This window comes from Neolamprologus brichardi, chromosome 18 (genome assembly GCF_056152115.1).
Source record: "Neolamprologus brichardi isolate AB-2024 chromosome 18, ASM5615211v1, whole genome shotgun sequence".
NCBI lineage: Eukaryota > Metazoa > Chordata > Actinopteri > Cichliformes > Cichlidae > Neolamprologus > Neolamprologus brichardi.
Genome location: NC_142121.1, coordinates 15,733,251 through 15,962,790, shown reverse-complemented (window position 1 = coordinate 15,962,790; position 229,540 = coordinate 15,733,251). Strand labels below are relative to the sequence as shown.

General features: G+C 40.9%; 7 protein-coding genes and 1 non-coding gene across 13 annotated transcripts; 2 read left to right on the top strand and 6 right to left on the bottom strand.

Annotated features, from left to right (window-relative positions):
* Nucleotides 1–11,357: 11,357 nt before the first annotated feature.
* On the bottom strand, nucleotides 11,358–51,733 carry prkci (protein kinase C, iota). Its single transcript, XM_006792214.3, has 18 exons — nucleotides 51,411–51,733; nucleotides 38,626–38,747; nucleotides 35,884–35,973; nucleotides 33,589–33,639; nucleotides 32,205–32,290; nucleotides 31,514–31,651; nucleotides 31,370–31,424; nucleotides 29,325–29,380; nucleotides 28,203–28,379; nucleotides 26,352–26,449; nucleotides 23,490–23,576; nucleotides 23,240–23,375; nucleotides 23,005–23,092; nucleotides 19,204–19,329; nucleotides 18,770–18,849; nucleotides 18,479–18,568; nucleotides 13,227–13,342; nucleotides 11,358–13,121 (listed from the first exon to the last, which is right to left on the bottom strand). Exons 1-18 carry the CDS (start codon nucleotides 51,491–51,493, stop codon nucleotides 13,034–13,036), a joined length of 1,767 nt encoding a protein of 588 aa, XP_006792277.1. The 5' UTR covers nucleotides 51,494–51,733; the 3' UTR covers nucleotides 11,358–13,033.
* A 115-nt stretch (nucleotides 51,734–51,848) lies between these two features.
* phc3a (polyhomeotic homolog 3a) lies at nucleotides 51,849–73,118 on the top strand. Of its 5 annotated transcripts, none has more exons than XM_006792216.3 (15): nucleotides 51,849–51,959; nucleotides 57,512–57,705; nucleotides 58,805–58,960; nucleotides 59,043–59,117; nucleotides 59,213–59,365; nucleotides 59,508–59,597; nucleotides 60,357–60,573; nucleotides 60,784–61,418; nucleotides 61,504–61,609; nucleotides 61,693–61,979; nucleotides 62,547–62,703; nucleotides 62,810–62,927; nucleotides 68,130–68,259; nucleotides 69,603–69,873; nucleotides 70,689–73,118. In XM_006792216.3, exons 2-15 carry the CDS (start codon nucleotides 57,547–57,549, stop codon nucleotides 70,841–70,843), a joined length of 2,709 nt encoding a protein of 902 aa, XP_006792279.2. In that variant the 5' UTR covers nucleotides 51,849–51,959; nucleotides 57,512–57,546; the 3' UTR covers nucleotides 70,844–73,118. The 5 variants fall into 5 exon arrangements, with proteins under 5 accessions (XP_006792279.2, XP_087688329.1, XP_006792280.2 ...); XM_087832203.1 differs by lacking the exon at nucleotides 51,849–51,959 and adding an exon at nucleotides 52,848–52,876; XM_006792217.2 differs by lacking the exon at nucleotides 51,849–51,959 and adding an exon at nucleotides 56,180–56,315 and having other exon boundaries at nucleotides 62,816–62,927.
* Nucleotides 73,119–74,674: 1,556 nt separating this feature from the next.
* Nucleotides 74,675–82,405, bottom strand: dapk3 (death-associated protein kinase 3). The gene is made up of 9 exons (XM_006792219.2): nucleotides 82,320–82,405; nucleotides 81,534–81,646; nucleotides 78,632–78,992; nucleotides 77,930–78,059; nucleotides 77,737–77,785; nucleotides 77,599–77,625; nucleotides 77,357–77,509; nucleotides 76,865–76,910; nucleotides 74,675–76,689 (listed from the first exon to the last, which is right to left on the bottom strand). Exons 2-9 carry the CDS (start codon nucleotides 81,593–81,595, stop codon nucleotides 76,153–76,155), a joined length of 1,365 nt encoding a protein of 454 aa, XP_006792282.2. The 5' UTR covers nucleotides 81,596–81,646; nucleotides 82,320–82,405; the 3' UTR covers nucleotides 74,675–76,152.
* A 1,380-nt stretch (nucleotides 82,406–83,785) lies between these two features.
* trnae-cuc (transfer RNA glutamic acid (anticodon CUC)) lies at nucleotides 83,786–83,857 on the bottom strand. The gene has a single exon. It is a non-coding gene; the product is annotated as a tRNA-Glu (tRNA).
* A 1,920-nt stretch (nucleotides 83,858–85,777) lies between these two features.
* Nucleotides 85,778–99,915, top strand: sppl2b (signal peptide peptidase like 2B). 2 transcript variants are annotated; one of them, XR_004843672.2, is made up of 15 exons: nucleotides 85,778–85,921; nucleotides 86,795–86,911; nucleotides 87,430–87,612; nucleotides 87,706–87,795; nucleotides 88,528–88,667; nucleotides 89,468–89,610; nucleotides 92,909–93,005; nucleotides 93,565–93,681; nucleotides 95,274–95,355; nucleotides 95,461–95,535; nucleotides 95,627–95,689; nucleotides 95,782–95,881; nucleotides 96,048–96,125; nucleotides 96,598–96,873; nucleotides 98,086–98,224. XR_004843672.2 is itself a non-coding variant. In XM_006792221.3 (15 exons), exons 1-15 carry the CDS (start codon nucleotides 85,874–85,876, stop codon nucleotides 98,269–98,271), a joined length of 1,680 nt encoding a protein of 559 aa, XP_006792284.1. In that variant the 5' UTR covers nucleotides 85,780–85,873; the 3' UTR covers nucleotides 98,272–99,915. The 2 variants fall into 2 exon arrangements, 1 of the variants encoding a protein (XP_006792284.1); XM_006792221.3 differs by having other exon boundaries at nucleotides 85,780–85,921; nucleotides 96,598–96,758; nucleotides 98,086–99,915.
* A 4,045-nt stretch (nucleotides 99,916–103,960) lies between these two features.
* Nucleotides 103,961–136,714, bottom strand: arhgef18a (Rho/Rac guanine nucleotide exchange factor 18a). The gene is made up of 20 exons (XM_087832034.1): nucleotides 136,519–136,714; nucleotides 125,241–125,371; nucleotides 124,981–125,076; nucleotides 124,464–124,604; nucleotides 123,789–124,039; nucleotides 119,151–119,276; nucleotides 113,862–113,979; nucleotides 113,456–113,707; nucleotides 111,985–112,061; nucleotides 111,680–111,861; nucleotides 110,385–110,440; nucleotides 108,388–108,567; nucleotides 108,058–108,174; nucleotides 107,575–107,681; nucleotides 107,430–107,480; nucleotides 107,273–107,320; nucleotides 106,738–107,196; nucleotides 106,222–106,513; nucleotides 105,746–105,850; nucleotides 103,961–104,788 (listed from the first exon to the last, which is right to left on the bottom strand). Exons 2-20 carry the CDS (start codon nucleotides 125,305–125,307, stop codon nucleotides 104,643–104,645), a joined length of 2,871 nt encoding a protein of 956 aa, XP_087688160.1. The 5' UTR covers nucleotides 125,308–125,371; nucleotides 136,519–136,714; the 3' UTR covers nucleotides 103,961–104,642.
* Nucleotides 136,715–144,376: 7,662 nt separating this feature from the next.
* insra (insulin receptor a) lies at nucleotides 144,377–197,847 on the bottom strand. Its single transcript, XM_006792223.3, has 21 exons — nucleotides 196,580–197,847; nucleotides 185,802–186,350; nucleotides 165,507–165,843; nucleotides 162,340–162,479; nucleotides 161,651–161,795; nucleotides 161,091–161,305; nucleotides 159,665–159,791; nucleotides 158,795–159,048; nucleotides 155,735–155,902; nucleotides 153,967–154,165; nucleotides 153,503–153,783; nucleotides 152,813–152,952; nucleotides 152,133–152,292; nucleotides 150,619–150,718; nucleotides 150,457–150,521; nucleotides 149,758–149,987; nucleotides 149,365–149,475; nucleotides 147,486–147,645; nucleotides 146,990–147,119; nucleotides 146,583–146,717; nucleotides 144,377–145,936 (listed from the first exon to the last, which is right to left on the bottom strand). Exons 1-21 carry the CDS (start codon nucleotides 196,671–196,673, stop codon nucleotides 145,579–145,581), a joined length of 4,098 nt encoding a protein of 1,365 aa, XP_006792286.1. The 5' UTR covers nucleotides 196,674–197,847; the 3' UTR covers nucleotides 144,377–145,578.
* An 11,074-nt stretch (nucleotides 197,848–208,921) lies between these two features.
* slc71a1-2 (solute carrier family 71 member 1-2) lies at nucleotides 208,922–228,947 on the bottom strand. The gene is made up of 12 exons (XM_006792224.3): nucleotides 228,686–228,947; nucleotides 225,817–225,912; nucleotides 222,099–222,161; nucleotides 219,245–219,372; nucleotides 218,996–219,110; nucleotides 218,691–218,909; nucleotides 217,113–217,226; nucleotides 216,159–216,230; nucleotides 215,215–215,327; nucleotides 213,371–213,468; nucleotides 212,105–212,262; nucleotides 208,922–211,996 (listed from the first exon to the last, which is right to left on the bottom strand). The coding sequence occupies exons 1-12, from the start codon at nucleotides 228,770–228,772 to the stop codon at nucleotides 211,784–211,786; spliced, it is 1,476 nt and encodes a 491-aa protein (XP_006792287.1). The 5' UTR covers nucleotides 228,773–228,947; the 3' UTR covers nucleotides 208,922–211,783.
* Nucleotides 228,948–229,540: the final 593 nt, after the last annotated feature.

The following is a 229,540-nucleotide window of genomic DNA, read 5'->3' as shown; positions in this document are numbered from 1 at the left end:
AACAGGTCTGTTCAGTGTATTAAAAAAAGGAAAATAGAAAGAAAAACATGTACAACTGTTTTACAAAGTGACTAAAGTATTTAGACTGTGAGGTCATATCAGAAATGGCACTAATCTTAACTCCATGTTATCGCCATGTGTAATTTATTTATATTTTTAATTGTTTTTCCAAGTCTTCCTGACATGGGGCAGTTTTCCAATATCACTGTACTACTGTACTATGTATGACTGTGCAATGACAATAAAGAGTTACCTCATCTTACGTAAAGCAAGTGCACTTATTTTCAGAATCATATACATTATTATATTGAATCATCTATATTAATTAATTAATGCACATTTCATTTTATTGCTGCAGCCTGAGATCGTCTTAATAACTAATGTATTATTATGTATTATTATTAATATTAATAACAATAATAGAGCTCAATGGAGCAGCTCTGTGGCCTGATACAGATGTAATACATATAAGGCAAGGCTGTACAAGAGTTCCTTTTGTACTGAATAACTTGAATAACTGTGGTGAGCATTTATACCCTCTGAGGTATTTTTTGTATAATTTAAAATGATCCAAAGCCATCAATGAAGTAGCTACCATTGACTATAAATGCAACCTCAGTCTTTTAAATGCCTAAAATATAATACTATTATTTTGAAAAGGAAGAAAATGTTACACACTAAATAAGAGAAATTATTTTAATCCATATTTCGTTATTGTATTTTACTATAAGCCTTATTATAACTATTTGAAAGGGTATGGGAAACTTTTTTAAAAGGAAACTGGAGTTTATATATCTTGATGCATTCTCAATCATCCAGGTAAGTAAATCTCCAAAGGCTGATTTTGTTCATCTGAATGTGAAAACGCTACTTCCAGATGAACAGAGTCAACCTTTGGAGATGGAGTTTATATATTTTTTTAAAGGGTCAGCTTTATTTCTTATATAATGTAAGCCATGCTAGTTTGTTATTTCTTCAGAAATTACACAGGGTTTTCTTTTATTTTATTTTTTTTCTTGAATTATATAGATTGCCATGTTTGGATTTAAAGGAAGATTTTTTTTCTTAAGTTCCCTGGTTTGACTTACATATATTGCACCAAGTAGACTGAAAGCATAGCCTGTATATAAATGATGGACATAGTCACTCTGCTGCCTCTCACTATTTGGGGAAATTTCATTATGAGTTTATGAGTTCAGCATTTTCATCACCACCTTGTTCCTTTGAAATTAGATGTGGTGAGAGAGGGGTAGATGCAACTGTGAAACCACCCCCTCGTTTGCTAATTAGCATATCCTCAACAATCATACTTACAATTCAAAATAAAGATGACCAGTCTACAACAGTTCAGAGCAAAAAGAACTGAGGACAATTTTCACATAGACTTCTATATAATTGGAACTTGGGATCATTACCGCTAGCTATAACGCTACAATCATGTTTCATACTATGTATGAGCTGATCTGTGCTGGACTACTATGTAAAACCAAAAACTTGGTGACAGTTGGAAGCAAAAACCCTCTTTTAACAGAACGGAAAGAAATACTCAATTCTGGCTTTCAAATGTCAATGCCTCTTGAAAATATGGGGGTATCTAAGAATATTAAAACGTAAACAGCAGGATAGCTCTAAACACATCTCAACACACCAAGTGGCAAAACGCTGCCCCCTGGATGTGAAAGTCTTAATTAAATTTTATGGAAGGTAATTATAAAATGTAACTTTAAGTAAAAGCCATAATTGGATGCCGGATTGGAGTCTTTGCTAGGCCTGTTCTGGCCCTCGAGCCTTATGTTTGACACCTCTGAGCTAGACAATTGAAACTTGGACACAGTTGGGTGTTCCAGTAGGACGATAATCTAAAACACACATAAACACCAGTTTTTAAATGGATGAAAGAGACTCAAATTTAACATCAACCATATCAAAGATTTGTTGACTACGTGTAAGAGCAACTGTAAGATTACAGGAAGCCAACAAATTTAAATAAATTCCAGCAATTCTGCCAAGAAGAGTGGTCAAATATCCAGCCGGAATTATCCCAGAAGCTTGTTGATGGCAACCGAAAGCATCTGATCGAGGTCACACGTACTACGGGACATTTAAACAAGCATTACCACAACTTTAAGTCAAGAGTAGCAAAGCCAAAACCTGTCAGGATGACTTTCCTGTAGAAAATCAGTTCAAAAATTCTGTGCGGACATCTTTAAATGTTTTGCTTTTTCCATCCAGCCACCACCAGAATACTCAAACATATTCAGTTTACAAGGATATAAAACGGATACAAGCAGAAGTCATCAGTTTCCAAAATTACATTTACATCAGTTCATGTGTCTGATTATTTATGGCTTAGATCTTTTTGTGGTTATTGACATGGCCTCAGTTGATATTTCCTGGCACGAAATGGCACTCCAGTTGCTTCATCTATCTCACTGGCTTCCCATCAAGTTTGCAGTAGAAAACACACACACACACAGCTAGAGAGAGGGGGTGGGATAATAGAGGGCAAACTCACAGGGTAAAAAGGGTGGTTTCCTCTCCCAAAGCTCCCCTCCCCCCCTTTTTAATACGGCCCTTTCTTTTGAAAAAGGTCAAGAGGTCATTCAGGAGCACCATTGTCCTTCCAGGCACTGTGAGAGTTAATGAAATCTGACTACGAGGATGTTTAGACGTTACATTTTCTAATTTAAAGACGGTCATGTTGTATTAACTTTAAATACTCTTGAATCTGAATCCACACTATCATTTATAAAAGTCCTGTTTTCTGCAGGAATCTGTGAAGGTTATCTTCCTCTGTCGACACATGCTGGCGTTTTCTCAGCTGGAGTGCACCGTGGCTGGCTGGCTGACCCACAATCTGATGTCACACGTCTGTGAGAGAGGCTCGATAAAGCTTTGATAAACAACACGGTCGGACGTTTCGCCGCAGCCTCTCTCTCTGCCTCTCTCACTAGTTCGCTCTCTGACAGCAAGGTCAGCAATTGCATTATGAGAGCAGATGTGCATACACCCCATCCAGCCCCAGAGAACAACAAGAGGGACATTGATTTTCCTGTAATAACATCACTCTGTGTACTGCAGGGAGTAAATTAATCTCATATGTGCAATAATGTGACCAGCACTGATTGTTCATTAGGGGTATGCAGCAAAAAGAAAAAACACATCCGAAGGATGAAGAGGACAGTGGTGGGGGGAGCTTGAGTTCACAGACAGAGAGTAGCAGTCTTCTGCATTGATAAGTCTCTCCATTAGCCGAGAGCCTGTCTAACCGTTATTGGACTTAGTACTAAGTGGACCCTGGGGCCAGACACCTCGCAGTTGTTTTCATACATCTCATCTGGGATCAATGGCAGATATTGAAATACGTACTAAGCCGTTCAGCAGATGTATGTGGAGCTCGCTGAAGTGGTGGTCTGAGGTCTTCGCGCCTTCACCGCAGAGTGTGAAGTGTCAGAAGGACATTCGCGAGGTTTTCTTCTCCGTGATGTGTCAGCATGTATCAGGTTTCTCCTCGGTATCAGATCATCATTTGTCTCCTATAATTAAGCACGAAGCAGCGGGGAACTATGTAAAATTTTATGCAATTAGGTGCTTTAAATAACCCTGATATAAAATCTGACTGATTGGATGCTAATATGCTCCCTCTAAACCCTTCTAAATCACATGGCCCACTTTTTGGAAACTTAAATCCTATTTGGTACACAACTTGGAGAAATCTGAGAGACACCAGAATATTCGGAAACCCGATTCGAGTTTGGGAAGCAGAACAAAAAACTGGAAACCAGAAACCATCGCAAATGATCCAAACCAGGGCACCTTTAACTCGTGTAGCAGCTGCTAAAGTTAAAATAATCAAAGTACAGCACGAGATTCTTCCTGTCCTGATATCTCAGACCAGTCCGCCAATGGAATCTGAATAAACCAAGTATTGATCTGATAGCAGCGTTTGCTTTTCCCCAGCTCTATAATCAGTTCACTGAGTCATTTATGTAGGGAGCAGTGACTGAATAAATGTACTCTTCTGTGTTGAGTGTTGAGTCAACCCTCATTTCTGTATAAATGGAAATTGGATGTCAATATTTGGTATGACCACCTTTATACTTCATCACACCCTGAACTCTCTTAGAGAAGCTTTCTTGTTGTTTGTCAGGCTGCTTAAAGGACATTCAAAGCTCTTCTTTGGATGTTGGCTGACTTTTTGTTCTCTCCTCTGTCAGGATGATCTCACACCGCTTAAATAACGCTGACATCCGAGCTCTGGGGAGGCCAATCCATGACTGATAAAACTGAAAATTTGAAAATGATTTCAGGTAAAGAGCTTGCACAGGCTTTATGTTTCTCAACAGAAACATAAAGAATGCGTTTGTTATTTACTAATGGGTCTAATAAACCTGTTAAGCATTGTATGCTTTTACTGCATGGGCAGTGTGTTTGAGATCAGTGTTACTCTGTCCAGATGGTCTTAGACAGTGTAATTCCATCTGTTTTGAAAAGATCCCCAACGCCACAGGCTGAAATTCAGCCTCAAACCATGACACAGCCTTCACCGTGTCCTGACATATTGATGATGATTTGAACAAAAAAAGTTCAAAATTGGATTCATCCCTCTGCAAGACCTGTTGGCACTGATTTTCAGTCCAGTTATGGTGCAGTTTGGTATACCTGAGCCTTTTGTCCCTTCCCTAAGAACAGCTTCTTGACAGCCACCAGCACTGAGATCAATTCTGACAAGGCGTCAGTAGAGACAAACAGTAGATCAGCTGAAGGGTCAGATGCATCTCTCAAGTCTAAAGACTAAAGATAACTAAAACAAATGATATGTATGTTACTGGCAGCCTGTTACAAAGTGCCATGTGTACTACAACAGTCAAGAGTTTTGTGTTTGGGCTGACCTATGAATCATTCAGTGTCCAAAGAACATTTTTGAGAGACCTTCAGAAGCCTGGAGAGCTATTGCTCAAGACCATTTTAAAAATTACAAGTTTGACTTCTTAGAAACAAAATACAAGGAAATGAGGGGTGACTCAAGAGTTTTACACAGAGCTGTAAATAATAATCTCTTCCCTGTAATTAGTTATTTCCACCTCGTATTGTGTCATATACACACCGTTACAGAGGTGTACGATCATGAGAAAGAGCTTCAAATAACGAGATCATTGTATGTGAAATCCTTGTGTGCGCTCTGTTTTTGACTCTGTTTGACTTCAAAGAAAGAGGATATCCTTAATGTGATCGTTGAAGGCACAACCCTAGCTGTGTGCACAGAAACCCCACCCACCTGCTGTTAAAAGCTTCTGTTTGTGAGCGGCAGCAAACCACAAGACAGTTCTGCTTAAGCAAAGAGGAGCTCAAACAGCTTGTTTCAGACAGTGATTGACCTGAGGTGCTGCAACAAAGCCAAGCATAAGACAACAAAGCTTATTTTTGATACTTAAAATCATACAAAGCTACTCTAGCAGACTTGCATAAATGTAGAGCTGGAAATGAGCATAGATGGTCCACTTTAACCTGGACTGGTGTCCAATCTTTATGGAGTCCAGTGCATCCTTTATTTAGACTGCATGTGAATATTATTGAAAAATGCACAATAATGTCACATGTGAACACCAAAATAATTCCTATGTTATTCCTTCCTTTATGCAAATTCACTGTAAGAGATGGTCTTCAAAATTCACAGTTGTTTTGATGCAGAGGTGCAACACATAAGAACGGCTGCATCAGCAGTAGGGACCTGTCTTTAATAAGCAGGTCTGTACTGCCAGACGTGAATGACTGAAATAACATTCAGGTTCTTCATCACTGTCATCATAAATGTCAGCGTTTCTGCTGGAAGTTAACTACATTAACAGTCCTGGTCAGGATTATTAACTCCCGTACATAATCCCGTGTTTGAAGCCGTTTCACAGATTATTAAAAAAGACAGCGCTGCTCACTTTCATCAGATAATGTTCTTTGAGTCAAGTTAAAATTAGTATTCGGTGTTGCTGTCTTCTGAGTAATAGCCTTAAACCAACAGCCCCTTATGACGCACAGCCAGTATGTGATTTATGTACTAAGAATGAAATAAAAAATGACAACACACTCTAAAATGAGAAACTGCTGTGGGGGGGGGGAAGAGCAGACAGAAATGTGGCAGACGCATACATCATCATACCGGGGGATTTCCAAACGCTACACCTTGTCACGCAGCTTAATAAGATCCACATCTGTAACTGTGACTGCTCTGATATTTAAGGGGAACTTAACATAATTGATGCTACATGCAATACTGTACAAAAGTCTTGAGTCACCCCTCATTTCTTCATATTTTGTTTCCAAGGAGTCACTTTTTCCTAATTTCTTAAAAGCAGTCTGGAGTTCTTCAGGCTTTCTGGAGGCTTTCAGAAGTTTGTCTTTGGACATTGGCTGCTTTTTCACTCATTTGCATTCCAGTCCTTGTACCTGACCATTTTCTTATTTTAAGCTACGTAACACTGACCTAAGAATAATTCTAGGATAAAGATTCACCTAACTCAAGGGATTATACACAATAACAGACAACTTAGCTAAGAACCAATTTCAAATTATATCTTTAATCACTGTGTTACTAGCAACCTGTCACAAAAACCCATTTTTGTTGTATTTCTTTAGTTGAATCAATTAAAAATTCTAATGATAACATAATATATAGCATATAATAGTATTTTTGGAACAAGAAGACTATTCCCAAAGCACTATTAGCTGAAAACCATATCTTGGCATGATTTACAGTTTATACTTCATACTAAATTTGAGGAAACTGTTATGGTCAGTGGAGGCTACTGACTGAATGCAGTGAGGACCTCAATGCAGACGCTTGGAGGAAAGTGAAGACTGATCTAAAGTAAGCCATTTATTCAACTGAACACACACAGTACAAAATGAGAAAAACAGAACATTATACATTTACTTAAACCAAAAACAGAGTAACACTGGGTCAGGTCACTCTGATAAATAAAAGGAGAGATAGTGACCATAAATATACAGAAGGGCAATCAGGGGAAGTGGAGACAGCTGAGGATGACGAGACACAGGTGGACTAAATCACAGCTGACGAGACAGAAGAAGAAAAACTCTGAAGAAGAATCCATGAAGTAAATGGAAACACTGAACAAACCAGAAATGAAATAGATTATTTAAATAAACAAAACTTCAAAGTTCAAAAATTAAAAAACCTTGGAGTACAAAAGAAGAAGTGGTAGGCAAAGATATCTATGGCAGATGTCAAGAAGCCGTTCTTAAGGAAGGGAAAGAGGGAGAAAAGGCTGAGGTATGCTGAATTACGCTGAAAATGAGTGGAAACAGGTTTGATGAATGTAGATATTAAACTTTCAACACATTTTGGATCAATTTATCGTTGGTATGTACGAAGGAGATCACAAGAAGTGCAGCAGTGAGTGTCTACAGCCATCTGTAAAACACAGTGGAGGCACTGTCATAGTTTGAGCTGGCAATGTTGGAGATCTTGTCAAAACTGATGAAATCATAAATGCAGAAAAGTACCATCAAACTTTGATCCAGCATTCAAAACCATCTGGGAAGTGTCTGATTGGAAACAGCTTCATTTTTTTCAGCCAATGCAATAAAACCATACCACACAGTGGACACTGTCAGTCATCGATTGGCCTCCCCAGAGTCCGGGCCTCAACATTATGGAAGTTTGCACATTTCAATAAATCACTGCACCCGTTTCCTATTTTCCCAGCAAAATATGCAGAAATGAGGGGTGGCTCCAGACGTTTGCACTGTACTCTATGATTATATTATATGTTGGTGTGTTTCTGGTTTCTTCTTGCTGCTGGGTAGAGCAGATTTAATGAGGACGACATATGTAAGCATGTAGACACATGCAGACACCCAGTTCCCCCGACATGGATTAAGAGTATTGCTGAATTTGAAGACAAATTAAAAGTACTTTTAGTCTGTAATCTTTAAAGTGGAGTGTGGTGTAATATCCAACGACTAAATCAAACCAACTAAAACTGAAATCTCTGATAAGATTTTTTTTCACTTTTCAGTCATCGGTTTGCTGTCTTTACTGCAGCTGAGCACATTTGTCAGCCTGACTTATTTACACACAGTATGAAGGTGTTCCTCCCATGTTTTTGTTACACTATGGCTCAAGAAGCTTTAATGGCATCGTTTACAGTCACTTAAGTGAATATGAAACAAGCCTACATGTTTGACTGCAGATGTTAGTCACTCAGAGTAAGTCATTAGCGTTACAGTGAAGAGTGCCACTAAAAGCAGTGAGATGCACCTCACCGTGTGTTTTACTAAGTGTAATTTTTGTGTTGCTTAATTAATCCCCCCAGGGACGGAATAAAACACCCAACAAGATAAGTGCAATTAGAACAGGATGTTTTTTTTCAGCCCGTTCCCTGTTTTACATCATTAATTATGCAAGGTTAGCCTTCCCCGTGTCTTCCACTGGGCGATGTGAAGCCACAGCGCCTGGGGAGGCCTACCCCTGTTCTCCACCAGAGAGGGCACAGGAACAATGTCAAATATGCCATCACGGGAATAGAGAATTATGCAAAAGACATTTATCCTTGTCCTGCTTGCAGCACCATGTCTTCTGCAGTCGCACAAAGGGAGCAATTTCTGCAAAATTTCCTGGTTCATCCTCTATGATGGTTGAGAGGAGCAGGATGGTTCCCTGGCCACTGCTGTGCGAGCTATTGCAGCACACTAATCAATATATTTTATTATTTTTGACACACCATTATTTCCATGACCTAACTTTCACCTCTTAACGCACAGCGCTGTCTGTGTTCGTGACCTTTTAGCCCACTCGGGATGACAAGACCCTTCTAAAAGTCAAAGAGGAGTCATGTGACCATCAGAGCCACAGGGAGCAGGAGTAAAAGAGCACAACCTTGCACCTCGAGTATATTTCCCGTCTCTCCAGACACTCGTGTGGGTGAGAGCTCATGTTTGGGAGTGGGCAGCAGTGAAAAGTCCCATTGTGATGTTTCATGAGTCCAAGAGTGCACCAAAGAAAGAAAAATCCTCTTTAGTGCAAGAGCCACCCTGAAAAACTGCTCCAGTGTGGGTGTCACTGGTGCAGCATACTTTATTCGATTACAACCTTTATTGCCAAAGTTTCACAACTACTCAATGGATTTAAACACACACACCTGACTTTGCCTCTAGTATAACAAAGCATAACATAGTATTTCATATTCTCTCCCACATGTGAAATTGGTTATTGCATTAACATATTTGTCATTAATAAAAAAAATTTAATTATTCGCAGGCAGATTTGGTTGGGACCATCACAAAAACACCAGCCGGGGTTTGATGAAGAGGTCCAACTGTGCTGAATCCAGCAATATGAAATCTACGACTGCATAAGGTTGAGAAAGGGTTTCAGATTAAAAAGTCTACGATGTGCCTGCGCAAAATAAACAGGTGAAAAATGGTATTATTCTACTTAAAAGTATACAAGTTGTTCATCCACTTAAAACCACTTTAAAATCTGAAATTTGGTCACTGTATAGAATTTTTGACAGTTTTCTCTTTTCACATCTAGTTTTAGTTTAATTTTAGATCACAATAATAATCTTGGTTCCGTGATTACTCAGTGACAAAATAAGAGTTGATTTCAGGGTTTAAGCTTGCATTTGGCAAATGTTCACTTAAATTCTCAATGTGAGGTTCAAACAAATGAGAGCACAAGTGAGGGACGCCATCGTTAAGCTGAAAGACCAAAATAAATCAAATAAACCCATCAGAGAGCGAGAGAGCAAAAAAGAGCTCAAAGAGAAAGAGCTCAAAATCCTCACTTTAAATTAAATGTGTAAATTTTGTTATACATGTACAATATCAAATGTAATCGAATCAGGTCAAATAAAAGTTAGTTGATTGGTGTACATTGTTTATACGAATCACATTTTTCTTTGTCATTAATTATCTGAATAAATAAATTTGATGTTTGGTGTATGTTTGTAAAAAGAATGGACGCACTGGACAATTCAGCAACATTGAAAGGCCTGAAAAACCACAGAGGACGACTGAAGTGGATGATGACAGAATTATTTCCATGGTTAAGAGAAATAACTTTACATCTAACCAAGTCTAGACTCTCGATGAAGTAGGCGTATCATTATCAGTGTATAATCACCAGACATCTTCATTAATGGAAGAATGACAGGGTGCAGACCACCGGTTATACTCAAGAACAGGAGATTAATTTATAGCAGGATGATGGGAATTGTTGTATGCAATACTGAAACTATCAGTTAATGTGTGTGTGGGTGTGTAACCGCTGAAGTACACTCACTCACACTGACTGAAAGTGAAATGAACCACATTATATGAAACAGTAAAATGATGCACCTCCGAGAACCAAAAGGCTTATTTCCATCATTAACCCCGGATCCAACGCCACCTCCCCTCTGATGTGGACATCAAGTCAGCTGGAGGTGCAGTCGAAGATTGCAGCGGTCCCAGATCAGATGCACACACTGGAACACTTTCCCATGTTGCTTGTCTGTGTTTATTGTGCTATGGTGTGTTGATATCTGTGCATTCCTGTATTATCCTTTTGTGTTACACATTTCGATGTTTTTTTTCCTCACTACCTACCTGTCTCCCCAATGTCATGTTTGTGTATTGTATGTACGGTCGGCAAGGTCTGTCATCTCGGTTATGGGCAAAAGACTTGCAACTGACAAATAAAGGCTATCTCATCTCATCATCATCTCATCTCTGACGTCTGAGTGATGTAATCAGAGGGACCAGTGAGAGACCGACTCAAAGAAAAAGAAAAAAAAAATGTAGAGAGAAAAAGAGCAGAGGCAAAGATACCCAGCGTTTTATCTCTGGTACGAAAAACCAACTCCCAACCGTGTTAAATTTTTTATCAAAACATCTGAATCCTCAGCTGCACTGTGAGCCACGGTGACGTTGCTGTGACGTCACCGGAGATCTACTTGACAAAGCTCCTCGAAGGGAAATGAAAACTCGTACTGAATATTAATTATTCCTCTGAACCACATGGTAACTATTCTGAAGATAACCCAGGGGACAAAAAGTGTTACATATATGTTTTTAGTGGCTGAAACAAACAAATCAGTAGAAATGTTGCTGTATTTTTAACCACAATCAATATCTGATGCACAAAAATGAAATTCTGAACCCTGTACTGCATTCACTCCCACTTCCTCTAGTTCTGTTTTTTTAATTCTTGCTTTTCATTGAACGTACTAAAGGCTTTTCCTCCTAAATAGTGTCTTTATACTTAACAGCTCTAATTTATTTCTGCTTCTTTTGTACTTACTAGTGCCTTTTAAACCAAAGACAGAGCCACACCAACAAACACATATTACCACAAGGAGAGAAATAAAATGTTTATTTTAGTGTCTGTTTTTTCTTTTCTTTTTTTCTCTGAACGCTAATAATAAAGTTCACCAGTGTCCTGTGGATGGTAAACATCCTCAAAACACAACAAGTACAACAAAAAGTGTTTCCATTGGGATCACCCAGTAACATTTTGGAATCAATGTAGTGATAAAAAAAAAAAGAACAAAAAAACAAACAAACAATCAAAGCTAACCATATCCACTAAAGAAAGAAACAACAAAGCAACAGTAACAAGTGTAACAGATCAGAGTGCTCCGCCGGAGGACCCGGAGGTTTGCGCACCCCCGCTTACAGTTTGCGGGTACAGAGCGAGTCTTTATGATGCTTTATGTTTTTAACAGTTTTATAAAATATCTAATTCAGAAAATAAACTGTGGGCCGAACATGGTAAAAAGTCCAGTGGATATGGGTTACAGCTTTAAAACCTTTTCACGGTGCGGTCCGCTGCTCTTTTGAGCTCTTCTTTCTTTTAATATTTGATTTGCAGCAAAAAAAAAAAAAAGACAAACATGGAATGAATACCAAAGAAAGAAAGACAGGTAACAGATCATAAGTTTTTAGAAAGATGTGTTAAAATAAGAGGGGGATCTAAATATATAATTTCTATGACAGCACATCTTCCTTACGTATTTTGTACCCTCTAATACGTACCAGCAAGACATTTCATGTGTTTAGTTTTTGGTTCTGTATGAATGTTAGCGTAACAAACAGCCCCCGCGCAGAAAGATACAAACCTGTGTTCCAACTTTCAGGTATTGTGTGCCATTTTTCCAGAATGAGCGTCTTCATTTCACAGTTTGAGAGCATTTCCTTGTTATTAGTGTTACGTTGCCGCTTCGGTTCCTTCACTGTGGAAGAAGGGACCTGAAGTAGCCCCTTACCGTCCAGACGTTGAGCATTCATGTTTTTTTTGTTTTGTTTTTTACTCAGGGCTCGAACATTTAACACTTTGACAAATGGTAAACAAAACATGAGAAAATATATTGTTTTTATTTATTTTTTCATTTCTACTCTTTTCCTTTTTCTTTCTTTCTTTTTTTAAAGGCTAGTGTTATGATTTTTTCTACAGAGAAGGGCGGGGGACGTTGTGACAAAGCTAATTCCAAAAACTTTAAGATGTCAGTGCTGTCCGACTGGCTTGAAGCTAAAAAGTCGCTGTCTAACGTTTATCCTCATTAGTATTTTCATATATGTACAAATAAAATATGCATTGAAAACACCCCACCAGCTGGAAGAAGAGGGAGCTCAGTTCATCTGTCGGGAGGGGGCCGTGCCTCTTCCCCCCCACCCCCCCACACATACAGCGACACTGGAAGAACTTAGCAGCCACTTTGGCCACCGACAAAGAGGCCCCGACGAGATATTTCTGATATCAGTGCAGATTTACATGATATAAAAATAATTAAGAAAGAAGGTAGGCTTAAGGACAAGTGGCTATAAATGGCAGAGTGTGAGATTCGTTTTGGCAAATAAGCGTTCTACTTGTGCATGTGTGCGGCCCTCGAACAGAAGGTGGATGTCATCGGGTTGTCTCGTAACCATGCAGCTTGAAGACACTGAGACGCCACGTAAACACGTGCATGAGTGTGTGTGTGTGTGTGTGTGGGTGTGTATGTGTGGTGTGCGTGTGCACAGACGCCACGCCCCCTCACACACACTCTTCCGCTGACATGAGCAGAGGGTTGATGTACTCGAAGCCTTCAAACTCAGACTGGTCGATCTTCTTCACGACGTCCCTGAAAAAGGGAAAAAAATGGAGGAGAAAAGATCAAAAAGTTGGTTAAAATCGACAGAAAACAGACTGCAACACGAAATGAGCACAAAATGAAGCGCTGACTCACTCGTCATCAGGCGTGAGCTGGATTGGCTCGTTGGTGAACTGGGCGTCAAAGTTGTCCAGTCCGTATTCCCCTGAGATGTTGGGCTTGAACGGAGGGACCACCTGCTTATGTTCCAGCTGAAAGTAAAGCAAAGGACGAAGGTAGGACCCAGTTTTTAAATAATTCTTTTAATAACCAATTAGTTGCTTAATAGATAATTAATCTGCAAGTATTTTTGTGATTGATTAACCAAAAAAAGAAAAAAAAAGAAGAAGAAAAAAGAGCTTTTCAGAGTGGCCAGAAAAATCTCATTTCAAAGCATCTGTTTGGTCTCTGAGAAACTGTGACTGTATTTTTCACACCTTTTAAACACTAAGAGATTAATCTATTGAGAAATAATCTGTGAATAATGGAAACAATCCTTATTTGCAGTGTTATTAAGAAGCTTAAAATAGTGACTGTATCAAGGTTGTAAATGAGTTTGTCCGACAGAAACAGGATTTCTGAGAGGATACGCTCTCCGGCAGCTGTAATCAGGCCTGAGTGACGTCCTCTCCACTCAAAAGCATTTGAATACAGAGTAAAAACTTTTATTAGGGACTTCCACTCATTTCCTCTGCCTGTGGTTTCATTTATCACAGTGTATGTGCAGCTCTCTGTCCCGAGTGTTACTGCACTTGTTTGGAGGGCAATAACTGCTCCCCCTGCAGGCCAGAGGGCACACTGCGGGGCAAACTTTAACATCAGCATTGGGGGAAAGGGGGTGGGAGGGTTGTAAGCTGATCCTCCAGACACTCTGACCGAGTGCTGGGTCTCAGCTCCAGACCAAACAGGGAAAAGAGGTCATGGTGATCCTGGCGAGCTGCCCTGTCTGTCTGTCTGTGCAGATAAAGCTGATGTTACGTGCTCTGTCTTCTTTAAAAGATAGAAAGCAGCTTTAATCTGGATTAGTTTAACACTTAAAGGACCATACTATAATTTATACAGTAATGCTTTTAATGGCTTTTAAGAGTTTAAGAGTCTTTATCTATGAAACACTCTAAAATGTTCTGATGTACTTAAATGTTGTTTTCTCTGGAGAGAGTTTACAAATTTAGTCAAATATTAATTTCCTGTATTTTCTTTTCAATAACAGACAGTTTTAATTATTAAGGTGTGGTTGAGTGAATTGTGTATTACAGTTTGCTGGGAGCTTAACACCAAACTGGAAACTGTAACTTTGATCAACAAATTACAATCAAGTCTTCACAGTCAGGGTGCTTTATTAATCCTTTGTTGCTTCCAGGCTTCTGTTTAGCATACACATCACACCTGACCATCTCCTGGTATATCAATAAAGACGAGGGAGGATGCCCATTACAACGGTTTCTGGGTTTTTCCATAGGCAGCTGCATAGGCAGAGACCCCTCTCCTTGACCTCTATAATAAAGTCAATAAATGTGAGGTCTAACACAGTATTGACAGAATATGATAGAACCCGATCACTTTACAAAAGAGCTTTAAGGCTTACTCCTAACAGGCTTTCAAGGGGTAAAGATATCTTGTGTGTCTGTAATATATTGTGCAAAGTAATATTTTGATGACACAGTTTTCCATTATCCATGCCACATCAATGGGCCAATTTCATATGAGAAATTTAAGATATTGGAGGTAGGTTAGTATTTTTACAATTTAAAAATGTCATGACACATATAAACATGTGGCATGGGTCCTAAATGACTCTAGAAGAGGTCACTTGAGAGTTAATTACGTTTATAAACGGGTAAAAAATGTAAACTTTTTTTTTAGTAAAGTACGACGAATACGTGACGGCAAATTCAGATATGACAGATTTGTTCTCATTGCTAAAAATACCACAACTGTATAATTTCATTCTAATTAAGTAAAAAAATAAATAAATAAATAAACAAATAGTATTAAACACAATTAGCCCTAAACTGCAAAATTCACTTTCATCCTTAAACCACTTAACATAAAATCTAATTATTTATTATTAAATTAATTATTTTATTTAATTTAATTTTCTATGGCGGAGCTCCCACAGAGGCCAGCAGGCGGATGAGGGAAAGGGGAGGCAGGAGGAGGAGAGACCCGAGGCGGCCGCCGGTCCGAGTGTGAACTGAACTTCAGGTAAGAAGTAATGACCTGCAGTCTATCTGGGTCAGATATAAACCAAGTTTAGGTGGAGTTTATTTTCGTTGCGCTGACTTTTAGTCAGTTATAATAACTCGTACTGCGTACTAGCTAGCATGACAGAGTTTCTATAAAGCTGGGTGGATGCTTTGATGTTACTGATAGTGAACTTTATTTTATTCATAAGGTAGGTTAGTAGACTTGCCAACAGTCCCGTAAAAAACGGAATCGTCCCGCATTCAGAGAAAATATTATTATTATTATTATTATCATCGTATTGAGGTGAAAAGGAACACAGTTTGTCCCGTACTTCAGCTAGAATGGAAAAAGACACAAAGCTGGAGTTATTCTGTGTATTTACGCTGCACAGCTGCCTCTTCTTCTCTCATTCTTCTCTCATTCTCTCCCCCCGCCTCCTGTTTCTACTTCAATCATGAAACTGATCAATGATCAGCTGATCGGCTTTTCTCTCTCGTTTGTTTATCGCCCACTTTGCGCCAGAAAGAGGAAACCAGCGGATGTTGCGCTAAACAACAGCAGCACGTTTAAGCTTGATCAGCTGTTGTTAGAATTTATTTAATATTAATTTCTAGTATCAGCTGATGTTTGTTGGAGCCACAGCCTTAAAAGCTGCTGGTCATGATGTCGGTTTGGATATCCTAGTGAGAGGTGAAGATGAAACCAGGAGATGTCCTTACTGAATCATCAGAGCTGAACAGGTGATGGAGAAACAGGTTTACCTTTTAGGTGACATGAATGAGTTGAAGGGAAGTTATGAACTGTTTCTGAGAGACAAATAACACCAGGATCCTTTTCTAAGTAGCTGACAGCTGGTAACTGTGCAGGGGTGGGTCTAGCAAAAGTTTTGCCAGGGGGCCAGGTAGGGAGAGGGGGGCACAAAGAAATACTTTCTTATTCTCATTTAAAATATCTAGTTTTTATTAAATAATTATCTAAATCTTACAACCAAAGTTTTTATCTGACATAAAATGTATAGAAATTATACATATACCAACAAGAAAGTGTACATCACTGTCACAACAGCGTTTGTTTTCATTCAAAGGCTTCAATACCTGGTGGGCCGTTCTCTAGTCAAAATAATGATGGTATCTTAGCTAACAACCCCAACTACCAGATTCAACTTGTAATTGGCTAAAAATAACTTAGCCTACTGGTGAGAAGGACGTTGTTAGCTGGCAGTTTTTTCAAGCAATGTTGAAATTTCCACATTCTGACACTTCAAATGCTTCAGGAGTTGTCCGCTCAGCGCAGCATCTGCACCACGGAAATACATGGATACATCTGTAGACTCGAGACTGATCAAACCAGAAAGCTTTAATGAGCAGCTGGATTTGTCTCGCATTAACTGGCCGAGTTAATGCCAGTTAATGCGACATTGAAATGTAGCTGATTGAACTGAAAAGCTCGACTCTGTGGGGGTCAAAGTTTGCAGAACTACGAACGCAGCTGGAATCCATAGATGTGCGTGTTCACGGAGCTTGCATTTTCACCTGCTGGACATCACTACCTGACAAGGTTAACTGTCTTCAGAACATTGCAGGGACATTATTTACAGTATTTGGCTCTACATATCTGTGTGAGCAGATTTTCTCTCACATGAAGAGGTAGCCATCTGAATGCTGGACACTCGGTGACCTGTGTCTCTGAGTGGGAGACCAGAGATCACATTAACATGTGTATCTCTGTATTAACAAACATGCCATATTGGCTCAGTTTATTTTTCTTATCATTGTTGTAAGGTGACCATAAATAGCATTTGCATTTTCTGTTATACAGTTCATTTGCTGTTATGGAGTTCTTGTTATGGATAAAAAGTGTCTTTTTTTGTTTCAAAATAACTGATAAGTATTTGCTGATAGCTGCAAACATCTGCAAACAAATATAATTGTATAAAGTTGTTCTATATAATGTGTAACTGTTAATATTTACAATCATATGGCAGATTGACTTCTGAGGAAATTTTAGATGGCACTCATGATCATAAAGGTTGTCGACCCCTGCTGTAGCTCATCCATGAGCACAGTTCAGGCCCCATCAGCTCATCAGTCCTTCAGTTGGATACATTAACAATACATACATTATTAATTCATTCATGCGCTCATATGTAAGGTTGAAGCTAATATCAGCATAAGGCCGTGAGTCTCATCTGACACTCATTTTATGGTTCTAAGGGTCATAAAACAGGAATCTAAAAAGACTCCTGGGTGATAATTTACTCATCGCTGAAACTGATAACAGGAAGCAACAGAAATAACGAAGTATTTTTAGCCCTAGTTTAAATTTCACCTGTATTTTTTTTTCTACAAGTCATTTCGAGATACCAAACAAGTGACTAACATCTGTAAATACAGGTCCACATCTTCATTTCCTGCACTGCGTTCTACATTTATATTCACACTCATACTGGTTTTCAAGCATAAACTATAAATAAGGATTATACACAGACACAAATACCAGTCATAGCAAGAATCCAGTCAAGCATGTGGTTTTCAGTATTAGTGGCAACGAGTGCAAACCGCAGCTTCAGAGAAAGCATCAGCGATATCCGAGCCAACCTACGAGCTTCTCTGAGGTTCCAGTAATCATGCCGAAATTTGTGAATGAAACGATTTGTAAACAGCGGCGCTGAAATTAGAGTGTTAATGGCTTCTCTGTCAACATGAACCACTGCTCGACAATCCGGACATGCAGAGATCGACATATCAGCCCCGTGTGATCCGTCCCCTCTCGTTTCCTCTCCGTCTTTAAACTTCCTCTGTGTGTGTGTGTGTGTGTGAGTAATCGTATCTGCTGCTGTCAGTATTCTGCCTGGCCTGTCTGTTTCCAGCTGCCTGCTCTTCACAAAGAAACAAGTCTCACCCCACAGCTAATAACCTCAGTATTGACAGAGCGTCTACACCTGCAGGGCAGGAGAAAGAGCGCAGGAGACGGCGATCCTGCGCACTTAGATTTGACCTTCTGCGGTCTCGCGGCAGCTCTTGTTTTTCTCCCCCTCTCCCCCCGCAATCGATTGTATGGATTTATTTTGACCTATCTGACATGCGGCATGCACCAATGCTGATTTCCTTCATTTGAAAGAACTGACTGAGAAAAGCAGAGGATGAAATTGAATCACTCACGAGCTCCCAGTCGACGTTTCGGAAGAACGGGTGGCCCATGATGTCGGCAAAGCCCGTCTGAGGGTGGCAGCCCAGGCGCTCCTTGGGATCCTGTTGGAGTGAGTGTGAGAAGAGGGTGAGAGACAGTGGGAGACTATGGTGGAAAGGAAAGATAACAAGTCCAATACCCGAGAAGAAAGGTGGAGAAAGTGAGAAGAGAGAATTGGCAAGGAAAGTGGATACATTTCCCAAAAAAAAAAAAAAAAAGACAGTAAGAGGTGGCACTGCTACAGGCCTGTCAGACCCTCTTACCTTGTTGAGGAATCCTTTGAGGACGCTGGCAGCTTTGACTGACAACGAGCGCGGGATTCGGATCTGTTTTTCCAATATTACTGCAGGAGGTGACAGAAAAGGGGTCAAGGGGTGGACAAGAAGAGGAGAAGATGAGATGGTGCCAACACTGCTGCTGTTATGAGTTCAATCCTGCTGGGTATGCTCGCGGCAGTCCAAGATATGAATCTTTTTGTTAACCCACCTCACTGTTAATTATAAGAAACAAACACAATATAAAACCATATTTATACTAAAATAATGGGGTGGGGGGTGGGGGACACATGGTTTCACACTTCTCTCTGTAACAGATGGCATGTTCCTGGTATTGAGAGAAGCCAATAGAAAGGTGTCGACATGAAGGTGTTGCATGAACTCAGCAGTTTTTTTACGAACTGCAGAAGCACGCGTGTTACCTTGGAAGAGGTAGTCTTCTGTGTTCTGGTCCGGGTTGTCGGAGCTGCCGACGATGTCGAAGGGCGACCGGCCCGCCATCATCTCAAACATGAGCACGCCTAGTGCCCACCAGTCCACGCTGAACCCTGGGACACACACACAAACGCACACACACACATATCATACGTTACAGCTCTGACGCTTTGAAACGCCAAAACAACACAAATGACCGACGACTGAAGGGGAAAAAAAAAAAAAAGAAAAGAAAAAGAGCAGCACGATTATCTTTATTGCAATTAGAGAGGAGGAACTTTTAATTGCCACTTACAAAACTTCAAAGTACACCAGCATTTCAGGGTTACTATAGCAACCACCTTCACTTTGAAAGTTAGTGTTTCTGTATATTATCACACCTTCAATAACAAGCACATTATTCAGATTGCCTATTTCTCTCTCTCTTTTTTAAGCCATTAGGTCACGAGTGTCACAATCAGTTTAACTCTGAAAGAAAATGAAGGACAGATATATTTCCAGTAAATTAATTGGTATGTCTCACACCACCTTCTCACCTACAGTTTGGTCCACATAAAGCTCTAAGCTAGTCTACAAACAAGTACCGTAGTCTTTATAATACTTAGCCAAGAAAATAATGCTAATAGTGCTAATAAGATGCTCAACCTCATCCTCAGCTGAGAAAATGGAGCGAGCCAAATGTATTTAAAAATTAAGAGACATGTGGCCTGCGGGCCTTGAATTTGGCACATGTGCATTGGAGCTGAACAGCTGCATCATTTCACCAAATCTTAGCTGTCACTTCACTTGTAACAGCACTTTCAAACATCTGGTTTTGCTCCACATCACAGATTTCTGAAGACTGTAGTGTTACTGTGATTTAAAACAGGACAACACTTGATGACATAAGCATGAAAGGAGTAGTAAGTAATAGTAGTAGGAGTAGTTAGTAATAAAGCTTAAGTAATCCTGATATGTTGCCAACCAGAAACTGGATCGAAAATGGAAGTGGCTACAGAAAAAACAGAACTTCCAGTTTCTTCTTTACAAGGAGGAAATCCTCCAATCAGATTAAATATCCATATCTCCCTAATGTTAAGAAAACAGATAGAGCTGAAAAACAACTTAAAATTTAAAATCTACTCAGGGTAAATTTCTGTGAATCCTAAATTTCTGTCAAAACAACGACAGAAAAGAAGCCGTAATGATGTGAAAGTTGTAAAACAAGTAAGGCAGACATGAAAGAGAAAGCAGAACATTTTAGATGCCATTGTGGCGTCCTCAAACTGATTCCTTTGGCTATCGCCATCTTGATGTTTTGAAACCGGACATGATAAATGAGGGGAAGACCGAAAAACTGAGGGACAAGGTAGACCTTCCCTAAACTACACCCTCCTTCTCATGTTCTGGACAAAAATATGTGAAGATCATATATACAATCTGACTTGATTCTGCAGCCACACGAGTCGCCCCTTATATAAAAGTCCATCTTTTATATGCAGTCTTTGACTTCATTAAGTTTTTTTTTTTTAACTTAAAAATAATTTAATGTATGTAAATTATTATTAAAATAAGGAAAGAAAACCCTGGAACGCAGTTTTCTGTGTAGAGACTAAAAATAAAGACTTAAAAAAAAAACACAAAAAAAAACAGGTCAGATCTGACATGACTTCCTCTACTCAAACAAACAACTAATGCGTTTACCCAGTGAATTTGTGTTTTTTTTTTTGCTGATTTCTTTCATAAGTAACAACCAAAATCCCCAAAAAGGGCCTGACATTTGTTTTTCTGTACACAAAGACAAGCGGGTGTGATCATCGTGGAGTCAGTGAAATTTAATCATCTCATTGATTGGGTTAACAGTTTGAATGATAAGAGGATCACATTCAGAACAATGGTGGACCTACACTGGATCACACATGCCCCTGCTGTGACTCTGATGTCCACACAATTTGCCGTTCGGCCCATTTTTTTTTAAAAAAAACAAAACTTTCCCACTACAGCCATCACAGTATGAAGAGCGCAGGTGTTGTAAGCAGCCTCGGCAGCACGACAGCTGAGCGAGCAGCTAAAATCAAACCCAGCCGTCATTAATTTCATTATTCACACGTGTGCTGTTCCTACTGTGTCTAAAAACAGCTGCTGTGCTCATATGTGTTGTTTTTTTTAAATAAAGGAGGGAAAAACAATCAAAAACTTTTTCTTTTAACTGTGAAATTTGTTGCCATGACACCCCATTTGGTGACCAAGGAGGCTTTTCTATTTTTACAGCACTGCGTGTATGGATAGTCGAACACGCAGCACTGAGGATGTAGAAACTGATATTTCACAGAGAAGCTAAAAGTACATTTCAAGAATAAAGACGAAATGTGAGAATAAAGCTGTCCGTTCAAGTCGAGCTACTTCTGTTAGTGCACGGCTGCCTCTACAAAATGCCTTTTGTAGATGAACCAGTGTTAAAGAATGGAGTTAATGTTATCAAACAAACCCATTGTGTTAGCAACTGTTAGTACTACTGAAGTTTAATCAGCATTTCAAAATCTCAAACTTTTTCTTCACAAAATTGTTTTACAACTTAATTTTTTCCTCAATCTGCTTCTTTGTGATTCAATGAATATTACAAATGCCTCTTTCCCCCCAAATGTATCTGCACATTTTAACATTTTACAGCATTTCTTTTCGGGTTGTCTCTCAACTTTATAATTAAACCGTGCAAATTAACTGAATTAATGTAGCATTAACTGAATAGCTGCTGAATGAAGACAGAAATGGCTGCTAGGCAAGTAAGACATACACAGGCAGAGGTCAGCAGATTTAGAGAAACAGACAAGCACGCTATTTAACTTTAAAAACTACCGTTTTTAGACATTAAATGTCAGCCAACTGGGCCTTTACTTTTCCTCAAAGAGGGTGTGGATGCTATATAAACCATAACTTTGACCAAAAATCCCCATGTGGACAAGCTAACGGCACGGCAGAATGTGATTTCTGCTACATTTGAGAGGTTAAAATGACACCTCAGAAAGAAAGTTAGAGGACTACACGAGTAACAGAACATCTCTCACTCTTTTTTTCCCCCTCTCACATTAAGCCCATCCTGCAAATAGATGTGCCTCACCATTAGAGACATTAGAGGAGTCCTGAATTACCCAGATTAGATTAGTTGAGAAATCCCCAACAGCAAAGATGGTGCTAAAAGAGCAACTTCCAGGAGAAAACAGCTTTTTAAAACCTATTTTCAGGGTGTAGTTAGGAAACTTTTAATGCACTTTATCATTACATTTGCTGAAATAAAGCTGATTTAAATAATAACAGCTTCAATAACTGTTGGAAAACATTTAAAGACAGTTGCACACGCTTATATTGCAAAGCAGAACCATACACAATTTCAGCTAGGTGTTTTTGTTTTGTTTGTTTTTTTTAAAACAAGAAATAAATAACCCAGGAGTTGCAAAAAACTCTTCTACCAGTCACTACCCACTAGTAGCCCTGGTTTATGGTGACAGTGTAACATACCTGGCTTGTGTATTGTGGGGTATTGGCGACAGTGGTGGCAGTTTTCCTTGAGGCACTAAAATCACTGCTGTATGTCGGGCACCATTTAAATAAATTAAATATATCCTAAATTTAAAAAACAAATATGCATCCAAAGAAAAAGTGTTCCTACGTTTGTCTACAGTTGTTGAATTGTTTATATATAATGTAGCTTGAGTGTGTTAGTGCAGATAAACCCAGTTTTGCCTCACACACTTTCTAACTGCAGAATTAGATAGCATTTCTGGTAAGTGCCTCCATGCCGTAATCCTCACCGTAATCCTCTCCTCTGAGTATTTCGGGGGCGATGTAATTGGGGGTACCGCAGAAAGTGCTCGTTGTATCGCCAGGTCTCAAGCCCTCCTGAAAGAAGAAAAAAAAAAAAGAAAGATCATCAGCTGTGAGATCATCTCAGAGGGCTGTAAACTGACACGTCTGCAGCTGTGCAGGTGCTTTTATCCAAAGTGCACTGCGGTATCATTACAAACCACATTAATCCGTAAACCACACCTTGCACATGCCGTAGTCTGTAAGCTTGATGTGACCCTCAGAATCCAGCAGCACATTGTCCAGTTTCAGGTCTCTGTAGATGATTCCCCGCTCGTGGAGGTAGTTGAGCGCCAGACTGATTTCTGCTGAGTAGAATCTGAAACACAAAGAGGGAAATTACTGTGTTTTTAAATTTAGCTTCGGCTGCATAAAGAAATTAAAAACGCATCTGTCCCTTTAATCACACGTGAAGCAAACGGCCAGACTGTACCTGGCATGTTCTTCTGGGAGTTTCCTTTGCCTCTGCATGTGGAACATGAGATCTCCACCATTCACATATTCAATAACAAAGAAGAGTCTGCAGAAAGAAACAGAAGTTAATTTTTCTTAAATACAGAATTAGTCATCTTTCAATCATCCATAAGACATCTGTCAGGGTGGCTGGATGAGCGCTCATTTTTTTTTTCTGCTTATGTGCTTTACTGATTTTATTACACTCACTGTATAAAACTTGCATCTAACACAGTCAGCCTGGGGTAGATATTTACTACAGCTTCAATTAAATTTTTACTTCCAAAGGCGATAAAAACATAACAAAACATTTTTCCACTAAGCGATTACTCTTCTTGCTTTTATGAAGTTCCCGTGCACAAAAAAAGAACACATCTCTCCTTTACAGCTGCGTACTTTTGCCCCTCACTCAAATCTCAAACTTGCTCTTCAGTTCAGCTCAAAACGTAATGACAGAGAGCAAGCCTTCGATCACTAAGACCTATTAAATCAGGCTCTCAATTCAATTCAATTCAATTTTATTTATATAGCGCCAAATCACAACAAAGTCGCCTCAAGGCGCTTCAAGGCGCTCTCTCAAATGAACTTGAGAAATATTGATGACAGTCAAAATTCAGGGCCTCTCAGTCCACCTGCAGGTTTGCACGAGTCTCCCATGAGTCTGCTGCTGCCTGAGGCTCTTTTAGCTCCTACCTGCACCACCAGACAGTTGGGTTATATGGTAGGGCCAAAATCCCTACCATATAACCCTGTATTTAAATTTGAAGTTAGTGAATAAGAGATTCCAACAATGACCAAAATTAACTGATTTTACTATAACTTAGCAGCCTGACTGATTTATACTTCAGTTCAGTTCATTTTTATTTCAAACATATACATCCACCAACATTTCATAACTACACCGTAACCTGACCCGCAATACCTTTTTCGCCGCTGTTTTTTAATCTATCAGTGAGTGAATATTGATCGACGCCTCAATATAAGGAGTAATAATTATAGCATCGATATAAGGGCTCACAAATGTCAGCAAATTCCTGGTGGGAGATAGATGAAACTACTGGAATGTAAGGGAATCAAAGGGGAATCTACAAAGAAGTGAAAAAAAACTCGAGTGACAAAATCTGTCCACAACAAAGAGCGGCGACCCAGAAGGGAAAAAGTCCCAGCATTTTATTTGTTTACATCGTGGGTGTAACCGCACATATAACACCAGGACACGACCACAAGCTATTTAACACAGAACGGAGGAGCACAAACGTAAATGTCGGCAATGACGTCTGCCACTCATGCCGAAACTGTAGGTCCCACATAGATTCCCTGCAGAAGTCTAACCCAGGCCTTACACATGACCTAATAAAAATGCACTTAATAATTTTGTGTTGCTTGTGTTCTTTGTGCTCTCTTCGCTGCTTTGGGATTAAAGTATAATGAAACACAAGGGACTGCTTATGTGTTTGTTTCTAAAACCAAACTTTGTCATTTTAGTTACGTTTACTGTCACAAAACATGTTTCACCGCAACAGGGATTTTCCTATAACCTTAACCATGAACACGATCACCAGTGTGTGAATGTGTGTGTGAATGGGTGGATGACTGGTTGTGTAAAGCGCTTTGGGGTCCTTAGGGACTAGAAAAGCGCTATACAAATACAGGCCATTTACCACGCTTCAATGACCTAAAAACAAGTGTTTTGTTTACATAGAAGTAATAATACCTCAACCACAGGAGCGGCATATTTAACTGTGTTGTTGTACAATGGTATTTTGATGACCTCATCTCGGGTTTGGTACCTTGCCCAAAGATGCTTTCGAGTGGGTAGGAACCACCAACTTTATACTGGTAGAAAACAGGCAAAGTCTTGAACCCCAGGACCAATCACTCATTCACACAGCACTTTGAGCTAGCTCACATCCTGCAGCCACTGTAGAATCACCAGTTCACCTAACATGCTTGTCTTTGGGCTGCAGGAGGAAACGTATGCAGGCACAGGGATGCATTTATGTATTTACTCCAACATAGTTACTCACTGACTGTAACTTTACTTTTCTAGGGTGGGTGTTGTCCAGGTGTATTAACAAGGGTGCAAATTATTTACTAGTGAACAATCCCCTTCAGCCAACCAGGTAGCCCCAGCTCTTCCCTCTTGTGCATCCCTAAGTTGATCAGGTTATGTTCATACCAATCCCCAAAAAGCCTAATCTTCAGAAATTCTAACGCCATCGTGGTGTAATGCTGCTGGTGACAGGAGTCCTGCAGAAAACTAGTACCTGCAGCAAATGGACGTCTGGTTCACCATGTTTGTTGTGGTGATGAGGAACTCAGTTGAAAGACAGCTGCCTGTCCAACTCTTATGGGGATATTTAATGATATTTATTAATGTATTTAAGAAAGTGTGGTGTCCCTCCCTTTTTGCACCCTGGCTCCAATACTGCTACAAGTACAGTGCAATTCTGCGAGAAGCCATGCAATGTATTTGTGAAGCTTTATTTAGAAAATTTAGAAATATGTAAATGTAGCAAGAAATGAATCTGGGTCTTTAGATTCATTTCATTTGGGAGGGTAAAATTTAAGGAAAGGTATGCTCTGGATTTCTATCCCACTGACTGCTTTCTCAATTACTTTGTTTGATAATCAGAAGAAAGAAAAACTGTAACTTAAATTAAAATCTGAATAAATGACCAGCACAACCTGATTCAGGCAGCAGTCCCTCCTCAGACCTGTAAACAGTCTTTGTAAATTGGTGTAGCTCTTATTTACAGAGGATTTTTCCAAAGCCTAGCAAAAGAAAGAAAGAAATAATAATACTAATAATAATCACGACTCGTGCAATAGAAAAGCTCACCTGCTTTCTGTCTGGAAACAGGAGTGAAGGCCGACCAGGAAGGGATGATTAGAGGCCTGCTCGAAGACATGCTTTTCTGTTTGAACCCAGTCGATGTCCTGGAACAAAAACACACAAAGAAACACCCAAATGTCAATCAAGGGATGTTTGTGACATAGTGCCCTTGAGCTAACTAAAAGCTGAATAAGCACAGGGCTCCATTGACCATCCTACAAAGCCTGAAAGTTACTTGTGTGTAAGGTGGACAGCGGTGGGGGAAAACGGCTGAGCCAGTAGAAGCGGGGGCTGGCCTCTATCGGTAGCTGGATGATAATATGTCTGGACACGGATGCGGCTCACGCTGACAGGGCAGGGAAGGCACAACACTTTGCCATTGATCGAGAAGCACTTGTCAATCTGTCAATCACGCTAAGTGCGCCTAATCAAGGCTAACTACTCCCGCTGCCACCGGCTGTGCTGCTACATGTGTTCACGGAGATCAATTTTCCATGACGTGATAGTTTATCTGCACGTTCTTAGGCTGACAGACCTCTTCAAAGCCACCAGTCTTTCTAACTCTGATGCTGGATCACATGACACCAATCAGCGTGTTAGAAATAACAGCTCCTGTTGATTGTTCTAGTCATATTAATTAGACTGACAGGAGACTGATTGCTTCATTATTAATTAACCTCACAGAGCGAGTCCTGGTGTCTTGTCACACTGTATGGACTTTAGTGACAGTGGCACCATCCTCGCAGATATACAGCTTTAGACCTCTGGAGTTTGCTGGTCTGAATAAATCAAAAACAGTAAAATATCGAGTCAGTTGATTATCTATTAAAGAGTCAGTGAGAGAACATTAAAATCTCAAGTGATTAGTCAACTACTAATGATGTTTTGACTGAAAATAATTGCACCTATTTCGATAATTACTGGCATTCAAGGCCATTAAGAACAAAAAGCCACTTTGTGCTTGAAAATCCTTCCATGTGAGCATTAAAAACTGAAACACTCTGGATCTTGGACTTCTGAACAGTCAAAACAAACAATCTGAAGGTCCCACTTTAGTAAATTAAGAAACTTTGCTGTCAATTTCTTGTTTTTCAAACATTTTACTGTGTAAACAGTTAATCAAAGGAAAAAAAAAATGAGCAACTAAAACAGAAGATCATTAGCGGCAGCTGTTAAAACGGCCTTACTGCGTCCTCTTTACATACGCCTACACAGAAAGGAGCAAAAACACTGGTTCAAATAATCATTTTCCATGATGTTGTGTAAAAATGTGTTTCAAACCACTGCATAGGACAACAAAAATCACCCAATTTTGGTGGAAATTACACACTTTAAGAAGCCTTTATTATGAACTCTTATATTCTGCCCTATATTAAACATGGACATTGTTACAACAGTTTCTAATAATCACAATATGTGTAAGTAGATCCTGTGAGCCAAAAGCTCAGGCTTCAAATGCTCTAAATCCTAGTTCACCAACAGGTGGATTGCGGTCTATATCAGGACATGGATCTATTACTAGATTCTGACAGACCATCTCCATTTTACTCTGCCCACCTTTTCTCATATTTACGGTACAGTTCTGTTAATTTGAGACAGAGGATGATCTGAGGGAGACTCGTATAGCATAAACCAAATATTTTGAACTGAATCATACAAAGCTATTCTAGTGACTAAAAATATGGATCTTAAAAAGAATATAATAGATCGCCCTTGATACACAAGTACAAAAATGCTCCATTTCATCAGATTTCATCCAGATTTCTTTGATTTCTTTCTTTGCCTTTATTTACGGTGATTTTATATGTCTGGTAAGCATGTCAGGCATCAGCAGTCTTTACACCTCTTCTGATTTACCTCGTCATCGTTGACCAGCTCCTTCTTGACGACCTTCATGGCATAGATGCGCTCCGTCTTTTTCAGCTGTACCAGCAGCACCTTGGCGTAGCTACCTCTGCCGATCACCCGCAGCAGGTCAAAGTCGGCCAGGCCCAGACTGGAAGTCGATTTCCCTGTGTCTCTGCTACTCCGTGCCTATGAGGTGCAATTTTTTAAAAAAAAGGTAAGGAACCCCAGTGATGGGGCCGAGCACGAAATACTATCATAACAAAAACATAATGAATTCAACTCGGAGCTGATTAATCACGCATCGTTTTGGCTCTGACTTTCTCAGGATAATTTTTGTTCACTGAACTATTGACAGAGCTGATGAGTTGGTTTGAGCACGAGTGTGATTTCCTTTGGGTGATTTTGTAAATGATATTAAAAAAGCTCCCAGCACCACTTTTAGGCAATAAATCTTAGTAATGACTTTCTTGTCTCGATTTAATACCATCATGCTGCTACCATTAGATCAGGCCCTGGCTGTATTATAGTCCTCCTTCTCTGTAAACATGACTCCCACCTTCACCGTTTCCTCGCCCGCCTTCTCTGCTCTCTTGTAATCTGTCCTGTAGTGAACCGTTTCGACTACCTATCTATCTAACACCCCTTCACGTGACAACCCCATCCCCAGAGTCACACATGGAGCTGAAGATAACATCATTCGGCCTGGCCTCTTTTATCTCAGTCTATCGGCGTCCAACTCAATTCAGTCTTTATCTATTTCCAGCTCTCCTGCCTCATCCAACAATCCTCCCCACGAACCTCCAAACTGCATCCCTGGCCATTAATCAGCCTCTGGTGTTAAGAGCTGTGATAAAAGGTTACTTTATTAGCTCTACCAAAGGAAATCAATACCAACACCACTACACGGGTGCCTACGTCTCCACGCTCTCTGCATCCAGCATGCACAGTAGGTGAAAGAAGGATCGCCCAAATCCTCACAGATGAAAACCTGCTTTCAATTACAGATGATCTTTCTCCCTCTCACCCAAACAGCACCAATTTCTAAATATACATATATCCATCTAGTCAGCGTGACAGGTTGACAGATTATGAGTCACGTATCAAGAGTGTTTGAAAAGATTTCTCTCTCACCTCTTTTTCTTCTCCATCGTAAGTCAAGCTTTCTCTGGAGTCTTTATTCTGAGGGCCTGCGAAAGAGAGGGGGGGGGAGAAGTGACAGACAGAGTGACAGACAGACAGAAGGCGAGGGGGAGGCAGGAGAGGAAAAAGGAAAATAGGAGAGATGAGAGAAAATAGGTGAGAGACAGTCACACGCTTTGTTCACAGCTCTGCAGCACCAGAGCAGTTTCTCTCTCCTTGGTTTGAAAAGAAAACAGCCAGTTTGTATTGACCCTTGTTTAGCAATACAACAAAACCAGACCATTTTGTGAATACATAAGTAGGAAAGTATGCCTTTACACCTTATAAATTATTTTAATGTTAATCAAGCCACAATATCAGTAAAGCAAGGACATCTGCACTTCAATAATGGCACACTGAGCTTTAGGTGCCCCTCTAACAGCAAACAATGATCCTAACCTCTTTCAAAGTTCTCAACCACTCGACTGCACCTAAATCTGGAGCTGCTGTAAGCTCCCAAAATCAGCTGATCAACGTGTAGTCCACGTGGTCAAGCCCTGCACAAGCTCCTTGCTGAGTTTGGTGTTATCTAGACACTGGCAATAAAATAACGGGCACTCAAAATCAGCTCCACATTTTGTTCCTAATCCCCGGGATTACACATGGTGCGAGTCTGTAGCGTGTTTGATTTATGCTTCAGCAGGAAATTAAGATTAAAATTAACCTTCTGTAACGTTGGGTCAACTTAGCCCGCAACTATTGTGACTGATCTGCTCAGCATTGTTGATTCCTCCTGTTCATTTCACCGCAGTTTTTAAATTTATCAATGAAAGAAAAAAAAATCATCACCCTAGTATAAAGAATAACCATGGCATCAATATAAAGACTCACAAAACTCAGCAAATTCCTAGAGGAAGACTGCTGAAACTATCAGGATTGATGTGAGAGAATGTACAAAGAATTAAATGAATGCATTTGCCCCCCGGAAAAACCTGACTACCACAAAGGGTGGGGATCCAGGATGGGGAAAAGCCTTAGTATTTTATTTGGCTAGCACCACATATAAAACTCTGGGGACACACCCACACGATAAATATCATGTAATACACCAGTGTAAATGCCGACAACGCTGGTCACTTACTAAGGCTACATCGTAGGCTCAACAATGACTACACAGAACTCTAAATCAGGTCTTAGTCTGCATGAGGTCTTTTATTTTAAAAACAAAACAAAACTGACTTCCCCTCGTGCTAATTTGCACACAGGCTTAATCAAAAACTGACTCTGTGTACATCTTTCATGACGCAGAGCAGAAAGACATTTTTGGGATGCTTCTGAAATGCCCTGCAGTGCTTCTGGTGGAGTACAAGTGCTGTCTTAGGGTGTGTTGCTGCAACCACTGGAATACAGGGTGCTCTTACGGGACCACTGAACTGTGGTAAAAATAATAATTACTTTAATTCTAGTGAGTGTTAAGATTATTTATCACATACCTCAAATTCTGAAACAACAGGCATTTACTGTTTGGTAGTCTGCTTCAAACCTAGTCTCTACCTGAGCAAATACAGCCTGTGCGTGGGTGCATGTTCGTGCATGTGTGTGTTTGGGTGGTTGAGGGTGGTACTACTTTAAAAAAAAAAAAAAAAACTAAAAAAAAAATCTAAAGAAAAATTGTTTTATCTCAGCGGTCTTATTTTCAAAATTACTGCAAGTCGCAGTTGGAGCCGAAATTAAATTTTGGTTAATTGCAGAGCCCTACCATTGATGCATTAAATTAACATGATCACATTATAACATTTATAGTTTCATATTGCATCTCCACTCATAACCAAGTTGGGTGGATAGTGCTGCTCTAACAGGCGCAACCTAACATAACCCAACTTAACCTGCCCAATGCCCAGTGGTGATGCCGTCAGTCATCAGTGATAACGCACGAACGCACTGTGGAGCCGCCTTACATAACTGAGCCTCTGAGGCTAATTTCACAGACTATATTATGTAAATTAACAGAGAAAACTGTGCTTTAAAACTTTAAATGATATAAATGTGTGTGTTACCTGGCTGTTCATGTGGGTCTAGCTGACTGGGCTGTGTGCTGGGCATCATTGGGTCCTACAGAATAACATCCATCATTAAAGTACAATCAGCACAGAGACAAATGTTCAGTGTGTATTTGATTAATTGATGGTAACAGATCTCACATGGATCATCGGTCTGCCACACTCTACTGTCGCCAGTTTATGGCACTTCTTGTGAACCAGCAGCTTGCAGTTGATGCATTTGTAGCCTTGTCTTCCCAGACCCCAGATTCGGTCTGTACAGATGGCGCAGTGGGCTCGCTGCTCGGGTGGGCGAGAGGAGTAAAAATCATTATCATAATCAAGTACACAGAATAATCCAAAGAATGGCACAGAGGCAACAATGACTTCTGAAACATGAACGAGTCTTCTCGTCTAGAATCAACCCCCTTACTACTTTAAAATCACTGAGGTTTAAAACTTCCATTAAGCCATTGCAATATTTAGACAATGTAAAAAAACAGAAGAGAAATAAAGGATGTATCAAAAAGAATGACACAATTACATGGAAGATTGCAGTAATTTTAAAATGCATGGTTGTGCTCAATGTGCCCCCCTCTGGACACTCGGCATACGTCCATATGATAGTCCAACCCGTCCCATACGTTTGCAAGCATGTCTGGAGTCACTGCTGTTGTTATGCTACCTACCAGCAACCACGTGAAACTCACAAAGCCCCTCTAAACAGTATGTATTTCGATTGTTACTGGTGAACTGCTGTTGAATTAAAGCACGTTAGATGATCGAAAACAAAAAAAAACACTTAAAAATAGGCATAGCAGTGCAGAGAACTACACAATTCATTATGTCTCACCCTGTTGAAGCGTTTGGCCTGAAAGGCGTGACCGCTGGCATAGTAAAGCTTTCTCCAGCGTCGAGCTCCACGGCGATATATCGACTCTGTGGAGGGAGGGGGGGAAAAAAAGCATCCAGCTTCACACGTGTGGTTTCTATGCATTTTTAGTGTGATTGGACAAAAATGTAAACTTTCTAAATTCACAACCATATTTGAAACACCACCATCACAACACTTTCTGCAACATTTTGTGGATTTTCTGTGTAATCTTGTTTGTTGAAAAGTGCTAAAACTGTTTGAGTTAAAGTTTATAAATGTGGTTCGATACTCTCTTTGATTTTTAGACAGGTAAAAACATTGAATTAATTTCTGGCATGTTGAGTCAAAGCTGTGAATCAGTCGGCATCTCTTATGACTTTTAACCATCAATGTGTCTTTACTGGCTCTCCTGCATGAAATAAACTTCAGTGAATTTGAACCACATTATTCAGTGTGAATATTCCACTTCTTCACTCTGGGAAAAAGTGGCAGAGCCTCATTATGGCGCGTTCTGCGGTAGGACACCTATGAGAGGAACCTGTAGTCTGTCATGTCTCTTGGTGATGAAAAGGAAGGATTTTATGAGTGTATAATCACCTAATCTCACACAGTGACCATGGTAACAGACAAAAATATCATGTAGTGTGAGCCTGACACTGTCTCACAGCTTCATAGGCAGCCATTGAATCACATTGTTTGTAATGGAGGTGGATGTTTTTCTAAATTATAGAAAAACAGAGTGGCTCTATGGTGTAGCAGTTAACCCATTTGCCTTACATGCAAAGCAGACTGGAAGGAGACACAAACCCAGCCTTAGAGGTCATAAGCTTTCTCCTAGTCCTGAGCCCAAGCTTGTATATATTGGAGGGTTACGGCATCCGGTATAAAATCTAAATCAAATCACCACAGGGATTATTCTGCTTTGGCTGAGAGTATCTTTATACAGTAAGGACATCCCATCTCCTGCATGCATGTATTGCTTTTAATTTTCAGTTATGTAACTGTTGTGCTGTATTTTCACTTGGATAAACCTACAGGCCTTTCACTGTACACCGAGGTTACTCAAACATGACTTCCTGTCCTCAGGAGACAATAATTTGTGCACACATCATATTCAAATGATAATTTATTTTCTGCAACAGTACTTCGTTTCTATGCTTTTACAAACTTCTGTTTCTCTGCACAGACTCGTTAAGCGTCCTTACTTGGACCCAGACATTGAACAGTCTCCATTACACCACTGTGCCGTTTTAAGGTTTCCTTGGTGTGTGATAGATTTGAAATACAAGTTAAATGCAGGATTGTTCAGCTGCTGGTCTGCTAAAAATGAGGTAAAAATAAAGAAAGAAAAGGTTCAACTCACTGTCTTCTCCCGGACAAGGCATGCCAGGTTTCTCTGGTACACAGGGGAACACTGGAAAGAAAAAGGATGACTAACTTTAGACAGTCTTAAAGTCAGACATTTCTATCATCGTCACGGTGAACCTGTAGCAAAAGGAAAACTTATTTTCAGGTGTGTATGATGTGTATTTGTGTATGATACTACACAAACTGGGAAAAGACCATTTTTATCAAAGTCGACAGCAGAGAGACCGCTCGAGTTAGACTGGGGGCAGCGTGAGTCAGAGACGAGGCGTGGGCTAAAGCCAAAGAGCTCGTTAACAAGTAGACCTGGTGGCCCCTCACGGAGCCCTCACTTCCTCTCCTAAACATCCCCCTTCATGTCTCACTCATCCTCTTTCAGTCATCACACTTGAATCTGCTGCACTCTTGACCCGCCACCTCTGATTAGATTAAATCTTTACATTATCCACAGCCCCAGGTTTTATACTCAAACACACACACAGCCTGCCGATCAAATCTACCCACATATACAACCATCGCCCCTCAGCCTGGACTCATGAGGTTGTGTCTATGTCAAACAGATTAAGCTTAGACGGTGAACTAGCTGTGGGGCCCATAAACAGTCGTCAGCAGCAGAAGTAATGCTGTTTCACAGTTCAGCGGCAATTTAAACATATGTTTGGATGCCTTTTTGTTGTATGCATTATTTAGCCATCTGTGATCAGACATAAGCAGAAATGTACATGATTACTGATGCATAAAAAGCAAAAAGAAAAGAAAGAAAGAAAACTACAAGCCACCGGACAGATGTTTAGGTTGACTGTTTGTTATGTCAGTTAAAACCGACACTAGTTGCACTAGTAAATTTAATTAACATTATCACTTTACTGTCAAACACTGTCTGCAGTCAGGCAAGCTCTGCTGGACAAACTATATGAAATTTTTTTTCTTTATTATGTGCTGCAAAAAATAATAGTTCTCATAGAAATGTGTTGTAGCCATGACTACAGCCTGTTTGATATGGGATTTTTATTGCAGACACATATAATATTTTTTCTTCAGAGATGCACTAAACAGATTTTTCTAACATTTGTTACGTGTTGTTATTTATAAGTCCTTAAAATAGAAAATAGGATCATACACTTTAAAATTAATGTTATTTTATTATCACAACAAGTCATCGATTACTCATTTACGCTCCACCCGACTCTGCTTGCATGCTGGTTGTTTCCAACAGAGAAGGTGGAGATCGCAAACTACACAACATCAATACTCATAACATGGTTGACGGGCGTTTCTTCTGTCTCATTTTTACCTTTTACTTTAATTTTCCTTTTACTGGTTGTTACAAATGCCAATCTATCAGCAAATAGATCACATCGGTCGATGTGGTGGGTGGGTGGCTCTTCAAAGATTACCCCACCCAGCTCAAAAATAGGAAAGAATCTCAAATTCAAACACTGAAAATTAACAAATAATGAACACTGCTGCTTGTCAGAAGATGTTTGCAAGGCTTTTTTGCAAAAACGTGGGAGGTTTCTGTGAATTCATATCCAAAGACAACATAACTTGATATGGACCGGATAGTGTGTACTAGATCTTTGGCAAACGAATATTACACAGTAACTTATTGTGCAAAATCACTTTGTCAGTGTCTTTCAAATCCCATGGTCTATTTTGATGTTTTTATATCTAAATCGTTAAAAACTCTGAAATGCTAAAAAGGAAAAAAATGATATTGCTTGCAGATAAATGAGTAAAGCAAGGTAATGTTTTTCATTCTGACAAGAAAAAAATCTAAATATATTAGGATCTATTATTGCAGTGAACACAGGCTCACAATAAAAAAAAAAGGTAATTCTGTTCTAATTCTGTTGTCTTGTGCCTAAGGTGCTTGTAATTATAAACTAAAAACAACATTAAGGACTGATGCTTTTCACTCTGTAAAAGCAGGAGAACCTGATTATGAAGGAGGACATTAACTACTAATAAGTCAATTGTGGCAGTCTGTGTTGGTACTGGCTGTCAGCCACGATCCAGGCCTGAGGGCTGTTCTACTGTAGCTTAATGACCAGAAATGGAACAAACTTTAATGCTGCCAGTTTGGCTTGTTATAAAAAAAGCCCAACAGGGAGGTGAGTAGACCACTGGGAAAGCAAACAGTCAACAATAACAGGCTTTTCTTAGAGTTATTACAGAACTGGTCTGAATTAACACATTTCTAACAGCAGCATACAGGAACACAAGCTGAAAGTGTAGATGTAACCGAAAAAAAGAGAAAAAAAGGACTTGTGTGAAAAGCAGAGAGGCTCACCATGTATAATGAGCTCCGAGTCTTTGTTGAGTTCATAGAGACGCAGAGCTTCCTCCAGTTCCAGTTGCGACGATACAGTGCAGGGGTCACCTAGCAGCGGAGGAGAGACCAGATGTCATTCACCACATTTACATGAACACAAGAAACCAAAGTTACTGGGAGTAATCACACGTGGGAGGACAAGAGAATATTTTTGCTTCCTTTGCAGTAAAACTACTTGCAGAAAGAAAAACAACATTTATTGAGTTTCAATGAGCTTCCTCTTTAGAAAGAAAGATTAAAATTACGGTGTAGAGTACATGATGTACACTTTTTGTCCTATGTTTCTAGAATAGATACTAGCAATAGAGATTAGAAACACAGAGACACATAAAGCCAATCTCAATCTCCCGAGCCATCAAAAAGGTTTTTGTAGATTTTGCACATTTAAGTGGATTTCTTTTTCTAATTTTACAAAGTAACCCTGCTATAGTCTGGCAGGGAGTAAATCTGGTGTTTTATTAAGAGACAAAAATGTTTATGAAGGGGCAAAAATTAGCACATTTATTGTCTCATCACAATGATCTTGTTTTAATAATTAGTGGAAGCCAAAATTGTTACTGGAATTTAATTAGTTAATAGGTGTGTCTGAAAGTCCCCTCTCCTTTGTTCTTTCAAAAATATCAGCATTTCAGTTTCCAGATGAAAATATTAAAGCCTGCTTAGAAATATAAAAAGGAAACCACGGCATTTAAGATGCGGCCGTAGGAAAATCCACAAAGTGGATGCTAATTTTTTACACAGAACAACAAGGGAAGCTGCAAAGGACAATTAAGAGGTAGGTAAACTGTATTTCCAGTAAACGGTGCAAAAGTCTGTAAGAGTTAAAGGTGAACGAAACAGCGGGGCAGTTTGACATTTAAAATACAAAAAAAATCAGTCTAATCGTAGGTGTGATACAAAACGCCACACATGAACTTTTAAGTAAACACTGAAAGTGTGTGGGTGTGAGCAGACGTCGATGATGCCATTTCGAACATTTTTACTTTTAATTGTACATGCCTATTTGTGCAGTGATCAATAATTAAAATGCCACTCAAACACAGATCTAATTACTTCCTCATCATTTACAGGAAAAGTCCAGGGTCACTCGTGAGGAGGCTGGGCAAGGCGACGCTCAATTCTGCTCTTACCGCTCGACCCGACCGATCACCATAAAAAAATTTATATTTTTTTAAAAAAAATGCTGATAGTATAAATAGCACAAGAATAGAAACTGTGACACATTGTGCAAATTTAAAATGATACAAACTGCAGGAGGTGGATGTTGAATTAGTGGGTGGACTGCAGCAACTATTGTGTCAAAGGTAAACGTGACAGTCTGGTTTAATCAGTACAGACAAAGTTTTGGTTTCAGGAAGAGGACAGAAGTGACGCTTTGTTTATCAGGTTTATTATGGGGTTGTTGTTTTTTTTTTTTAATGGGTTTATCAGGTTTATTATGTTTCCTGAAAATTTTAACAAATCTGGGCTTTAAAACATAGTGAAGAATTTTCTGCTTTTCAAGTTCATGGACAAAAAGGTGACGTATTAAAATGCTTTGTGAGATTGAAAGATTTAATTGTTTAAGCTTATTCAAGCATGTCTTGTACAGTGTATGTAAGGAGCACCCTCGATATTTATGGCTGCAATTAAAATATTTTCATTACTGCTTCACTGGATTGACAAATGAGTCATTTGTTATAAACACAATTTCCCAAAGCCCAAGATGATTTATTCAGGTTGCTGGCTCTCAACTCTTTATCTCAAAATCAGCCTACTGGTTAAGGTGTAATTGTTAAGAAGCCATTTTTGTGTTTAGAAGAAAAGCCACCTACATACAGAAGTCACCTTAACTTCTGAAGCCCACTAGGAGTAACCCTTGGCATCCTTTTCTGAACTGAGCAGTTTTTATCATATTTTAGGTAGGTCTGGGTGATATATCCAATATACACGATGTATCGCAAGTTTTTCACGTACAATGATGAAAAAGATTATCATAACCATTGAGTATAAAGTGCCATGGCCATATTAAACTGTCTGAAAGTAATTCACTAAGTTTTGAAATTAAGGGTACAAGGGGAGGTTGTTAGATGTCGTTTTTATGGATTAAAGACTTAAACTAACTCAGTACTATATTTTGTTTATAGGAAAACTGAATGTCCGAAGTTGAGTATTTTTAAAAACACACATCAGCAGCAAGCAGACATACAGACAAACTCCAGGTCTATTCTGTAATTATAGCGACGATGACCTGAGTTCACGGTGTGCACTTTGGGGGCAGGAGAAGAGACAGCAAGCACAGAGTACGTAGTAACAACATCAAGCAGCTTTTCTGCCTCACACAGACTAATGACTCCAGTGACTTTACGTGGGTGGCTATCAGTGGGAGCTGATCTGAGTCTAATGAGTTTGAGCAGGCCGACCTTCTCCTGAGTGGAATGATCTGATGGTTCCATATCCATCTTTCCTATGACACAATGACTTAACAAATACACAAATAACTCGCTGACAAAGGACTGAATCAGCCTGCATACATCTGGACTGGCAAGACGTATGCAATGGTAATGGAATGCAGTGGTAATGACATATGTGCTGATGTGAGCCTGCGCTCATCATATGCTGCCAAATTCAACCCGTGGCTCCTAAATCATATTTCTATAATGGTTGTTTTTCCATAAGTTAATTTGTGAGGTGGAGGCAGCAGTCTGATTAGAAACGTACCTTCCTCATCAATCCACTTCATGGTGAAGAGCTGGTCATTGTCCATGGAGCACATGTCCTTCACCTCCCCATACAAGCCCTCATACGAGATGGACGGTTCAAAATGTGTGATCATGATGTCCCTGCAGGAAAGAAAAACAAGTATATTATTTAACTTGAAACAATCAGACATACTGGATCAATACCAACACAGAGTCAATATTTGACTTTCCTGCCACTCTAACATTTTCTATTAGACGCATTCACAGCCAATAAAAGTCATTCCACTAGATTAATTTCACTATTAACTATTTAGACCAAGGCCAAATAAATAAAAACAAATACAGCTACAACATATCACTTTCAGGGGTGTGATGTGATCATTATACATTGGTTTCTGAAGTCGTATACTGAAACCCCAAGACTGGCATCTCCATATCTACTATCCTCATCTTTTCAAAGTGGCTGCGACCAACAAAGGGCAGAGCTGACTGTACTGCACTCTCAGTGGTTAATGTCTTTGATAGCCAATGAGTATGTCCTGGATAATCATCTCTGATGCTTAGAATAAAAATTTACACCATAAAATATCAGGAACATATTTAGAGAAGTGAAGCTTGCAAGTTCTTTTTGCAATTATAGTTATCGCCCCCTGGTGGTCATCAAAAAGAATGCAGGTCTAAGGTACTTCTCAGATGCCTTCAAATTTCAGACCCAGAAGTTAGGACCATATTTTATACAGCCGAGAACCTCTGGAGTTAAAAGCGAATAAAGAAAATGATAAGCCAAAAGCTGTAGTACTTCTAAAGGCCATATGAGGGTGATTCCAAAAGTGAGCCAATCACCATAGACTCACATGTTAAAATGCCTAAACTTACAGTATTAGAAAGCATGTCTACAGCCTACACTACATCTGCCCCCCTTCATAAAACTATAACTCATCCATCTGGATACTAAATATATCTGGAAAACAATGTATGATCTGATGTAGAGAATCATTACGTTGCTACTTTGTACAGACAGTGATGCTGAAAACATGCAATGTAATCTTATCTATATCCATCCATAACCAGCACAGTACACTGTTCTGCACTGTTTAAGAAACAAGTTACATAAGCAGAGAGGAAAAAAAGTTGTGGGTGCAGACACTATTTATTGCTTATTATATGTCATTATATACCTCTTATTAATTTCCACAAACATACAAATGGCCTCCTTAGTCAACAAATGAATGACTAGTGTTTCAAATCTGAATATCAGTACATGCATAGATCCATTCTCTGCACCATGGATACAATATTATGATCCACTTCACAGACATCAAATATTGTTACTAAGGCTGCAGAAGAAAATGTATTGTTATTATTACATAATCTACTGATTACTGTTTGTACAAACTTTTCAGTCCTTTAAATATCACAATGCAGAACAAAAAATGTCTATCATAAACTCCCCAAGGTTCAAGATGACGTTTTGTCTGGCCAGTAATCTAAAATACAATAATAGTCAATTGAAATGTAAGAAAACCTGAAAGATTTGAGAGTGAAATGAGAAAAGTTTCACATTTTTATTTGATAACTGGCTAATCAAATGATAAATGATTGTAGCAGCACTAGTCATTACTCATAAAGATTTGTTAAACACTCTACTCCTCCAATCAGTGCCCCGCTCTCGCTTATGTCGTCAAACAAAAACTCTGGAGAATGTCAGACTTATGATGGGGAGAAAAGAGGTGAGAGAGCACTTTTTTTTCTCTCTCTCTCTCTCTTTTTTTTTTTAAAACACTGCTGTATATGAGTCACAGTCTGTCACATTTGTGTGTGCATTCATCTGTACAGCATGACTGTGGGTGTGAGAAAGAGCAAAAACAAGAGCGAGAAAGCCTGCCATGGAGTGAGCGAGACAGCCGCGCACTCAAACAAAATGGCACAGCTGATAGTGGCTGTTCTTGGACCGTGACCGCTGTGGTTTAGGGCTCACTGCCCACCACTGCAGTCCCTTTATGGAAAAGCAGGGAGGCTCAGTCAAGAACAAATATAACTTCTGACAATGCTAGACCTCGCTGATCAAACCTTCATCTCATGTATGATGCTAATTTGGCCTTTAATGTACTGGGAACCTGTCCAGAGAGTAACCCTGCTTCTTGCTTCCAGCTCTCCTGTAACCCTGGAAGGATGGACAGACGATTTGGGCTTCTAATGATTATGAAAACAATATAAATGGCATAAAACAATTATTCTTTTGCATTTTTGGCTACAAAGCTCTTGTTTTTTTGCACCCTCTTTCATATACATAGATGAGTTTCCACCCCTCCCTTAAAGCTCAAACATCTCCAGACATCTCAAGGAGTCTTAAAACATCCATCTAGATCACTCGGTATGACTGCCACCCCATAGCTGCCCCGGCACACAGGTTCATCATCTGTTGTTTATCATTGCAACACTGAAAATCCCTGAAAAGCAAAAATATTTTTGCCATTGCTGAGCACCAGCTTTGTTTTTTTGTAATTTTATGACCCCCGGCTATTTAGGGGTAAAGGGGGAGTTACCCTAAAAAGTAGGCAGAAACAGATAGATGCAAAGATAAGATTTTTATTTAAATGGGTGACAAATTAAAAACAAACCAATTAGCACAAAAAAGTAAACTGGAAAATGTCCTTACAGGATTAGTCACAATGTAAGAGAGGAGAGAGGGGAAACGACTCAGGGGCAAAGCACTATACACATGGTATAGGACGGCCTTTTCCCACTTCCTTTTAAATGAATTTGTTAGACAAAAGACTGTCATGTTATTTGCACAAGTGTCACCACTAGAGGGGACTGTGTGGTCCCATTCGGGCACATCACATTTGGAAAATTAGTCATTAAAGGGATGTAGGTGTTGGATGGTTGTATAGATTTTTCTACCTGCTTAAATGAACAATTTGGCTAAAATGCAGGATTTATCTCTTTAACACTGCATGGTGTTGTACCTGTTAAATTAAAAAAAAAAACATTGGATAAGAACTACTGAGCAGTTATCCCCATGGAAGCAGTCAGCACTCCACTCATAATTTCATGTTAGCGCCAGGATAGACGTTACCTGCTCCCTGTGTTTACTACACAATAAGATGGGGGTAGAGATGTGAAACACGAGCTTTTACAGGTCTGCAGGCGACAAGAGATCTGATCTCAGGCGGCTACTGGAGCAGGATCAGGAATAAGAGAGAAGAGGGAATGGGCAAAAACAAGGAAAAAGGTCGTGATGTGTAAATGCACTCCCCACCTCCAGCTGAGGACAAAGACCTCTTACTCCCTTTACAGCCTTCATCCCAGCTGGTTCCAGATTTTCATCAACTTGAAAGCTTTTTATCACAATTATAAAATCCAAGTCTTTTAAAGGCAGCTACTACACAAGTTCAAGGACAGACTGAGGTGTGTGGGGTCAATGCAGGTTCAGTCCTCAAACGGGAACAAACATAATTAATACCAATAAGCTGGTGAAAGACATTAACAGGAGGATCTGAAATGATTCGTCAGCGCACAGCTTCCGCACAGCAGGTATTAAACTGTCTGCGAAACCACACATCAAGAATGAATAAAGCAATAATATGCTGACGTCAAGAGACAGTCTGATGCCTTCTTCGCCTTCCCTTCCGCTCTCTATTTTCTCACCCTCTTCCTCCATCCTGCTGGTGTTAATCATTACCAGTGAGAGGAGGGGGAGGAGAAAAAGACTGGAAACAGCACTCCTCAAGTCTGATCTCTCCTCCAGGACCAGCAAGGCAGCTCCACTTCCTCCTAAAACCCTGATAACATCAAAGGTTCAACAGTATATGAACACACACGCACTACAACTCCAACACCGTGACTGTAGATGATCCAAGCGCCGTTTTGATGCCAGCGAGTGACAAACTGAGTCACGTGTGACTGGACCGGAGCTGAGGGTGTTCATTAAATACTGTGCGGCTATGCTGTAGTTAAAGTTTAGCCAAATCTCCAGTGCTTCAAACAACTTCCTCATTAACACAGATACGAGCTCAGCTAAAGACTGCAGCTGATACAGGAAAGAAGTAGAACACAGTGATCAAAAATACACTCACTGGCCACCTCATTAGGTACACCTGTTTCAATGATTGTTAATGTGAATAACTAATCAGCCAGTCACATGGACTGCATCTAGACATGCCACTGAAGTTCAAACTGAGTATTAGAATGGTGAAGAAAGGTATTTAAGCAATGCTGAATGTGGCATGGTTGCCCAGTTCAAGTCTTTCAGAAACCTACTGAAATCTACTGGGGTATTCTCAAACAACCATCTCTAGGGTTTGTCAAGAATAATCTCAGAAACAAACTATCCATTGAGCAGCAGTTGTCTTGGTGAAAATGTATTGTTGATGATAGTGGTCAGAGGTGGATCACCACACTGCTTATAAGCTGTAAGAAAGGCAACAGAAACAACTCAAGTAACTGGCATTCAGATAGGTCTTCTGCAACGAAGGTATGCAAAAGAGCATCTCTTAACGCACAACATGTCAAATCTCAAAGAAGATCGGCTTTAGCAGCAGAAGACCACATCATGTGCCATTCCTATCAGCTAAGAACAGGAAACTGAGGATGAAATTCACAAAGAATCACCAAAATTTGATAACAGAAAAACAGAGTCTGGTGACTCTCAAAACAACATGAAAACAGGGATCCAGCTTGCCTTTTATCAGTGGTTCAGATGGTGGTGTAATGGCGTGGAGGATATTTTTGGCACACTTTGGGCATTGCTTGATAGCCCTTTTTCACTAGTACCTAGTCGGATCAGCTCAGAACAGTTTGACTCAGTTTTTAGGGGTTTCCATTATGTGGTAGTACCTTGCCAGGGTTCCAAGTGATCTGAGACTATTCAAAAATGTGATTTCAAGAGAGTACATGCCACCAATTGGCTAGTCAGTGGCATAACTCAAAGAGTTATGAGAATCAAATCCACCATGTTTTAAACCTGGCATTAAGAGAAATGGCTACTCTAAAGCAATTTAGAGTAGCCATTTCTAAAAAAAATTTAAACATTTTAAAAAAAACAAAACAACCCACACAGCCCCAAGTCTGAAAAAACGCCACTCAACGGGCACCAGGTATACCATCGCCTTGATGTCCTCCATTATTGTGGCATTCATGCCGCATACAAATGATATCACAGGACTTTCCGCCGTGTGCTACAACAAATCCACACAAATTAGGTTCTATGACCGAAACAGAGTTGAGTGAAGCCGCATTGAGTTGAGACAAGTAGGTGCTAGTGGGAAAGGACTATTTGACACCACAGTCCACCCGAGTATTATTGCTGATCATGTCCATCCCCAGTGTACCCATCTTCTGAAGCCACTTCCGCAGACACAACACACAAAACAAACAAATTTCCCTTGCGCGTGTTATGTGTAGTTATTTAAGAGTCCCTAACAAGATAACATGACAGCCTAAGAATAATCGTGCTTCATAGTCACAGCAACTCTTGGATTACTTCACTTCAATCAGCACAACTCTGCTCAGCTGGTTGTTGTGTTTGTTGCGTTCCAAACGTGTTGCCAAGAGTGAAGTTGCAGAGTGGCCTCTGGTGGACAATGCAACATCAACACTCATAACATGATTGATTGATGATTGGGTGTTTCTCCTGTCTTTTCTTATTAACCATCATTTTTCAGTCATTATAAATGCCAATACCAATATATCATGTTTCTGTTACTTGTTTTTAATGTAAAAACAAGTCCTGCTAGAAATACTTTTCCTAATTGATTTTCCTTTGTCGGAAGGCAACACCCTGGAGGGTTTAAAGATGCAGGAAAACCTTGTTACTTCTCACATTACAGAATTCTTTGTTTTAAAAATATGATGCAACAAATTAAAAAGACCTCACCTTGGATTCTCAGAGTTTAGACATTTCCAACATTTAAGATATTTTTCACATAAACAGTTAAATATCAGTTAAATAATGAACTAAAGAAAACCAACAGACTTGTGGATAATGAACATGACTGTTATTGAACGGTTTCTCTTTTTTAATCTCACCAGGACTGAAAGTAAGGCCGCACACAGGTAATGTGTTTTCACACATGACACAATGAGCCAAGATGACACTAACAATCACTCAATTCACAACACGGTCGACAGAAAATTTACAGCATTTTTTTTTTCTTCTATTAAACACTTTTGGTCATTTTCCCTTTTTGTCCTCATTGAGTCAAACTTTAATTGAAAAACTATTGATTGTTCCAAACCAATAATGACTGTGCTGAACTTAATTGAAAGAGGTTGTTTTTCAAGGCCACCAACGAGGCAGCTGTTTGATGACTGACGTGCTGCTTCTTTTGATTAGGATTCTTCACTTGTAAGTAATTCAGCAAATTCATAACAGAAACCTTCACATGTTAACTAACGGTTTTAAGTCAGGGCAAAGCACTACAAGAAGATTAAAAGCTAAAACTGGTCAGTTAGGTACATTATTACTTTTTATGTGTAACATAAATAAAGAAACCTATGCTGATTTCAGTTTAGTTTCCACAATTTAAAATACTCAGTTTTGTCTTTATTAGTTTAATTATTGTAATACAGATGGCATTTTTCAAGAATGACATTTCAGATGTCCAGAACAGATATTACACTACAAACATTTCACTTTGTGGAGACAGATGACTAAGTAACATAAAAGACACGCCAGAGTGAAGAGAAGAGAGGAGAAAAAAAAACCAAACAAACAAACAAACACCAAAGCCCCCTCAGGCTTTTCAGTTTGACCATACTGACAAAGGATTAAAAATAAAGCAGTTTTACTTTTACTTCTACTTTTTATTACTACTATTGCTTCCACAGAGGAGGTTGTGTTTTAAGTAGTATTTGCGTGTTTCACTCTGTCTGTGGGGTGTAGAGTAGGGTCATGTTAACAATCCATTAAAATTTAGCTTACATCTACCAAAGTCTTCAACGTCAACTTAATGATTTATTGGTTGAAAAGTGACAAAAAGCCTTATAACTATGATTCTCATGAGTGTGGTGTTCATCATCAGCATATAGCACGTACTGTAAAAAGATTTACAGATTTGACCTCTGACCTCTCTTTAAGGTCAGAGTGATCTGAAGGCCAAAGTGATAATAATGCTATATAGATTTTTATTTTTAATCTACATACCTAACTGCCATTGTTTCTATTGACAACATACAGCCACAAAGGGAATGCTATATGGGGATTCTAATTGTTATGTTACTTTGGACCTCTGACCTCTTCTTCAAGAGAAACTCAGTTCAAGTTTTCATCAAATGTATTTTATCTTTAAAACTACGCTTAGAATTACTGCTTTTGTTTGTATTTGCAATTAGCAAATTATATTGTTATATGGGGATTCTAAATATCACACAATTAGTCACATTTGACTTCCGATCTCACTGATCGCTGACTAATTTCACATCTGACTTTATTCAAATTGTCCCAAAATGTGGCATTTTTACTACACCCCAAATTTCTTAAGTTTAAAAAGAACAAAAAACACGAATATATACAAAAAAATACAATGCCATTCCCTTAAAATTAAATACTGCCCAATAAGTGAGCTGCCTTGGCAGAGTAATTCTCATTTATTTATTTTAGTTCTGTTAGCACAACACGTTTCAGCTGCAGTTTTGTTTTTTTATTTTTATTTAAGTTAAGTAAAATGGAGTCTCACACCATTTCAATGTTTAGTTTAGTTTTAGTTAATTATCATAACCACACTGCTGTTCTTGTGCTTTGTTTGTGCACTGTGTGAGACTAAAACAATAGACACACTGCAGTTTCCACTTCTCTGAGTGATTTTACACATAAAAACGGCCACAGCACACCCTTTTGCCAAATTACACCCTTTTTTCCTGGGTGTAAAAATATTCTGATACCTGCCAAACAGGTTTTGTTCAATGAATGGGCAAAATAAAAATGCATAGACTTCTGTTATGTCTGGCATTTCATACTCTTTTCCTTAAGTATATGCTAATTTATCATGTTTACGGGAATAGTGGCTCTTCAAAGACTCCACCCCATTAACAGAGATTAGAGAGTAGGTCAGTCTGGTTAAAAACATTTACTCCATTTGTGTGAAATACATGTTACGAGACAAAAAACACAGTAAAGAAGTAAAGTAGAAATTTAGTGACCTGTCTGAAAAAGAAGCCGCGCTATAGGATTCCTTCGAGTGGTGGAAGATTTGTGTTATGAGCAACTAGGAGCTCGTCGCTCGTGAGGAACAAGGAGGAAACAGCATTCCACACGAGTCTGGCATTCCTGTGCCCTGTTCTACGGCACGGCTAAATTAAGGGAGGAGGAGGAGGGGGTGATAGCTGTGATTAGGACTCTGCAGTCCCAACTGCCCAGCATGAAGTTATTCATCACTGATGAGCGATCAAGCATGGAGGAGGGTCCTATGAGGGCTGCCACAGACCCTAGAACCATTCATCTCACACTCAGCGCTACCACATCCAAGTTTACATGACCCACATATACACGCACAGCAAAGCTTTTCATGAAAACACAGACAGATGCTAATCTCCAACATAAAGCTCACATACGCACTAAAGAAAAGACAATTCGTGTAATGAAGCCATGCAAAATTTTTACCAAAACAGCCCCCCACCCCCAAAACAAACAAATAATTCCCTGATTCCTCCCAGTCCATCCTCCCAGTCAGGTCTGGCCTTTGCTGGTGTTGACTGCAGGATGCTGTGGTCTCCAGGCAACATAGCTCACCTGCAGAGCTAAACAGGGAGTGTAACTCTGTGCAATAAAACAACAGCAGCCAAACACACTCCTGCTGATCTCAGAGACAAGATTACGCTTAACACCTATATGCAATACATGAGCCATAGCTACACACAACATAGACCTTACAATGCAGGAATCGCACACATTTATCTGAGAATCAGATACAGTGGAGGAGCATTCTGGTAGATAGATGGGCGTTTAGGTGGGTGGCTTGGCGGTTGAGTTCTTGAGGGGCTTTCAGACCAAAAATAACGAGAAAAGGGAAGAACTGCTTGCCATATTTTTAACAAAGCCGGGCCTTCGAGCAGGGATGCAGATGGCAGAGTCTTTGAAAAAGAAGAGCAAATCCTTTCAAAAGAGGAAAATAACTCAACTGCTCCATCAGGCCTGTGTAATCCTAGTTTCCTGCCAAACAACATGCCTTACACAGGAATCCTGAAGTTAATCTGGCACACAGGAAACCTTGTGTTAGTTTGTGTCAGCAAATCTGCACAAATAATTTTCCTGGCAAAAGAGTGCAGTGAATTTAAAAAAAACTGAGGTTTTTGTTAAGAAGACAAGCTAAAAGTATACAAGGTTTACACATTTTAAGCTATGGGTTATCTTTTTTCTTACAGAAAGGCAAGCAAAAATAATGTTAAATTTGTGCTTCAATACACAACCAAGATAAGCTGAATCATTAAAACAAGAGCAAAGAGGAAAACATCAGATGGCTGCCCTCCAAACCCAGCACAAACAAAAAAAAAAAATCTAGAGAAAAAAAAAAAAAAGAAATAGACAAGCACTAGGTTAAAAGCTAAAAACACAGAAAAATCTCCTGCCAAGTCACGTTTTAAAGAGGTCCGTTACCACACTAAGGACCACTTATTTTTAATTATTTATAGCGATATAAAGACACTGTTTTGTTTGTAAAACCGTTTCTGCATAATTTATGCATTTTAGTGCTTTTTTTATCTATAGCTTTCAAACATTCAACGTGTTTTAATAAGGTGTTTACCTGTGCCGTGGCATTTAAAGCCTACTGAAAAGATGGAAAGCCATCTTTCCATAGTCACCCCTCGCATTCTTCTGCAGGTACACTGAGATGTTCTTGAATCAGCTGAGAGAAACTCCAGAGTGTAATGGGCCACATCAAATAGGACATCCCCAAACCATCTCACCTGGAAGGCAACTATTTTTAACTCCTGTTGAAGGTACCTTCAACAGTAGGAACTTTAGCTCATTTTTACAGCAACTAGACCTGTTATGCTATGTTATGTTATGCTGGGGAATCCTGGGTTCATGATTTATCTTGGTCTACACCACACATGCACATATCCCCCGTTAGGAGTCACTTTTCCCCAGATCTCTCCATACTCAATTGTGTATGTCTTTTTGTCTGACTCTTCTATCATATGGGAGAGCAGTAAAAAAAACCCTCTAAAACAAGAGCCCACTCATCCAGCTGAGCCCCTGGGACCCTCTGCCACCGTAAGAAACAGACTATAAAATAAAAGCATCGCCATCAGTTGCTGGTCATACGGTCAGTGCGTTTGCAGCCTGAATGAGAGAAAAATAAAGACACGTTGGTGACTGCTACAGGCTGACACCAATCTGCTGTTGGCACTGACTGACAGCAAACATGCAAACAGTGAAGAACAGACCCAGAAAACACCCCACACTAAGAGCAGCTAAGAGAGTAAGCTCATTGATAAAGTCACGGAGGTGGGCGTTTTATAGCATATGACTTCATATATAATGATTTTAGCCCCGGATATGGAATTAATCTGTGAAATCAGCTGTTGTAGTGTTTGAACAACCTGCTAAGTCTTAACGCTTTTATGTCACATGAAAGAGGCTCTTGTTTTCAAGCAGCCACACTGCCACCGTCTATTTTCATTTCAGATTAATTAGCTGTAATCGGTTCAGTCAGAATTAATGGAATTGTGTCAGTACCAGTGTCACGAATTTATGGGAAAATGCCAGTCACAATGCCCAAAACCCAAGAGGGTGATCTGAAGTTAAAAAAAATAAAATAAAATCAGTGCCTCCCACCTCACCCCCTCAGAAGAAGCTGCTCTTTTGTTTCTCTTTAAACAATAATGTGAACATATTAAATGACATCATTTAAAATTTTATCTTCATATTATGAAAGTTTTCCAAGTTACATGGTGTTTAAGTCCACAGGGGAAAATGTTGAAAATTTATTCTCTACAAAAAGCTCCATTTCCCATCTCTGGTCTTTTGTCACAGGAAGTATTGCCGTTCTCAACGTCCATATGTCACACTGTGCGATGATTCATAAAATAAGGTATATAAAGATGTGTTGTTGTGGCCTTATAAAAACAGTCGGTAAACAGCTTCGACATGGTACTACTGCCTAATCTACTATATTGATTCGGTGCATTACTAGCTCTAACATCTTTCAGTCTTAACTTCTGCAGCGAAAGAAAACAACTCAGATGACATCCTGGCTTAATGCATCCCGATAGCAGAATCATGAGACCATTACACTGCAATCTCTCTTTGGCAGCATAGCTGAGATTCTTCAGCCGTCGCGTCAGAAATATTTCACATGCCTCTCTCTGCGAGATGCCACCCAATAATCAACACACATAACAGAGGTACTGAGGTACTGAGGTGTGTCACACGGGTATGGCTGAGATGACTTGCACTACACGCTTTTCAAGTCTTGACTTATCTCCAATCTCTTGACTCCATCAAACAGAGGCAAAGTATAATTGAAACAACCGAGTAATCAATTATTTCTATCATGACAATCAACTGTGAAACTAAATGCTTATTTAGCATGACAGAAACTCAAAGACAATGCCGTCCACCTGGATATGTCATACATTAATGGACAATACGTAGATATGTATTGTTCAGGTCTTGTGCTGAAGTCTGTTTGCTAACTGACTTGGTTTAGGCTTTCTTTTATGTAAATATTAGATCATCCGGGGTTTTCCTCTATAGAAAACACGTTGGCGCCTATCAGAGCGCTTCTGACATTCCACAAAGGAAAATCACCGAAACTTTGATAAGAATACGTTCAAACAGCATCTTTGCACTAAGCTTAAAATTTATTTTTGTTCAGCAAGTGGCCACAAATAGAAACAAAATGCTAGAAAGTTCAATAACAGTCTCTTTACCCCTTTTTGAGCCAGGCAAAACCCTGATATGTTACAGTTCTGGCTACAGTGTAAACATCAAAAGTTGATAAACTGCTCCTAAACTACTCAGAAACATTTATGATGGTTGCTGCTGTTTTTGAGGAAGCGGAATTGTAAACCAAGAGATTTCCCACTGCCAGCTCGTGTGTCCTTTACTGTATGTGACACAGTTAGAACCTGATTACAGCTTGATATTTTTTTGAAACAAAATAAAAAACAAATCTTTAGATTTAATTACTTTTATTTATAATGAGCTCATCATATCTACATATAAAAGTGGTACATGTTTTCGTTGTTGTAACTAATATCACGTAAGTACTGGATAACAGAGGTTGAAAATAATAGGTCTACATTACATTGCCTAACTGGAAAGGCATGAACATCACTACTTAATTTGAATTTTCAAAGCTCCTCAATTATTGTGAAAGCTCAACAATTATTAGGATTTCCTGCTATCACATTGTGCCTCCCTAAGTGACACAAAAGCGGTATTTTAGGACATGTTGTGCTGCCAGAGATAGGACAAAATAAATGTAAAGACGATCAATAACAAGACGCCAAATCCTTATCAACTTAGATAGCAACTGTTAGCCCGCTGCTGAGAGACTAGCTCCAAAGCTTTCAAGCTGAGACAGATTTAACTAATTTAAACCACATGACAACTTCGCCGTGTAGCTGAAAAATTTCTCAGATACCACCGAGACTGACTTTTCGCAGGCGGAGCGCCTGGACAGTGTCACCTGTCCGCCTGCCCAAGTTTACCGAAACCCGGTGGTTCCCAACATTAGCCAGCCGTTAGCTGACTGAGCTAGTGTTAGCCAGCTTATTAGCCGTCTTTCCAACTGGTGCTAGTAAGTTATTCCCAATTGGATATATTAAATACTAAAAGACATGGTTATTTCTTACCCTTTGTAGTAAGCTTTCACCCGGACTTGGTGGGAATTCTCGCCGGGGTGGGACATGGTGCCATCCCGCAACGTCGGCATCATAAGCTCAGCCGTGGACAGTCCGACTCAACGATATTGTCCTTCCTATCTACCTTGCTTCCTACTTTGGCCCGGTACCACGCCCTAAACTGTTAATTTTTACGGTCCGTCGACAAACCAAATGAATAACGAAGCAAGTGATGCCAAAAGCTGAGTATTTGCCCTTCTTTAGACAAACAAAAATAACAGGTAAAGTATAGAAAAACTTGCGGGGTCCGCCAAACAACTCCCCACTGCAAAGGCCTAACCACGGGCCAGTCCATTATCGGAATGTAACAGGGGGAGCGTATAACTTGGTATATTCGTTCCATCCTGAATTGTATCTTGTTAAAACACAAAAACACACAATTTCACATTGATGTATTATTTATCGAGTATAACAAACCAGTGGGATACGGTCAAAAACTCTGAAACGTCAAATATAACTTTTGGCATCACTGGACTGTACCAACTCAGGCCTTTTATGTAGGTAAGTGCTGCATTCGTGTTCAAACATTTAAGCTCGGAAAGGAAAGACCCTCGAGACATGTCGCGCATTCAAGCGCATTGGTTTGGAAAGAACAACAAAAAAAATTTTATCTAAAAAAAGATAAAAATCTAATTTTAGAAACGAGTTAGCTGCTGTGATAAAAGGAAGGGGGAGGTTAAAATAACGTGAAATGCTTTGTCTTCTTTTAAATATAGAATATTCTTTTTAATTCAACTTAGATGTTTACTATATTTACAAACAGACTGAGGACAATTATTGGGGGGAGGGTTGTTTTTTGGGGGTTTTTTTTGTATTTTCTTTCAAAGTTGTTCCTCATAATCTATGTATAAGGGCATGTATGAGGTATGCAGTAGGAGTGACAGACAGTGTTGGGGAGTAACGGAATACATGTACCGCCGTTACGTATTTAAAATACAAAATATGAGTAACTGTATTCCATTACAGGTACCGTTTAAAAAGGTGGTATTTAGAATACAGTTACTTTGTTGAAATAAATGGATTACACGGCGGTACTTTCCTGTTTCATATTGTGGCGGTCAGGACTGTTTGGGTTTTGTTTGACAGCTACGTTCTGTTGTTCCAGGCGACAGCGGTCGCCATGGTTACAGGGTGACGCTCTCTCTCTGCTTGTTTCCTGGGTGAGAGAGGCCTTGTTGTTGTTGTTGTGCTAAGCTAATAGGCAGAATGCTACCGGTATAGCTCTAAAGAATGTAGCATCATAGGCAGTGTAGTCCGTGCTGCAGGGAGAATGGACTGCCATACCCGTTATGTGTCTGTGAGCGAGGGAGGGAGAAAAAGGAAAAGTACGAGCTGTCATCGAGCAAAAACGGGAGCTGGAAGCATGTAAATATAATAATAACCACTGCAGCCAAGAAGAGTGCCTGACGAGCCCAGTTGTAAGTAAGCTATTAAGACTGGACTGTACACCATGTTCGTGTTTTCCTCCAAAAACAATAAGTTCCGTTGGAGCAGCCTTTCAACGCCTCTCTCTGTCTCTCGCTAGCAGAGTTGACTCAGACAACAAAGTAAAGCTAGTTTTCGGCTACGAGCCCGACACAGAACCCGACGTATGAGCCAGAGGTCCCTTTACTAGGGTTCGGAGCCGCGGACCTTCAGTAACAGTAATAAATCACAGCAATAGTACATTCATGTAGTTGTAAACAGCATGATAATATATTAAGTAATCCAAAGTATTCAGAATACGTTACTCTCATTGAGTAACGTAACGGAATACGTTACAGAATACATTTTGGGGCATGTATTCTGTATTCTGTAATGGAATACATTTTAAAAGTAACCTTCCCAACACTGGTGACAGATGAGTTCAAGGTTAGGATTGTCAAGACCCGGTCCATGCGCTCTCTCCGGGTTGGGGAGGAATAATCCACCCTCCTGGGGCAGAGTTCTGGATTTCTCGCTCCTCAGTCAGTAGGACCACGTGGCTGTGCCTCATCAGACCAGTGCATTTCCCCAGAGTTCTAGACAAGTCTTCTATTGTCTGAATTCCTTTTTGTGTGAAATAAGTCTTTATGAAAAAAGTCTAGGACGGTCTCTCTTGGTTTTGCTTTTGAGTTCACTAGTTTTGCTCGCCTATCAGGCCTGACAAGGGTGGGGCTACATCAGGGATCAGGTTGATGCTGATGACAAGTGGATGGTAGTTTCTGTGAAATGTGTTTGTGATCTGTAGTGAGAGTAGGGAGCAGGTGGAAGAGAGCTTGGAGAGGTGGAGGTATGTTCTGGAGAGCAGAGGAACATCGAGTGTCAGGGTTGATTTGTGACAGAAGGAAGGGTTTGCAATGTGAACATGAGAACTGCTATGATGTCTGGTTTGGAGATTGTAGCACTGACAAAGACAGGATGAAGATTTTAAGCTTTTCACTGGGAATGACAGGACTAGAAAGGAGTATATCAGAGGGACGGCTCAGGTAAAGCAGTCTGGAGACAAAGTCAAAGAGCTAAGGCTGAGATGGTTTGTGGATGTGCAGAAGAATAGTGGATATTTTGGACAAAGGATGCTGAATATGTGGAGCTGTCAGGCAGGAGGAAACGAGGAAGCACACAGATATGGATGTGGTGAAGGAGAACATGGTTCGTTCTCGTTAGCAGACTCATCTCTATAGCCCGGCTTTCTGGAAGGCTGTAGAGTAGCCGTAGCTCAAAACATGTGCCAGCTGATGGACGCTCAGTCGTTTTTTTAGACAAAAGACAAAAACAGAAGATAAAAATCTTTAAATCTTATGTGGATAAAGCAAAAAAGGAGACGTAGGCTATGACAAGATTATAATATAAGAGCTAACTTGAGCTTTTCTTTAATCTTGTTAGCAAACGTTGTATGAAATCAGCATAAAGTTTCGCATCATTTTTGTCTCTCGCTGAGTTTGAGATTTAGTCACGGTATGAGAGCCGGCCGTGACCAAATCTAATCACAGTAAAATAAATTCTATTCTGACGCAAAATATCACATTTTAGGTGTTTAAGTGGCCTGATTGTATTTCAATAGGATGTAAATTTCGTGTCTCCTCCACACGTCACCATAGCAACCGTGTAAAACAGAGTTTTAAAAGGATATTTATTTTAACCCAAACCACCCTCTGTTTGTAACAAAGTGAACTTGATTTTATTTTAAATATCCTAACCATAACAAAGTAATCTTTAATAAATACAGATAAAGTTTGGGAAAAACCGTGACGTCTCTGTGTGAGCCACGATTTGCACCAACCTCCGAGTGTGTGTGTCATTATTAGTAGTATGCTGCGTTCACGCACGTGGGTACACATCAGTAGGCCTACATATGTAGACTGGAGGTCGGGTTCACGAACTCCCTGAAACTGAGCTTGGGATTTCTTAAAAAAGCTGGGATGAATAGCTTGTTCAGTTAAATTGAGTTCCGGGATGATTTTGGGTCCTGGGGGAGGGGGTCAGTCATTACAGGAAATGAAGCTACTTTGACAAAGATGACAGGACTGAAGAATACGGATGATGGAATTCCACAATTTGTTTTTAATTCAGTTCCGTTTTATTCATATAGCGCCAATTCACAATAACAGTCGCCTCAAGGGGCTTTAAAGACCCTATAAAGACCCCAAGAGACAGATGACCGCCTAGTAAGCACTTGGCGACAGTGGGAAGGAAAACCTCCATTCTTACCAGGAAGAAACCTCGTGCAAAACGTGAAGAAGACTCTATGGGTGAGAGGCGAAAACACCTAACCCAAAAAAGTCCAGTTGCCTCCTTTCTTATTTTCAAGCTTTCAAAAGCTCAATGACTTTTGCAGGATAGAAAAATGGACCAGGAACAAGCAAGAGCTGCCATTTTTGCTCTGCGCATGTGTGTTAGCATCCTCTTTGATCCCGGGGATGTGAAATTGGCCACGTCCTCTGTCAGGAGATTTAGTCATAGTTTGTTTTGTTGTTGTTGTTTTATGTTTACCCCCTCACAGGTCAAACTTTTCACTTCACCATGTCTGAAAAACTGAACTGAGATAATTGTATCTTCAGTCTGTGCTCTTAAAGACTGACATGTTATAACTTATTATAACATGTCAGTCTTTCAAGGTTGTTAGATTTGTACAGTCCAGAGAAATGTTCATGTTCGTCAGCTGGTAACAATTCTTCAACTAATAAAGCAAGAACCTACTACGAATATATAGTTTTCAAGCAATTTTAAAATACAAGACTCAAATGATGAAACAACAGATACAGAGGACTGGAGGGAGGAGTGACAAATAACACGAGAAACCAAACAATAAACTAGGACTCAAATGCAGCGAGAACAAGCTTAAAAAAAGAAAAATACAGCATCCAGAGAACGCTAACCTTGGTCCCAAAGGACCATGGCCGCTTGTCTTCATTAAAAAAGTAAAAAGTGAACCAACTGTACTTAAAAAGAAGAAAACTGACTTTTTGTACTCACGGGACACGAATTTGCAGCACATACTCATCTGAACATCATATATTATTGAGAGACAGAACAATGAATTCACGAGACCACGTGGTCATGTGACATGACAGCGATATTAGTGATAAACAGGGGGACAACGCATCTTATCACGAGCCTACAATTTAAATTCATTCATTCTAAAACAAAAAGCGTTTGATCGTCAGACATCGTCTCTTCTCTCTTCTGTGGCTGTGGAGGGTCCTCCCGCACTGCGAGCGGTGCTGTGCCGAAGCTTTTTTTTTATTTATCATCATATGCTGCCTGCTTCGCAGCACACCGCGTGATTTTTTTTAAAATCACCATTTTAAGCAGCGCTGACGCATCAGAGGGCTTCATGACTGGGACAGTGTGTCGGGATATGGTCAGTTCCTGATGGCCCATGTCTTCCAAAACCAGGCAAGTATCGCCGACAAGAGGTGGATGGTTGTGCATGCATAATGCTCAGTGTGAGCGGTGAGGGGCAGAGCGGCGGGGGTTGTCATCCAGATGTGCTGGATGTAGTCTGTGAAGGTTCACAGACTGGACATTAAATATCAGGATTATCCGATGGTTCAGGGTTTTTGTCGAGGAAATCCTGCACGCGTTTACTAATCTACTGCGAAGATCAATCAGAAAAAAAGAATCAATATTCTGCGGCTACAGGCGTGATTTATACAACCCACGCTACTGTATTATTATTAATATTATTGTTGTTGTTTTTTCAAATGCTCTTAAATTATTACAGAGGTGTGCGTGCCACCCTACCTCACACAAGATTTTAAAAACTTAATTATGTGAAGTATTTCCATTTAAACGCAGGTTCAGGGGCTCTTGGTGATAATGTTAAATATTACTGTTATTAACTCTATTGTTCTGTTATTGTAAATTCACCTAATTTAATAAGTGTCAGGATTCTATGTTTCTATTTCAAAAGTCCAAGTTTAGTTTTGTTCACCTGGTTTTATTTTATTCTATTTCATTTTTAATTCAAGAATATCAAAGCTCCCTGTGAGGCAGGGTATCTGTTATTTGTGTGAGGTTTTTTTTTTTTTAATTTAATTAAAATGTTTCTTGAAGTAAAACTGCCATAAATAATTTAAAATTATATTTGGCTTTCTTATAAGAAAGTGGAGTCATTTAAAACCTGTCACTCCACTGCAAGTCATAAAAAAATAAAGAAAAGAGGGAAGGGTTCAGTTTTGACACATTAAAATATATTCAATTCAGGTTTATTTTCTAGTCCCGCACCCTGAACAGTCACCTCAAAGCGCTGGTGCTATAAGGTAAAAACGCAACAGTATTTAAAACAAAACAAAACAAAACTAAACAAAACAAAACAAAAAAACAATAAATAAATACAACAAAAAAACAAGCAACCTGTCAAAGCAAGCACTTTGCCACAGTGGGAAGGAAACACTACCTTTTAACAGGAAGAAACTTCCTGAAAATAGTGGGAATATTTTCGCATAGAAAATGATTTTTCTACACCAGCTCCTGTCTGTTTGTTTGTTTGTTTTTTGCCTGGAGTGAAAGCATATTTTTACATTTACACATGAATCAGAGAAAGTTGCACATGTTAATGCATGTCCTTTTTTTTGTTTTTATCTCCACAGATTTCCTGATATTGATTCTGTGTGTAATCTGGGACATGGACAGACGGAGCCCAGGAGACAGACAGGCAGACACTAGTAAGACAGTAACCACTGCATCGTCATCATCTGTCGTCACCATGGCAACACCCAGTTCCAGCGCCCAGCCGCCCTCTACCTCCCTCAGCATCCTCCCACCAGACAGACAAGCAGTCCAGGTAATAAACTGCACCTGCGACCGATATGTGTGTGGCTCGTTTAGAAAGTCTTAGTTTCACTTCACAGGTAAAGAGTCGGGGTAATAGACAGGAAGCTGCTTGCAGTCCCTACGCACGGTGTGCTTGACAGGCAAAAAGTCCAAGCTGTGGAAAATACCTATAACTGTTTAATTTTTAAAACACACAGTCAGCGTTGTAGGCAGTACCTAGTATTTCTGTAAAGTGCACACAGAGGACTTGATTTAAAGGTGATCCAAGTAATGAACAGTACCACTAACCTCAGTATGCATTTATCATATTGATATACTGAATATTAATTGTCTATTGACTGTCATTTGTCAAGCTATCAGGTAATACTTTTACGAGACAGTCCAGAGAATAAACAATAGTAGTAATTATGCATCATAGTATATACACTATATTGTCAAAAATATTCACTCACTCATTCAAATCATTGAATTCACCTCTTCTAATCACTTTCATGGCCACAGGTGTATAAAATCCAATACCTGGCATCCAGACTACTTCTACAAACATTTGTGCAAGATCAGGTAGCCCCAGTCCGCTCATGAAATTTCCTCGTCACTAAATATTCCTCACTCAACCGTTAGTGGTATTATAACAAAGTTTGTGACCTTCAGTAAAATCTGAAGGCCACAAACTTCATGCGGCCTTCAGAGCAGCTCAGTAGCAGTGTGTAGAGAGTTTCATTGAATGGGTTTCCATGGCAGCTGCATTCAAGTCTTACATCACCAAGCACAATGCAAAGCGTCTTATGTGGTGGTGTAAAGCACGACATACCACTGGACTCTAAAGCAGTGGAGAAGTCTTCTCCTTCTGGCAATCTGACTGTCCAGCATTAGTGTCTGACCTAAAACTACATTTCAGGAAAAATCGCCAAAAATTCCCATCATAATAAACCCTATAGATTTAGAATGGGAGTCACTAAAGTTCATATGTGTGTGAAGGCAGACGGGTGAATACATTTGGCAATATAGTGTATTTGAACGGATGATTAGATTTTGTTGTTAAAGTAGATAAATAGCCTTGTAATGCTTTTAGCCAGTCTGAAGAAAATGTACATCATGTGATCCAACAGGTGATCCAACATGCCATGAACAGACCTCAGAGCATGGCGGCCCAGTACTTGCATCAGATGTACGCAGCCCAGCAGCAGCACTTCATGCTGCAGACAGCAGCCCTGCAGCAGCACCAGCATCCCGCACATCTGCAGAGTCTGGCCGCCATCCAGCAGGTCGGGTGGAGTCTGTCTATGTGCTGTGTGTCTGTGTGAGGATCAAGAATGGAAAGTAAAACGTGTTCTCACTGCTTTTCAGGCTTCAGTCTGTCAGAGGTCACCTTCTTCTTCTACAGGCAGTTTGGTTCAGGCTGCGGGTGTTTCCCAAAACCCGGTAAGCGCTTAAGTGTGTTCTCACTCTGAGCACAAATACACGCCTGAGCCTATTTAGCATTTGTCACAGCTCTCATCATGCCGCCCCTCATCCAGATAACTTTACCAGCATCTCCAGTGACCGCAAGGCTGATTGGTCGAACTCAGACATCCACTGCCAGCGCAGCCACAATATCTCAGCAGGCCATGCTTCTAGGAAACAGACCTGCCAGCTGTAACCAAGCTCAGATGTACCTTCGAACTCAGATGGTAGAAACCTTTTCATCTTTGATCTCGAGCTGCATTCATGCTGCTTTACTGTGTTGCCATTTTGACTGCATGAGCAACTGTTTATGGCTGATTTTTAACCAACGTGGCGTCTGAGCTTCCCTGTTGCTTCTATCCTTGCCAGCTGATTCTAACTCCTGCAGCCACAGTAGCTGCAATTCAGTCAGACCTCCCCACTGTGACCTCCTGCTCCTCATTACCTACCTCCTCTCAGGTACAATCATGCCACAGTGCTGCACAATTATGTGCCTCAGGCTGTTACAGAACATACAGTGGACCTATTATGCTCATTTCAGGCTCCATGTTATTGTCCTTGGACTCTTTCGCAGTAGCTTTGCTCACTGCCCGCAGCTTTAAAGTTACTTTCTTCTGATTTGCTGCCCCTCTTGATCTCATCATTAAGGATATCCCTCCCCTCTTTGACATTATAAAGAGCAAAGCGGGTTGTGTTTTTTTTTTTTTTTTCAACATTACATACATTATTTAGATCAGCGGTCTCCAACCTTTTTTGCGCCACGGACCGGTTTATGCCCGACAATATTTTCACGGACCGGCCTTTAAGGTGTCGCGGATAAATACAACAAAATAAAACTAGTACCGGTACCGAAAAAAGAAGATTTATTCATAACACACGTGAAAAGACCCAGGAAAACAGACTTAACGATAAAAATGATAACAAAATAACACTGAAAACCGATAAAAACCCTGAAAACCATACATTTCACACCCGAGCCTCAACTCTCGCGGCCCGGTACCAAACGACTCACGGACTGGTACTGGTCCGAGGCCCGGCGGTTGGGGACCGCTGCTTTAGATCATAATATAAGGAACAGCAGAATAGGTCCACTATTTCTGTATTTATTTACGTGATGTCAGTGTGTTAGGACAAGGTACAGCACTGGCTCTTTACTCCATGACCAGAAACGTTTAATAACTGCGAAGACTAACTGTTAACCTCTAATACTCGCTGCAGAATCTGGCTCTGCGTACCCATTTGCCGGGAGCTCTGGCTACAGCCCACAGCGTCATCTTAAAGCCTTCCACCGAGTCCCAGGCCCTGCCTGCAGCCACCTCTTTGTCCAAGACTCCAGTCTGTGGGCTGAAGAGCACCCAACTGACTGATGGCTCAACAGAAACAGCGCCATCTGATGCCACCTCGCTGGTGTCAGGACCCCAGATTATAACCCCAGGTGAGAGTGTGTCTTCCACGGTTTGAGATAACTGCAAGTATAAGAGGCCAGAGACAAACTTAGGGTGGACACTTGGTTTTGGTTTGATACAAGCCATGCAGCAAGCATACTGATGTTCATGTAATGCAGATGTTTGCTTTTTTTTGTCAGGTTGAGTTTTTAATGACAGCTCACCTGCTGGTTATTATGTTCCTCATGCTCCCTCTGCAGCCTACCCTCCAGTGCAAACCCACACTGTAGTCAAGCAGCAGCTGTCCTGTCCAGTAGGCCAGCAGGTGGCGCACCACCAGCTCATCGTCCAGCAGGCCACAGGAGGGGCTCCCAGCAGCAGACAGTTGCAACCAATTGCCCTCAGAGTAGCACCCCGAGATACCCACTCCAATCCTCTTCCTCTGTCGGTTAAAAGACTAACCGCCTCCAGCACCCACTCACAACTACGAAACGAGCCCCCAGCCCTGTCTTCTTCTTCCTCCCCATTAGTCACCAGCATGCTTGCATCATCACCTCAGGCTTCAGTCCCAGCTGCTGCCGTTCAGCCTCAGCCACCTCCTCTGGTGGCTGCGCCACAGCGTCGGACCTCATTCCCACAGAGCCAGCAGCCTCCACCTCCTCCTCCTCCTCTCATTCTCCCCAGGCTGCCCCAGAACCCCCCGGCCTCCCTTCACAGGGTGTCCCTGCACTCAGTCCGGGCTTTGGCTGTCCAGTCAGGACAGGTACTGCTGACGGAGCGAGAACTGCCTGTGGCGGAGGCTCTGGTCCAGATGCCCTACCAGAACCTGCCACCTCCTCAAACGGTGGCTGTTGATCTGAAAGTGCATCCAGTCAAACACAACGAAACTGCACCCGTGAGTCAGCACGTCCTGCTTTGAAGAGCTCCTGAGTAGATTATGAGTTGGTTTGAATGAGGTTTTGTTTTGGTTTGATTTTCAGTTGGGGCAAAAGTGCAACGTGAACAGTCAGAGCTCAGAGGAAAGGAAAGATCCTCCAAGTTCAGAACAAGACGGGACCGCTACACCACCCAAAAAAAATGATTCAGGTACAGAATTATTCAGTTAACAGGATAACCTGCCTCCGTGAGACCCCCCTCACCCCTCACTCTTTATGCTTTTTATTGTGTAGCAGTGACGGGTTCATCCTCCATCACCCCCAGCCACTGGAGGAGTCCTCCAGTGGAGGAGTCCTCCCAGCTCACGACCACTGACAATAGCGGCAATAGTGGCACCAACAACCCTCCTCCTCCACCACCTTCTCCTTTACCTCCTCCCCTCCTCCCTGCTTCAGCAAAAGTCCCCAGCCAGCCTCCTTCTGCCCCTGCAAGTCTCCCAGGAAGCCCCACGAGGTCAACCCACGTCCTCACACACCTCGTGGAGGGTTTTGTCATCAAAGAGGGCCTGGAGCCGTTCCCGGTATGTGGAGGTGCCCTTTGCAGAAAGTTCACTGCTGATTAATGGGAAGCACTACAAAAGCACTTAAAATCAGCTTTAATCAATTATTTAATTATGTGTGTATAAACAAAAGGAAAATATTTCTGGAGCAGGTGAGGAGAGAAAGGTGGAATAAAACTTTTCCAGGCATTTAAAACTTAAGTAAATGTCTAATTTTAATATTATAAACAGATGTAAGAATGACAAATGAAATATGACAGCGCATCACTGTCTTTACATTATAACACTGGTGATGCTCTTCAGTCAACAAATGATGTCTGTCACTTTATCAAAGCTGCTGGCATGGCTCATTTATGCAGAAGGTGTCTTTTTACAAGGAAGCTTGATGCAACTAGTTAGAGCTATAGTGAGAGGAACTGGTCAGTGCCAACTTGTAATCTGTCACCATGCAGTGTTATTGTTGTGCAGGACGTTGTGTGAAACCTTGTTTCAGTGAATTTAAACTTTATTCTTTTTCTTTTTTTCTGCCATTTGGGTTTAAAAAATTGGTGTAAGGTTTTCAATTTTTGAATGTGCTACTCAATGCAGGTGGGTCGGTCATCACTGTTATCGGAGCAGCAGGCTTCCCTTCCAGAACCCCAGGACGTACCGACCAATGGGGACGCAGCAGACGACAGTCCTCTGGATGCTGACCAGTCAGATTCATCTGACTCTGAGATGGAAAATGATGGCCCTACAGGAGAAGGTGAGAGAGGGGTGTGTGTGTGTGTGTGTGTGTGTGTGTGTGTGTGTGTGTGTGTGTGTGTGTGTGTGTGTCTGAACATGCATGATTAACAGCTGGTCCTCTGAAGTTGCAGAGCTCGGGGAGAGTGTGCCAGACGTGTTGCAGTGTGAGTACTGTGGAAGCAGCGGCTACGCTCGCACGTTTCTGCGCTCCAAACGCTTCTGCTCCATGTCGTGTGTCAGAAGGTAAATAAAACATTTACACAACGTACTAAGTTTTGTCCTCTAGTGTAATTAGTTATTACAAAAGAAACATAGTTTCAGTGATTCACTCTGTTAACATGAACAAACTGTAGGTTATTACAGACGCTCATCAGCCATAAGCTCATAAGCTTTGCTTATTGCACCACATCTCAAAGGTGCTCTACTAGACTGAGATCTGGTGACTGTGGAGGGCATTTACAGTGAAGTCATTGTCATGTTAAAGAAACCAATTTTAGGTGATTTGAGCTTTGAGGTTTTGGTGTTATCCTGCTGAAAGAAGCTATTATTAGATTGTTACACTATATAAAGGGATAGACATAGTCCGCAGCTCGGGTAGGCTGTGGTGTTTTAATGGTGCTCAGTCGGTACAAGAGGCCCAAAGTGTACCAAGAAAATCGAGGACGAGCAATAGTTTTACAATCATCTATTGCAAGTTTTGGTGACTAACTACAACCTTAGTGTTTTGTTCTTAGCTGACAGGAGTGGTATCCACTGTGGTCTCCTGCTACTGTAGCCCATCTGATTCAAGGTTTTATGTCTGCATACCTTGGTTATATTGAGTTGTTAATGGCTATCTGAGTTGTTGCCTTGCTATCAACTTGAAACAGTCGGGCCATTATGCAGTGTGATAGGCTGATTAAATATTTGTGCTAACGACCAGTTAGCACAAATATATGTACTATGTGAGTGTACATCATACAGTAAACACTCAGCAGGGACTGAAATATGAATTAATCCACTGATGAAAATAGCTCCAAAACAATTAATGTTTTGGCTCTGTTAGGCTACAGTGCTGTTAGCTGTTTTAAAAAACAAACAAAAACAAATTACCTTAACCCTGGGAACCTTTTGTGGGGATGACTGGATGATATATTTGAGGTTCAGACTAACAACAGGTTAGAGATCCAGGTGAGAGTTCTGCTGGGAAAACTTATAAAAATATACTAAAAAACTGCTGCCACAAAAAAAAGAAAAAAAAAGAAAGAAGTGGTTTTAACCTATAACCAACACAGACAACCAGGGCAAAGACAGTTCAATTGCCAACATAAAGAACGACACTGAAACAGCCGAAACAAAAAAAAAAACACCCAAACAAAAACAAACCCTTAATCATCTAGTAGCTCCTTTGGTTCTCACGGGTTATTGTAATCTGGGAAGTGCAGAACGGAAAAGTGGCAGTAAAACGACCAATATGAGCAACCTGAGCACAACTCAGACGAAGACCTATCATTATGGTCATCGTGTGTGACTTTCACTAAAATCAGACCAATTTTTGTGACCTGAAGGCAGACACATCACCATCACGTAAGCTCAGTGGTCCTCCAGCATGAAAAAACAGGCGCTTCATCACCTCCATCCTGCTGCCCATGACCAGGAAATCAATCTCACTTCACCATGTTGAAGGAAATCTCAATTCCTAAAATATATCAGGAGGACTGAGGAGAGAGGAGGCTTTAGCTATAATTGAGAATGCAAATGCGTGTCCACTGTGGATGCATTTATTTACCTTTAGCATATAAAAGAGTTGTGGGAAACAGCTGGAATATACAAGTCATAGTGGGAGGAGGATTCCTTTTAAACAAGTCATCCTTTTTTCACGTTATTTAACATGATCAAAGTTTCTGCCCTGCACAAAAAAGCACCATGTGTTAAATTAAAGTAATTCTATTTATTTATTTATTTATTGTCATGAGCACAGTTATGTCTGATGTCATAAAATCCAGCTGTGGGTCTGCTAGAACAAAAATGACACATTTCATTGGCATCACTTTAAAATGAGGTGTGACATTTGTGAGGATGACTCAATTTTCTAAGTGCCTGTTCCCTCAGCTCATTTGTTCTCGTGTCTCTTCCTCACCTCCTCCTCTCCCATCACCGATGGAAGAAAATAATGTGAAGAGATGGAGCAAATGCATTGGGCACTTGCAAACTATGAAATAAAAAAAGGGGTTAAGACATGCAGACTTAGGGAACAGGTAACCTAAATCAGAAATTAAAAGAGCAAAGATGGGAAGTAAAAGAACGTAGTAGTAGTAGTGGAAAACCACATTAGGATCCCACCTTCAAAATAAAACAGGAAGTACGCTGGAAGAAGCACTCACAAGAGGAACACAAGGGGTGTGTTAAAAAGAAACACAAAACAAGAATTTATGATGGCAAGAAAAAGCCAAGAATCAGCATTTCACAACACAGGGCAGATGCATAACACAAAGTCAGTGTAAATTTTAATATTTTATGGTTTGTTATGAAAAGTTGATCTTTGTCCGTGAGAACAATGATGATTCATTATTTTGAATCTTTTTATGTTGTTGTTTTTAGTGTTGGCGTGTGTCATTCGGCTGAGGTTCACCACACTGTCTTAGTCTGTGGAAAACATGAGCAACACTCACGAACTGCCGGCTTTAACAACAAAGCACTTTTTTCTCTGCAGAAACGACAGAAAATTACAGTCTGTGTCAGTAAAGTTGAATTACATCATCGCTGACGCAAGTAGATAATCACTCCCAGGTTTCCCCCTGAGTCTCCATCAAAGCAACAAAAAGAGGACAGCTCGGAGTCCCGATGCTACCTTTCCCAACTTATTCACAGACTTCAAGGATGATGTGATATAATAACATTAGGGACGAATGCACTTATTAACCATCTGTCAAGGTTATCCGTCATCCAGGTCATCATAGTTTTCAAAAAACCTAAAGAAGTCCAGACGCATTTCCTTTCAAGCTCCTTAGAGCATTTATTTACTCTTAAATAACCCTTAAAAATCCTCACTCTTTTTTCCCATAAACTGCTGTAAAAATATTACTGCATAATATTTTTTCCACTTTAAATGATTCAGCCTTTTAAACTACATCAGCCTGAAATATAAATATCAAAAATTTATTATAGTTTTTGGGTTTTAACCCTTTAAAGATGGCGAACTCCAGCTGAGGTCGAGACTGCCAGCTTTTCTCTTTCCATCTGTGCAAAAGTCACATTGCCTTTGCATTTACTGAGTCCACATAAGCCACTCAGTGTTTCCCATGCAGGTTTGTCTGCAGGATTTCATCCAGGATAGTGTGTAGGTCCAGGGATCAAACCTCTGGCTGCTGGGGCATAGCAGAGCGTTGCAGTCTTTGTGGGGGACCAAAATATGGGGTTGACCAAGATGGAGAAGAGATTGAGGAGTCTATCCTGTCACTGCTTCAACCAAACCACCCCCTTTCCACTCTCACCTTCAGATGAGTCAGAGCTGGACTCCAGCTGGTCCATTTCTACCTCTGAGACCTCCTCCATGTCAGCCTCAGAGTCCTCAGAGGAGGATGACGGCATCTTAACACTCATGGTTCACGATCACTTCCAGAGCCTGTGTGTGCTGTAAAGTCTTGCCATCTCCAAAATGACTGCTCCTGCACTACTGCGTGTACTTCTAACTGTGGCTGCCGTGCAGATGCATAAACTACTTGAGTGAGAACCAAAATAAAGTCCAATTTTGTTTTGGTTCCTGCTGCTGAGATATTGTTGAAGCTCTGAAAGGGTTCTCATCATTCACTGTTATCGAATTAGTTCATAACACCGAGTGTGGCCTTCTAAGAGAACAGACTTGAAGGTGGACATCGCACATATGCACACACATGCACACACACACACCATCATTCAAAATCAGTAGGACACACACTTATCATTTCAGCAGCAAGGCACTTTTGCAGAAAACATCAAAAGTTGTATTTTCAGTGATTTTCAATTGGGCATTTTTTGGCCTAAGGATAAAATTAATATCAGCACCGCCAAAAATACCATTTAAAAAAATGGAATGGCCCAACATGTGCCCAGGATCCTCTATGCCAGGGGTGTCAAACTCCAGGCCTCGAGGGCCGGTGTCCTGCGGGTTTTAGATATCACCCTGGGTCAAGACACCTGAATTAAATGATTAGTTCATTACCAGGCTTCTGGAGAACTTCAAGACATGTTGGCTGTATCCCAATTCAGGGTCTGCAGCCTTAAAGGCCGCATTTTAAGGCCAATTACGTCACAGCGACACCACGAAGGCTGTCCCAATTCAAAGGCTGCTCGAAATGCGGCCCTCAAATGCGTCCTTCATTTCCCTGAATTTTAAGGACGTGGCGGTGTAGACTTCGTGGCCTAACATATCCCAGAATGCATAGCGCGGCGGTGGGTGTGGATAATTTTGCCAAAAAAAAAACGGCGGATTAGGGGCGCCCGAAGAGTAAACTTTAAGTATGTACTGAATATTATGTCACTTATTTATGTGCAAATGTTTAATAACGAAGAACATTAAAACATTCCTGTTGGCCACATGTCGGCAAAGTTATGTGACGTTTTTTTTTCTTTTTGCCTGTCCCGTTTGGTTCTTTTGCCATCAGAATTATTGTCTAAGGGCGAAGAAAGATGCCCAACGGATTTACTTTACCAAATTGACCATCCCAGCCTTGCTGTGATGGTCTATTTGATTCACCTTTTATTGTTTATTTTATTTATTTTTTATTTTCACTTACTAGATACGGGACAGACTTGAATGAGGAAAAGAAAAGGGAGAAAAGAAGAGGGGGGGAAACAGCGGAGAAGAGGGACGGGATAACCAACTAAATAAGCAGTCAAAAAAAAATACATATATCAATCACCTGGATCACCTGTTGAGAAAGAAAAAAGAAAACAAGCAGAAGAAAATGAGAGCAATACAATAAACAACATCACAATGATATATGGGAACATAACAGTAGATACTCAATATTAAACATTATTGTGCAGCACTAATATCGTTAGTGACGTTTGTACTAACTTGGTTTTAAAGCCTTTACTTTGAAATATACGCCGTTCATTAGCTGACCTTAATTTTACAGAGAATGATCAAAGCTCATGTAGAAACAAACAAACAAATGAACAAAAGATTTTCTCCTTCATTTCTGTCAAACAAAGCTGTATGAAACGTTTCCAGCTGTTTGTATCATGGTTGCTAGGCAACCTGGGCAGCGCGACGGAGGCCAGACCGTCCTCTTTCACAAGCCTCGCACTTAGCAGTCTTTGAGTACGCGGCCCTTGTGGCTGCCTACTTTAAGGCTGCAGACCCTGAATTGGGATACAGCCGTTGAGGAGGCCATTTAGCCATTTAAATCAGCTGTGTTGGATCAAGGACACACACCTGTGCTCTAAGGGTTAATCAAACATTTCACGGCTGTTTTTGTTCAGGTTCAGTGTGAGCTGCACCAAGCGTATCGCGGTGCTGCATGCAGGTCGCATGGCTCACAGGCCCGTGGGAAGGAGAGGACGACCCCCCAGCCGAGTCAACGGAGCATCCAGAGAGCACTTCGTGATGCAGGTCAGTAGTATCGTCGGCCTGATGCATGCATGTATAAACTGTATGGACAAAACAGATACTGGGTTACCTGCAGGAGCTGCTCAGCCACTGAAATGGATGGCATGAAGCTCCCTGTGAACGGTTTTTATCCTGATGTTAATCAGAGGAGGTTTGGAGCTCTGCAGTCACTAAAACTCCACGTTAATGTTCTAGGGTAAAACGACATATCCAGCTTTCTGCAGCTTTCCTCATGGGCGTAACTTTGTGCTGAACATTGGGGGGGTCAGGATCTCTGTCTAAATAAATAAATAAATCTGGGTAAATTCCCAGATGATTAAACATGCAACTATTTTGCTGGTGTTAACAGAAATGAGTAACGAAAATCAACAGCCTATTTATGCAAGATAATTCATAATTTTATTGGGGGGGTTATATTGGCTAGGTCTGATTATGGGGGGGGTGGTCATAACCCCTGGCTATTACGCCCCTGGCTTTCCTGAAACACTCATCAGTTAAGTGTTTGTGTGCAAGTTTGGCAAACAGTAAATGACTAAATGACAAACAAAGGCAAGCCTGTTTGTTTAAAGAAGAACAGCTTTGGAGGTTTTACTAATAGCACTTATCTACCAGAGGGACTTTATTGGTAGCTGTGTTGGGTTTGCCTCTTTGCTGTGAGGTGACAGTTAGTAAAAACGACATCGTATGCATCTTGTCAACTTATTCTCACAATCCAAAAAGAAAAACGCATGTCATCTTGGTCATCTCTTTTGCAACTTCTTTTCAACACAAACACACTGCAGACACAAAACAATCCGCAGCTTCACATTCGTAAGCAAACCAGCATGTTGGACAAATATATCGGAGATGATCGGGTCAGCTGGCAGATGGGGATCTCTAATGAAAACAGCCGAATGGGCTTTGCAGGTGGCCAGATTCTTAGATGTCTATCAGCTCTGGAAACAAACATTAAAATGACTCATGCAAAAATATATGTTAAGGCTGCAGAGCTTTCAAGCATGTTGCCCTGTTATATGCTGTTTTAAATCACTCTTCATTCAAAAATATGAAGAACAGACTTACAGGCTGATGATTATTACAGTTAGGTATAACAAAAATGGATTTTTGAAGGCTGATGGACTCCAGAGGTGGTAATGCATGCATTTTTTTTCTGGTGGAAACGGGTTGGAAATATTTCTAAAAAGACATTTAAATGTTTATTTGATGCTTAAAACATTCCACCGAGCTTGAACCATGAGGTTTGCAGCTCACGGTCTAAGACACAGTCTAACACCTGCTTTCTGTTTGTTACTGTATGAAGTCCAGCTCTGAAATACACTGAATTTTTGTGTCTTTGTGCTTCTCAGGTTCACAGGTCATTTGGCTCCAAAGAGACCCAACAGAGTTCACCGAGAGAGGAAGATGAGCATCACGAGGAGGAGGAGGAGGAGGAAGAAGAGGAGGAAGAACCTCCCGTTCCCATGACGACCAGGCTTCGAAAACAGGCTGAGAGAGCGCAAGAGAGGGTGAGGGAGCAGAGGACAGTAGAAACGATCATTGTTTCAGACACAGAAGACGTCGGCTGTCCGTCTCAGTGGAACGTGGAGCAAGTGTTTTCCTACATCAGCACCCTGCCAGGTAATGCAGTTTTTCACACTCCTGAGGTACAGCTTTTGACAGGTTAAATATGATTTGCAGGCATGAAAATTTCATGTGAACATGTGCTGGTTGATTAAGGGTGACTGCACATAGTGTACACCCACCAGCCACTTCATTAGGTACACCTGTTCAGTTGCTCGTTAGCACAAATATCTTCAGCGACCTGCTTGAATTCAAGCTGAGCATCAGATTGAGCAAAAAATGTGATTTACTTTAAATTTGGCACTGTTGGCACATTGAAACTGAAGGAGATGGGCTTCAGCAGCAGAATACCACACTGGGTGCTACATCTATCAGCTAAGAACTGGAAAACGAGGCTATAGGTCACACAGAATGACCAATATTAGACAATAAGACAAAATTTCCTGAGTCTCGCTTTAGATGGTGGGGAATTTGGAATAAAGTATGGATTGACCCTGGCTTATCTCACCAATTCAGGCTGCTGTTATTGTTGTTGCTGACCATGTCCATCCCTTTATGTGCAGCAACTGTGTGATGCTATCATGAATATGGACCAAATCCCTGAGAAAATTTTCCAGCACTTTGTTGAATTAGTTGAGGCAACCTTAAGGCAGTTCAGGAGACAAAAACTGGGTTCAAACATTTACCAGCAAGGTATATCTAATAAAGTGGCCAGTGACTGTATGTTATGCATATCAAATTGATGCTGACAGGTGTTAAGCACAAAATGATCTTGTTTAAATCCAACCCAATGCTTTATTTACACATAAAAATGAACACGGTCCACACAGCATGGTGGCAGAAACCTCTCACTCCGGTTCTCTTTCCATCAGGTGGTGCTGATGTAGCCGAGGAGTTTCGCTTCCAGGAAATAGATGGGCAGGCTCTGCTGCTTCTCACAGAGGATCACCTGGTCAGCACCATGAACCTTAAACTGGGACCCGCACTGAAGCTTTGCGCGCACATCAACTCCCTCAAAGATGCATAAACGCGTAACATTCCTCCTCTTAGTGAATGTAAAGAAAAGCAAGGATCTCCTCACCTCTGCAGAGACAATGAGGAAGTGCTGCTCATCTTTAAACTGCCTATTTTTAAACACTGTCACAAAAGAGAGCAGAGCTCGCTGAGTTGAACTGACTACAGTTTTTTTTGTTTTGTTTTTTTTTTAAGACCACTGCCAACTATTTTTCCGGGTTTTAGCTTTCCATTACCCAAGGACTCAAAGTCGACTCGCTCTCAGATGATTTTACAGTTTTACCTCAGCTGCTCTGGCTCGTTTCTCCTGATAGTTTCACGTTTACAAGTCTCAGCAGTGCATATTTAAGTTTCCTATAATCACTCAAAACCAGTTAAACTGCAAAAGGCTATATTTGCCATCTTTTGTATATTGAAGGATTAAAATGCAAAATTTTAATACATTTAAATACTTAAACGAAAAAAAGGTACCATATAAAAATCCAACTCTTTGCAGCAAACCAGGCAACATAAGAAACACACAGGGGAAGGACTTTTTATACACACAGGGTAATCAGGGAAGTGGGGACAGCTGGGGATATGATACACAGGTGCAGAGAAGTTAGGTAATCACTGGGGAGGAGGTAAAACTCAAAGCAACACACAGGAGACCGAAAAACAATTTTATTTTATTTTATTTTTTGCTGTCAATAAGTCAAAATTTGGGATATTATCTTATTGAAAATTATTTTCTCAGAAGTTTGAGTTGATAGGTTTAAATTCTGACCTACAGGTGATTTAAAAAAAAAAAGTTTTGGTTTTGGGTTTTTTTTTTCTCTTTATTTTTCACCCCAACTTAGCACAGACACCAGAAAACTAATTTGTTACACAAAAGGAACACGAGTTTAGAATAATGAAGAGAAAATAACACAGGGACACACACAACCTGAAAGTTCTCACCTGGGACAGGAATCAAATAGGCACCAAAAGCAGAGGTTCAAAAATATAACAAAGGATCAAACTCACAATAGAACATGAAGAAATCCAAACATGAACACTGACGTGCTCTAATGGGCCCTTTCTTCGCTGCCTGGCTCCATGGAGCCCAAGTGACATTTGCCATAGACTAGCAGAATTGGCAGATCCACCTGTGCCCTGTGTTTTTCACAAATGAGAACATGTTCACCCTGAGCACATGTCACAGATCTGAAAACGTCTGGGGAAATCGTAGAGAGCCTGTAAAATCGTTCAGCATGTGTGGTTTGGTGGTGGGTCAGTGATGGTTGGGGAGATATATCCAGTTTTTGGCCACAAATTTTAATTAAACATCAAATTCATTAAACATTTGCATCAAATGCTTTGATTTGCAATGTCAAAAGTGAAAAGCTCCCCTGCATCTTTCTGTAACCTGTTGACTTTCACGTGCTCCGATATCTTCCTCTGCACTGACATGGTGCTCATTTTCTGTACATATCTTCCAATATGTTTAGTACTACCGTTACACCTGTGAGCTCAGTGAGATTTTGACATTAGACAGAATAAAACAAACTCCAAGACCAATAAATTGTAGTAAAAATGCCAGAGATTGTGAACTGTGGGACATAAAAAGACGTCTCAAAGTAAATTAATATAAAAAAGCCTTCCCATAAAAATGGGTTTAAAGGAAGTGGCTGACTCTACTGCCATGATTTCCTCAGGCAAGGTTAGCGCCTTTGCCCAAGGACCTCGGGTGCATATGGTGCTCAGAGGATAGAGATATAGCCTGGAGCAAGGCCATGAAGGGCCCTAAAAGTCATCCATAAAATCTGCTCTAAAACAAACTATGAGCTGGTGTAGAACAGCTAAAACTGGAGTTTCATTTAGTTCTGATAAACAGGAGTGATTTCCCTAAATGTCCTAAAATAGTTAAAGATGTTAACAGACGCTGAGACGGTCAGATTTCATTTATTTTTGAGATGAGAAGTGAGCCAAAGCAACAAAGATGAGCAGTTCTTTCTCTCACCGCTTGTCATTTCGCTGTAGTGATCGTAGCAGTTCTGACTCGAGTTATCCATTTGTTTCAAAATGGTTTTTACATGGGTTTTTTTGTACCATTTGTAGACAAAGAGAACAAATGATCATCATTACATCCGACAAACGCGGTACAATCTCACTGTTTACAAAGCAGATTATTGCCTCCTGTCTTCAAGATGGAATTTGATACGTTCACCATCAGCAAACGGTTGTGCTGACTTATGAAAGTTTTACTGACTACAAGGTTATTTATTGTTATTTATTGTTGTCATAATTAATATACAAATAAAACAGTTAGAAAACAGTGTTGTTTTTTTTTCTTTGTGTAATTTTTTTTACTGAGATTTAGGGTCTATTTCTTTATCTAAAATTCATTCTTTGTCTTTTTCACTTTTTTGCTTAAACTGGTGTTGTCAGCGTTAATCTCGTTAAAATGACGTTAACGGCATAACTGCGAGGGGCTGCCCCACACACGGAGCGATCAGCGCTTACTCGCTAACTGAGATTTGCTGCGTTAATGCAACGTTTTTTGAAGCGATAGTGTTTATTGAACCTCACGACAAATAAATAGACACTTTGTGAACAAAATAAATAATTAGACAACTGACAGACAAGTGCTTTGTTTAATGGCCAGGTGAGAGCTGCTCTCTGATTATTTCATGACAAATTAAGCACATAAGAGATCTGGAGTCACCCAAACTCTCAATGTGAGAGCCAAAGAAATGTTTATGTCATGATTGGGCTAAAATAAACCTATCAGAGAGAGACAGCAAAACCTTAAAGTGGCCACAACAACCATCTGGTTCATTTTTTAAAAGGAAGGAATGCAAAGACCAGAAAGACTACAGGAGACGGCTAAAGTGGATGATGACAGAATTGTTTCACTGTTAACAAAAGCAGCCTTCCAACACCTAACAAAGTAAAGAACTTTCTTTAGGAGGTATTAGTATCACCGTTAAGGTCTACAATCAAAAGATGACTTCACAGATGTAAATACAGAGTGCTTACAACAAGGTGCAAGCCACCTGTTACACTGGAGAACAGGAAATTTGATTTAAAGTCAAATTTATTTATGTAGCACATTTCCAGACAGACGATGCTGCACAAAGTGCTTAACAATATAAAAATGCCATTAAAAAGAAACAATGTAAAACAATAATAACAATATAAAGCAACGATAGGACAATAAAATAATTAAAACAATAACTAAGACTATTAAATAAGACCAAAATGCTTGGGTCATAGTGTGTTAAAAGCCAGGGCATAAAAATGTGTATAATATTTAGGGGAAGACTATTCCAAAGTCTGGGACCTGCCACAGAGAAGGCTCTATCACCACGAGATTTGAGATCAGTCCATGGGATGGATAGCATTAAGTTTGAGCCAGACCTCATGGTTTTTCCTGGAGCATAAACAGAGAGGGGCTCAGACAAGTTTCAGACATGGTGGAGGCGGTATTATGGTTTGGGCATGCATGACTGCTGGTGTTTATTGATGATGGGTCGAATGCTGAAGTGTACAGGGCTAAACCTTCCAGTACAGATAGATAACAATCCACAGCAACCTGGTGGGTCACTGATATTCTTCAACAGCCAGTCACATGACTTCAGCCCAACACAGCATGATTTTCAGTTATCAAATGCAAAGCTGAAGGCAGAGACGAAACCTAATTTGTTATAGTCCAGATAATTATGGACATAATTTAAGTTTCTCAAAAAGAATAAAGACATTTTTTTTATTAAAAAAAAAAGTATATTCACTTTAAGCGATTTAACTCACTTCTGTAATGTTGTATGCATCATGGTGTTGTGCTAGCGTGATAAAATGAATAATAATCTACACACAGGTAAGCTTTGGTTGAAGTGTCAGTTTTATTTGCTTGAAACGAGTCTGGACAGATGCTTTACAGCTCTTTCTTACATCAACAGACAGATTAAAATACATTAAAATTCCTCTACACTCATAAGTGCAAATGGATACATTTCTCTACAGAAAAATACTACAGATTATACAACAATGCCTTCTATGCTGTACATGTGGAATGTGTCGGCTGAATGTGGAACTCATCGATGGAGCATTTAAGGTGCGCAGGGATTTAGAGCATACGTATGGAGTTTCCATGCACACTATTTGGTTTACAAGGCTGCTTGTGCAAAAGTCACTGCGTTTTAAGACACTGAGCAGATGATGTTCACTGGGTGACGGATGAGTGCTCACAGAGGCAATAAGGTCAATCAGATTACAGGCACTGCAAAGACGAGTATATACATTCCCAGATCTGGTTTTCCCACTGCTCCATTTCATCCGAGAAACAAGAACAACTTACAAATTGTTTCCTGGGACACTTACTGGGGAAAAAGCATGTAATTTGATACCAATTACAGGTAAAACAGAGACTCTCTTCCAGACTATTTTGACTTTAAGCAAAACAAAGGAAAAGATAAGAAATAACGTTTGCAACATTTCCACAAAGTCTCTGATTGAAATAAAACTGGTTAAAAATAATTATTGCTCTACTTTGCTGGTGATTTCTTTTGCATTAAAATGTCTTTGAGGTGCACAAAAAAAACCCTTTGTTAATGTAACTTATGAAAAACTAACCCTAAAGTCTAAAAACTGCCTCTGTTTGATCTGTAATCAGTTTATTTTTCTCAGAAATGTTCAATAAACTTCTAAAATAAAAAATAATCAGACATTAAAATAAAGCCCTAAAACTTTCTTTATTTTGTGCTGAGGGTTTGCATAATTTATAGTTACACTTCCCAAATATGAATTTTAAAGTCATTTGAAATGTAAAAAGGCAAAAAATAAATACCACCTAATGCCTCACAAACCTGAAACTATACACCGAATATTGTGAAGCTTTCTCATGTGACCTGAGGCTGGAACAGATGATTGGAGGGTGAAGGCTTTTAAAGCAACAGGAAGTTAAGACCAGTTTTTAAAATAATAACCAGGTATAATAATAACCAAGTAAACAAATGAATTCATTTCTATGTGTAAAAAACAAAAACAACCCCAAAACAAGCAAACAGCTGAATTACAGTACATGAAATGAGTAAAAATATAAATAAATTCATTGACACAGGAATGATTTTTCAAAGAGGAATGGCTTCCACATGTTGCCTCTCTGCTTCTTGTTCTCTCAAACGTGACATAAAAGTAGGATTTTTATTTATTTATTTTTTCCCTTTCTGATGGGTGACAGCGGCGGCGTAGCTTATGATGACGACTGACCCTCTCAAACTCCGCTGTGTGGTGGACGAGCAGAGACGACAGGCAAGACGAAAGCTTGATGATGAAACCCTCACTGCTGGATGTCAGCGCCGTTCACGGCGTGCTGCCAGAGCTGAGGCCGTCCTTCTCTGCCGATATTGACTTCACCAGCTCCTCCACCCAGCGGACCTCGGAGGCCACCTGCTCGGCCAGGACCTCGTAGCGGTTCTCCAGGCGCCCGAACTTGCGCTTGAGGATGTTGGCCGACTGCATAGTGACCCGCGCGTCCTCCTGGCACTTCTTGCGCTGCGTCTGCGTGCGCTGCAGCTCTTGGCGGATGTGGTTCAGGTCGCCAGAGATGCTCTGGTTCTCTTCCTTGTACCACCCCTCCTTCTCCTCATATATCGATAGCAGCGCTGCCACGTCCTCGCGGCAAGAGCGCTGGTTGCGCTCCAACTCCTTCAGGCCTTCCTCAGCCGCCGCAATCTCCTCGAGCACCTGGGAGAAGCGCTCAAAGTTGGCGTAGGTGTTGTTCGGAGGCATGCTGGAGTGGGACTTGATGGTATACTCCTTGAGACGAGTAGTCTTCAGGCGCCGGCGCTCAGTCTTGTGATCTCTGTCCTCCTGGCGTACGTTCCGCCTCTTAATGACCTGAAGAGGTAAAAAGGTACAGGTCTGAAAAACGAGCAAGAATTTGATGACAAGAACCAAAAGATGGGAGTAAAAAGAGTCAAATTTTCAGTTGGCCTCTGATTATCTTCAATTTTTTCCCACTTCACTGAATGTTTAATCTATAAAGATGTAAACAAAGACTTAAACTGCAAACCTTAATCCAGGGGTGCTCAAGACTGTCATCAATTGTCATTCTTTTCCTGCAAAAGAAAATCCATTAGTGTTGGTTAAATGCTGAAGACCAGGGCACTGTGAGTGTCAGCATCTGCATGAAGTATACAAATATTCTATGCAAATTGAACATCCATATAGATATATCTAGATATATCTAGATATATCTATCTCTATAGAGAGATAGATAGATATTCACCATGCGCGTGTTTGTTGATTTAGTATGCTGCATTTTTTAGTTTCTGCATGTTCTACAATCATTACACTACGTATTTAAGAATTTTTTTATCTTCCCACTGCAGCTGAGCGACCGCTGATTGATTGATCAAGGTAAATAAGCAAAAGTTAAAATTCTGCAAGTCTAGAAAAAAGCTCATCACAGCAGACGACAACAATGTGCCATAGCTATAGCTAATACATTTCTGGAATTGTGACATCAACAAGCATTGGATAACAATCATAAAGATATTCTTACTTAGGATCCTTTACTAGCAAACGGCGTATGAAGTCCTTCGCTAGCTCGCTGGTGTTGCTGAAATACTCCTCATCGAAGTCGTAGTTGACAGCTGAGATGTTGGTCAGCGTCTCTTGTTTGGTCTCGCCCAGAAACGGCGAGGCACCGCTCAACCTGTAACCAGTCAGAAACTTTACTTTAGAGCCCGTTTTGAAGAATCAGGTGGTTTCTGGTTTTTTTTACAAACTATAAGCTTCACTCACAGAATATACGTGATGACACCAATGCTCCTGCCGAGACGAGAGGATAAATAAAGATCAGTAAAAACTGTTAGATAGGTTAAACCACAGCTTCAGAAAGTGGGGGGGAAAACAACAAAAAAAAACAGGTTGGTATCTTACCACATGTCTGCCTCCAGTCCAAGTGGCTCATAGTTGACTATTTCTGGTGCTGTAAAACACAGGAATGAGCCCTTTAATTCAAAGCAGATGTAATCTGAAGCCATGATCACCCTTTCACAGGGTCTGACTCACTGCATGGAAACAATCTGGCACAAGGCTGGAAGTGAATATTTAGGAGGCCACAGGCTCTCACCAACAAACTCTGGTGTTCCAAAGATGTTCTTGAACTCGTTTCCTGCTTTGATCTGATGAGCGATCCCAAAATCTATCAGCTTGATCCTGGGGTTGGGGACATTCTTGTCCAGCAGCATGATATTCTCAGGCTGAAAGATTAAAAAAAATTAAAACAAATGGAGAAAAAAAACAACAACTATATCACTGAAAGGAGGAGGAGGGCGAGTCAATGACATTAGACACTGACAAAGCAGCATTTTCTACTTGAGCTTTTGAACCGTGACACTTGCATTTTATCACCACTGTCAGCAGCTTGCATACAAGTCCATAAAAATAAGCTTTGCTCCTGTACATGCCATCATTCACCAACTAAAATAATCCTATTATACGATTTTTATTCTATCCTCGTGAACTTAAATGTTGCAGTACAGTTTAAATGTTTTGGTCACCGTATCTTTATTGATAAAGATTAGTAGTCTTTTCCTTTATTAGAAGCTTATGTCTAACTTTTAGCTATCAAAAATAAGATCAGTACATTAACTCCATTGAGAGTAGTCCTCCCTGAAAATATGATTTCATTAATGTTAAGATATTTAGCCCAAAATATATTTTAGCATGTTTTTAGCCCAAAAGAATCAGGGCAGCCGTGTTTGTCTGCTCTCACCAACATGTCATCTACCACGCTGTATAAGAGCCCCTCAAGTTTCCCCTCAGTGCTGACCTTGAGGTCGAAGTGAGCGATGCGTTTGGAGTGGAGATACTGAACGCCATCCAAGATCTGCTTGAGAAACTGCGTGGCCTCCTCCTCGCTCAGAGATTCTTTCTCTGCCAGGAAGTCAAACAGCTCTCCTCCAGACACCAGCTCCAAGATCAGGATCACATCCGTCTTGTTTTCAAAGATGTCATGCAGGGTGATGATGTTGCTGTGCTGGATCTCGCGCAGGATGTTGACCTCGCGCTCGATCTCTTCGCGGCTCACCCCCCGCCGGCTGGACGACAGCCGCCGCTTCTTGATAAACTTGGCTGCGTACTCGACGCCTGTGCTCTTCTCCTTGCACTTACGGACGATGGCAAACTGTCCGCTGCAGAGAGGAAAGATCAGAGAGATGTCAATGCAATGTTCTCCTACCTCATGTTGTGATGGGAAAAAAAATATGTTTCTTAAGCAGAAGGCACTGCATGTCTGTCTATCATCATAGATATTTATCAGGAAAGACCTCTAAATGCTGTTAGCTAATAACCTCAGTTGTATCTAGTGTCATTTTTTTCCTGCTTTTGCCCTTTCTTGATTTCCGATCTTGTAAATAAAATCCTGTATAGACAATGAACTTTGATCAAATTCAAGTAAAATTCTGTAGTGTCAAAACCAGTCATGTCTTGTCTCAATATTTTATTTGCTTATTTTCGTTTAACTTCTTCACTCCCTTCACATATACAACTCACAATTAACCAGAGGAGAAAAACAAACAAACAAAAAAAACAAGTCAAGCACATTTACAGTCCTATGGCAAACAGAGCACACCCTTTCTGCTTCCATAGGAATTAAGAGGGTAGCTAGCTGCTGCAAGTCATCACATGTATTTGATAAACCAATCAACAGTAAGTGTGAGGACCTCTATAAAAGCAGACGTTTTGGGAGTTTGCTGATCTTTAGGATTAAGTCATCCCATAAATTTAGATCCTAGCAAATTCACCCTAACATCAGACCATTCAACGCTCAGGTAAACTGCAAAACACACCCAAGAACTACATCTCAGACTCTAGAGAGCTCAGTTAACATGTTAAATGTTAAAGTTTGTTAAATTTTTGGAAAGAAAAAAAAAACAAAACATGGCAGCAAAACTTAGGTTTGCAAAATTGCATCTGAACAAACCACAGGACTTCAGAAACAATCTGCTTTGGATATACGAGACCAAAGTGGAGACATCTGGCCATAATGCAAACCAACATATAGCAAAATCAAACACAACACATCAACTGTCAGACACTGTGGTGGAGGGGTGATGATCCAGCCTTGTAATGCAGCCACAGGACACGGGCACCTTGCAGTCACTGACTTAACCACAAACTCCTCTGTATTCTAGAGTCAAATGTGAGACCATCTGTCCAACAGCTAAAGCTTGGCTGAAACTGGGTCATGGAGCACATGACCCCAAGCACAGCAACAAATCTCCAACAGAATGACTGAAAAAGAAAAAGAATGAACATAGTTAAGAAGCATGAGCCAAAATTCACCAACAAACCGCACATGATGATGATCAAAACTAGCACCACTGATTAACAATTGTTTCATGATCATTGACATGCAAATTATCATGGCCACTGATCAATGGCCTGCAATCACAGCATTGTAACATGGTGAAAGATGTACCCTGAGCTCCTTCCTCAATTCCGAGATGATCTTTCCATTTTCACATAAATGCTCCCTGTCCAGGATGTGTACATCGTCATCATTGAAAGAGTCACTGGCCACTGGCCTACAAGTGTAAATACTGCTTAAGCCTGATCCAACTGTGCTGTACTAGCCTTCTTAGACTGTGAAATTTCCATCAGTAACGGGGCACACTTAAAAGTCGACGTGTACCGTAAACCAACGCACACGGATCAGTATTTAAGGTTTTGACTCTCATCATCCACTAGAGCACAAATGTGTCATCAGGACACTACAACACAGAGAGAACACCGTCCTCACAAAGGTAGTCTTGGGCATTGATCAATGGTCATGACAATTTGCATATGAATGATCATGAAACTGACCTCACAGCCCATTGTTTATCAGTGGTGCTGCAATCTGCAGTCAGCAGAGACTGAACTGAAGAAGTTATTTGGATGAGTGACAAAAGGTTTCTACCACTGAAAGTGCTCCATCCAGAATTAAATTAAATGTCTGTTATCCAAACAGAAGTTAAAATCTCTGACTGAAGCTCAAGAAAGCAAAACAGTGTGTTGTCAGCACAACAAAACAATTATTAACACAACTAAAAACAAGAAAATTCTGTTTTATTCCACATAGAATAAAACAGACTTATAAATAAAACGGTGTGCTTTAGATCCATTTAGTATCTGCATACACACACACACACAGTCCATCCCCTCTCTTACACTACAGCAGAGATGCAAAGGCACATTGAGAGGCAGTGACGTCACACTTTTGCTGCATTACTGCAGAAAGAAAAGGTATGCCAGAAAGTTGTGTTTCATTTTCAAAAATGTGATGACTCATTCACAAACTATCCAGCACAGCAGAAAAGAATTAAAGATGACATTTAATACAGTGCTGCTCACACATATCAAATATCTAGCCCTGTTCAGATCAGTCCCAACCTGGCATTAAAATCCATCTCAAGCCGCATTTCACATTTAGATCTGTTTTTATTTATGGAAAGCATTGATAAGCTGAAAAATCATCGCTTACACATCTTAAAAAGAGGAACTTAAAAATGTGTCTTACAAATTAACCAAACTTTGCCATCAAAGCACTACTGCAAAAAGTGTTCTTACACTTTCAGATGAACTGAAGCACACAGCACAACAGCTGGATAGGACAGCAATGAAAAAGAAAGCAGGGTTTTCACATATAATGCTTTCAATTAAACGTTTTAAAACAGGCCCACAAAGCTTACCTCCCCAGCTCCTCTCCCATCTCGTAGTATAACTCAACATCCTCTTGCCTGAAGCCAGCCATGGTGTGCTGACTCTTATGATGATGATGATGGGAGTAACGCCTTCAGATTTCCTGCAGTCAAAAATAAAAAAAATAACTTAAACGTGGATATGTGACACAGAGGCCACAGACACCACAGAGTATGGAGGAAGTGATAAGACAGTGTTAGCACTTTAGGGCTTCTTCCCTCCTTATTTGGAGTCAACACTGCTTTGGAGACTTTTTAGCTGATGTCAGACCTCTGCATACCAGTCCTACTACATCATGTCCTTCCCGGGATCAGCTCTCCGACTCAATTAAAGGGACTACACAACCAACTATGTTACCTTTCACTGGCTAGATAACAAACTACGAACCAAATGAATCAATGTTTAACTGACAATACACAGATAATGACTTTAAAAAGATGCTAAATTGCGATGTTTATATTGCACTTTTCCATCATAAAAGAAAAACGGCACAAAGGAAGACCTATTTAAAGCAAACACAAAGGAAAACTCGTGAAACGGGATAGTCGTGTTAACTTATTAGAATCTGAAGACCGTTTAAAGAATTTAAGGAAAGAAATAAAGGGAATCCCGACGACAGAAACCAGCTAGCTTAGCTGTGAAGCTAACATTAGCGTCCCGTAGAAACACAGCGCTTAATAAAGACAAAGAAAAGGATTCATAGTAACTCAAATACTGATAACAACGCATATATTTAGTCACATAAAAGTGAAGGGATTTCTACTACAGATACTTACAGTACGGCTGGCTACGAGTGCTGCATTCCTCTGCCAAGTAGTTGTGTGTGAACTCCCCGACTGAGAAACATCAGGCTAACTGCGGCGGAACACATAGCTTCCGGTGCCCTTCAAAAGTAAAAGTATTAACCTTCAGCGCCAATCAATGCAGTCTCCAAACCACTCAATTCAAACTCTCCCTCTGATGTACTCATTTATAATCTTGTCCATCCTGGTCACGCCCAATTAACCTGTTAACATCTTCAATTTCGCCACCTCCAGCGCCTGTATTTTTGTCAGCATATTATTATATTATATTATAGTATTTTCAAAATATTAATCATAAGTGTGTTAATAGACCGACAACTTAATGCTACTGATGTTATAATTTTCACTGTCAGACCTGAAATCACATTCATGCACACTGTACTTGCAAGTAGATTTTTTATTTTATTTTATTTATTTATTTATTTATTTTTGTGTGTGTGTGTGTGTGTGTGTGTTACTGTGTAGATACTAACGTTTTTGTGTGTTACACACATTCCCTGAGAAGGTGCCCTTAAGCTTATGTCTATTTTTATCTTCTTCTCCTATGCTAAAACAATCTGAATGTAAATCTACATGGTGCCAACAGAGAATGCCAAACTATGTTTAATTTTTCTTGTAACAGTGACTATAAAGATCTATTTTATTCTATTCTATACCAAAAGGATTTATCCCTCTGGGGCTAAAAAGAAAAAAGAGAAACGTGAAGTAATGTTTCCATAAATACTTATCAGTAATATAAGATCAACAGAATCATCAAACAAACCTTCAATTCAGTCAAGATGTGGTCAGCTTGGGTGATGTCAAATTCTATTTAAGGCCCCACATAACCATAGCTAGGCTCTCGTTTGGCTTCACAGTTGTTTTTCTTTAGCAATCTTTTTTTTTGTTTACAATATCAACCAACCATAAAAAACTAATAAGAATCATTTCACACTATGTGGCAGCACTGTATTAAGTTTAAGTTGAGATCTTATCAGGCAAATAGAAATATTTAGCCTTGATTTTGTAAGAAAACCTTTATTGTGAAAGTTGAAGTAGTTTAAGCTCCGCTGTCGTTGCGCATCTTGACGCAGGTAAACACCGGACAGAAGGGAGGACATATGGAATGACATCATGTTGAGTGAATCAGCCTGCTGCAGTACGTCAGTGAGCAACAAGACCGAGCATGCAGCAGCGAAGATTAAAGAGAGGCCAGAGCAGGGAAGAGGCGCACTATTAGACAGTGATACACATACGCATAACAATGGGTTTTCTAATAACGACTAATTTATTAAAATACTGTAATTAGACACAATACGAGTATGTTTTCAAAGTTATGACAGAGAGACATTTCTGGAAATTAACATCTGGTTAGTGCAATAGGCTGGGGTTTTAGCAGGAGGGTTGATGCAGGGTAGGAATGAACAGAACTTTCATGGACCTTACATTTTCAAAATTAGTTCCCTGACCGGGAATCGAACCCGGGCCGCGGCGGTGAGAGCGCCGAATCCTAACCACTAGACCACCAGGGACTGTGGGCGTCCATTTCTGCGCCTTCAGAATCCTGCATATAATGTTGCTATCGTCAGATGGAGGCTGAGAGTGAACATGTGTTGAATATGAGCCTGACTATGAGCTTCTCGTTTGTTCCAAAGTTTAAGTGCAGGTACAGCAGAGATAAGATCTCATCAGTGCTTTAATCTGCTACTCTGTGCGACCAGACGCATCTGGTCATCTGACCTGAATGCTGTTCTGAGAGTGTACATGGTTAAAAGATCAAAAATGTAAGGAATTGCTGGTAGAAACATGCTCTAATAATAAAATTTATTTGTTTCTATGGACAAGTACTGATCATAAAAAATACACAGTATGTAGACATTCGAGTAGTACGCTCATGTCTTCTCGGATCTTCCCATGCAGTCCTCCACACTCTGCTCTTGGAAATTATGATTGAAGTTTAAGTAAGGACGACAGTATCCATAAGGTCCATGTCTTATGATGCTAGGGTTTTGACAATAGGATATTCAGTTTTGTGCGTAAATCCGGTTAAAAGAGCCAAGGAGTTCATAGTTAGACTTTGATATGTGCTCAAAGGTGTGCAGAGTTGACATTGTTTGAAAAATTAGTTCCCTGACCGGGAATCGAACCCTGTGAGAGCGCCGAATCCTAACCACTAGACCACCAGGGACGGCGAATTGCTGGGAATCCCTCACCTGAGTGGGGATGTATCAGAAGCTGTTTGTTGTTGTTGTTAATTGCCCCAAGGGGCAACAGAGCAGCATAACGTTGAAGATAAGGACAATAAGAACAGACAATAAGATTGAAATAATAAATACACAGAATATACAGTATATAGAGTTTTAAAATTACACAGTTTTAAAATTAAAGTGACTGAAGTAAGATACGATAAGATAAACCTAGTTTATCTTATCTTGTTGTTCAGTAGGGATGACAGCTTAGCCATCATGTCACTGACCACCTCCACTGGGTCCAGATGGCATCCTAGAACAGAGCTGTTCCTTTGGATCAGCCTGTTCAGGCTCGTTCTGTCCCCAGCAGTGATGCTGCTGCCCCAGCAAACTACACTGTCCGTCCCCATCGGTGATGAAGCCGATTATTGCAGAGTCGTCAGAGAACTTCTGCAGGAAGCACTGGGTGGAGTTGTGGGAGAGGTCTGCAGTGTAGATGGTGAAGAGGAACGGAGTCAGAACTGTTCCATGTGAGGCCCCCGTACTACAGATGACCCTGTCCGACACACAGCCTGAGTTCTCACATACTGTGGTCGGTCAGATAGTCCAGTATCTATGTTGTGAGGTGATGGTCCATTTCTATGTTCTCCAGCTTGTCCTTCAGAACTGTGGGAAGAATGGTTCTAAATGCACTGGATAAATCAATGAAGATGATTTTCGAACGATGTAGGAGGTGAATGACGGTCATCCACTCCGGTGCCACAGCAGGTTGGTAGCCAAACTGAACTGGGTCCAGTGATGAGCTCAGCAGGAGCAGAAGTTGTGCCAGGAGCAGCCGCTCCACTTACTTCCAAGATATTGGAATTAATCACCTGCATACAAATGGTTTTTTTTGTATTTTTTTTTTGTATTTTTTTTTTGTATTTTTTTAGAAAATTTGGGTTAAACATGCTAAGAGTTTTGCATTTTTTGCGCTGAAGAAAAATTGTTGCCTTTTATTTATTTATTTTTATGTATTCATGCTAATGAATTGAAAAACTTTTAACCAAACTCTAAAACTCATCTTTTATTTGTTGTTGGGGTTTTTTAAAAATTATGTTTAGCTGTAAAGCATGTTAGGCTTTTCGTGCTGTCAGTGACCGCTACTATTTCTATCGTTTTTTGGCAGTCTGTTTTTATCCAAACAGCAACGCGTTAAGTGGCACATGACAATATCATCCAATTAAAAAGCCTAGCCGAACGAAATGGGCGCGGCCTGTTAGAGCCGGCGTTGGGGGCTCTCGTGCAGGGAGTTCGGGGCGAGCCAAGCGTTTGGTTGGTTGGTTGGTCGATGGGGGAGACAACAACAAGCTAGACACCATGAGGGTCCCCGAAACACTGATTTGGGTCGCTTTTCTCATCCAGAAGGTGAGAGAGACCGCGTCTGTTTCTTCGAAAACTGTCCCTCAGTGCGTCTTTGTCGGGTAGCAGCCTGCGGTTAACAAACAAAGATTTGGGTTTTTATTTCCCTGCGGTTTTCCGGGAACGTTAGCATAGATGCTATGTCTGTTAGCTTGCGGAGATTTCTGGGCCCTGGAAACCCACACATTACTCACCTTTTGATGCAGCATTAATGAAAGAGGATTATTGCCGATTCACCTCACCTGAAACCGACACTGGGTTTATCTTCACAGTGATTACGACAGTGAATCTGATGTTAACCACTGACAACTTAGACTGCGGTAGTGCTGTAAAATATGGAACGCGTCTGAAATTAGAGTTTCACAGTCACTAACAGAAACAATATAACTGAGTGAGCCAAACTAAAATTTGAACAGGTTTATCTGTTTTGTGTTCAGTGAAAAAACTATTAATCTAGCTAAAGATTGTCATGTGGAAAGAGAAAGAAAGAAGAGGTATTTGAGAAATGTGTTTAAAAGCCTTAAATCTAACTTCAAGTACATTGCAGAAACCCTGATTGTAGGAGCTGTTACTGAGCCTTTTTATACACTGAAGGCTGTAGTTTGTAGTGCTGCTGAGCTTTATTATACATACAAGGGTTTATCATATTGTGTGCACCGTTTATATGAAGAAGGGTATACAAAAACCAACTAAAAGGGGTACGAATAGTTTAATCATAGCTTCAAAAAGGCTTATAGGCTTATACCGTCTCAAATTGATGCAGACAGCGAAACATCAACATTCATAGGGCTGCTAGAATTAAAGCTCAACTCTGTGGTATAAAAATTTGCTTTTTCTTGGACATGTGAGATGATCCAGCCATTGTTTTTATGTTGACAGGTGGTGGGAGAGTATGGTATGGCCCATTTCAGTGACAAGGGCAAGAGCAAAGGAAAGGATTACTGCATATTCTTCAACTCCCAGTGGGCACATTTACCTCAGGATCTCAATAAGGCAGTAAGTCACTAACAAAGGGGGTTAACCAAAAATTGTAAAAATTCAAATTGCTTCAAGGCCACACGGTGCAATGAGGCTAAGCCTCAGTGTACAACATCTTTTCTTAGGAAGACAGGATGCTGAAATATAATCTCTACTTTTATTGCCTGTTACGAGTCAAGCTGCTATTTTCTGAACCAAGCGCAATCACTGGAGAGCTTTTATGAATATCAGAATATATTAGGCTGTAGTAATACACGCAACAAGAAATAAATACAAGAATTACAGTTTTTAGATCATACTCACACGAGGGTTTTATTTTTGGATATAGGTGTATAATGAGAAACAAAAACTAGTCTTTTAGAAGTACATGGATTTTTATGACAAGGCTGCCCCTTTTTACACTAAATGAGGAAGCTTCTTTGTTCCATTAAAGAATAATAAACAGTACATAATGAGTAATTAATTAAAACAAACAACATCTCTAATTACTGTATTTTGAAACCTCTGAGAGTATTTCCAAACCTTTTGTTTCAAAGTCACGTCTCCAGATCCATGACTTGACAACATCGGTCCTGTGCTCACCCTCTGAGGTCCCAGAGGGAGGCTTCCCGAACCGCATCCCCATGGTGATGAGGGGGAACTGCACTTTCTATGAAAAAGTTCGCCTGGCCCAAATTAATGGTGCCAAGGGCCTGCTCATCGTCAGCAAGGACAGACTGGTGAGACAGCTGTTCACGGCTATTCTGTGTCAGAATTAAACAGGGTTTTTTGGTCCCTGACAAATGTGCTTTGTTTTTGTTTTTTCCCTACAGACACCACCAGCAGGAAACAAGACTCAGTATGAAGAGATTGACATTCCTGTGGCACTGCTCAGCTACTCTGATATGTTGGATATAAGCAAGGTGAGAAGTCAGCTACCAACCGATATTTCTCTTCTCACTTTAGAAGCTCTACACCTAGCCTTATTATCCGTTTTCTAATTTTGTGTCACTGGATGCTTTAATATGTGTACCTTGTTTGTATCAGGGTAAACTACCTTTCATCTGTAATTCTTCATGGTACAGATTCAAGAAAGTGCTGGAGGAGATTTTGCTCCCTATTGACATGATGGTGTCACACAGTTCCTGCAGATTTGTTAACTCCATGTCCACGATGAGAATCTCTCATTGTACCACATCCTAAAGGTGCTGTGCTGGATTGAGATCTGGTGACTGCAGAGTCCATTTGAGTACAGTGAACTGATTGACATGTTCAGGGAACTACTTAGAGATGGTTTAAGCTTTGATACACGATAAACGGCACATGGCACGTCTATCCAGCTGGAAGCAACTGGTTAAATGCTCTTTTTCAGACAGATTTGTTTTTTGAGTGGAGTGGAAAATGTATCTAAGTGGAAAAGTGTATCTAAAACTGAGCACCATGACAGAGACTCTTGTTGCGATTCATGACTTCAGTCCAGTGTTATGCACTGAATTAGGCTTATTAGTCACAACATCAGAGTTAATCTACTTTGAAGTAGGCTAAATGAGGGTTTATTTAATATAAATTAAGTAGCACTTCCTTATTTTGGCATGTTTTATTTAGTTTTGAAGTTTGACATCTGGCAAATCTAATGCTGTTTCTTACTTCTGCAGACCTTTGGTAAAGGACAGCTGGTTGCCATGTACGCACCCAATGAGCCAGTGTTAGACTATAACATGGTGATCATCTTCTTGATGGCAGTAGGAACGGTGGCTATTGGAGGCTACTGGGCCGGCAGCAGAGACAGCAAGAAGTAAGTTTACTGGTCCTGTGAAAGTGCTACTGTAGAAGTGATTCAGTGGAAAATCCCATAGTGTCAGAGTTTCAGCTGTACTGCAGTATGACAGCCAGAGTCTTCAGACGTTTTGAAAAAATTAAAGTTAAAAAGTGATTTCAGTCTGGGTTGAACAATACTGCATTAAGTGATACAAAAATACAATGATGCAAGTATTGGGTATCAAAGAAATTCCTTCAGCGAGTGCAAACAATGCATTTAGTCACAGCTGCTAAATTTACATTAGACATATTTCATCAGGAGAGGCTCCAGAGAACATTGGTCAGAGTTTTCCTGGCAACAAAATACAAGTGCGTGATTGCAAAAGACTTTCCTTTTGGGTGACTATGAGTGCTTCTCTTCTTTTCAAACCAAGCAATCTGCATCTTACCGCTGCGACTCCAGTAAAGGGCAGCACTGTTTATTTGAGTATGGGTGACTCATTGGCTTAACCCAATCTGAGTCCATTTTTTTGGAGTTTTCTGAGGTGAAGGAGGGCAGAGTGAGATGGGGTCGCTGACGCACAGCACCACAGAGAAAAAAACATCTGGAATCATGAGTGCGTGTTTTCAACTCAGGATGGAAGTGAACGCCAGCCAGCTGACCAAATGACCATAAATATAGACTTTTAATGGCAATATGGTTATCCCGTGTGTTTTGGTAAATCACCAAACACTGGACCATAATCTGCAATGTGAAAGACAAAACCCCAGAGCAAACATGTGTGCATATATACTCTTTGTCTTTAGAGTTACTCACTGTTGCTTGTCCTCCTGCAGACGGTACATGAAGCACAAGCGGGACGACAGTGCCGAGAAGCAAGAGGAGGAGACCGTAGACGTAACCCCGATCATGATTTGTGTGTTCGTCGTCATGTGCTGCAACATGCTGGTGCTACTCTACTTTTTCTACGACCACCTGGGTACGATGCAGATACACACGAAGCGTACACAGAATATAACCGCTGCTATACTAGTCGCGCTGAAGAAAACATTTAAAAGATAAGTAAATCCGTTAGATCAGAAGCATGTTTATGGGACCAGTAAATGATGGTGGTTTCAGTTCCTTCTGCCCAGTATTCATTAGTGTGTTGGGGGCGGTTAGCCTCTCAAAGCTTTTAATTTGTCCTTACTCACTGTGGCTTGGCGTCACTCAGAAGGGATTTTCTCTGGATTGAGGTTGTGCAAAAGATGTGACAAAACCTAAAAAAAACCCAGCATTTGCTATGTGCACAAAAACCATAGAGCAAAACATATTTGAAAAAAACCCTCCAGAAGTGCAAAAAAAACACAGAACGGTGCTTTTGCAATAAGTGTTTGTAGTTTAGAATCAAATGAAGTGATAATTTAGGATGTGTTTACTTTTACAGTCTGTCAGAATCAGAAAAATGGTCCCAGAGCAGCTGATTTAGTTCAAGCCTGCAGCTTTTAACTGGATCTTACAGGTTTCCTCGTTTTTCTTGACTGAAACATCTGTATGGATAATTCCTGGACTTACTAGGCATTCATTGTCAAAATTTTTAACTAATTTAAACGTCAAATTTCTCCTCACCACTTGGCAAGTTTATATTCTTTTTATCTACAGTATGCAGTAGCTTACTCAGATTAGGGACACTTGTCCTCCTGCTGCCCAGTGCTCACACTGTGCCAGAGGATGCTTACATTTATCTTGGCAGCAGCTCCTCTCTCACAGTCACTCTCTGATTTACTAAAACACTGTTGCAGAGCCCGATGAGTTTTATGAGTTTGTGGATTTTGGGACTTGATTATGAAAGCGGTGCAACGCTTTCCTTTCAGAGTTATTTTTAAAGAGGGAAGTGCAGGGGAATGCGATACATGCATACTGTACCGAGTCTAACTGAACCGCGCCCGGGCACAGCACGTTAATTATGTTAGTCAAACAAGCTGGACTTCAGTGGTTAAACACACTCAGGCCCATCCTGAGTACATCCTTGATAACAGCTCATTTACATGTTTGTGCAGCATAGTTTTCGGCAGCTGAGGTTCGTTGTGTCTCAGTGTTTTTTATGCAGAGCCAGCAGATAGAAACAAGTAAAATGCTGGCACTTTTCCCCCTCCGAAAACATATTTTTATAAACATATTTACACGTTTCTGAATCTCACTTCTGATACTTTCAGCTATCTCCCTCCAGGAATTTACTGATATTTGAAGGTCCTTATATTAAGAACAGTTATTATTTCCTATATTGTTGCTCTCTTGCTGATAAATTTAAAAGCCAAGTTGATTCAGTAAAGGACTAGATGTCACAATTCCTGACAATGCATTGCTTTTAATGGAGAAAATCTCGGGGGATGGGTGTTATGAGGAAAAGCAGCGCAGAAACTTTACCAGCGGCACACATCGTTGTGTGCCTCAACTTTTGTTCTTTTACACAAGCTAATCTGCCATTTTTCCTTGGTTAGGTTTAGGGATTAGAGATCTGATCTAAATTATTAAAATTTAGACACGTCGTCAGTGGTGGACCTTGAATTCATCGGGTGTTTCGGCCATTATCACTAGACACCCTCATCCAAGGAGGCCCTGCCAGGGTTGATCAGGCCCTGGAGTGTGTCAATGGTTTATGTTAAAATTGTTTTCTTCTTTCTCCTGTTTAGTTTTCTACAGTTTATTCTATCTATTCACTGCAGCTGAGAAATACGTACTTCTTTAACATTTATGGAGCTTCTTTTTGTATTTCCTTTTTTTTTTTCCTTGTGATGGCCCGTTGAAGTCACTGTTGATTAACTTGTTGGTTGAGCCTTGGCCTAGCGGCTGCTGCAGGAGCCTGGGCCTAGTGGCTGCTGGAGGATCCTGGGCCTAGTGGCTGCTTTTCTTCAAAGGGACAGAAAAAGTGATAGAGAGGAGCAAGACAAGTAAGTAAGATAAGATAGGAGAGAGCAGAGAGGACAGCGCCCACTCTACCTCCCCACTGCCTCCCAGAAAAGGGAAGAAGAGCGGAACATTTTTCATTCTTTTTAGTTTTACTACCATGAGGTTAACTGCACAGTCCCCAGGAGGCCCTGAGACAGCTGTAGCAGTCAACCAGCAAAACTTCTAATGTTATGTTTTACCCTGACTGACTGACGTTCCTCTTGCTTTGTGAAGGGTTGAGCGTTGATGAATTTCCTTTTGTGCTCAACTTTCTCAGCCAGACACCTGAGGACCTGGTTGTGTCTCCATGTGTATCTGCTCTGAGTAAGGCTAGTCCTACAACCAACCAAGATGTGCTTGAGTGTGGCTGGGATTGTACACAGGGGGTACGCTGGGTCCTTTCCAAACCACTGCTGCAGATTTATTGGGGAAGGTAGCACATTGTATGTCGCTCGGATGATGAAACTTCTATTAGACTCCATTCCCCAGAATCCCCAGAAAAATTAGACAAAAATGCACAGGAGGAATCACTGGCACTGAACAAGCATAGATGTAGATTTCTTGCTGAGGTGGAACTCCCCAGTGAGTTCTCATAAAGTCCGCTGGCTTGTTAATCCTGTTGTTGTGCAGTCTCACTTTGTCCATGATGATAGAAGGCTCACCATCAGTGTCTTAAGCCTTTAACATTGCTGCCTCTTTCCTCCTTAAAAAACTAGCTTAAATAAGTAGAATAAATATTTTGCTAACAAAATAAAAAGACAATACGACAAAGCAAGTATTTAAGTGTTTTACTTAAGGTAAAAACCAAATAATAGAAAGGAGCTCAATTAAATGAGCAAAATAAGTAAAGATTAAAATGCAATACAGTAGAATAGGTTGTGAATAAAAAAAGAAGGGTGAAGAAATTTTAAAAAAATGCACATCACACACAGGTGCAACAAGAAAATACACAAAATGAATAAAACAGGATTTCTGGTTAAAAGGTCCAAGCTTCTAAACTAATCTTATTAAATTAATAATCCCCTCTCCATTTAGCTCCAGGGTAAACTGAGATTCTTCAGAGATCATTTCCTCTCGCAGAGCTGCCTGGTGTCCACCATTAAGCTGCAGCAGAGTCAAACCCTGCTGAGTGTAAAGAATGGCTGCACTGATAAAGAGCTCAATGGCTGAGATAACATTTCCCCTTTAAACAGATTAAAAAGCTGCTGAAAGCTGCCGATGGCAATAGTGTACAAAAGGGAAAGCAATACCACTATTCAGGCGTTTAAGGACGGGGGATGCCAAAGAAGCGGGTTTCCTTACACGATAATATCTACTCAGCTTCTGTCTGCTGTTTCTTCACCGTTTAGCCATTTGGGTCATCAGGATCTTCTGTTTGGCCTCCTCTGTCGGCCTGTACAGCTGCCTGTGGCCGTTTGTCAGGAGACTTCCTTTCTGCAAGTGCAGGTGAGTCTTCGGGTCATATTAGCAGGTGCGATGATGCTTTAAACAGCATGACATTTGTTTGGTTTTTTTCTCTCCATACATGTATGTTTTCTATGTCTGGTCGAGGTGCAACTTGATGATTTACATTCAACCAAATACTAGTCAGGGTGTATATATGATTGAGCTTCTCAAATCTAAAATAAATTCAAACTTGTTCGCCCAGTTCTTATTTATTAAATTCAATAAAGATGTCTGCTGTACAATCACTCCACCCTGGAAACAGAAAAGCTCCTATAAATACTTAAATACTCATTATACTTACAGCATGATGAGTAAACGGTTTAGGAACATTTTTTTTTCTTCAGCAATGTGGATTGAGCAGTTGTTTCCTGTTTCTTCTGTACACCCTTTTTTCTTGTGTTTTTAGACCAAATGATACATGGTTAACATGATTATCTGCAGATTAATGCTAATAAAAACACTTTTTAGTTGCATTTCATGCTTAACAGTGACTGTATTTCTCTGAGAGAAAGGGCTGTGGTGTAGTGGCTGACATCTGACCTATGTTTTGGAAAAAAAGGATCCCAGAGAACAACCTGCCGTACCTGAACAAGCGGCCGCAGATCCGCATGCTGCTGCTGTCGGTCCTCTGCATTGGTGTCAGCATCATCTGGATGGTGTTTCGCAACGAAGACCAGTGAGTGCACAACACAAAATTTAAAAAACAATTGAATTCATTCCACTACAGCTACAGACAAAGGCACTGCAGGGCTTCACAGTCATAGAAGAAAAGGTCAAATTCACCAGCTTGTAGCGATTAATGGGGGAATAATCATGAGAGGCAAAAAATTAGGTCAGGTACGAAGTTTAACTTGAGGTGAATGGGAGTAAGGAATACTATTGGTTGACATGTGCAGCGGTGGGAAATAGCCAGGGTGGCTGTGGCTACAATGTAGCTTGCCATCACCAGTGTGTGAATGTGTGTGTGAATGGGTGGATGACTGGATGTGTGAAGCGCTTTGGGGTCCTTAGGGACTAGTAAAGCGCTATACAAATACAGGCCATTTACCATTTCACTTAAACAAGCAGCTGTTTTTTATGTGCATTAAAGTTATATAAAAATTTAACAGTGCAAATGCAAATTCCTTGCTGACAGTTTAACCAAAAGGCATTTCCAGTGGAAATTAGCTGACATGTCCTCAGCATAACCATGTATAATATCCACAAAACTTAAAAAGAGGTTAGACACACTCAGTGTGGTAATATTATGTTGAAGCACAGTACGTATCACTCTGTGAGGCTCTCGACTACGCTAACCATAATGCTCCGACAATCCATCAAGCGGCGCGGCTTCGTAGCTTAGCAAAGTCGTACTAAAACATTTTTTTGACAGACTTTTGAGCGCTGTGTACCACATTTTTTTTTTTTTTTTTTTTTTTTTTTTTTTTTTTTTGTTTCACACATGGTACAGCCGTAATTCATTTCCCATACACAACCTTCCTTTCAATTAAAGTAAAACTGTTTCCATGCATGAAAAGGAGCAGGAAGAAGAATAAATTCTAAAACATTAAATCGGTTCGGTAATAACGACGGCCCGCTTGCATGCTCTACCAAAAAATGTGCTTTGGTGTGTATCTGAGGGCACAAAAGCCAAACCAGTTCCACACCACTGAAGTTGCAGCATTTTTACAAACCAATTCTGCTTCATCAGTTTTATTCAGCGATCCGCTTTTGCCCTTCTCATTCTCTATCGCCACCATGCTTTTTCCACCATGTGTGTATGAAAACAAAGGCACTGCACATGCGTGTTTTACCCATATTCTATTGCCATATTTCATTTTCTTATCATTTCCTAACATTATACCGGTATTACAGTGAACGGTATGATATGGCCCAGCCCTAATAGTAGATACCTTATCACATAATCCAGAAGTGTCACCACTCGGGCTATTTCAGCTTTTTGAGAAAGGAATTATTATTGTGGGCTTCTCCAGAAGTCCATATCTTCTGGTTTAAAATTCAGAGTGACCCCGTAGTTGCTATATTTGGAGGGAAAATTTTCACTTTCACTTGGAAAGATGCTTTTGCTGAAGTATCAAGAGAGCTGAAGCTGTTGGTTTCCTACAGGCTGTGCTGCACACTTTCTTCCAGCACCCAAGAATTTTGGTTTGAGGGCAGAATTATTGTGGGTGTGTGTGTCGGGTGGCGTAAAGTCTGTGTGTAATGACGCCTTTAAGGTACATGATATGGTGATGGTGCTGGCTGACTAATGTGTTACGTGTCTTCCAGGTGGGCGTGGGTGTTACAGGACGCCCTGGGGATCGCCTTCTGTCTCTACATGCTCAAAACAGTCAGGCTGCCCACATTTAAGGTGACAGATCTGAACCACAACACAATTTTTTGAAAGGTTTTTAACTGTGTTTGATTGTTTTAATAAAAGTTTTGTCTGAAACTTTGCTTTTGCTCCCTGATGCAGGCTTGCACTTTACTAATGACCGTCCTGTTCGTCTATGATGTTTTCTTCGTATTTATTACACCTTCCTTCACAAAGGTATGTCAGGTTGTCACACACGTCTCTTTAGTTTAGTTGTTGTCTGCTGTGTTCTTTGTTTTTGTGTTTTTACTCCTTACCTTTTCTCCAGAGTGGGCAAAGTATAATGGTGGAGGTAGCAGCTGGTCCCTCTGACTCCTCCACACATGAAAAGGTGAGCCTACGTGGTACACCTCGGTTAAGTCCTCCAAACACCCCTCTCAGCTCAGTAGTTGATGGTAATGTTAATTTTTGTGTTTTCTCCAGCTTCCCATGGTGCTTAAAGTGCCACGGTTAAACTCCTCCCCCCTGGCTCTTTGTGACCGCCCCTTCTCCCTGCTTGGCTTCGGAGATATCTTAGTACCAGGTATGCAAATCAAATGTTTTATGATGACACAGTTCACATGCTTCATCAAATTCATCAAAGAATTAAAAAAAATACTAAAAATGGAAGTCTGCTAAGAAAGCTTTGTGAAACACTGCTGTTAGTCTTTCCCTTTGTTCTGAATGCCTCTTTGGTTTTCTTTTCTCAGGTCTGCTGGTTGTGTACTGTCACAGATTTGACATTTTAACACAATCCTACAGGATCTACTTCATGGCCTGTACAATCGGTACGTACGTGGGCTGGAGGAGGGGATGGAGGTGGGCTGTACTCTGTGAAATGCTGATGTTATGATGAGCCTCATTCAGGTGGGAATGACATTGATAAGGGGAGGTTCTGCTCTGTTGTTCAACTCATCGTTTTACCCCCAGAAAAATGACCGTGGTGCTTGTAATGTAATAAACAGATTGTTAAGACTAGCCAGTAGAAAACATCAGCACTTCCTCTCCTGAGGACTTCAGTTTTAGAGCAAAAAAGAGATGATTTCATTTTCCTGCCAGATCTGGTACAGGCTTTAGGAACAGGTGCAAGGAACAAGTCTGGGAACAAAAGACTTCAGTAACTTTTCTGATGGTTGTAGCTCAGTGAGTAAGGTAGAAGCAGGCCAAGGACGACCTGTAAATAAGAATATAGCAGCGGACCAGCTTGCAGAACACCTGCAGGAGCTAAAGTGACATCTGTCTTTGTCTCTCTCCCGTCAGCTTACGGCATCGGCCTGCTGATCACCTTCGTGGCGCTGGCCGTGATGCAGATGGGTCAGCCGGCGTTACTCTACCTGGTGCCTTGCACTCTGCTCACCAGCCTCAGTCTTGCGCTGTGGCGCAGGGAGTTGCCCCAGTTCTGGACTGGAAGTGGATTTGTGGTGAATACCAGTTTGATATGACTGCCTACTACGGAAGAACAAAAAGACTTTAAAAAAAAAAAAAGGAGAAAAAAATCTAGGTTTAAATAACATGCAGACTAAAGTAGAATTTCAAGTTGAGTAACCCCTTTAAATAATTCCATCCATTCCAACTGCTTCTTTCTGTTTTCACTGTCCCCCTCCATCGCTACTCCTCACCCTTTATTTTACTGTGGGTGTGCTCTAGTCTGCTGCTGAGGGCTCAGAATGTCACTGCAGGTATTCAAACCGGGCTTCATTCTACCATCAAATACCCCGACGGGCGTACTACGAAGTGAAATTCATGGCTTAGTGAGCCTTAAGTCAGAGTTTTCAGTGTCCCAGGGGTGGCTTTCTTGATCACCATGGTAACTGAAGCTATTTAAAACTGTCTGGAAGTGCCACGTTTTCACTGATTCTAGATAGATTCAGATTCTCTGCTGGAGCAATAGGTTTTATACATGCCATGTGCAGATATATACATTCATGTTCCCACAAGGGAAATTATTGTTACAGCATCTGTATAAAAAGAATAAAATTAGGACAGGAATAAAAAAAAAATTGTATATACATAAGTGATTACATACATGGTAGAGCTGTGTTTCACTATAACCTCCGAAAGAGAGGCAGGAATATGTTAGCATTTATTTTCTAATGCAGAAAACAATTGTTTTTGTATTTTATTTAAATCTTCTGCCAAGCCTGCTGAAATTCCAGCTTAAAAAACACAGATTAGAAAGTCGGTCTGTTTGTTTGTTGTCCATTTATCAGGACTACAAACAAGAATATTAAATCTGTAAAATAACTTTCATCAGATGCCTGCTCTTTATTGTGAGCATGCTCAGAGCCTGAAGCAGAAAACCTGAGCTAACACAGGAAGCTGAAAACCACTGTTGAGATACCTGTTACCTCTGACTGGGGTTTTAGGTGTTGTTGAGCCAGCTAACACAAAGTAAGCCTGGCTTTATGAACTTGCTTCGTAGTACCTCCCTCTGCTCTCTTAACCTTGCTTCATTTTTGCATTGATGATAAAGTAGTGATCACATGGGAAACTCTGACTCCATTAGTGGGGCTGATGTTGATGTAGATTATTTCTGTGTAGCTTGATGGGGCTAAAAACCTCAGTGGGACGTTTTTATTCCTGCAAATACCTCTGAGGGCACAAAGCTACTTTAGCTGGGGTTAAATTTGTGCCTGTGTAGCGTTTGGTTCTGTTTGCCTTCTGCTCTCCTGTAGCTCCTGTCATTAAATTTTGTGTTCAGCCTGGCGCCCTTCACTCATGCAGGCTTTTGTTTTCTGTCCCTTGCAGCCTGCCATAGTGCTCGCACCGATCAACTGCACACAAACCGCCGCGCCGCCGACCAAGGAGCCCTCAGCTAAACCAGAGTCACCAACTGCAGAGGAGCAAGCCAGTCAGAGTGAAGACTCCCCCCAGGACCCGCCTCAGAAAACTCCCCCGGTGGAGAGCAATGAAGAGGAAAAAAAACCCAACTGAAATAACGTCTAGTACGGCACTTTTCCATTTCACCGTGTTTACTTTGTTCATTTTCTTTTTACAGTGTGTCCGAGTCAGTGGACATTTCACATAGTGATGCTTGTTTGCACTCAGTGCCAAGTACGAGTCTGTGTTTTCTGAATGTCGGGCTCAGCCGGGCACAGACAAACAGAAGCAGTCCCATCCTACTAACATACAATCTGCACCACCCGAAAGGGGAGTGAAAAGTCAATCTACACTACTCCATTGAGAAAACAATAAATATCTCCACTCTGCTCAGCTCTGTGCCAACCTAAAGACCCCGTCACGCCAGCAAATAACAGTGCAATGTATAACTTGACCAGTAACACCAGAGCTAAATGGCAGATTAAAAAAAATACCCTTCCTGATTTTTGGTTTTCTTTACATTTAAGAAGTGGTTTATGGAGAAAAAAGACCTTTTAAAAGCTGAGATCTAAACCTGAGTAAAAAAATATTTTTGACCTATTAATTATTTAATAAATCGTCCATTTATAATGAGCACCCTGACGTGTAACAGATCAGAGAAAGGGGGAAAAAACTTCACATGTGGAGGTTTTAGTTCTTCACGATTCAAACGGCATGTCTAGAGCAGAAAAAAATAAGCAATAGTAGTAGTTGCTGTGTGGAAATACTGGCATCGCTATTAAAGGAATAGTGGTAATGAATTAATTAGTTAATTATTAATTAGCCGAATGAGCCGTGAGCTGCATGTTTTGCACCCCTGAAAACCAACTTTAATGAACTTTAAGCAATCAAAAAATGTATTTAGTGCCTGATCAGTCTCATACAAATAACTCCAGGATCCAACTAACCTGATGGAGCGAAAAAAGAGAAATGGTAAAATATTAGGTGGCAAACAGACAATTAAAGATTTAAATATTCATTCTTGCTCCAGCTTCTCATATATGTGTAAGAAACAGAGTATAATTGGATTCTGAAATGTTGATCACACAAACAAAACTTGTAAAATAAGGCATCTCGAACATTGTTTTCTGCTTTTGGACAAAAGAAAAAATTCTAAATAGCAATCAGTTGTTTTTTTTATCTAGCAGTTAAAGGTAGTGCCAGGTTCATAATTTGTTGGAGAAAGGCACATTTATTTTGTAGTTTTTGCCTCTGTGCACCACAGTGGATCCTAAATCGAACAATTACTATGCGAGTGAAGAGCAGACTTTCAAATTTAATTCAAGGGATTTGACAAAATGTTAGCATCAACTGTTCAGGAAATGGAGCCATTTTTTGATAGGGTATTGGTGTCACCCCGCCGGGCAGGCAGTGTGGAAACATATCTTTGTGAACACGATAACTTGAGAGTGAAGCGAAGCAGAATTGTCAAATTGATAGCACAGTTGCATCTAATAAAAATCTCAGATGTGTTTGACCTCAAGGTGCTCCTGTTAGCGAACGATTATAAAATTTTGCTCAGTCTTCAGAATAAAGTGCTAAAACTTCTCTGATGACAGAGAGGTGTGGAAAGATACTCTGATCCAGTTTGTTGCCACAGTCACCAAGCCTCGGACCCAAATATTTAGCTGTTTGTCTTTCTGGTGTGACCGGGCTTTAAAGGTCCTGGCTACAACCCAGCCAAGGGGAAACCGGAGCGCAACACAAAAAAAAAGGAAACGTAATGCCCATGCTGCCTGCTCACAAGGAAAGACCAACGCTACCACAGGATTGCGGTTTTACAACAACCAGATATTTTATTAATCTCCAAAGATAGCAAGCATCAGGGAGGGAATGGCCAAAACAACAAACAAAACACTCTAGAAATGAAACAGAACTGATTTACCTATGACAAGAAACCCAAAAGAAAATACAGGCCTCTTACCTGTATCACTAAGCTAAACAGGAGAAAAAGGTTTTAAAAGAAAACCCCTACAGCAACCAGATCACCAAGGCAAAGTCTTTTTACACAATTTACAATCGATACAAGACAACCAAGCTCTTCTCATCACAGTAACTTGGTCACACAGCTCACCACTAAACACAAGACACATGGCTAAATGCACAGCTTGTTTGGAAATAGAAAGTGGGCGGGGCAGCGGGTCTTGATAGGTCCCACTATATAGCGAGCCTCATTCCATGCTTAGCCAATTATCCGCCTCCACTTGGAACTTACATCAGCACAAACAACACACAGCATCATGACTTGGGTCATAACACGAGAAAGCGATGGCAGCAGCTCTGCAAGCCCATCAGTTTTCAAGCACTTAATTTGAAACGCACTGAGACTTAAATCCCCTTAAAAAGCCCTTTTTGAAGCGTGTGTCCCAGAGTCAGAGCATGAAGCAGCTGAAAACTTTCATACCCCTTAAAATGTGGTGCTAACCTGGTTGTTGACTGAACCAAAGCACTTTTGTTATTTTCTCATCAAGCCTTTGTTACATTTTGTGTTTGCATGCTTTTATTTTGATTTTAGCCCAGATATATAACCCGAACTTTGTAAATGTTGCTGAGCGCTGCAGTCTGCATCCCCTGGGAGGCGCTCGTGTTATATTAAGAGTTGGGTTTTTGGCCTTACCGTGTCCACGTCTGGAGTGGGGGGGTGGGGGGAGGCTCTCTGAAAACCGTGTGCTGGACTCAAAGTGCTGCAGTTTCATGTGTGAACTGGAGAGTATGTGGTTCTGGTTGTTTTTAGTTTGTATTTAAACATTTGCACAGCATTTTAACTCGTGAAACGGCCTGTTGTCGGCTTATGTGTGTGTACGTGTATGTTTATGCATAATTATAAGGGTTTAAAGATATGGAAACCATGGTAACGACCTACTTGTCCCATATTTGTTCTGCTTTTGTTTGTCTGACCCGAGGGCATCATGTTGGACAGCAGCGTGCTGCGAGTGAGTCCACCCTCGGTGTCCGAATGTGATTGAACAGTTTTCTGGACGACATTATTCATTCGCCAGGATAGTTTGGTGTCACTCAGTGGTTTTTAATGCCTCCAAACAGGCATATGTATAATAAAGAACCATTGTATTTAATATTAGGCCTGCTGTGTTTCTTATATCACACTTTTCAAGACTGATCTACTCTATACACTTGATCTATACTCTATATCCACACACTGCTTCTAAAATAGAATAGAATAAAATGCCTTTTGTCACTATACACATGTACAATGAGATACAGAGTATCTCCTACGGAGTGCAAACATGTGGTAAAAGAAACGGGCGTGAGGTGCTCAGTTCTTCTGCACTATATACATATGAGCAGTATTAAAAAAATAAAATAAAATATACATATGGGGGGGGGAATTAATAATTAGTGTTATATATTTACAGTGTTACAGGGTTATTGCACGTAAACTATTGCACAGTAATGATAGTTATGTAGTCTGTTTATAGAGGGAAGGCCTTGGAATTGGGGGTGGGACTGTATTGTCAGTGCATGTGTGAGTTCAGGGTGGTTATGGCTTTTGGGAAGAAACTATTTTTGAGTCTGTCAGTCTTTGTGCTGATGCACCTGTAGCGGTTGAACAGGTCAAAACCAGGGTGGGTGCTGTCTTGATCATTTTTGTTGCTCTGCTGAGGCAGTGGGAGAAATAAATGTCCATCATGGAGGGGAGAGGGCAGCCGATGATCTTCTGTGCTGCTTTGACTTCTCTCTGAAGCCTCACTTTATCTCTCGTACCATACTGTGATGCAATATGTCAACAGGCTCTCAATGGATGAGCGGTAGAAGTTCAGCAGCAGCCTCAGGGAGTGCAGCCGCTGCTGGCCTTCTTGACAACTGCTGTGATGTTGTCTGTCCAGGAGATGTCAGCGGAGATGAGGACGCTGAGAAACCGGAAGGTGTGGACCCTCTCCACACACTCCCCTTTGATGTACAGGGGGGCTAAGTCAGTGCTGTGCCTCCTGAAGTCCACAAGTTGGTGTTCAGTGCCAGATTGTTCTCTGAACACTATGCTGCCAATTTCAGGACTTCCTCTCAGTAGGCTGCCTCGTCTCCCTTTGAGATGAATCTGACTACCGTGGTGTCATCAGCAAACTTGATGAGGTTGTTGTTGTAGGTGGAACTGCAGTCGTGGGTGTAGACACAATACAGGAGGGGGCTCAGCGCACAGCCCTGTGGGGAGCCGAGACTTACAGTCTGGGGCCGGTTGGTGAGAAAGTCCTTTATCCAGGCACATGCGAGAGGGGGGAGGGCAAGAGTGACCAGTTTGGTGATGAGGATATCCGGGATGATTGTATTGAAAATTGAGCTGTAATCCACAAAGAACATGCGGACTCAGCTTTGCCGATAGTCCTGGTGGCTCAGCTCAGAGTGGAGGGCTATGGTGATGCTGTCTTCTGTGGATCTGTTCGCATGATATGCAGACTGGTAGGGGTCGAGGTCTCGGGGGAGGTAGTCCTTGATGTGCTGAAGGGCTAGTCTCTCAAAGCACTTCATGATTACCAGAGTGAGGGCCACAGGGTGGTAGTTGTTCAGGCTAGTGACGGGAGACTTCTTCGGCACTGGGATGATTGTGGCTGATTTTAGACAGGGTGGGATGGCTGCCCAGTCTAGTGAGAGGTTGAATATTCTGGTAAAGATGAGGGTGAGCTGGTGGCCACACGCTGTTAGCGTCTTGCCAGGAAGCCTTCCTGGGGTTCACTGCTAAGAATACACGTCTGACATTATATTCCGTAAAGTGAGTGGAGCGGTGCAGGAACGAGGTGAGGATGAGGATGGGAGCAGGGCTGAAGCAGATGAGGGCTGCTGTTGTGGTGTTTCCAAGTGGGCGAAGAAGCAATTTATCTCCTCTGTGAGCACTCAGGTTTTCTGTTTTCAGACCCTCTGTGGCTTATAAAGTCTTGTACGCCCTGCCACACCTCCCATGTGTTGCTGGACAGGTGGGACTCTGCTTTTGTTATGGTCTAAATTGGCCTTTGGGCTGTAGGAGAAAGCCAGGACCAGCAGACTTGAGCCAGGAACCTTCTCAGCTTAGCTGGACCCCCGCCCCAGGAGCTGATCTCGGGGTGATTTATGGTCACATTTCCTTCCAGACTCTGAATGAGTCTTTTCTTCGTGGCCTTCCAGCTGTGAGAAGTCCCTGCAGAGATGAACAGCAAGCACAAAGAGCCTCTGTCACCTCATCAGTGGAGGATGGAGAGAGTGTCCATTTACCCTGGGTCACTTATCTGATCAACCAGCACACTATTAGTGGTTTTGCAAAAGGCCCTTTAGTGACGTATGTGCTGCTATATATTTTAATAACACCCTCAAACTCTGGAGCCAGGTTGGTGTTTTTAATCCCCTCATCTTGCACCCCAAAGATAACTTTTATTCTTTGAGTCTAACTCATGCTTTGCTGTTCAAAATAATCCTCAATTAACTTTTACTGATCCTTGGTTGTTTTAGCTTTTCTCCCTCGCTGAAAAAAGTCCACATTTTAACTTAAAATTACCAAAGAGAAAACCTGAATTTTAAGATAATCAATTTTTAGGTATCTTCCTGTTAGAAAGCAGTTCTTCCTCCCCACCATCACCCATTGCTTGCTCGTAGTGGATTGTGTGATGAGTGTTTGTGTTCTTTGTACTCTTTACCCAAGTAAAAAGTGAAGTAATTATAACTTCCACCTGCCTAAAATGATTTTCACATCTAGTTTTATTTTCAGAGGTTTAACCCTCAGCAAAGGTCATTAAACAAACAACAACAACAAAAAATTTACACAACTGTAAAATCAGCCTGCTTTTATTCCACGACATGTCAAATATTTTACATGAAACAAAGAGGAGCGAGAGTGTTTCTACCAGAGAAAATTAGGCACATGAGGTTAAATATTTCACATCCCCAGAACATTATTTTAACAGAGTTGTAAGTGTTGTGGATGCAACCTGCTGAGCCTTTGTTCATGTTCATTTAACGATGCGCTCACACTACTTCCACACACATTTTTAATTTGTACACATGCTCAGCAGGTTAAAAAAAGAAAAAAAAATTAAAATCATTGATATCTGATTCAAACAAAAGTAAAATAAAATGCTTTACAGTTCAGTTTTAAATAGGTAAATCTGTCAGATATACTGCTCACTTACTCACACACCATCGTTGACTATATAAAAGCAAGAGCTTAAGACACGAGTGTTACATGGCTATAGATCGTACTTTAAAACAAAAATGATAAAAAAAAATTTAAAAAAAAAAGAACACTTTTTTTCGGCCATAAAAATACAAAATAAGATCTTTCTCAAATATACAAACGTGGCCAAACGTCTTCACTCTTTCAACAGGACGGTGTATACATTCATCAAACATCTGCTTTGTTTACAATTATTTCTTTACACACACACACACACACACACACTCATCCTGGAGTCTTCTCACCGCTCCGTCTATAATTCCAGACTTGCCCGATGGTCTGAAGTTTAGGGTTAAAGAAAGATTTCCTTCTCTTTTTTCTGTTTGGCAATGTCCTTGGGGAAAGGAGGTGGAGCTGGTGGAGTAGTGTCGCTGCTCCTCCGTCTGAGGTTCTGAGGCGTCTTCACGTTCTGGACAAATGCTGGAGGACTGAAAGTATCTGAAGGAAGAAAGAAGACAAATCCAGCACTCCAGGGAAATAAAAGCTCAAATTCAGTCGTGTTTATTATTGAAGCGGCAGTTTGTACAGGTGTAGCACTGCAACCCACTGCAATGACCACATTTCTAATTTTATGTCCCTCCTGTTTATGAGACATGAGACAGGATCTCATTATTAGGACCTCAGTCACGTCCGTTCTGTGCCACCAAACTGAAAAGGTACAAACTCTCCACAAGAGGGTGCTGCTCAGTCATTCGTGAACTAAGGATGAAGACTACAAATATGATCACGGGCATTTCCACTTGTTGCTTTTACTCTGGATACATTTCTGTATAAATGCAAGGTGGCCCGCAACATATTGCAGGTAAACTGCTGTCCTGCAGGAACTACATCACTATTTGTGGAGGAAGTTTTGCTTCAGATCTTTGCGCTTTTGGCTGGACTCTGAATACAACTACTTATTGTGATGTGGACAGCTGATTCTTCACAGTTATTCGCCATCACAACCAGATTACAGAAGTTACAGGAGTAACTGCCAAACTGAGCACACACACACAAAATGAACATGTCTCCTGTCTTATTGCAATTTTACTGCCGTGTTAACACAAAAAAGTTGCTTGGAAGATGGCAACTGACTGCTAGTGGTCGCAGACCTGGTCTCAGTCTCATTTCAAAGGCAACGAGTTCACAAGTTCAGTGCACACAGTCACAATAATTCTAGTTAAAAAAATACTGACAAGTGAAATACTGAAGAGTCAAATCTGCTCCCTCCATCCAGTCTTTTAAATCTTAACTTAAAACTTGTTTATACTCTCTGGGATTCGAGTCTGATTTGCTCATTGTGTCTCCTGCAGCTTTTTCCAGCCATGACTGTGCACGTTTAGCACATACTGAGATCTATTTTACTTCTTAGCCAACCAAGTAAAAAAATTTTTTTTAATTTTTCTCCAGTCGTACCTGTATTTATGATCCTTTGAGGACTGGTTTTTCTCTGGAACCTCAGACTTCCTCCTTCTTTCACCGTCACCTGGATGGGTGCCACCTCACTCAGGTCTATAGAGGCTGGAATTAGAAACACAGGAGTGAGAAATGGTTTCAGTTCACAGCCATGTGGTGCAACGGTTGGCTTCAGATTAAGTGTTGATAAATAGTTTTCAGTACTAATATTTGAAGAAGAAAAAAAAAAAAATCATCAATGTTCAAAAAAAAAAAAAAAAAAAAAAATATATATATATATATATATATATATAATTTTTTTTTGAACATTGATGATCATTGCCGGCCGTAACTCACATAGTTCGTCATATATTATTGCATTTGTTGATATATCTATATCTAGAGAGATAGATCTATCTATCTATCTATATCTATCTATCTCTGGATTTCTTCCTGATATTAAACTTCAGGTTTTAAACGTTAACCTATTTCCTGACCTGCACTCTGGGCCCTCTTGTGGGTTTTCTTCTTGGAGACTTTGTCCTTCTCCTTGGCCAGTTTTGTGGGGATCTGCTGCTGCATGGGTGCAGGTTTGAGTGCCTGGTTGGTGGTGCTGACCAGGTTGGAGAGCAGACTGGGTTTGGCCGGGTGTATGCAGATGCTCTCCCTGCGCGGTGGAACTTTTGGGGGGATTTCCAGAGAATCGAGCGGTTTTGTGTAGAGTTGAAGCGGTGAGGTCAGAGTGCCTCCGTTCACGGTGCTTCCCCTGAATGACGAGTACATCAAACACTTCGGAGGGAAAAAAAAAAAAAATACGCAATTTAAACCAATTTAAATTTTCTTTCACATTTGAATTTGCCTTGGTGTAATGTTTCCTCACTAGATCATACTTGGAGATTGTATTTCCTTTTGTTTAGCTCAGTGGACACAAAAAAAATGGCCACATGAATACACAATAACATCGTTAATGGTGATAAATGTTGCATTCATCTAATTCCAATCCCCTTCCTCACCTGTGTGGGATCGTCGTAGCTTGGCATGAACTTCTTCTTAAATTTATCCAATCGCTCCTTGTCGTGTTCCAGGCGCTCCTTTTCTTTTCCCAGTGATCTTGTAGTCTCCCTCAGTCTCTCCAGGTCCTGCTGGTATTCTTTTTTCAACACGTCGAGTTCGGCCTTCTCCTCGCTGAGCTTCTCCTCCAACTTCCTGCACTCCTCCTCCTTCTGCTTCAGCTGAGCCTCCTGAACTTCCATCTGGCGCCTGAGCCGCTCCTTCTCCTTCTCCCAGTGCTGCTGCTCCTCTCGAAGTTGCGCCTGCTGCTTGCTCAAGCTGTTGAGTTCCTCCCTCTGCTTTTCCAAGCTGCGCTGCTTCTCGTACTCATACAAAGCGTTGCTGAAGGTAGCGGCCCGCTGGTTCTGCGACTGGAAAGCGTGCTGCAGCGCGTTCTGGCTGTCCTGTTGAGCAACGATTGCCTGCACGATGGAAAGTTTAATTTAGCCAGCTGATACCAAACAGAGAAACATCCAAATTTAAGATAAGCTGCTTTACTTTTAAGCTATAGAGCATCTGCCCGAGCATTATCACCCTGTCATAAACCTGTAAAGAGAAAAAAAAAAGGGGGGGAGGGCAAAAAAGTAACATTTATTCATGAATAAAACAGAGGAAACGATTGCAGTAACTAAGACGATAGATATGAGATTTTGACCTCAGCCTCGGTTAAATGTAGCAGCGAGGCATCGTGGGGTTCTTCATCAGCCTGGAAGCAAAAAAGAAAAAGCACAAACGGTGTAAATGTTCATGTTTCACCACAGGATGGACGTCAGGTTCTCACATCGTCTCACATCACTCACAGACTGTTCTGGGCCTTCGGAGGAGTGCTGCTGCAGCGGCTGGTCACTAAAGCTGTGGCTCATATTCGGGGGACTGAAATTTTCAAGGTCATCAGCTTCTTCGCCATCTGAGAAAAACAAATCCTCTCATCATTCACATTTGATGTCACTGCAGGTTTTGGATGTCTTTGTTTTTAGCAGATCATGAGTAGTGGTTATGGTACGTTTGAAAGAAGCGTATTGTCGATCTTTGGATGCGAGACCAGTTGTGTCATGCTCACATCAGCTCTAATCGGTACAATCAAAAACTATGTAGCAGGGAGCTGACAGATTAAAGATGGCACCACACACTCAGTTACCTCCATCAGGTAACTGAGAAAATTACAAGGCAGCTTTACATTCACTGATGTCACCACAAGTTAAACACGTCACAGCTTTGATTCTGCATTAGCTGTGTTGTGCTATAAGATCCACACACAAAGCAGGACAGCACATCAGTCTTACATTTCCAAGTGCTAGCTGCAGATTTACTATCTGCCACTCCTCCCCGTGCGTTACTCTCATCCACGGGAGCGTTTGTGTTGCTTGTCTTCAAGGCAAGCAGGTTCTGCAGGATTTCCACTGACAAAAGAAAAAGAAACAATTCTTTAATCTCTTCCTTAAAAGATAAAATCACTGCTGACTCATGATTCAACAGTGTGAGACGTGAATTTCACTTTTCCTTCAGCATACGTCTTCTACCTTAAAAACGCAGCTGTTTTCCAGCAACACCACACAAAACAACCGGAAACTACAACAAAACTGAGTCCACCTCCATCTCAGTCGCTCCCTCACCTTCGCCGATGGCTGAGTTCAACAGCATCTCCCGCTGCTGGAGGTCGTTGGCGCTTCCTACGAGATGCAGTCCATCACAGGGGGTTTCCTGCCCAGTCACATGTTTATAGAGAGCAGCAAAGAGCTGCTGCTTCTCTGTCAGACTGTCCTTTATGCGGTCGTCCCTCTCCTTAAGATGAACTGAAGAGCAGCAGAACACAACAAAAGCACTTTTTTTTTTTGCGCCATGAAAATAAATAAATAAATCAGTGGAAACCTTTTATTCAGAGAAAAATAGACTTAGCACCAGTGATGGGAATAACGGCGTTACTAGTAACGGCGTTACTTTTTTCAGTAAAGAGTAATCTAACTAATTACTATTCCTATCGTTACAACGCCGTTGCAGTTACTAACAAGAAAACGCGGTCCGTTACTATTTTTCAACAAACAGACGGTTGAAGCTGTGTTCAGGTTACTGCAGCTTATATCAGTTGCACGGAAGTAGCTGTAAGTAATCTGGACGCTACAGCTTTAAGCAGCTGCGCGCGCTCCCGCGGGTAATCACGATCACTGTCTAGCACGACACCTGGAGCTAAGGGGGCAAAACGATCGCATGAGTGCTGCTGTTTGACTGAGGAAGAATAAAGTAGTCGTGGTAAGCCAATCACACAACCACTTAAAGACAAAGCAACAAGGTGATAGATACCAGTTTTTAAATTGTGTTGGTAGGCCACGTAAAACCAGAGTCATGATAAACTATATATACGCGGCGTTTTTTCCTCAATAGTTTCGTCACGCTAGCAAGCACTCTGCTTATGACAAAAAAACAAAAACAAAAACAAAAAAAAACAGGGGAAGTTTTAGGAGTGAGAGAGCGAGAGCGAGTTTTGAGATGTGAGAGATTTGTGACGTTTAGCGTGTTTGGAGTGTGTAGTTAATGTGTTGTCTTGTGTACTTAGTGTGTAGTGTTGTGGATAGTTTTGTGTTGTGTGTCAGAACAATGAGGTGACTGCTGTCTCCAGGTAAAAACAGGAGTGATACACCTGCTGCTGTCAGACCTGCAGGTATCAGGCTGTGATGTTCTCCTTTATAGTGGACAGAAATTATTTTTTTGGAGTGGCACAAATAATTTGTGTGGCATCTTATTAAAGGCAGAACAGCTGATGGTTCTGTAAATAGTTTGAAATGGTTATTTAAAAAATCAAGGTAAAAGGTAAATGGATGCAAATAACTTGCAAAACTTGTGCATAGGATTTTAAAATTGACAATTTATATTTGCATTTAAAGTTATGAAATATGATTCATTAAACATGTTTGTGGTTGTTACAATAAAAAATATAACTTTTTCTACTCTGATTTTATGCTTTTTGTCTGATTTTAGATCAATTGTGTTAATACAGTATGTCAAAATGAAAACATAACTGTAAATTCAAACACGTGAGGTTGTGCTGAAAACGATGATACCAAACACGGCAAAGTAAATAGTTTTTAAAGGTGAAATGTAGAGGAAACATCAAAAGTAGTTAAATGGCCAATTATACCCTGGACCCCAGAGGGTTAAACAATTAATTAATAATTAATTACTTTTAGAATATTGTAACTCAGTTACTTTTTTGAAGAAGTAACTTGTAACTATAATTAATTACTTTTTCAAAGTAACTTGCCCAACACTGCTTAGCACACAGTGACTCTCGCTTTGTACACCTAACATTATAACAAGGAGAGGAAGGAAGAAGGTCGTTTTCCACACTCTTTGATCTTCTGGCTGGGACAGGTTGAAAATGCATTTAAAAAAAAAAAAAATCTTAAGTAAAGAAGGTGGGTGAGCACAAACCCAAAATCAGCAAATCTCCAAAACAATTTCCAAAAATGCAATTTTTAAACCCTTTAAATCCCTTGATGTATGCAGATGTATGCAGTAAAATCAGGTAAAGTTTTCCTCAAATTAATTACTGCAAAAATGTCACACCGGAGGATTTGCCGAGCACAAAAGTGGCCGATGTTCTCAGCCGTCTTACCTTGAAACCTTTGCAGAGTAGTGATCATTTCATTGTACTGCACCTCTTGCTGATGACTGAAAAACACAGACAACCTACTCAGTATCAACTTTTATGTATCATTTTTAATTATAATTTATACATTTTTATTTGTACAGGGACGAGAATGTGACGTGGAACATGCCACTTTAACACATGCACACTGCATCTATATTTTATCCTGGTCAGGGTCAGTCTAAACAGAGATCAACTTCTCCCTGGAGAAACTGGAGGTTTCTTCCTGTTAAAAGGGTTTCTTTTCTTCCCACAGCCGCCAAGAGCCATCTCAAAGGGGAATGTGTGATTGTTGGGGTGTTCTGTATATTACTGTAGGGTATTTACGCTATAAAGCGCCTTGAGGTGACAGTTGTAATTTGGAGCTATATATAAATAAAAGTGAATTAAACTGAATCACTGTATCCAGCAATGATTCCATCCTGATCTCCTGGAAGGACACGCCCAAAACATCTCAGTTAGGAGGCTATTTAATCAGTGATGTTACCAAATTCTGAATGAAATGTAACATTTATACTGACTAACTTGCAAACTGGAAGGAAGCCAGAAAGGATCGATGGGTGGAACGAAGGGTGAATCTGACTGAACGCTACATTTTCCCAGGCAAACGTGAGCGAGAGTCTACAGCGTTCTACTTCCCAAGGACACATGGTCTAATGCTTTTATTTTTCAGGGCTGTGTCCACTTAATACTATACTCTACAACTTTTTAGCACTTATTAATAAAAAGCATAGCATTATTAAGGCACTGAAAATTATTTAATCCCAACACTAATCATTAGCCAATGAGCTTCCCCTGGATAAGCCTCCTGTGTGACTCCAATAACCAAACTAGAATTGATCTTTAATTGAACACATTGATACTGAGCCTGCAACAATTTTTCTAAATCTTCATTCTAATATTTAGAGGTGACTCGAGCAAAACTCAGTCCCAGAGACTAAATTTTGGTTACACATTTACACCTGGTGACATATGTTGAATGCGACATATGTAAACAGAAGCAAACAGAACGTAACGGTGCATTCACAGGCAGATGATAAAATCAAAATTTATAATAAATGTTTTTGCTGTACGTTTGATGATGCAAACTTTTGTTCAGACTGGTCCACCCATCAAGGAGGACCTGGGGTACATAGAGAACTATTGATACTACACTATGGTCATTTTAGTGAGATGACCTCATACCAAAGACTGCACTGGCTTCCTTTTTCCAGAAACTACGTCCATCGTTTGAACGTTTTTCCTAGAAGCACTCGGCTTACCGTTCCAACGCTTCTCGTAGGATGGCCTCCCACATGATGCGCTCTTCTCGAGAGCCCATGTGGATCTCATACATCTCCGGCAAGCCGACGGTGCGTGCACAAATGAGGAAAATAGCCTTCTCCTCCATGGCCACTTCTCTGACTATCAGTCTTTCAAGGGAGATGACTGGAGGTTTGTTATCCTGCACGAGGCACAATCATAAACACCGATCTTATTATTAAATGCAGTGAAACCTTTTATGTATAAATGATACAGTAAATGGTGTGTAAACGGTGTCAGCCGTTAACGTTTGAGGAGAACTCACAACAGCTGCAAATACAAACTTCTGGTCTTTCTCTTGTAAGAGGAGCAGCACATCTGACAGCAGCACAGCATGGACGTCTGCAGGGGGAGATTAAAGCTGCTCAGCATCAAAACAACACAAGCACTTAATGCTGTGACTCAACAGGACTGCTCATCATCACTTAATGACATAAAAGTAGTTTTGCCGGTTGTCGGATTGTTTAGGATTTTCACAAAAGCCACACTGAGAAGTCAAAGTGGTAAATCCACTGAGCACTCAATCCTTAAAATCACACCAGAGTACACACACGCTCACCTCAGTTTACCGTCTGACCTCTGCTGATCGCTTCACAGCCACCACTGCATTTTGAAAACAAGGCGGGTCCAAGTTATATGTAAAGCATAAGTATAAATATGGACACATGAGTGGAAATCTGTGGGAATCTTCATGTGCGTCACACTTGGCTGAGACGTGTGACATGCTCTTTGTCACATTCTCCCCCCCTCGGTCTGAATTTAACTCTGTGGCAATATCTCAAAGGCAAGAGCCGCACAAAGTGAATACGACACTAATGGATGTTGCTGTCAGCACGAGGAAGTAAAACTGTTTCACAAAGCAGGACACACTCTGTTTGAACTGTAAGCAGCAGGCTTTAAAGTCTCTATTATGCTCAGAGCAGCTTTGCATGACTCACAGTTCAAAACAATCCTCTTATATTGAGCATTTACGTTCTTTTTTTTGTTTGTTTTATTTTGCTGCTCTCAATGGCTCAAGGCCTTGTAAAAACCTACACAGCTTCCGTCATAAGCACGCTGAGTTTACATATAATTAAATGTGCTTAAGACGGAACACAGATAAAACAGCCATTACTAGATCAAAGTGTTTGATTGTGACACCTTTTGTCTGTATGAGTTTAAGTTTGATCTTTGATATATTACATGCGTGTGTGTTTTATTTAACATTACAATTTTCATGTGCTTCTGTGCATTTGGTTTTGTTCATTCATTTAAATACCATCAACTTGCTGAGGACTGCAGTTGAAAATGAATCTGTGTGGCTAAATCTTATTTATATAAACATAAACACGAATATCATGCTGAACCAAGAGAAGCAGAAAGAATAAAAGAATAAAGCTCAGGTTTCAGGCTTGTTTAACGTGAGACCTGCTGGTTTGTGATCTCATATTACAAGCTCAGCAACTCTGCTCGAAGATCAAAATGTCTTAATAAACTATTGTCTCTCTGCACGGTCTACAAAATATAAAACATAAATTTATAACATATAAATGTATAACTAAGAAAAATAAAAATGAAGAATATATCGCAACAAATCAACATTGAAAACTAACATTTTCATTGAGAACTTTTATCCTTTTCAGGTTGGGACTCAGGAAAAATGACCGGACCGTCAGTCACTGTTTACACTTTGGATATTTAGTAAAACGCAGACATACACAGACGCACGGCCACAGTCATTAGAGCTCGTCACACACCTTTCTGTTTACCAGATGACTTCCAGGTGACCGCGCCTTCATGCACCAGCTTCCTGTTGCCCTGGATCAGATCCTCCCTGCGGATGACCTCGCCTCCGTTCAGCCGCCCCACAGATTTTGGCTCCAGGCGATAACCGATCTCTCTCATGCGAGCGGCTTTCTCATAGTCTTTGACCTGAGCGTTCACCTGGGCGATGGTGTTTTTGATGCACTCCAAGGCTTCGCTGAGAGACCTGTGGTCGTCCGTGTCGGCTGTAAGGAGCGAGAAATAAACGATCCAACCACATTTATTTCTTTTTAAAACCCTGCAGCCAGCAAGGTGAGCAGATTTCAGTCATTTCTGCTTGTAGACATGTTGCTGAGTTAAACACTGAAAGTCTCTTTAAGGTGGCTGTTGAGATTTTACCGTCGATGTTTTGTAGGAGTCGCTCCACCAGCACGGGATACTTTGTGATGCGCTGAGTCACCAACAGTAAACAGTCTGAGATTCCCAACCTCCGCACCAGAGGCAGCTGACGTATTTTCTTATTTATAAAAAAATAAAATAAAAACAAAGAAGTTTCATACATTTTAGAAACTTGATCAAATGTGTTACTGTATTTGCTTGTTCAAGAGATTACATTAGAGTACCAGATGTGTGACTGCCCTGTATTATTCATTTGAAAAGAAAGTCTGAAACACTGTTTGACGGTAGACAGCAAGACAGTAGACAGCAAGACAGAGAAAGTGATACACACAACATGTTCAAGAATAAGACAAAACATGTCGCTTGTGTGGTTAATGGTAAATGGCCTGCATAGCGCTTTTCTAGTCCCTAAGGACCCCAAAGCGCTTCACACTACATTCAGTCATTCACCCATTCACACACACATTCACACACTGGCGATGGCAAGCTACATTGTAGCCACAGCTGCCCTGGGGCGCACTGACAGAGGCGAGGCTGCCGGACACTGGCGCGGCTGCCGGATACTGGCGCCACCGGGCCCTCTGACCACCACCGAACCACCGACCTTCTGATTAGTGGCTGACCTGCTCTGCCACCTGAGCTACAGCCACCCTTACAAAGAAATACACTGGTCAACACTGAAATACATCAGATGTCAATGAGAAAAATAAATAAATAAATAAATAAATAACTCCTCCGTGAATCGCAACCTTATCGTGGTGGAGGGGTTTGTGTGTCCCAGGGATCCCAGGGGCTATGTTGTCTGGGGGCTTTTGCCCCCTGGTAGGGTCTCCCATGGCAAATTGGTCCTGGGTGAGGGACCAGACAAAGAGCGATTCAGAAGACCCCTATGAAAAAAAACACAGAGGGAACAGTTTACCCTGCCCGGGATAGGGTTACCGGGGCCCCGCCCTGGAGCCAGGCCCGGGGAGGGTGCCCGAGGGCGAGCGTCTGGTGGCCGGGCCTTAGTCCATGGGGCCCGGCCGGGCACAGCCCGAAGAGGAGACATGGGCCCATCCTCCCGCAGGAGGCGCCATAGGGGTCGGGTGCATTGTGTGCCGGGTGGCGGCCAGGAGCGGAGGCCCTGGCGGACTGACCCCCGGCTGCCAAGACTGGCAATAGGGACATGGAATGTCACCTCTCTGGTGGGGAAGGAGCCTGAGTTAGTGCGTGAGGTTGAGAGGTACCGGCTAGATATAGTCGGGCTCACCTCTACGCACGGCTTGGGCTCTGGAACCAGTCTCCTGGAGAGGGGCTGGACTCTGTCTCAGTCTGGAGTTGCCCCTGGTGAGAGGCGGCGGGCTGGGGTGGGTATTCTAATATCCCCTCGGCTTGCTGCCGGTACGTTGGGGTTTTTCCCGGTGGACGAGAGGGTTTGTTCCCTGCGCCTTAGGGTCGGGGAACGGGTCCTGACTGTCATCTGCGCTTATGCGCCGAGTGGCAGTTCGGAGTACCCAGCCTTCTTACAGTCCCTGGGGGGGGGGGGGGGGGGGGGGGGGTGCTGGAAGGTGCTCCACCTGGAGACTCTGTTGTCCTGCTGGGAGACTTCAATGCTCACGTGGGTAACGACAGCGAGACCTGGAGGGGCGTGATTGGGAGGAACGGCCTCCCTGATCTGAACCCGAGCGGTGCTTTGTTATTGGACTTCTGTGCTAATCACAGTTTGGCCATAATGAACACCTTGTTCGAACATAAGAGTGTCCATAAGTGCACGTGGCACCAGGACGCTCTAGGCCGTAGGTCGATGATCGATTTTGTAATCGTATCACCAGACCTGCGACCATATGTTCTGGACACTCGGGTAAAGAGAGGGGCTGAGCTGTCAACTGATCACCACCTGGTGGTGAGTTGGATCAGGTGGCGGGGGAGGACGCTGGACAGATCTGGTGCACCTAAACGCGTAGTGAGGGTGTGCTGGGAACGACTAGCAGAGGCCCCAGTCCGCGAGATCTTCAACGCACACCTCCGGCAGAGCTTCAACAGTATTCCGAGGGAGGCGGGGGACATTGAGTCCGAATGGACCATGTTCAGCGCCTCCATTGCCGAAGCTGCTGCATTGAGCTGCGGCCGCAAGGTGGTTGGTGCCTGCCGTGGTGGTAATCCCCGAACCAAATGGTGGACACCAGAGGTGAAGGGAGCCACCAGGCTGAAGAAGGAGTCCTATCGGGCTTGGTTAGCCTGTGGGACTCCGGAGGCAGCCGACAGGTATCGACAGGCCAAGCGGAATGCGGCTCGGGCAGTGGCTGAAGCAAAAACTCGGGTGTGGGAGGAGTTCGGAGAGGCCATGGAAAAAGACTTTCGGACTGCCTCGAAGAGGTTCTGGCAAACCGTCAGGCGTCTCAGGAGGGGAAAGCGGTGCTCTACCTGCACTGTGTATAGTGCTGGCGGAGCGCTGCTGACGTCGACTGAGAAAATTGTCAGGCGGTGGAAGGAATACTTCGAGGACCTCCTTAATCCCACTGACGCGTCTTCCAAGGAGGAAGCAGAGTCTGGGGATGAGGGGAATGACCCGCCAATTTCTGGGGGCGAGGTCACTGAGGCAGTTAAACAACTCCTTGGTGGCAGAGCCCCTGGTGTTGATGAGGTCCGCCCCGAGTTCCTGAAGGCTCTGGACGTTGTAGGGCTGTCCTGGCTGACACGCCTCTGCAATGTTGCGTGGAGATCAGGGGCAGTACCCGTGGATTGGCAGACCGGGGTGGTGGTCCCCATCTTTAAGAAGGGGGACCGGAGGGTGTGTTCCAACTACAGGGGGATCACACTCCTCAGCCTCCCCGGGAAAGTCTATGCCAGGGTGCTGGAAAGGAGAGTTCGTCCGCTAGTCGAACCTCTGATGCAGGAGGAACAATGCGGTTTTCGTCCTGGTCGCGGAACACTGGACCAGCTCTTCATCCTCTCGAGGATACTTGAGGGTGCATGGGAGTTTGCCCAACCAGTCTACATGTGTTTTGTGGACTTGGAGAAGGCATTCGACCGTGTCCCTCGGGGTGTCCTGTGGGAGGTGTTGCGGGAGTATGGGGTGTCTGGCCCATTGCTACGGGCCATTCGATCCCTATACAACCGTTGCAAGAGCTTGGTTCGCATTGCCGGCAATAAGTCGGACTCGTTCCCGGTGGGTGATGGGCTCCGCCAGGGCTGCCCTTTGTCACCGGTTCTGTTCATAATTTTTATGGACAGGATTTCTAGGCGCAGCCAAGTGGCGGAGGGCTTTCGCTTTGGTGGCCTCAGGATCTCATCTCTGATTTTTGCGGATGATGTGGTTCTGTTGGCTTCATCGGGTGAGGGCCTCCAGCTCGCACTGGAGCGGTTCGCAGCCGAGTGTGAAGCAGCGGGAATGAGGATCAGCACCTCCAAATCTGAGGCCATGGTTCTCAGCCGGAAAAGGGTGGAGTGCCCACTCCGGGTCGGGGATGAGGTCCTGCCCCAAGTGGAGGAGTTCAAGTATCTCGGGGTCTTGTTCGCGAGTGATGGGAGAAGGGAGCCGGAGATCGACAGACGGATTGGGGCTGCAGCTGCAGTAATGCAGACGCTGCACCGGTCCGTCGTGGTGAAGAGGGAGCTGAGTGTAAAAGCGAAGCTCTCAATTTACCGGTCGATCTACGTCCCTACCCTCACCTATGGCCACGAGCTGTGGGTAGTGACCGAAAGGACGAGATCGCGGATACAAGCGGCGGAAATGAGCTTCCTCCGAAGGGCTGGCATCTCCCTTAGAGATAGGGTGAGAAGTTCGGCCATCCGGGAGGGGCTCAGAGTAGAGCCGCTGCTTCTCCACATTGAAAGGAGCCAGCAGAGGTGGTTTGGGCATCTGGTAAGGATGCCCCCTGGGCGCCTCCTGGGTGAGGTGTTCCAGGCATGTCCCACCGGGAGGAGGCCCCGGGGCAGACCCAGGACACGCTGGAGAGATTATATCTCTCGGCTGGCCTGGGAACGCCTTGGTGTTCCCCCGGATGAGCTGGAGGAGGTGGCTGGGGAGAGGGAGGTCTGGGCCTCTTTGCTTAGGCTGCTGCCCCCGCGACCCGGCCCCGGATAAAGCGGATGAAGATGGATGGATAAATAAATAAATGAATGAATGAATAAATAAATAATCGTACTGGATATCTATATCTATGCCGCATCGTTTGATAGGAATGAAAATGATCAACTTGCAGAGGGGCTGAATTCAAAGACAGCCTGAAAAAGCAAAGTTCCATTGCAGTACCTGAAAACCCGTACTTAGTAATTTGCATGGTCCCCACATGCTTGTATGCATGCCCGATAACGTTGGGGAGTGCTCCTAATGAGATGACGGATGGTGTGCTGGAGGATCTCCTCTAACATCTGGACCAGGGCATCCGTGAACTCCTGGAAAATCTGAGGTGCAACCTGGTGACTGACAGATGACATCCCATGGGTGACCTTTTGGATTTAGGTCAGGCGAGCATGTGGATCAGTTACTGGTATCAATTCCTTCATCCTCTGGGAACTGTCTGCGTAATTTTGCCACATGAGGCCGGGCACTGTCGTGCACCAGGAGGAACCCAAGACCTACAGCACCAGTGTAGGGGTCTGGCAGGTCCAAGGATTTCATCCTGTTACCTATGGCATCAGGACTGTAGAAGTCTGCACGTCTCTCCATGGATATGCCTCCCCAACCATCACTGACCCACCACCAAAAGATCATGTTGAACAGTGTAACAGTCAACATAATGCTCTCCACAGCTTCTCAAGATCCTTTCATGTTTGTGAACATTGAAACAGTGAAATTCTGGTACTCTATGGCAAATGTCAATCAGGCTCCACAGTGCTGAGCAGTGAGGAAAGGGCCCACTAGAGCATATCAGGCCCTCAGCCCCTCCTCACCAGTGTTCATCCTGTCCCTCCTTGCACAAAGGAGCAGATACTGGTCCTGCTGATGAGTTAAAGACCTTCTTCAGCCCTGTCCAGCTCTCCCACAGTAACTGTTTATCGCTTGGAAAGTCATTAATGCTCATGGGGCACTGCAAACCCCCTCTGCTACTTTACTGGCCAGATCGATGTCCCACAATTTCAACTGACTTGTTCCTATACTCTGATTAAAAAGTGTTCCTTTATTTATTTAAACATTGTATAAGTGGAATAAAAGAACGCAGCTGACACAATGGTTCCTGTGACCCGATACTGTAAACACTTTATCTAAATTTAAGGATAAACAAGGGGGACCTGCTCTTGTTCTTCAGCTAAAACTTGAAGGAAATCATTTCGACTTGATGCGAACAGCGAGTGTGGATTTCTTACTCTGTCGAGGGCCTGCAGCCGCTTGTTGTTCTGGATCAGATCTTTGTAGATGTGGTCGGCTTCTAAGCGATGGCCGCAAAACATCCCGTAATAATCCACCATCTGATCTCCTATTGAACCTGAAAACTGAAATAATTCAGGGGGGAAAAAATGGATATGAAGGCGTTAATACTAACAATGATGTGCTGAATTCATGCAACAACATTTTCCTGGCGAGTGGATGCTGGAAATAAAAGATTTTTTTTAAAAAAGGACATTGATATATACTGATGTGCTGACTTGCATTAATATTTCACAGATCTGTGAGTTTACCTAGAAAACAACAACAGGTGTAGGCGTTTTAATAAACATGGACCCTCTGTGTTAGCATCGAGTTACACTGGAAAAAGTTTTTCATACACTGTGTCAGAAGCAGAGGTTAGAGAACGAAGACTAACATTTCTACTTGTGTGAAAAATGAATAGGAAACAGAAAAATTCAGATCCGAGCTTTCCTTCTTGCTTCCCAGCTGACCAATGAGTGTAAAAATCATCAGAGGTGTCTGGATTTGCCCAACAACAAATTCAGCTCACAGAAGGATGCACTTAGACGGGTTCTACAGGTTAAGGCCAATGAGCTCAAGGTTAGTGAGCTCCCAGCCTGGCTCCAGGGACAGCAGGTCTACCTACTCTCACCTCCGGCTCACCTTTGGGTATTGACCTAAAGACTAAGACTGAGTAATATGAGCAGCAGAACTGAGCTTCCTCTAAATGACACCTCATTTAAAGACAGGGTGAGGAGCTCTGTCATTTGGGAGAAGAGCAGCTAGTCCTCCACACTGATGACAGCCAGTTGACGTCAGGCATATAAGAAGATTACCTATCCCACATGAGCATTTGAGCATTTTTGACCCACTCCCAAACTACTTTGAAGGCATATAATAGTGTGGCACTGTGTGGATTCTAATTTCTCACTCAGGAAATGTGTTGATAAATGGGGAGCAGGAAAAAAAGTGTGTGTGTTGGAATATGACGTCAGTGGCATTGCATTGTTCCCGCACGTATGAATCAAACACGGCCATCTGTAGCTTCTCAGTGTTTCAGGCATACCAGCCATTCCTCTGGACGACTCTACGGCTGAGGCAAACACAGGCGAGTTGTCTCAGATAAAAAGAGTGATGCGCATATTTAAAATATAACTATGATCTATGCGAGTCGCTGTCTAGGAAAGTAAACACGTTTTTAGTGTTTACTAAAGGTTTTGCTGCTTTGGCTCTGTACGCCACCACAGTTGGTTTTAAAAATCAAACAGTCAATGAAGATGGTGTTAAAGTGCAGACTTTCAGCTTTAATTCAAGGCTTTTACAAAAAAATAAAATCATCAATTTCTTAGGAATAGCAGCCACTCTTATACACAGTCCCCCTTTTTCAGAAGTTCAAAATTACTAAGACAAATTTAAATATGATGGTTGTTTTGAATAAATTTAAATCCTTTGCACTCGGTGACTGCTTGTTTCCTCCCTTCAGATGCTCTTTACTGCTCTTTGTTTGTGGGTCTGTGCCTTCAGTTTTGTCTTGAGTCACTGAAAAACTGCCCTGTTGAGTTGAGGTCAGACTCATTTGACTCATTTGCGCATTGAAGAATATCTTAGTTCTTTGCCTTAAGAAAATATTGGGTGAACATCCATTCAGTTTTGCAGAATCAGGCTAAATCTTGGCAGAGTGAAGAGCCCTGCGCGCTTCACAATTCATCCTGCTGCTTCTGTCATCTGTCAAAAAAAAAAAAAAAAAAAAAAATCTACAGTGGGGCAAAAAAGTATTTAGTCAGCCACCGATTGTGCAAGTTCCCCCACTTAAAATGATGACAAAGGTCAGTAATTTGCACCAGAGGTACACTTCAACTGTGAGAGACAGAATGTGAAAAAAAAATCCATGAATTCACATGGTAGGATTTGTAAAGAATTTATTCGTAAATCAGGGTGGAAAATAAGTATTTGGTCAATAACAAAAATACAACTCAATACTTTGTAACATAACCTTTGTTGGCAATAACAGAGGTCAAACGTTTACTATAGGTCTTTACCAGGTTTGCACACACAGTAGCTGGTATTTTGGCCCATTCCTCCATGCAGATCTTCTCAAGAGCAGTGATGTTTTGGGGCTGTCGCCGAGCAACACGGACTTTCAACTCCCGCCACAGATTTTCTATGGGGTTGAGGTCTGGAGACTGGCTAGGCCACTCCAGGACTTTCAAATGCTTCTTACGGAGCCACTCCTTTGTTGCCCGGGCGGTGTGTTTTGGATCATTGTCATGTTGGAAGACCCAGCCTCATTTCATCTTCAAAGTTCTCACTGATGGAAGGAGGTTTTGGCTCAAAATCTCACGATACTTGGCCCCATTCATTCTGTCCTTAACACGGATCAGTCGTCCTGTCCCCTTGGCAGAAAAACAGCCCCATAGCATGATGTTTCCACCCCCATGCTTCACAGTAGGTATGGTGTTCTTGGGATGCAACTCAGTATTCTTCTTCCTCCAAACACGACGAGTTGAGTTTATACCAAAAAGTTCTACTTTGGTTTCATCTGACCACATGACATTCTCCCAATCCTCTGCTGTATCATCCATGTGCTCTCTGGCAAACTTCAGACGGGCCTGGACATGCACTGGCTTCAGCAGCGGAACACGTCTGGCACTGCGGGATTTGATTCCCTGCCGTTGTAGTGTGTTACTGATGGTGACCTTTGTTACTTTGGTCCCAGCTCTCTGCAGGTCATTCACCAGGTCCCCCCGTGTGGTTCTGGGATCTTTGCTCACCGTTCTCATGATCATTTTGACCCCACGGGATGAGATCTTGCGTGGAGCCCCAGATCGAGGGAGATTATCAGTGGTCTTGTATGTCTTCCATTTTCTGATGATTGCTCCCACAGTTGATTTTTTCACACCAAGCTGCTTGCCTATTGTAGATTCACTCTTCCCAGTCTGGTGCAGGTCTACAATTCTTTTCCTGGTGTCCTTCGAAAGCTCTTTGGTCTTGGCCATGGCGGAGTTTGGAGTCTGACTGGTTGAGGCTGTGGACAGGTGTCTTTTATACAGATGATGAGGTCAAACAGGTGCCATTCATACAGGTAATGAGTGGGGGACAGAAAAGCTTCTTACAGAAGACGTTACAGGTCTGTGAGAGCCAGGGATTTTCCTTGTTTGAGGTGACCAAATACTTATTTTCCACCCTGATTTACGAATAAATTCTTTACAAATCCTACCATGTGAATTCATGGATTTTTTTTTCACATTCTGTCTCTCACAGTTGAAGTGTACCTCTGGTGCAAATTACTGACCTCTGTCATCATTTTAAGTGGGGGAACTTGCACAATCGGTGGCTGACTAAATACTTTTTTGCCCCACTGTATTTCGGAACTGTGCACGCTCTCGTTAAGTAAAAGTCTAATCTGGCCTTCCCGTTCTTGTGGTTTTTACCCTGTTATAATCCCTTTAGACTAGGGCTGTATGATATGACCAAAATCTCATATCCTGATATAAGCATTCTATCGTCTGATAACGATGTAAATCACAAAAATGTAACATTTTCTGTAAATTCTGTGAATCTTGGGCAGCTCGTCTTGCGGGAAGTGTTTCCAGCTGCGCGTCCTTTACCTGGAGTCAAGTGTTTTAACCGATGCATGAAACTATACATTTTTAGACATAAGTTGTAAAGGCCGCTGTTTTCTTTGTGAGTATTTATTACACAGCGTCCTGCGGGGGAAAAGCCTGTTCTAACGTTTGAGTCTAAGGTTTATTTTTTAGCACCTGGCGGCTCTTTTTTAATTCTCATCCGTAAATAATCTGCTCTTTCACGTGATTCAGTTTATTTTGAAAAGTCTCAACAGGATCTTGAGCTTTATTGTGAAAGGTTTATGTGGAACATAAACAAGCGGACACGCGATGGTGTTACCGTCGTTGTTGCTAACCACAACGCATAAAAACAAGCGCTTGTCTGTCTGTAGTGTGGTTATATAAAATATAAGAGAAAGAGAGACCTTTAAGAAATTAATATAGCCACTACAGTGACCATCAAAACCATGAGAAAATATTGCCGTAAACAGTTTATGTTGCGACACCACGAAACAAACGATAGCGTAAAATGAAACGATAGACGTTCTTATATCGCCATCCGATATATATATCGTTATATCGAACAGCCCTCCTTTATACCTCCATTCATGAAGCCTTCTCTTGTTTGTAGACCTTGATAATCACTCCTACTGTGACTATCAAGGTCTGTCTGTGGTCTGTGGTTGTTTTTCAGTAGCTGAGCTGGTCAGTGCATTCCTTTTTCAAGAATGAACCAGACTGTTGGTTTAGCCACTCCTCAAGTTTTTGCTCTCTGATGATAGGCTTGTTTTTGGAATTGGAATTTAAATCAGGAAAAGTCTGATCCTTACAGGATGTTGAACAACCTGTTTATTCTCCAATTTCAAGACCTTTTTCCCCTTTTGGACCTCTAACAAACGGCTTCCAGATTCCTGAAAGTATTTTGTGGAAGCTGACCTTAACGCATCAGTTTGCGTTGTGTTACCATAAAAACTCTTAAAGCATTTTACCCTCAGGATGAGTAAATGATGAACATGTAAGCAGATACGGCGCACTGCTTTCCCACCTTACCTGAGAGATGAGGACATCTGTTATCTGTGATATTTGGTAGCTAATCGGGTTTCCTTCCTCCTGACTCTGGTTTCGGCACATTTTCAGGCATTTGAGGAAGTACTCGTGGACGACGAGTAGGGATTCGATGCCCAGGAAGAGCCTCTTCAGCCGACCCTCTTCTATCAGCTGGGACTGCCTCAGCTCGTGCATGAAGACCCTGAGAAGGATTTTTAAGGTGTGCACGAGGTGCACCTCGGTCTTGATCAATTCTAGGAAGTACATGAAGAGAAAAACTCTTGATAAAATATTCTTCTTTCTCAGCACCAACCACTGTGACTCTAAATGTTTCCCCAATGCAGCGTAAAAGACAGGTTCAGCAGGTCAAAGCAGCGTTCAAAGGCAGACAAGACAATTACTAATGTCATCGTACTTATTGTCACAGCAGAAGTGTGTCTCAGCAAAAGGTCCTATGAGGTAAAGAGAGAATCCACCACCGCTGTCGTAATCATAATTATAGGCATTAGAAAGAGCTCTCACTTCAATGGGTGACTGACATGAGAAGATTCTGACACGCTGATAAACACAGGAATTTATGCGTGGATATATTTTGACAGGATATAGAAAAATACCCATAAAGAGCAAAACAGCATTCAACATTTAGGCCTCAACTTGATTCAGTATAGCTCAGCGTACCATAGATGATGTCTTGTCTTTTTATTTCCTCTTTGCTCAGGTTCTTTAGGTAGTTCTGATCCACAGTCAGACTCCAGGAGTCTGCCACCAAATTCTGGGCATCGGCTTCAAGCTCGAGTTGCAGCAGGGTATAATGGGAGTCTGGATGACACACACACACACACACACACACACACACACACACGTGTTACATGAAACAAGGCTTGTGCTTTGTGGTCATATGAGTGTGTGTCACTGATTCACTGCTGGTTACACAGGTTTTTTTGGATCTGCTTTTAATAACTTTTCTTTATATAGCAACATATTTAGGTCTTTTCCTTATTTATATACAACTGCATACAAAAATATTAAAAGTGAGTAAAACTAAGCAGCACTGGACTGTGTTAAATATATTTATGGACAAGAACAACAAAGACTATAAAAGGTATTTTCACCCAGGAAGTTTCCACCATTATTTTCCGACTGTGACAGAAGTGAGGAGCTGTCAGCAGCTCCAGGTCGTGCTTGACCGACTGACCTTCGAGGTTGATGGGATCAGTCAAGTCTTCACTGGAGAGCTTCAACCGATCTCTCCAGCTATCGGTCTCCTCCATCTGTGCTAATTTGTCAATTTCTACTGAGTGAAAAGAAAGAAAAAAATCCCACAAAGGAACAACGTCACAAAGAATAACACAAACATCACACAACTTGGAATGTGTGGTTAGGTTTGAGTTTCTTCACTAGAAAACAGTCTATTTATTGTATCAGGAGTAAAACTAAACCTGGGGACGTACACACCTGGGGCTTGTGTTGCTGTAAGAAGAGAGGGGTTGATTTTGGTGTTTTTGGGGGGGGTGGCAGTCATGCGTGGACCGAGGAAGTTGGCTGAAAGGCCATTGTGGGCTGGGGGAGAAATACTCTCCCCAGGACTGTGTGAGAGAGCAAAAAACAGTCTGTGAGAAACATGAGCAGAAAGATGAGGACTGTTAACAGACTAAAGTGACAGGTGGTTAAAACACTGAATCTCTAGCAAATTTGCTGCATCACAAATGTCCCCCTGCTGCTGCTTTGTCACTAGCGGATTGCTGCTGTTACCCACAACTTGTTTGGAAGACTTCATTCCTGTCTGCAAACAGTCGCCAACTACTCTCTGAGCTGCCTCAACGTGTGCAACTGAAGGCAAACATTCTTTGTTTACTCCATTCACTCTATTCTTCATTGCAGATAACCCAATGGAAGGAGGCTTTCGATGTAGTGGTAATTCTTGGCCAGTAATTTCACGTAGCAACAGCAATTAAACCTCAAGCAACCGTCCAATCAACCGGTCTCCAGGTCTGTGTGACTGGAGATTAAAGCAAACTACTAGAATATCAATTTAGACAGAAACTTTATGTAGAATCAGGGCAAGATGATACCTCTGAAGGTCACAACGTGATTGCTTATTGCCATGTGCGAAGCCACAACTTAAACTCAAACACAAGTTTATCATTTTAGGGGAAATAAAGTAAAATATAACTTTATTATTCGGCTCTGAAATCTCTCTGTCCTCAGACACTTACACAGAAAGACTTCCTACCAAAGAAAAAGAACAATAATGGCAGACAAGCGGTTACAAAACGAATCTAGTCTTGTGTAGAGGGAACTGGTTTAGCAAACTGTGACAACACAGCTCAAGTTAGACCAGCTTTCAGGCTAACTAAAAGAAAAAAAAATTATGCAAGACAAGTGGAGCTGCACAAGTGATGTCATTTATTCAATTAACACAGGTACAGCAGCTGCTTGGACAAACACAGATCAACATTTCCTTTTATTCTTTGAAGGGTCATTTCGCTCAGCATTTTCCTCCCGACTCAGAGATCTGCATCTCTGCAGGGAGATGACTGCGGACACATCCTTTTACACTCAGCTTTTCCTCGTCCCTCAAATGACTTTTTATCATATTCTTTTCTGTGACCCTGAGTGACTCATCTGCTTCTAATACTTCTGCCTTGCTCGTGTTCCAACTTAAGCCCGTCACTGTTTCCCTGAGATAAGGAGGGGGGGGGGGGGGGGGGGGGGGGGCAACAGAGAAAAGACTTAAACCAGTGCACAGAAACAAAGGAGGAAAAAAAAGTATAAAGTGGCCTGCGCATGCTAATGGGTGCTTAAGTGTCAGCGACAACAATCCACTGGTCTTTGCACACACCTACATGTGTTTAATCAGCAGCAGCAGCAAAGCCTGCTGGAGGTCTGACAAAAGAAAAAGAATGAACAACGCAATGAAGAAAATGTTTAAATCTGAAAGGATGATGGGAGTAAACATCGAAAACAGTCACAATTTTAGCAGCAAAGATCTGAATTTTACTGGTTTCCCACCACACCCAAGCTTCATCATTTCACCGGACAGTTTAAGGAGGAAAGGCAGAAGCTGTTCAAAGCCAGACACACCTAAAGCACACACACACACGTTACTATGACACAACTCATAAACACACACAGCTCTCGCCTACAAACGTCTGTCTCTTTTTTGGTAAAACAAGAAGAAATCTAAACTTATACTTGCAGTAGTAGCAGTAGCAGTTTCGGAGCCTCAACATTATTCTTTTGGCTGCCATCATGTTATTTATTTGTAGAACCAGAAGTGATCTTTAGGATACAGAGCTACAGCATGAGCAAAGCAAGTTAGAGACAGTCAAAGTAAAACGATAGAAGTTAAAGGCAGTGTACCTACCTAACATTTTATATATCAGGACACAAGTATGTTTAACAAAAATAATCTGGTGCTAAACAGGTCTTAAGACAGAAATACAACCTCGGATGAACTACAAAATGCGGCATATTGGACTTATTTCACAAAAAGTCAAAACACAGAAGCATTGTGTGAAAAACTCAGTAACCCCTTATTACTTCCACAGAAATTACGAGTGTGAGACGTAGATCTGCTAATAAAAAGCAACTCATTGATAATAAGCAGGTGTTAGCACCTCTATAAAAGAAGATGTTTTTGGCTTGTTTGTCAGGTATGCCAAGAGAGTGAGTGCACAGCTGAGGTTTGCAAAACTGCATCTGAACAGATGTCCTTTGGACAGCAGAGATGTTTGGCTGTAAAAAAACAAAACAAAAAACAAACCCAAACACAGCACATCAGTAGAGAGCTGAGGATTTGGGCACCTTGCAGTCACTGAGTGCACCATGATGTATACCAAAGTATTTTAGCGTCAAAGAGTGAGGACATCTGCCCAACAGCTAAAGCCTGACTGAAAGTGGGTCATGAATGACTGACAGAGTCACTCACACTGATTCCTATGTTTTATTTTCAGAATCCAGACCTCAACCCTATTGAAATGCTGTGGTGGGACTTTAAGAGAGCTGTGCATAAATGAATGTCTGCAAACTTCAATGAACTGAAGCAACATTATAAAGAGGAGTGGGCCAAAATTCCTCTGCAGTGATGTGAGAGGCTGATACCATTACTTCAGGTTACTGCTGCTGAAGGTGGCTCTACCAGCAACTGAATCACACACTGCATCTGCATATTTGTTTATTTTTTGATTAATTAATTGGATGTACATAAGATGTAATCAGTTGTTGTTCATCTGAAGTTGTATTTACTCAATTTTAAGACCAGATAAGGGCGAGATATTTTGTATGACGTCCACATAAATCAAAACGGTTACAAAACAAACAAACAAAAGTGAGAATACAAAGACAGCATCATGCCTTACTGTATCATGTTACAGCACTTTCTTTAAAGACCAGCTTTTAAGCTGCATGGCATATGGTTATCTATGTAGTGGCTGTATCATTCAACAGCTCGTTGAAGGCAGAAGCCACACCTCAAATGATTTACCCACATGGGGCGGAGAGGGAGCAGAGCAGCGTGAAATACAGGTCGTTCTTTGCAAGGAAAAAAAAAACAAGACTGGCAAGTCTGCCGAGTATTCTGCAGAGGACAGAGACGGGAAAATACTGGTGAATGACGTGTTTGAAGAGTAGCTTTACTCAGACTTACAGCAGCATAGCAACAGGAGGACTTCTCCTGGCAAGACAACCCCAACAAGGCCACCCACAGCTCAGAGCCTGAAGAGGCCACAAATCCAGTGATCCATTTGCTCTTGGCCCTCATAAAACCCAAACAACGTACATTTCACACATAACTACAGTAGAAAATATGATCAGAGAGAGAAATACTGCAGTGCTTGCTCTCTCGTGCAGCCTTGACACACAGTTTACTTATTGACTAGAAACAGGGTGTTTTTAACTCCACTGCAGTGTGCTGTAATCGCATGCCAATGTGTTTCTGTCAGTATGAAGAGGTGAATCCGACCTTTACCGAGTCCTCAATGTGAGGCTGGAGCAAGAGCATGCGTCTGCATCGTGGAGTGAGAGTCCCGGATAACCCAGAGCACGGCTAAACCTTTAAATGTTACACCAACCTCAACGCCTTCAGCTCCATTTGTGGTCTGAATTTATAAGATTACAGCCGTTTACTGTATTTTCTCACCATTTCAAGCTGCCATTGGTTCACCTGAATTCATGAAAGTGTGTGAGACTGATTAATAAACCTTAGAAACCTTAAAGTATATTATGTGCAATTTTTAATACTTGAATGTATTGTAAAACAATTTAAAAAACATTAGACCAATTATGCTGCTTTAACGCCTTTCCAACACTCATCTGCAGCTCCCTTAAATGTCAACAAAAGGCCCTTTTAGCCGCTCCATTATTTTCTATAACATATAAAGGGATTACTATAATTGATTGAATAGACTTTACTCCGGATGCCCTTCCTTCACTAAATCTCGAGCCTGTAGTGGGACCTGTAGTACAAATGACTGGTGGGCAATACAGCCGCTAATCATCCCATCATATTTCAAGGAAATCTGTGATAAAGATAATATTGACGATATGGAAACAAAAATACTCAACATTATCAGTGCTCACAGCATTTATAAGTGTAAGTAAATGAAAGGCCTTTTCTATTCTTCAATGAGCTACTGTCACTGATGACTCACCTAATACCTAATTTTAGGTGTGAACCTACTGAAATAGCAGCAGCATTACAATGCAACAGTAGGTCAATTCAATTTGACCTTCAATTCATGTGCGGAGGAAACCAGGCAGCGCTCGTCACCTGGCCTATGCCATCTCTACAGTGAAGCATGGTGATGGCAGCATCATGTTGGGGGGGATGTTTCTCAAAAGAAAGATTAATGTAGCAACGTACAGAGACGTCCTTGACGAAAACCTGTTCATCTTCCAACAGTATATAAAACAGTCTCTGCAACTCTGAAAGTGTATGTGGCCAACAGCAGACAACATTATGCCCATGTCGTGGCCTAAACCAATCATGAAGGTGCTGCTTAGAGTTAACACGCCGCTGAAGCATCGCAGCACTGACTCTGTGCTGCTGCTGTTCGATCGATTTGTGTGTCGCAGAAAGGGGAAATAACGTAGGGAATTCCCAAGATAATCCAATAGTGCACGGCGACACCTGCACATTCCGCCAATGTGCTAATGTTCCGCCAAAAAAAATCCTAAGTTGGTACGACCAGCCGCAACTCTGAATGTCTCTGTGTGGTCAACAACAGACACACATTATGCCCATATCTTGGTCTAAACCAATCAGAGATAAGCAAGGGCGGAATCTCTCAGATGCCCATGCCCAAGGTAAGATGTTCAGATACTGAGATGTTCAGATATTGAGATGTTCAGTTCGAAGCCTTTGAGGCACTTTTAATTTTGACTTTCTTTTTATTTTATATATCTTGAGATATTTTAAGTTTAAATTTCAGCTCAGTGAAGCACTTTAAGCACAATAACTTTTTCAGTACTGTATTTTTCGGACTATAAGGCACACTTAAAATACTTTCATTTCCTCAAAAGTGTACCTTATGTATGAATTCTGGTTACGCTTACTGACCGCGAACTGATTTCATGTGGTACACGGCGCTCAAAAATCTGTCAAAATGTTTTAGTACGACTTTGGTAAGCTACGAAGCCACACTGCTTGATGGATTGTTGGAGCATTACGGCTAGCGGACCTAAGAAAAAAAGTTAGGCGCACCAGTAAGGAGTGGCTTCAGGACCACTCTAAATACCCCCGGGTCACCCAGCCAGAGCCCAAACTTGAACCAGACTGAACATCTCTGGAGAGATCTGAAAATGGACCTTTAGAGGTTCTGCCAAAAAGAATGGGAGAAACTTTGCAAAAATAGGTGTGCCCAACTTGTAGCATCCCACTCAAAAAGACTTGAGGCTGTAATTGCTGCCAAAAGGTGCTTCAATAAAATATTGAGCAAAGGTCCATTTAATTTATTCCATTTTGGAATACGGCTGTAAACATGACAAAATGTGCTGCTTGATGTCACACAATAAGATTGAAAAAATATTCGCTTCCTTGGATTATTATTTTCTTTTATTTTTTAAACCAGCTGCTTAAAGCCCTGCTTTTCCAACATGTAAGCGCATCATCCACTGTTTGCACTTCCTGTCATTATGAAGTGCAGCTAGTTGAATGCAACTTGTAATGCTCAGCAGATTCATTTGTTTACATTTAGGCCACACATCACTAGGGATGGGTATCATTTAGGTTTTATCTGATACCAGTACCAAACCGGTACTTTTAAAACGGTGCCGGTGCTTAAACGGTGCTCGAACCGGTGCTTAAAGAATGGAGAACACACACTTTGTCCAAAAACCTCTCATGTTCAGCTGTTTTTTTGTAAAAAGATAACAATGTTAACCTTTTCTGCAGCTATAGGGCATATATGGTATCACTCTTGGCTGGAAGCAGTGCTTAAACAATGGAAAAAACACCAATTTTGTCTAAAAACCTCTCATGTTTAGCTGTTTCCCACTTTTTCTTTGGTCATTTTAGCCTTTTTGGCCAGGGTGAAGGGAGTATCTGCCATCAAACAAGAAGACAGCCGCATGTAACTACGACGGTGTTTGCTAGTTCACCTTACATGCATTAATGTAATAACGTGGTTAGCCTACTCAACGTAAATTACACACGAACAACATTAAGCTACTAGCCCAGAGAAGAACGGCTGTTGCTGCCATCATCATCCGTCATCATTTCTGCTACACTGGCAGGGCTAGGGGCCAGGACTCTCCTCTTTGGGTTTTTGGCGGATGTTGCTAACTCCGGGTCCGATAACAGGCACCACTCCTGCAGTAGATGTGCAGGGTGTGAGGTCTCGCAGCAAGCTATCAAATACGGCGCATTTCTCGACTTTTAAAAAAACGCTATGCGTCGCCAGGTGTTTCATCAGATTCGAGGTGTTACCTCCTTTGCACAGTATCACCTTAAAGCACTTGTTGCAGGCTGCTGAGTTTGCATCTTTTGCTGTGAAGTACAGCCAGACTTTTTATTCTGTAGCTCTGCTCTAAAAGAACGTACGTACCTGGGCCCGCCTACTATCCTCGGAAAGGTAAAATGATTGGTTAGAATCCAAAGTGTATGACGTCTCAGGAAAAAAAGCACTGAAATGTGCGCTGCTTTTCGGTCTGGTTACTACCGTTTATGTCAGAACCGGGTGCCATTACCGGTACCCATCCCTACACATCACCAGTTGATAGTATCGCCTCCTTTGTAGACTCGGTGTGTTTTTGCCAAACAAGTTTGTTGTTTCCAGTCTTCATCAGGAATGGATTTCTTACATACTTTGCAAAGTTCTGTGCTTTATCGGAAATTGCTGAAGTAGCTCCCTTTTTAGATACTAAAACGTCATCGCAGGGCAACACCCAACTCTTGCTATCAGACACGCCCGAGCTTTTTTCATTGTTGTGCAATACTGTAAATTTAGGCAGTTATCTGATACAATGGCTAGTACTGCCTATACCAGTACTTTTTCTTATAAAGTCAGCTTATGTAGGCGAGAGCAGTGTGTCATGATTTATGAGATGAATCATCAGTTTGCAAATTTTGAAAACATTTTAATGACAACTAAATCAGTTTTTTACTTTCCACAATTTGAGGTATATATTTTCATTAAAAAAAATAAATAAAAATAATAATAATAATAATAATAATAATATGTTAACACAATTCAGTGGGTTACATACTAAAGGTAGAGGATAGAAACAAAGTATCGATCTTATTGTGCCGATATTAATTTGATAATATCAATATTTGGCTCTATCCACCTACCTACAGTGCATACTGGGATATATAAACACATGATGATGTGAGCTTTATATCACGTAAAGATGTATTAATGACATGGTACAAAGCCCTTAAAAAGCAAGTCAACATACCCAGGATATTTTTTCTTCATCTGATTTAACCATGAAAAGTGCTTTACAAACCCAAACATCGCGCTAACAGCTGCATTTTACAGTTTGAGTGCAGCTAGCCAAACAACATAGTGCTTTTTATTACTAAAAAGACACAGAGTGAAAGTGGACAGTGTATCTTTGGTTATTTAACATAAAACTCATTGTTGCAGCCAGGTGCAGATCAAAAATGGTCCGCTTAAACAGATTTTTACTTTTATTGTCCTTATTTTCCTCTGAGTTACCGATTCTGTCACTAGTTAGCCAACATAAACTAAGTCTATTAGTCACAACCAACCACATGACGTAGTTCAATATTGACAGAAATGGCGATAAACATGTTTTTAAAACTTAAAGTTTAAGTATTTATTTCTTAAATCCAGCTTCACAGACAGTGTTACATCTACCGTATTTTCACGACCATAAGACGCACCGTACTAAAAGGCGCAGTGTCAGTTATGTGTGCCATGAGTTTGGTACTCACATTTTTATTACCGGTAATCGTCATCAGCAGCAGCATACAAGTGTGCGTATTTAAAAATGAAGCGGGAGCAAAACTGAGTTTGGTACTCACATTTTTATTACCGGTAATCGTCGTCATCATCAGCATACAAGCATACAAGTATGCTTATTTAAAAATAAAGCGGGAGCAAATCTGAGTTTGGTACTCACATTTTTATTACCGGTAATTGTCATCAATCAAACCCATCGAAGTCCTCATCCTCTGTGTCTGAATTGAACAGCTGCGCTAAATCTCCATCAAACATTCCAGGTTCACTTTCTTCACCTTCAGAGTCACTTTCCGTGCCGTGCGGCTCCTCGGAAATGATGCCGGCTTTTGCGAAAGCTCGAACAACAGTGCCAGCAGACATGTTAGCCCAAGCATCTACAATCCATTCGCAAATTGTGGCGTAACTCGCCCGGCGCTGCCTTCCACTCTTAGTGAAACTGTGGTCTCCATCGGTCATCCATCGCTCCCACGCCGCTCGCAGCCTTACTTTGAACGGCCGGTTCACACCAATGTCCAGCGGTTGGAGTTCCATTGTCAGGCCTCCCGGAATGACAGCAAGCTCACAGTTCATTTGTTTCACTTGTTTTTTCACATCGGCTGTGAGATGGGCACGCATAGAGTCACAGATCAACAGCGATGGTGATGCGTGGAAAAAACCACCTGGTCTCTTTACATACACCTCCCTCAGCCACCGTTTCATCATTTCCTCATCCATCCAGCCCTTTTCATTTGCCTTAATGATGATTCCTGCTGGAAACTTCTCTTTAGGCAAAGTCTTTCTCTTAAAAATCACCATAGGCGGCAGTTTCTGTCCATTAGCATGGCAGCTAAGCACAACAGTAAAAGAAGACTTTTCGTGCCCCGTTGTGCGTATCGCTACCGTGCTGGTCCCCTTCTTCTCCACAGTGTGACTCACCAGGATGTCGAAAGTGAGCGGCACCTCGTCCATGTTAGTGATGTGGCTGGGCTGGATGTGTTTGTCGGCGATGTGTTTGCTGCAATAGGAGCGGAAGATGGCCAGCTTTTCATGATAATCCGCTGGAAGTTGCTGTGCTACCGTAGTCCTGGTCCGGATGGAAAAATGGCACCGTCTCATGAAACGAAAGCACCAAGACGGACCTCCTTGGAAGTGTTCAATTTTCATTTCTTCTGCTAGAGAAACTGCTTTTAGTCGAATGGTGACCGTCGAAATGCTTCTCCCACTCGTTCTTTGCTCGATGATCCACTGTTCAAGTCTTTCCTCCAACTCGGGCCATCTCGCCTTATGTCCGCGGAAACTCAGCTGCGTCTTCTTGACCTGTCGGAGCTTGTTTTCCAGCTTCCTCCACTTGCGAACCATCGATTCATTAATCTTAAATTCTCTCGCGGCTGCTCGATTTCCATGTTCCTCCGCGTAGCTGATGGCCTTCAGTTTAAACTGTGCTTCATAAGCGTGTCTCTTTGCCATTTTCAGGGTTGTTAAAACAACGATGTTCCGCATAACGCATATACCTGTCCTTTTATACAGGTATGTGCGATTGTCCCGGTATATACGATCAACGCCCACACTTCACCCTTTAGCGTTCTCATGGTGTTCTCTACTACGTCCTCTTTACAACACACAAAGGGCGCACTGCACTATAGGGCGCACCACACTTTTTAAAGAAAATCTAAGGCTTTTATGTGCGCCTTATAGTTGCGAAAATACGGTATGTCAGTCTTCAAGAGCAGGGCTCCATGATCTAAATTTGCCTTTATATGATTAATGTTTCATGTCCTCTTTAAAACCTAAATAAATAATAATCACATCCTGCACAGACATCCATCTGGTTGTCAAGTGATGGCGTATGAACCCTGCTTCCAGGTCCAAACTACTCTGTTTTTATTAAGGCTGTTGTGTTTTTAACATATTTTAATGCTTTGTATCTTGTTCTATTTAATCTGAACAAGCCCCTTAAAAAGTCAGTGATTACTGTCTGCCTCTCTGGGCTTTTATTACCACTAATTATCTGCAGCACGTAACTACAGCCCAGTCCTTCAAATTCCCAAATCTTCACTTTTAAAATCAGCAAAAATTGTCTTCAGCTCTAAGCTTTATGTACACGAAAACTTTGAAAGATTAACCTTTCAGTGAACTTAAACTTGCGGGTAAATTTGTGACTTCTATCATTTAATCCAATTTCAAGTGCTTCAATTTTACTCAGATAATAAACTTAATATGCCACTTCTGTAATTTTCCTGCTACATCTGAACTCTTTCAGATCTTAATATGATTTTATTTTGCTCTTTGGTGTTAGGTAATAATTTAGCATTCTGCCCTCATCTAAATATGGCCACTTCTGGCTTCAAAAAACCCAAAATGGTAGCCAATAAAACGCTAAACCTGAGGCTGTGAATACCAAAACAAATAGTGTAATGACGTTGCAATGGCTACTTCCATCTTTTGTATACAGTCTATACTTCCAACTAGAACTGTTAAGCTTTGTAAAGCAGATTTAGATTTTTCCTTTTCTGATTATGTTTGGTTTGTCTAAACATTCTTAGTTCAAACTTACGTCTAAAGTTTTAATGGTTTCAGACCTGCATAAACACGTCTATCAGGCATATTTTTCAGAGGCATTATTTAAAAACCACACATACATTGTTTTTATTTTTACTGTTACAACTTATATGCTTACATATACAACTAGATTCTTAATGCTCTGTATTTTTTTGTTTTCTTTTTTTATCAGCCAAGGTTTAAAAACCTTTATGACTAGCCTACATTTCAGGGGACACCAAGATTTATCAGCAATTGTAATTTAGCTGACAATTGAGGTTTTCAAGTTGTATAAGATTAAATGTATGGATTTCAGTCATTTCAGATACATTTCTTATTAAAATTTACTTATTTTTATTTTATGTTAGGTCGACACGTCCTAATTTTAATATATGTGCAGCTTTAACGGCAGAGCTCTACGTATCACTCCGCCAAAGGAAAAACGTTCCATTCCTGTGCGTTTTATTGGTTCGCGCCAACAGGTGACTGAACACGTATCCCAGCCTTGTTTATAAAGTTTATGACTCCTGTTTTTCCCACTACTTGGCATACGGAGCTGAAGTTATGCTAATTTAGCAACCAAATTCAAGACATTCAAGTCGAGTCAGTTTTCCTGCTCACGTCTTCTTAAAACTTTCCGCGTTCGCGACGCAGCGTTGCGTTTTACGGGGTTAGTAAGCTAATTTAGCTTGCTAACGCAATCCCTTCATGCTTGTTAACTACTTCTATCCACTTGATGCTCATATGCTAAACAATAATAGTTAACTCCGAGAACGGTTTCATCTTACCTGCTATTGAAATGAAGTCGAAAGAACGAGAAGACAGGTTTTCTGTTATTTCCAGGTAAAGGTAAGCGAGATCAATCTTATCTGTCAGCAGCGCGCGCTAAAAACAACAAACAGAGAGGATGTCTCCGAAGGAACAAGTGCACAAATAAGAAGGAAAAAAATGGAGCTGATGAGGGAGGGAGTGTTTTAAAACAAATCCCAGCCTCCTCTGTGTAAACCCTCCTTCCTCCTCTAAGCATTGTGGGAATGTGCTGTTTCAGTAATACCTGATCTTCATACAGCAACTACCTCTTCTCTCAATCCTTAAATTAATACAGACAGCTGGCATCTGCTGCAGTTCACCTTCCCAGTAAGAAACTCTGGTAGCCATTTTTAGTGAAGAACAACTGCTGTGAATAGTGACATGCTTTTATTTTGGCAAAAACAAGCACTTGTCCTTTGTGTAGGTTCAATCAGGTGTTGCAGGTAGGAGCTCAGCTAGCATGAATGAGACACCATTTCTTTAATTTATTTTACTTGCTAAATCAACTGTCTTGAGGGTGTGTGTCTGTGCGTTTTTGGTAAGCTAATACTAACAGAAGTTATACTACACTCAGTGTCCAGAAGGTATTTTGGACAGAAGACAGAGGACAAGGAGATTTGGTGGTAGAACAAGGAAACTCAGTAAAGTTTTCAAAGGAAGAGCTCAGCAAAGACAAAATGAGACGAAGGGAGTAGACAGGAGTGATAGCAAAGGAAAAGGCATATAATGAGTTTAATGTGAGCCTGGACACTAAGGAAGGAGAAAAGGCAGAGATCGAGCTGAAAGGATGTGCAGCTGGTTAGGATGATTGGATGGAGATGGAAGTGTACTAAGGAGTGACGAGAGCGTGCTGAGAAGATGGAAGGAGTACTTCCAGAAGCTGATGAATGATAAAAATGAGAGCGAGAGAGGAGGAGAGAAGGAAGAAAGTTAGTGATGTGCATAGAATTAGTATAGAGGAAGCAAGCGCTGCTATGAAGATGATGAATAGTGAAAGGCGCTTGGTTTAGATGACATACCTGTGGAGGTATGGACATTTCTAGGGGAGAGGGCAGGGTACTTTTTAACCAGACTGTTTGGAGACCTGAAGAATAGAAAGCAAGTGTACTGTTTCCTGATTTTCAAGAACAAGGTTGATGTGCGGAGCCGTAGTAATTACAGAGAGATAAGGTTGATGAGCCATACATTGAAGATATAAGAAACTTGTTAAAAATAAAAGGTTAAGAAGAGACGTGAAGATCAGTGAGCAGCAGTACGGTTTCATGCTGAGAAAGAGAACTGCAGATAAGATTTTTGTTTTGAGTGTTGATGGAGAAGTATAAAGAAGGGCAGAAGGAGATTCACTCTGTCTTTGTGGATCTAGAGAAAGCATATGATAAGGTATCAAGAGAGGAACTGTGGTACTGCATGGGGAAGTTAAGACTGGCAGAGAAGTTTGTCAGGGTGGTGTAGAATATGTATAAAGGCAGTTAGACAGTGGTGAAGTGTGTGGTAGGAATGACAGATGAGTTCATCGTGGGGGTGGGATTACATCAGAGATCATGTCTGAGCCCCTTTCTTGTTTACAGTGGTTATGGACAGACTGACAGATGAGGTCAGACAGGAGTCTCCTAGGAATTACCTATGATGTTTGCAGATGAGTGATCTGTGGTGAGAGTAGGGAGCAGGTGGACGAGAGCCTGGAAAGGTGGAGATATTCTCTGGAGAGAAGAATGAAAGACAGTAGAAGCAAGACACAATACATATGTGAATGAGCAGGAGACATGAGTAACAGTGAAGCTGCAAGGAGGAGAAATAGTGAAAGCAGATAAGTTTAAATTTGGGGTTGACCATCCAAAGCAACAAACAGTGTACAAGAGAGTGCAAGCTGGGTGGAGTGGGTGGAGATAACAGCAAAAGTAAAACTAAAGTTTATGAGATGATAGTGAGACCTGCTATGATTTATGGTTTGGAGACGATGGTACTGACAGAGAACCAGGATGCCAAACTGGAGTTGGTAAAATTGGAGATTTTCATTGGGAGTCACCACGATAGTGTGGTGTTGGCAGGTTAACCTCCATCTGAAGACCTGTATATTATTTCCCTTTATGATAAAGGACTTGATCATGTGACCAATCTCTAACAGAAGTGTTAATCCATGATGGACTGAGCATTTCTTCTCCACTTGTTCCATATGTCCCTACTACATATTACTAACTTTTGTCTACTCTGTCTCACATTGATTGATTGTTGGTATTCTTGTTCTAATACTGCAGGATCTGTAATTAAAATATAAAGGTCCTTGAGGTGGCTATCATCATCAGTTGGTACTATTAATAAAATTGAGTTGAAATGGGTTGGGGTTTGTTGTTGTTGTTGTTTTCAAGCAAACTACTGGATAAAAGCCAGGCTCTAAAAAATATCTGTCCTGTGCTGTCAGGCTATTGGTAAGGGCTGGGTATGAATCTGCCCAAGTTAATTTACTGTATGTCTCTACCCTGCTCTTCCTCCAAGCTTTTCTGACTTCTTTTGAGTGTATCAAATAAAGGCTAAAAAGCCCAAAAGAAAGAAAAACATTCAGTCATTTTATAGTGGAAGAAAAAGATGTGCCTTTTAGTCAGACTTTTGAGTGTCAAGACTTTAATTCGATGTTGACAATTGGGCCTTGAAGTATTAAGGAAAATCAAAATTAAAGGCTTGTTTTGCTAAATATCATCACTATACTTTTAAGAACCTGCCTTTGGTATAAACACTGACAGCTCGGGTCTTGAAAGAAATTAATTAAGCTAAACCTTAAAATTTAACCTGCACAGAGATGTATTCAACGGGTTCATACTTCAGTTTATTGTGTATTTAGTGACCCCTGTTGGTCCAAAAGAATAGAAAGAAACAATACAAGAGAAGTCCCCTGGATGCTCAAATTGAGTTCCTGGATCCAGAAGCATATCTGTATCAGGATCAGTTTTTAATATTTTCTTGCTGTCTCTCATTTTTTCCCAGTGTATTTTTAACATTGGTCTGTTTTATGGTGATAAAGTTCTTCCAAAACTTTTGAATCCACACCAACTCCACAAGTTAATCACTATGTTGGGCCAAGCCCTGTGTTAGTAAATTTTTCATACAAATCCACCGAATAATGATAATAATAATTTTTTTAGATAATCAGATGTGAGGCCACTGTGTTAACCTCTGCACCACTGTGTCGTCCCAATGATGATAACATAGCAGCGGCAGAAAGTTGAGGTTTTGAACATCCTTGAACTGCACGGAGCAAGTGAAAGCAGGGTTCTAAGAATTCCCCAACACATTGCTCTGCTGCTCCTATCATCTCGTATCCCAGAAGATTTGGTCCAGAGTTTAGTTTCATCTTTTCTTCTTGGTTTTTATTTTATTTTCAGTTCAGGTTACCTAAACTTAGTTTCCAGAGTGAATCTTTTGGTTAATTTTTTTTAATAGTTTTAGTCCAAACATATATTTTAGCTTAACTGGTGATTCTGAATTGGACGTAGAGACAGACATCATTCACATCTATTTGTCAACACTGTCATGGGCCATCAACCTATCCAAGGTGGACCCTGCCTCTCTCTCTGTGGGACCTGAGATGGACTCCCAAATGGTTAAATAAAAATGGACGATGGATGGGAAAATCCTGACTCTAATGATATTTATAAACAGCTAGTATATTATTAGAAGGTGTTAAAGTTTCTCAGAGTTATACTTTTTAGTACCAAATTTCCTATTTCTTATTCTGTCACAATCCAGTGAAGCATAATGAGGAAAACTCTAAAATAACAAATTTTGAATGTCTGTGTAGATTCTCAGTCATCCAGGTTATGGTAGCCTAAGGAGCTTAGAAAGATAGTGACTGGTTTCTTCTTCTGCCTAAGTTTCTAGAAGACTGGGCGGCTTCTTCAGCGGCTTCTTCAGTTCTAAAAGAAAAAAAAAAGAGAATCCCAACTATTTAATCTCTAGTGAGAGTTGTCCCTTGAAGAGGGTTGTTGACCCACATGTGCCTCACCACAACCAAGGTGTGAAATGTCTTCAAGAAAGTTCACACACCTTCTTTCTAAGCTCTTTGGACTACAATGACCTGGATGACTGAGAACTTACACAGAAATATTGCCTCGTACTTTGGGAGGAAAACACTGCAACTGTTGCTTTAATATGAAAGGGAATCAAGAAAACCAACGGACTATAGAAACTACCTCCACTTTAACCTAAGATGCAGACAAAGCCGACTTGTTCCCAAGAGTTTGTGCCTTGGATCCACAGTCAGGGGACATAGAGCTGAGCTGATTTTATGGAGAGCAACAAGACTTAGCTGCATCATCTAAAGGATAAAGGTCACTCTTTTAAGGATGCTGATGTTCACACTTTGGACAGAGAAGACAGATGGTTTGAAAGAGAAGCGAAAGGGGCCATCTGTGTCCACTGAATGAAAAATCTTTGAACAGACTTTGCAACACCAACTGTCTGCCACCTATAATGCAGTTTTGAGGTCCCTTCCCGGGGACTCTCACCCGAAACTTCTGTTGATAATGGCCGACGCCTTTTTTCACACTGTGGCTCATGTGGTGAGCCAGATGATCAATAGTGGGTCTACGACCCTCTTAAGGGACAACTCCCACCAGGGATTAAATACTTGGGACTCTCCACATTTTGGTTTTAAAACTGAAGAAGCTTCATGGATGAGAGGTGAAATGTTTTCAAGAAACTTAAAGAAGTCCAGTTGTTTCTTTCTAAGCTCCTTAAACTAACTTTGAATGATTTCCATCAGTTTCAGAATGCTAAGATATCATCATAGCTTCAGAGGGATTTGAGTGTATAAGCAAGCAAGACTTAAATGTGACTCTCTTCATTTCCATTTAGAAGCTGTTTTAAGGGATATATTCTGAGTCGCAGTGAGACACCACAGAGTTACAGATTGTTTCACTAGTGCATGAAACCTCAGCTTAGCTGTTAAACTTTTAAAACAGTACACACTGAAAGCTAATTTAGTCACATCATGCACTGCATCTGAAATGTTTGTATATGTAATGCTGTGGAGAATCCTGTGACATATATACAGTGATATGCACTAGGGGGCGCCATTTCACTATCAACTGTGTGGAAGTTCAGCTTAATTGATCCTATCCTGCAGGCCAGGATATAACAAAAATAAACAACAATATCCAGTAAACAACAAAACACAATTCAGTCTCAAGTATAGTTTTACAGTATTTAGCAGATCGATCCATCGATCCATTCATCCAACTCAGGGTCACAGCATAAGCTGTGAGAGGCAGGGTGCACTCTGGACAGGTTGCCAATATGCCACGGGCCTAACAGAATCACCATTCAACCTAATTCGATGTCTGAGGACTGTGTGGGAGGAAGCTGAAGTACCTGGAGAGAACCCATGCAGACATGGAGTAGAAGTGCCAGGTCAGCTACACAGCACTAACTCATGTATACTTGATGCAAAATTTTACCTTCCAGCTATGAATCTTGGTATCAAAATGTGGGTAGAAAGAGGTCACAGACCATAGACTGGTGCCTTTTTTACTACTGGAAAAATGATATATTCTATAATAGTGACACTTGGAAAAAGTGTAAAGTGGATTTGGTTAGTTTTTACTTAAGCCTTAACTGTTCCCCCCATCGACATTTTTTAGTATTTGACAAACTCACTTGTAGCCCTAATGAAGTATGTTTCGACATATTAATATATAACATTAAAGACATAGTTTGGCAGCCATTCTCCCAAGGAAAGAGAAGTAGGCTATACAGGGAGAGATTATCCTCAAAAATTTCTGATCCACACCTAATCATTTTGTTCTGGAAACAGGCCTGAAATATCATAAACCGCTCAGTTCAGAAAGGAAACAAGGGTTACCCTGGTGGGTGTACAATGGGGAAAGAGTCCTGAAAATTCCATCTGGCTAACTACAGTAATTACATAGTACCAGCAAAAATGCTGTACAAAATAATTCTAACTGGAGATTTTCATATTTTGTGGGAAAAACTGTTGAATTGCTTCAGTAACCACACAAACAATTTGATTTTGATGATGTAAGGTGGCAACTTTACATGTAACGAGAATTCACGGCTCTCTACTGTCATTTGCTTTGAATTAGAGATGGCACAATACCACTTTTTTATGTCTGATACCAATACCGATATCATAAATTTGGATATCGGCCGATACCGATATGAATCTGATATAGTGTGTTTTTTAATTAAAACTGTTTTTTTTAATATCTTGCTGCATTTTGTATAAGTTCAAATTCAAGTTTAAAAAAACAAACAAACACTAAAGCTATTCTGTTATACCTGTATGCAAAAAAATACACTGCACCCAAAATATTTCATAGTGATATCATAAGCAACCTAATTAATAGGGTTGCAAGCCCCCACCTCATGATGCTTAATGGATGTAATCAACTTTAATTTGATTCAGTGTGAAAGAAAATGCACAGAAATCCATTATTTTTCAAGAATAATTAAATAGATTCAACATCTTTCTTCAACAGAAGTGCAGACTGCACAGATGGTACCTTCCCAAAGGAAAAAGTGTATATTAGGGTATATTAGACTTAACAGTTACTAATGGACTTCTATACATTTTACATCAGATTAAAACTTTGGGTGTAAGATTCAGATAATTATTAAAAACCAGACATTTTAAATGAGAATAAGAAAGAAAAGTATTTCTTTTTGCCCCCCTTTTCCCTGTTCATGCCCTATCGGTCCCCCCTGGCTAAACTTTGCTAGATCCGCTCCTGCACAGTTACCAGCTGTCAGCTAAGTAGAAAAAGATCGTGGTGTACAAAGTAATATTAAATAAATTCTAACAACAGATTATCAAGCTTAAACGTGCTGCTGTTGTTCAGCCGCTGGTTTTCTCTTTCCGGCGCGAAGTGGGCGATAAACAAACATGAGAGACAGACTCGCAACAGAAAAGCCGATCAGCTGATCATTGATCAGTTGATCATTGAAGTTGCAGCAGGAGAGGGAGGGAGAGAGAAGAGGCAGTCGCTCCATATATCGGTTGTTGAGCTTAACGCTGGAATGCTTTACAAACATTCAGAGATGAACTTACACACTTGCTTTACTTCTCTCTGGGATCACTTTCTCGGAGATGAAATGCCAGTTTGGTAGTGAGGCTCCAAATGCTGAACCAGACAACAGATCTCGCACGCCACAGCCGCTCTATCACCTGATGCATACTGCTCCAACACGCTACGGTTATGAGCCGAGTTACGCCATGTCGCAAGTTTTGTGAGGTGCTTTTTTGATATTTAATGGATTGGATTACATTTTTTATTTCTCTCCGATATCCGATCCAGTAATTTAGGTCAGTATCGGACCGATACTTAATATTGGATCGGTCCATCTCTACTTTGAATGGGGTGAAGTCGTATGCTGCTGAATTGTAGATTTGTTGCTTTACTCCTGGTAAAAGAGCCGGATTCAGCCAATCAAATCCCGTTAGAAAAATATCAGTAGAGCGTGAGGTAGCCGGCTGTGGAGTTCAGCATCAAAGTGAAGGAGAGTTTAATCATCACCATGTTGTTTAGTAACAGACAGATAGCCAACTCCTAACCAAAGCTTGGCTAGGTTGCTTGTAAGTGACAGGTGTTTGTTGCTATGGCAAAGACACCCAGAAACATCACGGCATCAAGTGTTGAAGTAACGCAGAGCCGCCACTTTGTATGTAAACTAACTTCTGTGTATGTATATGATATTTTTTAGGTAAACAAAATGCTTCAGATGTGTTGTACTCAATGGAGAAAAACACAAACATCAAATTTACGCATAACAATTTTGTGAACACAAACATGCTGGAAAAATAAGACAAGCAGTGGCAGAGCCTACTCACAAATGCATCTCGCTGCATTATTTACAGCACTATTTTATTTGATCTTGATATGACGGGCAAACATCTTAAGCTGAAGACGCCACACACTCCTTCCCCCGGGCATCACATAGATCACATAGTAAAAAGACCAAGTGCTGTTGGTTGATCATGAGTCCAAAAAAGCTAATTAGTATGATTTTCTGGATTAGAAAAAATAAACGTAATAGACTAACATGTAAAAACATTTTCTATGACCGGAAATACCTCAAAATTGACATCAACTATGTACAAAAACATCAATATAACATTTATATATATATATATATTTTTTTATCTTCTATACCCACTAAAATATACCAACGAAGCAGCTATTGGTCAATCTGAGGAACTCGTTCGGCAACGTGTTTTTTGAAAACAGTTTAAATATCCTTCAGCTATAAGTGTGAAAACTCCAAAACAAAAATAAGTAGGGAAAAAGGAGAAAACAAAAAAGAAAGACCATTATATAAATTAAAAAACAGAACCCGACAAACGTCCTGTGTGTATCCCGTGTGCCTTTTTTTGGAATACTGCAGAGTGTGAGGAGGTAGGCTGCTTCAGCCAGCTTCTCCAGTGAATAAGAGTTTGTTCGAGGATGGGCCGCTTCTGACCATCCAGCAGGGAGCTCCCGAAGCTTTCCTTTTCAGTTCGTCTTCGTGTGCGTGCAAAGATTCAGACGCAGCTCCATGATGTGTGATGTAGGCCACAGACAAAATAGAAGGGCACTTTTTTTTTCTCTTTTCCCCAAAAACTCGGGATGAACTCTTGTGATGAAATAAGGGAGAGGAGACGGAGTCTAGAATTAGGGGTGGGGGGTCAGTGGGGTTAGCAGCCTTCTTGTTTGTCAAGAGTTTGTTTCACAGTTGAATCGAATATCCACCCAGACTAGCACAAACTTGGCAATATATATATATTTATATACAGTATATAACCTACAATCATGAACAAGAGAGACACAGGAGATTCATCCTTAAATACAAAAAGTGTCTTCTGGCGTCCGAGCTTGGACTTGCTGTAGTGTGTGTTTGTGGCATCTGAAGAGAAAAATAAGGTCCTGAGATATGCACTGAGGGGCTGCTGAGGAGAGTGTTTGAGTGTGAGCTATATAAAACAACAAAAACAACAAAAATATATTTAAATCTATAGCATCAATGAGTTTGTGTGGGATGTGTACAGTATGTTAGGAGGGGCTGGACCGTGGTAGGGCCAGTATTCGTCCGTTGGTCTTTCCCCCGTTCATGTGTGTGAACGGGATGTGATGCTCCTCGTAACTGCCCCTCAGGCCCATGGAGGAGGCCTCGTCCCTGTCCAAACACTGCTCCCTCTGCGAGTACGACGAGGGGTCCAGTGGTATGCTCTCCATGTTTTCCATGTCTAGGTCGAAATCCTCGCTCTCTGGCGGCTTGTTCTCCTCGCTGTAGAAGAAGGAGACCTCCTGGAAGGTTGGATGCAGGTCCTCCCGCAGCATCTCGATGATCTCCTGGAAGGTGGGACGCATCTTGGGGTTGTACTGCCAGCACATCTGCATCAGGTTGTGTCTGCAGGATGAGACGGGAAGATTAGGAGCTGTACTTATGGTTGTTCTGTTAAGAATATTTCAGTCAAATCAACTTCACCTGATCAGGCTTCATAGACACGATATTATCCTTTTAATAAACAACATTAAAAACAAAACCAACTCCCTGATTTATATTATTCCCTTCCCCTCACCTCTGTTGTCCATGTGCACTGATTATTTTGAGTCACTGTCCTGCTGCAGCAAATGCTCAGACATCAACAGCTAAAAATATGGCCACCCTGAGAGCACACTTTAAGCAACACCTGCTAAAAACTGCTCTGCCCAGCTGTTTTAGGAAACAAAAGTAAACTGTACATCTGTTAGCAGCTTCTTTTTTTTTTCTTTAAAAAAATATTTACATATTTGCTCTCACAGCTGAGTTCAGATTTAGCACCCTGCACATTCCATTTTATAATGTATTTTAGCACATCGCTAATAGTTATTTATGAACATCATGAAATCCTATGCTTCACTTCCAATCTCAGTGATCTAAATTGAAAAGTTCAACTTTTGACTGTGGACTTGTGAAATAACTGCTTAAAAGTGTTTTGACACAGTTTGTAGTTTAAGCAGGAGAAGTTGTTTTTCTCAGTGCGTAGCCACCAAATCCCCCTGATCATACTCACAGTCTGTCAGCGCAGTTGTCCGGCCGGTCCAGGAAGCCTCCTTCCATGACAAACTTGAGGACCTGTTCGTTGGACATGCCCTGGTACGGCTGCTCAGCCAGCGTGCTTACCTCCCACAGCACCACCCCAAATGACCTGGTAAACAAGCGAAGAAGAGGGAACGACATGAGGAGAATGAAAACGCAGCAATTAGATCCTAGAGTGTATCTGCCTACAAACATGATTGATGCTGTTAACAGATAGACAGAGTGCAGACAGGTGCAGGTGATACTGATAAACAACACTATCTGCTCCCATGTTGCCTAAATATCTGTAATATATTTAAAACTTGCACACGGATGGTTTCAAAAGTGAGAAGTAAAAGATGAAGGAGGAGAAGGAGTCTAAAATTCAGACGTGTCACTAACCAGCAGTCTGAATGTGCAGTGAAGACGCCGTCCTTCAAAGACTCAGGTGCCATCCACCTGACGGGCAGCAGACCCTTCCCTCCTTTCCTGTAGTAGTCGGTCTCATAGATGTCTCTGGTCATACCAAAGTCTGGAAGGAAAACATAAATCAGACTCCAAATTACAGCCAAACCTGCACCAATTATCAGAAAGATCTGGTGGTTGTTATTTTACATTCACTATCTGCTTTTGTAACCTTGTGAAGTTCCCTTTTGTATTCAGGATATATCTAATTTATCTTAATTATAAGGGTCCCATTACCATTGCTTCTGCTCACACCTGTTCAGTCAATACATGGCACCTAAAGCTGTGGATTTGAATACTGTCTTAGTAATGTCTGATGACTGAATATAAACACCCATCAGTGTGACAGTGCATTGTTGGCTTTTCATGCTTCCACTATGAGGCACCAAAATCTAAGCAGTTTTTTGTGCCCATTGACTTCACGAATTCTTACCTCCTATTTTGACTGTAAGATCGTGAGCTACCATGCAGTTTCTGGCTGCCAAGTCTCTGTGGACAAACTTCTTGGCGTTGAGGTAAGCCATGCCATCCGCAATCTCAGCAGCCATCTGGATCATCTCCTTCAGAGTGGGTGGTGGACGGCCAGGGTTATTCTGAGGAACATGAGACAGACTTTGAAATTCTGATCTACCAACAAAAAGTTTGGCACAGTCATTATATTATTACACTTTAGGTAAATTATTGACAAGATAACACATCGTACACAGTTGCACAACATAACACCCCGACACAGGCTTGACTTTCAGTTTGAACACTCAGAACTTAGAAAAATAATGAGGTTTGTGCAGATGTCAACAAACATAGCATGTCAGTTCAGAAACACTTTTGCAGTTTTCTTAGTTTTGAATTCAATTTAGTTTAATCGATTTAGTTCCAGTTTAATTTCCAGAGTGAGTTTTACTCATTGCAAATTTAATTTTTAATCTTAAAAATGTTCAATTTCAGTTTAAGTAGTAGTTTTTCATGATATCAGACTGAAGATCAACCAAGCAAAATATTGTACAAACACTTGACTCATTATCTAGCCATACAGCAGATTTCAGATTTCCACTGTTTGTTATGTTAACTACACTGTTTCTCAAAACTATGCCTGAAAAATGTAGCCAACTGAACAGTTTCTGATAAAAAAAAACAAAAACCCGAAAACACACTTTTATGTCCCAAATCCTGGTCCAGCACACATCTCAGCTAAAAAGGCAAAAGTGCGCACACTGAACACACATACATTTTTTGTAACCATACTGTATTGTTAACTCTGTGATTGATCAATGATGTTCTTTTCACAAGTTAAATAAAAAAAAATGCAAAAAATAAAGTACAATAATTCCGAGAACAGACACAGTTTAACATCTTCAAGTTAAAAACTGAAAGAAAATAAACAAAGATGGATCAATGAGATGTGTTTTAATCTTATGAAAATTAAAAAAATAAAAAGTAAAATTCTGGACTTGTTCTCTTTCTGAGGTCTGGTCAGGTCACCGTAGTAAAACAAGAAAATCAATATTAAGTCATTTTAGTTTTTAGATTAGTGAATTATTATAACCTTGCTCCCAACACACCAGCCACCCGTTTCAAGGCAGCTGCCATGTTTTCAGTTGGCTTTACTGCTAAAACCTTCTGTCAGCATCCTGCAGCTCAGCCCTGCTTCTGCTCTAACAAAAACGCCATCTGCATGTTTACTTAAAAAGGCACCGCATCGCTTTGTACACAGAAACCCCCTCAACATGTATTAAAAGAAAATGCAGATTTTGATATTGAAGGCTTCAGTGTTAATACCACATAAACTGATCCATATTTGTGCACACAGTCTCTGATGTAACACACTATTATTCTGTAGATGTGATTTAGTCCAAAACAATCTGACTGGAAACAAAATAGCAGATGGAGAGAAACCCCTACCCTATGACTCCAACTTTGTTAACAGCTGCTTACTTTAAACACTGATGGATTTAAAGTGTTGTTTATCTGCACTTTTGCAGTAAACTGAGTGTATCTTTAAAGCACCTCTCTAGATAAGACCTCACTAAGAACCAAAGTAGAGCCTAATGTGTCAGTAGGAGCAGCAATAGCTCCTCGACTGAGCAGAATTAGCCCAGTTAAAACATGATGCTTTAAAAGCTTTTATGCTGCTCAGTGTAAAAATAATTTCCCATCCAGTTATAAAAGATTGTTTTGCATAAAGTCAAGAAAATGCAACCTAAGCCTAGTTTGCCTATTATACTCACAAAATGCAGAAGTGAAAAGAAGAAAAGAAACCAGAAGTACAGTCTGAACTAAAAGAAGAACAAACATAATTCAAACTAATGTTTTACCTCAGCGTCAGGTCGCAGAGAGCGCAGGAAGCTCTTCAGGTCTCCGTGGGTCATCAGCTCCATCACCACCAGGGTGGGCTGCCCCTTAGACACCACACCCAGCAGACGCACCTGGCAGATAGAAACATGGGGATTTTCATCTTAATGTAGTTTAGTTTTTTCAAAAACGGGAATTAGAAGTCAGCAGGTGAAGCAGGTGCTTGCCTTTCACACAGCTCTGATTTTAGTACATTTAGTACTTTCTGTTCTAAATACTCAAAAATAACAGCTAACACACACACAGCTACGGCCCACTGCTTCCAACCCCACCTTAAACTTTTACACATCGCCAGTAACCAAAACCATGTCCTCTGCTCGTGAACAACGTGAGAAAAACATGTTGCTTCTCTTTACCACGTGGTGGCAGCTGAAGGCTTTCATGACGGAGGCCTCGTTCAGGAACTCGATTCTCTCCCGCAGGCTGGCCGACTCGTTCACCGTCTTCACCGCTACTCGTGTTTCACCCTCGCCTTTGACAATGTCCTTGGCAATGCCCTCATAGACCATGCCGAAGGAGCCTTGACCCAGTTCCCGCAAAATGGCGATCTTCTCCCTGGGCACCTCCCACTCATCTTCCTCATACACTGCAAAAAGAAAAAGGGAAAGAAAAAAACATTTAAATACATAGGAAAACAGGCTAGTGGACATGCCCATCATTACTAATAATAAAATAAAATAAACTATGTGAATAACATTATGAAATTAAATCCAAATTTCATTAGTTGTACTGCTGAAACCCCAAAAATAATCAATGTTTATCAACTAATGCAATAGTAGATCTTATTGGATTAAATCTTTGCGAGAGTACAAAATGCAGCAGAAATTAAATTCATGCTAACAAACTAATTTAATGAGATCCTGCAGAGATGTCGTGGTGCAACAGTTAGTTTAATAGTTGATCCACCAGGAACAATTTCACCAGCCAATCACAAACCAGGGGATCCAATCGCTGATAACGCTGATGTGTAATTGCTACTAAGTTGTCAAAATCCCTTAAATTAGCTAAAATCATTAAGTATTCTGTTGTTGACAGGAGACCCAAACCCTGTTTACCATCAGTGCTGAGATACTCGGGGTTTGAAGAGGCATAGATGGGCCCGCTGGGTCCTTGGGTTTGACTAAAAGGAGAAAAAAAAAAAAACAAGCTTAATAAGAACACTGGTAACACGTCGAATAATAAGAGAATGACTATTGAGCTGGATGTGAAAGATCTACCTTTTCTTGAACATGACGAAGCCTGCCAAAGCCACACACAGCACCAGGACAAAGCAGATGACGGGCCCGATGACGATCTTGACGACATGCAGAGGATCGCCTGTTCAACAAGTCCGCCCGGACAGTGAGTCAAATTTCAGGTGAAAAACAAAAACAAGCTGCACACAATAAACCTGCTAAGCTGGGATCAATATGCTGCTCTGTGATCCTAATCTGCTTCAAGTACAAGCTTTTGATTTGGTTTAAGAAGACTGAGTCATGCCAGGTGTCTGTCTGCGTGTTTGCAAGTTAAAATTCTGCATTTATTTGAATTTACACTCATTTCTGAGCTGTACTCAGAGGGGTTTTTTTTCAGCAGCAGGTCAAAATAAGAACAGAACATCAAACTGTATAAAATTTAATATAAGCACCTTGGTTTCTTAGGTAGGACCACAGGAGGTACTTTATTAAACAGGGTTGTGAAAGGTTTTATAATTTTGTGTGCACAGCAGGCCAATTAGATTATTTTTGTGTGTCTAAAATAGACAACTGATTTAGCAGGATTTGGTCAGATCAGGCAAGACTAGAGCAAAGTCACCATGCTGAAACTTATATTTACTTATATTTGTAAATTAATATCCAAACACTCCATAAAGCTAAGTTCAAAATCTTTGTTTTAATTTTGCTGGCACATTAGAGTGCCAAGGTTTACAGAAGAGAGATTACTTGTTTCTTATTAGCGCATAAATCAAAATATACTGATAGCCAAGAAGAAAACATACATTTTCATCATGTTTTACAAAGAACATGATATAGATCAGACTGTAATAAATGGACAAACCCGTCTACACACGCCTTCAGAAAACAGAAGGTGTCCGTAGACAGACTTTACATGCTGTTGTTGTATAAACAGACTTTAAATCCTGAAAAAGTAATCCTTGATTACTTAAGACGACTATTTCACAAGTTTTCCGATGTTAGATATTTAAATATATAAAACTGAAGTATTATGTGTCACTTATGCACTAGTTTGAGTAAAATTTCATTATAAAAAGGCAAGAAATAGTGAAAGTGACTAAAGCTGCTCACACTAAAAAACAATTACAACAAAAGAGAAAAAAAAGAGGTTAGAGATAGTTTGGTTAAAAGTATGCAATCACGCAAAAATGATTCTCAAATTTCAACAAATATACCGTAGGTTTGTGTCAAACATTTTCTTATGAGAATATGTATACATTTTTTATAAAGCGTGGAAGAATAAGAGAGCACCCTAAAATAAACAAAAGCATGACCATAAACAGGTTTTTATTTCTGTATAATAAGCTGTTAGATGGTGGCTAGTATAAAATGAATGAATGTATTGAGTAAATGGCCAAGAATAAAAATTAATGGATTTATCTTTCCTTTAAAAGCAGATTTTAAACTAATGTAATTCAGTACCAACACTGTTCAACAACATTTTGAAAATCAGTTTTTACTATAAATTACTATTAAAAAACCCTAAAACCATGTCTGAACTCATTCTGTCTACTTACTTGGATCCTCGACGTAGAAGTACGTGGGCTCGGTCCATGATCCGTTCCCAGCCAGTGAGGTGGCCCGGATTCTCACCGTGTAATTCCCAGGATGCATCACTTTCAGTCTGCAGCCGCGGCTCGCTTTGTACATGTTCCTCGACACGCAGTAGTGCAGCTCCTGCGGAGGAACAACGCGGCCGTTCAGGTTTGGAAAGTTTAAAACTTAATTTAGACTAATTTTGTTTCATATCTGTGCGTTAAAAACAAGTTTGTTATTCTTTTGGTTTGTTTTGCACTACAAATAAAATCACCAGCATCAACAAGATGTTCTGACTAACTGATCTCTATAGCAACTAAAACATGGTGCACCGTTAAACTTACTCCTCCATTAAGGTTCTCCCAAATGACATTAGTGAGACCAACAGACCAAATAATGAGCACTGCTTTTAGCAGTCTGTGCTGCGTGGTGAGCTTTAAGATCAACAATTAGTTTCTTCTATATTGTTTTCCATTGAAAGCCAAAGTCATTATGTTTAATGAGAAAGAGGAATATAAAAATTGCTTGGTGTAAGAACCATTTGCATTGGCATGAACTTGCAATGAACTCTGCCATCCAAGATTCAAACTATTACATATACTAAGGCAATAAAGCCATGACAAATGTGCATGCAGATGTGGAAGCCTGTGGACATGTTCACCTCAGAGTCACCCAGCTTCTTGTAGTTGATCTCATACAGGATGATCATCCCATTCGGGGCTTGCGGTTCCATCCAGGTGATGTGTACTGTTTTCTCTGTCACCTCGCATTTGATGAGACCCAAGATGTCATCGGCTTTGTCTGTGGCGAACAAAACGACATGAGTCATATTTGTGTGAAGAGTTGAGCGTGTTTGGAGTAAATAAAAGATGAGCTGCAGGGGCGTCCTTGCTTTGATAGTGGCTGCAGACATTTACTGCACGTCAGTATCTCCCTTTATCCTGCTGTTCAAGAAATGATCAGTTTGGAAAAGACAGACAGGTTTTTTGTGACTGTATTGTTCAAGTGACCAATTTATGGGGTCTCTAAACCAACAGGGGACCTACTATACTTTTCTGTCATACACACACACAGATTATTACAACATGTATGCTCATATTAAAAACTGTTTCCTGTGAGCCAAAAGCTCAGGGGTTCATTCTGTGCTAAACACTCTGTTATACACAGGTTTTTACTACTTTTGGCTCTGTATGATGTCCCAGAGAGGGGAAATACCAAATATGGTCATTTCTTTTCAAACTTTGTTTGCAACAAGGAGCGAGTCAGAAGAAGGTTTGCTAAAAGAGATCCGGGTTTATTACACAGACCTACATAACCAAGCTCCTTGGTAACGTTAGCAATGCCTCTTTACCTTCAGGCATTGTGCGGGCGCTGACATACGCTGCCATGCTGCAGCGCGCCGGGTCGGTTGGGTGGTTACAGGCATGGACCTCGATCTGGTAGCTGGTGAAGTGGCGCAGGCCGGAGATAATGGTGGACTCCTTGGCATGGACGGTGACCACGGTCTTGGTGCTTTCAAAGGCTTCCTCATCCTCGGGGATGCTCGTACCCGCGCGAGGGCTTGGTGCGGTGGTTAGGAAGGAAAATGTTCGGTTGGCGATGCCATTCAGATCACGCCGGTCTCTCGAGCGTCTAGATGACAGAGGTCAAATTTAAAGTTATTCAAACACAGAAACCACATTACTTGTTATCTGCATCCAACCCTTTAAAAAATGATTAAAAAATTTAGACCAATAAAACAAACAAACAAACAAACATAGGACATTTTTAGTGACTGTTATTGTTCCTGTGCAGGTTTGTTGTCAGGAGTCTTACTTGATCTCAAAGACTTCATTGTGTAGGTAATTCTCAAAGGTTTTGCGGTATTCTGAGTCCTCTTTTTCCTTCTTGAGCTCCTTTTCGGTTTTAGGGCAGGCGCAACATCGTGTCCCCTGGCCCTGCTCCTCTGTCTGGTTCCACTTCTGCTCCTCGTCACTGTCCACCTGAGTGGGCAGTCGTGATGGCACCTTCATCCCTATTGACACGTAGTCAGGAGAGAATAAAAATGCATTTCAGCCAGCCAGTTTGGGATGACAGGTGCGATAAACACGGATACACAACACAGTCTTATGCACACCCCCTCGCACACCCCATGCCTCGGTGGCATGTCTGTCACTGTCATCCCCAGGTCCTCATTCTCTCTGCTGGAGATAAATTACGAGTGACACGACCTCCCCGCAGACTCCCATCTCTGTATGAGCGAGCGTTATGGGAGTTTAAAAAAGGAGTGATTGCGTTGACACAGACGGGCAGTGATGGAAAGGCACACACGCAGGCTGGGCTACGACCAAAATAAATCAACTAAGATATGAAGTCTTCCTGAATTGAAGTTAAAGTGGATGAAGAATATGACTGTTTTAGTACCACGTTTCATTTAGTTTCAGTTATGCACTGCAGCCCTAACAAAAGACACAACTTTACTCAATTTCATTTCCTTGTCTAGTGACTTTTAGAAAAAAAACAGGCCAGTGTTTTGGTTTGGGTGACTCATTTCCTTTGGGAACATCATTTAAAATATATTTTAAACAGTGGGTTTTCTTTTTGATTGATTTAGTTTGTCTTCCATCCACTGGTCCCTTCCATCCTTTGCCTTCACCACAGGAGGTCCAAAGGTGCCGATGGAGGAAGCAGTGGCTTCCTGAGATAATGAACCCGTGGAGAGGGAATGAGTCCCAAGTCATCAGCTAACAAACAGCTCTGGTGCATAGAGCCTGCACTGGACTGAGGGAAAGACCCCAAGTGTCACACACAAATGAAAGGGTAGTACAACAACCATTAATGATGTTTGTGCAAGTTCACCTACGGAAACCTGTTAAGACTCCCTCACACGGCTGTAAAGACAAACGCTGGATTTCAATACCAGAACAGCAATGACGTAGTAGCTCATCTGGGTCAGAGTGCACTCAAATTCAGAGGTTATTGGACATATTTAACCTGAACTTTGAACCTATCGTGGAGACCTATTATTATGTGCAAGTCTGATCAAATTCTTACTAAAACTGTAGGGGAATTAGTGATTCTAGTGAAAAGTGGATATACGTTTCACCATGAGACAAAACAAGAGCATTATTGTGAAAATAGATTCAGCAAATCTATTAGTTATTTGTTTTCAGGTGCTGAAAGTGAAGCCATTGTGTTCTCACTGGTTGGGCTACTTGCACAGGAGTTATCTGTAGAGACCGGCACAATAAAACAGAGAAGTAACTGCCAGTTAAGATGGTGATAAGATAGATATCTGTTTTCAAATTAACTGAAAAGCAGAACAACAACTATAGATAAAATTCAGTTAATTGCCCTGCCATAATAAATACACTTTAGGTTAAATAAAACTATCAGAGCACTTTCCTTTCTTCAAGGTAACAAAAGCCATCAAGAAGAATTACATCACAAAATATTTACTGTGTCATACGAGTAGACTGCAGCAGCTTGTAGTAGTCAAGAGCCTTAAACTGAGACGAGCTCCCGAGCTAATGAAAAGCATTCAGCGTGTCGGACACAGAAGCAGACGCACAAACACAAAATGACCACAAACAATGTGGCTAACCCTTCTGGCAGTAGTCAAACTTGTAAAGCTCGCTGGCCTCGGGCTGACGCTGGCAAAAGACCAGGTAGTGAGTGATGTTGCCGTTGGGGTCATTGGGAGGTTTCCACTTGAGGATGATCTGGGAGGAGGAGTTGGAGGAAGAAATGGGGTCCAGCGGTACCGACGGTTCTGGGGGGAAAATCACAGAAGTAGCCGATTAAAATGAAGCAACACGTATATTAAGCACACCGAGTAACAAATCGCCTTATTTATCCCAAGAGTGCAGTTCAGAAATACACAGAAGACTTAATAACTACTTAAATTATGACTTTACATTAAAAGAACAATACTGAGATTGTTACTCATTGTTAGTGATGTGTTCAATTAGTAATTCATGATCTCCCTAGATAGACTCCCAAATTTGGGAAATCTTTGTTTTTTGCCCAGAGTGTTTTATCAACACATGGATGGCTGTTTGCGGGACATGAATACTCTGACCTGTTACCAGAATTGCTGCCAAAAAAAATTACTTTTCTATATTTACTTTCTTCCAGTATTTGTGAATTCTCTGAAATTTGCCAGAAGGAAATTAGTCTTTCCACTATTTTAGCATCACATAGATGCATAATAGAATGAATAAATAAGACAGACAACATACTACATGTTCTTCCATATATTGGTGCATAAATTAAAGAGCTGGATCCAGGCCGTGTCACCACCTAGCACTGCTATCTGCAGGACCATAACTCAGCAGGTTTAAGCTCCTGAGACCCTGCATACTTATGGGGACATTACATTTGGCTTTTCTGCACCCTGTACTTCACTCTGCTCAACACAGGCCAGTTGCATCCCAAACAGCAGCTCCCGTTTCAGCAGATTAAAACACAGTTTCGAAGTTTTTGAAGATTGTGGTTATCTGCTGCAAAGGACTGTCTGGTTAATGTCTAAACTCAGTTTTGACTATTTTCACTGTAATTTTCTACTGATTATTCTTTTGTTTTCCCCTCACTCACATTTAATGAACTAGGAACATCTCGCTTCAATGTACACATATTAAAAGCACCAGGAATCTGAATTTACATAAAATAGACTCTCTACGAGTCTATATTGAGACTCTCTACTCTCTTTGAGATGAAAACTTGCACTGTTCCACAGATCGGGCTGCGGTTTGATCATCTGCATTTGTTGTTATTGCAGGACGAGAAGTCCTCTTTCTATCCAATTTGCATTTCATACTGAAACACGCTTACTGGCACAGTTTGGCTCTGTGACCAGCAGCTGCCTGCTCAGGGTATTCCCCGTCAGTTTTGTTATTTGTTATTACAGTTTGATGCTTGTAATGTGCGACTCTCACAGAGCCCAGCGTTTCACGTTACGGGGAATGAAGTTCGAACTTTTCATGGGTGCTTTCGGCAGTAGCTTTTACTTTTTCATTCAGCTGCAATTTGATGACAGTTTTACTGAAACAACCAGCTATTGCTTTGCTTCTAGTTTACTGTAATTACCCCGGTGATTATTTTGTGGTGTCACATGCACTGATGTTGACACTGAGTTAACTGCTGGGGGTGTGTAATTTATACAAGTGTGTGTTGTTGGTGAGGTTTAGTAAATATGTGGGGGGGAAAAATCTGACAGCTTTGCAAGTTTGTTTTTCTTTAAAATCTGGTTTCATGATCTTGAATCTGTATCAGTTGTGGTCAGCTGATAACAAAAAGCCCTGCAGATCAGAAAAAATAGGTTGCTAGCTTGTGGGTTGATCAGTGACTGGCATCGCCCTGTATTTGATCGCTGACACATGGCCTTCTTTCTGAGTGTGACGTAGATTTTTCGAGTAGGAGGAAGAACAAGAGACACTTCAGATCTCAAAAGTGTTCTGGCCTGAGATGGAGTATCGTTCTGACGCTGCCGAGCTTCCAGTGTTTGATCAGGAGAGTGTACGTGAGAAAAGTGGGGCGCCAGACTGAACCCTTGGGAGCTGCAGAGACCTGAGCTTTGTTGTCGTACTGTGATTATGTTGTCCTTGTTTCTTGCCACACACTGGTCAGACCACATTGTCTGACAAAGATTTACCAGCAACAGCTTATTTGTAATGACAGCTTTGCCCTGTTGGTTAGATTTGACACAGGCCAGGAACCCGGAGCGCCTGCCAGACGGGTAAAAAAACAAAACAAAAAACAAAACAAAACCCTGCTTGACATGGCTGTCTGTGTGAGTGATGCGCCTCTGCTGGAAGCCTATTTCATGTGAGCGAGAGATGTCATGTTTCATGCGGTTCATCTGGAAGGAAACGTATATTGTCTAAAAGGAAGCTAGCTAGACAGGCCATCACCATGGTGCACACAGCGAGATCTGTGGGTGGCAAGGTACAATTAAGCAGTGGGGAAGAGCACGGTGATTGCTGCTTGAGTGACTGATGGAGTGACGGACACCTTTCACGCGGTAAGGCGGTAAGGCCCTGCAGGTCTGTGGCACCGTAAGCAAATCGTGCCGTCTGTCTTCCTCCTCCTTGTTCTTGTGCCAAGGACATTTTGGCAACAGCAACACACACAACACTGACTCCACCAGTCAATGATAGTAACACCGCGGGATGAGCCTAAAAATAGCTGAATTCTAGTACAGGACAAGATATTGACCTTTTCCACTGTGAGAATTTCACAGCGGATGACCTGCTTTTGAAGAAGCTGATACATCTTTAGCTTTAGGTTTGCAGTGGTTTCCATGTTTAGATTACACAGAGCAATTTTTATGCCTGGTTTGGTAGGACAGTCCTTAGATTCAGGTCCAGAACAGGCTTGACGATGCAACATCATTGATGTCTGAGTAGTGCTGTGGTTGGTAGTAATACCTTGACAAGTTGCTTCTGTCATAAAGTTAAGGTAGAGTCACAAAAAAAATTTTGGTATTAAAAAAAACAAAACAAAAACAAACTAGTGGAAAACAGTCGCAGGTAGTAAAGTTCCTGCATGAGGACAAATTCTCCTAAATCAACTCCAAAGTCTTCAATCAAAATATACTTCACAATTCAACTACATCAAAGCAATACTCAGGTGGAAGAAGCCGTGATCGACTCATCACACTTACTTGTGGCATTGGTGCGGACGTAGATGATCTCGCTCTTGGCTCCGTGGACCTGGTTCTCGTCAGAGGCCGAGAGCTGGGTTTTCACCATAATGGCGTATTGCGTCCACGGCTTTAGGGGGAAGATTAGATGACCCGGTTCGATCTGTTCTTTTTCTCCGTCTGTGGCTCGGCGTGGAGGGTCCACGTCGGCGATCACCCAGCTGTTGGAGCCGCAAGCGTCCTGCCCATCAAACTCTGTTACGTTCTGAAACGGTCTGTTGTAGGAAAAATAATTTATCGATTTATTTCAACAGCCTACAGAGGAAAATCTGCTCATAAAAGATTACTGAGGTTAGAGTGACGCTCACAGCGCTTCTGGTTAGAAAGGAGGGTCTTTCAGGATGTTATCTTGAGATTTTATCGGTCTGTGGGGATGTAAATTATGTTCTATCCATTTTCTGCTGCTTATCCAGGTTCAGGTCATGGGTCACTTGAACTCCTCCCTCTGGAGTAGTAACTCTGAACTTTCTATATTTTCTAAAGTTAAAAAATGTCTATTTTACTTTTTAGTCTACGGTGTCTAATGAAGAAACTGTTAAAGGAAAATTACACCCAAAACACTTTGGGTGTAATTTGGGCCAGTAAACACTGGTGAGCATGTATCTGATGTGCGAGTACAGAAAAACAATAACGTTCTTTAAAACTAATCTGGTCGCTTTAAAACATACTTTTCAGATGTTACTGGAACTTCTGTTTCAGAAGTTACTGTATCTCTGCTGTCCTCTGCAGCGTATCTGAGCAGCTTAGAACAATATTGGTTTGGCAGAGAGCCGAGTCAGATTCTGAGTCTGTTTGTGAGTGTGGCTGACTGTTGACTCGAGATGAACTCACGCTTCTTTGTACAGCACCATGAAGCCCAGCAGGTCTCTGAAGTCTTTTGGCCAGAAAGGTTGCCACTTGATCATTATCTTATCGCTCATGGTTCGAATCTGGGTAAAATTGAGCACGTGGTTCTCACCTGAGAGCACATAAGACAGAAATAGTGAAGGTTAAAGATAATGAGTAATTATGCAGGTTTTTAAATCTCTGTTGACTGGAGAAAACTAAGGAATCATATCTGCTTTTGTTCATTTGTGAGAACTTCTTCATGTACTCCACTTGTTCAGCCAATTGTACTTTTCACTAAACTTAAATTCTTCTTCAGTTTACAAACTAAATCCTTTTTCATTTGCTTTGCTGAACATGTGTAAAAGCACATCTCTTGCTTACAAAGAACTAACAAAGCTGGGTTAACAATTCAAAAGCACAGCAGACATACAATTAAAGTCTTCCAGCACACAACAAAAACAACAAAGGTCTCCTCAGCGCTGCTGTCTGCAGCCTCACTCCTACATGTTTACCAAATTTATCAAGGTCTTCGATAAAGAAAAAAACGAAGGCTTTTAACATGTCAGTAAAGAAAGATGACCTTGGCCTTGTGCATCTCTGTGGCTCAATTTACGAAGACGCACTGCTCTGGCATTCAAATGTTTTCTGTGGCCTTTGCAGCAGAAGTAAAACACGGATGACAGAAAATCTACCTGAACTCAAAGAGTTATCAAACACCCTGATGGCCGCCAGTCTTACCCCATCACCCTCCTATTAGATCCACCTATGACATCAATTTGAAAGTCTCACATTGTCTATTTGTAGAGATATTGTATTCACAAAGTGAGGGTGACATAACACTCCATCAGCCTTTTACAGCTGAGGGGTAAAAAAGAGACTCAGGGCCAATCAGAAGCTGATCATCAAGATCCCAACTATATAAACACAAGTCCAAGTTACACAGATCTGTGGGTACAGAATGGACCCCATTTGGGAAATGGAAAACTTGAAAACTGACTATGGAGATTTTTATTTATTTTTTTGACGAAACTGAGATAAAATTCCCAGGTTGATGAGAAATCGTGAATTTCTTCAGTCAAACCTTTGGTCCAGCAATGTCGAGGTACCATGCTGGTGCCAGGTTTCATAACATCCTGTTAACCAGCTCGTACACATATAAATTAGGATGGAAAGGACACAATCAGAGCAACGCCTAGATCACCAAGTTATCATGCATAGCGGTTATGAGTGCTTTGCTTTGTTGGTTGTTCCTACACAAGTTACACAATGTCGGTAAAAGGTCTGCAGGAAGACTTCTGCAAACACAGGACAGGAAATGACCATCATAACAATAACTATGAGTATGTATGCATGTACCAAGCCCGACTCGGTGTTTTTCGTTGCTATAATAACATCCTGCAAAAGCCGACTCGAGGGCCGAGGGTCTTACATGAAGCCTGGTCTCCGTTGGTCTTGGAGGCGATGTCGTTCTTGACCTGCCGATCTTTGGTTCCCGTCACCTCCTCCATCTTGCGGATCTCAGACATGCAGAGTTTGGAGTTGTAGTGGAAAAACATGCGCCCCTGCTGGATGGTCAGCTTGTGTTTGGACCAGTCCCAGAGCTGCCGCAGGTTCTGGTTGTCCAGTGCATAGAAGGAATAATTCCTGGAAAAGAAGAGTGAAGACAGCATGAACATACTTTAATGATACATGACATTTGGCTGAGGGTACAAAAAGCTCCTGTGAGTAACATGAGCAGGAGGTTATCTGAGCATGGCTAGTCTTCAATTTATATCATGTCTGTCCTTTGCTATTTCTTCTGTAAGTGCAGCTCATTGTGCTGCAGGCGTCTTCCACTTCGTCTCAACGAAGCCTCGTGTATGATTTGGGAAAGTCTAACCAGAAACGGCTACCACAAAAAGACATTTTGAAAAGGTCAGTCCTTCCGCTTTTAACTCATAATTACAGGACATGGCAAGGATGAGAACAGCTAAGAAGAAAGAGTCTCACCCGATTTCCTGCTCCTCTCCACGAATAACACGGAGTTTACGGAAAAACGAAAGGGACACGAGGGCGTAGGAACGTCGCACTGTCAGGTAGCCAGTGATCTCCTCCAGCTGGCCCAGACTGGCCTCCAGTTCAGCAGCTATGTTGTCTACAGAAATCCCCCAAAAAACAAAAAAAACCATGAGCTTTAAAAACTGACTACCGATTCTGCAGCATGACTCATAAAAGACACACAACAAACTGTCCTCATTCATTTGTGTTTCCCATTTTCTTTTCATCTTTTTTCCATTAAATCGCAGGCTTACTTTGTAAATAATATAACTGGATTGATTTCAGCACAGCTTTTATATTTTAATGACTGCATTAAATATTCACATCCATTAACTTTCAAATGAAGAGGAACTTATGCACCACTGTACATCAAATCTAAATGAAACTATGAGCTTGCTGTTTGTTCCTATTAAAATTTATTTTAGCTTTTAAAATGTTCAAAAATCATCACACATCTATGTTTTCCAGAGTTCCCATAGCTTTTATTTTCTCATTAATTAACTTTGCTGGTTGTTTAATTGTACATTCTGGAGTATCTTCCTGGTTTCGTGCAATGTCAACATCTCTGTGTTTGTTGTTCTGCTGTGCTGATCTGCTGCACAATGTAATCTGATTCAGCCAAACAAACCGCACACACTCACTTCCTCCACGCAGGTTGATGACCAGGCTCCCGTTGAGGATGGTGCAGCCTCTTAACTCCTGGGCAGCAGTGACCGAGTCCACGACTTTCAGACCCAGACACACCTTGGGGCACAGCCCTGCGCAGGGAGTGCAGTTGAGCCTAAAGAACAGGAAGGAACAAGATGAGTTTTGAATTATATTCTGCTCGCTCTCTCTCTCACACACATACACACGCAAATACTAAAACCTTAAACCTGCGATGAGTGATTTTTGGACAGCAGACAAGTGATATGACAACCCTGCTAGTAAACATGTCTATTTACACATCCAGTAGAGGAGGAGTGGCATTGGCAAGGGTTTCTCCTGGCTCAAAATCAGCCTTTTGTTGTGAGGCTATGCACGTAAGCATGACTGATCCAAATATAGTCAAGGCACAGAATCTGTTACCTTACCGTTTTTCTGTCCCTCTTTCTTTCTTCAGTGGAAAAAGGCCAAAACATCTTTGATAGATAAACACAAACACAGTACATCTGTGCACGTTTTTCTCTCCCTCTCAGCTTACTGAACAGACATCCTACAGCCGACACACATTTGCTGTGGAAAATGTTTTTGAATGTTTTAAATTGAAGGGATTAAAGTGGAGGATTAGAAGATGGCGGTCTGTTTGCTCCAGGTCATTGTCCTGGTTTATGAGGTGAGAATGGCCTTTGTTTAGTAACAGCTGATTAAGCAGGCAGGACAATTAGAGAAAAATGGCAAATAATGGATTCTTCTGGTACGCTTTTAATGGTAATCACTCATTTACAGACTATAAATACTTAATATTTCAAAAATGAAGTACGCACTATGAGCTTTGGCACTGATATAGTTGTGTATGAAATTAACAACAGCTTTCAACAAAACAAACCCAGCCACATGACAACAGTTTAAAAGCCAGAATGACTAAAAAATAAATAAAATAGAAGTTTACTCATGCCGGTGAGTAAAGGAAGGTTTGTTCTCTTTTACTATCTAATCTGGCTCAAAACCCGCCTTGAACTACCCTTGACCCTTTTCCCTCCCGAGTGCCACATCTGCACTTTCAGCCCAGACACTCATCACACCTTTGAGTACACTGCTTATCCTTCAAAGCACTTTCATTTCCACAGCTTAGTTTAAAGCCAACAACAGCAGGAGGACGCCATTGAGAAGGAGGAACCAAAAAAGGGAACAGAAAGGAAGTCAAAGTGAAAAGGATTAAATGGGAGTTCAGCTGAATCGCCACAGGTCAGCTGCAGCTGGAAAATGCGCCGTCTCTTTAAAACCTTTATACACAAAACTAAAGGTATACTAAATATTATATTCAGTATTTTTGCTAAAGGTTTTTGGTGATAATAATATAAATTATCATCCATATACTTACACACTCACCATTTTTCTGACTTCAAGGGGACCTATTATTCGTATTTCCAGCTCCAAGTTTTTAATCCCTAGATTTTAGGGTGTCTTTGCATGATTTGCATATCAAAATAATCTCTGCTTATCTTGTGATGAGCAAAAGTGCAGTGCCTCGGTTCCTTTTCCGTCTGGAAGAAGCTGCTTAGCTCCTCTGCATTTAAGGTAGACCACCAATTAAGCCCACTTTCATTTGATTGGCATGACCTTTGAACAGCATGTAGGTCGGGCTTCTGTGCTTAGAGCCTGAGATGGGATGATGTGTGTGTGAGATGACACTAACTCACATAATATAAAGCAAAGAATAGAAAACTGCCTGAAAATGAAAGCTTAAAGCTGTCTGAAGCCCGAGGCTGTAACACTGGTGTTTTCAAACAAAACACCTCATCTGCTCCACTGGAGATGGATCTGCTTTCAGATGACCTGTCAGGTGTGAATGTACCGCATGCAACTCCATGAATGTGAAAGCTGCATGTGGTTCAAACAGAGATTATGTGCTTGGCAAATCCTCTGTGGATTAATAAAGGTGAAATACACGTAACGCTGTACACCCGGCAGCAGTGGCACTGCCACCTTTCCTGTCATCACTGACAGACTGCATGGACTTTGTTGCTGTGTGTTGCTTGCCAGACATGCCCTCTATCTCTCCGCAGCCAGCCAGGGGAGTCAAGGCCAAGCACCCCGGGGTGCTGACAGCCTGTCCCCTGATGTTTCACCACTGGCCAGTGGTTCTGTAACAGACGACTACGTGTCCTGAAAGACCGAGCTGCATTTTCAGCCTTTGCCCAAGCAGAAAGACTTCGGCTGTCTGGAGTGTTTGTGCTTACAGGCACACCCACCCTTGTGGACAGCCCAGTCACAGTAAGCGGAGGTGTCAGAGGGACACAGCGAAGGTCACTGGCAGGTCAGCACAAGCACAACACCTATTTGAGGTAACTGCAGAGCTAGAGATAAGGGAAAACACAGTTCACTCACAAGTGTCTGCATTTACATAAAGATCACACGCTGCAGTGCAGACACAAGCGTCTGTCTGGTACACAGCGAGCAAGTGAGCAACACAGAAATGTAGGATACCGAGTCAAATTCAGAAATGCAGACGTGCCCGGCTCCCTGCTGTGCCGTACCACTTTGACCTAGCTGTCTGCGGTGTCTGACAAACACACAAATACACACACAGAAAGAAAAAGAGGTCTCTGTGTCTGTGTGTGCGTACACACAGACACAGAGCAACGTCTGAGCTCAGCAAGAAGACCAATTCCTGCATCGTCATGGTGTGCTACAAACACACACAGTGGCAGCAACACGACCGACTATTTTTAATTCCACATTGAATTTGTTGAATATTTTCTGTTTTTGTTTTTTCATGTTAATGCAGGATGAAGGATCTTTCTGATTGATTGCCTCTAACTAAAAAGAAAAGAAAAAAAAGCTCCCTGAAGCAATCTCGCATTTTGTGCCAAAAAAACCCATCATAACAAAATTCCTGCGATGTCTGCTCACTAACAATAGTCAGCCTGCAGTTATTATAAATGCACTGGTAAATGAAAGTATCGCAGCATTTTTAGCAACATGCAACCCAATTTAGACTAATTTAGACGTGTTTGTAGGGAAAATTATGCATCGTGTAACAAAACCATTGAGTAGGTAAATGTATATCGTTGGGGTCTGTGTGTTTATGTTTGCAGCCTCATTGATCCAGTGGCTCTTCTATGGGCCATTAAGAGCCTCTCAGCCTGACGGCGTGTGCACTTACGAGGAGGAGTTGACGGTCGTGTAACCTGAGGGACACTCGGGGATGCAGGCGCCGTTGTGGATGACGTATTCGCGGCAGTCCGTGCTCTTGCTGTGCTCCTTCTCCCGCTTGCATGTGTTGTGCAGATTCTGACAGAATTCGAATGAGACACAGCGCCAGCCCTTGTAGGTGAAGTGGTTTTCTGGGCAGCGCTGCACGCAGGTACCTTCGTGCTGGAGGCCGCGGCAGGCCACGCAGTGACTGGCTGAGTTGGGCTCCAGGCAGCCGCCCAGGCACTGGCTGTGGCAGCACTGGTCATCTTTGGTGCAGGCCCGATGTTTGCACTGAACAGGACACACTGAGGATTGGAGAAGGAGGATGAGGTTAGAAAGAGTGTGCTGCAGGTGAAACGAAGATGACACGAGTTAAAGAAAGGACAGGAAAAGGAGCTTATCAAAAATCAAGCACCTACATGTTTTGATTAGTCCCCACTGACACTGAACTTTTACCTCTTGGAGAAACCTCATGTGATCAGATCTCTCTGTCAGAAGGAGTGAAATCCCTCCCTATTCCACAAGCCAGCAGCCCCGAGGACCATCTGCCATTGGCCAAGGAGCATACTAAATACAAATAGCAGGGATCCAATACCAAGTCGACCAAAGAAAAATACTTCTCCAGAAGGCTTGGTGAAAGTGAGACAAAGGGGAGAAACTGGCATTTAAAGTATGCAAGTATTTTGCACGTGAGGCCTGGTTAAAATGAGTTTATTTGCAATCCCTTTTATTGTCATTTAAGCTTTGCAGTATCCAAGCTCATGAAGTTAAGTAAGAAAACAATGACTAAGCAACTGAAGTGCTTGGGAGACATGATATGATAATCTCCACAAGTAACCAGGGATACTTGTACACTGGGTGGTACTTATCTGTTTTCCAAGCAGTACATGGAAAGATTAAGTTAATCAGTCAAGGAAAAATTTCATGTTTTTTAGGAACTTTTATGTTTGCTCTCTGATTAAATCTAATCTTTCACTGTTCTGCTTATGCCTGTAGGTTAAAAGGACCATTTTTAAAGGTGCTATATAAAAACGTTTATTATGTAACTGTAATAGTTGTTATAATGAAAAGGGCAGCGGTGGCTAATGAAAACTAATTAGCAAACAGCTGAGAAGGTTAAATAGTCTGTAAGTTATTGGAAAAATAACAAAGAAGCTGAAAATGATGGATTGAAGGGTTAAAAAGATTTGTTTTGTTTTTTTACTAATTAATACATTTTCATAGCAATATTTGCTATTTATTTGCAATACAATTATGCTTAAAAATACTTACATATTTAGTTAAATAGATTAAATGTCCACCTCATATAGTTAGTATGAATTTAAGATTTACCAAACAGACCTAAATGCTGACTTCACGTGTTTAAAATTTATCTGAACAGCTTGCAAGGCAGTAAAATCAAATGAAACCTGGTATTGATTAAGAAGTACTGGAGCTCGTCTGACAAAGACTGGAAATCAGTGATAGAGCTCCAAACTTTTGTCCAAATGTTTTAAAATCTCAGCAGCCCTTTATGAAGATTTCTTTAATCGCACCCCTCTATTGTATATCCCACATGTCTGATCTCAGTGTTACAGACCAGTGTGTGTCATAATTTTGTGCACCTGCAAAACGGTTTTAAAAGAAAATAATATAAAATGCAGACAATCCATCTTTAAGATGTGGCAAATAATAAATCAAACTGTCTGGCTCATTAGAACATACAAAAGTGTCTTTTTAATTAATGCTGGGAGAATTATTTCAGAGTTTATTTATGAAGGTTAATAAGTAATTTATGTTTTAATCTAAATGTCAGTTACTAGTTTAGCTCGTCATTCGGGTCTGGGATGTTTTGTAAAGGCATTTTTATGCTTGTGTTGCTGCAGCTTTATCCTCCTCAGGCTGTGAGAAACCTTGTCCTGTTTCAATGAAAATAATATTTAGCTGAAGCCTTAACTGCCACACACCACAAAGTGTTGGAATGTATGATATGATATAACCTAAAAACATAGTATTAATTATGGCCTGTGTTTAACATCCATGTATTTCTAAGCTCTTGGCCGAAACAGCCACGGAATAAACAAATGATCTAAAGCGGCTACAGAAAATGTATCCACGGGCTTCTCTTTGGGAGAATAGAGAGCTCTGCAAGAGAAATGAAAACACTAAAAGATCGCAGCGTCCTGACGGTTACAAAAAATATGCGACTAAATGTCTCCTGGGCGTAAACAAGCTCAACTAAAGACTCAAGTCTGCAGATCAGCTGTTTACACATATGTTTGCTTGTGTGCATGCGTGTAAGTCAGTCATTACGTAACAGGAGGCTGTGTGGATTGGCAGGTGTGTGAATGTGCCACACTGTGTTGTCGATGAGTCCAAGGGGAGATGTAGGACTCTCAGACGTAAATACAGCAGACTGACCTGCCCGCTGAGATTAGCTCCTCATCCACGATAGTCAGATTAAAACCGCTCAGCAGCAGGGCTGATAATGAGGGTACGTTACAGGTGAGGCCATATAGATGTGAGCATGTGCGTCTTTATGAGGCTGAACTGACATTAAATGCAAGGGGAATGTGTGCGAAAGGAAACAATGAATCTGAGTAACGTGCAGCAGTTGTTGGAGCAGTTTCCTCTGCTGGGCAGCGATCGCCGAGCACCATTCGGATTCAGTGTGCATGTGTTGAAACGGCTTGTCTTCATTAGTGTCACGAGGTCTGCCATTAAATGAACAAAACAACATGTACCCCCCTGTCCTCTTTTATTAACAGAGGTAAGCTGCTGAGGTGCACGAGGAGTGTGTTTGGCGAGGGCAGCAGCAATATGAGAATGTGAGAGGGAAGCTAAAGGGGGGCACCGAGCTAGAAAAACAAATGATATAATCGCCCCTTATCAACGTCAGTCAGTCAGGATTTACAGACAGTAGAAAAATAAAATAAATTGCTTCTTGCTTTGACCTCTTGCCTCCATCGCCAAAGTTCATTTAAAAGCTGAATTTCTGCTTTTTCTCCCCACTCACATACAAACACAAAGAGACACACATACACAAAAGCTTTACTGTGTGTACTGACTGACTCCTGATCCTCCAGTGTGCTCCATGTCGCAGCACAGACCCAACAGATCCACCCTCAGCCTTAGCCAATGTGTTGGCTGGCTGTAGAAGCTAGCCATTCAAGTAGCCTCTCCCCTTTCCAAGGAAGACAAGCAGACGGTTTAACCCTTTGTGTCCCACTCAAACAGTCATACGGCAACCGACACGAGAGCCACACAGAAACAGGCTGAAGCTGAGGGAAAGCAAGGAGCATGGCTCCACTCTTTCCATCTCCTCACTGCTATGAATCAGCTGCCTTTACGCTGAAACCACAAGCTGCTCCCATTAAGAGCGCCTGCAGTATATTTTAGCATGCATATTGATCTCTGGCATTCAAAAGAAAAGTGCCAGTTGAGAAGAACATGGTTTCCTTCTGCAACAAACTCATGCTAAGACAATCTTGATTGTGCACTGAACAGCTCGGCGCCTCAGGACGATGATCGTGCCTCATCATGTCTACAACCCGTTACGAGTTCTTACAGATTTCAACAGCTTTGGAAACTTTTCCACCCAGACTGAAATATCGCTTTCAGCAACTGACAGCTCCTCCCTCAGCTGCAACTGCAGTTAGTTAAATGTTAAAGTCCAAGGAAATCCATAAACATGGTGAAAGATGGCGATGATGTTTTTCCTTCCTTATGCTTTCAGTGAGAATTTTTAAATGCTGAACCATTATAATTAAAGAGCCGATTACAACCTCCTATGCAGCAAAACCACACAGATGTGCTAAGATTTTAAACTGAGCAACAAACAAAGCTGAAGTAACACTTTACAGAAAGTTAAAAAAAAAAAAATTTAGTCAGTTTTGCCATTAACTCCCAATAAAGTCTTTTCATTTAAGGTTTGGACTGCTGGTCTAAGAAATACTTTGTAAAAAGATTCATTTTGTCCACTCGGAACATCATGTAGGCCTTTTTCACATACAATAATAAATAACACAAATTAAATTTTAGTTGATGCCATACACTGCTACTTATTGCAATACAAATTAAAAGTTACGTTTAGCTGCTCCCTTTCTTACAAGCGGTCACTACTGTGGAAACGGATACACTTCCTGACACTATCCCAAAGGGATTTCTCGCCCCCTCAGGATTAAACCGCAGCTCTCTAATTTGTTTGATGACGGTGTAAACCACTACAATATAAAGCTACTATCTCAATATAAATGAGAGATTTTGAAAATGCGAAAAACTGGCACTTTTTGCAGGGTAGCCTCATATAATTACAGTTTGAAAGTTATCAGAAAGGAAATAAATTACACTGTCCAGACAATCAAGCAAAAAGACGGGACTTTAAATTGTACTGGATGTCTAGATTTTACGGTGATAAATAAAGAAGAAAAAGAATATATATATATATATATATATATATATATATATATATATATATATATATATATATATATATATATATATATATTCTGTGACACATAAGCTTGGTGAAACGATCCTGAGGCAAATACCTACTGTAATCAAAGGGCCCAATATACATGCCACATAAATGTCACCAGCAATGTCACCATTTATACTCATGCTCAGGCTCGCTAAAGTATTTTCCTGAATGACAGCCTCAGACAAATCCGTCGTATCACCGTTGGTACAGAAGTAAAAGTCCAAAGATGAAACAAAACGATCGATGAGTACTGCACTGATACAATGAGGGAAGTATTTGATCCCCGTTGAATTTGTAAGTTTGCTCACAAAGTAATGAACATTTTCTAATTTTTATGGTAGTTTCATTTTAATGGAGACAGAATATTAACCAAAAATCCAGAAACCAAACACTTTACATGAAAGTTCTAAATTGATTTGCACTGAGTGAAATAACTATTTTATCCCGTTAACCATCCAGATTGTGGCTCCCATAGATTGGCTGTTTACCCATGTGGCATAGATTACAATCAATCAATTACAGATACTCCTTATCTCGACTCTTTATATGTTTAAAGCACAGCTGACAAAAGATTCAATTTCTTCCATTTCAACCTCTACCAAAGAGCTGTCAAAGGACAGGACATCAAGAAACATGAGCAAGAAGCTGACAAAGAAGATGACACTGTTGGTGTGATTATTGGGTCATGGATGGGTCTTCCAGCATGACAATGACCTAAAATATATTGCCAAGGCAACAAAGGAGTGGCTAAAGAAGAAGCACATTAAGGTCATGGAGTGGTCTAGCCAACCTCCAGACCTTAATCTGTGGAGTGAGCTGAAGGTTTGAGTTTCCAAGCAAACTTGGCAACAAGGGTTCCTCCACCAAGTAACAATTCAATGCTTGTGGAATGAACACTTGTATCACTCAACGATGTGCAAATCAATTTATAACTTTTGTTTTTTGATATTCTGTCTCTCTCCATTAACATGAAACTACCATAAAAGTGAGACGGTCCATTTCTTTGTAAGTGAGCAAACTTACAAATCAAAAGTCACTTGTTCACTGTCCAAATGACTTACACCGCACTCTGCCATATCTGCGAAGCTGCTCAATGATCCTAAATGATCATTATCACAAGTATCCCCGATCACAATCCATGCAGGCTTAAATAATAATAACGAGCGACCACACTGAAGGAGATAGACTCATTTCTTGTGCGGTTGTCAGAAATGTTTCATCGAGACCCTGATGACCTGTGAGAGCGACGCCACACCAAGCTACCTTTGATCTTCCAGAGCGGGGAGGGATCCCGAGGAGGCTGTTTGGAGGGGTTTGCTATTCTTTCCTTAAATACATGCAAATCCCTAAATACATGGCTGCTTTCTTTCTTCTTCTTTTTGTTGTCAACACCGACGCTGGCAGTTTTTGACGAGCAGAGGTTCCTTCTCAGTTTGATCTGTACCAATTAGACACACTGAGCTTGAGTTCTCCATCTCTAATCTTCTGTTTGTACAATCACCTGGTCACATTATATCGATATATTAACACTTCACTTTCCCTCTCTGTGTTTTCTCTTTACAGATGCATGCAAAAATAAAAAAAAGTCTCCTGGTTCTTATTGCTTTATTCCACTGGCACGTTGGTCAATTTCTGTCTTTTCCGTGCAAAGTACAGCAGGATTGCATGAAGGCTGGGGAATAAGCCTGCAGAAATGTCTGGCACGTTATCTCATAAGCTGAGGTTTCATTTGGATGAGGCGGCAGCGCTGCACAATAAGGCGCTCAATCTCCCGCGGCCCAAAAGGGACAGCAACAACCAACACCGCATCAGGGTTCCGTCAGCCTATCAAGTCAGTGCCAACTTGGAAAAAGGGGGTGAAGAAAAAAAAGATTTGCATTGTCCAGCTGCAGCAATGTGGGGTGTCAGAAAGACAGAAAAAGTGACGCACTCAAGTTTTCAACAGGTCCACTGTTCTGGACCGCTGAGCAATTAAAACACAAACTGCATAAAGAGGTTCTTATTGTGTTGTTTCAAGCAGTTAAAGCGCTATAAACTGTAAAGAGTTTCTACATGTTTTCATTAACCACAATCCTCCCTGAAATAATTTAGTGATTTTTTTTTTTTTTAGCTTTTTCCTCTTTTGGCGGTGATGAAACAACGACCTATTCAAACCTTTTTTGCATTGAGATCACATGAGAGTTGAGAAAATGCCAAACAGGAACGTGGTGGTGCAGTGGCTGGCAATTAAAATTCCACAGCTATGACAAGGGTAGTATTTAGTTTCTATGAAAGAAGGTTTTTGCTGAAGGCCCAGAAGAAGAAAAAATGAAGAAAAAATACATTTCTGTTTGTAGATGCTAAACTCAAGGACCGTGCTGAAAAAAAGGCTAGCAGAGAAAGACCTAGAGTATAGAATAATCTGCCCTAATGTAACAGATTAAAGACAGATTGAACTTTAATGTGGGAGTACGAGTTTGGGTGTATTTGCTTTGCACAACAACCGTGGGAAGGTGGACTCAAAGAAAGTGCAGCATCGTGTACGAAAGGTTGGGATATTTTTGCTAACAGTTTATTTTCTGTTACTCTTTCACAGCAGTATATCCAGTCTCTGACTCCAGTTTCTTCTAAACTCCAACTTGTTACTGGCTGATCTGATGTTACTCTGGACACTGCTGTTAATAACATCGGCTGTGTTGACAGAGAATCACATGTGAGCTGCCTAATATATGGCTCTGATGACTGATCTGACAGGTGTTCTTCAGTGAGACAGGTAAAAGTCCAAAGAACAATCTGCAAATTTCTTTCTGTACAGACTCTGCATTTGCCCTATAAACTTCTGTTTCTATGCATGCTTGAAATGCATCAATAAATCACTGCACCTATTTCCCGTTTTTCTGCAGCATATAAAAGAAATAAGGGGTGACTCAAGACTTATGCCTGTGTCTGACACAGGTGTTAGCTGTTTGCCACCCAGGGCTGGTGTTTCATTCTGACTGATAGTGTGTTGGTGACACACTCTGATCAAGACTTGGAGTTGATATACACTGATCTGTTTTTTTCTGCAATATGTTCAAAAAAGAGTAATTTTAGAAGACAGAGTGGCTGAGTCATTTTCTATAGAAGACATATGCAAGACATAATATTTACAGAGTTATCCAGGATTTTATCCTTTCCATCATTTTACTACCATAGCACTGCCTGTCGGGAACAGATGTGATATTAGTCCCTACCCCTCCCCTCTATACATGACAAATGAAAGTGGAAAGGTGGCAATTAATCAAGTGGGTGACATTTAAGACCTGATGCTGATTTGACCAAAGTCTTACAGAGAAAGGAAAATTCAAAAAACAATCCACTGGTGATTACCAGCGACACCACTGCTAATAACATCTCCCATTTCTTCTTTTATGTGTATTTATTTATTTGAAACGTTGAAATTTTGCATAAAAATTATTTTGTCTGCACTAGTTAACTGAAAAGTTGAGGGGTAGATACATTTAAAAAATATTTTAAATAAAAATTGTATCTGTCAGAGGGGAAAACTTCTGAAACAAGGGCGATATATTCAGACAGTGAACAAATAGTCTGATATTGTGAAAGCTATACATTAGACAAAACCAAAACTCTGATGGGTTTGACATAATGTGTTGCTATAACGATCAAAGCATATGTATGCATGTATCGTATCTGGGCCAATCTCATCAAAACTTTACACAAACATCGTCAAGCATACGGCAATTTTGTTTTTTTAAACATTTATTACAAATCCCGATTTTTTTCCATTTTCGTATTCATGTTCCTCCTACAAATGTTATGATCTCCAGCTTTAATTTGAGGATGTCATTTAAGTTAGGATCTGGATATTTTACACTCCAACATAACCGACGGGTGTTGTTTTTTTTCCGCCAAAAAATGTAAACAAAAAAACCCCAAACAAAAAAACAAAAACAAAAAAACACTATTAATAATTAAAAAAATCCTAAAACAAAAAGGCAGCAGAATCTGAGTGTCAGCTATTCTGAACTTGAGTCTTCTTCTGAGCTTGAATTTATTTCAATGATTTAGTTTTGCCGAACAGAAAGAACTCAAAGTAGTCAATAATGTGTCTTGAATTTATTAAAACTACCTGGATCCAATCTTATTCAAACTAAAGCCACTTATGCCACAGGAGACAAAAAAAAGAGCTGTTGTGTCATTGGGACTTTTCAAAGAGCAACGGTTAACGAGCCAGGTTTATTTGTCTCATTTAACCACTTGTCAGCTGATCTGACTCAGCAGCAGCAGCAGCAGCTCGGTTAAGACGACTCTGAGAGCAACAGGAACCGTAAACAATTTCATTAACTGCCTCCGGCCTCAGTTAATAGAACAAAAACACATAAACAACATGAAAAAGCACTTTTTGTTTTTAATGTTGCTCCGCCATCTCTGTCATCTGAAGGCAGGATATCCACTCTGTCCGTGACTGGAATAGAAATGATAAACACAGCGCGCTCATTGATGGGTAATTGCGCTTCCTGCTGGACAGGCAAATGACGCACGCCACAGCCTTGAATCTTAATTTCCCGCCAGGGTTCAATGCCAGGGTCAAATAACGACTACCTGTTATGACATCAAAAGCATGTATGTTATTAATGCAACGTCACAACGTCTTTAATAATCTTCTTACTCGTGATTAATGCTGTCAAAGGGCATCCAAACCGATCACCATCCGTTTTTTTCCTTTCTTTTTTAAGCAGATAACATCTTATTTGACTTGTTTAGAAAGGAAACCAAGGTTACTGTTGCTGTTATATAAAATTCTTTTTTACTTATGATTCCTAAATCTTTGAAAGTGCATATGTTTTAGGTTTCCAGCAGAACCAAGAACAGACTTTGTGGAACGAGAAGAAAATCTCTGAAAACCATAAAGAGAGTTAGGGATTTTCTGAGCACGCAAATAATGAACATCTGCTTGGAAAAACACCCGATATCACAAAGGAAGATAAAACAAAACACCCACTTTAAGGAGTTCTTATTATTTCGCAAGGAGCAGCCATTATTCAAACAAATGAGAAGCTTTACTTATTCACCACCTTTAAGGCACCAGGAGACCAAAATTAATTATAACCGAGCCTCTAAATCTGCTTCCTTTCACCGAAGACCGTTTTCAAGAGCACTCTTTACGTGGCATTTTGTTATTCTGTGATTTATTTGTAGCCCCGGGTACAAAACAAAACATAACATAACAGGGCTCGGCTCTGACGCATCAGTGCCATTTTATGGAGTGAGGTGTTATGGATTTATACAACAGTGATACTTTTTGCTCCACCGCTCATTGAAGATCACACACATACCTCACACTCGGCTCAAGAACAAAAACAATCTGGCACAGGAACAAAATATCACCACGGCAACGCAAATGTTATCCACCCTGATCACGCGGCGCTTGGATGGCAAGGAACTGCTAAAACATCTGGATCGAAGCTGCATGTAAGTTGTTAAGAGCAGATAAAAAGAAACATATTATTCAATAAGCTGTAAAACTGTGGCGAGATGTTTCAAATCCACTATGGCGATGGTGAGCGTGCACGCCACTAAAGAAACGCCTGTCGGCCTTGCTTTAACAGATGCCTAAGATGTCTGGGATTCCATGGGAAAGGCTCCAGTAGCTGAACGGAGAGGGTTTGCAGGGTGCAGCTCCACAACACTGAGTGCCAGAGCACTTAAGTCAGCTCAAAGAAATAGACTTGTGGTGCGTGTATTGGGGGTTCTGAGGCTAGCTTTATGCTGGTGAAATAGTACTCTGCGACCATGAAGAGCATAGTTGTAGCTGAGGGGGGAAGAAAAAAAAGAGGAACAAGTTTTAATGACTGTCGCATTTGTCCCATCTTTTCTGCCCTCCCTCCCCACTTCCTGCCCGATTACAAATTGAACTTCTGTGATACCAATAAGGTCAAAGGAGTCAGAATTTATACACAATTTATCAGCTAACTGGGGTTTAAGGTCCTCATACATCACTGCACAGCTCAACTACTGTATTGTGAACCGAGCTGGTGTTTGCCATGGCCAACTCAAATAAACAGCAACCTCAGCTCAGCAGCTTTGCTCACTTATTTTACTTCAAAGCAACTTTGAGCATTTTATCGATCCTTCCTCGTATAGATGTGCTCTCGTTCTTGCATAACTTTTCCAAAATGCACCGCTGTGTTGCACTGGTTCTGAAAGGCGCTTCTTAAATGTAGTTTTGGTTATTTCTAAGTAAAAAGACAACTCCATCTGTGGTACGATAAAAAAGAAAGAAAGAAAGAAAACCAAATAGCTCACAGATGAGATGCACACTGGCAAAGAAGCACAGCGGAAACATAAATAAAAGAAAGGGAATTCAGACATAAAATTGGGGTTGTGCTGCTTCTTTTGGATGGAAAAAAAAGACAGCTTCTGGTCCAAATTTGTGATGTCACTAAACAGCAGTTTCAATCCTTTAATAAAGCCACAGCAGCCTGTATTAAGGAGGTGTGATACACTGTGCACAGTGTAAGTGAGTCAGCTTGTGTTAGCTTGTGTTTAAAGGTAGAAAAGCTGTTTAGGCTCAACAAGTACACGCCGTCTTTCACACACATGGATCTGGATTTTCTACCTTTGTTTTAGTTTGAATAGCATTTAATTTACGTCTTGCAGCTGGGGTGTGCAGAAAGCTACAGATTTAAGCTTTCAGGATTAATATTATATAAATCACAGGAAATCAGCGTGAACAAGTGCCGTGTGTGAGAAAAAATGATTCATGGGATGAGTGGAGGAAAAATACCAGTTTAGCTCTCAAGTTTCATGACAAAGATGGCGACACCTGCGGAGTCATAGTTTAAAATAAAAATATTAGCGATGAGTTATTTAAGACACTTTGATGAAGCTTTTTTAAAAGATTTTCTCAGAGGTGACTCAATTTTCCCAAATAATAAAACTTGGTTAGAAAATCCTTCATTTCCCTACAAACAGCTTTACGAGCAGCGAAGTTTGTCTTTTTTTCTGCGAGCTAAACTCTCCACAGGTCAGCCTTCAGTATTTTGGTCTCATAAAAGTGTCTGCCGCTACCGAGGCGACACTCTAGGCCTCAACGTCCATTCATAACCTCGGAGAGGAAGCGGACCAACAAAGACAGGAAACAATTGGGAAGAACACTCCGTGAACTTCTACAACCACCATTGTTTAGAATGGAAAGGGATTATGGCGCCAGCGCTGACTGCTGCGTGATGGACCTGCGACAAGGTCGACACAGAGGACTGGCTTGAGGTCAACGGCGAGGTGGGGCCCATTCCCTTACCCCCATGGTGGCTTTGCTTTTCCTTCCGATACGGCCTGCATGAATAACTGATGCGTTCATATCCACGATTACACCACAATGTTACTCCCGTGTTTCCTAGCAGCAAGACTAAACAATGGCCGCCCGCTCTGTCTGCACACACACACTGGCAGAGGTTATGTCCCCGTGTGATTTATAGTCCGTCTGTTACACAGACACACTGACCCTGACAAATCTCCCAGTTCATCTCATGATTGGAGCGCAGATATACACGGCATGAGCCCAGGGTTATTTTGGGCGCTCCATTTCAAGCGAGGTCCGGCACACGATCGTCACCTGACCCGCGCGGGCTGTTTCGCAACAATTCCCCGATTGTCAGATGAATCAGCCTGCACACACGCTTAGTTTGAGGCAGGCTGTGTCTCTGCAGAGAGCCGTACTCCACCTCATGGATGCTTATTAAATATGTAGCAGACACAGGTGAAAGTTGCTGTGGTGGCAGGGGAGGATGAGGATGGTACCCGCTGAGTGTCTCATCTCTGGCAGAGACTAGAATTCAACAATGTGTGTAAAAAACAAGCCACCTGGGGTCTCAAAGCACATTTAAAGTGCAATTAAAGTGAACTGGTGAAGGGCTTGCAACAGAGAGCTTTTCGGAGCAGATTTGATTACAGCAACAACAAAGCCACAGAAAAATCTGCTCGAATGATTGAGGAGTGATGCTTAAAACCCCCCACTTTACTTCAGCTGACACAGTCATAAATATATCGATCAGTTCCACCCATGAACTCCTAAAACATTGTTTCTCCAGCGTCCTTCAAGCAGTATTTAGCAGTCTAATATAAAGATCTCTGATACCAAACACCGCAATTTAATGCTCGCCTAAGTAGTGTATGATGGAAAGCTATATCACATTTCTGTTGAGACTTTGCAATAAGTCTGACAACTTTTTATGTAATCAATTAATTAAACAGGAACGGTTGGACCCAGATACCCTGTAGAACACAGATGGGTGGAATATCCAATGACAATTTAATGTTTGCCCTTTATGAGCCTCTGCAGGGAGCAGTGGTGACAGCGTTAGTTTCAAATCTCAAAGCTCTGAAACCATCAACTGACTGGCAATCACACTTTCTGTTTGCGCCAAGCAGGCTGCACAAGTATATTCACACATTTTTGTAGCCAGTGCGGCGAAAGACACGCTTAAAGCCCGCCCAGCTCTGCTTCTCTTTTATATCACTGATAAAACAGTGGATGCTCATACTGAAGTCTGCACGTGAGCAAGAGTTGAGACAGCTTTTTTTCTACTCTCGGCTCTGTATGATGAGCTCAGCATTTTGTTTGTAAGAGCCAGCCAATCAGAAGGAAAAAGACTGAGGCACTAAAACAGCTTGTTTCAGACAAAAGGTGCCGAGTCCAGTGTAAGAGAAATAAGGATTATTTTGAACTATGAAAAAAATGCTAAATGAGCATTATAGGTCTACTTTTTATGACTTTTTAGCTTCTCAATGACAGATAATGCCTCAATACACCTTCATTTCAGTAAATGTGATTCTTCATATGTTCCTCAAATCAGAGCTAAACTGTTAGTTGTTAAGTGAAACACTGCGCACTAATCCAATTTGTTTGTTATTTCTTCTGGCACATTCGCCTTACAAATTAAAAGACTACTAGATAAGAAAGACTAGGGGACAGTGAAGAAGCAACGCTGCATTTAATTCCTCATCCCTCTCTCTCATGTATAAAAAGACAAATCTGACAGACACATTGGAGAAGTGTCTGTCAGCAGAGTTAAACAGGATTTCTGATTGAAGCACATCCAATATTTTCAGCTGCCAGCCCCTTTAAGGACTCAGGCTTAGCTGACTTCTTAACAGCCAAACGAGCCGTACCACATAACAGCCATTACCAAACCATAATCAAATGCCCATTATCTTCAGTTGAGCGTTGGCAAGAGACAGCACTTCATTAAAAAGAAAACAGACTCAAGTACAACATTCCCCCTCGTCCCAGCTCACAAGTTCAGTTTTTAAAAGGAAAATAAAGGCCTGGTTTGTTTCGCCTCACAGACAAAAAGCCAGAAGACTTCAGATATTAACAAAAATATGCACAGAAGAAGGAGTATTGTAACCATCGACTGTTAGTGGCGACCACGTCTTTCAAAGTGGGTGTCGATATTTTCTTTGGCATAAAGGCGCTGATTTGGTTTGCGCCACATTAGATGTCTCTTTAAAAAGACGTGCACGTATTCAGCTTGTGGAGACCATGTGGCCATAGAAGCACGTTCACACAGACCCTTGTGAGGTTCAGCTGATCTCAGTGTGCATGGATGGTTTAATTACAGGACAAAGCAGTTGCATTTAATAAGAAATTTTACAGCTAAATTACAGCCTACACACGAACTATACGTAGTGCCATTCACATAATCTACCAATGACACCAAACGATGAGGTGAGAGGACAGTACACTTATTGCACCATTATTCAACTGGCTTCATTTATTTCAGGGTCACTTGTTGCAGATTTGAAGGAAACTGTTCTGTAAATTACTTTCCTGGTTACAGAAAGAAAAATATGTGCGTCTGTGGATTATAACCGGCTGCTTTGATCAATTAACAATGATCACATTTTTAAAAATACATTCTATAAGCTTAATATTTGTCTATAATAGTGCATTAAGCCTGTCCCGTAGCCAAAACATGCCTTTTTAAAAAAGGCCTGCAGGTTTGTTTCTGAATGACCAGACTGGTTGGCTTGCCTGTTGAAGCGTCTGCTCCTGATTGGTTGTTTTGTAACAGCTTACTGTTTAAAACCTTGTAACTCTGGTGCTGATAGAAACTGACAGCATCATCATCATCATCTCGGTCCTGTCACTGGTCTCCAGACTCTTTCTATTCCTTCTATATTTGTCGAGTACGTTTCTTTTCCTCCTCCTGTTCTGTGTGTATTCTAGAGAGTTATAGCCAGTACATGTCTTGTGTCTTGTTTGTTCACTTAGGGTTAGGCAGCATTCCTTTCTGCAACAACATCTCTGTTCTGTTTGTTCACTTTGGCTTTAATGCACCACGGAGTGCGCTGCTTTCGGTTTAATGTCATGTTTTCTCTTATATGAATAAATAAATCACTCTTCGCTGATAAACCTGTGGTTACCCTCGGTTACACTGCAACTCCCTTTATTCTTTTATACTAACCTACTTTACAGAAAAATGGGGAAAATACAAACAAGCACTTCACAGTACAGTTCTGTTGTACCGTGTCACGAATGATGCTGTAAGCAAGTCTAACAAGTGTCTAACGAGTGTCTAGCGGTGACGATACAGCTCCAGTGTCCTGGCACATTTCCCCAGGCTAATTTTAGGTGAATATTTGGTTACTGGTGTTGAATAGTGACGTGGCATGTCTTAACCTGTACAGAAGCGGAGCACCGATGGAGTTCGGCCTTAAACCTCCAAACAACATCCAGGCTACAAGAGAGTGGGATTTTAGTAAATGACTTAGTTAAAAAGAGCTAAAATAAAATACATATAATTGACTTTTCTTTAACATTATTTACCTTTTATGTTTATGTGTTATTATTCAGGTTATTTGATATAATAACTTCAAAGCATAGTCTGTTTTGGGCCTAAGTAAATACAGTTACTAATTAATCCACAACTTAGCTGTCTAATTGGGGGGTGAGTGTGTCATTTTCTGTAAAAATGAAAAAATAAAACAAAAACATCTTTGTATCTTGGAATGACTAAACTACAGAAACACCAGTGGACTGTACGTGGATTTTCTGTCTGGCATTTAGTTTTAATGAAACTTCATAACAAACACAATTGAAGCTGAAATTGGACATTTCAAAGAGCAAATTGCAAATATAAAGAAGGGAGCAGGGCGGTGTCTCATTTTTGCCACTATTAGGCTGTTTACATGGTGTTTTTTTGCGCGTCTGTAGCTAAATCTAATCAAATTTGGTAATGAGCATCTCCGGTAACTGTGCTTTGCCACTATGCTGGACGGAAGCTTCCAATTTGGGGTAAAAAGGAGGGGGAATCTGCAGTGGCTGCTCGCCGAGAGGCTCACATTACCCCTGATATAGAAGCAGGGAAGAGAAATGGGTTGTTACTCCAAACATGGGAGCCAAGCCAAGCCTCGTGGTTGCGCAGCTTTGTTTCGTGCTGTTGTACAGACTGCAGAAAGAATGTGAATGTGAGTGTGTGTGTGTGTGTGTGTGTGTGTGTGTGTGTGTGTGTGTTTAAGAGACCCATAGTCACCCCTGGCACTTAACCACTGTCTATCCAAAGCTTCCTTTAAAAATAACAGTATCACAGTATGATAAATTTTAGTTCTTCTTTTACAACAAAATAAAAAAGCAAAAAGCAGTAAAAGTGATTAATTATTATGCATTAGAAAGAGGTTACATTACATTTTTCTTTTATTATCAGGTGTATTCCTGTGTTTATATTTAACATGCATGCATGTTCCTTTGTGTAAATCATCATGGAAATAAATGCAGCAACTTTTTGGAAAGCCTCTAACTTGAAGCGCTCCTGTAGGTCTATAAAAAGCAGTGACAGGGTACATCAGAAGAGGACACCGAATGCAACACTGTGCCCTGTGGTTCTAGCTGGAGCTTAACGGGTCTTCTCATGCTTTAGTGAAAGTAGGCAAAAAAACCCGCAAGTCACAGACCACAATACCGCAGGCCCATGACTGGAGATCAGTGCTTGCCAGCCAACATCTGGCCTTGATTCATTGTCTCGATTAGGAAATCATCGGTGAGACTTTTTATTTAAACACTTCCGGATTAGATTTACTTCACCGCCACCGCAAACTGACAACAGGTCTTCTGAGCCGATTCTGCAGATACTTCAGACGGACTTCAGATGACTGTGAACCGAGTGGCCACAAGCAAAAAAGTCATTAGTGGAAAAACTATAAACACACTTCTCAGTGGCAAAGGCGCTGCAGAGCGTAATAATGGGGCCCCGCTCAGCGCAACAGAAACTACCGCTGCTGCAAACAAACACTGGTTCAGTGGACTTGTTACACTAATCTAGGCAGTCCCAGTTTTTCAGTGGGAGCCGAAACTCACACCAGTGCCAAACAATCAGCCACAACCTTAGTTTCATGACTGTTAATATTCAAACTGTCACTGCCATTGATCAGTGGCCATGAGTATTATTCACTGGTGGAGGATCCACTCCTCAGTTCAGCGTCACTACTCCCTGTCCAGGATATCCATCCTCATCACCGAAGGAGGGACCGCTGGCATGTAGGTGTAAACAGACAGTATAGTAACGAGGTAGCTCTTCTGTGTTGTGCCATCAACTTAGCTAGAGGTTGTTTGGTTTTCCTGATACTCTTCACCCTCTCTGGTTGTTTATACACTACTACTGTATTTTGTGCTCTCTTCTCTTTCCCCTCTTTCCCAACCAGTCACAACAGATGGCTGCCCCTCCCCGAGCCCAGGTTTCTTCCTGTTAAGTGGGAGTTTTTCCTTCCCAGTGTCGCCAAGTGCTTGCTTATGGAGATCAAGTGATTTGGGGGGTTTCTTTTTAATATTGTAGGGTCTTTACTTACAATATGAAGCCCCTTGAGTTCAGTTTTTGGTGTAGTGTGTTATTTGGGGGTTGAAAGGCACAGAGATGCTGTGTTTGGAGCTGTTCCAATAATCTTGACACATATGGGATCTCCAGTGGCTTCAACTGAAACTTTACGGTTCATAAACCTGAGACTGAAGAAGACACTCAGATGAGTGATGAAACGTTTCTCCCACTGAAAGCGCCGCATGCAGATGAACAGAATCAACTTTCTGGGATTTCCTTACCTGGATTATTGAGCATGCATCAGGACATAATGTAGGCAGTGTTGTGTAATGATATGGGCCGAGGTGTTCAGGCGACACCCATGTGTAAAACTCTTCTCAGCACTTGAACTTGAACTCTTTATGTGTAAATTGGTGGGCTTGTTGTTGTACAGTAAAAGGCACGATAAGTGCACTTACGAGGGTAATGAACAATGTTCCATGATGTCTAACGTCTTCTATACAACGTCCCCACAACATAAGAAATGACGACACTACAGTTTATTGAGAGTAAACATTCACAGACTAACTGGAAAGGTGTTGCATCACATTAGAGTACAGTTCAGGCAACATTGACACAGAGCTTGGCCTACTTAACTTACCCTAGCACATGACAGAGGGCTGACATTTCAACATCAAGAAGGAGCGACATGCCCATTTTTGTTTTGTTATGTCTCTGTATTTTATATTTATGAGATTTACTCTGACACAAAGACATGTTTTGTTTCTAACAAATACCCTCATCAGCTCTTATTTAAGTTGAACTGAACTCTGTAAAAGCTAGACGGGTTAGACGTGTGGCAAAAGCCAATGGAAATAATGATGTACCAATGAAAAGAAGCTGAGAAGGGCTCTGCAAAGCTGCCACTAATCGCTGGCAGAAATCATAACAAACTAAAAGGCAAATCTAATTTTTAATGTTAGACACAGTTTCTTTACAATCATGAAAAAAAAAAACATGATTTTTTTGACTGCTGCAAACACTAAATGGTGACATAAAGGGGAGAAAAACTGAGCCGAGTTTATCTCCAGATAAAAATGGTGGCTCGTAAATAGATCTCAACTTGAGATAGAGAAATCTGGACATTATTTAACAATAATCATTATAAAAAGATCTGAACATTTCAATAACTCCCTTGATTAAAGTTGTTGAAGGAAACAAATGCATTGAAACACAATAGCCCTCACTTGGTTTTATGTTTCGATGGAATTTCATTTTATTATGACTTTAAATCCACAATTACACTGAAAAATCAAGCTATGAGGGAGATTTTGCTGCATTACATTTTGTACTGAAGCCCTTGTTTTGTGTTGTGCTATGTTGTAAATCCAGGGCACAATTTTCCTTTACATCGCTGACCTTTCAGCTGTCACTCCCCATTAGGCTCAGCTCGAGCCAAAAAGAGAGCCTTTGGTCAACAACAGAAGCAAAAGCGATTCACCTGTGTGGAAATAACAAATATCTTTCAACAAAATGAGCACAGCTTGGGCTCTGGCAGCCCACAAGTCAAGCTCGACCAGCAATCAGTGCCACAACACATCAGCCGATGCTTCAGCTGAGTTCCTTCTGCACATCCTATTGGCAAAGATCATATGCAATGCCAGTTAAGATGCTTCAGCCTGCATACAAAAACCTACTTTAACTGCTTTAAGCCATTTTACAATCAGTCTGCTGTCATTAATGCCTGCTATGTCACGAGGAGCTCCTGTGGTGCCCTCCATGCCCTTTCATGGTATCCACACGGCCATGCTATCCATACAGGTAGCCATGTTCTTTTGTTCATATTAATATCGATAAGGGTATAAGCAAAGAATCGAAACGGGTCAATGTCAAACTGCATCATTCAGAAATGATCACACAGCTGAATACACACAACCTCAAACATTGTTAGTGAAAACTGGACATTATCCTCCTCGTGAAGGCCAGATTTATTGCAGGACTGTTTTTTTGAGACCTTTCAAGTTTTATCTTTGTATATCTAAACTGTCAAGTGTAGATTTAGAAGTGAATTTGAATTTCCAATGAATTTGTATTTAAAAAACATTTGTTATAAAAGAAGGCGTATGACTATCTGAGTCACTGACAAGTTCGGGATGAATGGGTAGGTGGAATGGTGTTTCACTGGATGGGTGGATTGAAAAATTGAGCTTTCAAGTTAAATGCCTTTTAACTATTACTGACTAAGGAGATTCTGCCATCTTAGTACTTTTAGACCTCAGCGCTGCATTTGATACCGAGATACATCTTCTCAAAAGCCCTTTTTTCTATTTCATATGCTCCGCCTTGCTCATTTAAAAAACTTTTATTTATTATTATTTATTACTTATTATTTATTTTTGCGTTTCACTTATATGCATATGATTTGAAGATTTACGTGCCACTCAAACATTAATTCTTCTGAAGGTCCTGCTGCACTGTTTCGGGAGATATTTGGACATGGATGGCTTTAAATGTTCCTAACTTAAATGAACAGAGAGCAGAGGTCAATGTGTTCGGTGCTCCTGACTTTGACCTCAGCCCTTTAAAAATGTTTTTAAAAAAATCCTTTGCAAGGAATTTAGAAGTGTGTAACAACAATCCAAGTTTTGACAAACCTTTGCAGTTGCTTCACCAAAACTGTGAATCAAACTGGCCAACATTGGTACTTCTCTGAAATTAGACACCTGAAAACCATTTTTAATGTTTGGCTTCTAAATGTTTGAGTTCAGAGTTCCTTTTATTTGTGTTGTTTTTACTCAGATTTTCTCACTTTATGTTTCCTTTCTTAAAGGCTATCATTTTGTCCTTTGTTTTATGTTATTTGATTTTATTTATTTTTTGTTTTTAATACAGCATTTTAGTCAACAGCTGCTGATTTTTAAATGTGGTATATAAACAAACTTGACATGGATGAATGGATGTGTTAATAGGTGATTGCATCACAGATAGCACACGTTTTAGTTTTAGTAGATAATCTTAATAAAAAGCTGCTTACTTCTCTGACAGTGGTTGTGGGTCCAGCAGCGTTCACTGAAGTGCCCATTGAGGGTGGTCGTCTGGCAGGTGGTCTTTCCGACTGCCGCCCCTGGACACACATCGCCACACTCTCTGTCATTCTTGTTGGCCACGATGTAGTTGTCCTCCACCGAGTCCAGGATCTTGGACCAGTCCAGGGTGGAGAGATAGCAGAGATCAGGGTTCTTCTCAATTCTCACAGCTCCTCTGGTGATGTTCATCAAACTGTGAAGGCCGATCTCGCGCAATTGGAGCATCTCAAACACAACCAGGGCATAGTTGAAGAAGAGGTTGTTGCCTCTGATGACCGTCAGGTTGGGGAAGAGTTCGCTAAGGCTCTCTAGCCCGTAAACTCTGAAGAGCAACAGATAGTCGGTGATGACTGTCAGCTTGGGGAAACTTATGCCTCTGAAATCCTCAGGCCTGGTCCTGAACATGAGTAGGATCTTCAGGTGGCCTTCAATCACAGTACAATTCTCGAGCGTCCGCAGGTTGGTCACATTGTTGCGGATGTCCTTGCTGGGACAAACTGAAAAGAGAATCAGAAAGACAGAAACATATTCTTTAGAAACTAGTTCTAGTGTCACATACAGAATAATAAACGGTAAATTGGTGGAGAGGTTCAAATGTACAGTACGCCATTAAGAGTGACGAAACTGTGATGCATTTCAGAAAAATGTTTTGGCTCTTGGGTGTGAAGACAAAAAAATTTCTAAGGACAATTAATCTTATGTGTTGTCTGCTCTTCTCAGTGTCGAACGTGCATTACACAAGATGTCTGCTCTGTGCACAGGAAAAACAAGGTCGAAGAAGTAAGACGTGACAGATAGGGGGAAAAATAGATCTCTTGATAATTAGGAGATATTTCTTTCCTGAAGAAAATATGTGGCTATGTCCCTAACTTTGATAAAGACCAGACCATCTTCCTTGACATTTTGTTTAGCAACCACATATCTGTCTGTGAGCCTCTGTCAAATATGGAGCGCTGTCATCAACGTGAGGCTATGCTCATCCTTGGTTATGCCGAGTTGATTTGTGGAGTTGCTTCTGCAACTCAAGACCATAAAAAACATTAGCTAATGCATTAAAAATATTTGTCCTTGGTAATGGCCATGTATTGCACCAGTAGCAGATTTGTGGCTTTGTCAGTGCTCACCCAGACACATGATCCTGTTCGATGACAAATTCCTTAACTATGCCACCCCGCAGACGGGTTACATGTTTTTCTGTCTACTGTATTGCTGTGACGCAACACGTGAGATTAATGTTAGCCAGAAACTATCATTCGTCTGTCAAGTGTTATTTTGACACCACTGCTTATGTTTAGTCCAAAACTCAACAATATTACAGCTAACCCTAAGAACCACAGCAGTTTCTGGGTATTTTTTTTGAAATCCTGTCACATTTTTACTCACCCTGAACTAATTTTCCTGACCTGCATATTTATGTAAACAGAACATGCCCAGCTTGAAATAGAAATAATTCAAAAATAAGGCACGAATTAAAAGTTTTTGGACTTTTCATGACTCTGCCAGGTGTAAGAGTCATGCAGACATAAAATTACTTTTATTAATTGCAGCAGAAATGAATAAATATTAATAAATAAATTGATTTCTTCAGCTTTAGATGAATGTCCAGTGTGTTGCAAGAGCTACAAAGAAAACAGGGAGTTGAGTATAAAGAAAACTAAAGGTAATTTCCTAAAATGCCTTTTTTCAAATTAGCCAAACTCTTAACCTCATGGAAGTGCTATATGGGTCACCCCAGCCTTAGTCATGCTGGAGGTGTGCGGCCTGCTGAGAGTGGACTGCATTTGTTTACCAAAGGGCCAACCGCTGAGCCGGGGACATCAACCAGTCAACCGGTCAGCCGTGTGGAGACGAATGTAACCACTAGGTGTACTTGTCTTTATGGCCGCAGCTCATTTTACACCTTCTGTTGCATAACAGTACAAGACAAGCAGAGCACAAACACAGAGTCCAATCACCGGGAGACTGAACAACAAGCGTTTCACTTTGTAACCTTAACCAGGAAGCTAATTCTCCAGCACTTATCTGGAGTTGAGCTTACAACTCGGAGGCGTGTTTAAAACGGAGCGTAAAATGTTCAAATGAGGGTTTCAGCTGCTGCCCATTAAAAGCAGCTCAGTTTGTTAAAAGGCACATTTCTCTTCTTAAACTACACAAAGATCAGCAGCTCTCCTTGGAGGCACTGCTAAGTTGTAAGCACATATGACGGGCCACAATCCTTTTACTTTCAGCACATCTACTTCAAATTTAAACTTTTCTCATCAAACTGACTGACAAACTGCCAGCAGCCTACTGTAGATCCATTAGGAAACACATTTACAACTACAAGCTTCTCTCTGTAGCATACAAGGCCCCACACACAGTCGAGCAACGCCATTAAAAAGAACAAACAACAGCCGAAGTTTACAATACGAAGGGTCAGTGGCTGTGTAGTCACAGCTAAGGCAGAAAGCAGAGGACTAAAATGAGAAGGGGAATAATCACAGGGCGGCGAGTGCAAGTTCCTATCAGTGTACACTTTCAGCCAGGCCAGTATTTTTAGCACCACATTCCCAATAGAGAATCTAATACACTCCAGTCCTACCGATAGTGGCTCACATTGGAAAGTGGAACATAGCAGCCCTGGTGTGTAAGTGAGGAATTTTGGAGCAGCGGCAGAGAAAGAAACTGTCCGAGCACTCTTCTCTACCTGCGAACAGCAAGTTCAAAAACAAAACTTTGGCAGACAAAAACTAAGGCGGCTTAAATTTAGCTCATGACAACATGTCATGACTGAAACAAGACAAACTGGGGCCACTGATGAATTTACATGCTCCCCGTATTGTGGAGAAACAGAGAAACTGGGAGAGTTCACAAAGGTTTCTATTGTCAATAGGCCAGCTCCCACTCTCCATACATCCCTTACTCTGAACCAGAGACTGAAAAGACTGCTTTGAGTCATCAATTAGAGTTGTTAGAGGGGCACATTTCTATTCACCACAGCCATCATGTCTCTCGCTGCCTACACCTTTGAGAGAGATGAACTTTAGAATTAATCGAATAGGAGCACTATGATAGACACAAAAAAACAGGCATAAATATATTAATAATAACTATAATAATCACAGTGTAAATGTTTTCCCTAAATGAAATTTATAATGAGCAACAAATCGCACGAAAAGACAAAATAGAATTATTTTGAGCAACATATTCTTTTATTATGAAAAACTGGGTCTTTTAACACCATTTATCAGCAGGATAAATAGTTGGTTTTGGCCTCTTTGGGCATTTTATTAATTATCGCTCAAATAACCCAGCCTCCATTTACACGTCCACAATATAATACCGTGTCTGGATTATCTTATCTGGATGAGGGGAAAATGCAGAACATTAGCTCTGAAACAACATTCTGATAAGCAGTTAGTTAAACAAATAATCAGCTTCTCAGAGCTGGAGGAGATTTGATGCTTTCAATGTAAATTATTCACTGTAAGGTGAATATGTCTGAGTTCTGAACATTTGGTACATCAAACGATGAAGAAATATAAAGGACGATTGGAGATTGTGGCTATGTTTCCTTTTTTTTTGCGCCACGGACCGGTTTATGTCCGACAATATTTTCACGGGCCGGCCTTTAAGGTGTCGTGGCTAAATACAACAAAATAAAACCAGTACTGGTACCAAAAAAATAAGATTTATTCATAACACACGGGAAAAGACCCAGGGAAACTGAGTTAACGATGAAAAGGATTAAAAAAGAAACTCTAAAAACCATACATTTCACACCCGAGCCTTAACTCTTGTGGCCTGGTACCAAACGACTCACGGACCGGTACATCGTCCGTCGCCCGCTGGTCAACGGTACTCTCTCCAATCCCAAAATGCAAAGAAAAGCTGGCGCCTGGAAGGGACTTAACTTACAGTGTACACTTAACAGTTAGGTTGGTTCGAGGTCTGAACATCTTCTCGTGATACATGAACGACACTTGAGTTCATCTGGAAAAAAACGAGACCAGCTCCTCTAAAGGGTCCTGGTGCAGTTGTTTTGGTCTGCACCCAAATGCAATGACATCTTCAGAAATGAAGCGCACCAAGCAGGAAAACAAACCAGAGCTTGGTTTAAACGACTAAACAGTGCAGACATGAAACGATGTCCTGTGAATTTCAGATGACCACAAGAGATGGTGTAAAATAGCCATGTATCCTTTACGTTGCACGCGCAGAGGTTGAGACACAATACCAATAAAGTCACACTTGTGACCTTGGCGACGCAAGCAACCTGACAAATGGACGTGGTGCCCAGCTGAAGTTTGGAAAGAAGATGAAAGTGAGATGCTTGCTGGGTGCCTGGCCCCTTCATTAAGAATGAAATACAAACACGCTTACACCCAGACTGTACTTTCCACATCCAGAAGTTTGCTCGGGTCCGCATGAGGTCAATTTTATCATGGTGAGCACAAGGATCCGTGCTGATGTCCATGTGCTTGCATGTTATTTGTGACCATGTGGACTAGCGTACAGAAAACTTACATAACAATGCACAAATTACACATCTCCAGCTTCCTGTCTGTTTCTGCAACCATATACATACATGGCCCTAAGTGAGCGTGCTGCCTAGGATGAACACGTAGGTAGGAATGTCTATAACGATACCGGCAGAATTAAGCAATTCTCGATACCCAATTCAATACGTCCATTTCAGAATAACAAAAGAAACGTGATACTTTGGATGTTTTTGAAACTAACTCAACTTGAATTATTTCTTGAAGTATTTTAAAATCAAATGGTACCATATGTATTGGTTCTGGTGACATCCCTACATTTAGGAGGCAGCACATATGACTCACAACTCCAGTGACTAGCTGTGAATTAACTGGACTCCACTACTCGCACAAACCAGTGCAATCCGACATCACAGACTTTGTACTAATGTCCAACACAACTTGTGCACCACCAGGTAGAAAATGGCTGCAGTGCATGTGTGAAGGGGGGCTACAGACCATATGATAAGTTGCAGCCCAACAATTATTTTCAAAGCTGATAATTAAGCAGATTATTATTTGTCATTGTTTAATAATTTTATACAAAAAACTTTTTTTTTAAAGCCAACTGCTCTGGAACTCTACCTTATATCAATATCACCCAGTTTTCCAGACATGGATTCATGCGGCGTTCCTTTTACCCCTTTTACCTCAGAATCTGGATATTGGAGCTGGGAGTGACGTCATTCCCAAGTTGACTGCATTCCAGTAGTAGCAGATGGAAAAGCAGCCTTTGTTGTGCTCCCTAGCAAGGTAAAGCCATTCATCCATCATTAGCAATACAGCACAATGCCTGGTTTTATTGCACTTAAAAACATCGCTGCAGCACATCCGCGTGCGTGTGTATAGCTTATATAGTGAGTGCTGGATCGCTGCCTGCTAGTGAGTTGCAAATACACAGCAGCGGTAATACAAATTACAAGTTTTACAGTTTTACTTGTGTTTAAGAAGTCAGGGTTGGTGGGGCTTTTCTGACTTTCAGAGTGCGCAATCCAACTTAAGGGTTGGACAATGTGAAAGAAATCTCACATCAGAACACAAGCAGATTAATTCTCCCTTAACCAGCTCATCGACTAATCGTTCTAAAAGCTCTACGGCACATTATTGCACTCAGATTCATTGGGTGATGTTTGAAGGTGGTCTGCTTCACGATGTAATCAGTCTGTAATAAAAGTCAATCAGGCAAAAAGGAAATCCATAGAGGTTGGTCACATTTGAGAGAAAAACAAAATCTACCCACAAGCTCCAACAGTGTGACCCAATTCTATATAATAATGAAGCCATAAAGCAAACAAGACCACACAATTAATTTCATGAGTAAGTGCAGACACAGTTATGATGTTACCGTCCTCATAATTAATCCACACAGTTAGCAGATTGTGAATGCCTCGAGTAAATCCCGCCTAGGTCACAAGTTGCACTTTAATTTGAATCAACATGCACTAATCTATAGCTCACTGAAGCTTTAACGCAGAACACAAATTGTGTGCATATGTGAACCAAAAGGAGTCAATGCTGCACAGTCTGAGCGCCACAATCTGTCCACTTTGTGCTCAGTGGCACTACGTACAAAACCGCAATCCTTTCACTACAGCTGCAAGCATCAACAGGCACAGACGGCTTCTGATGTAGAGAAGGAAGTGGATGGGGGGGTTCGGGCTGTTAGGCTGATGGTGTATATTATCACTGAGCCTCAATAAGCATGCAGGAGCGCAAGCACTCAGTGATTGCAACACTTCCCTTTTCTAAGTTTCACTGTTGTGTTGTTTTCTCAAACAAGGCTACAACTAACTGAAGATTCACAAACTGGCACGTGATGTGATCCTCTTTCAGACGGGTTTAAAACCTCAAAGTGAAAATGAAAAATTGTAAATTAATTGTAAAAAATAAGGTTTCATTTATCTAACATCGTGCTCAAACTATTCTAAGAATTACTTCAACTAAATGTTGTATTTATTTTAAAAAAACATCCAACTATCTGCTATGGAGAGCTCCTGAGCACCAATTACAGCTCAGAAGTTTATTATTTTTCTATTGTGCAAGGTCAGATATTACAACAGCCAGAAAGTGACATTACTACGACTCTGAAGAGATGCAACTTTCTTCAGAAATTGGTCAAGAGTCAAAGTCATCCTCTGCAGTGTAGAATCTCTTACAAGAGTCCAGAAAGCAGGCGTGGGTTGAGAGTTTAATCATCAAATATGTCAGCAACTGGGAACCACAGCACATTAACAATACAGTGCTAAAAACAAGGAAAACGTTAAAACCAAAGAAATCAGGCCTCAGTCTTTAAATAGAGTGAAACTGAGTAAAACAGAGAGCCCGACCACACCACAAAGTTCCCCCTTGGGATTGTGTGATTTGTATACTGTGGCTGTGGACCAAAGATCATTTAGTACCCACTCAGCTGCACTCACACATTATTCTCTCTGCTGGTTAGCAATACAACCCCCTTTTTATGTAAAAATATAAATCACAACCCTATTATTTGTCCTTCATTTTAAATTTGGGGCGCCTGTTACTTTGCAAAACTGCTGACACAGTGCAGTAGCAGCCAAAACAGCTAATGTCACTACTGGCTTTAACCACCGGGATTCATAAGAGCCTTTAAAAAAAACAAAAAACACACAGAGTTCATACAAACAGCACGAGCACCAAGGTAATTATTACCTCTGAAGTGTGACAGCACGCTAACAAGCATATTTTCTTTAAACAAGGCCACAGTGTCAAGGGTAAAGATCAGAAACTACAAGGTTTCACCGTCAGCATGAGTGGATAAAACGAATGAGTGCAGGTGTGTCAGATCACCGTTTTCAAGCAGTGCATAAATTTCAAACCTGAACGTGCCAACAAGGATTAGAGAGCCATTGTTTCGGGTGACAAATGCAAAAATCACACTATTGTATACATGTCAACTGCACTTGTGACTTTGGTACTTGAGGGCACAGTGGCAGCTTGTGTGTAGTGTTTTTGAAGAGGTGGCGGGGGGAAGGGACAGTTTCATCGCCCTACAATTGCTCTTCTTGTCGGGTGGCGTAAATCAAGGGCGCCAGGTTGCTGGATCGCTGCCTGATTTTTTGACCAAAGTGGTGCTTGACAACAGGGTGCCGGTGGCTTCGTGGCGAGCCCCGGCTGTTTAACGCTCTTAAGGTGATATGTTATCATGGCACAACAATAACACGACTCGACCACCTGAGCCCTTGAAGTGCGACGTAAGGGGACATAAGATAGAAGCAGCTCATGCTTTTATATATTTTATATTTAATAATATATTTTTAAATTTAACCCCATCTATTAGACTGCTGTGATAAGACCTTGAATATTTATATATTGATTTATTGATTTATTTGTACTCCAAGTGCTGGAACAGACTGATGTATGGCCTTATTTTTTCGCACTCTTTTTTGTTCCCTCTGCTTTGGTTGATGTCGTCTTTACTAAAACCAAAGTAGCGTCCAAATAACAGCAAAAAACCCATTTTTATTTGGTACAAACTGCGCAGTTGGCTCAGTGTTTGACATTTCCTCCATGATGTTTTCATGTCACAGACGGGGGAGTCACAGAACAGTCATGTGACAGCACACACAGTATATTTTAAAGGTGACAGTACATAATTTGGGGAAGTACTAACAGAATTTAACAACAGAGCAAGATTACACATATTAGAGGTTCTGAAAGTCTGTTGTTTTTTTAAATTAGAATTAACTAGTCTGTTTTTCCCCCCTGACGTTAAAACAAATGTTAAGTTAGTCAGCAGGAACATCTCTAATCCCTCACAACCCCAAACTAAGCACCTGTTTCTGTTGCCCTCATTTGGAGAAAAAACTGTTCAGTGAAGTAAACTATGTTAACAAACAACTTTGCATAAATTTCTACCTGCAGGCTTATTTTGTTTGAATTTGTGGGGTTTTTTTCTACATTATTTGCTTTCGGAATCGTAAACTTCTGGCACTTTAAGTCATATTTCCAGTTTCTTGGATGTATGTACTGGCAATTACTGTTCTTGGTGACTTGCTCTGTCACATCAGTAAAAAAAGATGACACTTATAAATGACTTAAGCTGATGTTTATCACATCAGTGTTGCGGTCGCCAAATGTTCGAAGTGTGAATGTAAAAAACAAAAAAAACCCAAAATCTTTCTAATCGATCTGTGGTACTTTTTACAGGGTCCAGCTAAAAGCATAAAATACACAATATTTACCAAAAATGGTGACGGCTTCAACATTTTCAATTGATGTTTAGTAAATGAAATCAATTCACAGTGAATATGAAGTTTCCATTATTAAGTGAATTTTTCCATCAAGCTGAGCTGGGCAGCGAAAAACAAGTAGCTCAAAAGATTTTCTGACTTCAACACTGGTCAGTGCAGCTTATGAAATCAAGCAGTGTGGGGCCCAGGTTCCACTCTTCCCGTCTGTGGTTCACCCTTAAGTCTGAGAGGAGCGAGAGGGGGGCTGCACGGCAATTACACAACTTGCTTCAGATTTATATCTTAAAATTCTCGCTCAGCCTGACTTGATGGCATCGCTCCAAACGCTCCTCATTTAAATCTGATGAAAGGCAAGAGACTCTGCGCTTTTTCTTTTTATCTGATTGCCTCTTACGTCAAACCAATGCCATACAGTGAAGCAGTATGAGTGTCAAAGCTACCCGGGGTTGTGCACACACTGTATAAATGTCATAATGTACATACACGGGAGGGGCTTCTGTTTATCTGTTCATCTGAAAATGTGTTTGTGTGCTTGTGTCACAGAACTGTACCAAAAAGCAGAGCATTTTCTCTTAGATATTACAGTAATTAAACAGGATTAAAAGTGATGAGTACAGAATCGTTTTTACTTTGCAACCGTGCACAAAATTGACCATCAAATGAACCTACAGGCAAACATTATTGTAAACAAACAACTTGAGGAAAACTAGTTAGTTTACCAGTTTACATCGGACTTTTGAAGATCATATAAAAAAGGCATTTACACCACATTTAAAGTCTGATTTTAACATTAAAGTCATTTTAAAAAATCCACACTTCGGGAGTAATTTCACTATATAAAACTCAAAAAGTATTGACAGATGCACCAAACACGAGCCAATATTCTTCCACCAAAGGCTGTGACAAGCATTATTTCAACAAGTTATTCTGGCTGGACAATAAGGAAACAACCCAAGAGTTGTTTGCAGATTAAAAAAAGGTTTTAAAATGTTTCTTCTGACCTATAAATCAAATATAACCTGGAATGAATCATCTGCTCTGATAAAAACTGAACTTCCTGGTATATGGGGCAATGACTGATCTCTGCCATATCACTGATCTGCTGTGCAGACATCTTTAAAAATGTCCCACACCTTTTCTTAGTAATATTTCCCTTATAATAAAGATTCCCACAGTGGAAAACTGTCAGTTTGCAGAGTCACTGCAAATGCCGTTCATTCATTCTTATCACCAGGGTGTAGAAGGGATTGTGAGGGGCTTTAAAGAGGGCTTATTGTCACATTCCTGCACAGAGCAGAGCAACAAGCCAAGCTTAAGCATCTACAATAACAACCAATTAATTCTACTAAATTCTCAGACTACTTACTTAATTTGTTTACAGTTAGTGCAGACTCACACAGCCGATAACTGCTAACCTTTGTCCCTTCAATGCAGGGGCTGTCTACAGCACTGCTGCTGCAGCCTGCGTGCTTTTTATCAACTCACCATCACTAACAAAACAAGAGAAAAAAAAACAGTATGGCAATATTGCAGCAGGGTATCCGACTAATCAGCGGGATGTTTGCTTCATTTAAGAGTAAAACCGTAATAATAATAATAGTGATTTACTGTGTTTTTGGATGTTCATATAATAACTACAGCAGCTACTACGTGGGTGTAAATATCTGTAGATAAAGAAAACCTGATAAGTCACTTATGAAATCGATCAACCATTATCTTGGCACTATTAAAATATGTGTAAAGATTTGTTTGATTGCTTTCGTTAACCCAATCACTGCAACTGAGGGGCATTTTCGCAACACTTGGCTGTCATTTTTTAATTTTTTAATCAAGCGTAATTTCAATCTGTGCGTTTTCCGCTCTTTTTCGCAAAAAAACTTCTGCTTTCTCTCAGGGTAGAAAACTGGCATCTGCACAGCGCAAACAGCTATTTACTCTAAGTTTCACACAGTTTTTAAAAAGAGCTTAACAGGTAATGTGAAAATTGGTGTTACTTACTCTCTGCACTCGCTTGGTGACAGCTCATCATAAAGCAGACTGCGGTCAAAACAAACCCCAAACGCAAAGTCCGGAGCCACATATCTGACACCATGCAGCGCTTACTCCCGGTCGAAAATCAGAAAAATATAAAAAGAAAAACCTCCCGACGAGCAGGACAGCTCGGACTTGAGAGAGAGAGAAGTACCTTCAGAAAACTGGTTTTGTTTTGCGGCGTGGGCCAACAGGTAAACAAAAATAAATAAAAGACATCCCGGAAGATGGGCGGAGGAACGACTCCAACGTGTTCAGTCAAACACAAGCTAGCAGTACTGCTGCTGCTAAAGTTAGCCACCTCACTGTGGGGTGGGGGGCGCCACCATCAACAAACGCCAACACAGGGCGTGGGTGTTCTTTTATGGCTTTAAGTGCTTTTTGGTTGTTATTCTGGCCCAGCTGTGTGTCAGTGTCGGTGAAAAAAAAGTGCAAAAACGGACTCGCTAGCCGAGAAGAAGCTGGTTAGCGCTGGTGCTACAGTTGAGCTAGCTAGCCTGGCTCCTGCTCCACTCCAGCTCAGGCCACAAGCGAAGTTTGCGCCGCTTTTCAGCAGCCCACTCAGTTAATTTTAACTTCACCAAATGCGACGCGTGGCCACTCGGCTGCAATGCATTTCATCCTCAAAAAAATAGAAATGATGCATGCACGAAAATCTTAATAAAAGCGAGCTTTAGTGTGATTAAGAGGGATTTTTTTTTTTTTTTTTTTTTAAAGGGGGAGTCGTTTGCTGCTGACTCGATGGTTGTGGCATGCGTGGCGTAACGTTAGCGTGAAAAAAGAGGGAGCGAGATAGAGAGACGGAAAAAAAATAAGAAAAATCCCATCAAGTCCCACAGCGAGCAAAAAACAGCCCAGTTTTCATGTTTGTGTTGTGAATTTTGTCGGCTTGGCTGGAAAACTTCCTCCACAGTCCGTGCAGATATTTCAGCAACACTCCGCTCTCCGAAAGGCTGACAGCGCAGACTTCGTCGCAGCTCAGAAGCAGAAGCACCACTCTCCTTTTTTGTTTTTGTTTGGGAATTTAAAAAAAGAAAAGAAATTCACATACACGCTCCAACTTGTGCTCCGTGCACTGCACGGCGGCCCGCTACGGTCAAAAGTGTGTATCTAAACGAGAGGAAAGTAGGTTTATCGGAGTTTATAGTTGTTTTTTTCCTTTTCTTCTTCTTCCACACACAGAGGTAGGTTGTAGAGTCTCCCTGGTCCTGTAGGATCCCCTTCTTCCCAGCCCCTCCGCCAGTAAACAAACCCTGCCAGTGAGCCAGATGGGCTTGAGGGGAAATACGGACTGGAGCTTATTGGATTACACAACAAACTGATCCTACTGTCAGCCGGTAACGCGTTAGAAAGTAACACAGTTACTCCTGCGATTAATTTGCAACAAGGAGAAGTTTACATCGAAGACTGCTTTAGATTTACTGCCGCGTCACTCGATTTGAAACGTACTTAGAACTTTAAATGTACGACTACAGACGAAATAATCGGTCAAATGATCGATATAAAATTCATCAAAAACTCCCAATTAATATTTTTTTAAATTATTATTTTTTGCATGTTTGTGGTTGTTGTGAATTTGAAAACAATAATCATTTACACTTTATGAAATTTAAAGACCTAAATATTAATGATTAGCTAAAAAATAATAATTCAAGTTGCTGCCTAAATAAATTACTTTACCATTTTACCATTTAGAGTTATTTCTTAAATATCACTATTACTAACTCCTAATACTAATACTATTACTACTACTAATAATAATAACAGTAATAATACATATTTATATATTTAATTTAATAATACATTTTTCTTTTCAGGTTCAATTTAATTTTATTTGAGTAGACAGGGTAGTTTGTAATTCTAAAAAGAAATTATTATTATTATTATTATTATTATTAGAGCATTGTGAAAATTAATTAAAGGAAAAACAACAGTTTTGCCAGTAAGCATAATTACTTTGCACTTTTATGTGTATCTCACAATTAAAAATATTTAAATAAGCAATATTTACTAGTTAACTATATTTATACATATTATTTATATATATATATATATATATATATATATATATATATTCATATATATGTATTCTGACTTGAAGGAATCCACATTTTATGGGTTTATTACACACACATAAAAAAAAGAAAGACAATAAACCAAAGAGCATTTGTTTTCCTTAACAGACGTCACACAGGAAACACCCAAATAAGGAACAGAGAGCTCCAAAAAAGGCCAGATAACCTCCGGAAGTAAACATTATTCAGTTCACGAGGTTACTGATCACATACAGTGAAACATAAAGTTCTGTAATCTCTTGATTTGACTATATTAGGTGCACGCTGTGTGTACAGACCCACATTCTTTGTAAATTTATGAACCGAACAAGCAATATTGTTGTGTATTAGCAGACAAAGTGTTCCTTTAAAATGACACTGATGTGATTATGGGTTAGTGGTGAAATGAGATGGATATTTACTAAAGTTGTAAACACTGCTGCCAGTAAAAACCCAAAGAAGTCAGTCAAACGTGAGGCGAATTATCAGGTAGATAAATGAGTAGTAATGTGATTATCATAAAACAAGGCAATGCCCATGACTTTTATCAAATGCATCATTTAGAATTTTTGTTTATTGTTTTTTAATCACTGTTTTTATCAGGTTATTAAAAACATTGAAGTGAACTCAAATTGTGCATTTTCCACCAACTTCAATCCTCTGTTAAACAGAGGATATCTGGACTTCCTTTTCCCGTCATGAAGTTTAACTTGTTTAACTTGTTTTGCGCAATTTTACTGTTATAGTTATTAAGTCAAACTGTAAACCACCGTTTACAAAAAGATCAGCTGACATGGGCGTATTCAGAATGAGCTGCAGAACCTTTTAAAATTATAATAAGCATTCCAACATCTTAAGGTGGGTGCATTTTCACAGCTGAGCCTGTGATTTGGGATGTTGGACTTTGTATGTAATCACAGATCCCCAGTTTGAGCCCGGAAGGACACACAACACCAGTCGGGCTCAAACCCAGATAAATGGGAGGGTTGCGTGAGGAAGAGCATCCGGCATTAAAAATAAATAAATAAATTTGCGCCTAATCATGAAGATCTGTCGTCTGTGGCAGGTCACTGGGAAATAAGGAAGCAGCTGAAAGTACCTGTCATGTAATCACAGTGTGTTACGTTTAAAATGAATTGACGGGCACACAGTGGCTCCTCAATTAAAATATTTTCAGATAAAAAGTTGAGATTTCCACGTTGACATAATCTATACACGGGAGAAAAACTAATTTGGAGGATTTGTGCATTAATTAATTTAGTTGTTTCCTTCCCTCCAGTTTAATCCAGGATCACATGCTGTTAAGGAAAGAGCCAATCACAAAAAACCTTCTTTAATTTTCTTCCTGCCGGTAACTGTCTGGCACTTCTCGAAATAGACTAAGATTCTCTGTTATTTAGGAAACCGAGGGAGAAACAGTGAGGAAGGAAAATCTGTTTGCAATCCAGCCATTGTTTGAAAACAGAACTTGATTCTCCCTTTGATCCTGCGATGTTCTCACACTCGCAAAAACACCAGGATTACGTATTTCACACCGTCTTCACAACTCAGCTCTCACGGGCTGAAAATATCCGAGACTGTTCTTCCTGAAAACTTTTTTTTTTTTTTAAAAACCCCACAATGCCATCTTAATCGTCACCGCCAATTCACTACCTGTTTACATCCTCCATCAAAGCTTGTTTGTTGCAAGATAATCATATCCTGTTGTTTGTCTAGCTAAAATAAACCTTACTGGAATAATCAGAGCTGCTCCTCCAGGATTTCTGTCTGTCCCATGTCTCTGACAGACGCTGGGTTTACTCTGAAATACCCTCTGGTTGGCATTTATCTGTAAATCACTGCAGGCCGTAGGAATGACCACCAACACCATCTCCTGTTGATGTAGGCATTGATTCAGTGGGAAAGTGACCACTTATGGGAAAAACAGGAGGTATTTGCCACAGCGTGTAATGAAAGGTAAACTCAGAGTGTCTCATGTGCACAACAACATGCCTGAAATGGCGAAAGGAAAGCCGAAGCTGCGGGGTCAAGAGGTGATGGTCGCCGTCGACTTCCCACAAGCACAAGTGAGAGAAAGCTTACCAGTAATTTGTCTGCTGGATTTTTATGCAATGCAGGGATGTGCAGGATTGCAAATGAAATAGAAGAGAATTGCAGCAGTGTGAATTTTATATCCTGAGCCTAATCCCATGTGGAGTGTGCAGCTCGTAAGAGTGAGATGTCCTGATGAGATTAGAAAGTATAGTAAGTGGTTGGATAAATCCATGTCCCACTTCCCATTCATGAGCTACCCTCTGGTTTATTTGCTTTATTTTCTCATAACATAGGAAGAAAAGGTTAGATTTTCACTTTTCCTCATATATTGTGCTTCTAGTGGGGCAGAAGAAGACACATCCTAAACGTTTGTCAAATCAAGCAACATTAAAAAATACTTTTATCAATCTTTCAAAATTCTTTAAGGGTCTTACAGTAAAGCGTAGTGGTTAGATTATTAATGTTAGCATGAGTGGTTGTCTCCACGTGTTAGCCCAGCAACAGACTGAGAGCTGGGATAGTCTTCAGCTCCTCCGTGACCCTGGATTGGTTAAGCACCAGAAAAGAGATGGATGGATGAATAACAAAACAATAAAAGGAGATAATAATTGCAAATTAAAAGCAAAAAAACCAAACATATTATAAATGTTCTTATATCTTACTTGTGTTACTTATTGTTGAAAAGCTATCCACCTCCATCATTACTGAAGGTCTCCTGAATTTCAATGTGATAAACTGCAAAGTTTAAAATACCTTCCTGATGAAGAACTAGAACCTGACTGATGTGAGATCTTTAAGACCAATGTGAGATCTTTAAGACCAATATTTGATGAGCTGAAAATCCAATGTAGCACACAATACTTTTTTCCTTTCAGACACATGAACCATGTATAGATTTTCTAAACAGTTATTGCATGTTATTGTATGAGTCTTTATTCAGATATTACCTACTAAGATTGTCACAACTAGTCGTGGATTTCCAAACACGTGTTTCTAAGAGGGACACTGCAGGACTACCCTCTAGTGATTAAACTATGAAACATCTACACTTTTAATGTGGCTGAAGGGTGTTTCTCCTGTCTCGTCTTTACTTTTTACATTTACATTTGTCAGTCGATACCAATAAATCAATAAATCTCCACCCACCAATGTATTAGTCAGGCTCTATGTAGGGCATTTTGTCTCTAGTTTAACCATTTTGATCAAAGCAGATTATGTACCCTACTCTGCTACTTTGACCAGATTAGGGTCATTATGTCTCAGAACTATTGATGTGTAATTAAGGCCAAGAAACAATGACCCAAGCACATGATTTGAATGCTGCTGCTGGGGACCAAAATGTTTGTTTTTGTGCCCCAAGCATTCTGACAGGCTCCTTAATCATGACCTCTGTGGTCATGTCAGTATACTGAGAGTGGGTCAGTGTACCTGAAACTCTTTCAGGTAGACAGTGGGTCAAGGTGGGAAACAGTCTTTTAACAGGGCGGAGTTTAGACCCAAATAGACTTTAAGAACTGATATCTGATTGAGGATTGATGCTAACACTTAAAGGAGAAGAATACTAATATGTTGCAGCAACAACTGCAATCAAAGGTTTGCAATAATTGGCACAAAGTCTTTCACATCACTGTGGATGATTTTAGCCCTCTCTTCTTTGTAGAATTGTTTTATTTAAGCCACATTGGATAGTTTTCAATCATAAACTGTTTAAGGTCATGTCAAAGAATCTCAATCGGATTTAAGTCCAAAATCTGACCGGACACTTCCAAAAACTTCATTTTATGTAATTTTAATTTCTGAGCCATTAGGGGGGACTTGATGGTGTATTTTGGATCACTGTCCACATCAAACTGTGTAAGCTTGAGCTTCAGGGCACCAACTAATGCCTCCTTTCTCCTTGAAACTCTCCTACAGATGACATTTTTGCCCAGTCTCGTTCTTATTGTTGAATCATGAACTCTGACCTTAACTGAGACAAGTGAGGTCTGCAGTTCTTTAGATGTTGTTCTGGCTTCTTTTCCGACCTCCTGCACGAGTCGTCCATGCGCTCTTGGAGTACTTTTGGTGTGCTGGCCACTCCTCGGAAGGTTCTCTACAGTTCCAAGTTTTCTCCATGTGCGCTTATGGACTCTCATTGTGGTTCATTGGAGTCCCAAAATCTTAGAAATGGTTTTGCAACCCTTTCCAGACTGATAAATGTCAATGACTTTATTTCTCATCTGTTATTGAGGGTTTTTTTTTTTTAGACAAAGCCAAAAATATAAAGTGTGATTCATTTTTTTTCCAAGTTATAAGAAAATCCTCTGATCTGACATCTTAAAGAAAAAAAATGCATGATGCTGAACCTGAACAAGCCTGCACAAACATTTTCATGGGTTTTTCCTGTGGTTACCTTTCCTTTCTTAGGGTTATGTAAATCTATTAGCTGAGAGTTGTAAACAAGTCTGCTTAAAGTCCATTACTGTGCAAAAATAATCAAACAGGCTAACAGATAGTGACCAAGCAAGTGTCAGCAAGCTTAAAATAATACTGCTCACAAATTAATGGCAGCAAATCGCTGCATTACAAATTGTGAAAATCTAATTAAAGCACCACTGAGTCCATCAAGATACTGCAATTATTTCACGAAGACACGAGTTTTACTCCAATTTTTTTTTAACAATAATATTTATATAAAAGTAATTTTGCTGAGACTCTTGAACAACTCCCCGACTGCGGTGTGGTAATCCCAACTGTGGCAGGAACTTTTCTTTTTGTGGCATCTTTTAAGGAAACTTCAGCATCCGATATTTACATGCTGGCTGTCGAAAAGCATGGCTTTCACAGGCTTTCATTGTCTGCAAATCAGACACGGAAGACAAAACAATAAGCAAACACGTATTACTGGAAAGGACGGTGAGTTTGGCACACGCTTCAAAAAAGGCTGCTGATTGGCTGTAAGAACAGACACAGGACACAGAACACAAGAATCTGAACACTTAATGTTCTCTCTAAGTAATTATCTAAAATAAAAACCACTATGAGAAAAATAAAGCATTTATACACCCAACAAGCACAGATTGGTGTCCCACTTACTACTGGCTCTGTTATGGGATTAAAAAAGGGACTGATTATCTTCACCAGCTAGTTTTTCTGACTGGTGGGGGTTGATCAGATATTTATTTATTATTTGCTAGCTTATTTTTTATTTGCCAGCCACCTGCTGGAGCTTCCTCATTATGCCGGGGTTGCAACATGGGACTAAATCGTACGGTAAACAGTAAACACTTACTACCCTCAGGACTGGACTTCTTTCTGCCTAATTAACCGTTATTGGAACCGACTACAGCCAGCCCAAGTAATTAAAATGTAATTATGTCAGCTCGATGCTGTGTGTGCTTGAACATTTTGTTTTGCTTCCTGTGATGTTTGTAAAGTTGTGACTCCTGCTGTGTCTGTATTTTGTTAATCTGTGTGTCTGATCAGTCATTAAAAGCGAAAAACTGTCCACATCAAATAACACATTTAAATTATATTTGTTTATATATATATTTTTTTAAATTTTTGCTCAATTGACTCTTTGAACTAACCTTTGTCTTAATGATAACTGCTAAATATGAATTCATTATTCAGAATTTGACTTTGAAAATACAAGCAGATTAACATAATGCAACTGTTTATGAAAGAAAATAAATTTTTTTACTGTGTGCAGAGTACACTAACAGTAAACAGAAATCCATGTAAAAGTGCAGTAGAAGTATATAATGTATTATTTTAGATTTTTACTCTTCATCCATCATGTGTCTCTGATTCATACAGATTTTAACCATCTTTGTGCGGAGACTGATTCAAACTCCATATTCGTATTCTTGGACTCTGCTAGAGTGACTTTGCATGGATCGCAGTTCAAAATAATCTTTATTTATCTTATATTCATCCCCAGAGCCTTGGAGGAGCCCTGAGTTCATACTCTGTAACAAACTGTTTTAGGTCCTCTGACTTTAAGGCTGCCTTTCTCCTTCTGGCTCCCTCTCAAAGATGTAAACAACAGGTGGGCGGAGCTTCTGTGCTCACAGCAAGGACTATGTGTGTCTGAGACGACCACATCAGTGATGTCCTCTCTCTCTATCCCATCATTCAGAGCCAAGTAGAAAAAACCCTACCAGATGCTAATCGCCTGAAACCTGAAAATCAGTGCAAATGGATAAAGACCGAGAGCAAAATACAAAAGCAACCCAAGCAGTCAGTGACAAAGGCTTTTCCTGCAAATATTATTATAAACCTTTTAATATAATTAGCGGCAAATCACAACAACAGTAAGGTACTTTGTATTGTAAAGTCAAGACCCTACAACAATACAGAGAACACCTCAACAATCAGACGACGCCCCTATAAGCAAGCACTTGGCGACAGTGGGAAGGAAAAACTCAGTTTCAACAGGAAGAAACCTGCTGCAGAGCCAGGCTCAAGGAGGGGCGGTCACAGAACAACAGAAGAATAAAAATAACGCGTGTATTTATAAACCTCTCAAATTAAAGCTCATAATCTGCATTTCAATCACATCTTGATTCTTTGGCTTAGAATCAACTGCAGTGGCGTAAAGAGGCAAAAGTAGAAAAATTACGTTTTTGTCCAACAAATTATGGAGCTAACTGTATTTTAATCACTTTTAGTTGGGGGCTGAAAATGGGTGGAGATGTTCAGCTAAAGATGAAGGCACTTGGTCTAATCGTTTGTTGTGCTGTGGAAAACAGCGGGATGCAATGCAACAGGCATGTGGTTAAAAGCCTCACAGATGCGAAAGCCACCGCTGTGGTACTTTGAGCTGCCACTCACAGCACAGGTGCGTTGGTGTGTGCCGTCTCCCTCTCAGTAATGACATAAATCTGTCTGAAATGATCAGCTCACTGCTGAGAGGGATTAAAGTGCTCTTACATAAAAGCTGAAGCTGCACTTTCTGCCACTTTACCTTATTCCAACATATGGTTATATGTAGGTAACACCCTGTTTGAATGTGACAGCAAAAACAACAGGGTCAGGGTTCAGAGTGATAAGGCCGACTCTCTCTCTGAATATCACGTACTTGGGTTCCTTTTTTCAGTCCGTGCGATCTGTCCACTACTTTAAATCCAGTTTAAAATTAGTAAAGTATATTTTTAAAGTAGAGGAAAAAGTCAGAGCTGTGATGTTAAACCTTGTTTAGGCCCACGCCTATCCCCAAGTTAATCGTCAACCACAAGTGCCAGGAAGTCACGTGAGAACGCATCGGTGGTCTGCTTATAGAACATGGGAAAGGAGTCAGCGAGGGAGAGGTTAGCGAAAACCCCACCTGCTTGACTGGAGGGAACAATAAGGTTCACATATGATTCATCTCAGTGCTCTTCCTAGACGCCAGTGTTCTACACTTTTTCACTGCAGGAAAGCTGCTCCCGTGTGTGAGGACGTCGTAGGACTTCCACCAACTCGGTCCGTTTCCCCTTTCCAGGGCGTCCTCGGGGCACACGAGATGTACAACTCCAGAGAAGGATTTCTTCCTTCCGGTGCTTGCAAAGATAATACTTTGATGGGTGCCTCTCTGAGGTTAATGGACACTCACATTTTTAGCAGTGGTGCTGTGGACTGGCCTCCAGCCAAGTGCAGGAGGCCCGTTTTCAAACATGTAAGCGCTCTTTCACTCGTGCACCTTACAGAGGCCTGGAAAGTAAATGCGACATGACAGCTACTCTGCATCACAATGCATTCCAGCAGCTCCTCCAAACAGTCACACGGCCTCATTTCATCCAAAAACACGAGCACAAATAAACGACAGGGGAAACACTAGATGGGCTCCTGCACTCACACTTACATCTTGGAAGTCATCTGAGTAGCTTTTGCAAAGCGCTCAGTAAAGTTGCTTGTTAAAACATGCCCAATCCTTTCCCTGCCAGAGAGCTGTTAATCCCGACAAGACTGTGTGGCCCTAATTCTCGGAAAGCTGGAACCTGCTATTTGTTGACTTGCTGAGGCGCTACAAGCAGTGGAGGCTGCAGAGTTAAATCATCTCCTCTTGTTTCTTTTTTAAAACCAAATGTGTTCATGGGATATGTAAAGGAAGCCAAAATCATTGTGCCATGTAACCACAGCAGCACAGTGCTTGTTTCTCACGCTGCACATTTGTTTACTGAAGTATGCGTGTCTGTGATTTACTGAGGACTGATAGAGTCCACACTGTCCTGATAAAGCTGTCGTAACTAAATCAAGCGAAGCTTCCAGTGCTGTTAGAGTGCTCGTCGGGAAACAATGGGCACGGATTATGGTTAAGAGCCTTATTATTATCTCTTTTATCCCAGGTTAAGACCACGTAACACCTGCTGCTCCACTTGGGCACTTTTGCGGACATCATCATATTACTGCTGACACAAGGAAACACTGGAGAGGAACTCTGCACAGACATGCAAAGATTTCTCTTTAAGTGCAAATGTTTCCTTAAGCATAGAGTGGCTGGAAGTTCCCCCAGTTTGTCATCTTTCCAATGCAAGAAAAAAAGTGATAAAAAAAAACAGTCTTAATGAAACAGCAACATGTCAGCATGTGTGAAGAGTGTGATGACAAGAAGCGGTCACGTGTCAACACTCTCTTAACAATCCCACAGACTTATTATTTTGCAGGACAAAAGTTTTCTGTCATGTACAGTCGTTCATGTCATATCTCCATCAGGAAATGGGCACACTAAGGTCATAAAGGTCTGGACATGGCCAGTACAATAATCGGTTATCGCGGTGTGTTTAAATGATGCCCCCAAAGTGTGGTGAAATCATTACATACACTTTCATATTGTTTATTCCAAATTCTGATTCTACCATCCGAATGTCAAAGCGTAAATCGAGACTTATCAGACCAGGAAGTGTTTTTCCAATTATTTATTGTCCAACTTTGGTGCGCTCATGGCACTGGGTGCGGTCTTCTGCTGCTGTAGCCCTTTCTTCCTCCAAGATGCACTTCTGTATACTTTGAGTGTAACAAGTGATTGTGTTTCCTTCCCATCAGACCAAGGGATTTATCCACTAGATAGGAGCTCTTTTTCATACCCTTCAATGTAAACCCGAGAGACGGTTGCATCGGAAAATCCCAGCAGATCAGCCCATCTGATACCAACAACCACATTCAAAGTCGCTTAAAATTACCTGTTTTTCCCTGTTCTGGTGGCCTGTTTGAACTTCAGCAGTTTACGTCAACTTGCTATCATTGATTGGCCAACTAAATGTTTGCATCAACAAGCAATTAAACAGGTGTGTCTAATAGAATGTATGTCTAAGTAATGCCTGTGACCAAAAAGGTCAATTTCAGACAGGTTAACGGGAGTACACATCGTGAGATATGGCAGGCAGCGCTGGCTGCACTTCCATCAACTCTAACCACCTGTTGTTCAAACCTACTGTTTAAATCTAGAGCCAATCAGAAGAAAGCTGGGGTAGTTAGGCTGGCTTCATGGAAGAATTAATGAATCTAATAATTTTGCTTTCGAACAATTTTATCCACAAGAGCTTTTCAAAAGAAAACAGTAATTACAAATACTACAAGTAAGGCTTCAAACAGGAAACATTGCTTTATATTATGCAAATACTCATTAATCACATTAAGATTTGAGCATTGACCCAGTAAAACTTCATCATTCACACAGTAATTCAACAAAATGATGGGCAAGTTATTAGCTGCAAATTGTAAGACATTAAATTACCCTACATTGCATTAATAACAAAAATAAATTATTATGGCCACTTTATCACATTTTTTTGACATCTCCCGCTTTGCGTTCACTGTTATTCAGGGAGAAGACTCTAAAGTTTCTGCCAGATGTAACTACCGCCTCCATGTGGATTTAATTACAAATTCACCACCCATAAATAAGCTCAGGTCAATGCATGACTATATACACTATGTAGGTGGAGGAGGCATTAGTGGTACCATTAAGCTTCAAAGGGCAGGTTTACTGAACCAACAGCCAGCAAACTCAGAGCATTACATTACAAAACAGGGAGGGGGGGGGGGGGGGGGGGCAGTAATATAACAGCAAATAAAGCCCAACAGGAATGCTACCAATTTATAGTGAGATTCACTGGGATTTAGCAGCCGTTAACTATTGGATCATCACCTTAAACGAAACGACCAAATGATTATCGCTGCTCAGACTCTCACTCACTGCCACATTAACACGATTTCACCTGTGTTACCCACCCAGAAAACACAGAGGCAACCTGAAACGTTTCATTGTACAATAAACCTTTAATAAATAGTTTATCATTAGTTTCCCATATTTACATTAATAACCACCATTTTACTTACTTAGGTTGCCATACTCATTTCTTGGCTAATTTTAGGCACACAAAGAGGGGGGGGTTCAGGCCACAAACCACATTGTACTAAAAACAGGAGTGGCTAGCAGGTAATTCTGGAGAAATATATAGTAATTATAATAATAATAATTGCACCATACAACCAAATTGACCAAGAGGTGGCCATCTCCTTGAGGAATAAATATATACATTTTTCTCTAGGTACAGGTGATTTTTGTACATTTACAGTCGTCTGCTTGGAGGCTGTAGGTGTGCACGTGGGTGGTGGTGGTGGGGGGCTGGTGCAGAATCTTACCAATTTATGCAGGATCTGATTTTCTGTTTTTCAATTACATGATTTAAAAAAAAAAAAAAAAAAAAAAGGAATAATGGCCTCCTGTGTAGTAACACCCCCTCTTAAATAACAAAAACCCCTTGAGGGTATTGTGTGGTCAACATGTTCAGTTTCATTCGAAACATTCAGAGAAATCTGGGAAAAAATATGAGCTTAACAAACCATGGTGAAATGCTTGTTATTAAATGAAGACCGAGGCTGGAAAAAAAAATCCAAAACAAACATAACAAAAGGGACAGAAGGACATTTGATAATTTCCCATCCAATGTTGACAATTAATCCTAGAAAATGACTGAAGTTTTAAAAAGCTATTAAAAAAAAAATAGCATTAAAACTTAAATCTTCAGTCAAAGAAATGAAGACAAGAGAAAATAAAAAGAACAACAATAACACTCAAATCACACAAGTGTACATTCACACACACACAGTACAAAAGAAAAAAGCAAATCAAGAAGATATGGCACTAAATACGTGTTCATACAGATGTTAAACAGCATGAAACCAGTTGTTAGCTACGAGAGGCATTCACAAATCAAAGTTACAATGTGGAAAGGTGGCGACGTAGTATGTGAACGAAGGGAACGCAGTGTTCCTGATCCAAATGACCGAAAAAAGAAAAAACAAAACAAAACACACAAGCACCTCACAGGCATGCCAGGTACAGACAGCGCCACCTGTTGACAGGGGAAAATAAAAAATAAAAACAAAAACGTGGCAGCAGCGGTTCAGACCTGCAGAACAACCCAGAGACATCTGCAGGCATTGGCGATAATAAAAATTCAGGGCTTACACTTTTAAGTGGATTTTCTTCTTCTTTTCTCTTTTTTCAAACTAATGAAATCTGGGATGACTGCAGATTTCTCAATACTCTCCACATCGACAAAACCTCCAGATTTTACTTTGCTTCACTGTTTGGGGATGACATCAACATTTTCAGCCATCTAATCCACTACCGCTATTCGTTTCTGCCTCTTAGGTGGCGCAGGCTGGCATCTGCAGAGCTTCTACATAAGTTGCCAGACACGTCTGTGAGGTGCTTCATGTCAGGCATTTGGAGAAGCGTGGCCTGCCTCTTTGAGTGTACACATGTCAGGTTAAACGTCAGGGACTATATGACACAGTTATAATTCTTATCCACCACTTTACGCCACACTGATTAGCCTTTGTATTTACTACTGCAGCAGCGTGGCTGATATTCTGCTGAACCTAATGATATCAATTCAAACAGTCAGTGCCGACACCGACATCCTGATAGCAATGCTCCAGCTCCAAATGGTCCAGAGGCTTTTTAAAAATAAAACCGTGTCTCTGTAAGCCTCAACTTGATGGTGATAAACGTCAGGAAACAAAGTAACAGGAAGGGCATGAATACAAAGGAATAAAAAGTGTGTAACGGCTCCGATGGGAGCAATAGCACAAGATTACAGAGCCTTCTCAGACCTCGGTCTTCATACAGGTTACGTAATGTCTCCATATATATCTTAAGTGACTTCAAGGCAACATTTGTTTCTTGAATAAAAACTTGAAGCACAACTAGCCTTCAGTTTGAACAGAGAAAAATATACAACCCAAACTGTACTACTAATCTAGAGAATGGCAAGTAAACATTGAAAAACCATTTTGAGCTAACAAAGTGGTCTCTTCTAGTCATCTCTCTGTAAGAAATTTGATATTTGAACAAAAACTGGTCCTAACAAAGCTTTTTGTATCTGAACTGGTTGCCAACCCAGACTGCAATTAGGCAGCGCCTCTCCAATACCGGTTTGCAGGCTCCTTTCACAGGTTTAACAGCTGCTGCGCTCCCACAGAAGAACAACTAGAAGAAGAAGAACTATGTTTCCTTCTTGGATGCCTAAACAGAGCTGTAGTCATAAAGATAAGCATCAGAACAGAAGTTAGCTTGTGAAAGGGCGTTCGTTACGCTCTTCTCGGACAAACGAAGGTGCCACTTGGCTAACTAAAGAGGAATAATCAAGAGTCACACAGGTATTTAGTAACGTATCAGAGATATATCCCCACTCGCACTTTAAACCAAAGTCACTTCAGTTCTGTTTCGCGCCAGGAGGGGGACAAGCTGTTGTGTGCTCCACTGTTACAACTTCAGACAAACCAAAGATTGGAGTCCAGCTCAGCCACACACACACACACACACACACGGTCTTCCACTGCAGCCCTGATAATGCTCGACACACTTTCTTCACACAGGGTCTTTAGAAAGTCCTCACAATAACCCAGCTATTAGAAAGAAAAGGGCTGCTAAGGAAGGAGCGCCCAACTTTGTGCTGTGGACAGCAAAACAGACAAACATCTCTTTGTGGCACTCGAGTGTGACGTGTGCCTGAGGTGTGTGTGTCCTTGTGATAAATTATGTGTATCTGTCCATGTGTGCAGGGCATTTTGAGGTGGAGCGAGGGAGTCTGCCCCCCCTGAGCTGAGGTTATACGCTGCTGTCCTCCAGCAGCGGCTCCTTGCCCTCTGCCCCGCTGCCTTGCGGGCTGTGGGAGTGACTCTGCGCCCCGTTGCTGTGCTTCTTGTAGGAGCCGGGCCTCATACCGGGACCCGTGTGCTCCGGGATGAACAGCGCCACCAGCAGAGACAGCAGCACTGAGCATGCACCAAAGAGGAAGGGAGGACCTGGGATGATGGCACTCTAAGAAGGAGAAGACAACACTTTGGTCATTATGGAGCACATGAATAAGGAAATTCTGTATACACGTCCTTGCAGATGGCTTTAATGTCATCTCTGATTCAAGCTCACCTCGTCAGTGGGGTTGGCCATGTTCAGTTTGGCACCTTTCTCAGAGCCGTCCGTGTCGGTCAGCTCCACATGGAATAAGTAGAAGACGAAGCCGTAAAGAGCAGGACCCAAACCGTTACAGAGGCCTCGAATTCCAGTGATCATGCCTTGAACAACACCTGAACAAAACGCATATGGAAAAACCTTCAGTAGATCCCCCACAAAAAATTGGAAAGCGAAACACACAACATTCAATCAATAACATTTAAATGGACACAAGGTTCTGAACGGGTTATCTAATGCATTAAAACCACTGACAGATGAAGGGAATTGTTGATCATTTATTACAATGATATGTTCTCTCCTGGCCCTTGAAAAATATCAACCGCCGACCTATATACTGTAGACGAGCCACTATGTGGAGCATAGCTACCCGTCTAATAACACAAGTACACAGCTGCTCCCTTATTCACAAGGGGTTGCCACAGAGGGCTGCAAGTTTGATTTGGCCGACTTTCCACACCGGATGCCCTTCCTGATACGACTCCAACAGGATTTGTATCTCCTCCTGGGATTGTACTGGAGGATCAGTACTGGTGATAAACTGGGCCTCCAGCTGCATCTGAGCAGTTTACAGTGTCCAGGACCTCAGGTGAGGAAGAAGATCAGGGTCATGATTGTTTTTTTGTTTTTTTCCCCCCCACAACAGTCACAGGGTTGAGCTCTACTGTATCGCCATGTGGCAGAACATCCTGTGGAAACAACCCGGACTGTGGTGGGCCGAGGCAGCAGTTTCAGGCCATAATAATACATTGCTTTGCTCAACACTTGCCTTGATCCCCACACCTTCTCAAAAATGAGAAGCGAGTTGAAAGGTCACCACTTTTGACAGTACACACATTAACTTAAGTGCAAGTGGTCAGAACAGCATTCCCACAGAGATCTAAAACTGGTCTTTTCCTGTAACCTTCGATCATACTTAATATTTAATCTTTATTTTTAAGTTTATCGGGCAAAGTTTTCATTGTTTTCACATGTCACCATGTGACATGTGTCTGTAATAAAGAGACAACTATTCATGCTCATATTCACATCTACGACCAATACAGAATCACCAATTAACCTAAAATAGATGTGTTTGCACTGTGGGAGGAAGCTGAGTGCCCACAGAGAACCCACACAGACACGGGAAAACATGCAGACTTCAGGAAAGGCCACAGTTGGCCGACATTTGGCAACAGGCATGTTTTTGTGCATCTTTGACCCCTGTTCCGATGACACTCTCACCTTGCTGGTCAGGGTCCGCATTACGGGACACAATGGCGCTGATGGCGGGGAAGGTGATGCTGGACATGGCAGCAACGGCTCCAGCTGCCCACATCATCCTACAGTCACCAAACACAACACAAAGATTTTACTTGCCTAATACTTCAAGAAATAAATTGTGAAATATGGACTTTTCTGATGACAAAGCTAGTTTTAGATGAAGCTGCACTTCCTGTTTTATTTGAAAATCTAAACTTCAGTATGTCAACGTGCATTTCATCAGAATGTGATTTCTATTCTGATTTTAAAGGCAGATTTTTTACCCTTCTGTGAGCAACATGAGGAGTCTCCCCTTAATATATGACACAGCCAGTCTAACCTTTCTTTAACCCGATTTAAAGAGTATTGACCAAAGCTCAGAGGAGCAGCAGAGAGACATGCTGAATGTTTTCTTTCAGAATCAATAGATATTATAGTCGCCCGTCTTCTCCTTCAGGCCAAAACAACAAGAGAAACTGAAGCTGCTATGACCACACTTGAAGAGAAATGAAACAGAGCGTGATCAATGTGTCGGGGTGGTCGTTTATCGAGTTCTTCATATCAGCAGGTTTAAAGCAAGTAAAGCTTGAAATATTATTTTTCATTCATCTGACTTAAAATAAATCGATTAATTGTTTTTAAAGAGACTGAGAGTCAAGTGCAAGTTTGATAGGGTTAAATATCTACACTTTTGTTTTAACTTCTCACAATCAATCATTTATGTGTTTAAAAGGGTCACATAAAAAAATATTACATCTTATGTTTAAGTTACAATAGTAGCATTAGGTAAGCCTCTGCTGCCCTCTAGTGGTCTCTCAGGGTAGTGAAATAGGAGTGCCAATAGATAACTAGCTGTAGTACAAAGTTGTTGTTTTTTTCTAATTTATCTGCAAAAATAAGAAAAGCTTTTAGTATTAATGGAGAAACAGTCCTGATATGCAGATGCTGGTTTTAACAATACTAAATGTAATTGTGCTGATTGATGAGTAAATAACAGTGTTTCTGATGATTTCCTATTATTTTAAAGTTAAATAAAGACATAAATGTTTTAAGTTGTCTCAGACATTTAATACTTACTTTTTTTTTTTCTTTTTTTCTTTTTTAATTTTTAACGTTTTTAACCCTGAAGGATTAGAATCATTGTCACAAAAAGGGCAGGAAATGATTTGTCAAGATAAACTTCCTTCCCCAATTCTTTGAAATCATAGGCACAACAGTTATTGTATTTCATTTTGTGTTGAAGGGGTACGCCAGGTATTTGCATGTTTTCAGATTGTGGCTGTTTTATAGTCCAACTGTCTGTGTTAGGACACCTGCCAAAAATGACCACGCCCAACAACTGAGGCAACTGTGTTTACGAGTTATAAAGAAATTCAACCCACATGGATTTATTACAAAGGGGCTATAAGTATGCTTTTAATACTATGAAGTTGGACATTTTAGCACTGGAGTCTATGGGAACCGACTGGCGTTTGTAGCTAGCATTAGGTGGCCACTAGAGGAGCCGCAGTGCTTTTGCACTGAGGCGTTGGCTTCATTTCTTTAACTCTCCTCCATCGCATTTGTAGCCCTGCTGTTCTGCACACAATCAGCATTACAGCGGCTGGATGGTGTTACAACATTTAACCGCAGTTACCAGAGAAACCATGCTACACTTCTCAACCCGGGCTCCATGAATACACACATTACACATGGAGGAAGTGAAAACAGAAATATGAAATACAACTACACATTCTAATTTTCAACCAGTAGGATCTTGGGGACCTCAAGTTCTGCTGATGCGAATAAATGAAGAAATGTGAGTGTTTGCATTAGGAAATACTAACCAGGGCTGAGATCCAAAGCCATACCAGGCCAGCTGGAGGATCTGAAAGCCGAGGCCAAGCAGGATTGTGTTCTTATTTCCTATAGAGCGCATCAGGATCCCCAACACAACCGTCTAAGGGAACACAAAACATAAAGACCCAAATTATACCAGGCACTGATCAACAACAATCAAAACCCACATTAAACTTAAACAGCTTCTCATCCAAGTCCTGAAACGCAGCTGAAATAATTATGCATGAATTCAAATGACAGAAAAATTTTGTTTTGTCTTCTTTTACATAACACTCCCCCATGTTTTTCTTGACGGCACAGCTTTAAAAGTAATGTAGGGAGCAAATTTTATGCCTGCAGCATGCTGTACAGACAATGTGGGTCCACAGAGTCACCATGTCAACCAACAAACTAAAAAAAGGTGTCAGAGACCCCAAAAATGATGTTTTAACAACTCTAACCAAATGGCTTTTAATGCCTAACCCATCTATGATTTCAACTTGGGTCTCAGGAGTAAAATCATCATTGCCACAACAAATGCCTCCAACCCCCAAATGAGGTATTTTTTTGTGTGGAAAAGATTAATTTGGTGGACATCGACAGCAAAATGAGACTGTAGACGGATTGTGTTCAGCAACATGAAAATAGTGCTGGAAAACTTGTGTTCGGGAACACAAATCAACAAAATAGAGACTATAAGAGATAGAAAGAACAGTAAGACAGCGCTGCATTAAAATAAAAGCATAAATGAGAGAAAAAGAAATCTGATCAAAATAGACCAATGAAAGTGGGGCAACATGATCCAAAAGCCAGTCTATAAAGTTTACAAAGACAGCATTTTGACTGAGAAAATAAATCAGCCAGTAAAAAAAACAAAAAAAAAACAAAACACCATCATGCTATCATAAGTAGAATGATTGATTCAGAAGTAAATTTAAATAAACAGGAGTACCTGAGCTAATATTGAGAGGATTCCCACAACAGCGATGAAGGCAGCCACTGTCTCTGAGGAGAAGCCTATGACCTGAGGGTGAGAGAGAGCGCTGAGCTATTGCAGGTTAGGACATGAACATTAGAGCACAGATCTTACCATAAAACCTTCACTTGTGTGCACATTGGAAGAACAGGGTTTGGTTGGAGTCTTCAGTAACACAGGCTGTCTACTACTTTTTCCTCAGAGAAAATGCGTTCTTTACATTCCTGTTGTATTTATGCTAAGTACACCAGGAATGCTCCCTTTTTTTTCCATCAATGCAGACAGCAGAGAGGGGGCAAGGGGTGTGGTAGCCCTGGTGCCCCAAAACGACAGCGTCGCTTCTTCCCCCCACAAAATGAGCCTGCGTGTGAAGGACCTGCCTAACTGGTTCACCTGTCACCGTTTACACAAACTAAACAATCCCCCACTCGAAACTTTCAGTTAAACAGAAACAATCCCACAGCTGCACCCGTATGCTCCTGCAGCATAATGAATGAAGCCGTCCACTTATTGCTGCTAGGGTGTAAAGCAATGATTTTCCTGTGATAGCATTTTGTGGAGAAACCTAATGAATCTGCTCTAGTTTTCCAGAAACGTGCGGCTCAGCAAACCTGTTCGGTCAGTCTTGGAGCAGTGGAAGTGGAAGTGGGTGGTCAGCAGGTTTCCCATGTCCCTGAGCTTTTTAGCCTTTAATTACCCAAAATGTAAAAGAATAAATTTTATTGTCCTCAATAAAAAAACAAAACAACCCCCCCAGTATACTATATTTTACATTTTTATAGCATCTCCTTTATGCTCCAGTAATGCCATTTTTATTTAGCAGCTCAGTCCCACCAAGTGTGTGTGCTGTGTCTAAATTTTGCTTCGGTGTATATTTCAGGCATTTGTGGTCTTTCTGGAAATGTGTGAGCAAGAAAGTTTGGCATTCACCTGTCTGAGATAAAGGAAGAAGCTGGAGTACTGGCCGGCCTCAGGGAGGTAGGAGAGGAACACTGTGATACAGATGAGGAGCACCGTAGAGTCCTGGCCCACTTTACGCAGAGACTGACCAAGAGAGCAACAAGAAGAGATAACATGAGCAAGAATTCAAAACAGGAGTGGTTTCTGACATGCTCGCTTAATCAAATATACTTATTTATTAAGCCGTAAGCTGCAAAGGCACCTCTGTTGTCCAGCGTGCTGCCATAATGAATATTTAAGCTGTGACGGCAATAAGGGTGAAGTGTTCAAATTAAAGCTTTACTTTCACATGTGCTACATATATATGCTAACATAAATTCATCTTAATCTGCAAACCATCAGCAACAATGATAACGGCTCTAATAAAAGAACTTTTTGAAGACGCTGTGTGAAAATGAGAGAAGTCCAGAGAAATCTGCACATTTAAACAGATTGTTCTGTTAAACAGAGGAAATGTATTCCTTCTGTTCTTAATGGACATCGAAATATTTCATCTGAACATGTTTTCACTGGAAAACTCTCAAGAGATGGGAGGAAAAACTCCACAGCGCAGTGCCTTAGAGCAAAAACAAAGTTTGCATTCAGTTTGACACTTTGCAAGTTTTTGCTGGTGGGAAAGAGGTTCTAGGAATAATTGGACAGATTTGCATTAAAATGCTAACAGACATGCAGCTTGAACAGCGGTTATTGGACTGTACTGACTAAAGTCAGAGTGTCTTTTTAGCATTGTGAAAAAGCTCAAAATTGGGCATCCAGATTGTATTTTCACAAATACATATGGAACTGAGAAAAGTAAAACTGGGAGACATCACCTAGATGTTAAAGAAAATATCACAAGCTAATCGAGATCCAGATAATCCTCTTGGATCCAGGGATGCAGCTCATGCATGTTGTCAATGCTGGAATTATCAGCCTTGGTATGAAACCTCAGACTGCTCTTGTTTACTACAAATTCCTCCCAGTGTTATGTGTTCACAGCAGCTCAGCAAAGTACTTACAGAGTAAATTTGCTACTGAAAAGATTACGTTTGGAAGAGACATGATTCCAATAATCCAGACTTCGAAAGTCTCAAGGAATACATAACGCCACACAACAGTGGATTTAAGCTTTCATAACTACACTGTGAAGTAATGCTTTAAATAGTTTAACAACTTCAGGTAAATCATTTGTTTTCTTGTCAGCAGCACCAAGATCTGAGAAGTGTGCAACCAGCAGCTAAATGATTGAATGCATAATTTGGATTTTTAAAAATTATTATTAATGATTCATTAAAAAAAAAAATTGTGCTTTTTGTGTTGTGCTTTGAATGTAAAGGGTAGTTGCTTTTCTCATTATTATTTCTCACTTATTTCAATTAATTTATCACTGGTTATGAATCACAGTGTTAAGTGTTCTATCAGTTTAAGGCTCTTAGTGTGTCTAAGTGTTCACACAATGTTTTGTGTCTTTCTTTAAGCCAGAGACTAACAGATAATAAATCACACTGCTGTTGTGTTGGCCCAGCCTGTACACTGAAATTTATCAGTAAAGATTACTGTGTTACTCACAGCGAAGGGGTCTGCCTGTTCCCAGGAGATGGGCGCTCCCCATGATGCTGGCCTCATCTTCTCCGGCAGCGACTCTGGTACAGCCACCAGGATGAAGCAGATGTCGAGCAGAGCGATGGCTGTGGCCAGGATCACAACTAAGGTGTCACTGTAAGCCTCAGACAGGTAGGCTCCAATGGCTGGGCTGGTAACCAGGCTTGCTGCAAAGGTAGCTGATACCTGAAGGAAAGAGGGAAAGAGGGATGAAATAATTGACAGATTCTTAACTGACACCTTTGAAAAGCTTTTGAAATGTGCCTCCTTACCAAACCATAAGCAGTGCTCCTCTCATGCTCTTGTGTGATGTCTGCCACATAGGCAAAGATCACAGAGAAGGTGACGGCAAAGACACCGGACATCGAGATGACTGCAAAGTACCACCTGTATAAAAGACAAAAGCTTCACCTGTGAGCATACGCAACGGCTGAAACTACAGATTGTTTTGGTTAATGTTGATCAGTGACATGCTGGCGTTTCAAAGCTTCAGCACTGAGCCGTCAGTATTCTGCACTCACCATGGACTGATCTTCATCAGCGGAATGGGTGCGCAAGTGAAGAAGACTGTTAGCAGCAGGAAGGACTTGCGTCCCCATACGTCTGACAACGCTCCAATTAGCGGAGCACTCAGAAATGATAACAGGCCCTGAAAAGATAGAGGGGAACAGGGGAATAAGATACTGCCGGATGTGTCAGTAATGTTACTAATGGGCAACCTTCACTTTCGTTCAAGAACACGCTGTGAACAAGAATTCAAACTCAGAGTTTCAAAAGTCTCGATGACTGACACTTGTGCAGATAAGTTAGGACGAGTCAGCAAATATTCAAAATATGCTGTACTGGATGAGAAATTTTACTACAGAGACTCCAGCTTGGCTCCAAATTGAGTCATTGAATTGTGTCAAAACGTGCCTATCAGCTTTGTTGAGTTGAAGCAGTGAAGCAGCTCCTGAAGCAGTTTAATGTTCCCCAGCAACACTTTTTCCGCTATTTACAAATTTGCCACTTTGTAAAGAGTCTATTTTTCTTCATTTCCGGAATTACTTGAGGAAACTTCTTTGGATTATTATTAACATAAACATTCATAAGAGAGGGGCGATTAAAGAAATCGATGCTATATTGTTAGGTCTTCAATCTCCTTCTTTCTCCATCCTTAAAGCACAGTGGGAGAAAGACCTTGGGATGAATATAACAGATGAACTCTGGCAATCTTTTCTCCATAGGGTACAATCTTCTTTGATATGTGCCAGGCATGGGCTCCTCCAATTCAAGGTCCTACACTGATTACATATCTCCAAGAAAAAGTTAGCCAAGTTCTATCCAGGAGCTGACCCCCTGTGTAACAGATGTAAAGCAGAAACAGGTTCACTCCTTCATACTTTTTGGACATGCCCCAATCTTCATAACTATTGGGTGTCTATATTTAACACCTTTTCAGAGATATATAACGTTAAATATGATCCTTCTGCTCTAACGGCTATCTTTGGGGTGATACCTCAAAACATCACTCTGTCAAAATACTATTCAAATTCTATTGGCTTGCTTCACTCATTGCAAGGCGCCTTATACTTTTAAGATGGAAGCAGGAAGCTCCTCCCACACATGAACAGTGGCTTGCAGAGCTCATGAGGTTTTTGCATTTGGAAAAGATGAGATGTACACTGGCAGGTTCAACCACCAAATTTCTTATGGCATGGCAGCCATTTCTAATGTACATGGAAACATTTAAAATGACCACCTTATCATGACCAGATACCATATCTCTATATCACTATCATAGTTAACTGTACACTGACTGTCCCTTATACATTTTATTTTTGTGTTTGTTGTTGTTTGTTTGTTTGTTTTTAGTTTTGTAGGGGTTTCTTTGGTTTGTTTTCCTTCTCTCTTTCTGTTATCTCTTGGGGTATTGTAAATACTGAACAGCAAAGTACTGAATGTTCAAAGTTTTGCTATTACCATGCTGCTGTGACTGATAATAAAATGATATAAAACTTTTTCCAGCTGTCTGTGAGTCATCCTCAGTCCCTACTTACTCCTAATGGAAACTTTAAACCAGAGCAAACAAAAAAATAACAGAGCGCTTATAGCTGGCTGGCTGGCATGCTAAATCTAGAATAAATAAAGACTTACAGGCCAACACACGCTGAGAACAGAGACCATCTTTAAAATGCTGTGATCTGTCATAGAGGAACCTTGCTTAGGATTGAATTTAGCAAGCTTTGCAGTTTTGCAAGGAAAAATGATTGGGCCACAATTCTTAAATCCTAGTAACTAAAAATTTGAAATGATTACAAGCATGTCCTTAACCAATCTGTAGATTATCTTAAGCCACATCACCTTTGAAGGAGCTTCATTTATTCTTAGTCCAGCTTGGGAACCTGCTACAGTTACTGGACAGCTTGCAGTCATATTTCAACATGGAAATACACTGATGGCAAACATGATGATGGACACTGATTGGGTTTTTACGGGAACTGGCCACTTGGTGCAGTAACAATAATGGAAAGATTTTAATGGGGTCATTTAAGAACCCTGTTTGTTTTTCTCTTTTTTTGGTACTTTTAAATTGGCTTTGGTTTTTATTTCCACTCATATATCACTTTATTGTTTCGCACGGCTGCTGCAGAAGCCTTGAGATATATTGACAGTGATGAAATTAAAGTGAGATTATAGCCTGCTTTAAAAAAAAAAAAAGAACCATAACTGATTACACTCAATTTAATTTTGTGAGATATAATGTGAAGGACAGATGACCCTTGTGGTGGTTGTAAAATCATTGTGAACTACAAAGTCTTTGTAAAATGGTTACTGCACAAATCTTACTAAACTTGCGTAATGTACACAATGAGCAAAAACAAAAATTCTTCACCTTTGGCTAAGCAATGACATATGAAGGGGAAACTTATCAGCAAACACACACAAAAACCAAAGCATGCTTAAAGATTTAGGATACTCTTTATCTTATTAGTGGCATTAATTGTGCGATTGTTATCATTCCTCAAGTGCCTTCTATATTTGCAGATTTAGAAATCCAATAAATCCACTAGTACTTTTTCTTTCAATAACAAGAAACATAACCAGATATCTATAACATTTGTTATATGTAGTTATTTATGAGTCCTGTGCAACTTCAACACTGATAAGATGGTTAAAGGGTGTTTCTCCCATTTCCTTATTTATTTATTTATTTCAAAACAAAAACCTCTGGTGCAATAATTCTGATGTAACACAGTCATAGACGTCTGAGCATTTTCCAACAGCTTTGAACATCACACAACCAATCAGAAGGAAGGACAAGAACCAGCTGTCTTATAGTGAGACACATAAATCGGACCAGTTATTGTATTGTCTTGTTGTGCTGTCTCTTACCTTCACACCATGAATGAGCCCATTCATCAGGAATGTGTGCTGGGGGAATGTCTGGTGTAATACCTGCAGAGCAAACACACATAAAAGTAAATTAAACCACTTTATTAACACTGAATTAAGCCTGTAGAATTATGGCAAGAAACATGATCACAATTATTTAGGGGAACACTGCAAATTTTATTATTTAATAAGATTAGTCATTAACACACAGATGGATATTTAAAAACAAAACAAAACCCCAACAACCAACCAAGGCACAGATTTAAAACAAACAAGCAAAAAAACAAAAAAACAAAACGTATTTTTCCATGATACCACAAACCGTTGTCTCCCTGCTACACTGGTTACAGCAGATGTAGTTTTACAAATTGCTGTCACATATAATTCTGTAACATTAATTTTTCTGCTTGCCATTTCAATCAATAAAAAGTTTTGATGCAGATCTTCAAGAAGGGCCATTTGAAATATTTTATTTCTTTTTACTATGAATGCTGTAAATGTCCATTTAGAAAAGGGATCATTTTGAAAGGTCCTAATTTCATGTTTTGTTATTGTGCTGGAAAAAATCCTCCACAAAAGGTCAAGAGCTGCTGATAGGGGGAGGAAAACCAAACAAAAAACCCAGCCACCGCAAAAAGGTCTGCACTACAACGTCCTTTCCTGTCAACAGTGCAATCTTGTTTGATATAAAAGGTTAACCCGGGCAGAATGAAAGAACCATCTGGGCAGTCGCCCTTGGAAAATGCTTGGATAAGGGCACACTTGGTTGATTGGATGAACAATGTAGCTGCTTTGCATGTTTAAAACAAACAGAAAAAAGATCCCAGAGACTTCACTGTCACTGAAAAAGGTTAAAACTTGCACAGAAAAGGAGGGAAAAAAAGACTAAAGAGTTTGGCACCTGGCTTTTTCCCCTCCTTTTTTTGTTTATTTATTTTTTTAATGGCTTATTACAACATGATTCAATGCTCAAATTGAATCACACAAAAGACAAACTTGTCTTCCCATCCGCCTGTGAGCACTAAACACAATCAAACTGCAAATATGCAAAGATCATAAAGGCTCCAGACAACATGCGCCTGGTGGTCCCTAGTAAATCTGAGTTTTCCTTTCCACAACAACTAACCCGAACATGTTGGAGTGCCAACATTTTATGTTGGGAAGATAAACTCACAGGCTCATTTGTTTGAGCAGTCAAATGACCTGCAAAGTTTACTAAACTAATAAAGCTTCCAGGGTTGGTCAGCGCTATGCTGACTACAGTACAGTGTATTTTTCTTTAGTTTTTGTTTAAAATTAATTTCAAATGTGTGTTTTTAAGTTTCACTTTTAGTAACCACGATGGGTTAGGCTCCTTGAGTTTAGTTTTTATTGGTCAGAAATGTTGAGTTTCACTTCAGTTTTTGTTAGTTTCACAATCACTGTTTGTTGTACTAACAGAAATTTTACAAACCAAATGGCCAAATGTCATAAAACACTGCCATCTCAATAAATTCAAAGGCATCTCAGGTTGATGGTGCTGATATATTAAAAAGAATTTGTCAGTTGAATCTAAACTAAACTTTTAATTTATTTTGGTTAACCTAAACACAATATTGTCTTAGTTTTTACATTTTTTAAAGTCTAGTGTTCATTTATATTCCAGCTAACTAAAATGACATCAACTACTTGTTTGGTTTAATTTTAGTTAACTATAAATAACCTTTGTCCTCGGTGTTATCATCTCCGGAGTGGAGTGGTTAGAGACTGATCAACAAAATGATTATTTCTGTTTTATAGCATATTTGTTTCACTCTGCTCTGTTAAGAGTAAATGTTTACCAATTTGCTAAAAATCAAGAAGCTGCAAATAAAGCTGAAACAAGTGGGAACTGTCAGTCTCTGTCTCACTCTTGAGATTAAGAAATTCTTTTGCAGGGACTTAAAGGGCTTAACATAATGAGTAGACTCCACCCAGTGTAATGGTCGAATATAATAATTCTTGTTATCCATGAATTTTTTAAACAACAACAACAAAAAGAGAAATGGCAAATTACAGTCATTGACTTGCATTCCTGAAATCTGTTTGATTAATTTCTAAATTCTCAGAGAAATCTGGTTTTCTAGCTCAAATCTGAGCGTAAAGACACGATTTCAGTTCAGTTAATTTAGTCATTTTCAGTTTTAAACAAGTTTCTGACTTATTTCTCTCTGGCATTTAATTTACGACAGGTGATCTAACAAATTTGTTAAGAACTGTACCTAGCGTGTCTTTTGATGGCAGGCAAAATCCACTATTTTTTTCTGCAAGTCCGAGAGTAACCCTGTTAAATAAACATGATCTCAGTATTAACCAAATTAAATGCAATTCTGATTTTTGCCATAGTCAAGCAGCTCATTATTAGTGGGTGCAGAACAGAAACAGGCATTCAGATAGATGAAATTCACAGGTTTAAAGTCCACGGCAGATATGGTTCATTGACACTGGCGCAGGAACAAGCAGTTTAGGACACGATGAGCACAACTGGGACAACAACAGGATCTGATTATTGTTTGGGGGTACTGAGGGAAAGCTGACGGCAAAGCTAAGAATCCCCTGTTTTCCTCTGGGAGTCAGTTACCCAACACACACACTCTGAATGCTCTGTGAAGACTGTTGCTGCTGGATACTAATGAAGCAGTGCACTCACTGGGAGCAGTGAAGCAGTGGCTCTCATCTTCAGGCGTCCTCTGATTAGTCTAAAATGCAAATCCTGCCTCTGTCCAGGGATTGTGAAGGCAACAGCCCTCCCAATCCACCCCACCCATCCAACCAGTAATTAATGCTAAACAGTTACACATACAACAAGCTCCTCAAACAGGAGACTGCTGTGAAGCCCGCGTTGCGTAAGCCTGTCTGCTTTACATCATGTGGCTCACAGATGTTTACTCATCATTTGTTTGAGATACCAGTTTCTCCTCACAGACATTTACACGAGAAGGAAAAGGAATGTGCACAAAAAAAAAAAAAAAAACCCAAGGAGAAACCAGAAAGGAAAGAATTCAGTAAATGCCGAGTTTGGCTGAAATGTGAAAAGGCAGGGTGAGAAGAATGAAAACTATTAACACACAATCTCCCGTTGGCGTGGTGTTGTTGTAATCCTATGCTTCACCAGGAGTCTACAGGCTTGATGAACACACAATCCCTGCTGGTATCAACTAAAGTACTTCATTGGTCTCAGTCATCTTAGCCCCTTATTTATTTAAAGAGATATGAAATTGTGCAAAATACTTCTTGATTGAGATGTTTTAGAGAGAAGTTCCTCTAAATGACGCTGTTCAAACTGTCTGAGTCAAATACTTGGAACCACCCCACCCCACGCTGCTGTGTGGTGCAGCAAGGTGATTGTATGGTGTGGTTTTCCGGGCTGACGGCACCAACCAGCGACCCCCTGATAAGCCTTTTAGACAAAGAACTAGTGCTCAGACAATACAACACTTTGGTGGCCTTTTCATATTTTTCAGTTCATTAGCTGCTGGCAAAACATCTGCCAATGCACATTCACAAAAACCAAAACCACACCACCCAGGGTCTTGCTCAATCGATTGGAGATTCAATTATTCATAGACACCAATGGTCTGAAAAATGCCACTCGCTGGCTGGGGTTTTAAAGGAGGAAAGGTGGGTGTGTTAGACTATAAACAGTTATGTCAGTATACATAACAGAGTGTGTATGTGCATGTGTACACTCTAGGCTTACCGTGAGCATCGGGGTAGTGAGTAGACCCCATGCAAAAAACTCCAGGAAGATGACCACCACGGCATGGTAAACACTGGGCTCCCCGATTCCCTGGGGCTGAATAGAGACAAACACAGACATACAGGTAGAAAGGCAGTTAGATGACAAGCAACAGAGACCGTAACATGCATTTAAGTGCCTGTTTGTGGGAAGACATTAACAAATCAAACCTAGAGCTGGAATCTGCTAAATGATACAGACTCCACATCGCCCGATTCTGTGGAACAACCCACACATGGGTACAAGAGTGAAATTCACTCCATACCCTGTATTTGAATAAATGTCCAAATTACGGGATTTTTTCTTTTTGACTTGACAGATACACTGCTAAATAATCATATTTCATATGCTTTTTCTGCATAAAACGACTACATTTACTCAACTAGACAATGATTAGGAGATTAACATGCACATAAATTATGTGAAAACTATAAATAAAATAGACTGAAGGACACTTGCCTGCAGATAAGTAAATGCCTTACAGATAACCTCAGATTGCTTCTACTTAAACTAGCATTTGTTTTCACTAGCAATAGCCAAGTTATGAGCAATATTTTGTTACCAACACACTTCTCTAAACGCACTTTACAACAGGAAGTTGCAGTAAATGATGCAGCATCCAAATCTAAATTGCACAAGCTGACATGAGCAAAAGAAGCTCAGCGGTTACATTAATGCATTACATACTTACAACATTAAGACACATCTATACTGCTTTGCCCTCATTATGAATTGCACTAAGTCCAAGACAATGACCAGAATGTAAATCAAGAGGATTCGTTTTTACCAAGAGATGCGAGGTTTGTCTGGAGCCTAGTAAATAGGTTATGACATTCTCGCAAAGTAAAAATCTCCAGAATCGTTTTCGTTGAAGTGGAGTTTCATTTCCTGAAGCTTAAAATTGATTTTTCATTATCAAACAGACAAAAATAACAAGAAATGAACAATTAAGGCAACTCTTAGTAATATTCAAACCAATCATGTTAACCACCCAAAATTCCATTGTAAACCAGGGGAAAACCCAAGTTTACTCAATCATAATTTACTAAATTCATAAAAATTTAAATTATACAGTTTGATTTAACAGATGACATAGTACAACAGTTAGTATTTTAGCTTACTGGGTCACTCTTAAAATAAAGGCCTAGATCTGTAATGAGTAACACGCAAATAGAAATCCCCTTTGCCTTTTATAAAAACCACACCGTGGGGAGGAAGTCACTATATTCCAGCTCAATTTAATCTTTGCAAAGGTGAAGATGTTGCATGATGCCGTGTACGTGGACACTGAGAACAAACTATGGCAGGAAACAACTTTGTGTGATAATTGTAGAAACTATAAAATACGCCAGCCTAAACCGAAAGACTCTTGTGCGGTTTGTAATTTCCCAGCATACCACACTAGCCTGCAGGCCTGACAGGGGCGTAAATCAAATAAGCTCCCACCCTTTTTGCTCCATCACAACTGTATCCCTGGGATGCCTGCTTCTCTGAGAAAATGAAGAACAACATCTAACTGTGTCACTGAATGGATGCAGCAACTTCTCCATTTAAATGACACCCTGCCTCGCATGCAGAGCTTAATGCACTACCATTGACTAGGGAGTCTAATGCTATCATTCACTCCTGCTCAATGTTCATAAATGAAATCTTAATAGCTGAGTGGTCAGAACCAGTCACAGCCACAGTAAAGACTGATTACAAACATGGAGCCTGAGTGGAAAAGTGCCCCATGAAGTAAGGTGATCATCTGAAGTGGTTCTCCTCATTATGATCACAATTGTTAGTCTTCATATGGATTTTCAGTATGTTTGGCATTACTGTCCCACTGATTACGTAACCGGTACAAATGCCTCACTGAGTTTATAACAGCTCCACCATACTTACACTCCCAGCAGCCTAATTTAGGAGAATCACCACCATCTACAGTCAACAGTCAAAACAAATTTAAATGAATCCCCTATATAATCCCTTGTATGGGAGTTGCCCTTTAGTCAAGGAAACTATATACAAATATCCAAAATAAAAAAATGTCACAACATTACAGCTTTACAGGTGTCAATAAACCAGAGACGGGAGAAAAAAATATGGCAATAGGGCCTGACTCACCAAACTCTGGACATCTAACGTACACTTATCCTACCTTACATCAGATCGGGATTGGCTCTAAATCCGGAAGCTAATACCAATGTTTTTAGTTGTTCGATGTTGTGTTCTGCTTGTTTTTAACCAACATGACAAACCCCATGTTTAAATATACTGCCCTCACCTACTTATAAGATTAACCAAGTAACTGCACATTAGCTTTGTACCGCATACAGCACCTTAAAACTACCCAGATGTAACTATTCAGCTAGTAAGGGCAAATAAAAAATAAGCCCAATTAAACACATATGCTTGTAAGCTAACGTTGAGCTAGTCCCAGCTGGTGCTTTTAGTGCCACACAATTTAAAGAAACGTGAGTTCCTATTAGCATTAACGTAGAGTGAAAAAGCTAAAAGTAAAGGTAACTGAATGTCTGCGGTATCAATAAAAGAAACAGAGCTAACAACGGTATCAACGACCTACCGTTACCTGAGCTGACGTGTTAACAAGCAGCTAACGCAGGCCGCTAATACTGGAAATGCTAGCCCACAGCTAGCAGTGTTAGCCCTCCCAACACCCAGCCTCCGTTAACGGTCAACGTTGCCCGCTACCACCGACAGCCGCAACAAAAGCTGCATTACCTCGCGTATTTTCACGAAATAAACACACCAGCACAGTCGGCCGAGAGCCCGTTTAACTCAATGGCAGGCTAACTTACGGGAGATAAATAAATATTTAACTCACACTTCCTCCATCTTTTATTATAATTTTCTTTGCAAGAAGAATGCTGCGGTTCAGCCGCTTCTTCTTCTTCTTCTCCCCCGTCATCATTAACTTATGTCCATTCTTGGGGTCAGAGGGTCATCGTTGCGACAATCAAAACCAAAAAAACCCACTAATTTCGCCTCCTGGGCTCATCGCACTTCGGGCAAATCGGCTCCAGGAGGCAGCTAGCAGCGAGCTAACTATTTTGTGATCTCTCCTCCCCACCTCACCTCAGCCTGGCTTCCTGTACTAGACGTCAACCCACCCCTTCTGGCACAGTGACGTCCAGCGATTGGCTGTCTAATACAAGGGCGAAGCAGAACAGGGCGTTGGATTGGCTCAGATGATGTCAACGCTATCGATCCTCACACGGTGATTTGTGAGCATCACATCGCGGGTAACAAAGAGGAAATGCTTTATTTGGAGAGTGACTGTGTTTACGAAGAAACGTAAACCGCGTCTGACTACTTCTTCGAACCCAGTGAAGAAAATTCCTTTGGAGGAAATACGTATTCAAGCTCAACATCATAGTCTAAAGATGGCTATTTTATTAAACCTAGGATTAAGATTGTGTAGTATGCATACTAAGTTAGCGATTGTGCCTGTGTGTAAGAGAATCCATAAGTGCATATGTAGCCTTAAAATAAAAGTTTGCATGACATTAAAAAAGTCAATACAGTGGGAGAGAAAATATGTAAACACCAATTGATAAAAACAAATAAGAGATGTGAAAAAGTTATACGAAAATTATGATTTAAAATATCACCAAAAACGGTCTAGTTATATATAAACATAAAATTTACTATGTAAAGCAAATAGGGACTGGTGCCTCTT

What these genes read in the sequence shown, in the direction of transcription:
- prkci (XM_006792214.3), bottom strand. Translation starts at nt 51,493, where the DNA reads ATGATGCCGACGTTGCGGGATGGCACCATGTCCCACCCCGGCGAGAAT. An exon ending in CTCGGAGCTCATTATACATG is followed by an intron (nt 33,640 to 35,883) that starts GTGAGCCTCTCT and finishes TTTTCTTTCCAG; the next exon opens with TGTTCCCCTGTGTACCAGAG. An exon ending in CTCCCAGAAGAACATGCCAG is followed by an intron (nt 23,376 to 23,489) that starts GTACAGTCTGGC and finishes TTTGTGTTTCAG; the next exon opens with ATTCTACTCAGCAGAAATCA.
- phc3a (XM_006792216.3), top strand. Translation starts at nt 57,547, where the DNA reads ATGGACAGACGGAGCCCAGGAGACAGACAGGCAGACACTAGTAAGACA. An exon ending in CATTACCTACCTCCTCTCAG is followed by an intron (nt 59,598 to 60,356) that starts GTACAATCATGC and finishes TACTCGCTGCAG; the next exon opens with AATCTGGCTCTGCGTACCCA. An exon ending in CTACATCAGCACCCTGCCAG is followed by an intron (nt 69,874 to 70,688) that starts GTAATGCAGTTT and finishes TCTTTCCATCAG; the next exon opens with GTGGTGCTGATGTAGCCGAG.
- dapk3 (XM_006792219.2), bottom strand. Translation starts at nt 81,595, where the DNA reads ATGGCTGGCTTCAGGCAAGAGGATGTTGAGTTATACTACGAGATGGGA. An exon ending in GGACTGGAGGCAGACATGTG is followed by an intron (nt 77,626 to 77,736) that starts GTAAGATACCAA and finishes TCGTCTCGGCAG; the next exon opens with GAGCATTGGTGTCATCACGT. An exon ending in TTGCTAGTAAAGGATCCTAA is followed by an intron (nt 76,911 to 77,356) that starts GTAAGAATATCT and finishes TTTCTTTTGCAG; the next exon opens with GAAAAGAATGACAATTGATG.
- sppl2b (XM_006792221.3), top strand. Translation starts at nt 85,874, where the DNA reads ATGAGGGTCCCCGAAACACTGATTTGGGTCGCTTTTCTCATCCAGAAG. An exon ending in CTCAGGATCTCAATAAGGCA is followed by an intron (nt 86,912 to 87,429) that starts GTAAGTCACTAA and finishes TTTGTTTCAAAG; the next exon opens with TCACGTCTCCAGATCCATGA. An exon ending in ACTCCTCCACACATGAAAAG is followed by an intron (nt 95,690 to 95,781) that starts GTGAGCCTACGT and finishes TGTTTTCTCCAG; the next exon opens with CTTCCCATGGTGCTTAAAGT.
- arhgef18a (XM_087832034.1), bottom strand. Translation starts at nt 125,307, where the DNA reads ATGACTGCCACCCCCCCCAAAAACACCAAAATCAACCCCTCTCTTCTT. An exon ending in AGATGCTCTATAGCTTAAAA is followed by an intron (nt 107,197 to 107,272) that starts GTAAAGCAGCTT and finishes TCCATCGTGCAG; the next exon opens with GCAATCGTTGCTCAACAGGA. An exon ending in GCTACGACGATCCCACACAG is followed by an intron (nt 106,514 to 106,737) that starts GTGAGGAAGGGG and finishes TTCCCTCCGAAG; the next exon opens with TGTTTGATGTACTCGTCATT.
- insra (XM_006792223.3), bottom strand. Translation starts at nt 196,673, where the DNA reads ATGGTGTCAGATATGTGGCTCCGGACTTTGCGTTTGGGGTTTGTTTTG. An exon ending in CGCCCGCACAATGCCTGAAG is followed by an intron (nt 152,953 to 153,502) that starts GTAAAGAGGCAT and finishes TGTTCGCCACAG; the next exon opens with ACAAAGCCGATGACATCTTG. An exon ending in CTTCTACGTCGAGGATCCAA is followed by an intron (nt 150,719 to 152,132) that starts GTAAGTAGACAG and finishes CTTGTTGAACAG; the next exon opens with GCGATCCTCTGCATGTCGTC.
- slc71a1-2 (XM_006792224.3), bottom strand. Translation starts at nt 228,772, where the DNA reads ATGATGACGGGGGAGAAGAAGAAGAAGAAGCGGCTGAACCGCAGCATT. An exon ending in CTGATGAAGATCAGTCCATG is followed by an intron (nt 219,111 to 219,244) that starts GTGAGTGCAGAA and finishes TCTTTTATACAG; the next exon opens with GTGGTACTTTGCAGTCATCT. An exon ending in AACAGGCAGACCCCTTCGCT is followed by an intron (nt 217,227 to 218,690) that starts GTGAGTAACACA and finishes TCTCTTGGTCAG; the next exon opens with TCTCTGCGTAAAGTGGGCCA.